This window comes from Phocoena sinus, chromosome 11, assembly GCF_008692025.1.
Source record: "Phocoena sinus isolate mPhoSin1 chromosome 11, mPhoSin1.pri, whole genome shotgun sequence".
Classification (NCBI taxonomy): domain Eukaryota; kingdom Metazoa; phylum Chordata; class Mammalia; order Artiodactyla; family Phocoenidae; genus Phocoena; species Phocoena sinus.
Window position 1 is genome coordinate 75,749,021 of NC_045773.1, and position 288,358 is coordinate 76,037,378.

Here is a 288,358-nt window from a genome sequence, read left to right on the forward strand (position 1 = left end):
TTCTCTTGGGAATGTTGAATGTTCAAAGCAGAACAGAAGGAAGCATCACTTGCTTTCAGTTTTCCCTAAGCCTTTATAAAATGCCTTTCCTAACTGGGATTTTGGCACAAAGAAGGGGAGTTGGGACATATGTTTCCCATGATCTTCCTCTACATCCCAGTTAGCCTAGAAAGAGCAGGCTTACCTTGCTTTTCACTTTCTGGCAGGGTATTTCCCCTCTGTCATCATTCTTTCTTGGGAACATCAAACTTTGTGGTTTTGCCTTGACGGTGAAAAATATTGACTTGAAACTATGAAAAGGCCCTTTCTTCTGCCAGTTTTGTCTCTGATGTAGGTGATGCAGAACAGGTTGTAACTATGGGTCACCAAAGTTAAAAAAAGAAAAACAAACCCAAAACATATACCAAGTATATTGTCCCTTTTAAAAAGGCTTAACTTGATACAAAATACATCCTGAATTATTTGGGGAAGGAGAAGATTTTAAATAAGTGAAAATTAGTCCAGAAAACAAGAGAAGGCACAAACAATGGGGACTGCCAATTAAAAGATCCTAAATAATGGAAAGTAAATGGAAATCGTGTATGCTTTAATTGTGTAAGTTCTATCACCTTGATAATAGGCAGGTCACTTAACTTCTCTGAACCTAGTAATGCCGTTCATGAAACGTAAAAGGTTAGCTTGATAACCGCTAGAGTATATTTTCCAATCCTGCTATTCTGCATTTTAGATTTAAATATTATAATGTGATGCTGTTCTGTAACATCTACCCAAAACTTAGTGGTTTAAAACAACAATAATTTATTTTTCTCAGGAATCTGCCACCAATCTGTAAAAAAAGTATATATATATATTCTGTTTTAAGAATATATATTCATTGTAAATCAACTCTATTTCAATAAAACTTTTAAAAACATAGAAGGTGGGATTTTTCTAGTGCTCATTTTCTTCTATAGTTTAGAAGTTATGAAGTATTTGTTCAAATCAGGAATTAAGACCCCAAATCTGAAAGGGTGGGCGGGGATGCCCAATCAACATGGACTGCTTGACTCCCTCCTGACAGCAATGGGTGCTGAGATTGCTCTGAGATCAACCTTTGTAGGATGTCACATAGGGTCTGAGTCAGGGAACCTGGCAGGGAATAGCTTCCCTCCTGTGGCTGGTGCTGGCTTCTGAAGAAATTAGGAGCTAACTGTAGCATGGGCACCCAGGGCTTTCCCGGTCCTGTTTCCTATCAGTAAGTTGCATCGGAGTGGGTTCCCAGGGCCTCATCAGTAAGAAGATAGCTGAAGAGCTTCTGAGAAGTAATGGTGCTCTCTACTTGATAACGTCCTGTGCTTGTGATAACAGTGCCATGTGGCTGCCTAGATGGCTCACGTGACCTTAGGCTGCCGAGGAGGTAATAAACCTTCCCTCTTACTGTGTGACAATCAGGCTGTGTCCAGTTCTGGGCAAGGTGCTTCCAGAGTGTTGCTGAGAAGCAGGGGCAAGTTCAAACAGGGAAACCAGCATAATGAGGGGTCAGCAAATAGTGTTATCTGAGCAATAGTCGAAGCGGCTGGAGATTGTATTTTTTCTTTCTTTTTTTTTTTTGGAAGGTGAGAGTCCAAAGGGGAACAAGGGAGATCTCTTTAAATACTGAGGATCTGTTATGGGAAAGGTGAGCTAGATTTATCCCGATTGAGCCAAAGGATGAACATAAATATCAGATCAATGTGAAGATGAGCTTTCTAACAATTATCTGAAGGTGTTGCCTCACAAGGGAGCGAGACTTCCATTGTAAGCGGTGTGCAAACAGAAGCTGGATGTTTGTAGAAAGGATTCCAACTTTGGGTGAGAAGTGAGGCTGTAAATAGTGGGTAGTGCAGAGTGCAAGCTGACCCAGAGAAAGGTCTCCCTTTCTGGCATGGTTCAGTCAGTCAGCGTTAAGATAGACTATGATGGTTTTCATTTGCCAGATTTGCAGCCGCCACACGTATAGTGACCAGAGAAAGCAGGAAGAGGCCTCAGATATCGTTAATGTAATTCATTCACTTTATAGGCAAGGCTAACCATCGTCATTCAGCCATACAGAGGCAGAGATAAAGGGGATTCTCTGTTTTTTCATCTACCAATGGTTTTCAAATTTTTCCAGGGAGTTTGAGGGGTAGGAAGTGGGGTGGTGGGAGTGACAGACTCCTGGCCTCAGTCTGCTGTACTCATCTGCTCTACATGTGCAGTTGTTGTGTTGATCTTTGCTTGAAGAAAGGATTCCACAACTAGAAATTCAGAACCTAGATTTATACCAAATAGTGTCTCCTTTTATCTCCTACAGTTCCCATAGTTGGGGTAACAAAACTTTTTCTCTGCCTCTAGAAATGCCACTAATTGCTTTGTTGAGCACCAATCACCTTGAGAACTCAACAGAGAGTGAATAAATGGTACATATTTTGGGCGTATTGGCTCAGATCTATTATTTTCCTTCCGACTTGCATCGCCACTGTGTGCCACTGCTCTATTTTTCCTGAGCCACAGTTTATTTTTATAAGTGTATTCATCTAACTGCTTCCAATCTTTCCTCTCACTATTGATCCTTCCAACTTGTCCCAAACATTTTTGGGGATTGAAAATGGTCATCCCCCTCATTTCAATAGTATATAAAAACTCTTTTCATCTCTCAATTTAATTCTGTATGTCACCCCAAATAACACTGGCTGTTTATGGCTTATAAATACTACAAATGCATTCTCAGCTTGCTTTCTCATAGCTTTGTTGAGCTCTGTTGGTTGAACTATTTTTGTGTGTGTTTTTTTTCTACCCCACCTCCATACCTAGGGTTCTGGTAAATTTCCCTGTATGTTTCTCAGCCAAATTCATTTGGGTTTTTTAATGCTGTCTCTTTAACATCTTTATGCCTGTATTTCTTGATTTTCTTCCCTTGTGAGGTTTGGGAACACTGACTGCTTCATTATCATATGCAGATTTGATTTATCCGTTGTTCTGAATCAATAATGAAGATGTAAAATAATGTTTGACTCTAGGGGCTGTGGATGACACCTCCCCTCAGCAAGATTCATTTCTATTCATTTACTGATGCTGTCAGCCTTCCAACCACGGGAATGTGCAAAGCCCAAGCAATTTGCAAGTAAGATTTTGGAAATATCTCAAATGCTTTCTGAGAGTCTGACTCTATACACGCATTGCTTATATATTCAGTTTCTCTCCCATCCTGATCTGAATGATTTTTATCAATACGTGGTCCCCATAGCTCTTTTTGAGATGGCTTATTTCCTGATTTTCTCTTTACTACTAGATTCGTATTTCACCAAACTTTAATCACTACTTTACCAAACAGCAATTATCAAGATCTTTTTCTCCAATAGGCCACATTTTCTTCCTCATTACTACCAACTCTCTAAGGAAAAAAATTCCATTCATCCTGAAAATTAGGATACAGTGGGCCCAGTTTACCATAGCTAAGCACTCACGGTTGGTGACGTGTGGATGGTGTAATGTACAAGGGGTGATGTACAGACCCCAAGGTTATAAACTGAGGAGAGAAGCCCAGACAAACAGCTCAGTTCTTAGTTATCGGTGGGTAACAGCTTATATAGTCTTTTAGATATTAAAATATCTACCTCGCAGCCTGCTGTGACATCTAATCAAGCAGAATTGGTTATTTTGAGACAAGTGAGCTTGTGCTGAAAATACTTACACTTAATTGAATTAAAAAAAAAAAAGCATTCTGGACTTCAGCAAATTAAGGAGGAGGTGAAATTTAACTCACCCTTAAGCTTTTCCTTTCTTCCAGTTAGAAAATTAACACACCGTGCCTCAGAGGAAAAAAAAGGAACTCTCACTTTTGCTAACCCCTGCTAAATTGTTAACGCATAAATGGATAGCTAAGCTGTTGAGCTTTACCACTATTGATCTACAATATCACCTTTTGCATCTTGATGGGGAACTCTTAAAAGTAGTAAGCTTTCTAGATCAAAGGAGTGAAAGTACAATGATACCTGGTCCTGAAGTTGACGATGTTGGAGATGGCTTCCTTGCTTGTCACTCTTACAATTTATCTCATACAATCTGCTCCCAGCAAATTGGTAAGATGGGTTCCTTGGAGAAGAAAAGTTTCGATTAAGTGCTATATCTGATAACATTTCCTTTTTAGCTACCTGTTTCATAGGCAATTTGGCAATGAGAGTGCAAATATGTGCGATTGAGTGCTTGCCTTTTCTCACGGTTGCTCGTGTCCTCATTTCCTAGACTACCAGGGATTTGAGATTCAGGATTATAATCCCAATAATAGTGAATTTTTTCATTTGGGGTTTGGAATGGAACAATTAAGGCCTACGAGGTGAAGAGACTTGACTGTTTTGTTTGAGGGAAGGTTGATAGTATTTACATATTGTGTTAGCCCTCTCCCCAAACTGGGAGTAGATGGAAAGAATGACTTCTAAGTAGGTGTGATTGGTCCTCCATGAATTGCATGGCCTTCCTGGCTTTAGCTTGTTCTAACGGTATTCAGATATGCATAAGAGTATTTTGGTTTATTTTTCTCTGCAATGGGAAATTAAAATAGCCCCAAATCCAGGTGTGTTGGCTGGATACAATTTCATTTGCATACCACGTAGAGGAGGAGAGAAAATCTGGACAGTATTTTTGTCATTTTAATAATATGCTTCCAAGGAAGGAAAAAGTCACACAATTCATGTTCTTTGACAAAACTTTAATTAGAAAACCAGACTCCTCTGATTATAAAAATTACACAAGCTGATAAATCTTGGTAAGTTATAGAGAGAATAATTTTATGAACATTTTATACCTAATAAAAAAGTTAAAATAATTAACAGCATTCATCAATTTTGTTTTCACATGATTTTCTAATATAAAAAAGCATATAGTCATCAACCTTTATAGAAATCCATATATGTTTGTAATAGCTTTTCATAATGGGAAGGGGACAATATTTGTATTTAAATAATGATATTAATAATTCAATAATGAATATCAAAACTGCCATAAGCTGAAGCATGACAAAATTTATGATCAAAGACGCTTAGGGAACTTTCGAGTCTTCTGAATCCAGCAAAAATGATCTTTTGGAGAAAACCTAGACGCAACAATTCGTATTATTGTAGTATTGCCTCACTTGAAAAAAAATACGTATGATCAGTGTCGCTTTACATATTTTCAGAACAATGACTTTTTCTTTTCTTTCAACAGTCTTGTACCAGAGTGGGGTAACCATGTGCTGGTGAATTGTAATGCCTGCAGGAAATGGCGTTTGATCTACAGTAAACTGGAAAACTTCTTTTTTCAACCCAGACTAGTAAGAACAGATGCATACTGACAGTACAATGTTGCATGCAAATCCACAGTTTACTGTGGGGATTAACCTCTGTCCTGCAATACTGCATTTCAGTATTATCTCGCCCCTTACAACTCCTGTCCTGGAGCAAGGCAGCATCACACTGACGTTGTGACAATCGCCTTTCGGCAAGATAAAAGAGTAGCTCTGTGTCCAAATGAGAAAGGAGGAGTCTGGGTAGCACAAAGCAGTCCCATGTAATATCTAAATTTCTTTATTGCATTCTAATTTTTTCAATATTGCACTGCAGTGCTGACCCAATTTCATACCATCACCAAACCATTTTAACCTACAGTGTTTACAAGTGCTGCTGTCTCTTCGATAGTACCCAAATACTGTAAACTGTTAACAAATTGCTTATTTTTCTGTGAAGAATGGCAATGAAAAAATTGTGAAGTAAATCGACTTCTGAAGAGGGCATTACACTGAGCACACATACTAAACACACAAATGGTTGCCATTATATATTTTTTACTTGCTGGTACTTTAACACTTGCATCCCAAAGTGAATTTGATTAGAATAGTTTTGGAGCAAACTGTAACTAGAAATAATTAGACATCAGTACCTTGAGGACTGGGGATAATACATTTAAGGATGCCATTGTTTCACATCTCAAATGCAGATCCAAACATAAGCCTTTCTAAACATTTCAGTTGATTTAGCTTGTGGGCTAAAGAGCGGCAGAACCAGAACATCTATGGACATTTAAACTTGAGTGTTGTTCGTGCAGTCTCTGTTGTACCTTCCCTAGGAAGTGTTTTGCTAGAAATTATATACCAAGTGAGAGGACTGAATGAATACCTCAGCAATTATAAGAGAGGGAAGGTTCTCAGATCGAAATATACTTGATTTTATAGCAGGCACCCCACAGGTTTGGATTCAGAGACAGACATAAGAAGAAAACGTGACTTTAGTTTATAATATTCATCACCTTCCTCCATAAATAAATTCCTTGGGTAGGACAAAGTAAAGTATATGAAAAAATATGGTATATATTCAGCTTACCTCAACTTCAAGATTCAAGTGGATAAAAATATAAGCAGCCATTTCAGCTGAGCACAGAGTAGAGATGAAAACATTAATGAAAATAAAATAGCTATCACATCACCCAAACATCTACAAAACTTAAAGAAAACTTTGTGCATGCTGAAACCTATGTGGTACAATTAATAAAGCATCTTCTGCCGCAAATAATGTAATACTGCTTCACCAACATAAATTACATTATTTTGGAGACATTCTAATTAGGATAAACTAAGGCGTAAAACAAAAAGCAATAAAAAATTTGAACACATAACAAAGCCACACTCTACTAGCCATCTGAGTCAGAAGTTCTGTGGTTGGAATTGAATAATAAATCTGCTGGTGTTAAAGAAACTAAAATAAGTTCTAGAATAACAAAAATTTAGAAGATGAGAAATTTCTACCAGAAAGAATGATACAGCAAATATCACAATTATACGGAAAAATGCTTCTTATATTCCTTCCTGAACTGATGAATTTAAACTACAAAATTTCTTCTTAATTCTTTCAGCCATTAGAGGACTAATGATCTTACAGAACCTGTGATTTAATTATGAGCATCTGTTTTGGAGACTAATAAATGGATCAATGTGAGTTTGGGAGCAGCAGGTAAAATACCAATAAACTATTCATTTTGAGAGAAGAAGGAAATGTTCCTGGGCATCAGATGATATATTTAACTTATATTTATGTCAGGCTAGCTTTGGGTACTTGTGGACAGAATCCTAAAATTCCAGCTGAAAATGGCTTGGGGCAGAAGCTTTGAATTACTTGGCCAAGAAGAAGTAGCACAGTGATTTCCCCCACTTAAATTTGTGGTTGCATGATAATCTTCCACGTTTTCAGCTGTAAGATAGGATATGAACACAGTCCCTGCTGTATCAAAGGAAACCAAGGCTTTTGTTAAAATTTAAGCTACTGATAAATATTTAAGGAAATGAAAGGCTGATGCAAATACTACCTGGCAAGGAATTCACAAGCAAGGAACTTTCTAGTTTATTAGTAAGTCTACCCTGAATTACTTACTAGATGATAAGATACATCCAATGGCTTCAACTTTATAATTGAAACACCTGAAGTTTTCAAGGGCCTCCTGAAATTGGTCCACACTTTGATCTGATTTCCTCCCTCCCTTCATGCCTCCCTCCTTCCCTTCCTTCCATGCTTCTTTGCCCAAATATTTATTGAATGCCTATTATGTGCCTGGCACTATTCTAGGGTACTGGGGGTATAGCAGTTTGTAGAACAGAAAAAAATCTCTGCCCTCGTAGAGCTTTTAACCTGCTGGGGACAGATAAATAATAAACAAATGCTATGATAAGGAGGGAAGGAGGAGAGGAGGGTTACTGTATTTTTATAAGATGGTCATGGAAGGCCTTCCTAATGGCATGGTATTTACGTATAAATATCATGAAAAAAGGGAAGAGAGCAGAAAAAGAGCATTCAGGGTGGTGAGAACTGCAAGCACAAGAGGACAAAGGGGAGAGTGGCAGGAGAGGAGGCCAGAGAGGAGGAGGATGGGGACAGATTCCCTCCATCGTGCATCTTCCATCAGAGGTAACGGCTGCGGAGGGTAGGATCCTTGGCTTAAGCAGGTCCACTGCATTCTTCAAGTGAAGTTGTATTTTCTTCATGCAGTGTTCCCCTTTAATGCCAACAGAACTTGATACCCACATTCTCTTAACCCTATAGAGTATGAACCATGCAAGTCATTGTCAACCATTTTCTGTGTTTTATCACTCAGGACTGCTTCCTCTGTTAGCCTCTTCAAATAGATCCCAAGCAGTTTAGGGGAGAAACCACATAATACATTTTCTCCTTTCCTTACAGTGTGTAACACTGAGCTCAAGGTAATTAAATGAAAGAAATACATAAAATTATCTGTTCATTAAGAGAAGACGAAGAAATCCACAACTCAAGAAAAAATTTTTTTCAAGAAATTTTAAGAATGTTGCCATGGAAACAAAAAAAAATAGTAGGTTGGAACACAGTCTATCAATTTCTGATTTGTCTGATGAATTACATCATCGTCCATCCTAATCTAGGGGTTATCTCTATGTGTTTGTAGACTCTTCCCTCCTGCCCTGCAGAAACTGGGACCCCTATCTACGCAGGCTTCTTTCTCTCTTTATAATAGTACTACTACCCATTCTCCTTAATGTCTGCCGGCACCTGTGATTCTTTCCTCTGAATTTATATCTCCAATTTCCCAAGGTACTGTTACCAAGCAGGGTCAGGGCTGTCAGTGGAGCAGAGGATTACAAATATATCAAAGAGTTAAGCTACAGGGTAAAAATTCACTAGGCCACTAATTTATTTGAACCACTTGCTTGAGATGTACCTACTTTAAGCAGGGACATTAGGTTATGGATGAACAGTGGTGATAAAACACTTTCATAAAAATTAATTATTTCTCTTGTGGTAAGGTCTTTATGAGCTTTAGACTTAAAATAATTTTATGCATATTTTTCATCAGTTCTCTATCAAAGATAGTAGAGTCCAACTAAGGAATAAACATTGACGTATTCAGGCTCAGCTGAACAAAGAAGAAAGGCAGCTGCTGCTTAATACCTCTCAAATCATCATTTTAGTGGAAAATATCAATCCCAGATCAATCTCAGTCCAAAGCTTGAGATCTCACAATCCCCCCAGTGCTAAATTTCCAACTGGACAAGCAAAATTTTGGAGCTTAACGTGAAGAAGGAGTAAGACTGTTCCCTCCATCCACAGATGGACTCTTCTTTCCCAAATTAGTCACGATGTCTCCTTTCTGTGAGCCATCCTTCTGAATATGTCTTAGTCATTTCCACACTGAACAAAGTGAGCAGAGGTGGCAACAGGGCAGGAATGATTCCTCATTAATATTCTTTGCTCATGCTCTTTCATAAAATGATTTTTCCTTTTTTTTTTGCTCTTGTCAGTCTCAATTCTGGCCCAACTGGTCTATTTATCAGTATTTTTTCCCTTGGATCAAATTATGAGTTTTGGAACTTGTTTATACTTGTACTCACTAACTTGTTTTAGTGTATTAATATCAAACAAAAGGATTTACGCCCTCAAAGTTTTTATCTCCTGCATTGTTAATAACATGAGTCCATTGATTACCCATCCTGGCCTCCCTACCTTACCATTTTGCCTCAGACGCATCTAGCACTCGTTGATACCCATTTCCAGAAAACAAACAAACAAAAAATTCATAGGGTAACTGCTATTTATTATGGCAAACAAATATTAACTAAAAATTTTGAACAATTTTTAGATTAGGATAATAGCAGGCAAATGATAACTCTGGTCTTGCCAATGTTTCATAACACAACCGTTAAAGCAAATAGTTACTCTCATTTTTTTATAAGACATTAAGATATTCCTGTGAATTATTCGAGCATTGTTTGTCCCTAGCATAGGACTTGGCCCATTACTTGGCACATTAAAAGTGCTTAATAAATGTTTGTTGGGTGGATTAATGAAGGAATGATACGGCTGGTTCATTATGCCATTTTACTTTCCGAGTTCCTAGGTATGCTCATAGTTTTAGTTGTTGGAAAATTTCTTCTAATCAATAATTATTTTCTGTCCCTGTCAACCTTTAGCTGTGGCTTCCTATTACTGAAAAAAACTGAGTGCTCTAAGTATTTAGATATAATACATAAAGGAAAACTATTGGAACATAAGAGATCTTTTAGAGAGATCTTGTATGTGACTCTAATATAAGAATTTCAACAATTCTTTATTCTAGTTGTATGACCGAGGTGGCCCTTTGGGGGTCTGGTAGTGGTGGATTTTCCTAATGAATTACAGGTTTGTCAACCATTGCTTTTGCTAGGCTATGGCTTTAAAAAAAAAAAAAAAAAATCTCCAGTCTGGCATACATCACAGTTGAATAGCTACAATATTGACACCAAAGATCTGCTTGCAATCATTTTCAACATTTGTTATATTTATAAAATTTAGTTTAGCTGTTGCTTTCCCTCTTCAGAACTTTTGCATTTTTTGCAAAAGTTGCTTTTTTGCTTTTCTTACTGAGTTTTTTTTTTTTTTTTTTACTATCCCTGTCCATGGGTATTTTTCTTCATGTCAAATCACATAACCTTTTACTTCACTATCAAGATGTGCAAAGCTCTAGGCTCTAGCATTTCAACTTACTGGAAAGGATAGTGAGTTTGACATACCTGAAATTCTTCCCTTATATGGGGCCTTATTCCGGTGTAACTGGCTATAAAGGAGAATTACAGAAAATAAAACAAAATAACAACAAGAACATCCACGTGTCGGCTCTCACAGATTGAGATTGTTAAATAACTCACTTTTCATTAGATCACAGGCAGACAAGTCAGAGGCAAGAAATTCTTTCATTTATGTTTTTCACTGAATAGATAATTGGCAAGTGTATACTAAGTGGAAGGACCTGTACGATCTACTGTTTGCCATGTCAGCTGCCATTATTAAAAGCAGTGGGAAAAAATAAGTGATCATAGACTATATCAGATAGGAACAAGTGCTATGATAAAAATTTAAATTGTGATATGAGAGAATATAATAAGAAAAGGGATCTTAAATATTTTCAGCACAAAAAACCAAACGGTAATTATGTGATGTTACGGGGGTGTTAGCTGATACTAGGGTGGTAATCATTTTGCAACATGTAAGTGTGTCAAATCAACACATTGTACACCTTAAACTTATATAATGTTATATGTCAATTACATCTCAATAAAGCTGGAAAAAAAGCAGTAGGCAATTTCAGCTTGATGCACATATAAATAACAATAATTAATACTCTTCCTAAACTTTAGTGCCTGCAAATATGTTCACCTGTCCAGCTTAATTTTGCTATGTTCTTATTTCACTCTTTTCTAGACATACTCATTCTTACCAAAGGAAAAACATGCTTTAATTATTCTAAGAAAAATTATTTTAGAAATAAAAAAAATTGAACAGGAAAAAAGCAAAATAAATTAATGATTAAAATATTAAATCTGGACAGGAGAATGGCTACTGAGTAAGTCAAATATTCCCATACAAAATTCTGGGCATCTTTGTTTAAAAAATATGAAAAACTATATAAAGTGAATGTTATTAAATAGAGTTCTCTGGTTATTCATGCAAATGATGTCACTAATGAAATCTGCAATAACAAAAGCTTCTAAAGTGGATTACGGATTATTAATTCAGTATAATTTTGGCATCAGGTTAAACATGGTGAATGTTGGATATCGATGTATTATTCCCTGTAATGCCATGACATTAATCACCAGATACAGTGGACTCGGGTATTCAAAGATTTAAAGTTATTGGCTTAATGACTTGGAAAGAGTGCTGACAGCTCATGAATAATTTTGTCCAGACTTGGAACTGTATCGCGTGCAGCCTGAGGGATGGGTTTTGTCAGTAAGCCTGGGTACTGCTCAGGAGCCACCAGCCTATTTATTATTGTCTCCATCTCTGTAGTTCTCACATGGTGAGAAAATTGTTAGTTCATGCGCGTTTGTAGTTAATGTTCATACAGTAATACAATGTAATGAAGTGAGATGTTTTAGGCAGAATTTTTTTGAACTGATTATAAATTGCTTTAGATTTGAAGTTAATACAAGTGTTAGGGGTCTTAAAAGGCCATCTAACTATTTCAGTAACACTTCAGTGATTTACACGTTATAAAGATATTTGTAACTTAGGGATTTGTAAAAAATATGTTTCAGGAATACCAAGGTATTCTGTGTTTGCTTCAGAACCTTACCTTAAACGGTAGAAATAATTGATATACATAATCATGGTATTATTTTTAATGCATGTGTTCTTGTATTTTTAAAGGTTAAATTTTATAATTTTTAGAACCTGTAATTCAACAAGAGACTGAAGAAGTATAGATTATTATGTTTTATTGTGATGTCATGGGATGTTGTGCTTACGAAGTTTAATTCCTAGCCTAGAAGAATCTTTCCCTAAAGGATAGGGAGCCCAAAGATCCCACTAAAGTGAGATGAAGAGGTCATGTGTCATGATATTACGTGGGGCATTTAATATTAGCAATAAGAAATGAAAGAGAGGACAGTGAATCTATGAACAGCCTAGTTTGCAGCATTTAGGATTGTGACCTAGAAAGAACTGGTAAAGTTAACTGATACTAGTAACAAAAGAGTAAACACCTGTATCATCTATCAGTATTTTAACATGTTAACTGTTCCTTGTTATGACTAATGGAACTAGGCTTTTGTGGTTTTTAAAATAAAAGGTCAACATACCCAGAAGTAATGTAAATAACTTTGCCTAGTGGCATTGTAGTAAATATAAGAGATGACATTTTCGCAAGTAGCTAAGACTTTATGATTATTTTTCTTAAGAGTTTTACTTTTAGGCTTAAATCATAGATTTCCTAAACAGAGTAATACTGAGGAATTTAACTAAAATTATTATATCTCTGTGTGGGCAAAGTATGACAATAATAAAATAAATAAGGAAATATTTGCAACATAATTTCCCTTGATTGAGTTAGGACATCAACTTAATTATTAGAGGTATGTATACATGTGCAAATCTATGGGGAATAATTTGTTACTTCTTTATTTTAACTATAGTTAGAAAAAAATCTGGTTTATAAATTATTTTTTCACTTAGAAAGAATGGAGATAAATTTTGATAATGGACCAAATTCAGGGAATTTTGGAGACTGTGAAGGACTCACATGGAAATACTTGCTTCTTAGCGAGATTAAAAAAATGTGCATTCGGGCAGTTCCCTATTTTGAAGATTCGTTGGGGTGAAAATATAACTTAGGAAATATATATATATATATTTTTTTGATATTGACATTTTTTGTTCAGAATTCTTTTTTAAGCTTTCCTCAATAAGTAGCTTTAGTTTCAGAGCCCAAGATACAGAATTACAGAGCAGAGAGCTATATATGGCTTATTAGTTTACTTGCACTGTTTTAGAAGTGATAAGTGAGACTGTTTTCATGAACAAGATGTGGTAAGAACCTATATGGCGCAGAATATTAAACAAAAGAATGTTCTTACAGGGAAAGACATCTGAAAATGGTGGTTTGCCATTAGGTTTGTATTGATAAGACACTAGAGTCTCAGTATCATTCTCCTTTATTTTGTGATGGAAATTAACATTTGTTTAGCCAGGATTAAGAGCAAGTGGGTTTTGTTTTAGGAAAGAAAAGGAAATAAAATGCTCAACTTTTACTCTCATTCCTACAATTTGTCTATGCACGGGTGAAGAGTACCTCTTCCTAGTAGTTTTCTTTTCACTGAACCAAAAGTGACCTGTGTTTCAGAACCCCAGTTTAACTAAAAATAATAGTAATGACATCTAGTGAAAAAGAAAACCTAAGTAAAATGCCAAATACTGGTAAGTTATTCTCTTTCTATTTGCTTAGGGTAAACAAGCAAACAAACAAACTGAGTTTTCCCTCCATTGATAAGACGTGCACTTGGAATTTTTACTGAAGTTATTCACAGACTATTTGGCTGTGCACTTCACTAGGTGGACCACTGCCTCATAGGCAATGTCAGGTTATTCTCTTTCTGAACCAAGTTTTGGGATGTCTGCAGAGAGACACCAAACAACTGTCCTGAGATATTTCAAGTATATGAATATTATTAATCAAGAATGGACAAGTGGAACTGCACATAGGGGTATTCCTTTTACACTTAGCCTGGTCTAAAAAGAGCATCAAGGAGAGCTAGTAAATAATATTGCTTTGTGGCTACAACATATTGCCATTTAATCAAAGGTTACCTGCCATTTTGTCTTTAAATACCCTTTTGAGGTAGCTTGGAGAGATCTCTGCCCTTTTCATGCTGTGACAGATTTCCTATTTAAGAGTAAGAAAATCTATTGCTGAAAAATATGCATAATTAACAGGAAAGTAGAATAAAGTTGTTGCTTAAACGCTGCTAGAACTTTGGAATATTTGCATTGGTGAGTTTAAAGTCTAATTTATCAGTACCTAGCACTTTTATGTTTGAGAAGAAAAGATATCAGAATTTCCTGATTCTACCTCAAAAGAGGTGCTGCATACTACAGCAGGGCATGTAGGAATATGACAGTTTGGTTTTCTTCCAGGTCTCTTATTGTGTCTACCAATAACCAGTGAATTAACCAAATAGAATGATGGAAGGTATTTCAGTTTCCAGGGGGAAATTCTGTTGACCATCTTACATTAAATAACTTAAATGCTCCCCACAACATACTGCAGGTTGCCTCTACCAAAATCCAAGTTAATAAATTTATACAGGACTGGAAAATGACACATTTATAATAAACTCCCCTTGTCTCTTACCCACGGCAGCCTCTCTAGTTACTCCTAGGAAATTCTTCAATGAAATTGTCCAAAGCATTAAAGTTCTTATTTCTCCCCTGGTTTGACAGAGCCTTTTGTGTAATGCAGTTGCTCTAATAACTATGGATATAGAGGGTAGGGAAAACATGCTGTTCTTCTATCTAGCCATGCCGTTAGCCATGTTGGAAACTGGAACACAGTTACTAAATGACTTCTGAAGACCCAAGTTCAGATAAGTACAAACACGTGACATGGAACAGGAATCACACAAAACCAGTAAATGTTCTTATTCCTCTGTTTCTAAAGTTTCCTCCTCATTTTTAAGACTTCATAAATAGCATGACCTGTGAGAATTTTCTTAGGGAAAACTTCAACTGGGAAAAATAGTAGGGACTGACTTTCTATGATTTATAAAAGTGCAAAATTAGCAATAATTTTTAATAAATACTTTGTTATATTAAAAAATATCTACCTTATAAAGCTTCTCATTTTAATGTATAAGCCCATTTAATTTTGACAACACCTTTAGAGGTGCAGAAGAAATATGATGTTATTTGTAGACTAGTCATCTGTACTATTCTAGTGTATGATTTTTAACTCTATATACTTCGCTCTGTGAGTTGTTTTCCATATCATAAGAAAAGCGAGGAGCTTCTTTATCAGCAACAGAGAGGTCCTAATTAAGTACAGAGAAAACATCAACAAAAGATTCATGTCTCAAAGATGCACAAAATCAGAGCAATGCCAACAGCCATCCAGGATAATGCTTATCTGGGTGCTTACTTGAAGCTTCTTTTCAAGGAGACTCCCTAGTATCCCATTTTAATCCACAAAATGATCTATGGTCCTGACTCATGCTTGGAAATTCAGGAGCACTTTGCCCACAAATGTCAGATTATGAATCTGACAAATGAGAAGGCAATCAATCTTCAAGTGGAGTGTACTGGCATGTGTTCGATTTGGCTAGCAGTTAAGAATCTATAGTTTTGAGGCACCGTGCAATTCTCTGTGCACGGTGTCTCAAACTATAAACTGTACATGGTGTGCTTGAAAGATTGGTATAAATGCCTGCACCACACTGATGATGCTGAGTTTTATATTTAGATTGAAGATGGGGAAATTTCAAGGGCATACCAATTCCGCTATAGATCGATTTTGAGTCAGTGTCATAAAATTTGTCACAATTTCTTTTTTGTAATACAGAAAGAGTAAGAAGTGTTTTTGCTTTGTTTTGCTTTTTTGTTTTTAAAGAGAATAAAAGTGTTCCTAAATCTATTTTGGTATAAATGACAGTTTTTAGGTTCAAATCTGAAAGGATTATAGATTGAACAGAGATCCCTCTAGAAGAAAGAGATGGAGCAAATTACTGAGTTCTCCAATCCACGGGAGACAACATCTAAATTCTATTCTCAAGGCATTGTGTTCTGTTTCAACTTGAGATTAGCAAACACGGGACACTAAAGTATGCTTAATTACTGACTAACATAGAATCTGCTACGTCCTTTACTTGGAATCCAGATTTACCCTCTAGGATTTTCCAGAGGACATTCTAGAAGAGGTTGCTGCCATTGACACCCAGGGAAGGCAACTTTTAAACTGTTCCCCTTGGTATGGAAATTTCTATGGACTTTAGGCCCTTGGAACTAAAACCTACAAGGCATTTATGAATAGGTGACGTGAGAATTTTAATAAAAGTTGCAATAACCATGAAAATAGTGTCTTTAAAAATCTATGTACTATTAGTAACAATTCATGCATAGTGCCAGGCATTCATAACTATTTGGCCAGAAAAATATGTGACTGTAATTAAAATATTTACAGTCAACTTATAAAAAATACATGTAATTCTGAATGGCAATAGTTAATCCCTAGCTCTAACCACAAGCCTAGGAGGATCAGCTTATTATGGGAAAATGCAGTGGGTAATTACAAAATGGAAAAAGCTCTCACCCTCTTGAACTCAACATTCAAGAATGGCTATTATGGCATCATAGGAGCTTCATTTGTCCTAATTCTTCTTCTAATCTCACAAGGTAAAACCAACAGTTCTGTGGAAATAAATAGGAATAAAATGGGAGAGGAACACTCACATGATACAGCCACAGTGGAGAATAATTCTTTCATAGTGTTCATGCACAACCTTCAAAGAGGTTCACTGGTCCCTGAAAGAATTCACGGGATGACATTTAAGTATACCTTTCATTTAAAACACTTGTGCATGGTCTAAGTCAGCATATGATCACCTTTAACTATAGGAGGGAAAGAGCCTGTTAGCCAAATCTCCTTTCTGTCATTTAGTGAGTACCTCTTTGAAGCTTTATTAACCGTCACGGAGAGTGGAGCTCTTATGGTACTAATTATGGTACTAATTCAAATTTAAATTCCAATGGGAGGAAACAAATCCACATCCCAGTTTAAATCCAGAAAGGGTGTGGTTTTTGCAAACTTTTAAACTCTCACTTGAAGGGAAAAACATGTTTCAGCCAAAGAAAATATTCTACATATCTGAGATAGTTCCCACAGGTTTCGTCTCTTCCTGGAGTTGACTGGTCATCTTCTAGCAGTAGATAAGTTCCTCATTTGAGTACCATCAATATTTCACAAAAGGAGTAAACAACGGGAGTAAACTTGAAAAACTAGAAGAGTTGCACATGAGCTACTGAAAGAAGCAGAGGTTTGGTGTCACATGGAAATCATGATCTTATACTTTAGGATGTATCTTGGCATTCGGCAAATGGGATTCTTGGAAATACCTGTTTCACAGTGAGTTTGGGAGGTCAGAGGATGCTCAGTTACATTCTTCCTAGGCTTAAATTACTTTCAAGGACTGAGTTAGGGCATTTTGTGTGGTATATTAACTCTTCCAGGACAAGAAATCCCATTTCAATAAATTATTGCTACAGTTCACTAAGGAGTACCATGGTGTCCTGGAAAAGATAATATCCCTTCCAAAATTCCACCTCTCTAGTCTCTTGAACAATGAGAAATTCATATTTTTCGTAGTCACTTTGATCCTTGAAGATATAAGCTAAAAAAGAACTGCTTTCCCCAACCAAATAGAGACCATCTAGATGGAGACATGATATTAGAACTGCCTCAGTATTGGGGTAGTTATGCCACTATCCCCATATGCATTTGGCAACTGGAACACTTGAGTCTTTCTTTATAAACCAACCTGTCAATCTTCTTTGCATGTGGAATTGTCTAAGGTAATCAAGAAAAAAAAATGACCCAAGTAGGCAAGCTTTTGAAAAATTGGTAAATTAATGGAGTATGGCACATTTTGGAAAGAAATGGACTGATAGTTAATGGAATATCTCGGCTGATGACCTCCCATTTTTGAAAGGGATGTAAAACACATCTTCACAAATGATGAGTAAACTGTGAAAGAAGAGTCCCCCCGATGCCACCAAAAAACCCAATGCCTCAGAAATTTCCACTTCAGATATAAGGTCGTGGTCTGCAGGTCTGCTAGTGCCAAATACCAGTTCATCCTAGTAGAGCAGTTCAGGAGGCAAAAGGCTAGGGTTATCTGTGACATGACTTTACAAATAATGTACAAACAATAATGCTATATTATGGCCATTATTTTCCATACTCGATCTTTTGATATTTTTGCCCATATGAACACAACTGAAAAGACATGGATCATTTCTAATAGAAACTCAATAACCTCAAGGTAGGACAAAACAAACTCCATTTAATAAAATAAAATTTGGTTAAAGGTTTTTCATTGTAGAGACAGTTCTCCTTTCCCTTAATATTCCAGTAAACTCTTTATTTGTAAAAGCATACCCGTTTTGTTGTTTCATTACTTCGTTAATCTACCAACTTCATTTCCAAACACTGCAACGAGACTGGAATGGCTTGTATCTCTTTTCTGAACGTGAGTCCAAAAAGTCTTTTTTTTGTTTGTTTGTCTGAGATTTTAATATTTTAAATTCAATTAAACTATGCAACTGAAGTTGGTGGGAGACAGTAGCTCTCCTCCAGGTAAAAGAGCTGACTAGCAGATTTCATAATCATTGGACATTTGTTCAGTCCTACCTGAAAATTAAGTTATTTTACTGCCTGGCATGGGAAAAGGCATTTTCTAGTAATTTTCTGTGACAGGAAGCACACCATTGACCCAAGGAAGCACCCAACAGACTGAGTCTATCTGCTGGGGAGCAGTTGTAAATTTTAACACAATGAAAACATTTCCCTTAGTACTGTTTTTCAGAGAGAATTCAGCAGCAGTTACAGTTAATCCGTCACCTGTGGACAGCGACGATCACCCTAGGAGGCCTGCCAACTGACGAGCACTTTTCAGGTAACAAGAACAATGATATTGCAAGAAGCTACAAAACAATATTGCAGTAGTTATAGCGACCACCACTATACTGATTGTGGCCTGGGTTAATGTTCCAAATATTAATGCAAGGAACACACTAGACTTGATAGGTTTAGAGTATTTTCTTTACACTAAGAACCAGTTGATAACACATGACGAGTGGTGATGCTCCGTTTACTCTATTTCCTTCTATAACAAGTTTCCTAGTTATGCCCACTTTCTCCTATGTTAACTATCTATATTCCATGGCAGTATATTTTCAACATCTAAAATGAGAATACTGTAACTACGGAATACCTCAACTCGCTCTCTCTCACACACACACACACACTCTTGTGCAACTTTACACACATTTGTATGAACAATGCATGTAAAGTGCTCATTTGCACGGGGTGAGCTCCCTAAAAGCAGCTAAATCAGTCCTCCCAAATACAGAGAATCATTAGAAGCCAATGAAAAGCCACAGTAACTATTTAGCACGAACATGAGATTTTAAACCTCGCCCACGTGGTAATTAATTCAAACGCCTTTTGCGTTTTTTGCTGAGTCATCCAAAGCAAGAATCTCAAAGGCTGACAACGTGCTATGTGAACCTAATGGGCTCACATCTCTGTTTATTTTGCTTATTGGCCATTAATGCGCCTATGTTTGGCTGAGGCTGGTTTGACTTTCTAGAGAAAGGCCAGCTGGTCTGCAAATGGGCACCTCCCTCCACACAGATGTCAAGGTACACTAAAGACAAATCTAAGTATATGTATATATGGCACATACACATATATACGCACACTTAAAATGAATTGGGAAGTGCTTTGGCTTAGATGGGATTAAATATGTACTTCCCAAGTGCATAGGTTTCCTTTGACCAACCTGTTCAAAAAACAAATATGAAAACTGTCATGGCAATTTTGACATTTCCTATGTCTTTTCCGCTATTTGGAGGCCCCCCTCTTCTCCACTCCATCTCTCCTAAGCATTTTATTTTTAAAAGCAGTTGGCTCCTTTGGCCTTCTAACACTCCATTGATTCGTCCATTCCTTGGAAGAGCTCTAAGGTCACATCCAGAAACTTATCTTTAGTGGAGAACAAGGTCGCACAGAACTTTTTCCCCTTCTTTGAGTCCTTCTTCCCCCCAAGAAGTGGACACCTTGATGTATCATGAACAATTCACTCTTGATCTGACTTGCCTTGTTACCCCTGGCCAGCCCAAGCAGCTGAGGTCTGAGCTTTGCCTGCCCTGCATCGTTGTGCAATACTGGAAAAGAAAAAGAATCCATTAGTCTACACCCTTCAGACTGTGGTGACGTGATCAGGGTTCTCTTGAATTTCTATGCATTCGATTTCCTCTCTCTCCTTCCGTTTGGCGCGTTTCTTTTTCTTGTGGTGCTTTTTGGAAGGGGGGAAAAAGGTTAGGAACACAGGTAAGATAACAAAACAGTGCAGAAGTGTGCAACCCCCCGTGAGCAGCAAGCATTTGAACAGTGTGAAGGTCAGGTTCGAAGGCACAAATAGGAGGGGGACCAACCCAATAAGAAAAGACGTAACATTTTGCAAAATGGCTGTCCCATGCTCTTGCAGGGAGCTTTTTATACATTGTGTTCGGGTGTGCTCAGTTGCTAATACAAACGTGTAAAGCAGTGGTGCACAGTGGTCAATGGCGAAATTTAAAGTGTAGATAAGGCACAAGATAGAAATGCAATCCATGTCGATGTTCCATAATGTCATTAAGCCCAGAACGCCCAGCTCAATTGAGGTGACGCTAAGAATTAGCCAGAAGTTTCCCAGAGGGTGGATCACTAGGAAAAAAGTCAGGATTAACACCAGGAGAACACCAAAGCCTGCAATCAGAACAGGCACTGTGACAGATAAGCTGTAATGGTCCATGAACACAAATGAGGGGTTGAACACGATGAAACGGATGCTCTTTGACAGGGACAGGGGCCTCAACTTTTCCAGCACTTCTACGACTTCCTTCTGCTTGTCTCTGCTAGTCCTGGCCACCAGATGCAAGCGAGAAGCAATGATGTTGTTTTCATCTCCTGCCTTGGAGAAGATGATATCGTTTCGAAAATGCTGGAATTCTGGCTTTTTTAAAAATGAACTTTGTAGGACGCTGATAAAGTCACTCTTGTTATTGGCACTGATGTTGCTCACTTTCAGGAACTGGTAATACTGCTCCACCCAGGACACTGCAGTGAATCCACTGCAGAGTCTCCGGAGGTCCTCCTGGACACTGCTGTTCCAGTACTCGAGGGGCTCGTAGACATAGAATCCTATCACGGGGCTGTAGTTGCTGAAATATTTCTGCTGAACCATGGCATAAGAGACGCTTGGGGAATCACTGGCTAGTAGATTGATGATGTTGGCTCCGTCACTTATCTGCAAGCACCCCATGAAGGAGAAGGAGGCATAGATGAGATAGAGGATGACAACAAATGGCTTCACGTAGATATTGGTAATCCATTCATTGTAATGTTCACGGAGGAAGTGCTGAATAAAGTGGTGCTGGTAGGGGTTCGTCTCATGATGGGATGTCTGTTGATGCCCATCACTCATCACTGTCTGGAACCACACAGGCTTGCGGTCCAGGTATTCTGCAGAAGGGATCTTACAGCAAAAGATGCTGTGGTAGCGGTTTTGCTCTAGTTGGCCAGCGAAGACCAGACAGGAGCCAAAGAAGGAGAAAATGTAGAAGTAGTTCAACAGGATGGAGACACACATGTTCTGACAGAAGACCTTCACAGCCTCTATGTTGGTGAACGGGCTGGCACCCATGCCAAAAGTAATAAAGTACAGGGAGCTAGTCATGGTATAGGTCACCATCACATCCGAATAGGCATCTGCTACCCTGTCTTTGAAGGGCAAATTCTCTTTGGTTCTCCGCCATCCAGACAGAAGCTCAAATACTCCTTTCGTTCCATGACCTAATTTAAAAAAAGAAGGAAGAGAAGAACTATTTTCATTTCCTCCTATGGTTCAGGTGAATTCCTTATAGGTCATCTATGCTCAACGGTCCTGCATACTCTAACCTTCAAAGTACTATGATACTCCTATCAGGATCTCAAATTTCAGTTACACTGCAGGATATGTTTGGTTCATGTTTCTACTTCAGCAAAGTCCAAACTTATTGGTATTCTGGGCAAAATGAAGCACTTATTGTCTGTTCCATTAATTTGACAAATTGTAAATGTTATGTGACATTGTTTTGTGATTTTTTTTTTTCCCCCTGCACACATAGTGTCTCCCTAAATGGATACTAAGTTGTCAAGGGCAGGGGCTGTTAGTCACCCATCTTCAAATGCCCCTCAATACCAGTTCAGTGCTTTATCAACTGAAGTACTGACTGACAGTCCCTAACCTTCATTTCAAACTGACTTACATGCTGATTTTGGAAATTATAAGATGATGATCTTAAACACTTAAAAATGGTGTTAAATTGATTTTACAATGTTAATAACCTGCTAAGTAGCCAAACAGCTTAGAAACCAATTCCTATAGATTTGATTAATTAACATTGGATATGAGTCAAAAAAATCTGCCAGGTCACATAAAACACAGGGCAAGACCTTCGGGGGGAAAGATCATAGCAGGCATTTCCTCACAGAGCTTTTATTCACACAGAGTGGGTGATGAGTAAATGTTTGACTGCTCCATTAAAGTGGATGGAGTGTGCTTTTTCTTTTTTTTTTTTTTTTTTTTTTTGCGGTACGCGGGCCTCTCACCGTTGTGGCCTCTCCCGTTGCAGAGCACAGGCTCCGGACGCGCAGACTCAGCGGCCATGGCTCACGGGCCCAGCCGCTCCGCGGCATGTGGGATCTTCCCGGACCGGGGCATGAACCCGTGTCCCCTGCATCGGCAGGCGGACTCTCAACCACTGCGCCACCAGGGAAGCCCTAAAATAATTCTTTAATGAGAGCACTTCTCTTCTGAAATGAAGACTCTTGGTATCTTTGTAGTCACAAGGGGGGAGAAAGGTTACTGGAGGCTATGGCTAAATTTGGCTTGTCTCTGCTTTTGGTCACTTTTATGGAGCATTAGGTACATTATGTAGGCCAGGTTGTTACTTTATATAGTACAAAGGTCTTACGTGTGGGAAGATGAAGCTAAATCATATGAGGTCAAATAATCACTCTAAGTATGGTAAAGACTGAAAACACAACTTTGGGGCTGGCATGTTTTATCCCATTCATAGGCTTAGATATTTTACAGGGTGTTCCTAATAATACTCATTCATTCGATTTTCACCATAATCTGGTCACCTCCCAGCAGTTCAAATCTATTACCTGCTCGAGAGTAGTCCTCTCACTCCCCATCAGCCTGCCTATGATCAGTCTTACTTTCCAAGTTTTGTTCATGCTCTTTTCTCTGCCTTTCAATACCTTCCTCTTGTTGCTGCTTATATTGAAATCCGACCCATCAGTCTGTTAGCTCAGTTCTCTTCTTTGTCTTGAAGCCGTTTCTGACAATTCCAGACATATTGATTTTTTTCTGTTCCTTAAATTCCTATTGCACTAATTAGCTACTCATTTTGGCACACTAACATGTGCTGTTTTGCTCTGGAACAAAATGGTTTTCTCAGGACATGGTCTATCTCTTTGGTTAGACTGCAAATTCCTCAAGGTCAAGGAATGCATTTTATGTTACTTTTATACTCTGCAGAACATCTGACAAAGTGATAGATGCCCACTAACCTCTCAATGAATTAAATCAACTATAACTCTCAATTCCAGTTGGGTCTAGAAAATGTACCTTTTAATTACTAATTCAAAAGTTTATTATGCATCTTTATACCTATATTAATTGTGCCCAGAAGAGATATACACTTTTTTTTTTTTTTTTTTGGTACACGGTCCTCTCACTGTTGTGGTCTCTCCCGTTGTGGAGCACAGGCTCCGGACGCGCAGGCTCAGCGGCCATGGCTCACGGGCCCAGCTGCTCCGTGGCATGTGGGATCCTCCCGGACCGGGGCACGAACCCTCGTCCCCTGCATCGGCAGGCGGACTCTCAACCACTGCGCCACCAAGGAAGCCTGAGATATACACTTTTAATTCAACTCAACCTAATATACATTTATTAGAATTTGCTACCATGAGGATCTGTGCTAGTCAATATATAAAACATAAAGGTAAACAAGAAACACAATCTTTTCCAATATCTGTCAGTCCAGAGGTCATTTTTACTTGGGTAATTCTGAGCCTGAGATCATAGCTTCTAATACAAATGAATTTTAGGAACTGTTCTGTATGTTGTGAGATGTTTAGAAGCATTCCTGGCCTCTACCCACTATATGTCAGTAGCACACTCCTCAGTTGTGACAATCAAATATGTCTCCAAACACTGCCAAATGCTGTTTTGGGGACAAAACTGCCTCCAACTGAGAATTATTGGTTTAGTCAAAAGAAAAAGAGATATTATACACACACACACACACACACACACATACACACACACATTTTAATCGCCCTTTTCTGACTATAAAAATAGGACATATTTCCATCAAAAATTTTGGGAAAATGGAAAAAATAATGGTGAAAAAATTATTCCATAGTCCCATAACACAGATAACTGCTGTTAACAATTTGGTGCATTTATTCTAGCTATGTATGTATGTATGTATGTATTAAGCTTTATCTATCTATCTATCTAACCATCCATCCATCCACCCTTCCATCTTTCCAGACAAATAACTATGTAATTATTTCACAGAACTGGCCCCCTACAAAGAGAAATTAGGGTTTGGGGTTATCTTGTTGCTCTGTCCAGTTGGCCTGTCGACAACAGAGATCCCATTTTTTAACCTCTGCAGTGTTTTCCCTCTTGGTTTCTTACTATTCCCTTTAGTTTTCATTCTGATGCTAGAACCATTTTTTGAACATCTCTGCTCACTTGAAAGAATCCTTAAATCTCTACATAGCTTTTTAAAAGGATTGTATTCACTATTTTTCCACCCTTACTCCGAGAGTCCTATTTTAATTCAAACAATACACCTGAAAACAAGGCACTAGTATCTACTCAAAAGACAGGTGGTCCACCATCTCAGATGATGAAGCATGGAATATACACAAGTGTGACTTGCCCCACTGAACAAAGACCTGAACTGATTCCATTATATTACTCCCTGGTACCCTAGTCCTGGCAGTTCTTTGCTTCTGTCCGATTCCCACCAAAATCCTTAATCCTCACCGAAGGCCTCAGTTTGTCTTATGAACACCATTCATGCTCCTGAGTGGTGACAGACATATATGTAAGCAGCTAACAGACTTGAAAGGAAGGCTTACATTCTTGTTAAATAGAGATGTATGCTGTGTACTGTGAAAATACAGTTGATTCTTTCTGAGGGGTCAGAAAATCTCCAAAAGGTGTTACTAGGTAGAGGATGATGGCAGTGGTGATCTAGACTGATGGAATAACATGAATAAGGGCACAAACCCTTATTAATTAAGGGAAAGTAGTTTTGTTTTTGATGTTTATAATTGAATTTTTTCTCTCTGCAGAGATAATCTATTGCCCAAATTATACACTTTATTTAATGTTTCAAAAGATGACTGCCAAACACTGATCATGATTTCCTCCCACTATATTAGTATATATTTGCAAATTATATTAGAATAATATGACAAGTATCTCACCTGGGACATTATGGGATAACTGACATTTGTCTTGATAAAGTTTCATGAAAGAAAAGAGAGAGAGAACTCTTAGGAATAAAAGTGATTTGGACAGAATTGGAACTGGGAGAAAAATTCAAGGAGGAAAATGAATAGAAATAAAAGATCTGCACATATATGTGTGTGTATTGAATACTGCAAAAGTCTTCAGGGATGTTGCTGGGGGGACCTCTTTCTCAATGAAAGCAAATGGAAGAATTGTGCAATAACAAGGAAAACTTAGCTGTCAGCTTACTAACATACCCTATTTAACAATAATTTAATAAGTTCTGCTATTTGCAATTGAGAAATGAGAAAATGAAGAGTGTGTCGGTTCTTTCCCTAGCCATGGCAGTGCAGGTCAGCCAGGGGAAATATTTTAAATGATTAAAATTAAAAAAAAAATTTGTTACCAAACAAAACTCATTTCAGTCCTAAGTGAGCTGAACAATATTCAGAATTAGTTATAATTTGATCTGAACCTCAAGCAGTCACTCTACAACAAGTAAAGATGACTTCTACAGTGAGGTGGATCTTCTTGAGAACTTATTCCAACCCACATTTTACAACATTTCTCTAAGCTCCTGCACTTCCCCTGTAAACTTCTACACTATGATTGACCTGACAGTGCTGTAGGAAATCTCTCTGGTTCACTGCTAGTCCGGAAGTGACTTCTTTCAAAGCAATGATATTCTTCTGCAAATCTAACACAAATTTTACAGTTGCCACTTTAATACCAAACCTAACCTCTCCAAAATCAAGAATTCCAAAGAAAATAGTTTTAACAAGGATCAAATCCAATCAGAACTAATTGTAACTGACCCAGTTAGTTTCCTACTGGGTTTTCCTTTGATACAGTTATTGCTCTAATAAGCTCCTTCTGTGGGGCTTCTAATTCTTTCTAATCTGCCGAATTAGAATTCTCTTCTGAAGACGTACTGGTGGGTCTTCCTCTTCACTTGAACACGTTAAGCCCTCAGCAGGTCATGAGAGTTTGACATCTCCTGTTTCAGCGACATAAAAAATAGAGGTAAAAATAATACTCCACTCACATCTCACTCCAGAGAAAACTTTCTACTTTCCCTTAGCCGTTATTTCTGCTTTGGTTAATTAACTATGTGTTCAGCAGCTCTGTTTGTGGAAATCACCATTGAGCTCAACTAGAAAAGCATTTTGATTTTTTATTGGGCTCTTAGGCTATGTGATCCTGATGCCAACCTAATGGATGAAAAAACCAAATCCCAGTCAACTGAACCAGTAAAGCAGCTAACAAAAAAATCGGGATATTGAATCAGCATTCTGAGTTGTCAGTCACTGGTCTGGCATTATATGGGATCCTTATGCATAGTTCTTTCTCTTTAGTTGGCTGATTTCTATGTATATTTTAAAGATACCACTTAAACATGATCTCATCCCTAATGCTTTCCCCTTCCCCTCTTCGCATCTAACTCACCCACTTAGAAGCCTCCCCTCTGTGTGCCAACACATTTCTTAGTGCTTTCTACTACACCCAACTGAAATTATCCATTCATGGGACTGTATTTCATGTAAGTCCTTATAGGTCCTCACCATCTAGGGCAGGTACTTATCTTTTCTATTTTTGTATTCCAATTATTTGGCACTTACTGGTACTCAGTAAATGTTTGTGAAACTAAATTGGCCTTGATCTGCCAAAATCTGTCTAGTTTTCAAGATATTTTTAAAGTTCTTGTCATAATTGTTATTAACAGCCCTGTACTCAGTATAAGATTTAGTGAAATACAGTTTGCCCCTCAATTTACTGAGAAGGGAATTTGCCAAGTGCTTCTGTGGCAGAGGCGGTGGTAAATATCAATGATGTTCAGTTACAATATTAGCACATAATTCATTCGTTCGGCTGGTTCAGCATTGTAAACGCCTAGAGGGAATGGAGTATGAAATTAAGAAACTTGCTCTAAGTTGCTAGTTGCAGGATAGAAATGGGTCCATAAGGCACTCCTGTTACCTGACAGATGATGAATTTTTTAGACATTTTCTAATCCCCATGATGTCTAACTTAGCGGTGGTTATCAGTGTGTCTTTGTAGACTGACTACTTTTAATTAACTCTCATCTAGAATAAATAGGTGATTATCAAGCTCCATTCATAAAGGACGGCCAAGGCTGTTGCATCTTGGTACCTATGTAGCCCACAAAGACATAGGTAGGAAGTTATTCAGCAGGAATGCTCCAAGTTGCTCTTTGATGGGGCCTATTTGACGGTTTTACGTGTAAACCTGTGGTGTGCAGTGAGGGAGGGTCTAGCTTCATATTACCCTTAAGCATTTCTCCTGAAGTGCCCCCATCCCCGTACGGAATGAGGCAGGTAAAACACAGAGAAGAGAGGCAACGAGGAAGGAAAATAAGGAATTCAGAACGAATCTGAACAGATACTCATCCCTTAGCTCTTAGCAGGAGGTTAGAGGACTTTATCATGTCTCTAATAAGAAAAAATGGAATCTAGTAACAGATTCTCATTGTATGATTTTCAGAGCTGTTATATACTTGACACATATCTCAATGTATAGAAAAGGGCATGTAGTCTCATTCCAGAGTTTGCATTCCATCATTTTTGACAATTTATTTTGTAGTTCTATATAAAGTTAAAATTTTAAAAATCCAGTATGTGTGTTTATTCACATGCATATGTGTATATACATGCACATACATATACATACATATACACATGTATATATATTGAGAGAGATATGTGTGTGTGTATGTATGTATATATATATATATATATATATATATATATATATATATATATGGAGAGAGAGAGAGAGAGAGAGAGAGAGAGAGAGAGAGAGAGAGAGAGGAGATGGGAGTGTTCTAAAGCTCACAGACTATTAGCCAAGATTTTAATACTCAAAGTGGGGAAAACTAGGTAAGTCCCACTATTTGATATTGTGATTAGCAGCACATTGCCCAGAGCCAGAGTTTAAATCCTGGGTTAAATCAGAGTTTAAACTGCTTGACTTTAAATCCTGGGTCTCCTACTTCCAAGTTCTGTGACCTTGGGCAGGTTGTTTTTTAACCTCTCCATGTCTCAGTTTTCTCATCTGTAAGTGAGGTGACAAGAGAAGCCGCCTCATGGGATTGTTCTGAGTTTTAGATAAGTTAATACATGTGCTTGGCACACAGGAAGTACTCCACTGAGTGGAAAAGCTCAGTGCTGGCAACTCCAGGGTATTTACCATGGAGAACATTCCAAGTCATTTGACTTGGGATGCCAGCTTCTGAATGCAGCCTGGTTCCTGCTCTCTTCACCACCACAGCTGACTTGGCTTTTGGAGGGAACTCGGGGGCTCTCTTTTCAGATTTCCTTGCCGCAGGAGCTCAGTGTTGCCAAGAGCTGAAACTCCACTGCAGAGCCAGCGCACACACGGTGGCTTGCTTTCTTGTTCTCTCCCTCTTTGGTAGTCCCATTCAGGGAGAGAGAAAGACTCCCAGGAAGCTTTTCATTTTCTTCTCAATGCTTTCCGTGTCTTCTAGTTTTATGAAAGGAATATACATTATGTTTGAGAAAGGAAAAAGCAGCCCTGATAGCTGGGTGCTGTCAAGTAGGTCTTGGTGTTGCCAGGAGCTGGTCTGGCCCTCACAGTTCAGCTTAGTATTGTCCTGTTGATGACACAGATGGTCTGGCAGAAAAGCATCAGACAAGATCACTTTGTGACCGGGATAGATTGAGACAAAATAATACCACTCCATAATCACGACTGAGCACAAACAAAATGCAAACATTGTCCGAAACATAAAATAGGCCAAACATCCTTTTATCAAGAATAGTAGGATTGGGCTTCCCTGGTGGCGCAGTGGTTAAGAATCCGCCTGCCAATGCAGGGAACACGGGTTCGAGCCCTGGTCCGGGAAGATCCCACATGCCGCGGGGCAACTAAGCCCGTGAGCCACAACTATTGAGCCTGTGCTCTAGAGCCCACGAGCCACAACTACTGAGACAGCGTGTCACAACTACTGAAGCCTGTGTGCCTAGAGCCTGTGCTCCGCAACAAGAGAAGCCACCGCAATGAGAAGCCCGTGCACCGCAATGAAGAGCCACGGCTAGGAAAAAGCCTGTGTGCAGCAACGAAGACCCAATGCAGCCAAAAATAAATAAAAAATTAAAAAAAAAATAGTAGGATTGATTGCTGCTTCTTTACCAATCACAGTTTAATCTTGGTCTGGTTTCCTTGCCTTCTAAGAATTGTTAAGGTAACTGATCATGGATTTACCCTCTCTTCCTGACAGGAACCAACCTTGCTGCCTTCAACCCTCTTCCAAATCACCTAACACTTGCAAAAATCATATACTAAGTCCATTCTAATATCTTCTTCCAAAAATGCTTCATAATCCTCAGAGGTGTGTGTTCTTCCTCATTGCGGTGAGTCAATAAACCCAGATTTGTTCAATTATTGTAGGAGTCCTGGTGGTCTTTGGTTGGAGGACATTGATATTTTATAATAAATATTTTTGGAAAACGAGAGAAATTAAACTTCCTTTATTGTTGACTTTATAAATTGACTTCTTTGAGTGTAGGAGTTAGAAGTGTGGGAGCTAGAACAGGAGCATTGGATGAGAGTTAATTCCTGGAGGATTTGAATTTCCAAATCATGTCACTAGTGAAAGGGACGGCGTTCTGGTGGAAGTGATATTTTAGTTGTATTCTCACTAAAAAGAGAAAGCCAGATGGGCATATGGGAAGTGGCAAGCTGTTCTGAAAGGAATATAACATGGCTGTTAAAATCGGAGAAGCGGGGAGGAGCCACGTGGATGAAACAGTCATTGCTTCAAGCAGAGAAGAGCAATGAATGGGAGAACCGGGGCGGGGCTGAAAATCTTACAACTGTCAAGAGAAGTGGATTGGTAGCTCATAAACTAAACACAAGCACATGCTTAAAAGAAATCAAGACCTACAATAAGAGATCATATAAAAGAAGAAAATAGTAAGTATAAGAACTTGGAGGAAGGAAAATTAAGATAATCTAAGTATTTATTGAGCTAAAGGCATTCAAAGATTGGTTAGAATAATCAGTTCATTCATTTGAAGGCCATTTCCTGAGCGCCTCCCATTAGGAAGATACGGTAAAATGTCATCGCTTTGAAGTTTAATAACTCCCATTTGTCCCATTTGAAAACCATATCATATCCATATGCCTGAATTTAATGGTTCATTAATTACAAGCTTTGGGGATCTCTTATCCTACAAAGAGTAGAAGTGATGATGACTTAGGATTTCTATAACACCAAGAGCTGGAGAATGCCTTTAAAATGCTTTTAAAATGTCTGATTCAATCATTAAGAAACGCGTTTGAAATGGAAGGAATCTTACAGAGCAAATTTAAATTATGCACAGTTTTGGTTTCTTATAAACATCATTCAAAAGAAAATCTTCAAAGTTGTAGCACAAATGCTTGATAAAAGCATAATGCTTTAAAGAGCAAGTTTTCCGGGAGCACCCTTGAATGTTTTGCTGCCTGTCTTAACCAGTGAAGATAAATTTAACAACCCATGAACGAGAATTCTCTCTGAACAGAATGGCCTGAAATCAGTGGAAACTCAATTAACCAGGAAGCTCAAGAATTGGATCATCTGATTATTTGAAGTCGTTAAATTAATCAACCAGAACTTCCTTTCTGATTCCACTTTTATTGGTTGATTAGCTTTATTGGAGATCTTTCTAAAATGCATTAGACTTGTATTCCTCTTCTGCATCCAGTTCTTAAAAAAAGGGGAAAAAAGGAATTATTTGTAGCAATTAAAATGATGAACTCTGGAGTAACACATTTTGCTTCTAGTTCTGGCACATCATTTTGTGATGTGTGGTATGGGGAGAATTAGTTTAACTTTTGTGTATTTCACTTTCCTAGTCTGGAAAATAGGGATTAAAAAGGCACCCATTTTAATGGGCTATGTGAAGATTACATGATACAATAGTTGTAGTATGCTTAGAGCAGGCCTGGGACCAAGGAAGCACTCAATAAATGTTAGCTTTTATTATTTATTAAATAATATACTTCAGAGTCATCATTTTATCCTACATCATTTTATCAATAATCAGGAGGCAATTTAGCATATTGGTTAAAGAGCTGAGTTCTGTAGGTTTAAGCTTCCATCTATTAGATGTGTGACCCTGGGCAAATGAAAGACTCCATGGCTAGATTTGCCAATCTGTAAAATGGAGAAAACAGCAATTCCTGCTTCAAAGGATTGCTGTGTTAAAGGAGACACAGACACATGAATCCCTTTATATAAATACCTGGCACACAATCAGTGTTCCCACAAATGATAGCTAGTATTGAACAGTAGTATATAGTTGCAGAAATGTGGGAGTTTGGATTGAATGTATACCAGGCCTAGAGAAAAGTTTAAAAGTTTTCTTCTCTGATGATTATTTTGAAATTGCCTGTTCTGTCCTTAAGAAGTTCGTTGTGAAAAAATGTTGATTAATAAAAGCTTAGCTTTTATTGATTAAGCTAATAGAATTGTTCTCATCTGGCAGGAAAGAAGCTGAAGAAGAGCTTTTCAGCCACTGTTTTATTCTGCAGCTCACAGAGCAAACCAGACTCCCTTCTAGGAGCAGAGCACAGTAGGGCTTTGGGACAGCCTGCTGAGTTCCAGCAGCCCCCGGCGGTGGGGGGGCGGGGGCTGGTGCAAGGACACCATTTCCTAGAGGGTCCTCTCTAAGTGAGAGAACTGCTGTCATTTGAATACATCCCTGATGAGTATAGAGTCCCTTTTCAGATGAAAAGTGCCTCTTCTCACCATATTTCTCTGTCATCTGTCCCCTTCCAGCGGTCCACAGCTTAACAGCTTTAACACAGCATAAATTAATCAACAGGAGTTATCTCAGAAAAAGTTCGATGTTAATTCTCAAAGGCAGGGGATCAAGGACAGTGGCTGGGCAGATAGCAGGGTGGAAGAGGGGCCCTGAGTACTGGCTCTTGTGTTAATTCCCCGGGTTCAAACCCCAGCTACATCACTTCCTACCCCACACCTTCAATAGCAACCTCTCCGTGTCAATTTCCTCATGCGCAGGGCAGGAAATGCAAGCCCCTACCTGATAGTGTGTCACTGACATTAATGAACGAGATAATCCACATAGAGTGTTTACCACAGTCCTTGGCACATATTAAAAACTCAATAAATAGCAGGCGACACTTTTTATTTATGGGTGAACATTCATTTGGAGTCTTAGCTACGTGCTCACAGTATAGTATGGCACACTGCTGTGTTTCATTCTTGAAGTCATCAATAGAAGTGACACTTAATCATGATAACACACCAGGCCACCAAACACAGCTTCAAGGGATGAAAGTTGTAGGAAACTCTTATTGCCCTCTTGGGATAAATCTTACTCCTTTCTGTCTTGAGAATTCTCATGGACTTTGTCCTGCCCATTTCCATTAGGCAAAGATTAATCAAGAAACAATCATAAGAAAGAGTCAAATGAAAACCCTCCCAGATAGCTATGACTCTGAAACAGCTAACTGGACCTTGGGAAGGATGATTTTTGGCCATGCGACCATCTGAAAGTTCTAACCCTTAGAGACATATGAAAACCTAGGGCTATTTCAGCAATTACAAAATAAAAAAACTAAAACAAACAAACAAAAAACAAAACAGGTTCACATTATTCTTTTTTTTTTTTTTTTTTGTGGTACGCGGGCCTCTCACCGTTGTGGCCTCTCCCGTTGCAGAGCACAGGCTCCGGACGCGCAGGCTCAGCGGCCACGGCTCACGGGCCCAGCCACTCCGTGGCTCGTGGGATCTTCCCGGACCAGGGCATGAACCCGCATCCCCTGCATCGTCAGGCGGACTCTCAACCACTGCGCCACCAGGGAAGCCCTAGATGGAATCTTTTGAAGTGCAAAAGTTTTTAATTTTGACTAAGTCCAATTTATCCATCTTTTGTTGCTTTTGCTTTTGGTGTCATATCTAAGAAGGCTTTGCTTAACCAAGGTCATGAAGAGTTACTCCTACATTTTCTTCTAAGAGATTTATAGTTTTAGGTCTTTCATTTAGGTCTATGATCCATTTTGAGTTGAATTTTACCTACAGTGTGAAGAAGTCCAACTTATTCTTTTTCATGTGGATATATAATTGTCCCAGTATCATTGGTTGAAAATATTATTTTTCCCCATTGGATTATCTAGGCATCTTTGTCAAAAAAATCAATTGACCATAAATGCAAGAATGTATTTCTGGAGTCTCAGTTCTATTCCAGTGACCTGTATGTCTATACTTGCGCCAGTTCCACTGTATCTTCATTGCTGTAGCTTTATGTTAAATCTTCTAATCTATGAACATGGAATGTCTTTCCATTTACTCAGGTCTTTTAAAGTTTTTTCAATAGTGTTGTGCAGTTTTCAGAGTACAATTTTGCATTGCTTTTGGTATATTTATTGCTCAGAATTTTATTCTTTATAATGCTATTATGAATGGAATTGTTTTCTTAAATTCATTTTTGGATTGTTTATTGTTAGTGTATAGAAGTACAATTGACTTTTGTATACCGATCCTGCAATATTGCTGGATTCCTTTATTAGTTCCAACCATTTTTTGGTAGATTCCTTAGGATTTTCTGTAATGAGATCATGTCATCTCCAAATAAAGATAATTCCTCCTTTCAATATGAATGCCTTTTATTTCATTTGCTTGCCTAACTGCCCTAGCTAGAACATCCAATACAATGTTAAATAGAAGTGGTGAGGGCAGATATCCTTGTGATGTTCCTAATCTTAAAGGAAAAGTGTTCATCAAAAATATTATGTTAGGTTTGGGTTTTTCACAGATGCTTTCTATCAGGTTGACAAAGTTCCCATCTAGTACTAGTTGGTTGAGTGTCTTTTATCATAAAAGGGTGCTGAGGTTCGTCAAATGCCTTTTCTATGTCTATTGAGATGATCATGTCTTTTCTGACCTCTATTCTATTGATACAGCGTTTTATAGTAACTGATTTTCAGATATTAAACTAACCTTGCATTTATGGGATAAATTCCACTTAGTCGTGAAGTATAATCCTCTTTATATGTTGCTGGATTTGATTTGCTCATGTTTTGTTAAGACTTTTTTGCATTTATACTCCTAAGAAACATTGGTCCATAGTTTTCTTTCCTTGTGATGTTTTTGGTTTTGGAATCAGGGTAATACTGGCCCCAGAGAATGATTTGGGAAGTGTTCTCTTCCCTTTATATTTCTTAAGTACAAAAATTGTTCCTACCTCTCATATCTTGCCAGGTAACCTTCTTCATTTTGTTTATAAATTATAGCATATCTAAACTTCCTCATCAGTCAGCACTTAGGAAAGTACCTATGTGATTTGAACCAATTTATCCTCATAATCAAACAGTATTTATAATGCTCCCACATGATTTAAACCAATTTAGTATTCCCGTGAGAGAAGTCAGGTGAGGGAGAGACAGAGAGAGAGATGGTATGTGTGTTGCAGATGTACAGCGGTTAAGTAGAGGGAGGGAAGGAATGTCTGGAGGATACTTACCCTCCAAGGAGCAGAGAGCTTGGTTCTTAGACCAGAATAAAATCTCAGTATTTCACAAATCACTCTGTTTATTATTATGGTTATTATCATTACCATTATTTGGTATCCTACCTTTAGACTCTAAGAAGTGAGCCTTCGTGTTGAATCTCCTAAATCTTGCTTCTTATTTTATCCTTCCTACCAGAGGTTTTCGTCCTCCCTCCTTCCTTTCTTTCTTTTAGAACAAAATCTGCTACCTGCCTGAGATAAACTCAGTGGAGATAACCCATTGATGCCTTAAAAATAAAAATAAGCATGGGAATCCAATAAGAATCCAACGCAGGGGACACAGGTTCACACCCTGGTCTGGGAAGATGCCACATGCTGCGGAGCAACTAAGCCTGTGCGCCACAACTACTGAGCCTGCGCTCTAGAGCCTACAAGCCACAACTACTGAGCCCACGTGCCACAACTACTGAGCCTGTGCTCTGGAGCCTACGCACCACAACTACTGAAGCCTGGGAGCCTAGAGCCCGTGCTCCGGCCACAAGAGAAGCCACCATGATGAGAAGCCCTCTCACCGCAACGAAGAGTAGCCCCTGCTCGCCATAACTAGAGAAAACCCCCACACAGCAGCGAAGACCCAACGCAGCCAAAAATACATAAATAGATAAATAAGTAAATAAAAAATAAAATAAGCAAGTCAATAACTAGGGTTAGAGTGTTATTTTCTTAATTGAACTCATATTTCCCACTTACTCCTGTGAAAACACTAGGGAATTAAAGATTTTACAAACAACAATAATAACAACAGCAACAACACAAATACCTTGTATGATTTTGGATAAATTAACATTGTTTGGCTCCTCTTACAACACTAGGCTTTACTGAAATGCTTCATTTTAAATGCTGTAAAATTATAATCCTTTAATCTAAATATCTGCTGTATATCAACGTTTCTATTTTTAAATAATCAAATTCAACAAGTATTTTTTCTTTTTTTTCGGTACGCAGGCCTCTCACTGTTGTGGCCTCTCCCGTTGCGGAGCACGGGCTCTGGACGCGCAGGCTCAGCGACCATGGCTCACGGGCCTAGCCGCTCCGCGGCATGTGGGATCTTCCCGGACTGGGGCACGAACCCATGTCCCCTGCATCGGCAGGCAGACTCTCAACCACTGCGCCACCAGGGAAGCCATCAACAGGTATTTTAGTAACTAGTTTGTTCTGGGTATTAGGGATTAGAGAAAGAAGGTTCGGATAACTTTTATTTTGAAAGGTTTACAGTCTTATTGAAAAAAGGCATATATTTAAGAAATAATTAAATAAGAATTCGAGATACTTTAATCCAGGGTAACAGGCACTTGTCTACCTACGACGTTCAAGGCACTGCATGTCACTCAGAGGTGAAACTACAAGAGCTCAGGAAAATGAACACATGGGAAAGCTGAAATGAAGAAGACGCTTCCAGGACACAGGAAGACGATGAGGGTATGCATTGGTAAGGAATGGAGGCATTAACAATGTTTTCAGCCTGAAGATTAATTAGCAATTGTTTTCCCTTCCATTTCAAACAAAGCAGCCAATTTAAAAACTGTCAGCTAGCTTTCTTTACTCTGATTTCCTTTTAATCACATATAAATAAATCCAAACTCTAATCTTTCTTTTTCTCTTTTGTTGGTGTAATTGTCAAATGTCTTATCTTGAGTCAATTTCATATGCTCATAAGTAACCCACTTACCTATCATGAAAAACTTGATGTTTTTCTTTGTTCTGAAGTACAAAGGAAACATAGGTTCACATAGTGCTTTCTGTTTAAAGCTAGGAAAACAACTTGTTCTCAGAGCTTTCTAAGAAGAGTTTTTCTGGCATTATTTTGACCCATGGGCTAAGGGTCTGGCCAGCAAGTTAACAAATACCCGGAGAATTTAAGTAAAACCTCTCAATAACCAATTTCTGCACATGCATTTAATTAAAAAACAAGGTATAACTTCTATTTGACTTTTGAAACTTTTTCCCCTCCCTCTAGTTTTAACCTGTCAGTGGAGAGAGTCAGTTCAGATGAAAAGAAGTTGCTAAGATGCAACTATTAAGCGTTCTTAAGTTGAGTACAAAGATGAGCCCAATGTGTACAAATTTTTTTCAACTGGAAACTTGACTTGTTTTCTTGAATATTAAAAGGAAAAGAAAAAATTACTTGTGATGATGTCTTGGCTCAGGCACAGAAGTTCCTATAAGGAAAAGGACTTGCTTATTCACTTATTCTTTTATTCAGTATATATTTATTGAGTGTATACTATGTACTAAGCACCATTATAGGCATTAGGGATACAGCTGTGATGAAGACAGAGGTGGTCTCTGCTCTCGTGGGGCTTAATTCTAGTGAAGACAAACAATAAGTACTAAGACAAACAAGCGCTAAATATAACGTGTTATATATGGTCAATCAGGAAAACAAGCAGAAAACGGGCAGTTATATGTGTCTGGGGTAGAGGTGGGAAATTCTAGAGAGAGTGAATAAGAAAGACCTTACCATAAAGATAACTTTTGGAAGACAGCCAGAAAGAAGTGAAGAAACAGCTGTGATGTCTTCACGAGAAGAGTATTCTAGGCAGAGGAAACACTAAGTTCAAAGGCACTGAGTCAGGAATCTGCCCGATATGGGCAAGGAACAGCCCAAGGCCAGTGTGGGCTGGAGTGGACTGAGAGCAGGGAGGATGGATAGGAGGTGAGCTCAGAGAGGTCAAGATGAGGGACAGATGCCAGCCGTGCAGATCACAGTGAAACTCTGGCTTTTATGTGGAGTAAGATGGGAGGCCACTGAACAAGATCACCTTGGTTGCTGGGATGAGAATAGAAGGCAAGGGTGCAGGTGAAAAAGGATCAGTACAGCTAGGATTTTGCACGAATCTAGGCAATACAGAAGTGTCATCTAAAGCTGTGACTCTGATTACCTAGGGCAGGGGTTGGCAAACTAGCCTGCCGCCCCAAAGCTGCTTCCTCCTGTTTTGGAAATAAATTGTATTGGAACACAGTTATGCTCATTCATTTACCTTTTGCCTACGGCTTCTCGCCCCCTACAACGGCAGAGCTGAGCCATTGCGACAGAGACTGCATGGCTAGCACAACTGAAAATATCTAGTATTTGGCCCTTTACAGAAAAAAATTTGCCCACCTCTGACTTAGAATCTACTGGGAGGAGGATTACAGCAGGGAAGATGCCTTCTGGATGTACAAAACAGCATGGACACAAACCACCATTTCTCTTCATTACAATTCTGTATAGTGTATGCGCTTTGCAGAAGGTGGAGAGAATTATATCTGGGTGTTAGTAAATGGGACAAAATGAAAATAAGATTAGTCTTTCAATAATGGATAATGGGGAAATCATTCATTCACTCAAGAAATATTCTTTGCAAATGCCATTTATCATTTAATGAGCTACAAAGACATCAAATAAATAAACACGCGAGTAAATATATAACTACAAAAGCACTAAGCGCCATGAAGAAAAGGACTGGGTTCAATGGAGAGAACAACAAGGGACACACTTTCTATCAGGGGAGGTCAAAAGAAATGTCATTTGAGGTGAGCCCTGAAGGATGAGTGGGAGGGAAAGAGAGCGGAAGCATTTCATGTGCAAGGAACAGGATGTACACAGGTGGTGAACTGGAGGGAGAATTAGAAGAACTAAGAAGAAAAGACACACACACACACACACACACACACACCCCTTATGCGCACACACATACGTGAATGGCTGAGTCATGAGGAAAGAGTCATGGAACGTGGTTGGAGATAACAGTGTGGCTTGGAAAATACTGGGCTTTTGTGGATCACGTGAAGGAGTTTTGATTTTATTGGAAGTCCAATGGGGAGCCACTGAAGGATGCAAGGCAAAAAAGGCATGATTAGGTTTGCTTTTTTTTTTTTTTGCGGTACGCAGGCCTCTCACTGTTGTGGTCTCTCCCGTTGCGGAGCACAGGCTCCGGATGCACAGGCTCAGCGGCCATGGCTCACGGGCCCAGCCGCTCCGCGGCATGTGGGATCTTCCCGGACCGGGGCACGAACCCGCGTCCCCTGCATCGGCAGGTGGACTCTCAACCACTGCGCCACCAGGGAAGCCCTAGCTTTGCTTTTGATACAGAATTCTGGCTCCATGAGGATAATGGAGTAAAGGGGGTCAAGAATCAAAGTCCAGCAGCCAGTTAGGAGGTGGTGTGTGGTGAGTGGCTCAGGAGACAGATGATGACAGAGGTTTATACTAAGTTGGTGTCTGTAGTTTAATTCACAATTTATTGTATTTTCACTATGAACAAAATGTTATTCTTGGTTCTGTGTTGGGGGGAGGTAACGATAAATGGAGGTAGTCTCTGCCTTGGACAAAACTATAGCTCTGAAGAGTGAGAAAAGTGCACAAATACTTGTTATATGTAGTCAACTCTGAAACATTCTTATGACAGCCTGAAAGAGTACTATTGGAGACCAAGGGAAGGAAAATTTCTACTGGTTCGTTGGTGAAAGAATCTTTCACCAAATACCACTGTATTTCCAATGCTGAGCACAGTCTCTCTATACCTCCCAAATAAGACAGTCTTGGGAAATGTTGAGGGAATGGCCTCAATCATGTCTCTGGATTCTTGTCTTGTTCATTATTTCCAAACGCTAATTGCAGTAACTTGATGAGCCAACCTCAGCTCCTTTCTACGTTGCTCTGTTGCTACCAGTCAGCCTGTTTCTTGCCACCAGACCTCCCTCACACCATGATCAGACAGTCTGCCAGGACAACTGTGCCCCTCCCTGTGCTAGCAGCTTGCCTGCCTTTATGCCGACATTGCCAGGTGTTTGTTGTGTCTGTCCTCACAGTGTGGAAGGGAGCCGAGAATGAGAAGCAAGTACGCCAGACAAAGTTGAAATAGTTTACAGAAGCCCAGGACCTGACGAGTGTATCCTGTCTTGTGGCCAAGAGTTACTCAATTCCGTTTGGATCTATATGAGGGTCCCGCCACTCCATGAGTGCTTTCACACACTAGGTGTTTAATAAACATTAATTAAATTAAAAAAAACACGAAGTAAAATGCAAGACATTTCAGTTAATCCACTTCAAAGCAGGCACTGCACGCAATAAAGAGTGTTCAGGGTGCTTTCCTGCTGCTGGTGAGAGAGGGTGCCCAGCCCCATCCTCGGTCTTGCCCTCCAAGCTGGAATCACTTCCACTTGTGGGATGAGTCTCACCCAGCACAAGCCGACTCAGCAAGAGAGTATAATACCAACCTTAATATAACCAAGAGCTGGAGCCTGAGTTAGCCTACGGGCATAGTCTATGGATCTTGGAGGGAAAAGATAGAGTACGGATTACAGCCGAGTATTTGGAGCCTGAATTCTCTCATTTTCCTTCTTTACACTGCCATATTCAGGCTGTGTGACACGGGGCAAATTTCTTAACTTCTCTGAATCCTAATTTCTTCATTTATAGAAGGAGAATAATGAAATCTTCCACACAGGATAAAGCCTTTAAAATGCAAATCTTGACATGAGATCAGCATGAGATGATCAGCTCTGGTGAAATCCTGTGGTGATGTGGCTCATTTTGAAAATAAGGAGATTGGTAGTTTCCCCTAGCAGGCTCACCCTCAACATTTCACTAGCTTTCTAATAGTGTGTGACCTTGACATTTTTGGACCCCACTTTCAGATTATGGTTAGTTTTACTATGTTATTATATTGAGTTATAATACTGCTCATGCAGAAACCTGATATTAACCATGTCAGTCTGAGAAAGAGACAGAAAATTTCAACTCTGATATGCTTCCCCCATCTTTGTTTTCCAAAGGAGGACCGTCTTGAATAGCATACATCAATATAATGTTTGTATTTTGTTCTTTCCCCTTAAACACCCTTTGAAACAAACATGGACTTCAAGTCTTGGATGCAGTTACAGGTTTCTACTGGCCAAGTGGAATTGGTAGGAAGGGATTTTGGAAATGACTGCTTGGAACTGAGAAAACTTTTCTCAGTAGAAGACTGTTTACCTCCCCATGGAGCCAATAATAACATTTTTGTTATTATTCATTCAGGTTCATTCAGGTTCCCAGGAACACAGCCACAGGGAAGAATGTGTTTTGTTAATGATTATAACAATTAACGCTGTTACTGAAGTGAGACTTCTGGTTTTAGATAAGATGGAGAAGACTCATTTCTTGCTCCATCTCTTGCTAAGTACAATTATAAAATCCCTGGACATAATATAACTAACAAACACAAGAAGACTTTGAAAGGTGGAATGAAGATGGTATACTGACCGGGGAGGGACCTGGGGCATTAACAACAGGGGTGATTTTCCTATGCTTTCTTTTTGCCTCCCATGCATCCTGGGCTTGGTGCTAGATTCTGCAGAAGCCCTTAATTTAGAAGTGCCAGAAGACACAGACAAAACCAAAATCCCCCATAATCAGCTCCCTCTAGACAAGACCAGAAATTGGGTGATCCAGCAGGATGGCAAAATTGTTGACAATATCCACCTAACTCCGGCCAAACATCATGAAGAAACCATGCCCTCTCCCCTCACTCCCCTGTGGTGCTGGCAGAGATGGAGTGGGAGCCTGGACTTCCCATTCTACCTAGAAGTAGCACATGCATGGCAAGGGAGCAGGCAGCTCTCCGATGCCCCTGCAGCCAGGGTGGTGTCAGCAAAGACTCTGGGGGAAACCTGGACTCCGTGACTCCCACCCGCAGCTGTGCTCCTCTCTCTATCAGTTAGAGAGAGGGCAGGATTTTGGAGAAGAAGGAGCTGGAGAAAAGATTTCTTTAAACCTTTATGTGGGCAGATCCCTCATAACTCTCACGTGAAACTGGTCAGAATTTAAGACAGAAATACATTGTAGGGACTTCCCTGGTGGTCCAGTGGTTAGGACTTCGCCTTCCAGTGCAGGGGGTGCAGCTTCGATCCCTGGTCGGGAAGCTAAGATCCCACATGCCTCTCGGCCAAAAAACCAAAACATAAAGCAATATTGTAACAAATTCAATAAAGACTTTAAAAATGGTCCCCATAAAAAAAAATCTTAAAAAACAAAAAAAGAAATATTGTAGAACACTGCCCGAGATTTCACGTTGGCCTTTAAGTAGTCCACACACAAAGCAGACTAGATTTTCACTACATAGGCTGTGAAAACTAAGTTCTTTGGAAACACATCCCACAAAAGTAGGACAAGACCTGCATGAGACCTAAAGAGAGACTCGGCTAAAAGATTAGGGGGTTTCCCTGGTGGCGCAGTGGTTGAGAGTCCGCCTGCTGATGCAGGGGACACAGGTTTGTGCCCTGGTCCGGGAAGATCCCACATGCCGCGGAGCGGCTGGGCCCGTGAACCATGGCCACTGAGCCTGTGCGTCAGGAGCCTGTGCTCCACACGGGAGAGGCCACAACAGTGAGAGGCCCGCGTACCAAAAAAAAAAAAAAAAAGATTAGGATCCGGAGTCATATACTGATACCCCAAATGTCCAGATACTGTACTGGTGTTACTGGACACTCTGATGGCCATCAACCAACTTTCGGCATCATCCCCACTCTTCAGCTCCTGCTCATTTGACATGACCTGTAAGTTGGGATTTTGTCTTCCTTTTCCTGCTTAGAGCTCGGAGCCCTGATTCTAACTGCCCCCATCCCTCACCCTGGGACATTGCCTAACGTTTTCAGGAGAGATAACTGTTCTACGTGTTCCCAGCAATGGGTAGACTCTTGTGGACGGATCAACTGAATAGAATTATGATGCTGCCCCAGTTTTTTGGGGGTGCTCGTTGTACATATGACCCAAATTGTCCTAGGGCTGGGTCAGTTTCCCTGATGGCACTCTTTGTCAACCCGATCTGGGCTAGAATTACTCCTCCTCTCCAATAACCCAGGCTGTTGAAATCTAACCATGGTTTCTGCCAATATTGTCCTAACAAAATGTCCTGGTTTCTACCAGAAATGAAAATTTAGCCCACCAAATATTTTTTTTCATATCTAATTATGCCAGAATTCTATAAATTCAGCCACTGAGGACCCATATATTTCCTACTAACTTCAATTCATGCAATATCCGTTTTAATAACTTTTTCCTGACAGTGAATATAAAACCGTGGGTGGCTAATGATCTGTTTGAGGAGATTACAATATGTGAATAATGAAGTAATAGTAGTGATGTAAGCAGAAAAGACATAATGGTTCCCTTGTTCTAAAAACCTCTCTCGCTTAGGAATGCTACACGAAATGAATGTCAGACTACCTAGCGGGGAGCCTGGTATACAGTGGGTGCTAACATATATTTACTGAAATTAAAACCATAAATTATGTTAAATGGTTTGTTCACACTAATGGGTATTTCAAATGCTACTTTAATCTTGATATTCAAAAGAAATCTAGAAGTGAACTCTTTTCTTGAGGTAGAAATTATCACTGTAGTTGAGGCTGTGACCTCGTGAGAAAGTAGATTAAATACCAGAGAGAATACATGTCTGACACCTGAGACCACAGATTTACAAAACCATCCCAGTTTTGTAATCTCAGGGAAATATTTTACCGAAATATTTTGCTCGCACCATCCGAAGCAGATTAGTAATAAGCACTGAATGCCTACCTACTGGGGAGATTTCATATACTCAAAATATCATTCATATTAAATAAAAACTTAAAGATTTAAAATTTTCTGGTGTTAAAATGAAGTACTTGGTTTGGAGGCCCAGATTTTAAAACTAAGAAAATAGTTACTGTAGACAAATATTTTGTTATCCTCAATTGTCCAATGATGATTTATTAGCTTATAGTTTAAACTCAATCATTATGCCATTTTCACTATTATTTCATCTCTAGGACTCTTTGAAGCAAGTCAGTAATATTGTTCCCCCTGTTTACAGATGAATAAGCAAGGACTAACGATTAACTGATTGGGTCAAGAGGTTAACAGTGGAGATGCAGATAAGTAACTGGACTCTAAATCTTACCCCTGCTGGGATCTGGTGTCTGCTGCCTTGCAACACTGGGAGGCTTTGCACACGTATCACATTAGAACAAGAAGTAGAAACTGTTTCTCAGAACATAAGGGGTGACTTATCTCTCCACATGGGAGACATGGCTGCTGCAGTGGGAGGGTCAGCATCCCCCGCAACTAGGGAAAGTCGCTCTACTTCTCTGTGGCTAAGTGGAACTGAAGTAGTCACTTAACTTTTTTGACTTCCAGTTTTCACATCTAGAATTCTGCACTAGATGTTCTGTAAGATCTCACCTGGTATTCAATTCTCTGAAATAGCATCAGAAGACAACAGCTTCCTTTGTTTTGAGGGTCTCTTCCTTTGAATGGAGGGACCTGTTGAGACCTTGACTGTGCAGCTAGAAGAGGCATTGAAAGGTCAGGGTGACATCTGGTGCACTGCACAGGCAAGGAGGTACACATACACACACACACTCATTCCGAATTTTGGCTAGGCACTTGGAATTTAGTTGGGAGGTAGAGGCATACATTCTGTTTTGTTTAAAGGAGCTGTTTTGCCTTTTATGTTCATTAGGTTTTTATTTATTCAGCAACTACCTCTTTATCTTTCCATCAATGCATGCCCTTTGGTTTGAAACTAGGTCCTGGAAGCCAGAACAAAGAAAACTATACAGCACCTGGTTTTCTGATCCCAAGTACTTGTGACATCTTTCTCTTTAAGATGGGCTGTTCCATGATTACCTCAGAAAACAGCAATAGCAAACACATAAAAACAGAGGCAGGGGGCTCATTCCTGGCATTGCTTGGATCAGAAACAACTGGAGCTGTCAGTGACAGGCTCATTCTGCCACACGTACAATGGCTGTGTTTAAAGACATCAGCATGAACGAGAACAATATATGTGTATGTGTAACTGATCACTTTGCTGGACACCTGAAACTAACACAACATTGTAAATCAACTATACTCCAATAGAAAATAAAAATTTTAAAAAAACTTTCAAAAAAAAAAAAAAACCATCAGCAGAAGAGGAACAACCACAGCCACCATACCTCCCACACCATCAACCCACTGCTGGTGGGACTCAGGCATCACAATCCCATTTATCTTCATTCTCCATTGTTCTAATTTCCTTCTGCAATCCATTTCATGCTTCCATCTCTTCCCAGCTTTATTTTTTTCTAGTTTTTGACTTTTTTTTTTTAGATTTCCTTGGCAAAGTTTGTCCTTCCTTTCTTCCTCCCTCATCTGTCCCTTCCTTCCTTGTCTTCTATTTCACGACCTTAGGACATTACATACTGTGGTTGTAATTCTGCATCAACTTGACTGGATTAAGGGATTCCCAGAGAGCTGGAAAAACACCATGTCTGCGTGTGTCGGTGAGGTTGTCTCCAGAAGAGATAAGTATTTGAGGTGGTAGACTGAGTGAGGAAGATGCTCCTCATGGGGCGGGCAGGCGTCCTCCAAGCCACTGAGGGCTAGGATAGAACAAAAAGGCAGAGGGAGGGCAAGTTCACTCTGTTGGTTTGCAATATGGCCCCTGTACATGGAAGGCAGGGAGAGACAGAAGAGCTAGAAGAGCTACTCCAGATTGAGAGGTGGCAGGTTTAATAAGAAAGGGAACTTCCATACGAGGCTTGTCCTGCGTGGCTGCGAGACAAGCAGATCTCCCCACCTACCCATCATAATCTTAAACGTTTATAGAGAGGCCTTAACTGGGTTCAGTCACATACTCAGTCCAGATGGTCTCAATGACCTTACCTTCTCGAGGCTGTGTCCTTAGAAAGGCTGCTGATATGGGGATGGTGGGCGGAACATACATTCTAAACACAGGGAGGGGCTCAGGAACCTCCAATTGCCCAGATTTAGCTCAAGGGTCAACCGGTAGTCACAGTCTCTTGATAACCATCTCCAAGAGCCTCTCTCTGTTTGAGCCAAGACATCTACCTTCTTCTGCCCCTGGACATGAGCATTCCTGGTTCTCAGGCCTTCAGACTCAGACTGGGATTTACACCATTGGCCCCTTAATTCTCGGGCCTTTGGACTTGGACTGAATTACACCAAGGGGGAAGAGGGTACAGAGAAGGGGGGTTTTCCTGGTTCTCCAGCTTGCAGAGAGCAGAACGTGGGACATAGCCTCCATAATCACATGAGCCAATTCCTATAGCAAATCTCATGTATATACTTCGTATTGATTCTGTGTCTCTGGAGAATACTGACTACTGCACACGTCATAGCCCCTGGCTCTGATTCGACATGAGAAATGTCAAGTTCAGTATCTCAAGTTTATGTCTCCAAAAAAAAAAAAAAAAAAGTTTATGTCTCCAATATTTTGGGAGGCACTCTGAAATAAGCTGCTATTGACATTTCAATAAATGCTTTTGTATTTAGCTGCTTTTAGGAACTCATTAATAACTAATCAATATTCATGACATCTGACCAGAAGCGGTGAGTCCTGAATGGGGGATAATTAAGATCTCAGCACTCCTCCATTACTGTTTGGGTTTTTTTTTTGGCATCTCACTCTATTTTATTTTATTTATATTTTTTAACATCTTTATTGGAGTATAATTGCTTTACAATGGTGTGTTAGTTTCTGCTTTATAACAAAGTGAATCAGCTATACATATACATATATTTACTGAATGTGTAAAGCACTTCGATTCTCTCTAGGACTTTCCTGGTTGCAGACATTGGCATATGTATATTGCTTAATTAGCTAATATTTTGGTATTTTGCTTTTGCCATCTATTCACTTTACGATATCACAGGCCAGCAGACGAGATGCTATTTACCTCCTATCTCACCTGCCCAAGATGTTTGCTGCCATTGGAGTTACTCGAAGCACCCTCCCCAGGACAGTGAATTGATCAGTTCAAACCTGTGCCCTCTGTAGTGTGGACAACCATAGCACACAGGAAGGACATACTGCTTGTGAATATTTGTGTTCCTAAAAGCAGAGCTTTAGTTCTCATTTTTTGGAGTGTCTATTTTCTTTCCTAATTTTCCCTAAATAAGCAAAATCAGGTTTTTACTTGATAAAATCCTTCAGAAAAAGCTTTCCATTCTAAGTTAATTTTCTCTTCCTACGTGTTTCCATGTAAATAATAAAGAGAATGTGTTTGAAAAAGATGTACTTTTAGCAGTGCTAGAAACTCTGGTTCTCTGAATCAAGATAGCCCTTGTGAGCTGCAAACTCATTGTGAGTCTAAACCTTTTCTACTTTCTGGTATGGCTCTATCCACAGCCCTCTCTCCCAGCCCTTAGCATCCCTTCCCTAAATATCCCTTATTCTAAGAGATGTGTAGTCTTCTCTCCTGGTCAGAGGTAATCATGTGCTTCAAGATGCTAAGAGGTTTTGAAGAAAAATAAGACCTTTATAGGTAGTTTGGATAGAAGGGCGTGTTCTAACTATTTTGAGTTAACTATTTTGAGTTAAAAATAACCACCCCCTCATTATGCATAAGAATCTATTCACAGTGCAGTGTGCCAGGCACTGTTCTAGGTACCAGAGATACAGGAGAGGACAAAGTTGACAAAATACAACTCCCTTATGAAGCTTACGTTCCCATGGGGAAGACAGACATTCGACAACAACAAGGACAAGAAGTTGAGTATATCGATCAAGTCAAGAAGTAATCAGGGACTTCCCTGGTGGCGCAGTGGTTGAGAATCTGCCTGCCGATGCAGGGGACGTGGGTTCGAGCCCTGGTCTGGGAAGATCCCACATGCCGTGGAGCAGCTGGGCCCATGAGCCACAACTACTGAGCCTGCGCGTCCGGAGCCTGTGCTCCACAACAAGAGAGGCCGCGACAGTGAGAGGCCCGCGCACCGCGATGAAGAGTGGCCCCCGCTCGCCGCAGCTAGAGAAAGCCCACGCACAGAAACGAAGACCCAAATAAATGATTTAAACTGACATGTCATTAAAAAAAAAAAAAAAGAAGTAATCAGAACTTGTGACTGTCACTTGCTCACTGCTCTTGGATCCATTCCCAATCTTTCCCCTGGAAATTACACTTCTGAGGGTCCCTTGCTCTCAGGCTTTCAGCTAGTTTTGGCCAAAGGGAGGCACTAATAGGAGACTGGAGGGCAAGAGGGAGGGAGAACCCAGGGCATTTCTCCTCCTTTCTCTTGTTTCAGGCAGTGCATTGTACAAAATCTATGTTCCCTTTATATCGGCTGCCTCTCCTCTCTATATAAGCTACTTTGTGAATCCACCCCTCATCCTCCCTCCAAGGGCAGCCCTTGGGCTCTGGTGATACATGTGCTCAAGTTCTAAGGGTCATGGGGCTTCCCTGGTGGTCCAGTGGTTAGGACTTGGCGCTTTCATTGCCGAGGGCCCAGGTTCAATCCCTGGTTGGGGAGCTAAGATCCCACAAGCCGTCTAGCGTGGCCAAAAAAAAAAAAAAAAAAAAAATTCAAAAGGTCAAAGCAGCTTTCCTTTTCTTCCTAATCTTTGTGTTGCCTCTTCTGATAACTTTGTGCCTATTTGCTTACATTGCAGTCCTTCTTTTGGACCACTTAGTGTGGACTCTTTCCACGCCCCCCCCCCCAATATTGGACCTTGCCTAACACAGTACTATAAAGTTTAACTGATAAGAGAACTGAGAGGGAAGGGGATGCTGATAAGATAGCCAGGAAAGGCCCCTCTGGGATGGTGGCTTTGGTGCAGGGACCTGGATGAGATGAGGATATGAGCCACGATAATGTCTTGGGGTAGAATATTCTGGGCTGAGGGCACAGCAACTATACAGGACAGGGATGGAAACATGCTTGGCATGTGGAATAACAGCAAAAAGCCCAGTGTTATTACAACATAATGTGTGGAAGAAAGAGATGTAGGAAAAGATGTCAGAGGTTAGCAGGGACCAGGTCATGTATGGCTGTGTAAGCCCTGATAGAGGTAATCAGAATAATTGGGGAGAGAAGAGTAACTTGAGCTGATGACGCTGGGAAGAGTGCAGGGGGAACAATTAGGAGGACCAATTAGGAGGCCATGGCAACAGCCTGTCCAGGTAGAATATAATACTTCAGAGGTAGAGATGGTGAGACATGGCAGATACAAGATATATCCTGAAGGTGGAGCCAAAAAAATCTGCTGCTGGATTGGATGTGGGTTGTGAAAGAAAGAAGTCAAGGATGACTCCAAGGTTTTGAGCCTCTCAACCACATGCATAGGGATGATTCTGACTGAATTGGGAAAAACTTGATGAGGAATACTCTTGGAGGGAATTACATGGATGGGCAGACAGTGAGAGTTTGATTTTGGACATGTTCAATTTGGGATGCTTAATGGACATCTAACAGTGCAGCCAGAATTCAGGGGAAAAGACTGGGCTAGAGAAGAATTCTAGGAATCATTAATATATAGATGGTCAGGGGACTAGATGAGATCTAGGGATTGAATATAATGTACAGCGTAGTGACTATAGTTAACGATACTGTGTTACATATTTGAAAGTTGTTAAGACAGTAGATCTTAAAAAGCTCTCACACAAGAAAAAAAATTTATGTGAGTTGATGAATGTTAACTAAACTTAATGCTGTAATCATTTTTCAACATATATGTATATCAAATCATTATGTTGACACCTTAGACTAATACAATGTTGCATGTCAATTAAATCTCAATAAAGCTGGAAAAGAAAGTTGGGCAGTTAAGGAAGATCCAACAAAAGAGACTGAGAAGCCACAGCCAGGAAGGCAGAAAAAAAATGGAAGGATGTGGCATCCCAAAAGCCAACTGAAACAAGCATTTCGAGTGGAGGCCGTGATCCGTGGTGTCCAATGCTGCTCTGAGGTTGATAAAGGAGAGGCTACAAAATTGACCATTAGATGAGAGTCAGCACCTACTGCACTGTAGCTTGTGATGATGGGGCTGGGGTCTCACTCAAGGGAAATAAGGCAGCAGGTCTGGGGAGGCAAGGGAGAAAGCTAAGCTTCTGCTCTGGTGGAGAATAGACACTTCTCTTACCTACTGATACAAAAGAAAGCAAATCCACCCCACCCTTAGTGGTGGATAAGTTTCTGAAATTAGAAAGATACCATGCCTCGTCCTAGAACTCTAGGCCAGCATCCTTCAGTTGGGCATGTTATGAGTTTGAGGAGGGACATTCTACACTGTGAAATCAGCCTGTGCGTTGCAAGATATTTAGCATCCTTGACCCCCTCCTCCCTCCCCCCCCGCCACTAAGCACAAAGCAGTTCAACTTACTCCCCTCTTTTCCTGCTTTTCATTGCCACCAACAATATTCCCATTTCCTTAGTATAACTGATCATATGAAGATTAAACCAGTTCGCACCAGGATGTAAATAACTGATCATCTTTTTTCAAGCCTTCCTTGAATGTTTTCTTTCTCAAACACTAAATCCAAATGAATAAAAAATTAGTGACATTGCTGTTGGTGTAAGTAAGTGAAGCAGTGCAACAATGGGAGGCAGATAATTTGACGTAAAACAAACTGATCTTCATCTTGTCAAATAACAGAATCCAATTCAATTTTGCATTTACAAAAAGATCTATTATCTGCAGGGCTTTTTTCCAGGTACAGCATGGAGCACAAAGAGGAAGTTTTGATGACTTGACATTTCCTGGGTATCGTCAGTGGAGACACCCAGCAACTCCTGTTTCCCCCACCCCTTCCCCTGTGTGACCTTTACAAAGTTCCCCTTATTCTAGCTTTTCTATCTTTGGCCTTGCCTCCCTGTGCTATTGCTCCAGATGAGAAAAGAACCTCTCTTAAAAGCCAATCTTGGGACTTTCCTGGTGGCGCAGTGGTTAAGAATCCTCCTGCCAATGCAGGGGACACGGGTTCGAGCCCCGGTCCGGGATGATCCCACATGCTGCGGAGCAACTAAGCCCGTGCGCCACAACTACTGAGCCTGCGCTCTAGAGCCTATGAGCCACAGCTACTGAGTCCACGTGCCACAACTACTGAGCCCACGTGCCACAGCTACTGAGCCCACATGCCTAGAACCCTTGCTCCACAACAAGAGAAGCCACTGCAATGAAAAGCCTGCGCACTGCAAGGAAGAGTAGCCCCCGCTCGCCGCAACTAGAGAAAAGCCCACGTGCAGCAACGAAGACCCAACACAGCCAAAAACAAATTAAAAAAAAAAAAAAGGCAATCTTAGATAAATCACCTCTAGCTCTGAATTACCAGCACTGCTAAAACTGATTTGTCCTTAATTTTACAGTTTGGATGTGTTAAAAGCTTGGGTTTCTTGCATTCTCTCTGGGCCTGGGTCCAGTCCTAATTCTACCTCTTACTAGTTGGGTCATTTTGTGCTAAGTACTTAAGTTACAGAGCTTCATTTTTTTAAAAAAAAATCTGTAAAATGGGAAGTCAACAGTAGTACCTACCTCATGGGATTTTTATGAGGAGTAAATAAGATCTTACCTACAATGACTGTGAAAGAGTATATGGCACTTCATAAATGCTCCATAAATGTTAGCTATTTCTGTTATTAAATGTGATTTTTCGTGTGTTCTGGTCTTTTAAAAATGTTAACAAATTAATCCTTTTAGAACAGTCTTTATAGAGAAAGGATTTGTTTAGATGCAGGTACTAGTTCACTAGACATCTGTAGATCTTTTGCCCAGGTTACACATTTCGTAAAAACCCTAAAGGCACATATAAGACTGTATCTTATACCCAGTACCTGAAAGCCACACTCCCTAAAGTTGTGAATGCTGCTAGCCTTGCCTGGCACGGTTCTGGAGCACAGTAAGTACTCAACTATGACTTATTAACAAACTGCAGGATATTTCTCAATAAATATCAAACTCCAAATTGACCAGTTATTCTAGAAGCAAAAGTTCTTGCATAAATCTCCCTCATTAATTTAATCTCTCTCATCACATTTAGGATGAATAAATAATTTCTTGTTTTAATTTTCACTGTCTACCACTTGTTCTTATAACCTCACGAGCTGCTTATATCCCCTGTTGCATGGACAGAAGGCCTATATTTGCCTCCTTGCTCTCCGCCCCCATTCCTTTGTATTTTGCTGTGTGTTGTAGAGGGTTGGTTGCCTGCAAAATATTTCCCAGGCTCCCTTGCCAGTTGGATTCAGGTTATGTTCTACCATGAATAGGCACTGGTACAAGAGCAGATAGGAGGAAGGGGAGAAGTGGCTTTCTTCTTCCTTGTGGTTTCAGGTACACTTTTTTGCCAGCAGTACAGGGGACAATATAACAGAGGCTACAGAAATGGCGGCTACAAGAGTGGTTCAGGCAACAGTTTCTGCCCTAATCAAGGCGACAATTCTGGTAGATCCAGAACCAACCGTGACAGCACATCCAATGCTTCAATAGCAATTGTAAGCTGTAGCTACAGCCCAGCAATAATAGCAGCTCTTACCTCTGGGTATCACGCCTTCCTACTTCCTACTCTTCCAGGCCCCTCCTTCTGCTTTTGATTGTCTGGTTCTTCCAGCATCTTTGTACCTAATCCCCTGCATTAAAATATCTGTTTAGGTATTTATATAGATTGTATTAGAGGTGATATGAATTGGAAATGTCTCAAGTGCAATTACGTGTTTCTATTTATTCAATAGAAATTGTTACACACATGTGATTTACAAAGAATTTCTGGTCATGGCCTTTGGTTATATTTAAACTCTCACATTTTTTCAGTCAGTTGCTATAATTTGGGATACCTCTGTCCTGAAAAATTTCAAAGGAAAGGCAAATAGTTTTGCCCAGCAGTGAGCTAAACCTCAGACTCGGCAAGCTTTGCAAAACAATGGCTTCTCCAGTAAGCGATTATTAACTCAGCTCCTGTCTGTTTCAAGGAATTTCCTTTCTTCTACTTGGCGCTAGTCGACTTTATTAGCAGTGGACGATCCTGGTGGTATATGTTCCATGGACTTCATTTTATGGTGCTCCCCACTGGGACACTGTTTCTTACCACTTTCCCCACCAAGACAAATCTTACTCATTCCTCTAACGAGGACAAGTATTTCACACTGTTCAGCTTCTTTTCGATCTGGGTGACCTGTGATCCCAATTCTCATTTCCAAAAACTGAAGCAAGTGTTCTGCTCTTTTTTGTTACAACTTTGTTTTTGTTTTTTTTTTCCCAGTCTAGTGAAAAATCAGAGAAAAAGAAGAGTTGAAATAAAGGGTTTTGGACTTTCATGGTGAACTGGTGCTTAATGAGATGAAATCATGACTCCTTGTGGGGAAAATGTAACTTCTGAAGGAGAAACCCCTTTAGAAAGCCCTTTTGCCATCAGTAGTGGGTCCAGAGCTCAAAAACAGAGTCCCGACTCTTTCTTTCCGCACCAGTTTCTGGTTTTAGGCTTCAGTTACTTCATATTATTGCAAAGAAAGAGTCTGTGAGCAGAGGTTCAAACTTCAGCATGCTTGAGGAGGTTTATGCTGCAGGGGTGTTAAAATGTAGATTCTGAAACCCCTTCCCCAGACACTTTTCTGTAGATTGAGATGGAGTTCAGAAACTTGCATCTTAAACAAATATTTGGCAATTCTGATGCAGGCCATGTCTGGATAAGATTTTAAACTACTCTGGATCTGGAGTGCTGGTCTCTGATTATGTTAGAATATCCCTTATTCACAAGTGTTAACATGACACTGATTTTTTTTCATGTTTGTTTTTGTCCCGCGTTCTGGCTATGCAAACAGAAATATGGATAACAATGGAAAAATTTAATTTTAGTTAAATTTCATTTTCCAAACTCATTCAAATATCTGAATGTTTGGTATTATGAACACAAAATATCTGCATGGATGACAGATCTTTTTATTTTTCGTCACCTGTATGTTTCAGAGGCCATTTAAGTATTTTCTTAGTGTCATTGTGATGGTTAATTTTATGTGTGGGCCCTGGGGTGCCAAGATCTTTGGTTAAACGTTATTCTGAGTGTGTCTGTGTTTCTAGATGAGATTAACATTTGAGTTGGCTGAGTAAAGCAGATTGTCTTCCCCTATGTGGGTGGGCCTCATCCAATCCACTGGAAACCTGAATAGAACAAAAGGGAATATTCGCTCTCTCCGCCGGACTGTTTTCAAACCGGAACATGGGTCTTCTGCATTCAGACAGGAACTTACACCACTGGCTTGCCTGGTTTCCGGGCAATTGGACTTGAACTGGAACTGTTAGGGAATCACTGACTGAAACTGCCTGCCCTGGCCAGACACGATAATGACCCACTTGCATGGGTTATCTCACAACAGGAGGTCCTGATAAGGAGCACAGAACAAACCACTGCCAGCTAGAAGAATTTGGGAGGGGCCGAAAACGAGGGAGGAGACGCCAGCCCACAAATATGGCCTGCCAACCTCCCAGAAACCTTCGCGCTGGAATCCATCTTGGCTGAGAGATGTGTGTGCCGTCAGGAAGGACCCTGAATCAGACCAAATATGGGCACAGCAAGATGACTGGCCAGAGACAACCCAGAAACTAACCCCATTACCCTAAAACCTGAGACTTCGAGCCACCGGGCAGAGCAGTTCTCCTGGGTTCCCTGACCCCGCTGCTCTCTGCCTGCGGACCCCCTTCCAATAAAGTCTTTTGCTTTGTCAGCACGTGTGTCTCCTCTGACAATTCATTTCTGAGTTCTAGACAAAAGCCCACTCTCGGGCCCTGGAAGGGGGCTCCCTTCCTGCAACAGAACTATGCCACAAACTCTCCTGGGTTTCCAGCTTGCATACAGTGGGAATTTTCAGCCTCCATAATCATGTTCCCTTATAGATGTATTGGTTATGCTTTTCTGTGAACCCTGACTAATAAGAGTTATGCCAATCAACAAAGGAAAGAGAAAAAAGGAGTGAACGCTGCACGAATCAGTCTAAAGACAGCACGAGAATGACACATTATTTATCATGAGGTTCTTTTTTTCTCTCCTCTTTCATCAGCTTTGTCAAAATTCCCCAAAGCTACTTCTTGAACCTTTATTAGAACTCATTTAAGATTTGGGGCAATAAAATATGTCTGCCTAAGGTAGCGATTAACCATCCATTTTGAAAGGTCTACAAGGTAATTTCACGGAAAAGAAACCTAATTAAATATCACAGACTTTTTACTACCTCTCCGCTTGAAAAAGTAAAGCCAGGAAGAGGATTGCCTCAGGCTCCCCCAAATACTTGTCAATATGAATTGTAAAAGCTGAAGTTAAATATTTAAGTCCTTATTGATTCAGTAAAATGATATATTTAGTCTGCCAGTATTTCTTTACATTACTAGGTGTGTTGATATCTGTATTAGGTTCATATTGTAATATTTACCATTATTGAGACATAGTCAGAATTCAAGTACACGTCAAAATAGAAAAAAATTTCTTTACAGCGATCACCTCGAGGTGATGACAATGCCTGGCTATGGAGAAGAACCATCCATTGGCACTGAAAGTCCTAAGCAGCTTTCATAGGAACACAATAGTGACATCATTTTTGAACTGAAGTTGTGGCAAGTTTCCAGAAATTTCTGATTTGGTAGAATAGAGTCATGGAAGTTATAGGGGAGATTCTTTTTGCATAGAAGAAAATTGAAGTCAAAAGAAGAGTGAAAACTAAAAGGTACACGCTGAAAGTTGGGCTAGTGATAACGCCATTCTATTTGTGATGGATTTGACAATAAATTATAGTGCTTGGCAGTTATATTTACTATGCTTATTAGAAACAAAGACTGGGACTTTTCCCGTTTCCTCAGAATTGCCCTGTACTGGGACAGAGGAGCACCAAGTATCCTGAGAACATGCATAACTCACACAAAATCAGTAACAGTCTGAAAGAAACCATTGAGTGTCTAAGGATAAGAAAGAAAGTGAGGAATTTGGGGCAGGAGCTGGTGTGGCTGGCAGTGCTCTAAGAGAATCCTTTTCACAGACCAGCCGGAAGGCTTCTGAGCTGCAAACTCTGAAGTCCATTTTAGTGCTATCATCTAGTGCATGGCGAGAGGTTTCTTGGGAGAGTGTGATATGTGTGCATGCCTGGCAGTTTTGAGTGTGAACAGAGACTGTTGGTTGCTTCTTGTCTGCCAATTCCAGAAAGTGCTGGAAAGCGGCTGAAGTTGCCAACATCAGCAGAATGACAAGGGACTGAAGTGTAGTGTGGCTTGGGAGAACAGGAGAGTGGTATCCTCTGGGTCCTTGTGGCTCTCTGGATGGAGGAAGACCTTAGCAGTTCCTCCAGTTCCAGGAAGATTAATGGGGGAGGCTAGACATAGGCAACCAAAGCATAAACTGGCCAAGTGAGGTTATACCCCACCTAGGAACCTATATGCTGTAGGACTGAAGGGAGACCCTGTTGACCCTCCTTGAGGGCATCCCTAGCAAACCACCTCCATCATCCATGTGGAGACTACCACACCTGTGGATGCTGTCGCAGCACGTGGGGCCATTGTGAGCCAGAGCAAGAAGTCTTCCTCCCCACCGCCTACACGTAATCAGTTGTTTAAGATTTGCCCCTCCTAATTCCTCTTCTGCGTTCCCAATTATGGAAGAGCTAGACCTAGAAGAGGGGGAAGAATCAGGTATCTCTAAATCACACCTTCCCATCCACCCCGCATAACCACATACACACGTACCCTACAAGGGGTTAGATGGGGAGAAGTACACCACCCTCCCTCCCAGAACTAGTGGATGGTGGCTAATGGGACAGGAAGTTAAAGACTTACAGTGAAACAGGCTGAATTGGAACACCTAAAATTGACCTGAAATTATAGAATCTGTCCAAAATGTGAAGGCTCATGTTGAAGGCAATAATTGGAGAAAAATAAAACCACTCTGTACTTTACATCCTTGTGGGTTGGCACTCCTCAACATATCATTTAAAGAAATCCTCTGATCATAAAAAAATCTGAATTTAGGGAATTCCCTGGTGGTCCAGTGGTTAGAACTCCATGCTTTCACAGCTGAGGGTCTGGGTTCAATCCCTGGTCGGGGGACTAAGATACGGCAAGCCCCACGTGGGGCCAAACCCCCTGCCCCAAAACAAAACAAAACAAAACAACATCACAAAACAAAAACAAAAAAATCTGAATTTAAATAAAATGCAGTTGCCTGTCTTATAAAGACTCGTTCTCTGAACTTAAACTACAATATAAAATAATGTACTGTGGGCAACTCTGCATGTAAAACATGATTATATCTTTCACAGTTCAATTTATACTAATATTTTCAATGCTTCTATTTTTGGAAAAAACAAGTACTATGTTTTCAAAGAATCCGAAGAAAAGAATTAGTCATTCCTTCCAAAATTCCAATGCCACAAGGAAGTAAATTGTTCAAGGTCATGTTTTAAGCCTGGTCTAGGATTGAATGCATCACCAATCAGCCTACACAGTCCAACCAGCCTACACAGTCCAAATAACAAAAGCCAGACTGAGGGAAATGCATCAGTGAAACGGACAAATACTCTGACGTACACAGATGTTGCACATTATCACGTAGGGAGATGTGTAAGAACACAAACTCCATACACTGCGATGTGCTGTCCTTGAAAGGTTTTCTTCTTAGCCTTCCTTCTTTAAGGATGCCATAACCCTTTTAGAGCATCAGCCAAAATTGAAGAAAACACTTGATTTTTCTACACATATTCTTTTATAAATTTTCTCAAACTTAAATAAATTGTGACGCTGGAGGAAAGAGTTTTAAAGGTTTGCAGGTGCCAAATGAATACACAGTATATATGTTTCGAATGTAGAGTTACTGGAAGTTTAAAAGATTTATCTTCAGGGATCTCACCTTGTTTTCTTGGAGATAGACATGCCTGAAAATTTATTTCTATCCTGATGGTGCCAAAGGCACTCACAGGAACAACAAAAAAAGTAAATCCAAGTAGCAAGATGGTAATACAGTTGCAACCATTAAACATGCACATGAAATAGAAAAATTAAAACCCGAGCAGAACTTTTAACTTAAGTTGCTGAAGCAGTAAGGACTAGTGGGGATTGCGGATGGGTATGTGCGTGGAGCTATGGATATGAGCTATCAAGAGGAAACAGAAAAAACTCAGTGGAGAGAAGAGCTTCACAGTACATTTTTTTTCTAGCCTAGACTCAACCTAGAATTTACGTTTTCCATGAAAAATCCAGGAAGTCCTCTTAAACCCCCTCCAAGAACAGCTGCAGAGGGTATTCACAGACTTTTGGAGCTGAGAAAGTTCATGTTTGTATCAGAAAGCCACTCTTTCAAATTTTCAACTTGTTTAGATTAGGGCATTTCTGAAAAGGAAAATAGCTAGCTAAAGGAATAGGAAGGTCATTGACTAAGTCAAAGTAAGTTAAGACGCAATGCCTTTGCATTCAACCTGAAATCAAGAGTCCTTTGCAATTAGTCCATTGGGCTTTGAAGCAGAAAGAATCCAGATCAGCCTGGGGAAATAACAATGTGTGGGATGTAGGAGTGAGTAAGAGACTAGAACCAGGGCAACCAAATGCCAGAGGAGTTGAATCAGAACTAGGACAGAGATTGTCCTATTGTAATTTTGCTAAGATATTACAGATACTTACATGAAAAGGGATGGGTAGTTAATGTTAAAATGTTTGTACAGTATTTCTCCTTGACTAGCTATAAATATATTTAAGTTAACGGTCACAAATACTATAGAGGTAATTCCACACTGTAGGTTCAGTTTTTTTTTTTTTTTACACACCAGTTATTTACTTACATCTCTGAATCTTACATCTTCATCTACAAAACAAGGAAGAATAGCATTTTTCCTAATAGATATTCTGAGGATAATTCAATTAGGGTTTAGTTATTTTTATTTATTTTTGTTTTCTTTGCGGTACGTGGGCCTCTCACTGTCGCGGCCTCTCCTGTTGCGGAGCACAGGCTGCGGACGCGCAGGCTCAGTGGCCATGGCTCACGGGCCCAGCCGCTCCGCGGCATGTGGGATCCTCCCGGACCGGGGCACGAACCCGTGTCCCCTGCATCGGCAGGCAGACTCTCAACCACTGCGCCACCAGGGAAGCCCGGTTTAGTTATTTTTAATGGTGTTTTTTCCCTTATAAAATTCTAAGTGGAAAAAAAAATCATTTCAAGTATTATAGCAGAGACTTTTAGTTTTCTTCTAGTATATCTCCCCTCTATTATAACAGAACCTTATCTACCTGCAGTTTTTACCTTGGCACATAGCTATATATATTAAATCTGAATTTTTCATCCACTCTTACAACTAAGTATGACTACATCACTAAGTTCTGGGCAATGGAAGGTAAGAGGGGATGGTATGTTCAACTTCTGAGTCGGGATATGAAAGGTTAGCTCCACCTGCTGGCTGGGCTGTGGATGAGATGTGAGCCTTGATGGACCAGTCAGTCTAGGGCAAACCCCTAAGTACTAGCAGAGAAACAAGGAAGAAGAGCTCTTGGACTTGCCTCTGTGAAGCTGGTATATCAGGCTTAGTATGCTGAAATATGGCTCTTTATACTGGAATTATTTACTGCTGAGAGAAATAAGCTTTAATCATGTTTAAGCTGAACCTCAACTTATAACCAACTGAAATAGTTATTTGTTCATTCATTCATTGATCAAACTGATATTTTATGCATATCCTCTATCAGTCACCGTTCTAATGATACCAGGTCCCTGCTCTTAGTAGAGTAAGGGGCTTCAGACAATAAAGAAATAAAATGATATATGAGGCGGTATCTCATACGTATAAATGCTGTAAACAAAATGGCACACAGTAATCTAATAGAGAGATATTAGATGCACAGGGGAGCTACTTTTAATGAGTTAATTATGGACAGCCTCTGTGAGGAGACGACAGTTAGGATGAGATCAGAATGACAAGAAGGCATACATCAGAGATATTGTGGGTCCAGTTCAGGACCACCACAATAAAGTGAATATCACAATAAAGTGACACCAACTTTTTGCTTTCCCAGTGCAGTATAAAAGTTATGTTTATACTATACCGTAGTGTATTGTGTGCAATCTCATTATGTCTAAAGAAACAATTACATACCTTAATTAAAAAATACTCTATTCTTAAAAACTGCTAACCATCACTTGACAATGCAGGGTTGCCACAAACCTTCAATTTGGAAAAAAATACCCCGAAATATCTGCAAAGTGCAATAAAACAAGGTATGCCTGTAAACATCTAAATATATGGAAGAAGAGTGTTCCAGCAGAGGGGACCAGCATGTGCCATAGCCCCAAGTAAACAGTGAGCTTAGAATTGCTGAGGGATGTCAGAAAATAGCAAGCAAAAGGAAGTGTAGAAGCATCCAAGGTCAGAGAGACACACAGGTATCTGATCATATAGGATTTCATAATAAGGGCGAGAAGTCTGCATTTTGATGGAATTGCAGCGGGCAGCTACTGCATGGCTTTAAGAAGGGCAGTGGTATACTCTGATTTTTAACCTATTTGAAAAAATGCTCTGTTGTAGAAACAGGAAATGGGTGTTACAAAACTAACGCCGTGTGTTCACCAAAACATGTTTTATTTTCCTCTTGGTCAGACAGGAAGACTACATTACCCAGTCTCCCTTGCAGGTGGGTGGGGCCACGTGACTGGCCTCTGTCCAATGGGATGTGGGTGGAATGGTGTAGGTCACTTTAAGGCCTCAACCTTGAAACTTCTCCTGTGAATCCCCATGAGTTCTTTCTTCCCCCATCTGCTCGTTGGATGCTGCACTTTGAAGACTTAAGTGATGGCAGAGTCTACTTGAAGGAACCAGATCCCTGAATGACTGCATGGAGCAGAGTCTCCTTGCTAGAAATCATCCTTTATTATGCTAAGCCACTGAAGTTTGAGTATTGTTTGCTGAAGCAGTCAGTTGAACCTGATTGCACAGACAGCTAGTGTGATAGTCTAAACAAGAAATGATAGTGGTTTGGACCAAAGGTAGCACTGGAGGTAGTGTGCAGTGACCGGATTTGGGATAAAACTGCAAAGTGGAGCAAACACGACTGACTGATGGATGAGATGGAGATAAGAACGATATGAACAACATTTTAAAAAATGACTCTTGAGGAGTTTTACCTGAGCAGTTGTGTAGCTTGTGATTTCATTAACTGTGGGGGTTGGGTGGGGAGACTTGGGGAGCGGCACGCGTACGTGGGGTGGGGCAGTCAAGCATTCTATTCTGCTTAGGATACATTCTTAGATACTTAGTTATACATCGAAATAGAAATGTTGGCTGCCTGCATCTGTATCCCAGAGAAGAGTGAAGGGCTAAAGATAAATTTTGGAATCATCATCCAGTGTGGACTAAATCAACATTTGTATTCACAATACTTGTCCACTGCATCGGTTGTTTCTCCTAAGCATGCCCACTCCTTACCAATGTCTTCTTATAAAGATACACACACCCCATCATATTAGAGAGGAACATTACAGAGATGTGAGCCTGGACAGGCAAGTAAACACAGTGTGAAGAATTTGACCATGGACAGACACATAGGCTTTTAGCTAAAATTCTCTTTCCAGGAAAATGATGGCTACCACCCAAGTGTCAAAGAAAAAAACAAGACAAGAGGACTGGGAATCTTTTAAGTACAGCTAAATAGATTCTGCTGATTGTTGTTGAAATTACAGGAAGCAGAAAGAAAAAAAGATGACCCCTAAAGTGTAATTCCATTTACCACACTGTTGGTTCAGGTCACTGAGACAAGATCTAAAATTGTCTGCTGCAAAAGTTAAACAAAGAGGCACAGTTTAAAAAAAACGGCTCGCATTTAAAGAAAAGATTATTATTGTCACCACTGTAAATTTGAGACAAGCTCTTTTGAAAAAAAATCATTTGTAGTCCCACTGCTCCAAGATAACTACTATTACACTTTTCCTTAACTATTCAGCAAATTTGTTTCTTTTGGGGGGGGGGTTAATTTGATAAGAGAAAGTGCCACCCCTCTGCTTTAATTTACATTCCTTTAAATATTAGCACATAGCACATTTACCCCCCTATTTGCTACCTGGTGATATTTATCCTTTGTCAATAAACTGGTGATATCCCCGGGCTTTGTTTTCAATATCAGCTTTTGTCTCTGTGTTAGAGACTATTATTTTTCTACCCAAATATCGATTCCCCGCTGTTTTAGAAGCCCTAGCTTTTAGCTGTGCTCAAGGACACTTGAAATAAGACATTTCCCAGCCTCCATCGTAGGAAGGTGTGGCCATGTGACTAAATTCTAGCCTATGGAATATTAGTGAAAATATAGTATATCAGGTTCCAGGAACTTTAAGAGGCTGTGATATGGAACCCTTATGTACTTCTTACATCTTAATGCTTAAAATGTGGATATGATGGCTGAATCTCTATCATGGACCTTGAGAACAAGGGCAGCCTCTGTAGCTGGCTGCCTGGTGGCACATGGGTTCCAACTGACCAGACAGTCACTACACCAGCCTTGGATTGTCCACATCCAAACTTTTAAGTGAGAGAAGAACAGGTTTCTATTTTGTATAAGTTGCTATTTTACTGATTCCTGTTGCTCATAGCTAAGTCTAATCTTAACTAATATATTGAATTCAACTTTTCATTTTCAAATGAATGTTAGTTTTGAGAGATTTCCTGAATGCCAGACAGTTGCTGGAAGAAATTATGAAATACACTTTTTTTTGATTATTAAAGGTTTTTAATTTTTAAAAAATTTTTTTACATTGCAATACCAATTTAAAATTTTTCTCGTAGACAATGCCTCCCTAATGCAAAAAAAGAAGGAATAAAAATTTGAAAAACACAAAATGTTACAATCATCCACAACCTCACCACCCAGAAATAACCCTCAGTCTTTCTATGAAACATACATTGTTATCATTCAATACACACTCATTGCCTACTTTCTGCACTTACTGATACATTGTGGACGTTTTTCCCTGCCATCCTTCTATACCATTATTTATAATGGCCGAACAGGAATCCAACAAATGGCTATGATATACACTTATTTTTAAAAATTTTCAGATTTTATCATCTTGATTTTATCCCTTGCCTCTGACTGTTCCTCTTTCATTTCTTTTCCTTTCTCCCCCTCCCCAGTCCTCTGTTTCTTCACCACCACTTTCCCACTCTGTATGTGTGTGTCTGTTTTCCGGGGATATATGTATACATATAGCTGATTCACTTTGTTATACAGCTGAAACTAACACAACATTGTAAAGCAATTATGCTCCAATAAAGATGCAAAAAAAAAAAAAAAAAAGAGTCCTACTGAGTTTCATTTATTGCCTTCATATATCTCCTTTGCTGATACTGTTTCTGGTAGCTTCTACGTGTGCTTGCCTATCTCGTTATTTATTTTGCTTCTCTTAGCTCTTAGTACATATTTGATTCTTTCAAAAAATTTAAAAAAATTATTTATTTCGGCTGTACTGCGTGGCCTGCGGGATCTTAGTTCCCTGAACAGGGATCAAACCCATGCCCCTTGCAGTGAAAGCGTGGAGTCTTAAACTCTGGACTGCCAGGAAAGTCCCCAATATTTGATTCTTATTGTCTCAATTTTCAGCTTCCTCTTGTGCTGATGTCTTAAGGACTGATGCTGGCCAAGGATGTAGAGGGGAACAGACGCAGAAATTAATTAACAGAAATTAATCAAATTTACTGAGTAGCCCATGAGCCATTAGTTAAATATTTTCAACACAGACATGATATTTTATAATATTCTCCAAATTTAAAGTGTAAGGGGGAAAATCAAAATATTCCATAGAGAGATTCCTCTATGTGCTTTAGGAAATAGTCTTATTTTCTCTACAGGTTTTCTTCCTCCTAATTTCTGAGATTCAGTAATACATAATACACTGTATTTATTTATTTATTTTTTTAGAAATTCTAGTTGTCTTACTACCCTTCCCACCGATATAACCAAAGATCTCGTCCTTACACAAGTTATAGCCTTAAACACTTTTTATGTCTTGCTTTTCCAGAGTCCTCACATATAAATACAAACTTAACTTGCATGAAGCACAATGTAAACCAACCAAGACTGGCTCCATCTCTCCGTCATTTCCAACCAGATGCCCTTGGGGTTAAGAATGGAACTCCTGCTACTATTATTTTCCCCACTTGGTATAACCGTACAGTGTTGTTCCTGTGCCCTTCATTTGATTTCTTTTCTTACCCCAATGCCAAGTGCATAGATGATGTCAAGTTTGAGATTTGTGTCATGTTAAACATGATGGTACCCATAAATCCCTTGTAAATGGTATAGGCTCGTTGTTAGGTTTTCCTTGTTTTAACTTTTATTTGTTGGATAGAAAAATGAGTTTGAACACGTAAGAAAGCTTGACTGCAAAGGTAAAGAGGTTCCTTGGAATCAGCTCAGGGGAACGATGTCACTTCAGTACTCTTGGCACGAGTTCCCTGTCCCAGCCAAGGGATCCTTTGAAATCCTCTGATTTCTGAATGACGCTTTGCAGTGCTGGGCTGAAGGTTATCACTAACAAAGAGTGAATGGAGAACAAAAAACTATGTCTAGATAGAGCTCCCCTTGGCATTTCCAGTTCTAACTGACACTGCCCTCAATATTCCTACCTGTGTAGGCTCTGTAGCTTCCCTGCTGAATCCTTTATTCTCTGACTGATTTCTACATGAAGTACAATCTCGCCATCACTATCACTAGCCTGTTCTTCTGAGCCTTGTCCTCTCCTGAGCTGCTGCCTCATGTGCTCAGCCAGATGGTTGGTCTAGGCCACTCTTGGTCGGTACTGTCCTGGCCAGCTTGATGGGGTCCTGACTATGTGGAAAAGCCCAGAGAGAGGAAACCCACTTCAGAATGAGCATGAGAGGAAGTGAAGGAGAAAGAGAAGGATGCCTAATAGGCTGTTTCAGATTCTTACCAAAGTGAAGATTAAGATGGCTTTGAAACTCAGTGGTACAGAGGCACTCAAACTGAGGGAGGATGCTTGGAGGTGAAGCCAAGTGGATGGATCCAGGAGTGAATCTTAGCCTGCTACTTGCTTTTGAGTATGTTGGGCTGGTTTAACCCCACGAGTCTCAGTTACCCCATCTGTAAAGTGAAGGTCATGACATCTCCCTTATAGATTTGGGAGGATTATAGGAGATAAGGTATGTGACCCACTTAGCATAGTGCCTGGCCCATAACATGCATTCTGTAACTGGTATTTCGAAAGAACAGGTCAAAGAACCCTGTAAGGATTTTTTACTGAGGTTTGCTCAAAAACAGCTGAGAGCAGATTGTAATGTTCCTAAGTAAAGAACACAAATACAAACCTTTACCTCTAAGTTTTTCTTTCTTTCCTTTTACTTGCTTAATTCAAACCTCTGTTCAAATGTTGCCTCCTCAGAGAAAAGCCCTCTGACCACCCCATGGAAAATAGCACTTCCCTTCAGTTTCTTTTCCTTTATCTGGATTTTTCTGTACCGTACTTGTAACCAGACATCATATTATATATGTTTTTTATTACTGATGGTGATGGTTTCCTTCACCAGCGTCAAAGCTTCATGAGGAAAGAGACTTTGTTTGGTTTATTGCTGTAACCCTAGTACCCAGAAAAATATCTGGAACAAAAAAGGCATTAAATGAATATTTGTTGAGTGAGTTATGATGAATCACTTTTCCTACTTCCTGTTTATAAATATATTGTTTTTATGGTGAATATCTGCAGCTACATATAGACAGAAGTAGAGGTATGACTGGCAGGGTATTTTCCTAGTTTTCTTGCCCATGAAAATTATTCTCTAATATGTGGCACCAACTCGTGATCAAGTCAAACGGCCTGTTCCCCAAGGACCTGACAAGTCCCTTTTGGACTTTCTGTAACCCTAAAAGAAAGCCAGAAGCCTCATGACCCCTTCATATTTTGCCAGTCTCATCTCTCACAGCCCAGGACCTGTGTCAACCTCCACAGTGTGGGAAATTCACAAGAGTTTGTGACGTTCTCTGTTGGCTTGCTTTCAGTCACTCTTTCCTTCCCAAGAAATTTGCGCAGTTTTTTTCCTTCCTGTCAGATGCAGCACTGCTGTTTAGCCTGCTTTCAGTCTCAGGGATTACTCATCGGGGATTGTTCCCCAACTTGCTCCCAGTTGAACAGGCCTCTTTAATTTCATTGTTATTCATCTGAGCAAAGAACAGGTTCTGGGGATTGATTATTGGAGCTTCCCGCACTAATGAGCAATGTCCTGCTCAGAGGCTGCCTCTGCCTGGGGGCCGGCGGGAGGGTCTTCCGGGAGCGCTGCTTAGGACCCCTGCTCACCTTCCTCCTTCTGTCGAGGCCAGCAAACACCAAATACCATGCTGCTGCATTCAAGGGGCCTGGGGCTCAACTCACTCACGTTAGGAAAGGACATCTGAACGATGTCCTCATCTCAGTACTGCAACTATAATTGTGTAGAATCCTTGACAAGGTGTTGGCCAGAAAGTCACCTCCTGGAGGTGAGGAGGAAAGGTGAGTGCTCTGGGTTGACAGTGGCCAATGGGCAGATGTTTCTCTTGATGCTGGGAAACTTCAATTTTTAAAATATAGTCTATCAGTTATATATGTTTATGTGTATATAATGTTTTCTTCAAAGAGCTTAATGGTGTACAATATATTACCCTAAAGGGATACGACTGTTTTTGAAAACAGCTACTTCTTTGATAAAAAAGTAAGATATAACTATTCTTTATTTCTTAAATAAAGATACTATCAGAGATAGTATCTCTGATTTTGTGTAACTTAAATCCCGTAGAAAGAGAAAGTTAGACTAGGTTATCTATAAGATACTTTGTGCATTTCTATTAAAGGTGTGTGAACCTTGGACAGACACTATCAGCTTGACCTGAGATCTTGTTAGAAATGTGGCGACTCAGGCCCCATCCAAGATCAATTGGGTCAGAATTTGAATTTAACCTGCTCCTGGACAATTCACATGCACATTACATGTTGTGAAGCACTGATCTTCAGCTCTAATATTTTGAGATTCTAAGATTATATTTCCTAGGTTAAATAATATAATTATCTAAACGCAAACAATAGCAGGCAGTGGAAAGAACATAGATCTGAATTTGGATGTCAGCTCCATCACTAATAATCTTCGGGAAAATAGTCTACCTTCAGTTTTCTAATTTGTAATGTGGAGAAAATAACATCTGCCTTCGGGTAGATGTGGGGATTAAAAGTGACACATGTAAAGCACATGCAATGTCTGGCACCCAAGCCTGATAACAATTATTATTAATTAATTTAAATCTACATAGTTAGGGGATTCTTAAAACTTTTTTACTCATTTCTGTGGAAAGCGAATAGCATTGTCCAATGAGTTTCCTCTAGATTGCCCATCAATGGGCCACCTGGGGTTGGAGGGCCCTTCACCGCCCAGAGGGGAGGCAACACCCAGTTTAACCTCTTATGGGGCCAGGGATCCCTAAGCTCTGCAGGGGTCGGAAGCCATCATTTCCCAGGACTATCCTAAAGAGCTGGCACCTAAGCTCAGCTACTTCGATCCTAAGCCCAACACGTTTATGTACCCTCTATCCCCCCCCCTCACACTCCCTGCTATAAAAAAGGGAGAACTAAGGGGTTATTATCCAAAATATACAAACAACTCACACAACTTAATGTCAAAAAAACCAAACAACCCAGTTAAAAAATGGGCAGAAGACCTGAATAGACATTTTTCCAAAGAAGACATACAGATGGCCAACAGGCACATGAAAAGATGCTCACATCATTAATCATCAGAGAAATGTAAATCAAAACCACAGTGAGGTATCGCCTCACACCTGTCAGAATGGCTGTCACTAAAAAGAACAGGAATAACAAATGTTGGTGAGGGCGTGGAGAAAAGGGAGCCCATATACATTGTTGGTGGAATGTAAATTGGTACAGCCCCTGTGGAAAACAGTATTGAGGTTCTTCAAAAAACTAAAAATAGAACTACCATATGATCCAGGAATTCCACTCCTGGATATATATCTGAAGAAAATGAAACACTAATTCGAAAAGATATATGCACCCCAATAGCAGCATTATTTACAGCAGCTAAGATATGGAAGCCATCTAAGTGTCCATCAACAGATGAATGGATAAAGAAGAGAATATTAGAATATTACTCAGCCATAAAAAAAGAATGAAATCATGCCATTTGCAGCAACATGGATGGACTTGGAGGGTATTAAGCTTAGTGAAATAAGTCAGACAGAGAAAGACAAATACTGTATGATATCATGTTTATGTGGAATCTAAAAAATAAACTAGTAAATATAACAAAAAAGTAACATACTCACAGATACAGAGAACAAACTAGTGATTACCAGTCGGGAGAGGGACAGGGGGAGGGACAAGATAGAGCAGGTAAGAGGTACAAACTACTGTGTATGAAATAAATAAGCTACAAGGATATATTATACAGCACAGGGAATATAACCAATATTTTATAATAACTGTAAGTGGAATATAACTTTTAAAAATTGTAAATCACTATGCCATATATCTGAAAATATTGCAAATCAACTATACCTCAATACAAAATAAAAAATAAAAAGGGAGAACTATGGGGGCAGGAGCAATTTGTGGGGATGAGTCATCTCCCTGTGGCCTTTCTGCAGGATACTGAGATAGCAGGGAATTCATTCACTGCTGGTCCTTTTGTCCATGAGTTCTGGCTTGCTCCTTAGTAATGCTACTCACACTTACCTGAGCCCTTGGTTCAATACTATTTGGGTTAAGAATAAAGAGTGACAGATAAAACAGCCACCTTTGCAGGCTCAGCAACCATGGCTCACGGGCCCAGCCGCTCCGTGGCATGTGGGATCTTCCCGGACCGGGGCACGAACCCATGTCCCTTGCATCGGCAGGCGGACTCTCAACCACTGCGTCACCAGGGAAGCCCCAAACAGCCACCTTTTAATCTAAATGGTATAAAATGTTATGATGTAGAAACCAGAACTGGACCACATATAAAAAATAGCAGGAGAAGAACAATCCACCAGGAGCTGAGGCTTGGGGTCTAATTCTGTGTATACAATTATTTGACTCATCTCTTCTAGTACCTTTTATAAATCCAGGACTTGGATTTTGTATTTGTTAAAATGAGAATACTGGATCAAATTATTTTTCCACTTTAAAAGTCAATGATTTCTTTCTACCTTCCTCTTTTCTTTTCTTTCTTTCTTTTCTTTCTTTCTTTCATTCTCTCTTTCTTTTCTTTCCTTCTTTCTCTCTCTTTCTTTCTTTCTCTCTCTCTGTCTCTCTCTCTGTCTCTTTCTCTCTCTCCTTTCTTTCTTTCATCTTATATGAATTGAGATGAAAAATCCATGGATTTTTGGGAGAATTTATAGATTTCATCATCATCTTTTATATTACCACCATAAATGACTTAGATGAAGAGATTTTTATTTGTTATTATTATTTTTCCTCTCCTTCTCTGTGTCCTCAGAGGCCCTCCCCTCCTTACCAAGCACAAGGAATTCAATCTTTCCCATAAGGTTAAGTTTTCAAAAAGCGTGTTAGAAACACTGGCTTCAGAGAGCTTCTGCTTCTGTCTCTGCCACATACCTCCCCTGCAGCAGGGGAAGGGCACCAAGCCTGGCTCGCACTACAGGGAGAGCAAAGATTAGCCACCTCAGCAGCATGTGTCCCGATACCTTGGCTGAAGCTCTCCCACCAGCAACTAAGGGTGCTCAGGCTGCCAGGTTGCAGACCTGAGCAGTGGGGAGCAACTTCTCTGACATCCTTCTCTGTGCTCGGGAGCACGTGCTTTGTACTGACGCACATCCACGCAGAGAGGATAGTGCTACCCCACCACCTGGGATGTCATGAGGACTAAATCCAGCCATTACGTCAAGAACAAAGAGCTGGGCCCATAAGTAAGAGCTGTCTTTCCTCCCAGAGCAGGGAATTCACGCGGCTCCTTGAACTGCCCCCTCAGCCAGGGCCCCTTAACCTGAAGGCAGGTTGGAATCAAAATGAGGATCCTTTTCTAGACCCTCCCTGGAAACTCCCTTGTTGGTGGAAACAGGGTTTCTGTATCAAAGCCCATTCAAATTATTATACAAGTCTCAGAAAACTGATGTGCCCAGTTGGGACCAACAGTGTATGAGAACATTCATTGCCCCTTCATTCCACCAATGCCAGGTATTACCATCTTATGTTTTTGTTTTTTCCTAGTGGACACAGAAATTCAGAACCACAGAATGAGAGTAGAGGTGAGAGACCGGGGTCACCATGGACCCCAGCATAGACACATGGCTGACCACCTCCCCTCAGGACCCTCCTTTTTCTGGGGGGAGGCACAGGTTGACTAAATGACTACAACTTGTCAATCTTGAGTTTCTAGACAGTTGCCAGAAAGGCTGCCCTGTCCCTCAGCCACGCCCCCCCATAATCCTGCCTTCCTCTGTACCCTCACTACAAACTCAAATCCTGAAGAGTTGGGGGGCCCCCTGGGTCTGGGATTTTATCGACATACATAAACAATCTACAAGTGTAAAAAAAAAACTAGTGGTCTGACCATAAGATTGCAAACTGTTTTATCACTTTTCCTAAGCGTGGCTATTTTGAGGCCAGATTCCCTTTCAATTGGAAGTTTACTTTCCCGGGACCGCCTTCCTCAGCACCAGCTTGGGTCTAATCCGGGTCATTCTGGGGCCTTTCTGCACACAGATGAGGTCTCACCAAGAACACAGTTTCAAGGGCTTAACTTGTCTCAGGCTTGGTTTGGGGGAGAAATATTTCAATCCCACGTGCAAATGCAAGTACGTAAACAATGCTGTTTGCTAAAGTGAAAAACGTGAGCATGGACATTCTTTAAAATATGGTTTCTAGTTCAGTGTAAATTTTCTTGTAACAGTATGGTTAAAGAGGAAATAACTTGAACTGGAATTGATACTTTGGCAAATTCCATCTTGCTATCAGGTCTATGCATCAAAAAAAAAAAAAAAATCAATTGCCTCTTCTCTCTCTGCTTCTCCTCCTCACTTATTTTTATTCTCAACTCTTATTCTTGCTTGGTAATGCGCTATATTATTTTTTTTCAAAATAAATGACAACGTAAAAGGTTTTTAATCTTTGTTTTGTTTTGTTGTTATTCTTCATATAAACAATTTGTGGCCCATGTGAGGTTACTGGGGATTTCCTCATTCAGTGGCTATTTTTCCAGGATATTGGCTCACCTAAGCACACACGCACTGGAAGAGTTCCAGGTGACTGAGTTTTAAAGAACTGCTCCTATGGCAGTAAAAAACAAAAAAAAAAGCCAATCCAAATAATTTTGAAAAGAGCATTACTTATCTAAGATGAGGGAAAGATTTTCTTTTTTTTAATAATTAATTAATTTTTGTCTGCGACGGGTCTTTGTTGCTGCTGCCTGCGGGCTTTCTCTAGTTGTAGAGAGCGGGGGTACTCTTCATCGCGGTGCACGGGCTTCTCATTGCAGTGGCTTCTCTTTATTGTAGAGCATGGGCTCTAGGTGCGCGGGCTTCAGTAGTTGTGGAACGCAGGCTCAGTAGTTGTGGCTCTCGGGCTTTAGAGTGCAGGCTCAGTAGTTGTGGCGCACAGGCTTAGTTGCTCCACTGCATGTGGGATCTTCCCGGACCAGGGATCAAACCTAGGTCCCCTGCATTGGCAGGCGGGTTCTTAACCACTGTGCCACCAGGGAAGCCCAAGATTTTCATTTCAAGGTTAGCAAGGAATAGTTTCTAAAACTGGCACTGACAATTATTTCCATAAATAGGAAAGTCAGTGAGAAAGAAAGAAATCTAAAGGAATTCAAGTGGCTCTTATTTAAGGCAGGGACCTATGACTGGGGATGAAATTCCAAAAAGGCATTTCTAAACTAATAGAGAAGAAAAGTCTAAAGTTACTTTTAGTATCTTCTTTAATCTTCATTGATTTGGATTAAATCATAGCAATGGATAACAGGTCTACCATTTAATCCATGTCTCTCCTTTCTGAATTCACCCCAAACAATGTTATCTCCCTGAGTATTCCCAATCCCAAAAAGCTGATCTCTTCTATCTCTGTTATAGCACTATGCTTTGTGTATAACTCTATACTATTGTATTACATAATGTTACACTATACCACATTATAGCATCTATATCCTAGTGCACAGAAATTCCTATTTACATTTCTGCCCACTCTACTTGATCCTGTTTTCCTTGAGGACAGGGACCAAATTTTAGTCATTTTTTTCCCCCAGGAGCTAAAACAGTTCTTGGTGCATTTGATACCCAATAAATGTGTTTTTAATGTTGAATGAGTGAATTAATGTACAATGTAGTAATATAAGGAACTTATCATAATGGTGCTTGAGAGGAAAAGTATTCTAAGTAATCATGGCCGTTCCACTTTAGAATGGAAATTCCTAAAGGAAAACATTATTTGAGCTGAATCTAGCCATATCTGGGGTACAGAGAATGCTTTTGAATGGTAGCACTCTAAATGTACCTGCATTTAGCAAGATATTTTTTGACCCACCTCCTAGAGTAATGAGAATAAAAACAAAAATAAACAAATGGGACCAAACTAAACTTAAAAGCTTTTGCACAGCAATGAAAACCATAAACAAGATGAGAAGAATGGGAGAAAATATTTGCAAACGAAGCTACCGACAAGGGATTAATCTCCAAAATATACAAACAGCTCATGCAGCTCAATATCAAAAAAACAAAAACTCAATCAAAAAATGGGTGGAAGACCTAAATAGACATTTCTCCAAAGAAGACATACAGATTGCCAACAAATACATGAAAAGATACTCAACATCACTAATTATTAGAGAAATGCAAATCAAAACTACAATGAGATATCACCTCACACCAGTCAGAATGGCCATTATCAAAAAATCCACAAACAACAAGTCCTGGAGACGGTGTAGAGAAAAGGGAACTCACATGCATTGTTCGTGGGAATGCAAATTGATACAGCCACTATGGAGAACAGTATGGAGGTTCCTTAAAAAACTAAAAATAGAGCTACCATATGACCCAGCAATCCCACTCCTGGGCATATACCCAGGGGAAACCATAATTCAAAAAATACATGCACCTCAATGTTCACTGCAGCACTATTTACAATAGCCAGGACATGGAAGCAACCTAAACGTCCATCAACAGAGGAATGGATAAAGAAGGTGTGGTACATAGATATAACGGAATATTACTCAGCCATTGAGAGGAACGAAATTGGGTCATTTGTAGAAACATGGATGGACCTAGAGGCTGTCATACAGAATGAAGTAAGTCAGAAAGAGGAAAACAAACATCATATATTAACACATATATGTGGAATCTGAAAAAATTGGTATAGACCATCTTATTTACAAAGCAGAAATAGAGACACAGACGTAGAGAACAAAAGTATGGATACCAAGGGGGGTGGGGGGGGTGGGATGAATTGGGAGACTGGGATTGACATGTATACACTATTGATACTATGTATAAAATATATAACTAATGAGAACCTACTGTGTAGCACAGGGAACTCTACTCAAAGCTCTGTGGTGACCTAAATGAGAAGGAAACCCAAAAAACGGGGGATATATGTATACGTACAGCTGATTCACTTTGCTGTAAAGTAGGAACTAACACAACATTGTAAAGCAACTATACTCCAATAAAAAATGTTTTAAAATGTAGCTGCGGGCTTCCATGGTGGCGCAGTGGTTGAGAGTCCGCCTGCCGATGCAGGGGACACGGGTTCATGCCCCGGTCCGGGAGGATCCCACATGCCGCGGAGCGGCTGGGCCCGTGAGCCATGGCCGCTGAGCCTGAGCGTCTGGAGCCAGTGCTCCGCAACGGGAGAGGCCACAGCGGTGAGGGGCCCACGTAACCCAAAAAAAAAAAAAAAAAAAAAAAAAAAAAAAAGTAGCTGCATTTAGAATGAAGCTGTTATTAAAATTATGAATTGGTATCTAACACTTAATTTTAATAACTAGACAATTTTTTTTAATGTGAACTCCTATCAAATGCTATGTAAACAACTTGATATGCAACATCTTCTTTATAATCAGTACAAAATGAAAAAAATGGCAAAGCAAGTAAAGTAATCCACGTAAAAAAGACAATTGACATATCAAAACTAAACACTTTCGAACTAAGAATTTTAACTCTGGAAGAAGACATAGAAGTAAAAAAAAAATTCAGGTAGGTCACTGCATATCAAGAACTTACCTGCACCCAGGTGGCAAGTTATCATTTTTTAATCTTTACATTTATAATTAATAGACCCATAATAAGGAAGAGTATCTGATAAGCCCAAAGGGATACTTCTGTAGCAATTCATTGTAATCCTTGCTCCCTGAATCTTGCAAACATTTTGAGTATCTGCCTGCTTTGAAGAAAACATAAATAACTTTACCCCTTCCTTTCTTGCAGTAGGTAAAAAGGTTGTAAACTTGGGCAAATCGCTACTGCATTTTAGTTTACGACACCCCCGTGCCATATACGTCCACAGATGTGGAATTGTGAATTTCCAGAGAGGACTAAAAGGGGTATGAATCATTACCTGGGAAGTGGGGTCCTGCTCGCTCTGATGCCATTTTGTAGATGATTTACGGACACAACTGGATGCCAGCATAAGCCACGGTGACAGTCCAGTTCACTGCCTGGTATTTGCGGTCGAGTGTGGCCCCTTTCTGGTTCCTTTTGCTTTCTATTTCACACGAGTGGGAGCAGCCCACCCTCCTTACAGGTCAGTGAGTCAGAGGTCAGGCCGACCGGGCAATGCCTCCTGCTCTTTGTCCTATAGCTTTTCTACTGCCTCTTAGATTCACTTTTTCTAGGACAAAATGTAGTCTTAGGTAAGAAACTTGTTGTGACTAGTTCCATCAACTTCCATGCCCCGTGGCTGAAGCTGGGTCAGCGTCCTCATATCAGCTGTCAGAAAATAGCATGATTTTTCTAAAGTGCATGGAAAAGAAGGAAAAGGAAAAAGGAGTGAGTGGGAGGAGAAGCAGCACATTGGGGTCAGCACAGAGACACACTCTCTGAAAGGGCAACAAAGGCAGATGTTTTACAGACATGACAAGATTTTACACCTGAACATTCAACTACGATATTAAATAATCCCAAAGATACATTTCAAGAATATCCAAGTAATTTTGCTTTGCATAAAGATGTGTGGGATCTGATAGAAAGTCAGTAATAGGGACACTGATTTTTAAAGTAGAATTTCCCCAAATAGGGTTCTTTTTAGTCTCCACAACATCAAACCTTACAAAGTTTTAACTATCAGTGTCTACCAGATCATCACATTTCTATGTACTCCCAGGGGTCCATGGCACACATTAAAGAAAATATTTTTAGGAGATTTGCTTTGCAGAAAACCCAAAATGCAACATTCATAAGAGCTATGTATGTTCAGAAGGTATGCAGGGTGCTATCAAAATTTATATTTTAAGTGATAGTTCTGCACCAACGCAGAGTGAGCTAGCAACTTCACATTACATAGGCAAGATCTTGGAAATATTCCTGCTTTCATATTATAAATATCAGTATTATAAAGAAGTTAGTGTAGTCATGAAGAGTAATATTATACTCTGGCTTTCCTTTTAGTTACATATGGGGGAATGTGGGGTATGGCTACTCTAATACCTTGTTTGCCATTAAAAACACCATATGGAATTATATATGAATATGAATTTCTATATTATTTTTTATCCCAGTGGTTTAAAAATGGTTAAACATTCAGAGACCTAGGGGAGCAATTACTTGGTTTACTCAGGTCATGCTCTGCTCTGGTTTGCATCTTTCAGAGAATTCAGGCAAAAGCGGTATAATTTGACCATTTTGTTTTTCCCTTTTAAGTGTAGTGACACCCGGCTTCCTCTTTCTCTTTAATGATGGGACATGTCACTGACAATAACTAACTAATACTTATTAACTCTGTGTCATTGATGGTGAGCTAAGCTCATAAAACTTCCTCAAGGAAAGGAACCTTGCCTTTTATTTACTTGGGGGCCCCCCAAAGTGCTAGACACAACTGCTTGATAAATATAAAAATAAGAGTATTCTTATAATACTCCTATTCAGCAAGAAAATACTCTTTTAGGAACACTCGTTCTTATCATAAACTTCCTTAAAATGGGTATGAAATATGGATATCAGTAGGATGTATTTCTTATTATCGGAGAAGGGGAGTTCGGTTCCCAAAACACAAAAATCACTATGTCAGATACACAAGATTAAAAGCATTCGTATCCACAGTGAGGAAAGCTGACAGAGGGCAACACAGATTAGGTTCAAAGGTGCAATGGGGGAGGGGCTAAGCTCTTCTTTGGCCTAAAAGCAGGGCCCCTGGGTGGCTCTGATAGAGGGGATGGCAAATGAACAGGACAGGGTTTTTTGTCCTTAGCAATTAATTATTGAAACAGAGTTATTCACCAGCTGGAGGAGGCTGGGCGGGATTCCTGGGAGAGCACCGTGTCCCTCTCTACGTGTGGGCAGCTTCCAGACTGTGGCCTCGAAGCCACCTACCTCTGTTATCCACAAACTGTCAATCAGGTTTCCCTCGGTGGGAGGCCTCCAAGCGGGTCTCCTCTGATCTCAGAGACTTCTGAACTACAACTTCCCGAGACCTCTATTTCTTTGATGATACCTAGAAAAAATACCTTTAAGAAGGCGTATATGTGTTACAGAGGGAGATTTCATAACAGAGTTTAACTTGAAGCTGAAATAACACTGTAGTGTGAACTGATCTTAGCCAAAATTTAACTGGGTCTGTCAATCTGTAAATGCCAGGTTACAGGTCCTTCTCAGTGTGGATTCCGGGAAGCCGGTTAGGCCTAGTAATGTCTGTCAAGGAGGAATGGTAAAGGGACCAGAAACAAGAGGCTGGGGAAAAAAAAAGAAAAAGAGAGAGAGAGCTTTGAATATCCGATGATTTTGCCCTACAGAGTCCTTGTTTTCCTTCTAGTGAGCAGGACAGACAGCTGATGTGCATTTAGGGGATTTTTGTCAGGCTACTGGAAATGGCAGCATCCTTATTTCACATGATTTGTGAAGAGTATTTCGCTTTATATTTGACCCTCATTTTCTAGAAGACAGCGTCTCCTCCAGAAGGTCCCTGAATCAGCTCTTGAGGTCCTGAGTGTGAGGTCTGGCACGGTCCTGCTCAGCACGCCAACTCCCCACCAATGAGGGGCTGCACCCAGGTCTCCCTCGAGTCCGCATTCCTGTGCTCAGTTACTCAGCATCTTGTTGGTCTTACAGCTACGCATGCAAATATCAGCTGCGTCCAATGCAAGTTATAGATATGCACTCGGCGCTTTTCTCTTTAATGAGTTTTTCCATATTTGGAAAAAGAAGTATTTCCAGATGGACAAACACGGGATTGAAGATGCACATAGAAAGCCAAGTGTTTCGAACAGCAGCTGAAAGGCTACAAATTAAACGCATGAATAAAGGAGCACACTCACAGTGGTAATTTCAGATGGAGGAAAACAGATAATTGTATAAGCATTACTGTTTGAAAAGCAATGAAATGCTTCTTTTACTTGCTATTAAAATGCTATTTGCTTTTTAAGCATATTCTCCAAGTAGGATGTGAAGAAACAGTAAGTTCTCATCTTCATTTAGGTTGTGTACTCTTTGAATTAAACATACAGATTCCCCTTTTGGACTGAAGCTGATAAAAGGTATCATTAGCATAATAACGACACAACAATGGCAGGGATCACGATAATGCTCATCTCACGGGGCCAGGGAATTTTCCTAGGTAGTGGGTCATGAATCCTTCCAGTATCATGGTGATTTTACTGGTGGGGGAAATTGAGGTTTGAAGGTAAAGTGATCCAGGGACTAAAGGGCTTCCCGGGGACACTGAACACCGTAGAAGTCCACGCAGTGCCACAAAACCCGAGAGTGGCCTCAAGTTCCACGCAGCATGGGAACCGCTCCCGTCCGACCCTCTGGATGGAAGCTCTACACAGAATCTCCCTCCTTCGAGAAACATTCTCTTGTTTGCCTATGCTTCCCCCCTTTCCTCCTGTCTTTCTATTGCAGAAGCTTCAGGGTATGGTGGTTAAGAACATCAACTCCAGAGCCAGGCTGACTGGGTAGGAAGGGCCATTTTGTCCCTTGCCAGCTGTGAGACTTCACACAACCCACTTAATCTCCATTTCCTCCTCTGTAAAGGGGAAACTCGCCGTAGCTCCTCCTGGGATTGCGTGGAGGATTCAGTGTTCAACTCTGCAAGGCTCTTAGGACACTGTGCAGCCCAGGCCGAGTCTTGTTTGCTAAGTGAATAAAATCTCTCCTCACTTTCTGCTTTCCCTTTACATTTTATTCTCTAACAAAGGCAAACGGTCTGTGCTTTTATAAACTTACCACACAGAGAATTTACTTGCGTGCCTTTGTTCCTGATGTTTTTCCTTTCTGGACGGCTTTTCCTTCTTGCACAAGACCTCTTCCTTCTGTGGCTCCCACAGCTGACTGACCCCACTGTGCCCTGCAGGCGTTCCTCTGAGAGCATGACATTCATTGCATGGCGATTCCCGAGAGGATGAAGCCAGGTCACAGCTGACACATGCTGGTTCCTGACTTCCATTATACCTCCGCCAGTTTCCTCCTCTCTTTCTGGCCAGTGCATCTAGGCTGCCTTTTGGGATGCCTCTTCTCCACCCGTACCCTCAGGGCTCTGTTCTGGATCCCTTTCTCTTCTCCCTAAATGTACATCCACCCCTAGATGCTATCTTTCTTTCCCTTGAGAGCAAATCCTTAAACTGACCATTTCCAAACTTATTTCCAGATCTTTGTTTGGAGTTTTTGACCCATATAATCAAATGGTTCCCAGTCTCTTTACTCACATGTTCCAAAGGCACCAAAAACTCAAAGTGCTCACAACTGCATGCAGTACTTTTTTCCCTCATCAACTCTTCCCCCTAAAGATGTCACTTACCCTAGTATTTCTCTGAAGGGCCCCATGCTTAAAATTATTCCTCATTCCTCTTGTTTTCTCATTTCCATCAATACTCTGATCACCTCAGCTAATCCCAGCAAGGTCTTAGGAAAGCCAGCTAATTATATTAGTCAACAGGATCACGTAATAGGGGCCCTTCTCACTCCTCCTAGGAGTGTTTTCATATTAGTCCAAGTGAATCCCCAATATTGGAATTCCAGGTGTTGGGAGAGGCATTTTGGAGACATTTCTCTTAAATTATGTAATTCAGGTGACTCCAGGAAGGCCCAGACTGGATGGCTTATTCCAGGAGTCCTTGGTTTATTATTAATCAAAAGTTGGAGACCAGAATCTCATCCTTTTCTTTTGTCTCTCTGCATCCAGAGCTCCTCCCTACCTCTATGGTCTTGGAAGGGACTCTGTTCTATTCCATTCCTTTCCAGACCAGATAGGGCTTGACTCTCAAATTTTCCCATCTCCCTTTAGCTTTTGCATGCAAGCCTGAAGTCTGAACACCTCTACTGAAGAAAGGCAAACCCAAGTGTCTGTGAACTCAGAGGTGAAAGTATAGTGAGCAGTTACCTACAGCTCGCTGACCCTAAAATGCTTGCTGCCCAAACACAAGTGTGGATAACATTTCACACTCACTGGACTAGTGCATCTCTCTGTCAAGAAGCACTATTCCATCTTTACTGGATCTATTAGTAATAACAATACTTTGTTTTCATGCTTGCTCTTAAAAATGCATCTGGAGTGATTTTAAGAGTCACAAATAATAAAACAAGGGAGATAAATGTAGGGAAATAGTGTTGAATAATAGGTAGGATCAGGGCACAAAATACTAAAAGGGCAAAGATGGGAGATAGAGCTGGAGTAAAAATTAGGTTTGGAGCTTTCCAGGGGCTGGAATAAAGGGACAAACACAGTAAGTTATGAGAATGGATTAATGTTGTTCACTTGATGAAAGCACACCTTTTCTGGTGTGTTTGTTTCTGACACCTGAGAGAGATTTATTTCCCTAAAGGGTACTTGGTATGAGGTAGTGAACTATATCCAGAGCAATATCTTTCAGTACGTCCAAAGATGAGTTTCATAAGGCTACTTCTTCAGACAGCCCTCAACACAATAGGTGGCTCAATGCCAAAGCAAAACTAGACAAAGACACAGTTCTGAGGGACCTGCATATTTTGGTACAACTACACAGCCAGCTGTGCACGGTACAGTGTAGAGGTTAAGAGCATGGGCTTTGGAGACAAACTGCCTGAGTTTAGACCCCAACCTTGCCACTTTCTGGCTGTGTAAATGAACAAAGTACTTTATTCCTCTGGCTCAGTGTAGTCATCTATAAAGTAGGGGTAATAATATTATCCCTCCCTAGGTTTATTCTTAGGATTAAATTAGTTTATACGTGTGAAGCGTTTAGCATCCTGGCACAAAGGTTAAGCTAGTATTTATCAAAGGGAAAAAGTGTAGAACACCTAGAAGAAAGACTTCACACAATTTAAGCCACACACAATAAATACCATTTCTTGTTGCTCTTGATCACAGTTAGGAGGGGCGAGTTTGAAATTACACTTTTTGACAAGAACCTAGCCTGCAGAAATTCTGTATGGCTGATTAAAGGAGGAACCATATGCTCATAATCAACCAAGTGGAAGGCTGGGTTGACATCTGTAATGAAGATCAGGCGCCAGGTGAACACATGGTGAACGGAAGACCATACCTCTACTGCAGCGCTACCTGGGGCGGAATCAAATGTTTCTCAGGAAAGGGCTCTGGATCCACAGAGATACACACAAATCTTAAAGGGCCCTAATTCTGTGCAACAGAGAGAACTTGGCTGAAATAATTTAATTTTAGTTTGGAGAGTTTTCAAAACGAGTATGAATATTAGCCATCCTGACCATATATCTTATTAAGAAACTAGAAAACATTTTAAGTGCTTGCAAATTTTTAATGGATCCGCCAAGATGATACAGCTCCAGACAACTGAGTTTTAGCTTTGCCCATAATACGTAAGTCAATGAAGTGTTGGAAAATCATGGTTTTAGCATTCGAGTAGTTAACAAAAGTTCATTCTTTTAAAAACCCTCAGTATCAGTTATTTATTGAGGGCAATCCTCATTTAGGAGGGAAAAACACCTTCCTACAAACACAATGATAATGGTAGCTCCTTTCTTCTCCGTTTTAAACAACAGAAATTTACCTGATGCTTATTTACCGATGCTTACCTGAACAGTTAACCATCGATTACCATGCATTATAAAGAAAGGATCAAATACGGCAAATGATTAAGTTCTTATGTTTCATTTGATTATTATGCTAAACTAAGGACAACTTAAGGTCTTGTCCTTATAAATTCTTTGTAGAATAGCATGATCATCTGTTTACAACTTAAAAAGCTCCTGTATACTTAATGTATATGTACATCCATGTCACCAAATTCCTCATAAAACTGTTACATTGAAAGCTACTACATATGAAAACTTTCTGGGTATTAAGCCAAGAAAAAAGAAAAATTAACATGCTTGGTTTCCAGCACATTTTACAGATCTAAATCTAGCAACTTAATCTAGTCACATAAAAATATGTGTGTATATACAATGGAATATTACTCAGCCATAAAAAGAAACAAATTGAGTTATTTGTAATGAGGTGGATGGACCTAGAGTCTGTCATACAGAGTGAAGTAAGTCAGAAAGAGAAAAACAAATACCATATGCCAACACATATATACGGAATCTAAAAAAAAAAAAAGGTTCTGAAGAACCCAGGGGCAGGACAGGAATAAAGACACAGACATAGAGAATGGACTTGAGGAGACAGGGAGGGGGAAGGGTAAGCTGGGACAAAGTGATAGAGTGGCATGGACATATACACACTACCAAATGTAAATAGATAGCTAGTGGAAAGCAGCCGCATAGCACAGGTCACACCTGTACTCTAGGTGACCACCTAGAGGGGTGGGATAGGGAGGGTGGGAGGGAGACGCAAGAGGGAGGGGATATGGGGATATATGTATATGTACAGCTGATTCACTTTGTTGTACAGCAGCAACTAACACACCATTGTAAAGCAATTACACTCCAACAAAGATGTTAAAATATATGTGTGTGTGTGTGACTTAGTTTGCTAAAGCACATATGAACAGTTAAACTTGACCAACAATTTTTAGTTCACTTTTCAACATTCTTTCTTCTTAAATATCTTCCTAAAACTTCTAAGGCCATGCTTTCTTGATAAAGAATTTGGGACTACATTAAAATGAAGTGACAACTTTTTACTCCATCACTACCCCCAAAACCCCAAATTTATATATTCACTCACTTTCTCCTTCACTCGCTTTGATTCTCTTATCTTCATCTTTTGGTGAGGGGTATTATTTGTATTTAACCATAAAATCTACGTCGGTTTTGAAAACAGAGATGTTAAATAAATTTTCATACTTCTAAATCTTATAAAACAATTGAAATGATTGGATATGCACAATATTATTTAACTAAGTCTTTAAATGTTTCATTCTTCTCAAATCTAAAATTAAATAAGGTTCACATAGCAAAGTAACCCTAGTTGAAAAAGATATCATCTAACTGCTTATTTGATATTATTTATAGTGACTAGGTCATTTCCAGTAAGTGTTTTTGTATGATAGTGTCACAGATTTAGAAACCAGATCTTTTTAAGGAGCCTCTTGTCATAGAATTAAAGCCGTTGCTCTCATATACTGCACACAGTCTCACTGTGTAAGGCTGTTCTTAGGTCAAATACATAAATTAAACAGTGAAATCAACTGTGAAGTATATCATCCCTATGTTACCTCTTCATTTGTGGCTTTGCATTGTATTAAGAGGTTTGTTCTTATGGTAGTCCAAATTAGGGAAGAAATTCATATGTTGAATTCTTTTCAAAGGAGAATATGCTGTGGGGCACTTTGCATTGTTCAGATATCGGTATGAACTCAAGTGGAGTAACACGAGCTGGCACACCCTGTACTTTCTGCCACCTCTCATTTACATCACCACCAACACTGTCTTAATAGTCTCTTCTCCACATACCAAACCACATCAAGGGAGGCCTTAAACACTGTGAAAGCATTTATTTATTTATTCTTGTGTGTGAAAGCGAATTCCTTCAGAGAGGAATTCACTGGGATCAATGCACTTGCATACCCTAGCTTGGCTATTATTTCTTTAAACAAGTTGACCCATATCTGACTTGTACTTAATCATGCCTTCAATTTCTTTCATCTATTTATTTATTCAACAAATATACAGAATGCTGATGAGGTGCTAGATACAGTTTTAGGTGCTGGGATATAGCCACAGAAAAAGAAAAGTTCTGACTCTTATCGGCATTACATTCCAGTGGGGGAGACAGACAGCAAGTAAATACAAAGCATATATAATGTTAGGTAATGATAAATGCTATGGAGAAAAATAAAGCTAATGAAGCAGATAAGGAGGGCAGAAAGTGCCAGTGGCAGTGTGGTTCAGAGGGAGAACTTGTCATTTTATTAAATGGGTGATAAAGTGACATTTAAGCAGAGAGGTGAGGGGACTGAGACATGTGAATATGCAGGGGAACGAAATTTCAGGTGGAGAAAATAGTAAGTGCAAAGGCCCTGAGGTAGGAGCATGCTTGTCATGTTGGAGAAACAACCAGGAGCTCTGGTGGGCAAGTATGGGGAGTAGTCATTGGAGAGAAGGTCAGTAATATAATGGATCATGCAGGTCATACTATAAGTAGTTGAGGTCGTGAAGGACAGGCAAAGCCCCTGGACCATTTGAAGCAGAGCAGTGACTTGATCTGATTTACATTTAATAGCATCATTCAGGGTAAGCAGGGGAGGACACTTTATAGGGAACAGGAGAAGACAAGACAAGAGGCTATGGAAATGACCAGGTGAAAAAAAGATGATGGCTTGGACTAAGGTAGTAGTGGTAGTGGCGATGGAAATTATGAGATTCTAGGTATATATTTTGAACGTGAATTCAAATGAGTTTGATACATATAAGATGACTATGTCCTGGTTTCCACTGGACACTCTGGTTATAATTATTGAGTGCCCTCTCTCACTCTCAAAAATATCCCAGTTTGGATTAAATTATATGGTCCCCTGTTTATAAAACACTTTATGTTTTCCAAGCATTTCCTCAAACATTATCTTAAAAACCCCTGATAAAAACGATACCACAGTTCTCCCTTGATAGACATGGAATCTGAAGCTGAGGAAGTTTTAGTGACTTGTCCAAGGCCACAGATAGTAATGGCAAATCCAGAACTGGCCTGGCTAGCAGGCAATGCTCTTTCTCCTTTGGATTTTTTTCAAGTTGCATCTACAAGGCACAAGCACAACGTTCGTCCTCCCAGTCAGTCACTCATTTGTTCATCACACAACTACTTGTATGTACCAGACACTCTTCTAAGCAGTTAGGACACATCAATCAACCAAAGACCCTTCTACAGATTGTATTCTAGCCAGGGATACTAAACAACAAATATAAGAAATAAGTAAAGTACTTAGTATGTTAGAATATGATGCGTGCAATGGAAAAACATAGTAGAGAATAGAGAGGCTTTGTTCAAAGGGCCTCCAGTCTCAACCTGGAAGTGGTCACGGTAGGTCTAAGAAGGTGAGTGAATCAAACAGAAAAGTGTTCCAGGCAGAGGGAACAGCTGGAGCTAGGGAAGGCTATAGACAAAGGCAAATCTAGTGTGATCGAAAAATAGCAAGAAAGCCCACATGACTGGGGCAGCGTGAGCTACAGGAGTTGTAGGAGGCCTCAGAGTAATAATGGGGCTGGGTCATGTAACACTTTGTAGCCACTGGGAGAATGTGGGATTCTTCTCTGAGTATAATCAGAACACACTACAGGGTATTGAGCCAAGGAAAAGCATGATATGACTAGTGTTTTAAAAGAATGACTCTGGCTGCTTTTTGAGAATGGACTGTAAGGGGGCAAGAGTAGAAGCAGGGATACCCATTAGGAATCTACTAAAGAAGCATAATGAAAAATGAAGATGGCCTGGACCAGCGTGGTAACAGTGGAGAGGGTGAGAAGTGGTGAGAGTCCGGACATATTTTGGAGATAGAAGAATTAACATTATTTCCTAATGGATTATGTGAGGGAAACAGAGTTGTCAAGGGACTTTCCACAGATGGAGAGTTTGTTTTTAGATAGGGAAGGCTATAGGTAGAGCAGGTCTGTGGGGGATGATCAGGAGTTTTGTTTTGTACATGCTGGGTTTGAGATGTCTGTTAGGCACCAAATGGCTATTGGGTACATGAGCATCAGGAAACACGCTTGGGTTCAGGATAGATGTCTGGGCTGGAGATATGCATATGGGAGCTGTCAGCACATGGTGTGTATTTAAATCGAGGACTGTATTAAATCACTGAAAAAAAAATGAAGTATATGGAAAAGATGACCAAGAACTGAGCCCAGGCACTCTGACTGTAAGAAGGTGGGAAGAAGAGAAGGGGCCTGTAAAGGAGATTGAAAAGGAGCCAGCAGCAGCACTGGAAAAAAACCAAGAAAGAGAATCAATAAGCAAGTGAAGAGAACACTTCAGAAAGGAGCCACGGACCAATTGCTAAATACTGCTAATAGGTGGAGAAAGATGAGGACTGAGAATTAACCATTGGGTTTGGCAGCGAGGGGGTCATCGGAGACTGGATAAGGGTTGTTTGGTGGAAAGATGGTGCTCTAGATTCTGTATGACTCAGAAGCTTTCAGGTAATCCATTGCTGCTGGCAGGGACCACACTATGAGTAGCAATAATCTAGTGAAGAAGCAGAGGGATTGGCTTTAGAACAAGTGGCGGGGAAGGGAGAGCATATGGTTGTAGACGCTATAAGGTAGATGATGAACCCAAGGAAGTTCCTTCTGAACGTTTCTATTTTCTCAATGAAACAAAATGAGGTCATGAGTTGAAAGTGAAGATGGGGGACGGTACTGGGTCTTTGAGGAGAGAGGAGAAGGTATGACAGTCATCTAGGTGAGTGGGGGCGGTGTGGGCTGGGGATGATGTCTGGGCAGCATCAGGACCAACTTCAGGTGCGTGGACACGAATTTAAAGGGAGAACAGTCAGTGTGCTTGTGTGTTTTTCTTCAACCATGTTTTGCTACACAGGTACAGGTGCAGAGTAGGCAGAATTAGATTTAACCATGATTCTAGTTTTACTAGGTGAGGCCAGCCACATGAGAAAGGGCCAGGGAGTTGAGGATCTTCCTGAGAGAGTGATTATAATAATTAACCATGGAATTTAAGCTAGGTAAGGAAGGCAGGCCTCGGTGATGGTGTAGGATGGAGTGCCTGAGGCTGGATGGAGGAAACTCACTGGGGAAGAGGAATTCAGGGAACTCAGAGGCCATGGAGGTGGATCCCACCCAGCAGTGGCTGTAAAATTTCACCTGTACCAGGATACTGTGGAGGGGTTATTAGAACTCAAATGGATGGGTCCCACGCCCAGAAATTTTAATTAGTTTAGTCTGGGGTGGGGCCTGAGAATTAGGTGGTGTTGATGTCACTGGTTGGAGAATTACATTTGGCAACCATGTCCTTCAGGTACATCAAAATCAAGAGTTAAGAGAAGGATAACAAGGGAAAGAGTGACACTGAATCTGGAGCTAAAACAATTGCCAAAAGAAGAGGAGGGGGACTGATCCAGTTGGGGTGAACAGTCTCAATGAGCTGTAGTGGAGAGCATAGTCTGATTCTACTGCAACGTGAACCTCTGTTTTATTCTTCTCATTCTGCTCTTTATCAGTGCCTCAAAGTGAGGCATCTGGAGTCAGCCTGGTCTTTCATCAGCTCTGTGACCTTGGACCAGTTGTTCACCTCTTTGTTTCTCTGTTTCCTCATCTGTAGCGTAAGGCTATAAATAAATGTACCTGCTGAGGATGTTGAGAAGATAAATGAGTTAATAAATGCTCAAGTACTCAGGCAGTATTGATACATGGTATTCAACAGACTCCACACAGTTCTACCTGTTATTTATTCATTTCCTCGTGTTCTTTGTTTAAATGAGCTCTCCCAAAATCTTCTATCTTGCTCTGAAACTGATATTTTGCCTATGATTCGATGTGGAATTCTATACTTTTAAAAATATTATCTGGAATTTTATAACAAATGGAACTTTAGGTGATTTAGACATTCATTCCTTTGAACTAGGAATGTTGTAAAGGACTCTGATGTAACATGAAAGCCCTGTCATTACACAGACGTGAACCATAATTATAATCATAATTGTTTTATTTCTGCAAAGGTCTCTCATCCAGCGTAGAAATGGATTTGACCACAGCTCTTTCATGATTTTTTTGTCTTGGGTCTCATGAGTGACCACAAAGAAAATCATAAACGAAAACTATAGAGAAATATATAGAAACATTTCAACTGCATCTTTAATGTCATTATATAATCTCACTGAACAATGTAACAAATTGTAACTAGTCTGTATATTGGGTTTAAATTATTAACGTATCATGTTTCCTGCATTATGACTCATGCAATGTAATTAGAAGAAGTATTAGGTAGGTGCTTAGCAAAGAGCTTGGGATCCATGTGGCCTGGATATTTTTCCCCTAGTGGATGACCTTCCAAACAAAATCAGAGAAAGAGAGAACAATTTAACAAATGATTTTTTTTCCATCTGCAAAGGGAGTTCCCCAGAGTTATTCAGCTGAATATTTTTCAAACTTTATACCATATAAAGCATTAGCCTTTCTAGGTCACTGTATTGCATCTGAGCCTAAAATTAAAACCATAAATACTTAAAGCTTTAACTTCCACACTCCTTAAAAGCTGGTAAGAACAGGCATTTCCCTTTGCCACTTTGCTGTGCTTTATCGTCTGAGAAACAGCACTTTGAAAAATGTGGCTTAAAAGCAGCCACACAGAGAATAAGAGAAGAGAAAAACCAATTTACATGTTTCCATTTTTGTTTCCCTTCTATTTATTCACTCTTGCTTAGGATCAGGACTCACAGGATTCTCTAATGAATTTAAAGAGGGAGGAACTGGCCATCTCTGGCTCATAGTCAAATCAATATTAAAATATAGAAGGTGGTTGTAAGTCTAATATCCCCCATGGCACCTGTTCCATTACTGGTCCACAACAAATAACTAATAAATATTGATTCTCTGACTGCGAGGCTAACGTATAGACTTCGTTATCTGGTCTGCTGAGTGAGCCATAATATCAATTGTTTTAGAACAAACTTTCCCTGACTTCCAGCTTGTCTGTCTATCGGCAACTAGCATCATTGTCTCCTTCTATGCTCTCCCTTGTAAGGCAGGAGCTATAGACACAGGAGCTACATTTTCCAGACTCTTTGCTAGCAGAATTGCTGATTGAAAGTCCACAAATCAGACGCTTTCAAGATGTCTGGAAGGTAGAGGAAAAGCAGAAGACATACTTGTATTCTTCCAGTAGATGCAAAAGTCACGTGTGTGTTGGCAGAGGTGAGATTTGCAGTGTGGAGGCACCAATCTGTAGGTTGTCTACTCGTGGCTTCCTGAAAGCTTGAAGAGCCCTTCCCTGTTCTTTGTCCTTTGGCCCTTTTGATGGTTTGGAAGCTCCTGAATCCCTTTCTATATTAAATCTCTTCTGGCTTGAAGTACCCATTTTCTTGACAGAACTTGTCTGGTATATCCATATGGGGGAAAAGGCATGAATTTGGAGACAGAGGTTCACCATAGGAATCCATGCTGCATAGCCTACTAGGGGGCACAGCCATAAGGCAGTAAAAGTGATACCACGTAGAAACATACTAAATGCTCTGGAGCTGAACTGAGTGGGAGATCATTAAAACACAACACGTTGTTTAACCTTGAGTAAGTTATTAGACCTCAGTTTTCTCATCTGTAATATGGAATTAATGACAGTAGAGACCTCCTAGGGTTATGTGGCTTAATGAATTAATACTTGTGAAATTCGTAGAATAAGGAATGGCACATGGTTAGTACTATATGGTTTTTGCTTTAAAAAAGTTAATTAAAAAATACACACATGAATATTCCCTTAAAAGCATTCTGCTTGGTAAGTTAGCTAATTTCAAAGCTCAAAACATTCCTGGAATGTGGACATTTTGGAAATTGTGTTGGCATCTTGTCTAGCAGCCACACTAGAAAACTGCAGTTTCTGACCCGGTTCTATTCTGCTTCCCATTGTAGGAAGCTCCCAAGCCCCAGGATGTCTCTCTCCCTAACAGTCCAGCTCAGCTTTGGATGAAAAATTGTGTTATGCAACTTGGCCACTCACCTGGCTCATGTGTTTTAGTTCTGAATGATTTAGAACTGTTTATACAAAATCAAACACACTCTCAAAGGATAAAGCATTGCCACCCTCAAAAAGGTTCAGAACAGCATTGCAGAGAATTTGAAAAGATTCCAACTGGGCAGCTGCAAATGTACCCTGGACAATGACATAGCCACTGGCATAAGCTTATAGCCTCCCAGAATAACTTGAAAATGACAGAACTCTTTGGTTGATAAATTTCAAGAAAAATATGTTTCTACCTTGTAATAACCCATGAGTATGCAGTGGTTGTCCTTCATAAATTTTCAGGGATTGCAGTGAGAGTATAAAATAGCAAAACACAGCACAATTTAAAAAAAACCTCAAAACAATAACACAAAATGGATTCAAGGACAGAAAATGTAAGCTGCAGGGTCACGATGGTCTTTCTCTGTTGCTTCTGTCACAGTCGGTGAGGTTGCCAAGGTGGCCCTAACCGCTAAGCACAGACTTGTACCTGCAAGTTCCAGTAGGGGGAATGTGGTTTGGAAAAGCAGGCTTCCTTGTTTCCTAGCAAACCGTGTTTACCCTTCTGTGCTTCTCCTTGCAAACACTGCTCCGTTTTGCAAAGTGAGACATACGTTTTGCTACTTCACAGATGCCACCCAGGGGAGAAAGAGGAAAAAAATAATCTCTGTCTTGTTTTTTCTCTCAGGTGCAAAAAAATTACCTCTGGCTCCTTCCTGTCTCAGTAAATCAGTTGAGAAATTGAGCAAGAATACGTCAGATGACCTGAAAAATATTTTTTCTGTTATTTATGTTAACATAAAATGAAAGCGTTTTCTAGAAGTCCTCAAGTTTGTGACAGCAGTTTGCAACTTGGTTGTGGATTAACTTTTTTACGCCGAGTTTTACGACAGAAATGATTTGGCTAATTAGTTCTATTTTGACCTAGCTGAATGCAGATATCAGTAGTTTATTAAGATGAGTCTTTAGGGCATGCCTAATTTCCTAATACTATCCACTTGGGGCAAATCCTCCATTTCAGACTGAGGATTGCAAGGGTCTCGTGCTTTTTGTAAATTTAAAATACTTAACAAATGCAAATCCGAGATTTACATATTTAAACATGTACAATGTTGTGCGTGCTCAATGTAAAGTTTGTAAAGAAAGGAAAGGCCTGTAGGTATTTTTATTCTTTGATGATTGTCACAAAGTTTATTTTTGTGATTTTCTGGAGTTTTCCAAAGCATGCCCTCATTCGTTCATCCATTCAACTAACATTTAATCAATGCCTACTATGGCTTGGCGCTGTGTGCTAGGCCCTGAGGATTTGCAGTTCTAACCTTGAGGAACGCAAAATCTGGGGCAGTTAAATGTATTAATTATCCAGTCGTTATCAATTACAGTGCTTAGATTTTAGTAAATTTCTCAAGCTTATATACCTGGAAAATGACACTTTATCAGGGGTAGGCTTATCAGTTTATCAGCCTTCAGGCCAAATCCAGGTTGCTGCTTGCTTTTGTAAATAAAATTTTATTGGAACACAGCCAAAGTCATTCATTTATGTATTGTCTGTGGTTACTTTCGGCTACAAAGACAGAGCTAAGTACAGTACTTGCTAAAGAGAGGAGTTGCAAGACCCAAAATATTTACATTCTGACCCTTCAGAGAAGTTTGCCTCCCTCTGGTTTAGATTATTATAATTACAACTCAGGTATTGGAAAACAGTTCCATCTGGCTACAAAGCCCCTTCTATTTTATCTTGTCAAACTTTCAGAATCATAAAAATCATAAAGAGTTCTCTAGTAAGTTTTTTTTTCTTATTAGTAGTAAGTATTTTCTATACATTTCTTTTAAAAAAGTTTTTGATGTTGGACTAAAAATCTCCTCCCCCAGAAATGATCAATCTTTAGAAACAAATTCTACTTTTGCACGTAGTTTAGAAAGGGAAGAGCAGAGCTGGGTAGCAACAAATAGAATGAGAGAGCAGGACTAGATTATCTCAAAAGAACCTTCCTATTCCAATAGCTCTCTGTTTTTGTAACAATAACTGCAAGGGCTAAAATGAAAAGATAGGGCTGCAACTGGAGCAAACACACAGCACAGTGGTTTATGGAAATCAATTAAGGATGAGACCAACCTGACTATACCTGCACCATTAAAAATCCAAGTCTCCCAAATTTCATTTTGCAAAAATAAGGATGAATCCTAATCAATAACACATTATTCAAAGAACTTTCAAAAAGCAGCAATGAAAATAACATGACAGAATTCCCAATCCATCTCTGACATACATTAATTCTAGCAGGTGAATACAATGTGAAAAAAATGCCCTTGAAGAATAAAAGAATAAAAGACAAAAAAAATTAACAGCAGACTTGATGGCAATAATTATTTCTCCAAAATTACCTAGTCTTAATGACCCATTAAGACATATGGTAAAAGCTTTAATGTGGGCTTTTGACCTGAGAATGGGCTAGATACATCTGTATTATACTCTGAAGACTATAAAACATTGATGAAGGAAATAGAAGATGATACAAAGAAATGGAAATATACCCCATGTTCTTGGATTGGAAGCATTAATATTATTAAAATGGCTACACTACCCAAAGCAATCTACAGATTTAACTGCAATCCCTATCAGGACATTTTTCACAGAACTAGAACCAATAAACCTAAAATTTATATGGAGCTATAAAAGACCTGAATTGCCAAAGCAGTCCTGAGAAAAAAGAACAAAGCTGGAAGAATAATCTTCCCAGACTTCAAACCATACTACAAAGTTACAGTAATCAAAATAGGGTGGTACTGGCACAAAAACAGACAAGTAGATCAATGGAACAGAATAGCGAGCCTGGAAATAAACCCATGCACCTATGGTCAATTAATCTACAGCAAAGGAGGCAAAAATATAGAATGGAGAAAGGACAGTCTCTTCAACAAGTGGTGCTGGGAAAACTGGACAGCTACATGTAATACAATGAGATTAGAAACTCCCTCACATCATATACAAAAATAAACTCAAAAAGGTTTAAAGACCTAAATGTGAGATATGAGACCATAAAACTCCTTGAAGAGAACATAGGCGAACACTTTTTGACATAAATTGTAGCAATAGTTTCTTAGATCAGTCTCCTAATCTAAGGCAAAAGAAGTAAAAGCAAAAATTAATAAATGGGACCTAATTAAATTTAAAAACTTTTGCACAGCAGAGAAAACCATCAACAAAATGAAAAGACAACCTACAGAATGGGAGAAAATATTTGCAAATGATGAGACCAACAAGGGGTTAATATCCAAAATATACAAGCAGTTCATATAATTCAATATCAAATACAAACAATTCAATGAAGAAAGGGCAGAAGACTTAACTAAACATTTTTCCAAAGAAGACATACAGATAGCTAACAGGCACATGTAAAGATGTTCAACATTGCTAATTATTAGAGAAATGCAAATCAAAACCACAACAAGGTATCACCTCACACCCGTCAGAATGACCATCATCAAAAAGTCTACAAATAACAAATGTTGGAGAGAACATGGAGAAAAGGGAACCTGAGTACACTGTTGGTGGGAATGTAAACTGGTGTAGCCACTGGGAAACAGTATGGAGGTTCCTTAAGAAAACTAAAAATAGAACCACCATATGACCTAGCAATCCCACTCCCAGGCATATATCTAGAAAAAATGAAAACACTAATTTGAAACAGACATGCACCCCAACGTTCACAGCATCACTATTTACAACATTCCAAGATATGGAAGCAACCTGAGTGCCATCAACAGATGACTGAATTAAGAAGATGTGATTTTATATATATATATATATATATATATATATATATTCACATATATACTCAACGGAGTTTTACTCAGCTATAAAAAAGAATGAAATACTGCCATCTGCAGCAATGTGGAAGAACCTAGAAAATATTATGCTCAGTGAAATGTCAGACAGAGAAAGATAATATGTGATATCACTTATATGTGGAATCTAAAAATATATATATAAAGGGATGTATATGCAAAACAGAAAGACTCACAGATATAGAAAACAAACTTATGGTTACCAGTGAGGAGAGGGAAGGGTGAAGGGACAAATTAGGGGTATGGGATTAACAGACACAAACTACTAGGCATAAAATAGATAAGCAACAAGGATAGACTGTATAGCATAGGGAATTATAGCCATTATCTTGTAATAACCTAGAATGGAATATAATCTGCAAAAATACTGAATCACAATGCTGTACACCTGAAACTAACATGATATTTTAAATCAACTATACTTCAATTAAAAAAGACCCCTCTGGAAGACTTTCATTTAATAACAAGTATAGTGCTAAGAGCAGAGAAGAGGAAGGAGGGGAAGCAAAGGATAGTAGCCCTCATGTTCTTCTCAGGCTGCTGTAAAGACCTGTATGCTTACTAATGAAACCTGGGAGCATGTCTCTTATCCATTCATTCATTCAACAAACATGTATTGAAGACTTGCTCTTTGCCAAAGGAGCTAGGTGCTGGAAATACAATGGAAAATAGGCCAAACTTGCTCCTCCCTTTGTGGTGCCTGTGCTTTAGTGGGTGAAGAGAGGCACTGAGCAATTATAACAAGATACAGTGTGCTGGGGGGGGGGGGTAGGGAAATGCAGAGTCCTACAAGGACGTGCCAGGAAAATCTGACTTGGCCTAAGTTATGGGGTCAGAGTCCTCCCTGATACGTCACCTCAGACATGAAGGAAGATAAGTGGGAATCCACAGCCTCGTTTTTGCTCCTTCTCTTCCCTTCCCTGTATAGTCCCTCTTTCCATCCTTTCTTGTTTCCATCTGCTCAAAGTCTGAAAAAGGAAATTGACCCAGGAGCCATTTGAAAATGTGGATGAGTGAGTCATGTATTCAGCAGAAATCATCAGGACAGGTAGATGCTAAGCGGGTGATAAAAACAAAATAACAAATATAAAGGTGACAGAATCTATACACTTCTGCGAGGCAACGATACAAAATGGTCAATAGAAAAGCAGACTGTCTTCCGTGGAAATGGAGCAACAATGTTTTATTATAACCATTAGGTACAAGACTGCCTTGCTGGATTATGGTAAACTGTTTTAAAATCTTTCAGTAAAATGAGTGTTCTAAGAATCCTCTTTTTAGGGTGAAGGTTTATACTTCCCAATTTGAGAAGTATAATTTACTTTATAAAGGTTTTTGGCATGAATACCATACTTGTCCATTTTAAAGAAAACAAAACAAAATCTAACACCTGTATACACCCCACCCAGCCTAAGAAATACAACATTACAAAGACTCTTCCCTAAAGTTTTCCCCTTCTCTCTCCTCCGTGAGGTGGGCTTTCTCTTAACTTTTATATTAATCATTTTGTACTTTAAAATGTAACCTCATATGGTAAGTATGCCTAAACAATATTTTGTTTAGTTTTGCCTATTTTTAAAATAAATGTAATCATTCTATATATTTTTTTTCTAAGATTAGCTTTCCTTTCTTTCTTTTTCTTTTTTGCATAACATACTTTTGAGATTAATCCAGGTTGAATCATGGAGCTGAAGTTCATTTACTTTCATTTATTTTACTGCCTGTATATGGATCAATTTGGAAAAACAGACATCTTCTATATGATATTGTGTTTTCCTACCCATGAAAATTACATGTTTCTTCAGTTAATTAGGTCCCCTTTACTATCTTTAAACATAAATCTTTATAGTTTTCTTCATAACAGTCTTAAACATCTTTTGTTAGGATATTCCTAACTTACATTTTAGTTGCTATTCTAAATATTACTACATTAGCTTCATTGTGCACGTTTTCTTAAGTAGTATTCTGCTCTTCAATTATTATATGCACTTGTAGTTATGAATTTTCTTTGATACACAGTTTGAAGTATGCCTTTAATTTACAAACAGATCAGATTTTGGATATTTTTTCCTTATTGACTTGTAAATCAACAGCCTTGATGTCAGAGAATATAGTAAATATGATACTGATTCTTTGCAATTTGTTGAATCTTGCTATACTGTCCAGATGATGGTCCATTAATTTCTATTAATGTTTCACTTGTACTTAAAAATATGTGCATCCTCCCATTCTTGGTGCATTATGGCTATTAGACTAAATTTGTTCTTTGTGTTGTTCAAATATTTTCTATTATTACCAATAATAGCTTTGGTAATAATTATTATTACCAATAATCTAGCTTTCTGCTAGATTTTTTAATAACTGAGAGAAGTATTTTCAAATCTTTCACTATAATAGTACATTTTAAATTTATTTCTACATTTCTGCTAAGTTTTGCTTTATATATTTTGAAGCTATGCTATTAGGAATATACAAAGTTAGAATTCTCATCTTCCTGACAGCTAGAGACTTTTTGTTAATGTATGGTGACCTCCATCTCTAGTAAAGCCTTTTTTGCCTTTATGTCTTTTTCCCTTGATGTTAATATAGCTTACCTGATTTTGTTTGGTTATCACTGGCCAAGGTGTACTTTCTGATTATTTCACATTCATCTTTTCTCTACATTAGGATGTATTTTTTAAAACATGCAATCTGAAAAATTTAAACTGGACAGTTTCGTTAACTTACCTTGATTATGATTCCTAATATATTTGGTTTATTTCTATCCTCTTATTCATATTAATTTTTACGTTTCCTTTTTTTTTTTTTTTTTTTGCGGTACGCGGGCCTCTCACTGCTGTGGCCCCTCCCGCCGCAGAGCACAGGCTCCGGACGCGCAGGCCCAGCGGCCGTGGCTCACGGGCCCAGCCACTCCGCGGCACGTGGGATCCTCCCAGACCGGGGCACGAACCCACGTCCCCTGCATCGGCAGGCAGACTCTCAACCACTGCACCACCAGGGAAGCCCACGTTTCCTTTTTATTCGTCTTTCTTGCCTTGCTTTGTATTGAGCTTTCCCTAAATAATTTACTTTTCCCTCTTAAGTTTGGAATCGCGCACAATTTCTATTCTGTTTCTTTATGTTTAATGAGTACTCTAGAGATGTTCAATTGTGTATTTAACTAAAAATAAATCTGAGGTTTATTAATAACTTTACTTTTTCACCAAGCCATGCCAGAACATTTTATATCGATAACACTACTGCTCACATATATGGTAATTTTGCCCAGTCATTTAGTCATTTGATACCTTTACCCACCCTCCCTTTGTCCTCCCCCCAAAGAAAAAAAAGAACAATTTTCTTTAAAAGTGTTACTGCTATATAACATATTTGTTTTAGATATTGTCATTGGTATATATAATATTTACCAAAAAGTTTATATTTTCTTTTTTCACATTTCTCCTTGTAGCTCACACCTTCTGTTTGGGATCATTTTTTTTCTTCTTGAATTGCATTCATTAGCTGTTTGTTCCTTTAGTGTTAATTAATTTTTAACTAAACTTAGTTTCTTTCTTGTCTGAAAATGTCATTATTTTACCCTTATTCGTAAGATATTCTTTGCTAGACACAGAATTCCATGTCGATAGTTATTTTTTCTCAGGGCATTAAAGATAATTATGTTCTACTTTTCATAGTTGTCAAAATGTCAGTTTAAATTTTGTTCCATTATGTCTTCCTTTTCTCTCCAGTTAACTTTTTTGCTTTTTAAAATCTTCTTCTTGTCCTTAGCATTTTGTAATTACAATATAATGTGGCTGGGTATGGATAGGTTTTTGTTTAGATTGCTTAAGTTCTTTTGGACTTTCTGACTCTGAGAAATAGAGTCTTTAATAAAATCTGGAATATTCTTACTCATTATTTCTTTGGATATGACTTTTCTGCTACTCTTTCTGTTCTTTCTTTCTGGAACTATGATCTAATGTTTGTTAAACCTTCTCATTCTATCCTTTATGTTCCTTAGCTTTCTTTCACAATTTTAACCTCTATGTCCAGTTTTCTATCATTTCTTCAGCTCTTATTTTCCAGTTTACCTTCTCTTTAAGCCTCACCCACTGAGTTTTTAATTTAATTATTATATTCACTTTTTTAATTTCTAGAACTCTATTTGGTTCTCTTTGAAATCCGCTTCATCGATTTTGAAAATCTTGAAACCCCATTATCATTCTTCTGATTCCCTCTTTTATTTTTTTTAAACGGATGTAACACTCCTAGTTTGTTTACTACGTTGTCAATTTTCAAAGAGGTGAAGTCTCTAAGCTCTGGTTCTGCAGTTTGTTTTTTCTGTGACTCTTGCTCATTGTTGTTTGTCAGCATGTACCCTGTTTGAAACTTGATTTTCTGGAATTATTTGAAGATGGCACTTAAAGTATAGTTTTCAAAAGAGCATCTATGTTTGCTTCTGAGTGTAGAATTACAGATGGGAATTCTCAATGTTTTTTTATTTTCATTTCACACAGCGCCAAGGAGACGTGCATTGCCCACTGTTTCCCTCTGCAGAATCAATTTTTCCAAGTTCAACCAAAAAAGGTGCCACCCTCTAAGGGTTCTGCATCAGGTGTGAGATCCCAATCCTGCCCCTACTCTCCTCAATGGACAGGCTTTTCCTCCTGTCTCACTCAGGCATGACCCATGGAAACCCAAGCCTTAGGCTGTGGGGTCAGCAGTTCCCCTCAGGGCAAATGCTGACTTCAAGACACTCTGGATTTGTGCTTCCTTGTCATTTGTAACCTCTGATCTTTTCCTTCCTTCACTGACAGATCAGCTTTGCTATAAAAAAAAGTATTTTCACAAAATGTTTTATCTAGCATTTTTAGGTGTTGGTGCTGGTTGAAGCTTTCCTGGACATCTATACTGCCATATTTCTGCAAATAAGAAATGGATTAGTACAATTTTCTTTCTTATTTACCACAGGGCAATATCGGAAAGAAATTACTATGATGTTACCAGTGGTTATTCCTCGATGGTTGGACTTTTTCTTTTTTCTTACCCATGTTACTTATCTACATGTCTTGACCATACATTACTTTGATAATATTAAAAAAAAAGGTTATTTTGAATGATAGCAGTGTATAAAATAAACTCCAATCTAACAACTATAGATGGCATCACTGGCAATTAAAGAGAGAAAAAGTAAATGTGCTTAGACTGGTATATAGATAAACTGGAGTAGAAGGAAAAAAAAATAAAGAGACAACAGATAATATAATACTGAAGAGGTAAAAATTAGAGGGTAGAACAGTGAGAATTCTTAGATTATGCTCTGGGAGAGAAAATGATGTAAAGAGTTGGCATTTGGGGATTTAGAAATGAGCAAAAGGCTGTCTCTGCAGATCTGATGCCTGTTTTCCTAAAGCCTTGATGGAGCAATCTGTTTGGGGGATCTAGAATGACTGGGAATGCTCAGAAGGCAGATCACACATCTGCCACCAGAGCAAGGGGTGTGAGGAATGATTAATAAAGTAGTGCTGTATAGTTTCATTTTCTGCTTTTCCACATACTGAGGACAGAAGACAATACTCAATGGAGAAAATGCATCTTGGGTTGAAAGTCAGGTGTGGTGAACAAAGGGTCTCCAAATCAGTAAGAGGCTAAGCCTGAAAAAGGGTAAAGAAAAAGAGAAGAGAAAAATCACAGGGGTGTTGTCTTCCATCTGCAATAGACTAGGATTCAGCAGTCTTCCTGGGCCTGATGAAAACAGCTCTGCTCTAGAAAATAATTGCTCATGTGTGTACTTAGAGCCAGATCCTGTACAATCACACCAGGCCCCATGCAGAGAAGAGCCCTACCCTTGGTTTAGTGTTCTGCTGTTGCTATTTTGAAACACTTAATTTTTGAATAAGAGGCCCCAGATCTTTATTTGACACTAAGTTCTGCAATGTATGTAGCCAATCCTGTACTCAGTAATTATTGGATGAATAACTGAGGATAGTCTGTATCCAAAACAAGGAAGCCTGGGTATCTTTTTCATTTATTTTGGTTCTAAAGTGACCTTTTCACCTTACTAAGAAGATCCCTCTCTACATCCTATAAAAATAGTTGATCAGGTATCAGTCTACCAGAAAACAGAAGAAGAGCATTAAGGAGATAAATGTCAACAACTATCTGCACAAAATAAAAACTGATTAGTTTGTGTACAGATATATTACTATGATCTTTAAAAAGTTGCCCAAGGTAGAAAAGAAAAAAAAACCCAACAAGATAGAGATGTTACATAACATACAAAAATAATACACCAATGATTCAGGGTACCAGAAAGTTCCAGAGGAAAAGATATACTGCATGTCCAAGAAAACTGTTTAGAATAGGGCAGAGCAACATTTAGTCCCTCATTATGCTTCTGCAAAAAAATTTTTAATTTTTTGACAATTATCAGAGTGGGTAGGTCAGGGAGGCTGGGTACATACATGTATTAGAAAACAATTGGAAAAAAATGAACAGAAATACATCTTCTAGAGTAGGGGACAATGAAATGAATGGCGATGGTGGTGGAAGTAATTTGAGTGTATTTTATTGACAAAATATTGATATTCCATATCTGTTGGAATGTAAGCTTTGGTGATGGAGCTCCTCCAAGAAGGAATTTGTTGTCTCCTGCGCTGTGCTGCTACAGCATTTACTTATGTATCTCTGCTACAGTTCTCTTGGCTTTGTACTCTGTAATTATTTGTTGTCAGTCTATCAACACTAAGAGATATGAACTCCTCCAGGACAGATTTTATTTTTATTCTTAGCTTCTAAAAGAGTGCCTGGCACAAAGAAGATACTCACTGAATGTTTACTAAATTAACTGTAGAATAAGTGTGTATACACACATACTCTCACACAAAATTTGTCTTGAAAGCTAAACAATATAGATTCATGTACATTGAAAATTCTAAACTACTATAGAAACAGCATCTAATGATTGTGGTCATAATGGTAAGGATGATAATAATGGTGATGATGACAAAGTCAATGGTAAGATATACCCTCCAGAACAAAGGAGTCCACCCTTAACTTTTGGATAATGGAGGTTCTCCTGTGAGCTGTGATAGCTTTGGCAATTGTATGCAAAACAACAACAACAACAAAAATGTGTGACTATATGTTTGTTTTTACTCTGAGGGTGAGGTTCTTATCTTTCCTCAGCATTTCCAATGGTCTGGATTAAAAAACAAAAAGTTAAGGATCCTGCTTTGTGGGGAAAACCATTTTGAGAAAATGTACTACCTGCATGCTAGTGGGAGATTTATCTCTGAGTTTGGATGAGATTTTTAATCAAGAAATAATCTTTGTGCCTTTCGGTATCTTATTTAGAATATAAGTAAAATCACTCCTGCACTATACATCTTAAAAAGAATCCCATTAGGTTAAATGATCTGAGATATCCCTACAGAAAAGATTCTGGTGTGAACACAAAATATTACATTGGCTTAGATTAAAATCAAGGGAGTATTTGAAAAATTCGAATCAGACTGTAAAGCATAAAGCATATAAAATGCATTAATGGAGAAGCAGAATGAGGCCCAGTATATCTTGTCCAAAGCACCTTGCACATAAAAAAATATTCCATTAAGAAAAAGAGTATTTGGGTGATATATTGACATAACTAAGGACTATGAAGTAATCTCTCAGGAAAACACTGACTGCTTAAATGATAACATCACATAAAACACTGGGGACTTCCCTGGTGGTGCAGTGGTTAAGAATCTGCCTGCCAATGCAGGGGACAAGGGTTCAAGCCCTGGTCCGGGAAGATCCCGGATGCAGCACAGCAGCTAAGCCCATGCGCCACAACTACTGAGCCTGTGCTCTAGAGCCCGCGAGCCACAACTACTGAGCCCACATGCCGCAACTACTGAAGCCTGCGCGCCTAGAGCCCGTGCTCTGCAACAAGTCACCACAATGAGCAGCCCACGCACCGCAACAAAGAATAGCTCCTGCTTGCTGCAGCTAGAGAAAGCCCGAGCACAGCAACAAAGACCCAACGCAGACAAAAATAAAAAATAAATAAATTTATTTTAAAAAACATTATCCTTAATGAAACAAGGGTATATCGACAACTCAAATAATAAACTTTGATTCCAACACTGTCAAGTATAGACCAAAATAAGTGAAGGAGCTGAGACTCCTTCTAAAACCTTGGGTAGTTCACATTGGTCCCTAAAAGTAGGAACACAAACTGAGCTCATGGGTATAACATAGGATAAGACAGAACTGTTTTTATAAAAGAGAAACTATATGCCTTTAACCATGTTCATTGTCTATGACTATTATTCTAGAATAAAGAAACTACCAGGTGAAGGTGGAGGGGAAAGGCAAAGAAGGAAAAGGAGATTTTTAATAAAACAGTAGATTGAACACATGCATTTATATTTGCTCCCTCCTAGAGCCCTATTAAATGAAATAATTTTTTTTCATTCTTTTTTTTATCGTAGTAGTTTCAGGTGCACAGCATCGAATTTCAGTATTTTTACAGATTTTACTCCATTAACAGTTACTACAAGATAATGGCTATAATTCCCGTGAAATAGTTTTTTAAAGAAGGTATATACTTTATTAAAAAAAAAGAAAGAAATTGGGAATAGAGACAACAATGGGTGAAATGTTAACAAGTGGGAGAAAATGGGAAGCAGGTGGAAGAAGAGTAATTAACTAAGTGTGGGGGAAATGAAAGGTGTGTGCCTGAAGGGAAGGGTGCCAGGCAGACTTAAGCTGCAGAGACCTTAGAAGGATTCAGGAATTGGAGGCAAGTAGCACTTCAGGAGGAAGGAAATGGGAAGTTGGACTGAAAAGAGGAGATCTGGTTGAACTCTTTATAAGGAACAGCTAGACCCCCAGGTAGGGTGAGGTTTATTCTCTGATGAAATTTATCAGAGGGACTATAATTTGCAAGACACGAGGTACAATGAAGCTCTGGAATGAGAACTTTCCTAAAACTGAAGGTTTTAGAGAAAGCTCAGTACTAAAGAGTGACAATCCCAGTCTGATTCCTTTGCTCTGCTTCTGGTAGCAGATGTATCTCCACCAGGCAGGGAGCTGAACTGAGCTTCCTCTAGACCAATGCTTCTTACATTGTGGCTCTAGGATCAGCGACACCACCATCACCTGCAAACTTTTCACAAATGCAAATTCTCAGGTTCTACCTGCCCACTAAAAATTGGCACTTGCCATCTGCCTCTACCAGGATTAAGTGACTAGCCATTGCAGCTGCTGAACTTCAGCACACCCCAGCAGGGGTTCAGGCTGACATCAGGAATGAGGCACTCAGAGGAAAAACTGGCAGAACAGGCCTTCAGAGAGTTAGATATTTTCCGGTGGTTTTATGAGCCCCAATTCTTGCATCTTCTCATATCTAAAAAAGCAGTAAATTCATTACCGGTGACGTCTGCTTCTCGTGACTAGCAGCAAGCCTCTGGCAAAACATGTGCTCGACTGCACATACCCCTTTCTACTAAAATCATATAGAACGCTGACCTTTCTCCCTACCTCTCTGGAGCAGTCAGAGCTGTCTGAAATGTTGTCTCCCGGGCTATAGTCCTCATTTTGCCCCCAGTAAAACTTAATTCACATCACGTTGTGCATGTTTTTTCAGTCGACATACCTACTGAATAAAAATTCTGAGGGTGGTGCCTAGCACTCTGTGTCCTAGCAAGGCTTCCAGGTGATTCTGAGACGCTGAAGTTTGACTCTCAAGACCAGATTTGAGTACCACTGCTCAGGAGTGCTCTGATGCCAGCCAGAGCACTCAGCCATGAAGCGTGCCAAGCATGCACACAGAGCTCCCGGCATGCTTTTAGAAAAGCCTGACGTGGAAGAGATCACAAGATATTTGAGGACAGCCTTGCAGTGGGAACACAGAAACTCAAACAGGAAAAAGAACACAGGGAGAAGTGTGATTTTGAAGAGAGCAGAAGAGACTTCGAAAATGATAAATGATATCTTCAGAAAGTTAAGAAAAGAGACTGAACTCACAACACCTGATAGGATGTTTAAAAAAAAAAGGAACAACAGGAAAACAAGAAAGAGTTCTTTGGAAACTGAAAGCATGATTGCTGAAATTAAAAAGGAAAAAACCCTCCAGGAGAGTTATAAGTGAAGGTCATTCAAACTGAAATTACCCACTGTGCACCCAGCGAAAGAATGAAAAAATAGCTGCACCAATTCAGAACCCCACATTTCAGAACAAAAGGGCTTAAGAGAGGTGAAAACAAGTTACCTATAAAGCCTGGGGAATCAAACTGGCATCTGGTAACTGCAGCAACAACATTATGGACCCTAGGAGATAATGGGAAAATGCCTCCAAATTTCAGAAAGAAGTTTCTAACGAATGCCCAGCCAAACTATTTTTAAGATATAAGGATACAAAAGGTTCTCAAAAATGTGCCTCCCAAACTCCCTTTCTCAGAATGTACTCCATGTTGACGACAGATTGAAATCATAATAATCACAGTCAAAGTCATACAAAATGGAGCTGGTGGCTACTGAGGATCTGGCCTCAGACACATCCCTACATCACTGAGACTCGAACTTTCTGTGAAATATACCAAACCCAAGCACACCAACTGTTTTTAAAACATCAGCCAGCTGCAATCTTGTGTCTCAAGGTTGTTCCCTCTTGTAACTATCAACCATTCCTGACCCCAACCAATCCTTGCTTAACAAGCACCCTTACTGCTTGCCAGCTCCAATTATAATTCTTGATAAACAACTCATGTAACTAACTGTAGCCTTGCAGTTTTTGCCTTTATAAGCTTCCTCCATTTTGAAGTCTGGTGGAACATATTCAAGTCCTTTTTTGAGTCCGTCTCTGGGTTGCAGTCCTAACATACCCCAAATAAACACCTGTGTCAATCAGGCCTCCATTTCTGAAATTTGGGTTAACAATGTAAACAAGAAGACACAAGATTTGGGAAATAGGGCTACCATCACAGGACATAGAAAAAGAGGATCGTCAAGATCAACTCCAGCCAAAGGTGACAATAGTGCAGCAGACTTAGAGAGTAATCAGTTGACTGGCTCAGGAGATACTGTCCAGAAGCAACATCTCTAAAACGGAAAAATGAACCTAACCGATTACTTAAAGCATTTTGACATGTGGGAAATAATACCGAATCTGGGAAGAATTAGCAACATTAACCTAGAAAAGCAAGGCAATGACTAATTTGAGGAAAAACCTGAACAGGGGAGAAATGTAATCACTTCTCAGTTCTGAAAAAAATTTAGTCAATTAGTGTAAGGACTAACCATTGATTTAATAAAAAATGATGATATAACCATAAGGAGAAGATGTCAGGAGTGAAGTATGTGTGGCTGAGGTGGTGTAAGTGGGCTAAATGCTTACATTCCATGCTAGGAAGTCAACAGATAATGGACAATTATTAAATCAATCACGAAACAGCAGAATAACTGTGTATGGATTCAGTGAAAAGGCTGAAGATGAGCCTGGACTCTATTTAAAAATAGAACTCAAACTAAACAATTGGGAGGATAAGGGCTATGTTAGAAAAAGAATTATATAGTAACTAATGACGGTCAGGAGCTGGCAAAGAGGGAGCTATAAAGAAATAAAGTGTGCTGAATTAAAAATGTTTCATAATAGGGAAGAGAAAAGGGGAGCCCTTAAAAAGGGAAACAAATATTTTTAAAAATTCACCTCCTAATGTCTCTATTTTTTTTTTTTTTTTTTTGCGGCACGCGGGCCTCTCACTGCTGTGGCCTCTCCCGTTACGGAGCACAGGCTCTGGACGGGCAGGCTCAGCGGCCATGGCTCACGGGCCCAGCCGCTCTGCAGCATGTGGGACCTTCCTGGACCGGGGCACAAACCCGTGTCCCCTGCATCGGCAGGCGGACTCTCAACCACTGCGCCACCAGGGAAGCCCACCTCCTAATGTCTTGCATAGTCTTTTTGTTTTGCTCATAGAAATTCTAGAAATGAATCTCTCTTGTATTTTATGAATACTATGTAAAGTTTAGCAAAAGTTTAGCTCCCAAAATTCTTTTGCTTCTTAAAAATTTAAAGTAAATAAAACTAAATCTTTTAGGATAAAATATAGCATGCTATCAGTTTGTTTTCCAATCTATCCATCTGTCATCAATCTAAATTTTCATCCATTCATACATCCTTATCTCTGCATGAGTACACTGTGTGACATCCAGACCGAGGCTCACCAATTGTTAATGATAATTGTTCTGAGTGGTGAGACTAGAATTATTTTTTACTCTTGTCTTTGTACTTTTTGTATTGATTGGACTTCTAAAAAATGATGATATCACTATTAAAATATCTTTAACTTTGAAATTGAAGGGATCTTCTTTTAACAAATTTTAGTGCTTGAAAGATGAATGATGCCATTCCCTTTTTATCATGCTTCTATATTATAATCTTTCATAATATGCTTTTAGCACTCTGATAATTAAACCACTTGTTTCATGCTACTTGTTTCATTCCTCATCTATTTTTTCTCCATGTAAATATCATTACATTGCACTTTTTATCCCTATGAGTCAGAAAATTATGCTTAACGTATACCATTGTTTGTAATTCTCTGTGTGTTTCACATTTGAAATGGATACAAACAAAATGGTCATATTTTTGCCATGGATATTTTTACCATAATTAATTTTCTTGCACAAAGATATAGATATATTTTTTGGAACTTTAAGGAAGATATTGTGGAAGATCAAATTTCGGTTTATATCAGAGGTCTTCTGTTTTCCTTGAAAACGTTCAAACAAGTACCCAAATATTAAGAAAAGGAAGCTTTTCATCCACTTTTACTTATTGGGATCTAAGAAGATAAGAACCACCCCCACCAACCAAGACAGAATAACTTGACAACAGTTGTAGCTGGGGATGTAATCAAAACACTATTCCAACTATTTAATAACATGTTGTGTGTGTGTGTGTGTGTGTGTGTGTGTGTGTGTGTGGCAGTGGGAAAGAGCCAATCAGAACAGAAGCTGTTGCAGTTAGAAGGCACCTACTGGGGCAGGTATTAACCCTGTAGTTGCTGAACTGTGGGGAGATGGAGAAGGTTCTCAGTGGGGCTGGGTCACTGGGGATGATGATGGGAATTCATGAGGCTTAGAGAAGCAGCTACATATCTATCAGTGTGGAAATAGTGGGTAGGCCAAAAAGTTCATATGGAAAAACCGGAACGAACTTTTTGGCTAACCCAATATTTTAGTAGTTTAATCACAGCTAGTACTGTCTGTCGCCAAGGATGAAGACCAACCTTGATTATAGATTCTTATGTTTGCAGAATTAAGAGTTTACAAACAGGGCTTCCCTGGTGGTGCGGTGGTTGAGAATCTGCCTGCTAATGCGGGGGACACGGGTTTGAGCCCTGGTCTGGGAAGATCCCACATGCCGCGGAGCAATCAGGCCCGTGAGCCACAACTACTGAGCCTGCGCGTCTGGAGCCTGTGCCCTGCAACAAGAGAGGCCGCGATAGTGAGAGGCCCGTGCACCGCGATGAAGAGTGGCCCCCGCTTACCACAACTAGAGAAAGCCCTCTCACAGAAACGAAGACCCAACACAGCAAAAATTAATTAATTAATAAACTCCCACCACCAGCACCTTCTTTAAAAAAAAAAGAGTTTACATACAAATTCAATCCCAAAGAACAAAAGCAAATTTAAAGCGTTGCTTTAAAGAGCTCTAATAAGTCACTGCTTGAAATCTCATCATTATTGTTCAATAACTTTGGGTTAACCATTACTGTCTTTCTTTAAAAAATGAAAATACAGTTATCAAGTATGTACATCAAAGCCTCTGTAAGCTATTAAAACTGACTCAGGGTCCTCTCAAGTAGTTAAGAATAGGACACCAAGAGAAGGGCTATTTTGGGAGAATGAGGGGTATGTATATTTATATATGCGGGACTCCATATATAAATAATGGGATCCTTTATGGGTGAGGTGACAACACACAAAGAGAAGACATAAAGAAGCAGAGGGGGTTGAGTACCAATAATGATAAGAGATAAGTTAGGAGAAATGCCAGAGACATTCCCTACTTGTTAAGTTTTCCCAGGCTCCACTCTGGAAAGAAAACAAGAAAAAAGTTGGCTCCAATATTTCATCTCATTTTAGCAGCAGGCAAATGGCTAACTCTTCAAAGCATACTTCACTCAAGAGCCAAAATCCATTTTCTCCTCCCTGCTTCCTACTGTACTTTGTTCTATTAAGGAGACAAATACAGTCATTATAATAAAAATATAGACTTTGAGAGCTAGAAGAATTCTAAGAGTTCAAAGATAAAACCATCTTTTGACGACCCGTGTCAAATAAGCAGAGACCCTGAGTCTAAAAACTCCAGGATTTCTCAACCTTAACACTGTTGACATTTTTAGGCTGGAAATATTTCTTTGTCGTGGGGGCCATCCCATTCTGTGCATGAAGTTTATCCGCATCCTGTCTTTACCCACCAGATACCAGTAGAATTCCTCCCGTCCTGACAATGAAAAATGTCTCCAGACATTGCAGAATATCCCCTGGGGGCTGAGGGGCAAAACTGTCCCTGGTTGAGAAAACTACAATAATCTAAGAAAAATACTTGATTTTGGAAAGCACAGTGTTTTTATTTCTTGCAGATTTTCCTTTCTCATTGTGTCAATTGTAGGCTAATATTAACATTGATCTTTATTTGCTGACCACAAATTACTGGCGAACAGGGAAGTTGGCCAGTAAATGTAAAAATATCAGCCAGAAACAATCTGGAATTTAAAACATTTCATACCAAGCTACATTTTTATAATCAAGCTGTGGCAGTGTCACTCATTTTCACTTTCCTTTAACAAATATTTATATACTAGGCACCATACCACATACTGGGGATTCAATGGTGAAGAAGATAGTTGAGTCTGGTCCCTCATGGAACTTACAAGTCTCTGTCTGCACACACATATTCTGGTAAAGTGCACATTCTCAGTATTTTCTAACTGATCTTTGACTCTCATGTATCCTTGCACCCATAACAATTCTAAAAGTAACGTTCAGGAAATCTGGTTGTTTTAGGTCATGCCACTAAGAATACAATTGGTAATTAAAATTTTTTTAAAGCCAAGCAATTATATGCCTGCTTCCATTATAGGCTCCAGGTTGTATTCACACCGAAATACAAGAGGTTCCCTGAGTGCTCCAAGCTCCTTCTGGACTCCGTATTTTGCTGCATCCTGCTGTCCCTTTCAGGAATTTACAGTCATCCCTTAGTATACATGAGGGATTGGTTCCAGGACCCTCACAGACACCAAAATCAGTGGATGCTGAAGTCCCTTATAGAAAATGGCATAATATTTGCATATAATGTATGCTCAGCCTCCATCTATGTTCAATCATCTCTAGATTACTTATAATGCCTAATATTGACACAATGTGCGAAGTTAAGTAGTTGTAAATACAATACAAATGCTATATAAATAGTTGCCAGCACTCCACAAATTCAACTTTTATTTTTTGGAAATTTCTGGATTTTTTTTTTTCCAAATATTTTTGGTCTGCATTTGTTTGAATCCTCGAACAAGGAATCTGCAGATTCTGAGGGCCAACTGTACTCTCCAGCTGTCCTCCTTCAACTCAACTAACGAATCCTGAATTGTCAGTCATTACAGTCGCCCGTATTTGTCTCATCTCCTTTGGGAAGGCTTCATCACCCCCAAGGATGAATTAGGCTTCCCCACTGAGACTCCTTTAAAACTCTTTCCTTATTCCATCACGGCCTTTATGCTCTGCTGTCACTGTTTGTTTCTTGAAGTTACAGGATGTACCTTGTTCACCATCATATACCCAGTAAGTAGCATATTCAGTCACATACTGCGTGTTCAATGCATAATTACTGAATAAGTAAATAAATTACTAATTCACTTGGGGAATGCTTCATGTTATAGATTCTAACATACATAACCATCCTGGCTGAGGCCGGTGCTTTATCCCAATATCAAGATATCCCTCTGTTGTTTCCTAATATCTGTATTCCCAACCAATTCTTGGTTTCGTCGATTTCTCACTTCCTGACAGTTTGCCTAGCTACTAATCTTGCCTTGTCTTGGGTGTATCCTTTTCGCTTCATGAGGTTGACATTGATGACCACACTCCACCTCCAATCACTACTCTCTGTATCTCTCTTCCTCCAAGCATCCATGTATCACCGTTACACTCACCTAGGCTAACGGTGCTACTACTCCCATTCTTTAAAGTAGTAATATTTCTTAAGTACCTATTATGAATTTGGCTTTGTGCTTAGCATTCTGCATACAAAGATAAACACGGAAACTCTTGCTTTTGGAAAGTATATAGTGTGCCATATGTTTCTTCAACTTTACGCACACATCCCTGGCCATCTGTATATAAGACGGGGGCTAAATGGGTCATATTTTTGAGATTTTTGAGACTAGTCCCCAAGCAAGCCTTCAGCGCTTCTGTTCTTCCCTCTCTCTCATGTCTCCCCCCTTTTAGCTCTCAGATGCCTTGTTCTTCCAGGTTGGTCATACCATTTGGGGACTTTCACAGACCACATCACTCTCCAATTGCTTATGCTTTTTACTTTGATAAAGCACTTCCTGAAACTGCTATTCCATTTGATGTACTTCACTCAGCTTATTGCTGGAGTCCTCAAAACCTTAAAAAGCCCTTATTAGGTATAATTCAGCACACAGAAAGTGAACACTCTCCTGGCTATCTTTCAAGTTGGCTCAAACACACAATTCTACCTTCCCAGGGACAAAGGGTGAGTTCCTCAGAGCCTTCTCAGCGGCCTGCTCCAGATGGGAAATGAATTCTATCTGGCTGAAAGTCTGCTAAAATCTCAATTCATCAATATTCCAGAGGTGCTTATGTTCTAAAATTAGAAACTATAAGTTATTAATTCAAATAATACATCCCACTTAAAAATGGGCAAAGAATATGAATTGTAATTCACAAAAGAAGAAATTTCTCCTGCCAATAAGGAGATTAAAAAAATTCAGCCTCTGATTCAGAAATTCCACTTCTGGGTATCCATCAAAAGAAAATGCCATTTGGGACAACGTGGATGGAACTTGCAGGCATTATGCTAAGTGAAATAAGTCACAAAGAGAAAGACAAATATCTCATGATCTCATTTATGTGTGGAATAAAAAAAAGCCAAGCTCATAGATGCAGATGACAGACTGGTGGTTGCCAGAGGTGGGGGGGTGGAATGGCAGGCAAATGGATGAAGGAAATAAAAAGGTACAAATTTCCAGTTATACCGTAAGTAAATCATGGAGATGTACTGTACAGCATGGTGACTATAGTTAAGTATTGCATATTTGAAAGTCGCTAAGAGAGTAAACTTTTTTTTTTAAATAAATTTATTTATTTATTTTTGGCGGCATTGGGTATTCGTTCCTGTGCGTGGGCTTTCTTTGGTTGCGGTGCACAGCGGCTACTCTTCTTGTGGCACACGGGCTTCTCATTGCGGTGGCAACTCTTACTGTGGAGCATGGGCTTTAGGCACGCAGGCCTCAGTAGCTGTGGTCTATGGGCTTAGCTGCTCCGCGGCATGTGGGATCTTCCCAGACCAGGGTTCGAACCATGTCCCCCGCACTGGCAGGCAGATTCTTAACCACTGCCCCACCAGGGAGGTCCAAGAGAGTAAATCTTAAAAGTTCTCATCTCAAAAAAAATTCTGTAACTATGTGTGGTGATGGATGTTAACTAGACTTATTGTGGTGAACATTCTGCAATGTATACAAATATCAAATCATTATGCTGTACATCTGAAACTAATATAATGCTGTATGTCAATTATACCTTCATAAAAAAAGGGAAAAAATTTAGCTTCAATAATGATACACAAACTAAAATGAAAATGTAATAGCATCTCTTGCTTTTCAAGTTATCATCAGTTATTAAGATGAAACTTGATCATCAGTTATTAAGAGGACTTGACAACTGGTGAGAGTTTGAGGAAACAGACATTGTCATGTTCTGCTGAGAAGATAAATGAACATAAACTGGTTGAAAAGTTTGACAATGACAAATCTGACAATGATATATATGCTTTTGCCTGCAATTTCATTTTTAGGAATTTATCATAAGAAAATAATTAGAGAAGTGAATAAAACTACATGTCCAGTGATACTCACAGCATTTTAATAACTGGAATAATAGTAATGATGATGATGATAACATTCATTGAGTGCCTAGTATGTGTCAGGCACTGTTCTTTTTTTTTGCATTTTTAAATTTAATTTATTTTTTATACAGCAGGTTCTTATTTGTTATCTATTTTATACATATTAGTGTATAGATATCAATCCCAATCTCCCAATTCATCCCACCACTACAACCCTCCCCCCCAGCCACTTTTCCCTCTTGGTGTCCATTGTCCATACATTTGTTCTCTACATTTGTGTCTCTATTTCCACCTTGCAAACCGGTTCATCTGTACCATTTTTCGAGATTCCACATATGTGTGTTAATATACGATATTTGTTTTTTCTTTCTGGCTTACTTCATTCTGTATGACAGTCTCTAGGTCCATCCATGTCTCTACAAATGACCCAATTTCATTCCTTTTTATGGCTGAGTAATATTCCATCATATATACATACCACATCTTCTTTATCCATTTGTCTGTCGATGGGCATTTAGGTTGCTTCCATGACTTGGCTATTGTAAAGGTGCTGCAATCAACATTGGGGTGCATGTGCTTTTTGAATTATGGTTTTCTCTGGGTATATGCCCAGTAGTGGGATATCTGGGTCATATGGTAATTCTATTTTTAGTTTTTTAAGGAAACTCCATACTGTTCTCCATAGTGACTACATCAGTTTACATTCCCACCAACAGTTCAAGAGGATTCCCTTTCCTCCATACCCTCTCCAGCATTTGCTGTTTTTAGATTTTCTGATGATGTCCATTCTAACCGGTGTGAGGTGATACCTCATTGTAGTTTTCATTTGCATTTCTCTAATAATAAGTGATGTTGAGCAGCTTTTCATGTGCCTCTTGGCCATCTGTATGTCTTCTTTGGAGAAATGTCTATTCAGGTCTTCTGCCCATTTTTGGATTGGTTTGTTTATTTTTTTGGTATTGAGCTGCATGAGCTACTTGTAAATTTTGGAGATTAATCCTTTGTCAGTTGCTTTGTTTGCAAATATTTTCTCCCATTTTAAGGGTTGTCTTTTCATCTTGTTTATGGTTTCCTCTGCTGTGCAAAAGCTTTTAAATTTCATTAGGTCCCATTTGTTTATTTTTGGTTTTATTTCCATTTCTCTAGGAGGTGGGTCAAAAAGGATCTTGCTGTGATTTATGTCACAGAGTGTTCTGCCTATGTTTTCCTCTAAGACTTTTATAGTGTCTGGCCTTATATTTAGGTCTTTAATCCATTTTGAGTTCATTTTTGTGTATGGTGTTAGGGAGTGTTCTAATTTCATTCTTTTACATGTAACTGTCCAGTTTTCCCAGCACCACTTACTGAAGAGGCTGTCTTTTCTCCATTGTGTATTCTTGCCTCCTTTATCAAAAATAAGGTGACCATATGTGCATGGGTTTATCTCTGGGCTTTCTATCCTGTCCCATTGATCTCTATTTCTGTTTTTGTGCCAGTACTATACTGTCTTGATTACTGTAGCTTTGTAGTATAGTCTGAAGTCAGGGAGCCTGATTCCTCCAGCTCTGTTTTTCTTTCTCAAGATTGTTTTGGCTATTCGGGGTCTTTTGTGTTTCCATACAAAATATGAAATTTTTGTTTTAGTTCTGTAAAAAATGCCATTGGTAGTTTGATAGGGATTGCATTGAATTTGTAGATTGCTTTGGGTAGTATAGTCATTTTCACAATATTGATTCTTCCAATCCATGAACATGGTATATATCTCCATCTGTTTGTATCATCTTTAATTTCTTTCATCAGTGTCTTATAGTTTTCTGCGTGCAGGTCTTTTGTCTCCTTAGGTAAGTTTATTCCTAGGTATTTTATTCTTTTTGTTGCAATGGTAAATGGGAGTGTTTCCTTAATTTCTCTTTCTGATCTTTCATTGTTCGTGTCTAGGAATGCAAGATATTTCTGTGCATTAATTTTGTATCCTGCTACTTTACCAAATTATTAGCTCTAGTAATTTTCTGGTAGCATCTTTAGGATTCTCTATATATAGTATCATGTCATCTGCAAACTGTGACAGTTTTACTTCTTCTTTTCCAATTTGGATTCCTTTTATTTCTTTTTCTTCTCTGATTGCCATGGCTAGGACTTCCAAAACTATGTTGAATAATAGTGGTGAGAGTGGACAACCTTGTCTTGTTCCTAATCTTAGAGGAAATGTTTTCAGGTTTTCACCATTGAGAATGATGTTTGCTGTGGGTTTGTCGTATATGGCCTTTATTATGTTGAGGTAGGTTCCCTCTATGCCCACTTTTTGGAGAGTTTTTTTTTATCATAAATCAGTATTGAATTTTGTCAAAAGCTTTTTCTTCACCTATTGAGATGATCATATGGTTTTAAGTCTTCAATTTGGTAATACGGTGTATCACATTGATTGATTTGTGTATATTGAAGAATCCTCGCATCCCTGGGATAAATCCCACTTGATCATGGTGTATGCTCTTTTTAATGTGCTGTTGGATTCTGTTTGCTAGTATTTTGTTGAGGATTTTTGCATCTATATTCATCAGTGATATCGGTCTGTAATTTTCTTTCTTTGTGGTATCTTTGTCTGGTTTTGGTGTCAGGGTGATGGTGGCCTTGTAGAATGAGTTTGGGAGTGTTCCTTACTCTGCAATTTTTTGGAAGGTTTTGAGTAGGATGGGTGTGAGCTCTTCTCTTAATGTTTGATAGAATTCAGCTGTGAAGCCATCTGGTCCTGGACTTTTGTTTGTTGGAAGATTTTTAATCACAGTTTCAATTTCATTACTTGTGATTGGTCTGTTCATAGTTTCTATTGCTTCCTGGTTCAGTCTTGGAAGGTTATACCTTTCTTAGAATTTATCCATTTCTTCCAGGTTGTCCATTTTATTGGCATAGAGTTTCTTGTAGTAGTCTCTTATGATGCTTTGTATTTCTGCGGTGTCCATTGTAACTTCTCCTTTTCAGTTCTAATTTTATTGATTTGAGTCTGGTGACTTGCTTTTAATAAATAAAATAGAGCAAAAGTGATGGAATGTCCCTTCTGTGATTAGACTGTAAAAGGCTTTGACTGCCATCTTGCTCACAGACTCTCTTGTGCTTCCATGAAGCATGTTCTTATTTTGGAGAATTCCGTGTGACAAGGAACTGAGAATAGTCTTTGGCCTACAACAGCTACTGAGGAACTGAGACCCTCCATCCAACAGTCTGTGGGGAATTGAACCCAGTCAACAGCCACTGAGTGAGCTTGGAAGGGATCCTGCCCTAGTTGAAAAGTAATCACAACCTTACAGAAGATCCTGAAACAGAGGATCCAGCTAAGCCATATCCAGGTTCCTGACTCCTAGAAATGGTAGATAGTAATTTTGGTTGTTTTAAGCTAGTATGTTTTGGGGTAATTTGTTATGCAGCAGTGGATAACTAAATATATATATATTTACAGAATTTTACAGCATTATCTTTGGACACTATGATTATAATAACAAGAATTGATAACTTTGGTTCTATATTCAATAGCTTTATCATGGCTTCTCCTTTTTGATTTTTTATTCTGATTCCCTTTTTAATGACATTTTATAAACATAATTCATTTTTAAAAAGGGGTCTTGTGTGCTATATTTCCTGAGCTATTACACCCAGGAGATTATCTATCTTTAATCTTAATACTTGAAGGATGGTTGGGGTAATTATGAATATTTTATTTCTGTTCCATTTTTCTATATTTTCCCTCAGAATAATTGCTTATCATTATATTGATGCCTTGGTCTCCCTCTCAATCATCTTCTAATTGCTTTCCTATTTTTGTTCTTTTTTATTTCACTTTATGCAATTTCCTCATGTCTGTGGTCTATGTTTCTAAATGTGTTTTCACTTGTTTTGTTGCTTTCAAGGTAGCTTATCTCTCTAATAATTTTATCTTTTCCTTCCCTTTTGCCCTGAGTTCTGCCTACTTAATATTCCTTTTTTTTTTTTTTTTTTTACTGTCTCTTCAGTTTTTCTGTTTTCTTTTGTGTTTATTTTTTACATGTTTGTAATACCTAGTGAGGTCGTGGTGTTTAATTTTATTTTTTCCTTCCCTTTTGCCCTGAGTTCTGCCTACTTAATATTCCTTTTTTTTTTTTTTTACTGTCTCTTCAGTTTTTCTGTTTTCTTTTGTGTTTATTTTTTACATGTTTGTAATACCTAGTGAGGTCGTGGTGTTTGTATCTTCTATGTGGCATGCTTTGAGGTTTTTCTGGGATAAACTGCTCTTCCGGTAGAACGTCATTATCTGCATTTTGCTTACATTTTTTTCCCTTCATTTTGTATGCCGGAACCTCCCTGGTTATGAAATGGAGGCAATTCTGTCTGGACCAGCTATTGCTGAACCCTGAGGGGTTGGCAGCAGAAGTGAGGTGGGCTCGCCCTTCACGTTTCAGTTTGGACTGGCCGTATTAGGCTCTCCCTCACTAAATCCTCTGTGTCTTCCATCCTGCTTGCCCATCTCCTTTTAGCTTTTGGTACTCAGGAAGTCTGTATGGCTCACAGAGACCCTCCTGAAATGTAGGTTCCCTGAGATTAAGAGGTAGTCCACACTGCTCCCACTCCGGCCCTCACCCAGGCTTAGCTACATCAAAGAAGACTACTCTTTCCTTTGCTCCATTTTTCCTAACATTTTACAGTATTAGACTGGGTTCTCATGGGACATTTCTCCGACCCTCCCAAGGCTTGCCTTGGCTTCTACATCTCATTCTGCTATTAGAACAGTGGTCTGAGCTCTTTCCAGAGTTCTGACATTTAACTGTCAGGAAATCTGCAGCCTGCCATAAGATCAAGGAGATGGATACATGTTGACTCTTCATCATCTCTCATCTTGGTCCAATAGAGCAGATATTCTTCACAATTTATAGTTGTGACTCTTTGTTTGCTTTTAGTGGTTTGTAAGGAAGGTATGCGATTAAAAATGTGTGTAGCAGCATCTCTAATTAGAAGAACTGTCTACCTATGAAGCTGACATCGAGTTTCATCTTCCCTTGAATTTTCTTCAAGAAGTCAACCACAACCTCATCTCTCTTTTTTTATGGCCCTTTCATGGTGCTTACTATTTATCTTTGCAAAATATCTCAGATTATATCCTAAATCAGTCCTTAATTTTCCATATGTATAAAAATTAGAACTTAATCTCCATGAATGAAGGGACCACATCAGTCTGACTTACCTATTTTTCCCCCACTACCTAGCATAATGTCTAAAAGATAATAGGTGTTCAAGAAGAATTTTGAATGAAATCACGAATTAACTCATAAATGTAGTGTAACTGACTTCCAAACAAGACTATATTTTTTTGAGGGCAACTAATGCATATCAAGATAAATAACTTTGAAAAATGTTTAAAAGGACTATAAAATAATATATATAATGTATATGGCAAAGCACAGAGTAAACATGCCCTTAATGCCTTCAGAATGGAATTGAACTAAAGAATTAATTATGATTTAATTTAATTAATAAATATAAGAAAATAAATCAAATTAAATATAGACATACATTTGGATGATTACTTATATAGATTACACATTTCTAAACGTTAGGGTAAAATTTAAAAGTAGACATCAAAAAGTCAAATAAATGACGACAAAGGCAAGAAAACTGTGTTAGAGGTAAAATGGAGGAAGAAAGACAATTGTGTGGCTAATAACGTTTGCAAAGTAGTTTTTGTTTGCTTTTTTAGTTTGTTTCTGCAAAAGAAAAATGAGTTTTAGCGTGTTTAAAGAATATTACTAAAGGAAGTTTTAATGATGCCTTATAATGCCAATGTTGCATTTATGCATGATTCAAAATATGATTTTGAGCTTCAGAACGGAAAGGTTTAGTTTTCAGTGGTTTAAATATTTAGTTTTCTTACAGTTCAGGCAGACATTCTGAGAGTAATTTAAAAGCATGACATTAAAACAGTTTTGAAAAAAAATTTTTTTTCTATTTAGGAAGGCACATTTGGTATTTCAAGATTTGAAGGGCAAATAACTTGAGATTTCCAATTTTAGTTTTTTATAGTGCAACCATATGCAAAACTCAGTCTTTGTGTGTAATAGGATAAAATTTTGGCAAATGCCTAAAGTTATTTTAACATATTAAGGAAGAATAAAGACAATAGTAAATCACCAGTAAACTCAACAAACTATGCTAATGGCTTAAAGGCCTACGAAGTTCAAATTTTAAAACTCTAAATATTATGGTAATCTATGCTAACCGGTCATTATAATCTTAGAACCTAGAAAACAGGATAATTCTAGTTTTACATTTACAAAAGTACTATAAATCATAAATATCAAACATTTCAGTAAATGGAATGGAATTTTAACCCAGTTCCTATGTAAATTCATGGCAGTACAACATATGCAATATTTAAGCAAAAAGAATGACATATTTCCTTCACCTTGTAATATAGTATATTTAAATAGAAATGAGAGGCTCTGTTTGAAGAGTGACATAAATGGTCAATAAGTGTTTTATCATAAATGTTTTTCATTAGTAATGTTTCTACATAAATATATAACTTGATAATCATCATTGAGCTCCTAATTACTAAAATCTGCAAAAAATTCAAGGATTCCCTTCTTTGTTATATATCAAATTAAATCTTAAAAACAATGATTTAGTGCTTCCCTGGTGGCACAGTGGTTAAAAATCTGCCTGCCAATGCAGGGGACACGGGTTCGAGCCCTGGTCCGGGAAGATTCCCACATGCCGTAGAGCAGCTAAGCCTGTGCGCCACAACTACTGAGCCCGTGTGCCACAACTACTGAAGCCTGTGCACCTAGAGCCCGTGCTCCACAACAAGAGAAACCACTGTAATGAGAAGCCTGCATACTGCAATGAAGAGTAGCCTCCACCTGCCACAACTAGAGAAAGACCGCACACAGCAACGAAGACCCAATGCAGCCAAAAATAAAAAATAAAAGAAAGAAAGAAAGGAAGGAAGGAAGGAAGGAAGGAAGGAAGGAAGGAAGACAGAAAATGCATGGTATTAAAAAAATTAACAAAACAAAACAAAAAACAATGATTTAAGGGTAACTGCCCTAAAAATGATTCTTTTAAATCTTTTAAAAATGATTCATTAAATGATTCTTTTAATGAAAGCTGCTATTTCATATAAAGCTTTAGTTCGGATCAACAGATGCTTAAAGAATATCTAAGGTACATATATGGGTACAGTTTCAGAAGATATTTACCAGTGATTATGCATCAGAAAAGAAGATAAATGTTAATACATTACAAGTATGGCTTAATTAACAATTTAATGCACACGTAGTTTGTCATAACTGGACCTGTCAGGGAGGGCAAATTTCCCCCTCTACCCCAGTCTTGTGGCTGGACTAATAATAAAACTGACACAAGACTGATTAACAGGAGAAAAAAACCCAAATTTTAATTTGTGCCCATGGAGCACTCATAGAAATAGGACCTAAGAAGTGGCCAAAGCAGGCAGCCACTGTACTTTTTGGACAAAGAAACGATAAATTTGTAAGAAATTGACAAGACAAAGAAACTTAGGTTTTGGCTGTTTAACTGGTGAAAAATCTAAACAGAGTTTGGGCTTGGGGTAATGAATTAAAGAAGTAACAAGGTTTGTTTTCACAGGCTTTTCAGCCTCAAATTCTCTGTCTGTGGCAATAGGGTATCCCTTCTATCTCCAGATGCAGGGAGGGCACCTTTCACATGAGAGATTTATTTCGTGCTTTCAGGAGGACAGAGGAGGGTCAGAGTTTCCTTCATCAGCTGCTTCTCAAGCAGCTTCAGTTCAAAATAATCAAGATGCCACTGTGGCATAGTTTGGGGAAGCCACCCTAAACCCCAGCACACCTATGATGGAAATTAAAGTAGATGTGAGATATAACTTGTATTGGAGGAATTTCAAAGGTAGGGAGAACAATTACATAATTTATAATTTAAGATTTTCTTTAAGCTTGCGGTTAAAGACAAATTTTCATGTTTTCAATTGTGTTAAGATTTTCTCTATGAGTTTAACATGAGCATAGGGTTCTCTGCAGTGAAATGAATAATATGGGAATTTCTAATTTAATTGTGACCATTCCAACACATTTCCATTTACTTTTGAAAACTGATTTGTATTCATAAAACATCATATATCTCTTCATGTGATTCCTGGAATTATTCTCAGACCCTAACTTCTTTTTTTATTTTTTTAACATCTTTATTGGAGTATAATTGCTTTACAGTTGTGTGTTAGTTGCTACTGTATAAAAAAGTGAATCAGCTATACGTATACATATATCCCCATATCCCCTCCCTCTTGCCTTTCCCTCCCACCCTCCCTATCCCACCCCTCTAGGTGGTCACAAAGCACCGAGCTGATCTCCCTGTGCTATGTGGCTGCTTCCCACTAGCTATCTAGTTTACATTTGGTAGTGTATATATGTCCATGCCATTCTCTCATTTTGTCCCAGCTTACCCTTCCCCCTCCCTGTGTCCTCAAGTCCATTACTATGTCTGCGTCAGACCCTAACTTCTTAATGACTCCTGCCTTTCTTGTGCATAGCTGTTATTCTTATTGCTCCTTTATGCTGACATAGTTGAATAAAAATTATCATGGTGATAGGACCGGTTCTCTGTGCCTTAAGTAAATATTGAAAAAGGCCACACAGTACAAAAGGAAGGACATGCTAAAAACTTACAAGTGGTACAAAGACAGATATGAGGACACACGGAATTCTATGAAGTAACTAGCTAGAATGGTCTAATATTTTTGAACAGTAATAAAATTATTTGTGGTAACAAAGGATTTGCCAAGATAGCAAAATGTTGTATGAAAGCCATATATTTAGTCAAAATATTTTTTAGCATTATAAAGTTAGAAATACGTAAAAAATGGAGAAAGAAGAGTTTATGATATAACAATTCCCATTCAATATTCTTGTCTTAGAAGAAATCCTTCATTTAATGAAGGTGAAAAAAACTACTGATCGTTTTAATTAAATAAAATTAATGCTGCTTCAACTGCTATTTATGTTGTATATGCATATTCAAATAACTTTTTATTACTCTGACCTATTTTTACCATTCATTTCAGGTATAGAAAGCCTAACATTTCAACATACGAATTTTCATTCAAACACATTGATATTTTTAGCAATATCCATGGAGTCTACATGATGAGAAAAACTTGTGGTGATATTATATTGAGGTGAGTTTTTCCTTTTAAAACTTTGCTTTCTTTTTTTGGCTCTTTTGTTTTTTCAGTATCTAAATTATTTTTGAATAGAGACCAAAGCAGACCTGCTTCATGCTAAATTTCAAACTATACTGAACTGAGTAATTGTGTGTATGTGTATATAATTAATATATTAATATAATATTATATTAATACTATGTATACTTTTTTCTTTTTATCAGATAGAAAATATGTCTGAGTTTTGAGAGAATCTGGTAGACAGTATTAATTTTGTTTCTAGAACTTTAACTTGTCTAATAATTAGCTACTTATGAAGACTTGGAAAGACAATACACTTAGCGGCAGAGAGCATAGATGGAGACAGAGCTGCTGTGTTTGTACCCTGGCTCTACCACATACTATCTGATATGACCTTCAGCCAATTAGTAAAATTCTGTCTCATTGTTCTGACCTATAATAGAAGTTCATATACAATGGATTATTATAAGGATTAGGTAAATTAATACCTGTAAAGTGTTATTAGTGGAACATTCTAAGTGCTGAATACTTATGCGTTGTTATTAAATCTCCATTGTCAGTTTTCCTGGCTCCCTGACCATACAACCTGGCTTGCAGAAGTATCTCATATAGGTGGTGGATTTTTTTTTTTTTTTTTTTTTTGTGGTACGCAGGCCTCTCACTGTTGTGGCCTCTCCCGTTGCGGAGCACAGGCTCCAGACGCACAGGCTCAGCGGCCATGGCTCACGGGCCCAGCCGCTCCGCGGCATGTGGGATCTTCCCGGACCGGGGCACGAACCCGTGTCCCCTGCATCGGCAGGCGGACTCTCAACCACTGCGCCACCAGGGAAGCCCTAGGTGGTGGATTTTTAAAAAATTAAATTTCAGTGCCTTTTGGCTGTCTATATATTTTCTCTTGCACCAATCCCCATCATTCCCTATTGTCTTATAAGTCTATTTGCACATACCAGTGTAAACGTATCAGTATTCGCAACCTGTCCCCCAAGGCATTTAAGTTCAGAACCTTTTGATAAAGAGGTATATGTATCTGTTCTTGGGGACTTCCCTGGAAGTCCAGCGGTTAAGACTCTGCACTTCCAATGCAGGGGGCGCGGGTTCGATCCCTGGTCAGGGAACTAAGTTCCCACATGCCGTGTGGCCAAAAAAAAAAAAAAAAAAAGGTATATGTATCTGTTCCTAACTGTCTTCACTGGTTTATAAGAGATTCTTTATACCTTACTGTCATCAAATCCCTGGATCTGTTCTGCCTAGTGGAGCTGAATTATGTTTTCTATCAATCTGGTCTAATGAAACTTGAACCCAGAATACTCCAAAGACCGATATTTTTGAACTGTGAACTCAAGAATCTCCATGAATATTATTTCTGTTTTCTCTCAAAATGTACATCAAATTGTAGGATAGGAGTATCAACAGTATGGTCTAGTAATATAGTGACTGGCATCCTCTCGACTTCCTGAACATGGATATGAAAAGCACGTCACTGCAGCGGGGAAGGCACTTCTTGACCATTGCACTCTACACTGGTGATGTAGTAGTGTCTTACTCTAGATAGTGTCATTCTAGTGCACCTTGTGTATGGAAACGTCTTGCTTCTAAATTCAGATTAAAGTTCTCATAGTGGCAAACCCTTTCCTTTGAGAAGGAGATGCCTGCTTTTCAAAGGAAAAGTATTAATTGGTCTACAGTAAAAGTAAGCTTTAAAAAGTTTGTATTTGAATATTATCTACTGAATCAGAAAATGAAGATAATGAACAAATTGTAACCTATGAAATTATGTGAAAAACAAATTTGGGTTAGAAAGCAGCTAATATTAACATTAAGCACACAATACATGTATATCATGAAAATACTAAAATAATAATGGTTTAAAAACAGAGTCCAGAATAATATCCAGCCATTAAAAGTGACACTGCAGCTGTTTCTGCTTCCTGATATTACAGGATCGTGCTATTTGGATCAACCTTTTAGCCAAAAACAAGAAAAATGCTAGATAAAAAATAAACACAAAATATACTAACAAACCTTGTCCTAAAAATCACTAAAGTGCTGCAAATATAGTGGGGAACTTTAAGAATAAATTCTTGGGCTAAGACTGAATGTAGAGTGCTAAGCGGAATTTCACAGCAACTCTATTTTCATTGAGAGGTTTTTTTTTTTTTTTAAATAATACTACTGCACACTTGGGCTTCAGATTAATAGCCTTCATTTATGAAGGAGGGCAGAAATTTAGTTTTATGGTCTGTGCGAGGTGAGAAGTCTTATTGAGACACCTTCCCCACCTCAAGCTGGGATCTCAAAGGCCACATATTCAGAGCAATGACACACTTTAGAGATGGTATCTGTGCTGAATAGAATAGAGAAGAAAAATGAAAAGGAAAAAAATCATAAAAGTTGTTTTTATAGATGGGTCTTTGTGTACATTTACACCCTGGATACCATAGTCTGGATGGAGCAAGGAACCTCAAGTTGGGAACTACATTTGAGATGTTTCCACTCATAAGTGCCCACAGGTACCAGACAGATGCAAACACAAGCCTCTTTGGAAGAGGGTACAGCATCATAGGAATCTGAAAACACACAATTTTTTTTCAAGGATAATGACTACCACACACTCACAGATAACTAGGCACACAAGGAAATAAGGTGATTGATTTAAGACCTGTACAAAGAACAGACAGCAGCAGAGCCACAGAGACCCCAGATAATATAATGAATATAAAAATCTTAGAAGACTACATTTACTGTTTTTAAAAATACATAACTTTGAAAGTATCTTCAAATAACACAAAATAGATATAGACATAGGCTCAAAAACAAACTCAGTCAAACTTTCAGACATAAAAATATTCAATAATAAAAATTAAAAATTTGATAGGTATTTTAGTAATAGCCTAGGTGCAGTGTCTTAGTTCCTTCAGGCTGCTATAACAAAAATACCATAAACCAGGTGACTTAAAAGCAACAAACATTCATTTCTCACAGTTCTAGAGGCTAGGAAGTCTAAGACCAAGGTATTGGCAGATTCAGTTGCTGGTGAAGGGTCACTTATTGGTTCGTAGATGGCCTCTTTTCACTGTGTATGTCACATGGTAGAGGGGACAAGCTAGCTCTCTGGGGTCTCTTTTATAAAGGCACTGATCCCAATCATGAGGGTGTCACCCTCAAGCATACAGCAAAAGAGAAAATTAGTAAACTATTCTATCAAACAGAAGAGATTATTCAGAGTTCAGCACAGAGAGACAAAGGGAAAATGCCAAAGGGAGGATAAGAGACATGCGAAGTTGTAACATGTTTCATTGGAGTTCAACAGGGAGGGAAAAAAATAAGATAGAAATAACATTTGAATAGATAAAAGTGATAATTTTTTAGAATTTATGAAAGACAATACTTCATGAAACCAAGGGACTTAATGAATTTTCAGTGAGATAAATACAAAGAAAGCCACATCTAGATATATCATAGTGAAAGTGCAGGAAACCAAAGGCAAAGAAAAATCTTAAAAATAGTCAGAGGAAAAAGACAGTGGAATAATATGATAGAGAATCATTATTTTCAATGTAATTAAAGAATTACATACCCAGCAAAAATAACTTTCAAGTATGAGAGGAAAAAAGACATGTTCAGATAAAGAAACAAAAAATTGAGTTTTTCACCTGTAGAACATCTCTAAAGGTACTAAGTAATTTCCTTTAGACAGAAAAAAGTAACTCCAGATGAAAGGTGTGAGATGTAAGAAGAAATGATAATCAAAAAAGTAGCAAGAATGTGGGTAAATGTAAAAGACCATGTACTATATAAAAAAGAAATAATAATGTCTACTGAGGTTAAATAATAACATTAGAATTAAAGTGGTAGACAGGATTAACAGGTAAGTCAGGAGGGGATCTAAATGGAGTTCAAATGATCTAACTACTTTATTACATAAGGAAGAAAAATGAAGGTTTTGATGCATTTTAGATTTTGATAAGTATCAATATTATAATTTCTAAAGCAATCACAAAATTAGAAGCCAACATTTAACTTTCAAACTTGCAAAGGGAAAAAATTGGGATAATAAAAGGTATTAATTCAATCCAAAAGATGGCCAAAAAGGTAATATATATATATATATATATATATATATAGAGAGAGAGAGAGAGAGAGAGAGAGAGAGAGAGAGAGAGAGAGAGGCAGATAGATTGGAATATATATGGGAAGTGTGAGACAAATAGGAAGCACAAAATAGAATGGTAAATTTAAACTCTCGAATATATGAAATTATATTAAAGGAACTAAAGGGATTAAGTTCTTCAGCTAAAAGACAAAAATCATTAAGACAGGAAAAATCTCCATATCCAACTATATGCAACTTACAAGACACATATAGAAAATCTAAGAAAACAGAAAGGTTGATACTTAAAGAATGGAAATATATATATTTTAAAAATATAAACAAAAGATTCTGATGGAGCTAAACAGACTTTACAGCAAAAATTGTTTTTAGAGATAGAAAATCAGTTTACATTGATAAAATATTTAGTTCACCTAGAAGAGATAATAATATATATTTTTATGTACATTATAACATAGGTTGTGAAACTATGCAGAACAGCTAAGAGCTGATAACCTTAAAAGTCAGGATAGGGCTTCCCTGGTGGCGCAGGGGTTGAGAGTCCGCCTGCCGATGCGGGGGACACGGGTTCATGCCCCGGTCTGGGAAGATCCCACGTGCCGTGGAGCGGCTGGGCCTGTGAGCCATGGACGCTGAGCCTGTGTGTCCGGAGCCTGTGCTCTGCAACAGGGGAGGCCACAACGGTGAGAGGCCCGTGTACCGCAAAAAAAAAAAAAAAAGTCAGGATAATGATTATTGCGAGGGAGAGGGTATGATTAGAAAGAGGCTATAGGAATGCTGGTGATGTTCTATGTTTTAATCTGAGCAGTATTCACACATGTTAACATATAACTATTAGTGAAAATAGTATATATTCAAGTTTTACACTTTTTTTGCACATATGGAAATTGTTGAGTTATTGAATTAAGCAGGCTGCATAATAGTATATATATACAGTCATCTCGTTTTGTTTCATATATTGACATATTTATCTCTCTATAGATATAGTCAAAGAATAAACATGAAATTTTTATCAAAAATTATCTCTGGATGATGGTTTTAGATTTTGTTTATCTTTCAATGTTTTCCTAAAAATGCATTGTTTTTGTAATAATGGAAACAAATGAGTTAGACAAAAACAAAAACCTACTACCCAGGAATAGAAAACAGGGATTCTAGCAAGAAGAGAGTTAGTAGAAGGATGTGTGTCAACCTCAAAACTGGAAAATGAATAGCTTTGTGGAAAGTGAGACATAGATAGTCAATGAGAAGGAAATACTTGGAAAGTGGCAATGCTGAAAAGGACTTCGGGGGGAGTGTGGACAGCAAATTAGGTAGAAGCTTGCAGTAAAATGTGCCAAGAACAAGCACCAATGCTATTTTCAGCTGCAAAAGCACAGGCACCATGGCACAAAACAAGGACAGGCAGCCTCTTTTTATATATATTTGGAAAATTTGACTGTAAGGCAACAATTTTATATTAAACTACTTTTAGCTTAAACTAGGTACAAGGAGTAAAATAGCCACCATGACCTAAAAATGATTATGGTGATATGGAATTTTCCAATGAGATAACTTCTCATTCTTGCTTTGCAGAAGGCATAGCCTCTATTAATGCCAGCCCTAAGTTTTACCAAGGGTGATGGTAAAAACATTTCTGTTTAAAACTTTTTCTGTAGGATCTTTCTCAAAAACGGCCTATCGTAATAGCCGTGAAAAGTACAAAAACAAGTCTGCATAGGAAGCTTGCATGCCCTCAAGACTTCAGCTTACTGGAGAAAGCAAAGTCCTGACACAAGAATGGCTTCTAAAAAGAGATACACTGCCCGTTGTCCAAGGGACATTGTTAACCTAAGATGTCCAAAATGGCAGGCAGAACGTGACTGCAGATGTCCAGATGTCAACTGGTAATCAAATTCAGGTAGGCAAGGCAGACTGCTCCTTAGGTCCATGGGTGACCAGGAGTTGGGCTCGTAGAGAGTAGGATTCAGTGCCCTTAGAGAAGGTTGGTTGGCTAGTGTTAAGCAGAGAATTAAGGTAGGCGGATGGACTTGAGGGCAGAATGTCAGATCCAACAAGATACTGGGATGCTGTATATCTTGCAAGAGATTGAAAGGCTTGGTAGGACATATAGAAATCCTTCAAATGGTATAAATAAAAAACCTTAATTGAAAGACTACTTACAGAGATATGAGCAGAGCCAATGGGAAAAGAAACAACAACAAGGGATGTTGAGGTACCCAGAGACTATCAAGAGCAGGAAGCTGTTACCACTTTTAAGTCTAACAGAATAAAGGGAGGAAATAGTATGATCAGGGTCCAGTAAGAGCTATAGATACAGAGGAGTGGCTGCCTGTCAGAGACTGGAGTTATTGCCAGAGAAATAATGCCAATGCAGGGAGGGAGGGAGCAGGGAAGAAAGACCTTGACCTCTTTCTCCTTCTGTCCTACTATCTCCTGGTGATGCCTCTTGGTGGCCAAATCCAACCCAAAGCCAGAGGAAAAGGGAGCCTGGGTGATGCGTCCATAGGAATCAGCCTTCCAGAGCAAAGATCAGGGAAGAGAAAGGTTAGAGAAGAAAATCTGTTGGTGATGATGGAGAGTGCAAACAGAGAGTTACAGGCACAAGTGCTTTTCAAGGAACCCAAGGTGAAGGCCAGTTATGCATAGTGGGCTAATATGGCAGAATGGTCAGTCCGAAAATAATTTTAGAATACTTCCTAATTGTGCTAGGCCCACTACTAGTTGCTAAGGATACAAAAACAGTAAGTTGATCCTTTCTAATGAAAGCTCTGCAGCCTAACATGGAAGTAAATATAGGCATGTAAACAAGGATAAGCAAAAAGGAAAATCAGTCGTTCTTGGGTTTAGAAGTCATTAAAAATTTCCATAGAGCAAGAGGCATTTAAGCTTTGAAAATCAGAACAAAGCAGAGATAGAAGGGAATCTCCAGGAAAAGGAATATCATGAAACAGCCTTGTATATCTGGCCACATAGCAGTTTGGTTTTGGTCTGAGCAAAGAATGTGAAGGAAATTGGAATTAGAGGCTGCATAGAGATGAAGCCCACAGGCCTCCCTTGACAGACATGTCTCCCTTGGCCAGACTGCTATAGACACACAGCAGTGCTGACCTGAGTGAGTAGATGGTGTGTTGATAACCTTGTTTGGATAGGGTGGGGAATACAGGAACTCACATAACCTGCTACTGCTTTAAGGTTCTCATCTTTCAGGATAAGGTTAAGAAGAATGAGCAGAAAGGGCAAAGGGATAAACAGACTGGAATAAATAATAAACCAAAAAGAAAGATCACGGGGGAAGAGAAAGGAGGAACCACAAACACTTGGAAATCACAGAAAGATGGGCCCTCTCTGAGGATTAAACTCATTAGTAAATAATCAAAGGAGAAAGAATGTCTCCTAGTCCCAACAGAAACACTCTTTACTTACTTTGTTTACTACATAGCGATATTGAGTCATCTTAGAGAATCATCTTAGAGAGAAAGCTTATCAATGGTGGCGGCCAACACAGAATGAATGGTAAGGTCTAGCAATGTGAGCATCTGTATTGGGTACACAGAACTTCCCAAGGGAGAATGACACTGAATCTGGGAGGCACGGGTGGGCATTTTGGCATCATTCTTTGTGGGAAACAAGGAAATCCATCAGACATCACTGTGGGTTTTTTTGTTTGCTTGTTTGTTTTAAATTTATTTATTTTATTTATTTTTGGCTGCATCAGGTCTTCATTGCCGTGTGCGGGTGTTCTCTAGTTGCGGTAAGCGCAGGCTCTAGGTGTGCGGGCTCAGTAGTTGAAGCACACGGGCTCTGTAGTTGTGGCGCACAGGCTTAGTTGCTTCCGCAGCATGTGGGATCTTCCCGGACCAGGGCTCGAACCCATGTCCCCTGCACTGGCAGGCGGATTCTTCACTACGGTGCCACCAGGGAAGTCCTAAAAAGTTAGACTTGACGGAACTCGGCGGTCTCTGTGAGACGGGAGGGCGCACTCATCACTGGCACCACCAGTGCTTCCCACCCCGCCCTGCTGGTCTGCCTGCCTGCGTCAGGGATCACATGCTGCCTCACTGTGTTTTAATTTATGCTCATCACATAGCCCTCTGGGTCTTTTTTATATATCTTAAGAAAGGGAAGCCTAGCTAGTGTAAACCACTTTTTGAAAAGGTTACCAGAACAGAGATTCTGGCTAACATATTACCCTTGTCAACCTAGTTAACAGGATTCTTTCACTGAGAATCTAGTTTTGTCACTGTGTTTTTATAGTACAATTTTTTGACCTGTAAGACAGCCATTCTAACCCTAGAATACAGTAAAATTACAATTACTTCTACCCTTTGGAGCCTCTTGGCAGTCTTACTTAGTTCTCATGACAGAGATACAACCTCACTGCCTCCATCCTTTTGGATTTTCTGCATCTTAAAAATAGGTTAACTTGTCTGCAAGAGAGAAAGTTAAGGTCTTAAGTAGACATCCTGCCTCTAGGAATACTTCAACAAAAAGACTACAGGCTGTCTGTGGATATAACAGTTGATCAAAGCACAGCCACCCAGACTGTAAGATACACTTAGTTCACCTCAAGTTTAGTTTCTACCTTCCATTTTATTATGAAAGAGGCACTACAGGATGGTAGAGGACGGGCAGTTTTCAAACATTTTTTTTTTTTTAATTCACAGGAATTTTTCCTAAAACTAAATATCTATGGAGACTTGTCATGTAAAAATATCAGAACAAAGTTTCTGTTCGGAAGCAGGAAGGAGTAGCCAGGACTTCTGGGGGCTTAATTCTTTCTGAGGCCCATTGTACCCCCAGCACATCCCGAGGACTCCCCAGGGCCGAGTTTGAGAACTGCTAACAGAGTCAAGGAACCTGGGAGGGAAAATCAAGTAATACAGGTTCTGACCTTGGCTCCTCTCCAGGCTTGAGAATAGTTCTCATGAACTATTTTCAAGAACTAAATATTTCCTCATTTAATGGAAACAGCTGCCCTACGTTCCTCTGGGTGAACAGGAAGCCATCTGCATGATCAAATGGCCAACGGGATACTTTTAAGGTACATGATGCACCAAACAAAAGATACAACATTTAGACTATACTCTCATGTTTGGAAATTCACAATCTCCTCATTACATAAACACTTTCAATGGCTTTGTTTAAAAGCCATGGTTCTAAAATTTTTCAAAGAACACGTACAATTTCAAACACAGATTTTTATCCATTTCTAATAAAAATCTCCTTCATGTCTGCTGTGAGCTAGTGAAATTACAAGTCATTCATTCAAGAAATAATTATTGAACACTTCTTATTTGCAAAACATTGTACCAACACAGTAAACTTTATTATAAAGTTGCCCTGACCCTTGACTTTGACAGAGGAAAGGAAGAGGAAGGTGACTGAATTATAGAGTGAATCTAGCAACTTGCAGTTAATTATTATGAGTCCTTATTATATGCATCACAGTTTCACCCCAAAATCTGCAAGTTAGGTGCCTTCCACTGGTTTCTCTTTGTGTGTGTGTGTGTGTGTGTGTTTGTGTGTGATTTTGATTGGTTTTCATTCAATGAAATGAGCCATCTAATCTGTTTCTCCCCAAATCCACCACTTTTTATTTTTTTTGCTAAAATGTAGTTTAAACTACTTATATCCAGTCCTTTCTGATAAAATTATCTCCTTTTCCTTCATTATTTCGTTTATATCATTGACTATTATGGTTATACTCTATGTTTTTTATTATCTCAAACACTATTAGTAAATTTTCTTAACTAATACTTTGTTGATTTATATTATTAAGTATGATATTTACTTTAGGATGTTCCACTTAACATTGAAACAATCACTAGAAGTATCACTGGCCAGGACATATTCTTATTCCATTTGGGCCAAGTCAGTGTGAGAAGCAGTAGGAAAAGTAGCAGCATCTTCTTTATATTAAATATAACTTCTCTAAGGGTACAGAGTGATATCTATAAGCCAAGGCTTGAATAATAGAGTTTGGCCTTGGTCTGGATGAAGGCATTGCTCTCTCATTACAAAGAAAATCAATCACGATGACACACAGATATTTGATGCATTCACAAACCACCGTGTTCCAGGAAGCCAGGTGAAAATCAGTGTACAAGGATTCTTCAATTCTTGGAGGCCCAAGGCTGGCCTCTAGGACCCTCAAACCAATGCAGGATTAATCTCATTTTTCTCTGCTAATTTTCAATGACTGGGTATGAAAATACTGGCTTGGAAATGAATTGAATCTTGGAAATAAGTCTCTAGTTTGTAAATGAGCTTTATCTGGCTGAGACTTTGCTTTTCTTCAGAAAAGCAATGGCATAGCCTTAATGCATTTTCACCCTTCAAGTTTCAGGAGTTTGAATTGCAATTTTTACCTTGATGCAGCACTGCAGAAAATCCTGATCTGGTTGGCAACTGCAGCTCTTCTGCATCAGGAATATTTTTTTCTTGAACATTCTCATATGACAATCAAGTCAACTTCAATTAATGAGGATAGTTAGGGTTGCTTGTGACAGATGCATATTTGAGGAAGGCTTAGATGTCCACACTGGAGAAGTGGTAGAAGCTGACATAGGAACAGTTCTACCATATACCGGATAAATTGATGTCTCTCTCCTTTCCCTGTCTGCTTAAATATTCAAGCCTAATTCACTATCTGATTTAAGAAGTAAAAAAGCAAGGGCATAACATATTAGAAAGCATAAGGCTTAATTACAAATCTTTCCATTTTAAAAGTCTAAACTAGCACATCACCTACCCTTGAGATAAACACAATCACCAAAATGGGCCCATATGCTTTTCACCCTGAGTAAAATTTTGTTATATAAATACTCTTCCTCATTCCTAAATTCCAGCTACCATGGGAGGAAGCTCATTAGCAGTAAAAAGCGCAACAGATGGAGGTGGATTCAAAAGAAAATAAGAATCTTAAGGAGTCAGGATATAATTATTAGTAATGTTGGACAGTGCTTCACAATGAAAACTACATACTATTCAATGCTACCTCAAATGCTTGGCATAAAATTCAGCTTCTTACTTGTTATGCCAAGATCTGGTCCCTTCCCACCTCCTTCAAAAGGTCTACAAAAACCAGTTAGTGAGACAACATCTTAACTTGTTAAAAACTTCTGTTCCGGGAGGTCCATTTCACAGCTACAAAAAGAACAGAGATCAATATAAAGAAATGAAAACGGAAGAATAACATAGAAAAAATAAGGACATTAAGGTATCTAAGCTAAAGACAACCAAAAGTTAAGCCTTCTCTTGCAAAAGTCAACATTTGTAAAATGCATGCTATGGAAACTTTGGACTACACACTTGAAAAGATGACAAGTAGACCCAGTTCCAGCTCCCAACGAGCCAAAAACCTAGATAACATATAGCCTAAATGTCACACGAATGATTCACTGATTAAGGAGTAGAGGTGGAAAAGATGTTAAGGACCAATCAGTCCGACTTCCTCATCTTATGAAAGAGAAAACATGGGAGGCCCAAGGAGAAGTCACCTGAATGGACAGGGACTTGACTGGACTCCAGGCCTTCTGACTCCAAGCCTCTAAACAGAGAGATATTTTCACATCATTGACCAACATTTTCCCAAAGAAGATGATTATTTATCACCAAGAGCAGGGTGGCTGCAACTGACATAGCTAAAAAATAGCTCCAATAAGAGAGCTTCTAGCGATAGGGTTATTTGGGGCAGGCTTTTGATAGGTTTAATGACCCCGAGTAAAACAGGTCCTGTGGCAAAACTAACTTATTGAGAAACATTTCAAAACCCTTAATATAATCATTAAAAAATTTTAGCCAACCATCAAACCTTAGAGGGCTCATTATATGCCAAACACTGTGCTGGTCGAAGTCGAGGAAAATAAAAGTGCTCAAGAAGTAATACCTTATGTCCCTGGCAATACCTTCCCCTTTGTAAATCCAGATTCTGTCTCCAGCAGAACCAAGAGGAGCAGCTACCCATGCTTCTGATGAGTTCTCCCAGTTGCCTCCCTAACAACAAATCCTTACCTATCACTGTGTCTCTGTACGACATTAGTCCAAAGAAGTTTCTAGACAGTGTGTTTTCTGAAAATTTTGATTGTGGCCCACATTAGGCAATATATCTTATATCATGTCTATTATACACATGTATATTAAACTGAAACAAAAGTACGATGCAATAACACTTTACTATGTGTAACACCTTTTGATATTTCCTGTCCTTTTCTACTCTCTTTTATTCCCCATAAGTGAAATATAAACATGGATCATGATACGCTAAATTAAATGACTCTCTAATAGACTATAACCCATTCGAGAAACGCTAACAGACCATTCATTCATTAATTCCACATATATTTGTTGAGTGCCAACCCGAGGCCAGTACTGTTTGAAGTATTTGGAAAACAGTGGTGAATGGAAAAATAAAAATTTACATCCTTTGGGGGCTTACATTCTATGGCGGGGAAAACGAGCCAAAAAGTAAAGTATACTGTATGTTAGATAGTGATGAGCTCTAAGGAGAAAACCGAATCAGAGAGGGAGAAAGGGAGTACTGGTGAAGCACTTGTGGTTTCTGATAGAGTGGCCAGGAAAGTCCCCACTGAGAAGGTGCCATTTGTATAAAGACCTGCAGGAGGTAAGGAAACATCTGAGGAAGAGCCTTCCAGGTGTACAGGAGAGACAGACAGGTTGAACCTGAGGTCAGAAGGTTAGCAGATACCAGATTTGTTGGGCCTTGGAGATCATGGAATATCTATGTCTGTTAAATTGGGTCCTTTGAACATCTAATGTCTTTAATTTAACATTTGCCTTCCATCCCCAAATGATCAAATCATAGCCATTGTCATCAGTAATAATCTCATCTCAAAACCTTTATAGCAAGCATCTCTGGAATCCACCTCTATCTTTGCACCTCACTCACATTACGACTGTGTGGTGATTGCACTTCCCAAAGGTGACCACAACAGTAGCTCCCATTCTACATGCTCTTCTACAATGTGACTCTGCCACCCTTTCAGTTCTCTGCCACTGTCTTAAGAGGTGGAGTCCCACTGCCCTCTTCTGGGATCTGGGCTGGCCTTAGTGACTGGTACTCAGATGGTAGAATAGGGCTGATGTGATGCTATGGGACTTCTATGTCTAAGCCAGCCCTGAACTTTTGTCCTTCTCTTGTGCATAACGTTTTCTTGGAGCCCTGAACCACCGTATAAGAAGTCTGACTACCCCAGGAACACCATGCTGGAGAGGCCAAATTTAGATGCTATGCTCAACAGCTCCAGCTGAGATTCTCCTTCAGAAGTCCCAGACTTGGTACCAGCCATGTGAGCGAAGAAGCCATGTTGAAAACTGTTGTTCTAGATCCAACTATGCCAGACCTCAGATATTCAAGCCATCCTCAGCGGAGGCTCTAGAAATTCTAGAGGTGGGAGGAACTCACCTCACTGTGCCATTTCCAAAATACTGACCCACAGAATCCACAAGCATAATCTAATGGTTGTTGTTTTACACTACCCAGTTTTGTGGTGTTTATTATACAGAAACAGATAACCAGAACAGACTCCAACCTAAGACAATTCTCTGACCCCACAAATAATATAATATTTTGACCTTATCAGTGTTTTACCACGCTGATGAGGCAAAATAAATCCTCGTTACCTTTACTGTTTGGCTTAGTTTATGTGGAAGAGACAGTCGATGCTCATAAAATAATCCATTTGCTCTCCTACATTTTCTATCCTCCCTCACAGTTAGTTTATGGCCATATGTCTAGTTCTGGCCAAGAGCATGTGATGAGAAGTAACTGAATCAGTTTGGGTACAAGGTAGTTAATAAGTAGTGTGATTTCTCTAATTATTCCCTCATTTGTGTACATGCCGGGGAGCACAAACTCTGAGAAGGCAACATGTTGTAAGACAGAGGCATCCTAAATCCCTGAATCTCTGGTGGCAAAGAGTTTCCAAAGAGAGCTTCCCGACCCACACCAAACTGTGATATGAGCAAGAAGTTAATCTTTGTTCTCTTAAACTAAATGGATTTAAGGCATTATTTGTTACTGCAACATAGTCTAGCTGATCCTAACTATTACAACGTTCATGATCTGTCATTACAGTCACTCTTTTGCATACACTATAAACCCTCTTTTTTTTTTTTTTCTGGGAATTTCTTTCCGATTAAATTCATCTCAATGCCTACTCAACTCCTCCCCCAAGCAGCTATATATGGCTGGAGGGGGGACCGACTCAGCAAACACGCTAACTGATTTCTTTTTTTTAATTCATGCATGTAAACATCAAGGAGATCCTTGTGCTTCCTAGTTATTCACCTAAATTTTCTTCTTTATTCTCCAATTTTCTGAAGTGACTCTTTAAGAATCCCTTCACTTTCCTCAAATTAATGTCTCCTTCCCCAAATTTATTCTCAGCTGATGACTTGCTTTCTATTTTACTGACAAAGTTGAAGCCATAGAAGAGAATTTCCACGTGGTTCCACCCCTACATGTACCAATCTATCTGGATCTGTCCATATTTTCTGCCTTCCCTTTTCTTAACTGTAGATGAGAGCCATCTAGGCTCTTATATAAAGCCAATGATTCTAGCTGTGCTCTGAATCCCGTCCTATCTCTCTCTCCTGCTCAATGACATTGCTTCTGCAATCTCTTCTCTCTGCTTTACTATGAACCTTTCTCTACTGCATGTCATCCCCAACTGCATAAATCATTATTTCCCTTTAGTGCAAAAATTCCTTAGAAGAATTAGCTTTACTCACTGTCTTCACTTCCTATGCTCCAAGCTCTACTGAACCTCTTTAAATTACCTCAGCTCTCCTCTAAAGCAGCTCTTGCCAAAGTCATTCATGACCTTCAAATTCCTAAATCAGGGCTTCCCTGGTGGCGCAGTCGTTGAGAGTCCGCCTGCCAATGCAGGGGCCGTGGGTTCGTGCCCCGGTCCGGGAAGATCCCACATGCCGTGGAGCGGCTGGGCCCGTGAGCCATGGCCGCTGAGCCTGCGTGTCCGGAGCCTGTGCTCCGCAATGGGAGAGACCACAACAGGGAGAGGCCCGCGTACCGCAAAAAAAAAAAAAAAAAAAAAATTCCTAAATCAAACGACCAATTCTCAGTTCTCACCGGACACAATTTCTTAGCAGCTATTGGAACAATTGATCTCTTGCTCCTTCATGAAACACCTTCTTGACTTGGCTGCTGGGACACTATTCTCCCTTGGTTCTGCTATCCCACTTGATAGCCTAATCCTTCTTAGTGTCATTTTCTGAATCACTTTCATCTGCCCAATCATAAGCGCTGGAATACTCCTGGGCTCAGATTTTAGACGACTTCTATTTTCCATCAATATTTATCTTTCCAGTTGATCTTATCAGATTCCATGGCTTTCATTATTAGGTATGTCATGATGAATCCAAAATTTATATTTTCAGCTCCAACTTAATAGATTTTACTTCTGAACCTGATCTGCATACTGTCTTATATCGCCAATTCCACATTTTCCCACTTGGATACTTAATAGGCACCTGAGCACATGGGAAACGAAACTCTTGTATTTCCCCCACAACTTATTCCTCCCACGATCTCCCTGTGACAGTAAACGGCAACTGCTTTCGATTAGTTATTCAGTCCTCAAAGCTCGGGGTCATCCGTGACTCCTCTTTCTCTTACATACCATATCCACTCCTTCAGCAAATCCTGTGAATTCTATTTTCCAGTATTGTATCCTGAGTCTAATCCCTTTTTACCTCTGTCACTGCTCCCATGCTATTTCAAGCCACCATTATAACCCATGAAGATTTTGCAATAACCTCTCACCTATGTATGAGTTATAACCTATAAACCATTCTTGCTCCATTGAGACTCATTTCCATAAAATGTAAGTCAGATCACACTCTCATCTCAAAATGCTTCAGATAGCTTACCATCTTAAGTATTAAGTTCTCTGTGCCCTATGTGACCTGGCTGTATGCTACATTGCATAATACTCAGACAGGTGCCCACTCTGCTCCAGCCACACTCCCTTTCTTGCTCTTTCTTAACTTCACCAAGTAAGGTCCATCTCAAGGCTTTTGCATGGATAGTTCTCTTTGTCAAAGACACTCTTTTCTCAGTTAGTGCATGGTTCCTTCTTCAGTTTATTTGGCTCTCTGTTTCAAATTCACTTGTTTAGAAAGGCTTTTCTCTGACCACCTATGCTCTTTATCTCTTATCCTATTTTACAATTATACTTTATATCACTTATCAATAACATAACACAGTTTATATTTATTTGTTTATTGTCTGACACTTTCCCTTAGCAGGCTTAGAATGTAAGATCCACATGGGCAACAACTTGATCAGTTCTGTTCAATACTTTTTACTCCAGAACATGGTAGGTGCTCAATAAATATTTGAATAAACTAATAAGTAAATGAATATGGAGCTCAGTTTTTGGATGATGAATGAGAAGGTCTCCTATCTGGAAACCCTGGGTTCACCTGAAAAGAACGAGTCATCTGAACATGTCCAGTGACATCAAGCTGACTAAAGTAAGACTCCTGGCATATAAAACAAACTCAGGATGGACAGCAAAAATAATAGTGAACCAAGGCTCCTAATGTCCCTGGCAACTACCCACAGAAGATCAGCAAGATACAGCAGGAGCCAGCTTGGCATCAGTGTGCGATATTAGCCCATATTTCTCCTTCCAGAAAGAGGAAACACATCCACATAAAGCAAATGAGGTGAAAAAAAGGCCGACAATGAGTTATAAATTAAATTAGTGGCATTCTCATTGGTTTATGCTTGTATAGAGAAAGGTCATTAAGCTGGAGCTAAAAGGGGTCATTTTAAGCATTTTTAAAGAAATTATTATGAGTCTGGATTTCTCTCTCTGAAATCTTTTCTAGAGAGAATACACATGCTTATAATTATCTTCTTTTCTAAGCCTAAATATTGAACGTACAATTCAACAAACACACATTTACCTATAGGGACACAAGCCAAAATATAAAAATTGGTACAGGCTTTAAAAATGAAGGATATGGAAGTACAGAATACATGCCTCTGAAATGACATTGCGGGTATTAACTGGATGAATGGTCAGAAAAAAGAACAAGCAGATGCAGTATTAAAGAAAGATAGTTGGTCAAAAATAGAATGGTTGAAGAGTAGAACACCTAAGCAACATACCCAGCTTCAGGGATAAGTTCTAATGAGGATGAATGGCTTGAATCTTGGAGCATAATGAAGTGAATATTCACTACCTTAAAGAAATCTTTGTAGGAAGATAGGAATAGAAATAGAGGTTTATAAAAAGAGTTGGGCTTCTTTTCCTTATACCCAACTAACACTGGATTATGCAGTTTTGACACAATGTAAACTAATTCATCAAAGGACTACTTTTAAACAATGCTGTGTGTACCACCAGAAGGGATGTATCTGCCAAACTCAGCTCTCAATCTCTCTCAATCTCTCTCTCTCTCTCTCTCTCACACACACACACACACACACACACACAGAGTCAATAAAGGAGAATGGAGGTTAGAAGTTTGAAGATAATACAAACCTTCAAGGTTTTTACAAAAGAATGATCAAATTCTAACTTCAGTTGAAGAATGAAACGAATAATGTAGGAACTTCAAAATTTAAGACTGAAGAGCCCAAATCCTTCATTTAATAGATGAAAAACTGGGGTTTCCCTGGTGGTGCAGTGGTTAAGAATCTGCCTGCCAATGCAGCGGACATGGGTTCGATCCCTGGCCGGGGAAGATCCCACATGCCACAGAGCAACTAAGCCCGTGCACCACAACTAATGAGCCTGAGCCCGAGAGCCATAACTACTGAGTCTGCGTACCACAACTACTGATGCCCGCGTGCCTAGAGCCTGTGCTCTGCAACAAGAGAAGCCATGACAATGAGAAGCCCGCACACCGCAACAAAGAGTAGCCCCCGCTCACCACAACTAGAGAAAGCCCGTGCACAAGCGACGAAGACCCAACACAGCCAAAAATAAAAACAAATAAACAAATAAATTTTAAAAAATAGATGAAGAACTGGGACAAAGGGACTATACCTAACTTGCCCAACAAAACATACAAAGTTAGTGGAAAAGCTGGGATGGAAACCCAGATGTCCTAGCTCTGTGGCATATCCCTTTTATTTCACTAGTTCTCCATCATGGTATCTTTACCATTATGATCATTTTACAAACAAAACACAACACAACAAAACCAACTCCCCCTTGATGGAGCGAATACCTTAAATAAGTATATATTTATAGGTCTACTGTTGTTATGTTTTCAGAACATAGCAGGAAAGTTCTTCTAAGATTATTGTAAGAACTTGAAGTGCAGCAATACTGAAAAGTAACCATTTACCAGGCTTCTGGAGTCTGCACCGACCCTGTCCAGGGCTGATTTGTGATTATAAAGATGACTGAGAGAGGAGAAAATGTGAAAAGTGTGTGTTTTAGGGTTTGGACATTTACCTCACTGTGGCTTTCAGTGTTCTTATTATTTCTTTAAGGAATGAAAATACCACTGATTTAGTATCTGAGCCTAGAATACAATTCAGCATCACTGGAGACAATTTTTCTCCTTATTTGTATGAAATATAATTCTATACATTATAGAATTTTCCTGCTAAATCTTTCCACTACCTAATTAGATTGCCACCAGTTTTAGAAAAAGCCCTCTTGGCCATAAGGTGCCTAATTTGTCCATCTCAAATGATCCATGTTTCATTTGTGAATCATGCTGCATGATTCATATGAATCTTATATTATGAAGTTAAAGGACTGAGCCCACAAAACATAACAAGTATAAGTGGTTCAAATCTAGACCTATCCTTGTCACTGGTGAAAAAAAATTTCATATATTTCTTTAGCAAATAGAAAAACTTTTTGTTAACAAGATGAACATGCATTTAAACATGATATGCAGAATGCAAGAAAGACTTCCAATTTCTTGAAGCCAAGGGCTGTTTCTTATACATCACTGAATCCACTGCACGTAACACACCAGCTTAACGACTAAAACTCGATGATACTGAGTGTCTACCCTGTCGTATTACCTTTAGGTATATTCTATTACGTTCAGAAAACAATTCTTTGACTTATTTTTTATCCTCATCATTATTATCCAATCATTATCCTCATTTTATTTTTTTAAGTGATAATGAGCATAGCTGCTTTATTATTATTATCATTGTTATTATTATTTAGTTTTAAGTAGAAATATTGCTGTACCATAGAGGTCAAATTGGAACTGGCTTTTCATTTATCCTCATTTTATACAAGAGGAAACTGAGACTTACCGAGATGAGCTAACAGGGCCACAGTGAAGATGGGTTTCCAGATAAATCCACTTTGCAACGTTGTTCTCGAAAATGTTTGTTTAGGTCAAAATGAAAAGGGCCCAGATCACCTGGAAGACTTTAACTGCATGCCTACATCTTTTTTTACTCAATAATAAAGCTATAATTTAGGGCTGATATTAACCTGGGAAGGGAAAAGCAATTATTTTACAGCTGAAGACTCTCTTGTGCGTGTCAGTTCACCATCTAGAGGCCATTTTCACAGTTTATCCTTTGCTGCATGTATGGAATTGTACCACATCTGACAGATCTCTTCAGTGGCACCACAAATAATCACCGTCATCATCTCTATTCTGATAAGTGCCATCAGTCTTGTTGATGAACCATCACTCACTTTTCTTCCCAGACTTGATCTTCTCTTTTGCAAGAAACACACACATGTGCATGCGTGCACGTACACACACACATACACACATACATACACACTCACATACCATTTTCTAGACCGTTTAAGTATGTCTGGGAAAAATGTACAAGAAAGGATAATCTTGACTGAAGATACTCATGAATTGTTTTCAACAGACACCAAAAAGTTAGAGGCCACATCTTTAAGTGGTTGCAGAAAAATTTTAAATAGAGGTGAGGAAATGGAGTATATTCTCTGCAAAAACTTTGAAATGAATTAATAAACAAAGTCTAATGAAGGTCTTTGAAATTAGAACGTATCGGTGGCTCTCAGAATTTTCATCCCGCGATATCCACTCTTCATCACCATCAGTTTGAGGATGCAACACTAATATGAACCACAAAAATCTGTGTGAAACAGGTATTGGACCTCCTTAACTTCGTACCCCATGATCTTTAACCTATAATTTTTGAAGAAGCTGAGTAGAAGCTTACAATAGTTTGTACTTTAAAAACACTGGACAGCATTAAAGTCCCTGGCATAAATGAGGTGCCTTGGTCAGCCTAAAATTTACTGAAAAAGGCCTCATCAGGTAAAACAGACAGCACCCCAGGTAAAATTTCACAACATCACAGACATACCAATGCAAAAATTAAAACAGATTTCCACCTGAGAATTCAAGAAATGTACTACCTTGCCCTAAACCGGCAAGAAGCCGATTACCACAAGGATGGATAGTTACCCATGGCAAAGAACGGGATTCCCAGCAGGGTGGAGTTGTACTTTCCGTCGGTGATGAAGAAGATCCCAGCTGCGGTGACGACGGAGATGCACACGGTGAGCACCCCCAGGAGGCCCAGGAAGGGCTTGCCGCGCAAGCAGTCCTTCATGGAGCTGGAGAGGGTGGCTGTGGTCAGGATCAGCACAAGGCTCACGAGGACCTGGCTTCTGGCCAGGATGCTGGTCTTATGAAAGTCTCTCCAGAGGCTGAAGGATGCTAAGGAGTATAGCTGGAGGTGCCGGTGCTCCTCCTGGAGCTTCCTCATAAGCTTACAGAACTCATTCTCCCACTTCTCCCCTATGAGGTCTTGGGTGGCAGAGCCATAGGTCTGGAGGTAGTAGGTGATTTGAATGGCTCTGGCTGACTTGACCCGCTGGTCCTTGCTGTTTGGCACTTCCACTACCCCGCCCAGTTGGTGTCCAATAAAACTGTTCCTCCCATCCTTGAAAACAGAAAAAGGGGAGGCTGAAGTTACCAGAGGGATGTGCATTCCAGAGAACAGAGTCTTACTCTAAGTGAAGGGGCACAAAAGGCAGAGGTAGACTCCAGCGACTGTGGAACTGATGTGGGTGGAGTGGCATGTTAGGATTTTATACTCAACTCTTTGGAGCTCCATGGGATACCATGCAAAATGATCGGAATTAAAAAGGATGCAACGAGCGTTGTGAAGTTATACAAGACTTGCTACATGCATAGGAAAATGTACATTCATATTATTTCGATCTCATCCATACCCTCATTCTCACCATTTCCTTCTGTAACAATCTATTATAACTCCTTTATGCAGGATCAAGTTTAATCATTCAGTTTCAGCCAAAAGTGAAGCATGGCATGAGTTAACAACTTTTCAAAAGTTAAAATAATTATGTTTAATAAATACATGCTGAACTTTCTAGGGTTAACACACACACATACTAACACACACACACACACCTACATTAACACACACACACCTACACTAACACACACAACACACACAAACATTACAAACATCCATTGTTCTTTGTACTCTGGGGGTACAGCTGTGTATTGCAGAACAAGTAGAAGAAAATACTGGGTTTTTTTTTACAAATAATTTAATAGTATTGACGTGTTTTCTAAATATAATGTGAGCACCTGTTCACTCACTACAACGTTCCCTTTAAATACCTGCTCCAGTTGTAGGTTGACCAGAAAGCACAGTGGACAAACCCCACAAATGAGACTAAGATTTCAGGTGGGGTTGTCAAAAGTCATCTCAATTTCAGGATTTCACGTGAAGTAGAGTAGACAAGATCATAAGAGTAGGGTTTATAAGAGGGGCAATCACTCTTCTTTAAGGAAGACGAAAGGTGGACACTGAGCTGCTTAAACAGATTCAGAGCAGTAATTCTCAACCGTGTGCCTTAACACTCAGAAAGAAATCCCTGACAGCCATCGCCGAATTTGCCGCATCTGTCATGTACTCCAATGGCAATTTTTGTCAGATGGAATATCGAACCCAGTGGCAGGTTGCAGGATGGAGTCTGGTTCTGAAAAGGTGCATCAGGTCCCAGAAGAGACACAGGCACAGAGGTAAATGTATGCCATGAACAGCTTATGTGTTCGCTACATCAGGCAAGACATGACATGTATCTCGTGAGAATTTAAAAGTGTAGAGTCAGAAAAGGAAACAGAAAGGTAGTACAGAAGGGCAACAAACCCAACTGTGTGGTAACCACGGTTGTTTTCACAGAACCGTGAGGCGCTGTGTACTCAAGAGACACGTGTAACAAGTACTGTGGACTTAGTACCAGACACCTATACCTGGGGTACTTTTTGTATTTGCATCAAAGCTGCCCTAGTACTTAAGAATGTGTTGAAACTCAAAAAGCTTGAGAAATTTACAGAGCGTACAAATATTGTTAGTAGGGACCATGAAGAATTGCAAGAAAGAAATTTTATAGTCACTCTATATACCCATTTTCCCCCTACATGTTAAATAAAAAGTCTTTCTATTTAATTCAACCTGACTAACTCTAAATGAACGATATATTTCTCAATAAGAATTTGAGGGTTTTTTCCCCGTTGCTTGGGGTTTCTCCCACTCCCCATGGCATCTTTGTAATGTTCCTATCTTTTTTCCTTATAAAAAAATCAAACTGAAATTCTGACTGTAGGTTCCCAAGGCTCTGTCTTGATTAAATTCTCTGGGGTCCCCCAGTGAGCTGCAGGTGGAAAGGTGGGGCAGCTTTGAGTAAGGAGGTGGAAATTCTGCCCTATCACTGAGAGACTGTGATGTATAATTTTCACTCTTTCAGTACAGGTCAAATTGCTCCTCAGTTGGGCTTGTTTATTTTTGTTTAAGCTTGGTGTAAGTTTTAGCTCCACCCTTGTTCCCACTTCTTTGAAATCCTATCTGTGATGTTGACATATTTTGGATTAAGATTACACTAGACAAAAGAGACTGAAAAAAAGGATATTGGTTTTTTTCTCTACCATCCTCTAATCTCTACATATACCTCTCTTCATCTGGCTTCCTACTGTTCCCAGACACTTATACCATCTCTTACTTTTCCCATACTTAGGGAAGTAGTCTCTAAAAAATAACCTGTGATTAGTTAAATACACCTCAGGGTGAATTCACTGAGTCAAATATTATGGAGTGTTTATTATATACCAGGCTTTCTTCTAGGCACAGGGAAATTACCAGCGAGCAAGATAGGGAAGCTGCCAGCTCTCAATAAGCACACATTCTAATAGAGGAGACAGGAAAGCAGCAATTAAGTGATTAACGAAGATTATTTCAGATAGAAATAGTAGGAGAAGATAAAATAGGACTAAGTGCTGGGCAGGAGGTGTCTAGGTTAGATGGTGTGTTCAAAGTGTCCTCTAGAGCTAAGCCCTCTGTGAGGACGTAAACTTGGCCATAGAAGAATAGAGGAAAGCACCAGGCAGAGGGGGAGTAGTGCAAAGGCCTTGAGGTGAAAATTAACGTGGTGGGCTCAAGGAGCAGGAAGAAAGGCCAGAACAGCTGCAGCCGAGTTCAGGAAAAAAGGCGGAGGAGACAAGGCCTGAGGGCTTGGCCAGCAATAGGCCACGCAGGGCCTGGCAGGCCTGGCAAGGAGTTCTTATTTTACTCCTAGTGCAAACAGAAGCCAGTGAAAGGTTTTAGGTGCAGGAATGATGCGCTCTCATTCAGAACTGTCCAAACAGGCTCTGGCTTCAATGTGAATAGATTGAGGGAGAGCAGAAGTGGACCCAAGGATATGAATTAGAGACTTAAATTCATTTTATGTTAATGATGCCGGTTCAATTCATAGAATGATAGAGCTGACAAATGTCTTTAATATTATGTAAACATTTATACTCAGATACTTATATCACTCATTTTATAGATGAGAAAAACTGAAACCTACAAGGGGAAATGAACCAGCCAAGGCTTTCTTATCCAATTACTGAGAAATGCAGACTATATGTGCATGATGCCGGGTCACATGATTCAGTGCTCTCTCCATTAATCCCACCTGACTCCTTATAAATCCAGGGAAGTTCTGCTCAGAGGATAATTACAGTATATGTTATATTCATTCCTTGTTTCTCCCACATAGAAGCACCTATGGGCTGGGAACCAAGGAACTCTTCCACCACAAAACAGGAGAATAATCTCTAACAAATAACGTATAAAAGTGTATTTCCCAAGACTATACTGAGTAGGCTGACTGGGGCAATGGTCTGTACACGATGTTCATTCAACAGAGTTTTCGAATGTCCAAAGACCTTGTTTATTTTATCCTGGTGCGTGGAGTAGGGCAGATTGAGAGAGAAATGCATTCGATTTGTTACATTCATTTACACATAATGAGACAAAAGCCTATCTTTTATGAAGTCATTTTTGTAAGAAATGGAAATTAGACAATTTCAAAATGGGGGTGGTGGTGGTGAGCAGCTAGCTAAACCCAGTGTAGACCAGCCATTTAAAAAAATCTATATTTTGCCTTGTTTGAGATTTTGACTTTTGTCCAGACACATTATCAGCACCCTCTTTGATCCACCATAATCTCCAAATGAGGCCTGAGGGATGCATAAATCTTTGTTCTGCTGTTAACAATCCCTCAGAAATTTTGCGGTATGCGGGCCTCTCACTGTTGTGGCCTCTCCCGCTGCGGAGCACAGGCTCTGTACACGCAGGCTCAGCAGCCAGGGCTCATGGGCCCAGCCACTCCGCGACATGTGGGGTCTTCCCGGACGGGGGCACGAGCCCGTGTCCCCTGCATTGGCAGGCGGACTCTCAACCACTGTGCCACCAGGGAAGCCCCCTCAGAAATCTTTTTGATGACAGAAATGAGTAAAGACAGACAGAACTGCACTTACGTGAATAAATAACTTTAAAAATATTTCCTTTTTCAAATAATAGGAAGTACAAGTCCTCTTCCACTTTTATTGCACAAGCAAGCATGTGCCATAAGCTAGTGAATAGACAGGGGGACTTAAGGGGTACCTGGAAAAAGGATTTGCATGTATCATGGCCTAGAGGCAAAGAACGGCACATGATGTTCAAAGAACTGAAGGAAGTGATGGGATTGGAGGCTACAAAAAGAAGCAGGGCCTCTGCTGTAAAGGCCATGGAAGCTTTATTAAAAGAGCTGGACTTATTGTCCTGCAATAGGAAACCACTGGTGAGTTCTAAGCAGGGGAATGACAAGATTTACTTTTTGGAGTGCTCTCTCATTGCACTGTGGAAAATGATTTAGGGAGTCAGGGTGACTCTAAACGAAGGAGGTCAGTTAGGAACTCCCTGCAGTATTTCAGGTTCTTAATGCAGCATGAAAAAAATGTCAGCCCAGGCCGTCGCTGGTAGGTGAATTGTTCCAAGGTGAATCAACAGAATTACAGGTCATGATACTATCTCACCACCATGAAGCACCTCATCACATCAACTCTCCAGGAGCAGTGATGCCAGAAAAAAAAATCTTATATTCTTTAGGTCTTATTTTGTTTATGGTTACTACTCTGTAACTTTTACAATGACTCCCACCCAATCCACACCTCCACAGTGGAAAAGGAAATTAAACTCTTAGAGATTAAGATCAAAGAATAAATTCTCCAAGAGATAGGAGAGGAAAGAGAAATGAATGTCATAAACTATTGTGCAGAGAAAAAAATTATTCAATGATGCTTTGAAGTTATAGGAGAGAAAGTGTCATATCTGCTCAATATATGTGCTAGGCTGACATTCAGAGATTTTCTGGGCAAGATAATCTGGCAGCACGGCTCCTGCCCAGAATAATTATACTTTTGATCTCATCAATTTTTGATGAGGTCAACACTGCAAGGATATTGGAAATCTTTAGATGGTCAGTTGTCTTTTATTGCTGAAAAGAAAGACTTATGTATGGTAGATAATGACATTTCTAAAGGAATGGTACAATTTGTTCTTGTTTAAATAAGATTTATTTCTTGTATTTATTTCCTAACATATCTCTTTGTTTTATTCTCAATATCGACTGTACACACAAAGTAGGATTAAATAAAATCATCAGCTATCTTGAATTTCCTCTCTAGAGCTTCATGTTTAGTAGAAACAAGCAATGCGAAAGCAAGTTCCTATAAGGTACTTAGTTTAAAAAAAAAAGAATCAAAAGCATTTTCAAAATGAACACTTTAAAGCATTAAAATGCCCTAATAAAGAATAAATTAAATTTCTTATGTCACATTACTAAGCTAGAATAGTGCAGGGGTGTATTTTTTATTTTTTTCAAAGAGGAAGGTTAAAAAAGTAAGGTTTCTGTGTTGCTGCAATGAAATAAGGGCTTCAGTCAATGAGACTACAAGTTTAATTAAGCACTCTAGCATATTAATTTTTAACACGTGTGGCAGACTCAGTTCCAGAACGGAAGAACTTTATTTGCATTACCCTGGGTAACTTTCCCGGCCACTCTCTGAGGAAGTGCTATTCTGAAATAACCTCAGGTCACCATCCAGAGCACAGGGGCCTTGCCAGAGGAAGTAATATAAGGTTACACAGCTAACTGGCAGAGCCAATTACCTCATTCTTGTTTATAACTTCAATGCTCTTGTTCTTAACACAACTGCACATATGTTTGAATAATCTGTGAATATACTTTAAATGAAAGGAAGTACAAGGTAGCAGTTTTGTACACAGACTCAAGAGGCTACTGTCACGCTTACAGCCCAGTGTCAACACTGACCAGCTGTGGGAGTCTCCTTAGCTCTCCGCACGTCAGCTTTATTATTGGTTAAAATAAGAATCATAAGGCATTGTGAGGATCAAGTGTGTTAATACATATAAAACACTTAGAATAGCAGTCAGAAAATGTTGGATATTATTAATGTGTCATAAATTAAATATTGGAATGATAACTGTTTATTTACTTAGCCATCTAGTTATTATTTCCACATTTCCCAGCAACTGTCTGTAAATGTGATGGAAAGCACACAGGGTCCAGGGTCCAGACTGGTTTTAAGCTCCAGGTCTGCTGCTCTACAGTAGGGTGACAGAGGACAAAATGCTTGACTTCTCAGACTGCCAACTGGTTCATCTCCAAAATAAAAGGTTCGGCTTAAATTATCTCTAAAGGTTTCATTAGCTCTGTATTTAATGATCCGTCCATGGTAAAGTTATTAGACATTACAAAGTAGGCTAGAGAAATCTGCCCTGAGGAAAAAAAATAATTAAGAAGAAAAGAGAAATGCAAGGTGACCCATGTTCATTTCCATAGAAATAAGAAGCTTTTTATCTTCTTTTAAATCTGGACCCAGTAGCTTTTTCTTCTCTTTGGAGTAATTTCCAGAGAGAATTTTTCTCAAATGGAAAAAGATCAAGACTTTGCCCCATTTTACCTACATGTAAATCATTTCTCACTAGCCCAGATGAATTCATTTATTTCTTAGATAGTAAAATTCATGTTTTCTTCAGATCGCTATTTCATGAAATCTGAAGAATGAATCACGGAGGATTCATCTTCTCCACTGTACTGGTTTACTTACCACATAATAAGATAAATGCATTTAATTTCTCCTCAACTCATACAAAATCTTCACACAAATATATACATAATGTGTGGAAGCAGAGTTGATATCTATATTAAATGTGAAGCATATAACAATGACCTTTTTATTTCTTTGTAACTTGTATCAGTGACCCTATCCCAAAAATTTCCATTAAAAGCAATATTACTGTTTTAAATGAGTCTTTCACAACGCGAGCACAATGATCACTCAGGGCAAGTATTCCATATTAAAGATTTAAGTTTGATGCTGGTCTACACAAAGGAAGCGGCCATTGCTCTCACAGGAGCATTTGAGGAATAGAGAAAGCTTCCTTCAGGAGAGGGATTGAAAGTCTGCTATTATAGCTTTTGCTTTGGGCTAAGAAACTCCCAAAAAGACTAGTTTACGACCACATGCTTTATAAGGAATGTGACACCTGAGCCATTAGCATCTCTAAGTGGAACAGTTGATCAGACTAACAAACTAGAGGCAAACCTGTGTAGAGCTCAAAACATCCTCAAGAAGGCGAAAGTTAGGGAAGATCAAAGGAGTGGGTATGGCAGGCAGGAGTGTGGTGAGTCTGTGGGGTACCCAAGGACATGACACACAGGTGGGAATAGGCAAGAAGAGCAGAGTCATTCATTCATTCCAGAAATATTCCAGAAATATTCAGCGAACACATGTTCTATGACAGCCAGCTATTAAGGATAGAGTAGTGAACAGCTATAGTTGTTATCCTCAAAGAGCCTAAGGCTCTGGGGTACAGTGGGAGGTGGTGGAAGATAAGTAAGCAGGCAGGCATTCATATATATATATATATATATATATATATATATATATATATATATATAAATGATGCTGGTTAACCCAAGATGTTAAGGTAGCACTGAGATGGAATCACTAACCTAGCAGGGACTAAGAAGGCTTCCCAAAGAAGGTAGCATCTAAGATGAGACCTGAAACATGAGTAACAATTATCCAAGTGAGGATGGGGGATTTGGTTGGTGAACATGGGGGGGATGGTCTTCCAGTCAGAGGGAACAGCATGTGCAAAGGCCAAGAAAGAAGAGTAAGCATACTGTGCTCCTGGGACTTTGATAATGATTGGAATATACAGTGGGGGCAAGAAAGGGTGATGCAGAGATGGGTACAGGTAATGAGTATGGAGATTTGTTTGTTCAAAAGCTCTCTTTGACTGCAATGTGAAAAATAAACTTTAGGTGTGCCTTGGGGATGGAGATGGACACTAGAGAAGGGCCATGGGATCTTTTTTTTTTTTTGCCTTCCTCACAGCATTATCTAATCCAAAACTTAACTAACTGATTGAATGAGCATCCAAAAAACGATTTTTCAGATTTTATAGAATACACACTGTTCTTTTTTTTTTTTTTTAACCAGGATTTGGCAGCTAAGCTTTTTTTTTTTAAGATTTGATTTTTATTTATTTTTGGCTGCATTGGGTCTTCGTTGCTGAGTGCCTAGGAAGGCAAATTGTTAGTCTATGTGTAGAAAGCAAGGTAAGGACAAATAAATGGAAGATAAGGTCTCTTCCTTGGAAGAGTTTATAACTTTGTACAGAAACAAAAGCCTTTTAGATGACAAGAAAATAAAGCTGCATAGAGCATTAGAACTCAGGAGACACTGCTGAAGAATCGTAACTGCTGAGGGCTGCAAAATTATATACATATAGCATGAACTCAACCACGTAAAACTAATTATGCACATATAAATATTCAAAGGAAATTATCAACATTTTAACACTGGCTCTTATTCAGTATAAAATTATAGGTCATGTCTGCCTCTTTGGTTAATCAGGCTATTTTATATTACCTTTTTAAAAAGCCTATTGACTCATCAACAAAAATAATAAAAATAAGTGTGTTAAGAGAACTGAATAAAGTCTAGATAGGAGTGAGAGGGATAAATTAGGTAAGACTTTGAATCAAATTTCACTCAAACAGGCAGTTGGGAGAGGAGGGAAGGCCAAGAATCAAGACTCCCTTAGTCCCAGGCTCAAGTTCTAAGCAGTCTGCATTGTGGCTTCCAAGTAAACTTGAGTTTCAGTGGTTCATTCTTCCTCATGAAGGACCGTGGTTTTGCGCATCGAGACATAATGAAGGATAGTATTCGACTTAGAGTAACAGTAGATTCCCAGCTTCTAAGGGTAGGGTAAAACACTAACACACACTCAACTCTCCAGCTGATCTGACCTTGCCCTTGGCTAAATGGTGTTTTCTTCTCAGAAAAAAAAGATCATGGAGACCTTTGTAGCTCAATGTCATTTTCCTTCTTCTGAACTTGAGTTCTGAAAAGGTCCTCATGAGGTTCTTTTTAACTTTTGTCTTTATACCTTTCCTTCCCATGCGGTTTTTCTTTAATCTGAAAACAAAGGCCAAATTATTTGACCAATCAAATGAAAAATAATTTTTGAGGATTTGTGATGCATAAAACATCACGATAGGCAAAAGCTGATTTCTTTCTTTCTTAAATTATCTAGATAATTGTAATCACAGAGGTCTGGATTATGAGACTGATTAAAACTTCCAGGAGATAGGCCATTAATTTAGGCAGTTTGAAAACAGTGTTGCCATTTATGAACTCCATTTTTCTAACTTCTATTTTTCTTTGCTTTCCAAGATTGTATCAAATTTTCATTCAAAGGGGCCTCTTCTGATAATTAATATGTGTTGTCTTTTTCCATTGTTATTTGTTTTATAACTCCAACTAGACTTCCAATTTCAGTGAAGTTAGGAAATGAAGGTGGGACCTTTTTCCAGCTAAAGGAAACTAATTTGGGACACATATCTCAAGGAAATGTAGAGAAACTGACATACTGTAAAAGAAGAAATCAATGGCATAGCTTTTATTTGCAGTTGTGGGTGAGGTTACCTGTGTCTTAATACTTTGATAAAACGAAGGTGACACCCTTGTTTCTCTACTGAAGATGAACCAGATCTTAATATCTCATTGGCTTCTATGAACATCCTCCCTCCTCTTTCTCCATCCATCTCCTTTCTCCCCCGACTCCTGTCTCTCTCTTTCTCCTGCTCTCTTTCTTTTTTCACTCTTTCTCCCCTCCTCTCTGACCTTTTCCCCTCCTTTTCCTCCCCTCCCCCTCCCATCTCTGTCCTTCATTTGAAACACAACTACTGCAAAGCCACAGTGAGGGATAATTATTGAACTATGTCAGTAAGATGCCAGGTAAAGAATACAGCACTTGCTTAAGTCCATTTTATCTTCACTAAATTACCTTTTCTTTTTAATATCTAAAAGGACAGACAAGCTTTGAAAATACTGTGTGTGATATACATTCTAATGAGATCCATATAATTGTTCTTTACTACTACCAAGCTATTCAGCCTCAAAGATACTAAAATAACTGAAAGCCTTTCGATAAAGCCAAGAAAGTAAGAATTAAACTTTTAAAATGCCTGAATGAAAAATTAACTCAAAAGCAAAGTGCGTTGTGGTTTTTTTTTTTTTGCTTGATAATTTAACCTACTGCAAAAGATTATCCAAAAATCTTCAAAGATTTAGAAAATAAACTTCCACTTTTATTTTCTGGTTGTTTGTTGCCTTTCTGGTTGTTTTTGTTTAAGGCTAATATTAAAGTACGTTTGCAGTCACTTACAAATGCTTGTTGGATGTAGGAAAAAAGTGACTCACAAAGTTACGTATATTAAGCGAGAGAGTAAGTCCTGTCTAATGACGGTAGACTCCAGTTTCAGTAAGGCAGATACAACTTAGAGATAATTCATGGAACACTTACATGCATGTGTTTTTAGTTTTATACCTATATGAGGCTTTTTCATTAATAATATTCACAAACTAAAATCTTTAAGATTGCATATCCCTTTTTTGGTTTGGAACACATGGTAACCTGAATAAGTTAGATGGTAGAAAGTTATGGTGGGTAAAAGCATATATATGATGCATAATCCTAGAAGGTTTGACAATTGATTTACTTAGATTTTTAGGCAAGAGAGAAAAATATTAAGACAGTCTCATTATAATGAAAGTAATCATCACTGCAAATTCACTCTTCAAAATTAGGCCAATTTTAAGTGGGCCGACCCACATTCCAGCCTTTGGGAGTTTAACTGCCTTCACTACGTAAACATGATTGCTGCTTCTCCTAGCCACACATAAATATCCCTCTTCACTGTGTCAGTTCTTATATCACCTAGCCCTATTTCATGGAGTCTGGAGACAAGGCTTCTAATCAAAATTGCAATCCTGTTTTAGGCTGGTTTCAATTTGCTTCTGAGTTTTCCAAAAGAGTGCCAAGTTTCAGCAGCCCGATTTCTCATAATTTGACAATCAATATATTTTTTCTTTCAACAAATCACTACCCTTCTTTTCAAACTATAAAACATTAGTAGAGAGAATTCTTCCAAAGCTGCTCTTACAAACTGTTAAGAAATGGACTGAGATACCCTCCCCATTCTTCAGAGGAAAGACCTACAATACATACTACAGGTCCCGTGACCTGGTTGCCGGGAAGGTGATGCAAAACCACTTCGGCATCACAGGCCATGTGGCTGACAAGAGCAGCTTGGCTTTAAAGTCTGAAGAACTTGGGTTTGAATGCTGATTTGGCCACTTAAAACCAGTGTGATTTTTTAAAAGTTACTCAGGTTCTCTGAGCCTCCTTTTTCAGTTATGAAATAGGACTGTCTAGCTCATAAGCTTTATTATGAGAAATGTTTTATGATATTGTAAGAGGGATGGCACTCTGTATGCTATTTTGTAGGAGCTCTATCAACAGTTATTATCAATTACAAAATGATGGTTGAGGGATTCAGTGATCTTAATATGAATTAAAAACAGACCATGGCCCTTGGCACCAAAAACATTCCATCAACCCTCAGCCTACACTGCAGATACAGAAAGTTTCCAGGGCTCCCTAAGTAGGAGATGTTTAGCTAAAAGGAGGAACAAAAGATTCTAACTGTCTGTTCCAATCCTGGGCGTCCACTCGCCATATGACGGAGAGCTTGCTCCCAGTTCAATGCAGGTTAAGAAGACAAACTGTACCTGGTATTTTTAGGGGAAACCTAAAAGAGTTGGTTCAAAATTCTTTTCAATATACTCCAAGTGATCATCTGGACAGAGGATTTCTCTAATACAGAAAACAATTTAATACCAAAGCAAATTTTCTGAGTCAACTGAGCTCATGAAGTTTACCCTCCTTCACTGCGGGGTTCCCAGGATTCACTGGGTTCAGACATTGAGTCAGGCCCATGTGTCAGCAGTGCCCTATGCTTTTATTCTAGGCACCAAACAGGTGGGGCTTCTGGATGTGACCAGCTCCATGGTGAAAAGAGGGCCTGCTGCAGCTCTGTGGCTTTCTTTGCAGCGAAGACTATGATGGAAATAAGAATCAAACTTCCTGATTCCACAATACAGAGGGCCCCCACTGAAAGTTCCTGTAACTAAAAGCACCTGGTGAAAGCATGCAGGAGCCTCACATAGCTTCCCTATTTTATTACCTGTCTTTAAATTTCATAAATAAAATGGCAGCAGGCAAAAGCCAGATGAGGTGACCCTACACTCACGTGGTTTCATTTTGTGTTTGCTGACGTGCTATCTGAGCACCCTACTGGATTGTTCCAAGGAATATAATTTCATCAAAATAATTGCAGTAAACTTTGATTTTAATATACTTGTTTCAGTACAAGATCTCCTGCTTGCTACAGATATTCAATGTTCTCTCCGATATTCTATAACACATCACACGCATCACTGACGTTTGCTCAAAGGATGCTCTAAGAACACTGTGTCTAATGCAGTGTCAATATAAATTCAGTGTAATTCATCTTCCCCATTGATCGCAGATATCTTCATTCAAATGAGTTGATTACATCAAAGTGAAGAGAAGGAAAAAAATGCAGAGTGAGAAATGCAAATACAAAAAGGGGACACACAGACGTTGCTTTCAACTTACACTCAACAAAGAACTAGTTTTTTTAAAGCACCCACTACAAATGAAGCTATTTTACAGACACAAAAACATAAAGGGCTGGTTCGTTGTCCGTAAGAACGCTCACTGTCACTTTCCCTCACTGCAACACAGGTTAATTCCCTATGATTTTGCAAGCAGTGAGAGCATTCGCTATGACTATGTCAGGCCTCCTTAGGAATAAGGTGAGAGGCTTTCTTTTTTACAGAGATTATGTAAAGAAAACAATCTAACATCTTTCATTTACATGGAGGCACTATGTGGAAGCAGGGTTAACTTGGTAAGTGGGTGTCTGATTTGGCTAAAAAGATCAAGGCTATTTGAAGCCACTGCAATCAGGGGAGACTTTTCAAATGCACATTGCTATGTCAAAGGGCTGTTAAAAACAACGACAATAACACACACACCAAAAACAACACTCCCTCAGAACTGTGGCTGGTAGCTGTCTGCACCACACTGGAGCTGTTTACAAGGAAATACGGAGTGAGGTTCTAAAGGAATAAAATGGCACTCAGGACTGAGCTACCCAGTTTGGAATAATAAAGGACTCCTGGTGTGAAAGGGCAATGAGGCCCACCATCCCTTCAACAGCAGCGTGAGCAATGATGTTTGTTATTGATCGTCTAGGACGGAAAAGAAGGATGATCCCGAGGGAGACATCAGAAGTGACATGGGTACTGCCCGAAGGAACTGGGAATAGTTGCCACTGAAAATCTTTAAAACTAGAAGTGACCCGGTGAGATATATGTGCTACAAGTGCCCTCTGGTAGCAATATGATGGATGGTCTGAAATGCCTGTGTGTGTATGTCAGGATTTTAGAACAATATTGACAGGGGGTGGTAGATAAGTTAATTTCAGGAGAAATCCAGGTGAGAGATAATGAATCCCTAAATGGAGCAAGTGACAACACAGAGAAGAGAGAATGAGCTAATAAAGAGAAATTTAAGAAGCACAATGGATAGAACTTGGTGCCTGACTGAATGTGAGAAATAAGGAAAGGTGGGGAGAAACAGGTGGTGATTCCAAAGTACTGGTTTAGGAGCCCTGTAGACGACAGCAGCACTTCCTGAGCTGCAGACCACATTTGTGTGGGATGAGCGGAACAGGGATTGAGCTCTATATATTGAGTTTTAAGTACCCGAAAAACATCAAGGTGGAGATACTTAGAAACAAGTGAAATTATGAGTAGCGTGTTTAAGAGAGGGTAGAGATGAACACTTCAAAGGTATTACACAGCTAACAGACTGCAGGAAGACTGGAAGTTATGGTGAGATTCCATAGGCTGAGAAAAATAAGGTCAGGAAAATTCATAAAAAGGCAAAATAATGCAGAAAACTGGCAACACTTCTTGTAGAGTCTATACTGATGAAACATTTCACCATCCCTGATGGGAAAATATATATTAAACAAATGAGGAATTATAATGGATGGCAACACATTTGCTGACACTTATTTAATTATCTCAAAATAAATTTTTATAGTACATGGGTTTACAATAAGCTCATATGTCCCAATTCATTGAAATGAAAGTCGTTCAGATCCAAAGAACAGTCTCCAGTTGCAATATTTTTTCAGAGGCTTAATAGGAAGTTCTCGCCAGTCAAGTGAAGTTGCATCCTGTTCAACCTTTTGGGATGAAGGATTTGCCTTTTAATGAGAAATTTGCATTTCATTATTACGATGTACCCTCTGTCCTTGACTTGGTTATTATCCACAAAAGCAGGGACTTCTTTGGATCATATGCTTAGCATACAGTGATGACAGAGTCTAAAAATTTAACTCAGATATTCTTTGAAAAGCAGTTAAAAGAAAACGGCTATGAAAAACACCACACTCTCCTCTGCTGTGTGCAACACAAAGAAAATCCTTAAAGGTGACCTCACAAATCTCCTGTTTCACAGGCAGGCATCTGTGAAGACTGAACAAGTCAGGAAAAGAGTTCTGTTAGGTCAGGTCATTGAATATGCTAAGCAGTACTGGAAAGGGGTATTTGATCACTCAGGGCCACATGAATCAGCAGCATACTTTACGCAAGGAAATAGCTGTGTGTGTGTGTGTGTGTGTGTGTGTGTGTGTGTGTGTGTGTGTGTGTGTGTGGCAGGGAGGGGAGAGGGATCCAAAATTCTAATTTAATTTGCCATAGCAAACCTTCAATAGACAGACATTAGATTAAATAATAAAGAAATAAGAAAAATGAGCTCCTATTTATGAAGCAATAGAATATTTGCATTAAGAATAATTTTAGCAACTTACTAATTATCTGGTTATAATTAAATAATAAAACGGACAGATTTTCAAGTTGGATCAATGTGACCATTAAAGCCACAATATTTCTGAGGAAAACTCAGAACTGTCTGAGATAACTTATCTGCAAGAGAATTTTTTTTTTATCAGTGGTAAATAAAAAGTTAGAACTGATATAAAACATTTCAAGAAATTTAAATTGGAAGAAAGCTCTTTCCTCTGAAGTCTTGTGATATTTTCTGGATTGCTCCTATGGCATTTATAATTATCATATGGTATTTTCAGTATGTTTGTTCTCCCCTTTTTTTACTGGAAATTCCCCAGAGGCAGAATAAATGTTTTTGTTTTGTATAACTGCCTACAATAGAGTAGCTCCTCAAAACTCAGTTATTGATCCAAGAGTGATATGTGCCTTATCAGCTAAAAAATTTCCTTTTTGAACTGTGTGGAGACTTGTAATACTAGATCACAATAGAGGAGAAGGGCAGGACATTACATTTGCAGGCAGATGGATGGGATCCAGGTAATTCATGGCTTTCTCTTTATGTCAGAATGGTAGCTGGACCAGTACCAACAACATTCACATGGTTTCTGCCTTCTCTCAAATCTCTTTTCCATTGATTTCCACAGCCTTGCTTTGACCTCTTCTTTGGGCCTGAAACTCTTACCACGAGGTGCTATTGTGTGTTACACAACAAAGGGGGTGGGGGCAACATTCCCCAGAAAATCACCCTTAGAATATTAATTCCGGATGGGAATGGTTACCTTGGATACTGCTTCTTTCTCAGGTCAACCCAGAACAACAATCTGTTACCTTGGAAGGCACAGAGCAAGGGCCTGAAAGAACAACCAATTAGACAAACAGGTTTTAACCAGTCAAACAGCTGGCACCGCTTGAGGAATCGTGGGCCCTGAGGGACACTACAGGAAACCCTGGGCTACCGGATGTTGGAGAAAAGAGGCAGCTTGAGCATACTGTACCCTTTTGACTAAAATTAGCTGTGGGATTTCTTTAGTGTGACAGATGCAATAGTCACTTGTATTTTATAAAAATACAAAAGCAAAGAAACCTCACAGGTGCACAGGCCCTAAAATGGTAGGTTTTAAGCAAACAGATTTAGACCTGAATGATGGCACATTTGGATAAGAGCTGTCTACGGGAAGTCATGATTAGGTGACTGGGTACAGTTGCCAAGGTAGATCCTGAGAGGTGGGGCTTCTGGATACAGGTCTCCCCAAAAGGGACTAGAATCAAGGTATAGATATAAAGATGAGGGGTTAACTGTACTGCATTCTCTTATTTTCCTCAGAAAAACAGTGAAGATTACTTAGAGAATTTTGGGTAACATCTTACAGAACAAAGCTGAGGGTGGGAAGGCATTCAAAAATGTTTATATTCTCTGGTTTCAGAGAACTGTAGAACCACTGCTATACGAATGGAGATTTGAAATATTAACACACACTTGAAAAGTCTAACAGGGAGAGTGTTGGGGCGGGAGAAGATGTGTCTTCTGGCTAATTGTTCTCCACTCCTCTGCTGCTCTTTCCCTTCTGAGTCTTGGCATCCTGTGCACTTCTTCAGCCAGTCTGTCTCTCAAGACCTAATTACTGCAGGCACCATCTCTTATCAGGATAAACTCCCTTTGTAATCACTGAAAATGTTGCTTTTCACTCAATCTTCTCACTCCCAAAACAATGATTAGAAGATAAAATGTCTTGAAGAATTGAGTAATAAAATGCTGGTTAAAGATATCGGGGCAAAAAGAAAAAAAAAGATATAGGGGCAGTGAGCTATCAGGCACAGTGAAGTACCTCCCTTTCCAGAATGGCTGCTGCACACATTCTGCATTTACCATCCCCCAAAAGAAGAAGACACATTTCTCAAAGAATGGAACCCCTTCGTCATAATGCTCTACTGTTCTTGTATGATGAAATGTATATCAAATGCAAAATTAACTGCTTTTTCCTTACTTTTCTTCTTTAAATAATCTTTTTTTTTGTTATCATCTGTGTGGTAGATAAATAATGACCTCTTCATTTTTCAGAGAAATATGTGATATTTGAAATATGCTTTTTCCTAATACATATAATATTCTGTTGAAACACTTACTTAGAAGATGGCAACACCTGAATCCACTCAGGTGGATTCAACAACTCAAACTCTGTAATAACAAAGTATGAAGATGAGTTGGGTCACTGTGAATTAGGAAAATCAATCCTTCAGAAGATTCTAATATTTCCCTCGACTGCAGTGACTTCCAAAATGTTTCCCTGGACCCAGAAGCATCAACATCACCTGGGAATTTGGTAGAAATGCAAATTCTCTAAATTCTGATTCTCTGAATCAAAACCTCAGAGAGTAGGGCCCAGTCATGTTTTGTTTTGTTTTAATTTTTATTGGAGTATAGTTGATTTACAATGTTGTGTCAGTTTCCACTGTACAGCAAAGTGAATCAGTTTTACATATACATATATCCACTCTTTTAGATTTTCTTCCCATATAGATAATTCTTTTTTTCAGTCATGTTTGCTTTAATAAGCCCTTAGGTGAGTCTAACGCACACTTGAGTTTGAGAACCACTGCCCTGGAAGAATTTCTTTCTCCTGTGCTTGCAATGTTAGCCTGATGGTGATGAGTCAAACTTCATACGAGAAACACGGTAAGAAGTTTTTTTTTTGGCTCCTAAGACATCAAGAATGTGTATGTTAGCAGAGAGATGGTTAAAAGAAGGGAACCAAGAGGGATACAATTTAAGGAGAGAGGTTATGCTAACAAGACAGACTGAGGCTCATGAGCAGTGAGGAGAAAAGGTAAAAGCACTAAAGTGAGAAAGTAAGAAAGTACTTAGTGATGGCATGTTATACTGAAGAAACACAGAGGTATAGGGACTTCCCTGGCAGTCAAGTGGTTAAAGACTTCACCTTCTAATGCAGGGGGTGTGGGTTCGATCCCTGGTCAGGGAGCTAAAGATCCCACACGCCTCACGGCCAAAAGATCAAAACATAAAACAGAGGCAATATTGTAACAAATTCAATAAAGACTTTAAAGATGGTCCACATCAAAAAAAAAAATCTTCAAAAAAAAAAAAAACCACAGAGGTACACAAAGTCTGGAAGTCAAGGGTCCTTTTCTCATAAAGGAAGTATACACAGGATCTGTGTCTTTTTCTTCTCTTCTTTTTAAAATATCTCCTTCTGATTAAGCTTGGGCTTAATCAGACATGCACTGTGAACTTCAGAAAGGATTTCAGGGATTTAAAGAAAAAGTTGACATAATCTATGCCGTGCAACTCCATAACAGAAAAAGAAAGCTCAGAAGTTGGAAAAGTCTTTAAAAATACCAGTTAGACTATGCAAACAGAAGTAACTGCACTGAGGAAGGAAAAGGGAAGAAACCTACAAAAAATGAGGCGGCACAGAATGCTCTCCAGTGATTTTAACTTTTAAACAAAGAAGTCCAAATAATCAATAGAAGGAGACAATTTAAAAGAACATCATGAATCTATAAGCAGAGTTTTCAAAAGGCTAAATTTAAAGTAAGCCACCAAAGGCTAAAGGTAAGAAAAGAGTTCTTTTTGTTTGTGGTTGTTAATGTTAGACTTGTTTTGTTTTTCTTTGTTTGGAGGAAGAAGATCAGAGAACAAATAGGCTCACTGCTTTGGGCTAGTAATGTAACTCTTGGTGGCTAACCAAAAAGAAAAGAAAGTGAAGAATAAAACTAGTACTTAGGTTCTGTCTTCTCTTTCCATGACAATGAAGGGGTACGAAGAATATAGGGAAAAAGGAGTTGAAGCTGAATAAGGGATAGAAGCTGATGAAAACATTGTTGAATGGTGGTTTTAAGGGATCTGTTTCCTGAGCTGGGTTAATTACCACCGAAGAGAACAGGAGCTGCCAACAGTATTGTTGATGCAGCCACAGGAACGATGTGAGATCAGAAGCCGGGAAATGGGCAAATGTAATTTGGGCTTTAAAAAAAGGAAAGGAAGTGAATTTCTCACCTGCCTCTCTAAGGACTGATGTTGATTTGAAGCCTAATATTTCAGGTAGTAGTAGGTGAACAATTAAGATAAGAGGTAGGGTTAATAAAATGCTGATTCGAGTTTTTGTTTTTTGTTTTTTTTTAAAGCAAAAACAGTCACAGACAGATATGTAAGAATTACAGAGGACCTCGTGCACTGGTCTCTACCAAAGCAGCATCTGAAAACCTCTCTTTTGGGCAATGACAGGATTCTCACTTATTCTTCTGGTAAATATGAATGTTAATGACAGGACCACTTTGGAGAACTCTTGGCATCATCAGTTAAAGTTGGAGATGCAGAGACTCCATGACTCTGGGATTCCTCTCTCAGCTAGGTAGCCTGGACCAACTTCGCACACAAGTACCAGGAGACATGTACACAAATGTTCATGGTGGTATTGTCCATAATGGCTCCAAAGAGCAAACAACACAAACAATAACATTAGAATAACTTGTGAAATTAGTGGTCAATGAAATACTACAACAGCAATGAAAAGAAACCAATTACAGCTAAACAAATAAACATGGATAAATCACACAAATATAAAGCTGAGTAAAATTAGCAAGGAACACATACCATAAAATTCCATTTATATAATGCTCAAAAGGGGTGAAAGAGAATCATATTATTTAAGAATGTATACTTAAATGAAAAAACTATAAAGGAAAACAAGGAAAGAGATTATCATAAAAGTCATACTTCTAGTGGTTATTACCACTCGAGGGAAGGAAAGGGAGTGATGGGGGAAAGCTCCACAGGAAGGCTGACTACTGGCAGTGATTTATGTCTTAAATCTGCTTATGCTTCCATGCTGTTTGCTTCATAATTACCCTTTAAACTATATACGTCTCTACATATTCTTCCTTGTGTATGATATATTGCACAACTAAAATGCTAGAGAAAATGTTTCTTGTGATGTTATTGTAAAAAGGATGAAGAAAAATATTTGTGGTGATGATATTTAATTAGATGAATCTGTTTTACTGGGCAGGATGCTGATTTAATCACTGATATCGCGCTAGACTTGAGAGAGTTTTTCAGAGGTGCACTGAAGAGTTGTCTTCAACCTTGTTCAATACTTCAGTGAACACTGTTTATCAGGGACTCAAATGAAAATATAAGACATGCATATCAGACTTGAAGCTTACATAGGGTGGGTAATGGACCTGGCCAGTGTTTCTCCAACTTTTGTGTGCACAGGAATCTCCTGGGGATCTTGTAGAAATGCAGGTCCTGATTAAGCAAGTCTGACATGGAGTCTGAGGTTCTGCCTTTCTAACGTGCTCCACGGGGTGACGATGCTGTGGGTCAGCGGGTGTCACTTTGAGTAGCAAGAGAATAAGGCAGTTTTTAAGATCCTTCCCAATCCTGAAATTTAATGATGTTGCGATTCTAATTCTTAATTTAGGTGCACGCACAAGTCAATCTCGTACTGCTGAGACCATGCCACTCACGGGATAATCAGGGTGGCTTACCAAGCCAATCAGTCTGATTGCCCTCTTTTCCCAACACCCTTTCTCACGTTTTTACGTAAATCCTCCATCTTTATTTACGATGGTTCTGTTTTCACCCATTCTGAAATGCAGCCATGAATCCCTGGGAAGATTCATCCTAAGTCTTTCCTTATAGCGCATGTAGCAGCCACCACGGCCCGGAGGCAATTCCCTCCTTCCCTCAGTGGCACCTCTACTGGGAATACATCAGGTGTCTCAGGGGAGTCAGAAAGGAAGGAAAAATGATCAAGCATGTCTTGCTTTCTGACTTTCATAATGAGTGAGTTATAATGATTAGTTATAAATCTGAGGGTCAATAGGATGGTTCTACATTATGAACAATAAATGTCTCACAGCATGGAAACTTTATAACATGGAAAAGAGTGGGTTTAAAGTAAGGGAGAAAAAATAAAACCTATTTATTAAGTTTGTACTGTATGCCAGATACATTGTTAGGTGCTTTCCTACGCTTTAATTCTCTCCACAACTCTGTGAAATGAGTATTCTTATTATTCACATTTTATAGAGAAAAGCCAAGTGGCTGCCCAAAGCAACACATCTCATGATAGATGGAGTAAAAATGACAATTGTCTAACTTCCAAGGTAGTGGCCCTTTTTGACCCACCACCCTGCCTCACTGCAGCTTCTAAAAAGGGGCAAAATGTCATTCTGGTGAAGCATAAATGAGAGGTACCATGCACTTTAGGTTATTCAGAAATATCTTGAAAATTGCACCTTTGATATATATATATATATATATATATATATATATATATATATATATATATATAACCCATGGTGATGATCATGGCAGGTGTCCCTTCTGAATATCATGTTTTAACTAAATCCAAATATCAATTCATTATGTGTCAATTACCAGTTTTGTTTTTTTTTTAATTATCACAGTGAGATGAGCTTTGTTTAAAAACTGGTTCCTAGGGAATTTCCTGGCAGTCCAGTGTTCAGGGCTCCACACTTCCACTGCAGGGGTCACGGGTTTGATCCCTGGTCAGGGAACTAAGATCCTAAAAGCCGTGCTGTGCAGCCAAAAAGAAACCAAAAAAAACAAAAACAAAAAGCAAAAAAAATTGGTTCCTAGGGAAACCAGCAGTGACAAGTTCAATTTAGTGAGTAAACTGATTCATACCACAGAGTAGAGAGGAAGCAGGTCTCTATCCAGTTGAGAATCTAATTGGACTCTCAATTTTCATAATAGAATATCAACTCTGCTACTACCTCCTCTGGTTTCCAAAAGTATTCACTCTCCCATACTTAGGAATATAGGACATTGGTTCTAAAGTCCCCTGTCAAAGCATGCAACTTCAAACACTCTGAAATCCAACTCTTACCAAATGTTTAGCTAAATAAAGTAACACTTGGTAAAGATTGCCTAGGAGACATGTTGCCCACCAACTCTGCTGAACTTATTAAAAATCTCTCCTTGGTACCAGTAAGAATATGGGAGGTCTACACATCTAGCCCTTGCAGAGTTTCCATCATTAAAATGTTTTAATACTATGCTTTCAATTTTTATCACAGGTTACTGAAAGCCACAACTACATACAATTTCCTTCTGTGCTTGCCAAAAATGTCACTGGGGTTATTGTCCAGGATATCAGTTCTTCAAGATTCAGTGATGGGAAAACTGATAAAATTAGATTCTTCCTGTTGAGAGGGTCATGCTGTTTTTAGTTGTATCTCCTAGCATCCAGAAAACTGATCTAAATTTGAAGTTGAAACTAAGTAACCATTTGACGTAGTATCAATAACATTTTAATTTTCTTCTTTCTTCTGTTTTCATTATGTTTTCAAAAGCCATCTGAAATTATTTGTGAATATTTATGACTAGTAAAAAATTTCAAAGTGTTTAGATTGCTGCAAGAAAGGGCAATACACTGTAAAGTTCCTTTTGATTGGTATAGCTTAAGACATACCCAGAAACGTACTGACACATTGATTAGAATCTTGGTGCTCAAGGTCATAGCTGTGGGAACCAAGCAGACTGGTCTTCTCTTAAAGTCACAATCTATGTATGGCAGGGACATTAACCAATGATATGTTGCTAGTTATAAACACTTTCTTCCCTTCTAATTGATTAACTCCAAGAAAACAGGGAAAAAAACCTCACTCCTCACTCTTTCTTTAATGTTTTTGTGTATTAACACCACCCATGTTGAGCAATTTTTAACTCTAATTTAGGGGCTTCCTACCTGGGAGTAGAGTAAGAATGGCTCCAGATAGCTTCCTATCAGGCAATGTGCAGAAAGGCAAACACCTGAACCTGGACTCAGAAGACGTATGTTTGAGTTCACTCTTTCCTAGCTCTGTGTCCTTGGAGAAATCACTTCCTTCCAGGAATCTTAGTTATTTGAATTTTAAATGAGGGTGCTAATGCAAATACAATTCAATACAATAGAAATACAAGCTCCAACCTATGTCCAGGCTAGAGGACCCCCTGCTCCCTATAAAACATGTCCTTCATAGGGACGGAAAAGTGTGATAGAAATATCAGCTCCGCATTCTGGACAGAGAAATGGAAACTGACTAGAATGAGAACAAGGGTCCTTTTCAACCAAGTCACTAACCCAATCTTCTTTTTCTGGATGCTGCTTGCTGGAAGCTCTTTCAGGCAACTTCCCAGGCTATTGCACTGCAGTTTCTTCTTTCCTAGTTTTCTACCCTGCAGTTCTATTCTGCAGTTTCTAGGTCTTGCCTTAGTCAAAACACAGGCAGACATCTGATGCTGTGGACACTTAGTACATATTACATCAATAACATGATTAATCAGAAAAAACTGCCAACAAAATCCAGCACCATAAACAGTTGCCTGTATTTTCTCATTTGCTTAATTTTTACCCAAGGAATAGTGGCCAAAAAGAAAGCCTGCCAAATTGCTGCCTACACTGATTTCTGATGAATATCAGTAGTCTTGGGTCTAGTTCCTCAGCTAAGGTATCAAATATATTTGTTGGGTTTCTACTGTGTACCAAACTGAGGGACGGACAGTATTAGTGACTAAGTTGAAAATATGAGGGAACAAATATTAGAGTTGGGACAAATCAGAGAAACACAAGTACAATTTTAAAAAGGACTGAAGGCATAAGCAAACCCACATTTTAAAAAATATGCACTGCTAGGGAGGCATGAACGGTAGATAAATATGCACAAGCACTAGTTGTCTTTAAATTTTCTTTCATTTCAATAAATTTCTATGTCAATCCCAAGCCTTCCCAGAGTGGTTTTCCAACAACTACAATTTCCTGATCCAAACTGTTCTTTTAGAATCTATAACAATATGAGTAATGTCCAGAAGCCAATCTGAGGCATACACCTCACAGAATCCATTCCCTATCAAAGTATTTAATTATTCTTTTCATGCTAAGAGGCAGCATTTTCTGACGCCCAAAATCAAAAGACTCTGACGTGAAGTGTCTAGATTTTATTTCCTCACTTTTTTCATCTTAGTCTCAAAGTTTTGCCTCAAGCATACTTGCACTTTCCGTACACTTCTTCACCCTTAGTTTAAGTCATTAGAGTGATAGCATATTGCAGGCTTGCTGTAAAGCATGCTTTATAATGGCATGGTGCAGCTATGATCTCAAGCTCAAAACGTTATCACTCCTTAAATTCAAAGGTGTCCAATGCTTGCTGTTCTCACTATGCATGTCTCTAAGAAATGTCACCAGAAATAGTTGCCAAGCTCATAACAATATTCAAAAATAAAAAACGTGCTTCCAGATGATGCCAAGTATTTATGAAAGTGAGGCTGTCTGCCTCCTCGAGGGCATAAAGCTTATCAGATGCACTGTAGCGGTTACATGAAACTTGTGGATCTAAGGATGAGATGCTATTTAACCCAGAGGCAGAAGCAGAGAGTTTGCAGGCTTAGACCCCTGATCCAAAATCTAAAGTAAAATTGTCTTCAGTATGTGAGAATTAGAATGCAAAAACTCAGGGGTTTGAGGGGAAGGAGAGGAGAAAGGAATAAGATGGGGAACCTCACTTTTCTCAGTTGAAACTGATTGCAAGGCCCAGTATAAGTCAATGTTTTGAGGCCTTTCCCAAGGAGAGTTTAATGTTGCTATTTTATGTATTTTCATTAATATTTTAATTTTTGTACTTGCATCCCGAGACATTTTCATGAAGGGAGCAATTTTGGGTATGCAAGAAGAAAAATATGACATTTCATTTTCCCTGCTGCGGGAAAGTTTTAATACACCACAAAGATATTCTCATGTCATCAGGGACTAGACCCTTCTCACCTATCCTTTCAGTGTCCACAAATGGTCTCTAAATTGAACCAAGTTTGTAATACAAACCTGCAATACATCTGTCTAATTCTCTTTGTAGATTTCAGTCTTCCTAGTCTAAGTGCAGCTCTAGATGCTGCATTCTGAAGACTGAAAGAAAACACAGACTTACAAACCAGATTTGCAGTGGGGGTGTCTGACACTCAGCACAAGAAACTACTGTTAATCATTTTGAAAAAATAGCTTTAAAAGAAAATCTAAACTAGGGGTTAGCAAACTACAGCCCACCAACCAAATCCAGCCCTTGCCAGTTTTTATAAGAAAAGTTTAAGTGGTACATAGTCATCCTCATTTCTTTATGCATTTTCTGGAATTTTACAGAAAAGCTTGCTGACACCTGGTCTAGAGCATGCAAAGCAGATAGCTGTATGTTCCAATTTTATTTATTCCCATGTTTCGTTGTGCTTAGAATCCCTTCTTATTGAAATGAGTGACATGCATTTTGAAAATGAAGGAACAGAGGAATTCTTAGGTTTAAATTTCCAAATATTTTTGACACGCATTCCAAATGACAAAGTCCTCAAAATCTTGTCAAACAGCATCTTACGAACTGAAATACTATTGGACTTTAATACAACACCACCATAAGATTTGGAGGCTGCAATTCTAAGCAACATTTGCAAACAGAACTTATATGTTGATGTTTCCACACCAAACCTTCAAAACACTATGCAATTCGACACATTACAGAATATGCTCCATTCCTTATTAAAATTATATCTGCTACCTATTTCTCCTGACCTCTTCCCACAGCCTTTCCATCTCTGCCACGATGGTTTACTATATGTTGTCAACTCTGCATATCATTCCTACATCAATCATAGGAGAAGAGGAAGATCCTAAAGATTTCACCCCTCTGGCTCCAGTCAGCCCTGCAACCAAATCATCCGGGGAAGACAGCTGCAGGTTGTATTTCTAAAAATACATTTTTGGGGATGATAAATTCTAACAACCTCTAGAATTGACAAAATTTTCCCTTAGGCCTAATCTTTTACTATAGTTTAATTCTATTTTCTCTAATTCAGCAGGGATGAGGAACAGAGTAATTCCTTGATCTCATTTACAAATGCTTGAATTGTAATATTTCTAAAATTGCAGGTTTTGATGATTGCGTCCATGCCTCCACTCAGATCGGACGGTTCATTTTCATTTTTCTTGCTCTTGAGATGCCAAGGGATCCTTGGTGCCCCTACACTAGAGACCTCTACAATTTGTATTTCATTTTTAAAATGTGTTTCTTCCCTTTAGAGCATAAGCAAAACATTTGCTCATTGCTTATTTTGCTATAATCACTGAAAAGTGTTTTTCATTTCAATCCTTCCAGTGACCTATAAGATTGTTCCTATCATTATCCCATTTTAAACGGAAGAAGCCAAGGTTTAGAGACAGAATGTCATTAGTCCAATATCACATAGCTAGTAAGTGACCAGGTCAGGATGGAACACTAGATCTATCTTACTCCAGAGACGGGGCTTTTGCCCACAAGTTTTGCAGCTTGGAGCACAGGGTTTGGGTTTAACGCCCTCTTGTTTCTCCAGGGTCCAGCACAAGTTCTGGTACAGAGGAGACTCTCATTAAAATGTATGCTGAATGAAAAGAGGGCTAAACAAATTCTAAACAAGGTGTGGAATGTCTATATAAAAATGTTCACTGTATCTTTAGTAGTTGTCATGTCTTGGTTTAGCTGTGACCAAGCCAGCCTGACTACTTCACAATTTGTTTGAACCAGACATTCAGAGAAAACAAGAAATTAGAGAGTAAACACTCACATTTACAAATTAAATAATACCAGGAAACAAATAAAGATAAGCTATTTGGGAGGACAAATCAGAAAATAACTCTAAAACTTGCCACCTCTGAATTAGTTTAATTTCCAAACATCTCATTATTAAGGCCTTTTCATAACCATACTGTTGAGTCATTAATTCACAGATATATACCCATGTTTAAATCTGTTTCTGTCACTCCTTCCTACTGGAATTGTTCCTTTACAGAAATAAAAGAATTCAAGATGCAAGTAGCCCTGTTGGGAAGGCCCATTCCTACAAAGTGTTTTGAGTGAACACCTCCGTCTCCTTTGAATGAAATTCAGACAGATTTTAAAGTGTCAGTTTTATTCCCAGCACCATGATCTCATTTTCAATTAAGCAAATATACACATAATCGATAGGATGGGTTGATTCTTTCCTATCTTTTAATATTAGTTATAAACTAGTGTTTTAACTGTGTTAACTCTATTATCTTTAGGGATCCTTATTTTAAACTTCTCCAGCAACTTCTGTTTTCCTTCCACTGTATGCTTCTAAGTTTACTGATATTATATTGGAACAGCATTTTCATTTGTGCCTTTTTAAAGGTCCTACACTTTATTTAATAATACATATCCTATCTAGCAGCATAACATCTGACTTTTGATACAAGCTGTCAATTTTCAAATGAAATAAAATGCACATGAAATGAGGTTTCCCAAGGAAGACATCTTTGAAACATAATAAAACAAAAGCTTGTTTGAATTAAAGTCTCATTTTTGGGGTATACGAAAGCAAGCTGTGTTATTAAGAAGCCAGAGTAGCTCAGGTTACACTCCTCACTTCTGAAGAAAACATGAAGGAAAAAAGTATGGATGTTCATATATCTCCTCTGATACCACTGCCATAAACTGAATATTGCTTGGGATGTCTTGGATTCAAACTGTCAGAGGCTGAATATTGGGTTGTCTGGCCCATGGGACCAATCACCAGGATAGTTTTTTCCCTCTCTGTTCTTATAAGATGAAGAAAGACTTTAATAAATGAACCCCAAAAGAGATTGTATTTACTAGAATTGTCTCCTTTTGATGACTACATGACTTTTCAAAAGAACACAGCTGGGCCCGGCAGGTGAGCATACAAGCCTCTCAGGCTGCTGTGTGGGTGACAGGGTTTTGGTGCTCCGGCCGGGTGTCAGGCCTGTGCCTCTGAGGTGGGAGAGCCAAGTTCAGGATATTGGTCCACCAGAGACCTCCCGGCTCCACGTAATATCAAACAGTGAAAGCTCTACGAGACATCTCCATCTCAACGCTAAGACCAACTCCACTCAATGACCAGCAAGCTACAGGGCTGGACACCCTATGCCAAACAACTAGCAAGACAGGAACACAACCCCACCGATTAGCAGACAGGCTGCCAAAAATCACAATAAGGTCACAGAAACCCCAAAACACACCACCGGACACGGTCCTGCGCACCAGAAAGACAATATCCAGCCTCAGCCACCAGAACACAGGCACCAGTCCCCTCCACCAGGAAGCCTCCACCACCCACTGAAACAACCTTAACCACTGGGGGCAGACACCAAAAACAACGGGAACTACGAATCTGCAGCCTGCGAAAAGGAGACCTGAAACACAGTAAGTTAAGCAAAATGAGAAGACAGAGAAACACACGGCAGATGAAGGTAAAAACCCACCAGACCAAACAAATGAAGAGGAAATAGGCAGTCTACCTGAAAAAGAATTCAGAGTAATGACAGTAAAGATGATCCAAAATCTTGGAAATAGAATGGAGAAAATACAAGAAACGTTTAACAAGGACCTAGAAGAACTAAAGAGCAAACAAAAAATGATGAACACTACAACAAGTGAAATTAAAAATTCTTTAGAAGGAATCAATAGCAGAATGACTGAAGCAGAAGAACGGATAAGTGACCTGGAAGATAAAATAGTGGAAATAACTCCCAGAGAGCAGAATAAAGAAAAAAGAGTTTAACAAATTGAGGACAGTCTCAGAGACCCATGGGACAACATTAAACAAACCAAAATTTGAATTATAGGGGTCCCAAAATAAGAAGAGAAAAAGAAAGGGACTGAGAAAATACTAGAAGAGATTATAGTTGAAAACTTCCCTAATATGGGAAAGGAAATAGTCAATCAAGTCCAAGAAGCACAGAGAGTCCCATACAGGATAAATCCAAGGAGAAACATGCCAAGACACATATTAATCAAACTATCAAAAGTTAAATACAAAGAAAAAATATTAAAAGCAGCAAGGGAAAAACAACAAATAACATACAAGGGAATCCCCATAAGGTTAACAGCTGATCTTTCAGCAGAAACTCTGCAAGCCAGAAGGGACTGGCAGGACATACTTAAAGTGATGAAGGAGAAAAACCTGCAACCAAGATTACTCTACCCAGCAAGGATCTCATTCAGATTCGATGGAGAAATTAAAACCTTTAGAGACAAGCAAAAGCTAAGAGAATTCAGCACCACCAAACCAGCTCTACAACAAATGCTAAGGAACTTCTCTAGGCAGGAAACCCAAGAGAAGAAAAAGACCTACAATAACAAACCCCCAAAAATTAAGAAAATGGTAATAGGAACATACATATCAATAACTACCTTAAATGTAAATGGATTAAATGCTCCCACCAAAAGACACAGACTGGCTGAATGGATACAAAAACAAGACCCATATATAGCCTGTCTACAAGAGAACCACTTCAGACCTAGGGACACATACAGACTGAAAGTGAGGGGATGGAAAAAGATATTCCATACAAATGGAAATCAAAAGAAAGCTAGAGTAGCAATTCCCATATCAGATAAAATAAACTTTAAAACAAAGACTATTACAAGAGACAAATAATGACACTACATAATGATCAAGTGATCAATCCAAGAAGAAGATATAACAATTGTAAATATTTATGCACCCAACATAGGAGCACCTCAATACACAGGGCAAATGCAAACAGCCATATAAGGGGAAATCGACAGTAACACAATCACAGTAGGGTACTTTAACACCCCACTTATACCAATGGACAGATCATCCAAAATGAAAATAAATAAGAAAACACAAGCTTTAAAGGATACATTAAACAAGATGGACTTAATTGATATTTATAGGACATTCCATCCAAAAACAACAGAATATGCTTTCTTCTCAAGTGCTCATAGGACATTCTCCAGAACAGATCATATCCTGGGTCACAAATAAAGCCTTGGTAAATTTAAGAAAACTGAAATCGTATCAAGTATCTTTTCCGACCACAACGCTATGAGACTAGATATCAATTACAGGAAAAAGTCTGTAAAAAACACAAACACATGGAGGCTAATCAATACACTACTAAATAACCAAGAGATCACTGAACAAATCAAAGAGGAAATCAAAGAATACCTCAAAACAAATGACAATGAAAACACGACAACCCACAACCTAGGGGATGTAGCAAAAGCAGTTCTAGAGGGATGTTTATAGTAATACAATCCTACCTCAAGAAACAAGAAACACCTCAAATAAACAACCTAACCTTACACCTAAAGCAATCAGAGAAAGAAGAACAAAAAAACCCCAAAGTTAGCAGAAGGAAAGAAATCATAAAGATCAGAGCAGAAATAAATGAAAAAGAAATGAAGGAAACAATAGCAAAGATCAGTAAAACTAAAAGCTGGTTCTTTGAGAAGATAAACAGAATTGATAAACCATTAGCCAGACTCATCAAGAAAAAAAGGGAGAAGACTCAAATCAATAGAATTAGAAATGAAAAAGGAGAAGTAATAACTGGCACTGCGGAAATACAAAGGATCATGAGATATTACTAAAAGCTAACTATATGCCAATAACATAGACAACCTGAGAGAAATGGACAAATTCTTAGAAAAGCACAAGGTTCCGAGACTGAACCAGGAAGAAACAGAAAATATAAATGGACCAAACACAAGCACTGAAATTGAGACTGTGATTAAAAATCTTCCAACAAACAAAAGCCCAGGACCAGATGGCTTCACAGGTGAATTCTATCAAACATTTAGAGAAGACCTAACACCTATCCTTCTCAAACTCTTCCAAAATATAGCAGAGGGAGGAACACTCCCAAACTCATTCTACGAGGCCACCATCACCCTGATACCAAAACCAGAGAAAGATGTCACAAAGAAAGAAAACTACAGGCCAATAGCACTGATGAACATAGGTGCAAAAATCCTCAACAAAATAGTAGCAAACAGAATCCAACAGCACATTAAAAGGCTCATACACCATGATCAAGTGGGGTTAATTGCAGGAATGCAAGGATTCTTCAGTATATGCAAATCAATCAATGTGATAAACCATATTAACAAATAGAAGGAGAAAAAAACCATATGATCATCTCCATAGGTGCAGAAAAAGCTTTCGACAAAATTCAACACCGGTTTATGATAAGTACCCTCCAGAAAGTAGGGATAGAGGGAACTTATCTCAACATAATAAAGGCCATATATGACAAACCCACAGCCAACATAGTTCTCAGTGGTGAAAAACTGAAACTACTTCCTCTACATCAGGAACAAGACAAGGTTGTCCACTCTCACCACTATTATTAAACATAGCTTTGGAAGTTTTAGACACAGCAATCAGAGAAGAAAATGAAATAAAAGGAATCCATATCAGAAAAGAAGAGGTAAAGCTGTCACTGTTTACAGATGACATGATACTATACATAGAGAATCCTAAAGATGCTAACCAGAAAACTACTAGAGCTAATCAATGAATTTGGTAAAGTAGCAGGATACAAAATTAATGCACAGAAATCTCCGGCATTCCTAGACACTAATGATGAAAAACCTGAAAGAGAAATTAAGGAAACACTCCCATTTACCACTGCAACAAAAAGAATAAAATACCTAGGAATAAACCTACCTAAGGAGACAAAAGACCTGTATGCAGAAAAGTATAAGACACTGATGAAAGAAATTAAAGATGATACAAATAGATGGAAAGATATACCTTGTTCTTGGATTGGAAGAATCAACATTGTGAAAATGACTCTACTACCCAAAGCAATCTACAGATTCAATGCAATCCCTATCAAACTACCACTGGCATTTTTCACAGAACTAGAACAAAAAATGTCACTTTCAGAAGACCCCAAATAGCCAAAGCATTCTTGAGAAAGATAAACGGAGCTGGAGGAATCAGGCTCCCTGACTTCAGACTATACTACGAAGGTACAGTAATCAAGACAGTATAGTACTGGTAGAAAAACAGAAATACAGATCAATGGAACAGGATAGAAAGCCCAGAGATAAACCCACACACATATGGTCACCTTATCTTTGATAAAGGAGACAAGAATATACAATGGAGAAAAGACAGCCTCTTCAATAAGTGGTGCTGGGAAAACTGGGCAGCTACGTGTAAAAGAATGAAATGAGAACACTCCCTAACACCATACACAAAAATAAACTCAAAATGGATAAAAGACCTAAATGTAATGCCAGACACTATCAAACTCTTAGTGGAAAACATAGGCAGAACACTCTATGACATAAATCACAGCAAGATCCTTTTTGACCCACCTCCTAGAGAAATGGAAATAAAAACAAAAATAAACAAATGGCACCTCATGAAACTTAAAAGCTTTTGCACAGCAAAGGAAAACATAAACACGATGAGAAGACAACCCTCAGTATGGGAGAAAATATTTGCAAATGAAGCCACTGACAAAGGATTATTCTCCAAAATTTAGAAGCAGCTTATGCAGCTCAGTATCAAAAAAACAAACACCCCAATCTAAAAATGGGCAGAAGTTCTAAACAGAAATTTGTCCAGAGAAGATATACAGATTGCCAATAAACACATGAAAGGATCCTCAACATGACTAATAATTAGAGAAATACAAATCAAAACTACAATGAGGTATCACCTAACACTGGTCAGAATGGCCATCATCAAAAAATCTACAAACAATAGATGCTGGAGAGAGTGTGGACAAAAGGGAACCCTCTTGCACTTTTGGTGGGAATGAATTGATACAGCCACTATGGAGAACAGTATGGAGGTTCCTTAAAAAATTAAAAATAGAACAACCATACGACCCAGCAATCCCACTACTGGGCATATACCCTGAGAAAACCATAATTCAAACAAAGTCATATACCACAATGTTCATTGCAGCTCTATTTACAATAGCCAGGACATGGAAGCAACCTAAGTGTCCATCAACAGATGAATGGATAAAGAAGATGTGGCACATATATACAACGGAATATTACTCAGCCATAAAAAGAAACGAAATTGAGTTATTTGTAGTGAGGTGGATAGACCTAGAGTCTGTCATACAGAGTGAAGTAAGTCAGAAAGAAAAAGACAAATACCGTATGCTGACACATATATATGGAATCTAAAAGAAAAAAAAAAAAGTTTCTGAAGAAACTGGGGCAGGACAGGAATAAAGACACAGACGTAAAGAATGGACTTGAGGACACGGGGAGGGGGAAGGGTAAGCTGGGACGAAGTGGGAGAGTGGCATGGATGTGTATACACTACCTTATGTAAAATAGATAGCTAGTAGGAAGCAGCCACATAGCACAGGGAAATCATCTTGGTGCTTTGTGACCACCTAGAGGGGGGATAGGGAGGGTAGGAGGGCTACACAAGAGGGAGGAGATATGGGGATAGATGTATATGTATAGCTGCTTCACTTTTTTATAAAGCAGAAACTAACATACTATTGTAAAGCAATTATACTCCAATAAAGATGTTAAAATAAATAAATAAATAATAATAAAATAAAATCGACCCCCCAAAAAAGAACAAAGCTGCTACAAATCACACCTGGCAAATTACCTGTTGGGAAATTCAATTTCTGTCTAGCTATGTACCCTGAACAATGCCCTGGATAAAAACTAAATGATCATTATAAATTTGTGTTGCCTTGGTAATTGCAACAGTTGCATGCACCCTTGCTCTCTTACCTTTGTCTACGTATTCTTAGAGGAGCTAATACAAAACTCTAGAGCCTGACCAATGGAAAAATTTGAAGTTTGGTAGTTTTGATATTTATATCATGTGGGATCAACCACTCAGGCAGCCTGGATTAAAATGAAAGTTTCTGCAATCATTGCGCATTATAAATTCTCATTCGAGTCCCACAATCAGTAATCTTTGTTGAACTGAGCATACGGGTGTAGAGTAGCACATAGGGACCCTGTCTTGTATGCAGAAGAATATTGTCTTGTTAAGATGTAAATAAGCATTATGGTTAGAATGTTCCCTCTTTCAGGGCACAGAAATAAAAGTTCTAAGATTACTAGTTACCTGAAGAAGCATTAATGAACTGCTGTGGAACACTGTTGTAGGAGGTGTGCGTTCTGGAAGATTTAACACAGCTTCAAAAATAATATGAAAATCCCAGATGAACTCAGGACAGGTCTAGGACAATTTGGACTAAAATAAGTTACTCAATAAATAGCCAAGTGTGAGAATAGAACCATTAATGAGAAATATTTATCATCAAGGGATTGTTCAAAAGTCACCTATTTTCTGGCAAGTGCTTCACCATTTCCATCCTTACCTTCTGATTTCTGGGGAAAATAATTTTTAGAACGGTCAAAATATTTCACTTGAAAAATGAATTATGTGCGTGAATGACACAGGCATGACAATATAAAGTGCTGAAAGGCTGATTTTGCTTAACGGAGCTTCATAAAATTCTCCCAGGGAAACCTATCTTTCCCGTGTTACCAAAATGGGGAAAAATTAAGTCAGCAAATAGCATTCTCTCTCCAGCTTCTTCTAAAGCTGTGGAGGACGGCTTCTGTAATTTAGCAGGCCTTTTCCCTCCTTAGTGCCAAGGACTAGGTTTTGCAATATTACCTTGAGGATTTAGTATCTCAGCGCGGCTGTTTCTGACTCTCCAGAATGAGGAAGATGAATTATTTAACAACCAGGAAGCACCAGCTGTGCTCTCTCCCAAATGTTGAGCTTCTCCCACCAATGGAATTTACAATTGAAATAGGTTTCTAATCTAAAATGGACTACAATTTTGACAAGCAAACAAGACTGGAGAGTTTCCGCTCAGTGGAGAAGACATATTAGTGAGCATGTCTTCATGGCTTTCACTGGGCATCCTAGAAATTCTCCAAGATTAGACCCTGGCATCCCACCAAGTGGGCTGAGTACTCCTGACGTGGAGGGCACATGCTCCAAGGCCACTGAAAAAGAGGATTTACAACTTGCAATATGAGGGATTCAGGTTAGATAAAGTCTACTTTCCTAATGGTCTGTGTTACAGGAGGAGAGCATTCTAGGAGAACGCTTTGCCTCAATGTTCCAAGAATTAGAGTACTAGTTCTCAATGGGGAGCAATTTTGAACCCCAGGGGACATCTGGCGCTGTCTGGAGACATTTGGTTTTGGCTATCACAACTCAGGAGAAGACGATACTACCAGAGTCTACAAAGGGCAGGGATGTTGCTAAACATCCTGTGATGCACGGGACTGCCCCACGACTAGGAATTATCAGACCCAATGTCAACAGTACCTAGAAAACTTACACATTTTTTCAGTTCTCTTAAATGTTGGCATACTCAGGGGGTCCTATAATTCACTCTTTCAAGAGGGCTTTCTATGACTCTAGCCTATCAGGGCCAGTTCTAGGAAAGAAAATAATTCTCATTTGTTTAATGCAAACAAAAATGCTGACTTCCCACCCAAGTGGGCACACTCTAAACACTCGTTCTTCTTTTGTCTCAAGTGCCTCTTATACTTGCGTATATGCTTTATTTTTGCTGGCTAAATAATCCCACAATTACCTTAACAGTTACTAACACTTGGAGAGAAAGTCCTGAGGGTAGGATGATTTGGGGGGGGTCATGGAAAGTTCCACTAGCCAACAATCTTCTGGCCAGGTTTTGTGGATGATTAATAACCCTCCTGTTTTTTCATTTTGATATTTCTTGGCCCATACCCATAACATTTTCCTGCTTTGTATTCATTTTTTAAGTCTATAGCATTGTTGGGATTTTATGTTGACTTCATAACCTTCAGAGTAACTGTTCATGGCAAAATATTTCCCTGTTTATGGAGAGCAGCTGTCCACTGACCTCAATTTTAATGAATACATTTAAAAACAAAACATTTGTTATCAACTGAAATAAGAACCCCTGAAAGACTTCTCCCACCAATATAGAGTATTTGTTCTTATTATAGAACCCTGGAGGAGGCCGAGTCTGATGTAGCATCAATTCTGGATTATTTGGTGCTCTGAATCATTTTGAACTAACCTTTAAGGTTCAAGTTACCATGCTGTACTGCTAATTTTCCATTTACTTGTCCTCCTTCCTCACTAGACTGTATGTTTCTGGAAAAGAGGATCTATAACTGATCTCTGTAACTCCAGTGCCTAGCCCAGTGTCTGAAACAATATAAGCATAGAATACGTCTCTATTGAGAAAAGCTATTCATTGGGATAAGGCAAATATGGAGAGGAGAATATTGAAGCAGGGAAGATACTTGTATACCCTTTGAACAAAACATAGGTGTTTAAGACTCAGGAGACAGCAATTTCCCAAAACTTGAAATTCTGCTAAAAACAAAAAGGGTATGTAGTTGAGAATGGGGTCTATGTGTAAGAAATTATTCAGCCAAAGAGAAGTACAAGAGAATGTAATAACCATTTTCAAGGTCACAGGTAGAAGAAGATGGTTCAAAAATGATAGTAAAGACCAGGTTTCTTCTTTACTGAGGTAAGAATAGAAATAAATGTTTTAAATAGATATGAGAAATAATTTTCTTCTGGAGAGACATTAAATAGTGAGTAGTTTATTGAAGCAATTTATATATAACAGGGCTTTCCGAAACATGTAGATTGGATAACCTTCCCAAATCTCTTTCAACAAAGGCTTGTAAAAATGTATGCACATAATATGATGATTATGTCAAACTCCTTTAAGGCATGTCACAATTACTTAACCCTTTTTTTAGAACAGTAAATAAAAGAAAGGTCAATTCACTATTTTATATGGTTCTGCAAAATATGAGTATGGATTCAACTGTGAAATGCTTTTACTTTTTGCTAAAAATAAAATATTTAATATAAAGGTGATAGTGGGGTACCAAATGTTTGGCTTTCTTTTTGTAATGTATAATTTCCCGTTACTGGTGGCCAGTAGTGCACACCATATCATTCATATTGACTAGGAAAACATCCTTTCACCTCACTGTATCAAGTGATTTATAACTGCCATTTAAAAATAATAAGGGAGGGAGTATAAGATTTGCGAACCCACTGGGATGCTAATGGAAAGCTTTCTACTGACCCAAGAAGGGCACTAGATTGTTACGGCTCCTATATAGTTGGAACTACTTTAAATATTCATTGCACTTTAATGAACATACTTTTCCTTTAATTAGACATTGTGTTAATACTGTTTTAATATGAATGGACTTGCCACACTGATCTGGGGACTCCAGGATCTGTTTGTGAATGAGTTAGAATGTCTCAAGCTTGTTAAAACTAGAGGTAGTTAGCCTTCCCAGAACTCATTTACGTAGAAAAGTATAATATTATTTTCACTGATGAAAAGATAGAAGGCATGGGATTTGGCTGAAGATTAAGTAAATTTTGGCTAAGCTGAGACTGGGAGTATTTTAAAATTCTTTAACATGATGCTTTTAAAACTCAGTATGGGACAATTAAAAAGCCAAATAGTTAACTCACTTGATCCTTCATTCATTCAACACATATTTCTTTATCTCCTACTACATGCTTATCGAAGGAATAGGCTAACAATGAATAGTATTAATGAATGGTTACAAAGTAGTAAACACTGACCATCTCAGGATATGAAGGAATTTAGGTTATCTTGATGGAAATCAAGGCGCTAATAACAACTTAATAAGAATTGAAAGTCTATTTCAAGTCCTAGGATTATACACCTTTGAGCTATCAAGATTTATTACCTTTGGCCCTATCACCATAATAATAAAAATTTACCATGTGCCTACAGGTTTTCTTATTAATCTCCTGGCAGAAGTGTATTAAGAAAGGATGCCTTTTAAAGTGTCAAGGGATACATTTTCCCAATGACTGGCAATCCAGGACATCTTTGGAGCAGAGCAAATTGATTAAGACATCATATTTCTGGCCAATGAATATCAGATTAGAGAATTACAGGAGAGAATGAAGTTGTTTATTTTAGCTACAGAGCTCCTATGGAGGCAGCTTACCTGGCAGGGAAATGGCACTGTGATTGCTTACGTCAGGGCAAATGCTCTCTTTCTGAGACCCCAGACTAAGCCTTGAAGTGGAGGTTCAAAGGAAGTGGTATTATTCCCTTGTTCTCTCATCCTATGAAACTGCAAAGGAGCTCGGTAGGATGGCGGGATCTTTTTCTGGTCTAAGGTCCCTCAGTGTTTCTCAATCTGGTTATTCACTGGAATCATACAAAGAGCTTAAGAAAATACCAATTCTCAGGCCCCTTCTCCAGAGCTTCTGATCCAATTGGTCTGGGGAGGGAACAGGCATCATATAATTGGAAAGTTCCTGAAGTGTTCCTTTTGAGAATCATGGAACTATACCAGGTGAAAAGCAGTAAAAAGTACTTTGTAATAGGATAAGCCACAAGGTACCCTTAGAAGCTTACTCTTGGATGTGGTCCTTAACAACGCAATTTACAGCATTTTGGAGTTCATCTATAAATAAACCAGGTCTTTCTAATTTCTATCCAAGGTTTTTCTTGGGACACCTGCTCCCCTGGAACTTGTTAACCTATATTTGTATCTTGCTTTCATAAGTTCATATACTTATGAAAATGACATTTTAAATCACATAAGAAAATGCTCTTTTCCTTCAGCTTCTGTTGACAAGCCAGAATATTTTCCATTTGTCTGTTAAGGATTGTGGAAATCAGCTCCAAGAACACTGTTCTAGATATACTCTCACGATAACAATAAGTGAACAATTAAGTAAATTATGCCACAGTCATTTGCCAGACTTCTGAGCTACCAAAAAATAATTATTTAAATTCTTATAAAAAAATGAAAATAAATCGGATCAGAAAAGACATGCACTGTATATAACAACTGTGTACTTTATAGTTAAAGACTGGAAATAAATTGTTTATAGAATTGGTGAGTGGGATTGTGAGTGATTTTTCACTTGGTGTTGTTACGAAGTTGGATTTAGATAAAAAATTGTTACAATTTATTAAGAAACCACTAAGTGCCTGAAAGTTTTAAAATCTGTAGAATGGATATTAATACTTTTAATGTAACATAAAAATATGAATAATGCTTTTTTTAACATAGAAAAACTGAGGGGCAAAGACGTTAAATAACATGTCTAAGGTCATACATCTAATAAATGATAAAATTAGATTCAAATATAGATTTGTCTATTTCCTTTTCACTACCCTCTTCATCATTATTTTATAATTTTAAAGGAGGGGCTCAATCAATAAGTGGCTCCCCTATCTCAACCCGTTAAAAACTAGGGCCTACCTCAGTAAAAAACATCTGTTGCTTTAGGCTAAACGGGCCGCATTGTCAATGCTTATAACTTTAACATCATCAATAACTTCAGGGCTCAGAGCTGAGGGAAAGAAGGGAAGTAAAAATCTTATGTCAATTTAGTTATCAATTACCAAAACATTCTTCCATCAGGAAGAAGACTAGTAGGATAACATCAGTTTATAAACAACTTTCTGGGATAAATTAACTAAAAATATAAGTGAACATTGTTTAGCAAGAGACACACTGATGTGATTAGTTAATAAAAAATGTCTAAAAGCCTAGAAAGGATCCAATTCCTTAAAAATAATCCCCAAGGTAACAATGGTTGAAAAGAATGTACTGATAGTAAAAGTCAAGCAGCTAGTACCAGTTTTGTGTGCTATTCCCTCAGAGAGATATGCCCAACTACGAAAAGGGGTCATTAAACTAGTGCAGTCCCTGAGCTTCTCACTCCTCCCTGGGAGCTTAGCAGGGTTCCTGTCTCCAGGCGCACTTCGTGGTGACCCACTGGCCCTGACCTCATGCTCCATTACTCAGGCTTTGCCTCACCCTCCCCAGGAATTTGCCCTAGAGAAATCATTCCCCAGATTGCATTGTGCAGGAAGACCTGGATCCTGGGGAGGGAGAAATGACAAGCTAGACTTTTCTCACATTTCTTTTAAACTAGAAATGTGAACAGGAGGAAAAAAAAGAGTATGTGTACATATATGCATGTACAAGTTATATAAATTTACAAAAACATACTGATTATAATATACACAGGAATGGTGATTCCTCAGTTTACAAATAAAAGGTGCCTTGCAGGTAAATTACAAACCAGAAAGGTTTTCAGTGTAGAGATGGGTGACTGGTTACCAATATTTAGAATTATTTTTGAGGGTAATTTTAGCAGTTCTGTTCAAGTGATGCTTTTTAAAAGACTGCTATTTTTCTGAGTGGAACATATGTCAGGAGAGCAGGATAAAAGCCTAATAATTAAAAACATATCTATTATTTTTTAAAAAGCTTTATAATCTTGAAGGAAAATAAGATGGGTTCTAAACAGCCCATATACTTATTATGTTGTTGCACAAACGTTTAAGAGCATGCTTCATCTTTGATTTTAATGCCACATTTCATACATGGAAAGGGTAACCAATCCTGCCTACGGGTTTAGCTTTTGGCTTGCTAATATTCTCATCCTACAAATTTTCGCTAATCTGCCACATCATCTATTTCCTCCCTCCCTCCCTCCCTTCCTCCCTCCCTTCCTTCCTTCCTGAAGTAGGACTTCTGTTCTTCTTCACTTCTTTAGCCAATTCCCTTTGTTCTAAGAAATTAATTTCTCTCTCTACCATGACATGAATAGAAATGATAAAATCTTTTACTTTACATTCCATGACCTCTAGTATTTTTGCTTATGATGCTCTCAGTCCTACTACATTTAGCATGGGTAACTAAATAAATATCCCTCTCTCCAATCTAATGATTCTCAAACTTGAGTAACGGATGGACCCTTTTTTTTGTATAGTAAAAAATTTCTTCTCAAACTACAGTATTGACCTAAATTATTTTACTTATGATAAACTGCTGTTTTAATATAGATATGGTTCTGGCTAATGTGGTCAGTTTCTCTGTTTATTCTTTTTTAAATTTTTAAAAATTGAGATAGAATTGACTTATCACATTGTATTAGTTTTAGGTATACAACGTAAGGATTTGATATATATGTATATTGCAAATGATTACCGTGATAAGTTTAATTAACATCCCTCTTTTAGCAACCTTCAAATATACAATACAGCATTGTTAACTACAGTCATTATGCTGTACATTGTATCCCCAGGACTTATCTTACAACTTACTTCCTTTAATTACATTTCTATTTATGTATAAATATTTTTCATAGATAAAATATAAAACAAAAGAATCTTCTAAATGAAACATTTATCCGGTGCAGTCTTTCATTTCACTAGCAAATAAACACTTGGAACTATTAAAACAATTAATGTAACTTGGGTTTCCTAAGGGCAGAGTATCCAAAGGAGGTCATATCAAGAGGAACTTACATTTCATTTGCTGGAATCCCCACTTGAATAAGACAGAAATTCTGGCCTCTGAAAACTTTTACCCATGCATTTCCTGGAGTCTTTAGAATGTCTTTACTATTTCCCAAATTGGCCTTTACGGTCTGCCTCTTTGGCCCCCTGGCTCATGGCCACTCTTGTGCGTTAGAACTGGCGCTGGTCCCCTGACATTCTGAAGTCTGTGTTTGGGTCTTCAGATGTGATCCTTTGAATTCCCATCATGCTACGTTGCCAGATAAAATACAGGATGCCCAGTTAAATCTGAATTTCAGATAAGCAAAGAATGCAATATTTAGAACATACTTATACTAAAAAAAATTTTTTTTGTTTACCCAAAATTCAAATTTAACCGGGTGTCCTGTATTTTTATTTGCTAAATCTGGTAATCCTACCAGGTGTTCGAGCTGCCTCTCTGCAGGCTTTCCCAAGCTGAAGTCACATGTGTGCTGTGTATAGTTGGGGGAAAGAATCTCTCTCTCTCTCTCTCCCTCTTCTGGTGGTCCTTTGTTTCCTAAGCCCAAAGGCAATCCTTCTGTGGCACTTGTATCTCAGGACCACTCATAGAAACAGCTTTCAGTGTCTTTCTGTGGCCATCTTTCTTTAGGGTTTAGGCACAGCCTTGGAACAGTAGGCTGGCTGGGATGGGCTTTTTTCCTGTCCCCTTGCAATTTCCCCCAAGGGCTTGTTCCACAACCTCCCCTGTACTGGCTGGCTCCACACAGGCAAATCAATGTATGTAGTGAAAGCTACCAGCCCTACTGGTTCATAAGGCACATACAGTTATATTTTAGCAAAGACTTGATAAAAGTCTATAATACAAGTTAGACTGTGATTGAGGGAACTGCCTTCAAAGTACCTCTAAAGTGTATAAAAGTGCTTTCTACCTTTGGAAGCACTTAGAGAAGCTCCATGGAAAAAGCAACTTTTAAGAGATGTGAATTTGACAGTGTGAAAGAAATTCCAAGCAAAAGGAACAGTATGAATGAAGGTAAGAAAACAGGAAGGTTGAGGGTGGGTCTGCTTCGGTTTGGTTGCAGCATAAGATGTACTGCAATCTGAAACTTCAAATAAGTTAGAGCCCTGGTCAAGAAAAGTTCTCAATGGCTATGGTCAGGAGTTGATAATGTCTTCTCCAGGCAATGGGAAACTCTAGCAGGATCTGGTCAGAGGAAAATGTAATCAAGAGATGCAGATGATCTTGTTATACAGGCTAGGTTCCAAGTGTGAGAAATTATGTGAGAGAGATTAGATTATTGCCTAGATAAAATAGGTAAGAGGTAATGAAAGCCCAAGGGAGAGATAGTGAGAAAGAAACGAAGAAGAAATTTGAAAAGGAGACCTTGGTCTTCAACCTTGATAATCCATTATAATCATCAGAGGAAATTTTAAAAATTTCAGTGTCCATGCCACCTCCTGACTGAGTCAGAATCTCTGGAGATGAGATCCACACATCAGTATTTTTAAAGCTCCTCTCATGATTCCTACACTCAGCCAAGACTGAACACCTCTACTGCAGAACAGAGGTTCTCATACATCTACAGGAGTCAGAAGCACCTGGAGGGCTTGTGGGACCTAATCCCTAGTTTCAGTAGATCTGGACTGAGGTCCAAGAATGTACATTTCTAGCAAGTTCCTAGGCAAGGGGGATGCTCTTGGTCTAAGGGCCACTGTGGCATAGAATGAATTAGCTCTTACTGTTTACATGTCTCGGCTGGGTAGGGGTGGCGGGAAAAGAAAAGTTAATCATAGGTGACTGAGATTCTGAGCCCAAGTTAATGGCAGAACAGAGATGCCATTCAAAGAGTTACAGACCTGGAAGAAAATTGGTGTTTGGCTTGAATGAGAATATTGAGAGAACACACCATGAAAACGACTTGTATGGGAATAATTATAAATATGGGAGTAGTAAGGGAAGTGAACCAGTAAGAGGTAAAGAACCATCAGAGATGTAAGAGGAGAATCAGAATGTCACAGCAGCCCAGAGGGGAGAAAGAGGCCAAGGCTAGCTCTATTGAAAATGACAAAAATATACAAACTCTAAGATATTTCCAGACCCAGTGAACACTGAAACCAAGGTCCCACAGTCTCCTTAACTGTTCTTTACTGTCCTTAGCAAAGACTGGTCACATTCAGAATGATGATCCTGGAGGCAGCTCAAGCTCTTTGGTGCAAAAATCAGAAGGATCTACACCCCTCATATTCTACTTCCTCAGTAAATAGCAATGACTACCATAGGATAGAAAGATTTTCAGCTTTGAGGTCTGAAACAAAAAGGGCTTTTCATCTAATCAAGTGTTCACAAGAAAATCAATTAACCAATTTTAGACAAGGGCAGAATATCACTGCTCAAAGAGTTAAACCACCAGCACTTGTTAAGCATTTACAAAGAACCAGGTGCTGTTCTAAGTGCTTTAGGGACCCAAGGCATCAGCATCACCTGGGAGCTTTCTAGAAATGAAGAATCCCACTCCATCCCAGACCTAGTGAGTCAGAATCTGCATTTCTATCGAGCTCCCCAGGTGACAATTAGAATTTGAGAAGCCCCGCTTCAAGTATCATAAACTCATTTAACCCACATAATGATGGGAAGTCAGGGCTATGATTGAAGGAACTGAGTTACAAAGAAGTTAAAACACCTGTACGAAGTCATAGAGCTAATGGAACAGAGTAAAGATGTAAAACTAGACCATCTAGCTCCATAGATCCTAATCAAAATTGTGTTATACCAACTCTCAAGAAATTCTCAACACAGCCCTTAGCACCTTCACCATTACATTTTACTTCCATCCACAGTGGCTTTCCTTCAGGGTATCTAAGGTACCATGTCTTCCCCTTCATACTCTTGCTTCTACCATCTAACTCCACCATCTAACCCAGATCTTAGCTCACAGTTACTTCCTCAAGGAAGTCATTTCTAAGAGCCCAAGACTTGGTCTACTACTCTTACAGCACCATGCAATTTTCCTCTAGGATAATCTGTAATAATAAATTTATTTGATTTTTGCCTTTTCTACTAGACTCAAGCTCCTGGAGGGTCATGCACCACATCTGCTTTATTCCTCACTCAATCTCCAGCGCCCAACACAGGGCCTGACACAGAGCAGACACTTACAGTACATTACGTTAGTTAGTATACATGAATGACTTCTGAGTCTACTGTACATCTTACCCACGTTAGTATGACCCGCAGTGACAATCAGAACTGCACACTCTCTCTCTCCATGTAATTAAGAGACCTGGTGAGGTGACAGAACATACCTGAATGTTCAAAGGGCAGAAAGAACTTTGAGGCCGAGCCCTAAATGTCCAGGCAAGCCTCCATCTATCTTGAACACCTGGAGCTGCTTTCAGACCCTCCTGAAGCTATAAGAACCCTTTAAACATGTTTCTGTCTTCCAGAACCTGAGCCATCCTCTGCCTTCAGCCTTTGAGACAGCAGGGGGAAGTAAGAGTGGCACAGATGAAGCCTCTCCTTGTAGGGAGGGGAGCTCTGAAGGGAAAACATGGCTGTTCCAACACAAATCCTGTAACTAAAGAGACCCATTCATTTTAAGTGCTGCTGATCAGGTACCTTTCAGAGGCCCTGAATTACAGAGAATGAGCCTTGATTTCAATGAATGGCTGTGCCATAATAATCCTGTCTGAGAAAGGCACGGATTGCAAAGCCACTTTAAAAATACTCTCCACTCTAATTTTATGTTTCATTTTCCCCAAATACCCTTGTGCCTATGTATAGTTCCTATACCTTGTGTTCTCATATAATATTAAGATGATTAGGCTAATGAGGACTTAATGTGGCTACTATTGTAAAATAACTGTAAAGGGGCTTGAGAAAAAATGTTGCTGATTTTTTTTCTTAAAGAGATGGTTAGATTTAATTTCAACATTTTTGGAAAATACTGAACGACAGTAATCAGCTTTAAGCTCAACCAGGTGACAGGCCCAACTACAGATAGTAAGGATGAGCATTTATTTCCTTGATGTCACAGAGGAATCCTAGAGCTCGAAGCCCATATCGGAGATGGGACTTATCTGATGTCACATAACTGGTCTTTACAGAACTGGGGTCAGAACTCAGGTCTCCTGAATATTTCTCAATTCAGTCTGCATTGTATTATCCCATGCTATCTCATCAATTCTTTTTTCCTGATGCCAATTTAAGACAGAAGTATTCAAGCCTGCCTGGCACATAAGCCCCTGGCTCAGAACCGTGGGTCACCTGACAGGTTTCCCACACTCAGTGGATCCTGGAGTCTCACCTTAATTTGTTCTGAGTTGATGTGAAATAATATTAAAGGTGAAATCATGTGCCAGTGAGGAATTTATTAAGCTCTTTGTGGCAAGTTCCATGATAGTCAGATGGTAGGAGTTTGCCCACATTGGAAGCTTTACTCCCTTGTGGGTGAATAAGGGAAGTGAAGCTTCACTGCACCTTCACCTGGGCTGGTCTCTTGAGTGAGCAAGGGGACTGGTGTAAAAGAGCACCAGTGGTTTCAGCAGGGATTTGAGATGCTTGGGAATTACGGCCCTAGTTCCTCCTTAACACAAAGGGCTGTTGTCACAGAGAATAGTGCACGATGTACAGGGACCCGATATAGTACCGTGGTTAAGAATATAAACTTCAGTGCCAGACAGACCTGGATTTAAATCCCACTTCCAACATGTACTATCTTGGGGACGTCTTAGAAGTCACTTGACCTCCTGCTCTTTAGGTTTAGGTTCCCAACTTATAGAAGGCGAATAAAAATATTCTTCCCGATTCATAAGCTTGTAAAAATGACATGCTGTGTATAAAACACCACATTGGTTAGGACACAAACTGAACATTCAATAAGGCAGCAATTTTTTCCCCCTTATTAAGAGAGAGAATCAGGAATGTAAACTTTAATCTAAGTATATGAGAAGACCCTGACACAGCTGTCTTTTGAGGTTTTAGAATGAATTAGGGAAAGAAGTCTATGGAATGACTCTCCCTGGAAATCTCTGAAAGTAATGCTGGTCTTTACTTTCCATGTTGACTTAAGTTGCTCTCCCATTGAGATTGGAACTAAATAATTAATGGCAACAGCCTCCAAATTAGGAAGATGTACTCAAAATGTGCCCAAAGAAACACTCTTTTAAGAAGCAGGAAAATCTATCTTTGTTCCTCTTCTTAAATGTGGTACGTTGCAGCACTTACACTTCACTTAAACATCTGTTTAGAGGTGTGTAGTAATGGAATTTAATGGGGAGGACAGGCTGCAGGGGAAGCAAATATGCTTCATTTGTTTCTCACCATTTGCCATGAACCACATTTCTCTGTTTCTTCTTTACTTGGCCTTTTTCAGTGGTAACAATTAAGAACTAGGGACATATGGAAACTGTTACTTTCTTGGAACTAGCAGATGGAAAAGTGAGGTTACCATGGCCTACCTAAGAAGCAGGGAAATATTGCCTGTAACCACTTGAGCCCCCTGAGTTATAATGACAATATTTCTTGGAGTCCAGAGCAGTCCTTGCTTAAGGATTTTGAGTGCCTGTCTCATTTTAATCACGAGACTGGTTCCAACAATACGTTATGTGTTTAATTTCAAAATTCAGCCTGGCTGCAGTGTACTGACTTATACAATATGTACGTTTAAATAAGTAGAAAAAATGGTCCCCGAATTACCAGGGTCCAAAAATTTATAGAAATCTAGAAAGTGTAAAGAATACCTTTAAAGTAAAAGCACATCCTAGAATTTGAAAAGTAATGATAACTTTGCAATGTTACAGTATAAATGAACAAATTAATCAACAGACCGACCAGTGATGTAAATACTGTCTGCATAGAACTGGACAAGGTTGGGGTGGGAGGTTGTGAATAGTACAGAAGGAATGTAAGACTTGACCTCTGTGCTTACTCAGGGGTATAATAACGTAAAGATTATAATGACAGGCACAATTGTAGAGTTCGTATTATATAGGTGTAGGAATTTCAGATTCTGGTGTCTTTTCTATGCAGCTTTTGAAAATGTGTGTATGTCTCATTTCTTCTGTAGTATTCTAAGCTGACTGCTCCTTTTTTCATATCAGCTTTATCTGAGCCTCTCTTTGGAATTCCACACCAGCAACTTTTTGTGTCCCTGCTTGTCTGGATCACCTTGTCAAGACAATCATGTTTATCAGAAGTTCTAAACCTTTCTGTGCTCAGAACTACTTGGGTGTCTTAATAATATTTGGAAGATGCCCTTCCAATTGTCATAACTAAGATTTCTGGCCGCTCCTTTCTGTCAATCAGTGTTTATACATCTTCAGACTACCTCCAGGCTCTGACCTACTGCTTCTTTTATGTCAAGAGATTGCCAATTCCTACTCACACTATCCAGCCCCTGCCATTTATTTTGCATTTTTCCTTAACTATTGATTCCTTGCCCACCAACAGCATTATCCAGCACTAAAATTTTCCACAGTGGCCTGAGTTGGGAAGATCGGTGACCCAAGTATGACAGAGGAAAGCAACATTAATTAGAGGGCCAAGAACTGTGTATATAAAAATTTCTCTCAAATCTCATACAACAGAAGTTCTCAAACTTTATTGTGGGTCAGCATTCTAGGGACACTCTTTGAGTATCACTGTCACACATGAATTAAAATCATTTCCAGATCACATATGATCAAAACAAAAGCCCATCTCACTTTGCTCTGTGCCAGGGAGTTCTTCACCTGAAAGGCCTTGCAGACTCTTTGATAGGATTCTAGGTATACCTGGAATTCCACCAATTATATTTTATATTACATTAGCACGTGTGATATATCTGGATGCTTGAGAGGGACCATTACTCTCAGAAGATTACCAAATAATTCATTTTCCCAAAAATAGCTTAAGGACCCCACTGACAACATGCAAAGAGAGTCAAGCCAATGCATTTGAGGAGACATTGATATTAGAATGTAGCAGAAGAAGGGCTTTACAGATTAGAGAGCCAGTGTATAATTCTCCTGTTCTTGTTATGGTTAGTAGAATAATTCCACTAGTACTACATGGCCCTTTGTAATCAATTACTCCATTCTTTGATTATCCACTGACTCCGATCAAGATGCAGATCAACCAACCAATCAGCCAGAAAGTTTAGACAGAGCACCTATTATAGGCCTAGCCTAGTGGACCCAAAGATTGCAGAGTCCCTGCTTGCAGGTAACTCAGGGTGAGGACCCTGACTTCTACGATTAAGCCCCATTAGGGTAAGAACCTTGCTTTTCTTGCTCCAGACTGTCTGTGCCTAGAAGAGCACCCAGTAAATCATAGGAACACAACGAATCATTATTAAAGGAGTGAATTAGAGACCTCAGGGGTTTGTATTGTAAATGTCATAATGATATTGCCGGCTAAACAAAATGCCCACAGTGGTTGACTGGACAAAGCCCTTACACCTGGAGAGTACTGCTGACTCAAGGAAATAAGGGACTTAACTAAGACTGCATATTAATAAACTGCAAACCTGCTTCAACAGGGAAAACAAACTGAAGTTTAAATATGTCACAGTTTCAAAATCTTTCTTTACACCAGATGTTTAGCACAGGACTCAGTTAAAAGACTGTAGGCGAAGAAGATCGCCTTTTCACTGCATCCTTTTCTGGAGCAAGCAATAATGTTGATGGCAAAGGATTCAGGAAACGGAATGCATGCAACCCAACCACATACATTCACCATGCTCCCTTCGGTAAGTGTGAGGCAGGCAAGCCCTTACCTAGATTTCAAGCTGATGAATCATCTGTCTAGTTTCACTAAAACCCCAAGGGACTGCTCCTCTGAACAAGGGGCTGAAACCCTGTCAGCCTCTGGATACATTTAAACAAGGACAGTATGTTAAAAGGAAGCAGGTTATGGGATTTCCTGAGGAATTCTTAGCTTCTTAGTGCATTAAATCCTCCTTCAATTCAGGAAAAATAGCCTTTTTATCTCAAAAATCCTGAGAAATGTATTTTTAAAATTGTGTACAGATGCTGTATCAAATAAATAAACAGAAATATTAGCAATTTTCTATGTTTGGCCACCCATTCATTGAAACTGGGGTCCCTCCTATTCCATGATCTCCCCAGAAGCACACACACATCCTCATACACGTTAGAAGAAAGAAAATTCCTTCTTCTTGGGAAACACCTGTCTCGGGAATTCTTGGCTGTGCAGCCTCCGAGCATGCACAGGGTCAAGCATACAAATGGTGCAGTGACTCTTTTGGAAGTCACATTCGTCCCTGAAACTTCAGTCACCTGGAGACTGCATGCCTCATTGCCTGCAGCAGCTCAAACCTGACAGTGTGGAATGAGTTTAGAAATCTCATCTGAGCGACAAAATCTGAACTGAGCGTTTAAACAGTGACATCTATTTAATGCCGGAATTATCATTCACGGCAACTTCTGCTGACTGGGGATTTCTTCTTTTGCTAGTGGGCTGTTATAATAATCTTGCTCTGGTTTGGACTGTGTGTGTGTGTGGGTGTGTGTGTGGGTGTGTGTGTGTGAAAGGAAGATAACAGGACTCAGTTAACTAGTACATCAGTTAGCCGCACATCTCTATTTTCACACATAGAAAATTTCTGCTGCTTCTGCTGTGCGAACACACATACACATAATTCCTGGAATCCTTACCCCATTCATACCCACTGCTTTCAGACACACACTCACAGGGCAGCGAAGCACAAACTCCCTACATGTCAAAATCAAGCCAGGCGGAAGATGTAAATAGGTGGATATGGCACCAGGTGGATGTGTAATCAGTAATAAGAAATACATCGAGCCCCATAATGAAAAGAAATCCCCCAAATTGTTCAGGATCCCCCCTCCCCCTTCCATTCACTGCTTTATTAACCCTGAACAAAGATGTAATTGCAGGGTCTCAGAAACAACTTTTTTCTTTTTTTTTCTTTTTTGGCATTTGTTTTGACTTTGAATTTCTTAATATCTAGTCATGCCATTTATTGCCTGTTTTCTTAACTCAGTTGCCCAACGTTCCCCCCCACCCCTCAAAATGAAAGAAGCATCAGCTTCTGAGTCTTAAGGATGAGACCTCTGCATTTTCTCTGCTTGTTTAGGGCAAGAAATGAAGTGCTGCCTCTTTAACTGGCAGAAGCATGCAAGAGGAGCGTACCTTTAATTTAGTGCTGGGATACCTCACTTGCACCCTGGCTGTTGTCTTATTGGAGACGGCAGCCTGCCTGAGATCCTCTAGCACTGAAATAATATCATCCAGCACGCATTTCTTATCCTGATTTCTCAACACACACAGATGGGAAAAAGTATAATTATAGCCCTTGTGGTTCACCTTCATTTCCAGCACGGCTCGGTGGGTCTGCAGGATCCCCTCAGCCTGGAGCAAAATATTGTCCCCGGGTGGGGAGAGGAGGATCACCCTGCCATACCTCCCGGGGGTGTGTAAGTCCGAATAGAGCTGGCTTTTGGACTGGTCCAGGGGGAAAAGGCTGCTGGCCAGGCTGCGCTCGATCTTGGCCAGGCTGTGGCTGGGAGCGACCAGGCGCTCCAGGTCGCCCTCGGGCTGGAAGCGGTTGAGCGCGCCGAGGCCGAAGGTGATGGTCAGGACTGCGGGCACGGTGAGGAAAAAGACCGGGTGCCGGCTCACGCACGAGCCCAGCCTGTGGCAGAACGACTGGAGCCCTCTGCGAAGCACCTGCCGCAGCATCCTCCACCAAATCCAGCTTGCAGGCGCTCCCGGCCGTCTTAAAAAGCACATGTGACATGTGTAAGCGCCAGGCTACCCCCGCGTCTCCCCCGTCCCACCCGCCCCGGGTCTGCCCCTCGCCCCATCGCCGCCGCCGCCTTCCCGCCCCCTCCGCGCTCACCCCTCACCACGCCACCCGGTCTTTCCCCGGCCCCACCTCCATGCGCTCCTACTACTCTTTCAAACACTGCAGCAAGTTGCAGCAGGGCGGGCAGGTACCCACCGCGCGCGGGGGCGGGCGGCGGGCGCTGCGGGGGCCCTCTGGCCCACCCCTCCCCGGCCGCCTCCCGCGCCCCCTCTCACCGCATGAGCAGCGATCCCGCGGTCTAGCCCTTCATCCCGGTGCTGCAGTCCCACGGCCACCCTCGCTGGAGGTGGTTCCGTGCGGAGCGTCCCACAGATGTGGATTTCCTCTCCGTCCTGGTGGGGTTCGGCGCCTAACTGGAACCATGTGGCTCGGTGTTGTAAGAAGCAGACATGTGCCCCACGAGGGGGGGCGGGAGGAGGGAGAAGAGAAGGGAGGGAGCGGGGGATGCAGGGGGGGACGGCAGCTAAGCTTTTCCTTTTTTAAGAGGCTGACAGTTATTTTTAGAGTTTTGTTTTCCCTCTTCCCTCCCCGCTGGAGTGAATGGAAGAGGAGATGGTGAAGGCGCCGCTGGCCCATTGGAGCGGTGGCGATTAGAACCTAAGAAGGGGGTTAGGGGTGGGGGGCTGGGGTGGGGGGCGTGGAGGACTCGAGGGCTTTTGGCGGAGGCAGCCTTTTCGCCTTTCTGGATTCCCCGTGCTCTCTAATTCGGCTTGTCGGCCCAAGAAAAGGAGCAGAGAGGATGATGCTGCATTTTTAACATACCACAAAGCATGCAAAGGATTTCCTTGCAGCGCCTTCCACGCTGTCATTCCCCAGACTGGGCGACTGCAGCCGAGGCTGCCAGAGACCCCAACTATTGGCGGTGCGTTGGGCTCTAGGGATCCTTCCTTGCTCTGGTGATTGGAGAAGAGGCATTTGCCAATAGCAGTCGCCTGTGGCTTAGGGGTGTGCGTGTGTGTGTGTGTGTGTGTGTGCGCGTGTGTGTGTGTGTGTGTGTTGGAAGTGAAGGTCCACAGACAATATGTGGTTCCTCATAAAATATTACATTCACTTTCTGTACTTTTGAAGTTTAGGACCAAAAGTTCTTAAGGCTTGTTTCAATCTCCTTCCCCCATTTTCCCTTCCACCCCTCATCCCTGAGAACCTCCATTTTCTCGTGGGAGTGGAACTCCAGAAACAAACGTCTGGGGACACCCATGACAAAATCTTTGAATAAAGAAGGTGAGATAGGTAGGGGGAAACACATTGGAGTCAACTAATGTATGAAACAGAGTCACCTTCACCACATGGGAAAGAAAACTCCCACCAGGTGCAATTCCTCCCTCCATACCCAACAGTGTGAAGGTGAAGAACCCTTACCTGCAAATCAGATCAATTTCAAAAACTTTAATAAGTGTGTGTATTGTTATTTTCTACCTATTGGGGCTCTCACAAAATCACGTTCCAAAAAGAATATGAAGGAATTTTGAGGCCAAATTCTAAAGGTTGATTGTGAACAGGAGATCTGCTTTCCGAAGTTTCTGTTCTTTCTGTATTTGCCCTAATAGAGAAGATTGAGCTTCAAGAGACGATTCCGCTCACACTCTCCTAATCACACTGAAAGGGCCCGTCCTTCATGAGATGCTTAGAGATGTACCCATCAATGCATACAAACAAGCCAAAGGACTTATCCGCTTAATTGATGCCTTTATTTTTGCTAGTGTTTCAGTTCTTCAGTTAAGAGACCAATGAGACAGCAGAGAGCTCAGAAACAGGGTCAATGCTAAAGGTGGTGTTGTTCATAAAATTAAAGAAAAATCTTAGGCTTTTAAAATGGAAAGTGTTTTTGGTGACCATTCAGCTTGAATTCCTACCCAGGGCAGAAATACCTTCTGTAATATCCCCAATGGTTCACTATCCAGCCCCAAGCTGCAAAATTCTCACATCTAAAAACTCACTAATTTGTCTAGAAATCATTCTGTTGTTAGAGTTTCCTATCTGTTCTCACAACATTCATGGACTGGTTCTCCCTCTCCTTCACCAGGAAGAGTCCCCTTTGCCTCCAACTGTCACTTCATGTAATGTATTCTGTTAGTGCCACGTGATGGGAAATTGCTTTTGGCTATACAACAAAGAGGAAATGTGTCTGTCATCCATTTTCTACATCCTCTTCATTATATTAAGTATATTTGGCCATATCACCTACATGAAATTTTCTAAGAAATAGTCGTTTTGCAAAATATGGAAGAATAGATTTTAGGAATGGATGGTGTTGAGCAAGTTATCTAGCCCATCTTATAGATAAAAACATTTTGTAGATAAAGAACTGTAGAGATTAAGTTACTTAAAGGCTACCGTCAGAGTCATTTGCAGAGCTGACACCAGTGTCTGGTCTTGGTCTCTTGTTTCTGGGCCCAATGCATTTTCCCTGGCAGCTTTGGATTGGCCGCATCCCTCTCTTTCTCACAGTGAACAAATATGTCAGAATTGTTTCCTCTCTTCATACTCTCTCCATTTCCCACATCTCCTTCCCCAATAAATTCAATAGGATTAGAGAAGAATAAACATACCAATAGATAACTGACTAAATAATTTATGATACATCCCTAAGATGATACATTGTTGTAAGATTATAATGACATGAAAATACGTTCACTAAACGTTAAGTGAAAAAAGTATGTACAGTATGAAACCACTTTGAAAAATAGACCCATAGAAAAAAAGATTAAATCTCCATTAAAATGTCTGCTTATTGCAAGATGATAGGATTACAGGTAATTCTTTGAAAGAAAATAACTTCTAAATTTTAGAACAGTTCAGGTTTTGGAAAAATTGTGAAGACAGTACACAGAGGGCCCTTATACCTCACACCCAGTTCCCTATTATCAATATCTCACATTAGTCTGGTACTTTCATGACGATTCATGAACCAGTATTGACACCTTATTATTAACTGAAGTCCATACTTTATTCAGATTTCCTGAGTTTTTACTAACATCATTTTTTGTTCCAGGATCCCATTCAGGACACCACATTGCATTTAGTCATCCTATCTCCTTAGGATCCTCTTGGCTGTGACAGTTCTCAGATTTTCCCTGTTTTTGATGACCTTGACAGATTTGAGGAATGCTGGTCAGATACTTTGTAAAATGTCCCTCAACTGGGAATTGTACGATGTTTTGCTCATGATTAGACTGGGGTAAGAAGTTTTGGGGAGGAAGAACACAGAGGTAAAGTGCCCCTTTCATTACAGCTTATGAAGGGTATATTCTATCAATGTGACTTGTCACTACTAATTGTAAAGTTACTCTTCTTCCATCCACCTTTCCGCAGTGTCTTTTTTGGAAGGAAGTCACTAGGTACAGCCTACACTTAAGTAGTGGGAGTTATGGTCCACCTCCTTCGTCCTTGAGACTGGAGTCTCCATAAGTTATTTGGAATTTTTCTGCATGAGATATTTGTCTATTCTATTCTATTCCATTCATTTGTTCAGTATTTTGTATCAATACAGATTCATGGATATTTCTAGATATTTCTTTATATATTGCGTTATAATTTGATACTACTTTGTTTACTTTGTTGCTCAAATCGTTCTAATTTTGGTCATGAGGAGCTCCTTTGACATATCCCATTACTGTGGGATACCTTTAAAAAATTATTCCTTATTTTCTGGCACTGTAAGATATTCCAGGCTCATCTTGTATCTTTCCTGCCCCAGTCCTAGAATCACCCATTTCTCCAAGGAGCCATGCTTTGTTTTATTGTAGAATGGTAACAGAAACAAAGATCTGGGTGCCATATGTGCTGCTTGCTCTTGGGATGTTATTGCTTCTAAGCCCTCTCAGCTGACAGAAAAAGGAAATACATGGGTCTATACTAATCCCTGTATATGTGTATCTATATATAGTTCTTTATGTAACTCTCTGTATCTATATCAAGCTAAATATGTTTATACTTATGTCTCCAACTATAATCTATCACCAGATGGATAATTGTAGCCTCTTCCCCTTGCTTACCTGTAACCTCCCACTCCAACAGTGAGAAACCGGCTCTGTGAGAAATTTTTAAATAACTTTGCTATAATGAAAACATATTAACTTTTAATTAGAAAAAATGTTTAAGGGAAAGAAGGAAAGCATGGTTTCTTAATTTTGATACTGTAAAAGTTAATGCCAAATACCATTATGGAAGAAAAGAATGGTTTCTTAATTTTGATACTGTTAAAAGCTAATGCCAGGGCTTCCCTGGTGGCGCAGTGGTTGAGAGTCCGCCTGCTGATGCAGGGGACATGGGTTCGTGCCCCGGTCCGGGAAGATCCCACGTGCCGCGGAGCGGCTGGGCCCGTGAGCCATGGCCGCTGAGCCTGCGCGTCCGGAGCCTGTGCTCCTCAACGGGAGAGGCCACAACAGTGACAGGCCTGCATACCACAAAAAAAAAAAAAAAAAAAAAGCTAATGCCAAATACCATATTAGAAAGATAAATTATACGCTAAAAATAAAGGAAATGTTAGCAATGTTCTAGATCAACCTACGGGTTAATCTGCACTAAAACATCAGTGGATACCAATCATGTGATAATTCTAGTGAATCTGATGTAATATCAAGCTTAATATAAAGCTGAAAGCAGTGTACTTAGGGACCAATCAATAACAACACAATAATCTGTACTGTTTAGTTCATACAGGATTTGCCTTTTCTGATATATCTTAGTCAAGATCAGTCTTCAAGACTTGGAACTAAGTCAGATTTTATCCACTTGTCCTTTTGTAGGATAGGATAACTCAAGTAGGTGAACTTGGACACAGAACATCTGAGTTATAGGTTAGCTCTACAAATCACTTCGTGGGTGTTTTGGGCAAGACACCCAACTCTCTGAGCCTCAGTTTTTGTTGTTTATAAACTTGAATTATATTAGCCCACTTGTTCACTTCAGTCATATCACTATTCACCAAAACTCTTTACCGCTGGTGTATTAATTAATGCTGTAATACTAGCAATTGTAACAAATAATCCTCTAAAACTCAGCAGTGTAAAACAATGAAAGTTTACATCTCATTCAAGGTTAATAGTCTATTTTGGATATTCCTCCTGAGCAGGAACAGGTAGAACACAGAGACCTGTTTCCATGGGTCACTCATACGCCTTTAACTCATGGCTTTCAAGGTCATTCCTAAGACCATTTCCTAGCCAGGCAGCTAAAAGGGGGAGAGAGCCTGGGGGAGCACATCTGGAAGGTTTATGGCACAGTCTGGAAAGAGGCATACATCACTTCCTCTTATATGCCTCTGATTAGAACTTAGTCACAGAGAAGCTGAATAATGCAGGTTAGCTGTGTATCTAGGGAGAAGAGGAAATGGGTATGATGATCATGGTGCCGACTCTCTCACCCCTTTCCTGGATTCTCTTGCCCTCTTTACCCAAGTCCCTGTTATATGTTCAAGGTGAACATCTGGTACCCTTTGTCTTTTCACATAGACCTCGTTGTTCTGCCACTGTCATCTCAAGCAGTGCTGGCTTTTGGGTTTTAAGAAAATGCTCTTGGGGCTCCTTCTGTGATGGCTTTAAGGAGTCTGCATTGGATCTTCCACACTTCTTGGTGAGGCCTGTTGTATCCAGGAAGGGCACATCTCAGTGGGAAAGTTTTAGAGGCAATTTGGTCTTTACCATGTTGGATATTTCCAACTGCACCTAGTTTAATAATAAGGATATTTCTTACACATGCATGACAAGATGTCCAGAAGAATGGCAGTTATAGAGCTGGTTAATTTAGGTTCAAGTGTGTCATTAGGAATCCAAGTCCTTTTCATCATTCTGCTTTGTCCCTCCCTAGAGCATGGACTCTGAACTCCGTGCTAGCTCTACGGGCAATACATCCAGGCAAAACAAGAGCCCAAGGAAAAGGAAGCTGCCTCTTTCTCTGCATCTCTCCTAAGAGTGAAGAAGTCTTTCCCAGAAGACCCCCAACAGATTTCCTCGTAAGTCTCATTTATCTAAGTCAGTCACTGATGAGAGGAATGATAACACAGTAATTGGCTTAGACCAATCTGGACTCTGGCTGTGGCTGGGAATGGGGCCAGCCTCCTCTCTGAGCACATTGTCATATGGGAGTTTATGTGGGGTTTATTTTGTTTGTTTTGTTTTAAGCAAAAGCTTCTTTAGAAAGAAGCATGGTGTGATGGCAGGGATGTTTGAATGTGCGGCATCCAGCGCTAACTTTGGTGCTGAGTATTTCTGTGTGGAGCAAATTAGTTTCTGGAGACTATGCTTTCTGAATGGAAAATAGAGCTGTAATCAGACAAAGAAATTTTTCTGGTTTTTAATTTATTTATGCTAAAAAGCTTTATAGTGGTATACAAAGGATATTTGATATCTTTAAAATTGCCTTTATCTAAATAGGATAGAGATATACAAGTAGTATTCTCCTAGAAACTCCACTCTCTCTGATCACCGTATCTGTGTGGGATGAAACTGACTGACCCAAGGAGTCCATGCAAATTGTAAGTGAAAATTATAAGTTTAGATAGGATTTGCATTAACTGACAACCTAAAACTTATCATCTATAAAGTTGTGCATCAAATGTGGCTTACAGGTTCAGTCTCATTGCCATGTTGTTGCACCCGGTATGCTTAAAACCTAAAATAAACATCATTCTCATTCTAACAGTAAAATATCCACAGTACATATTCAAAAAAGGAACAAAAGGGTACAGACATCCACTTTTCTACCCTTTATAAATAAATCATCAGGACTGAATTTTTGCCAGAGCTACTATCTTCCTGTGGTGGAACACAGTTAAAGTTCTGAAGAAGATTTCATGCAGTCAAGCTTCTGCTTTTGTATTAATCATTAGTTAGTTTGTCTTCCTGCTTAACTACTGTATCACCTTGGTCAAATCATTAAATGTCCATATGCCTTAGATTTATATCTGTAAACTAATACAATTAGAATTGAGCTAAAGTGATGTTAATTTCACTCCAGGTTTGATGCCATGATCTTCTGGAACTTAAGCTCATGGGGTTCATTTGCTAGGTTTGCTACATCTTAACAAGTGTAACCTCTGATTCCCTACTAAGTCTCAGCTTCCCTTTCCTGGTTACTATTTACAAAGTATCAAACACAGAACCTCTGAGGGTTGGGAGTGGCCCAGTACACAAGGAGAGGACAAGCTTTGCTTTGGGTCTGGAAAAAGATAGAGGCTGGAAAAATACTTGGAATATTGTGGCCACAGGGGAGTAGCTGGACTGAAGATTAAGAACTGCCTGCCAAGGTACAGTATAGTGCAGAGTCTTATTGGATCAAGGCACAGAGATGGTGTGCTGCTTTGTACACATTCAATTTTCAATCACTTAAATAAACATTTTCTAATTTAGGTAGAAGTAGGCCACACTTTTTTTTTAAACCATTTTTTAATTTAATTTTTTCTTTTTAAATCCAAATTAGTACAGGTCAATCAGTTGTGCTCTACAAAAATTGAAGGGTTTTCTACACATTTTCCCTTCCTTCCTTCCTTTCCTCTCTTTTCCCCTCCTTCCCTTTCTTCCAGTAGGAATTCTTTTTTCTCAAATATTCCTAGCAAGGCCTTCTGCAAATTATTCTAAAAAATATCTCTCTTTCTTCCAGATGAACTCAGGAGGATATTTCTGTCCTATTATCTATAAGTTACAAAGTTATACATTTTCCAAAAAGCTTGTGCTTATATTCAAAATGGGTTGTTGGTTACCAAACTGGGCTTTTGGTGGTGTTACTGCACCCAGGGAGAATCCTGTTCTTAAAGGAGCAGTGCTCAGTAACTACTGTGTGCGTCACTTTCAGGCCTGACCATGAAAATGCCTCCTATTCCCTGATAGGGCAGTTCTCTCATCAGATCCTGACAAAATAATTTTGTGAAGCCATTTGCTGAGTGGAAGAAGGCATCATACTTGCCAGGGAAGAGATATTCTAGTAGGGAAACAGTAGGGATGTTGCCCCTGGATAGAACCTTTATTACTGCCTCATCAGATAGCAACATAGATGCCACTGTAAAGAAAACAGCAACTGATGACAACACTCCCTGTCTCTGGTAACAGTGTTACCCACCAGGGTTCCTGGCCTTCCCCAACCAATAGAAATTGACTAGAGGCCCCATAAGAAATCCAGGCGAGGCTTTATTGGGGGCCTGCTGCAGCAGCAGGGAGCGAGAACAAACAACAGGTTCCTTCACTTGCTCTTTCAGTGGCAGGGGCAGATTTAACTGATTCTAATTCCTTATACGGGATGAGGGTAGGGGTATGTCCAGGGGTCAGGTTGTAGGGGTGTCTTAGCTTGTTTACTACCCGTTAGGTGGTGGTGTGTGCAGGGGGCATGCGCAGTACCCTGTTTCTGCTCAAGGCTCTTCAAGAGTGGCAACTGGATTTTTTGGTTTCTTTGTATCTTTTGGGTCCAGAATTTGCCCCAACTGTGCATGCACAGTTTTGTTTTGTTTTTTTTAACATCTTTATTGGGTTATAATTGCTTTACAATGGTGTATTAGTTTCTGCTATATAACAAAGTGAATCAACTATACATATACGTATATCCCCATCTGTCCTCCTCCTTGCGCCTCCCTCCCACCCGCCCTATCCCACCCCTCTAGGTGGTCACAAAGCACCGAGCTGATCTCCCTGTGCTATGTGGCTGCTTCCCACTAGCTATATATTTTACATCTGGTAGTGTATTTATGTCCATGCCACTCTCTCACTTTATCACAGCTTATCCTTCCCCCTCCCCATGTCCTCAAGTCCATTCTCTATGTCTGTGTCTTTATTCCTGTCCTGGTGCTAGGTTCTTCAGAACCTTTTTTTTTTTTTTTTTTTTTTTAGATTCCATATATATGTGTTAGCATACGGTATTTGTTTTTCTCTTTCTGACTTACTTCACTCTGTATGACAGACTCTAGGTCCATCCACCTCATTATAAATAACTCAATTTCGTTTCTTTTTATGGCTGAGTAATATTCCATTGTATATATGTGCCACATCTTCTTTATCCATTCATCTGTCAATGGACACTTAGGTTGCTTCCATGTACTGGCTATTGTAAATAGAGTTGCAATGAACATTGTGGTACGTGACTCTTTTTGAATTATGGTTTTCTCAGGGTACACGCCCAGTAGTGGGATTGCTGGGTCATATGGTAGCTCTATTTTTAGTTTTTTGAGGAACCTCCATACTGTTTTCTCCATAGTGGCTGTATCAATTTACATTCCCACCAACAGTGCAAGAGGGTTCCCTTTTCTCCACACCCTCTCCAGTATTTATTGTTTGTAGATTTTTTATGATGGCCATTCTGACTGGTGATACCTCACTGCAGTTTTGATTTGCATTTCTCTAATGATTAGCAATGTTGAGCGTCCTTTCATGTGTTTGTGGGCAATCTGTATATCCTTTGTATGGAAACACAAAAGACCCCAAATAGCCAAAGCAATCTTGAGAAAGAAAAACAGAGTTGCAAGAATCAGGTTTCCAGACTTCAGACTATACTACAAACCTACAGTAATCAAGACAGTATGGTACTGGCACAAAAACAGAAATATAGTTCAATGGAACAGGATAGAAAGCCCAGAGATAAACCCACGCACATATGGTCACCTTATCTTTGATAAAGGAGTCAAGAATATACAATGGAGAAAAGACGACAGCCTCTTCAATAAGTGGTCCTGGGAAAACTGTATAGCTACATGTAAAAGAATGAAATTAGATCACTCCCTGACACCATACACAAAAATAAATTCAAAATGGATTAAAGACCTAAATGTAATGCCAGACAGTATAAAACTCTTAGAGGAAAACATAGGCAGAACACTCCATGACATAAATCACAGCAAGATCCTTTTGACCAACCTCCTAGAGAAATGGAAATAAAAACAAAAATAAACAAATGGGACCTAATGAAACTTAAAAGCTTTTGCACAGCAAAAGAAACCATAAACAAGATGAAAAGACAACCCTCAGAATGGGAGAAAATATTTGCAAACGAAGCAACTGACAAAGGATTAATCTCCAAAATATACAAGCAGCTCATGCAGCTCAATATCAATAAAACAAACAACCCAATCCAAAAATGGGCAGAAGACCTAAATAGACATTTATCCAAAGAAGATCTACAGATTGCCAACACACAGTTATTTTTAGTCCCATACAGTTTCTTTGTATTTTGTTGCTTGAGGAGAGGTATTTCCAGGTACAAGCATTGCAGCACTTCAGCAAAGGGTCCCAGGTCGCAGTCTGTCTCAACAGCAGCCCTTGCCCCACAGGTAGAACAGAAAGAGAGAGGTAAATAGTGAGAAGGAGACTTTGCAAGGGAGTGGTGCAGAGGGGGTAATCTAGCCCAACAGAAAGGAGGATTTTACCACTGACACTGTTTAGAATGACAGCACATGGTAATAATAATAAGCAGACCAAATTTTAGTCAGTCTTACTATTTCTTTAAATTTTCTACAGCCAGTGCTATTACTGCCTACACTTGAGATGAAGGGCTTCCACTGCTCTGTCTTCTCCCCATACCTGGTAAACCACTGCTCCCAGGAGTTGCAACTGTGATTTCTGAGCAAGTTCCTAATCTGCATATTCAATACTGCATATTGTTGAAAATATTTGGGTGGAACACTGTAACATGAAAGACCTAGTTGGCCTACTCATATGATTATAACCCCTGTCCCTTGGATGACTACCCATCTCCCCACCTCTCAGAATGGTGTGGAAATTGAGAGGAGAGACATGGAAGAACCTATCTCCTGGTGCAGCAGAACTTGCATATGACTTAATTTCAAATAGAGTTTTCACGCTGGGGAAAACAGATTTCTTCAGAAAAAGATATAAGTGAAATGGCATTAGACATCAGATGAACTCAGACTCTTTAGAAGAGTGTTTGACATTCAAAAATTTGGCCTTCGTCCTGTCAAACAAAGTGAGGAATCCCACTGTGACCTTTGGGAAATTTTCAGCCTTTTAGCCAGGAAAAGCAGTGTAAACAAAATGAATTCATATTCAAATGGCAAAATAAAAAAGTTTCACATGACCCTTCACCTGTTCTACATAAACAACAATGTATGTCCAGCAAACATGTAGCCTAAACATCTGGAGACTTAGTTATCTTGTTGGCATAGATAAAATCAATAGATGTTTATAGAAACTGTGATGAAACCTCTTTCTGTGAGCCCTCATCTTTGCGTGCAGCTATAAAATTTAGTGCAGTCTTTCCTCTACCATGTTGAAATAATCGATATCTCCCTCCTACATAGACTGCAGTCTTCATGAGGGAAATGCATACTACCCTCTGGTCTTGCACCCTCACCGTCTAACAGGATGCCTGGCATATAATAACCAGATAGCAACCAAACAGTCACTGAACTCATTCCAGAATGGCTCTCCTGATGTAAGAAAAACACAGAAGGAACTAAGGAAGGTAAGACAAGTATACTTGTCCCTAAGGATAAGACACAACACACATTTGATCCAGAGATTTGGTCCTTGTAGCTGATGACATGGGGATGTACTCCTGTTCGCCTGTGTCCATTGTCCATTTTCCTTTTGTTCCCAAGTATCTCTTTGTTTGGCCCTCCTAGCTGCCCTGTCACCAGCCTCAGCTCTCCTGGCTTTATCAGATGTCTGAGTCTTGGAGCTTACCTTTCTTTCTTTCAGCACTGTGCTTTTCTGATAACTTTTTTTCTTTTGGTGATTTTCATGATCTAAACAATTCATTATAGCTGCAGTGTAAATTCAAGCTCAGGAGTGGCAAAAGATGAAGCTGAAGGAATGAGCAGGTGAAGAACATAATGAAGCTTAGAAACTAGGTTCATTCACACACGGACTGAAGAGTTACGGAACAACAAAAATGTGCAAAACCTCCCATGCAAACCGGACAGGATGGCTACTTTCAGCCAGAGCTTACATTGTAGGGGGAGCAAAAGAGTTGGAGCTTCTTGCTCAGAACAATGTAGGGGCTACTGAAGTGCTACAGGAACAGACTGGGTTTTAGATCACAGCTCTGCTACAGTGTAGACAGGGAACTGGATGGTGTAAGAGTAAAGACTGGTTGTTCCTTTAGGAAGCCAAAGCAGTTATTTGAGCTGATGACAAGAGCATTCTGGACCAAGGTAATAAGGACAGGGACAGGTGAGAAATGAAAGGATTTGAGAGTCCCTTACAGGTGAAAATAGATATAATTTGGTGCTGGATTAAATGTGTATGTGTACACTGAAAACAGAGAGTATACCTCCTCAATGTACCTGCAAAGATAAGCATAAAAGCAATGGCAGTAACTTTTCTCCTTTCAGTTTTACAGGTCATGGCTGTACACATAATAGATACCTGGACTCTGGATAGACACATCTGGTTCAAATCCCTCAAATCCCTTCTCTGCCTCCTTCTAGTGGTATTACCTTGGCTAAGATATTTAATAACTACTCTAAGTTTTAGCCTTTTCATCGGTAACAGTGGGATAATAAAAGTTCACAAGTCAGATGCTAGTGTGCACATTACCTGGAATACTGAACGTAAATATTCAAATACATTAACAGACGAATGCACGATATGTAGTTATATGAGAAGTATTACACGTGCTTCTTGCCTTCAAATATTTATGCAAGGGGAAAGGAATCACATAATTACTTGAAAGTAAAACAGATAATTAAATTAAATTAATTTGTGTATATTTAAAAGCTGTACTAGGTATATATATAGATAGATTTAGATATTATTTATATGATTGCAGATACTTAAAAGGAAGTAGTTTAAGGGCAGAAGTTTACAGTAATAGGCAGAGAACCTTAGCTATGTTGAATGTTTACTGTATGCTAAATATTATGCTAGTTACTTTATTTTTTTAATAAATTTATTTATTTATTATTTATTTATATTTGGCTGCGTTGGGTCTTTGTTGCTGTGCATGAGCTTTCCCTAGTTGTCGTGGGCAGGGCTACTCTTCATTTTGCGGTGCGCAGGCTTCTTATTACGGTGGCTTCTCTCATTGAGGCGCACGGGCTCTAGGCCCTGAGGCTTCAGTAATCTTGGCTCGCAGGCTCTAGAGCACAGGCTCAGTAGTTGTGGTGCACAGGCTTAGTTGTTCCACGACACGTGGGATCTTCCCCGGCCAGGGATCGAACCCGTGTCCCCTGCATTGGCAGGAGGATTCTTAACCGCTGCGCCAGCAGGGAAGTACCTATGCTAGTTACTTTATATTCATTATTTAATTAATTACTAAAGAATCCTGTGACATAGATTATCGTTTACTCAGTATTACAGATACTAGAACTGAGGTCTGCAGGGTTAGGAATTACTGGAATTTGAAATCAGGCTAGCCAACTATAAAGCTCATTCTTATTCTGATATTCAGACTGCTGAGTAGAATTTTCTGTGTTCTTAGTGTATATTGGATTTTTCCTTGTTTAGAAAAATTGCCTATCTATTGACTTTTTCTTGCTTTGCCTCCCTGTGCATACAAGGGAAATATTCTACCGTCTGTGTCAGATTTGTCCTGGGGACAAAAAGACCTTCGCTTAATGATGTCCCTTCTCTTGGTGGGAAGGGAGGGCTTTCTACAACCATCAGAATTCAGGAATATTCTCTTCAGGAAATGAGTGTAGAGGGAAGACTGCAGAATATGCTGGACAAAAGGAAAAATGTGACCTACAAAATATTGTTTTTAGGTCCTGTGAGATTCCATTCAATTTATGTTTCTTTCACTTAAGCTCTGGCCTATTTGGTCAAAGGGAGCAAATTTAGTAATTAGTTCTACTCTCAATTCCTCAGTCATTTCTGTTTTGTGGAGTATAATGATTTCCTGAGGAAAGGACAGCCACCACGGCACATTTCTTAAAAGAAGAGACCACACAAATACACACACACAAACACACACACACAAGTATGCAAAATTCCCTATTTTTATACTTTTATCAAAGTAAAATCAAATAGTACACAGACCTTATAATGAAAAGCAAGGCTCCCTGCTCTAAAACTTCCCACTCTCAGTCCCACTACTGAGAAACAACTTTCATTATTTTTTTAGCCCTTTCTTCTGGAAGATTTCTCTAAACCTCTAAACAATAGTTATAGAGCTCTATTTCAGGATTAACCGTTTCAGACTAAAGTCTTTTTCTATTGCTTCTTTTAATGTGCCCACAAAATTAAGTCACTTATTTTTATACAAATAGCTTATAATTATAGTTACCTCTTAAAACTATTATAAATATGCATTATTAAAAACATTAAGTTGCATGTAGTCAATGATGATAAAAAGAGCTGCATTTATTATAATATAATTTTAGTACCGAATGGGTTTACTCATTTATTTAACCATCCTCCTATTGATACATACTTGGCTTAGCTACAGATTCTGGCCTTTATAAATGATGCTGAATAAGCAAAAACTGTTGCTGAATTTGAGCACACACATACATAATTTCCTAGGGAAAATTCCTGTTAATATAGTTTCTAGCACAGCTTTTTGTTTGTTTTTGTCTTTTTGGTTTTAGTCACTGAAACATATTGTTAAACTTCCTTCCAGAAAGTCTATGCCAACTTATTTTCTCATTAGTACAAGGATCAACAAACATTTTCTGTGAAGGACCAGAGAGTAAATATTTTAAGCTTATGGGCCAAAGGCAAAACTGAGGATATTAGATAAGTCTTTATATAATAAGAGAGGAACACAACTTCCCATACATTTTTAATTAATGAAGTTCAAAATATAATAATAAGAAGAATAAAAGTAAAGCACAATTTTTTGTAACACAGATCTGCTAGTGAAAAAAATAGATTTCTTTTTGGGCAGTAACATTTTGCTTAGCTATATACGTTAGGCAGAATAATGACCCTACAAATATGTCCACATCCTAGTCCTTGGATCCTTTACATATGTTATATAGCAAAAGGGAAGCTGTAGATATAATTGAGATTATGAGTGTTAAAATAGGGAGATTAGCTTGGGTTATTCATGTAGGTTTAATTTAATCAAATGAGCTCTTAAAAGTAGAGAGAATGCTCTCAGGCTGAAGACAGAGAGATGCAGTGGAAGAAGTCGTAGAGATTAGAAGCATGAGAAGGACTTGACCCACAGATGGTCGAGGGGCCACATGGAAAGCATGAGAAAGATCATGGGGAGTATCTAGGAGCAAAGATTGGCCCCTGGCCAACAGTCAGCAAGGAAATGAGAGCCTCAGTTCTACAACCATAAGGAACTGAATTCATCCAACAACCTGAATGAACTTAGAATCATTCCCGGAGCCTCCAGAAAGGAACAGTTTTGCTGCTGACACCATGATGTTGGCTTTGTGAGACTTTAAGAAGAGCCATGCTGTAACTCAGACTTCTGACTTACAAAACTGTAAGATAAAAAATGGGTATTATTTTTAAGCCACTAAGTTGTGGTAATTAGTTACAGCAGTGACCGAAAACTCACAACATTGGGGTTTCAACTTTTGTGTGCTCTGTCATCAAAATTGGTTGCAAATGTCCACCTGTCAATGTTGATCTGAAATGAGATTTTGTATATATCATCTATGAAATGTATTTTCACACAGGTAGGTACTGTTAACAATCCACAAACATATGATTTTTTTAAATTAATTAATTAATTAATTAATTTAGGCTGTGCTGGGTCTTAGTCGCGGCACTCGGGATCTAGTTCCCGGACCAGGGGTTGAACTCGGGCCCCTTGCATTGGGAGCATGGAGCCTTACCCCCTGGACTACAAGGGAAGTCCCACAAACATATGATTTTTATTTTTTTGGATTCCTTTTATTTCTCTTTTTTTTTTAAACATCTTCATTGGAGTATAATTGCTCTGCAATGGTGTGTTAGTTTCTGCTTTATAAGAAAGTGAATCAGCCATACATATACATATATACCCATAACTCTTCCTTCTTGTGTCTCTCCTCCCACCCTCCCTATCCCACCCCTCTGGGTGGTCACAAAGCACCGAGCTGATCTCCCTGTGCTGTGTAGCTGCTTCCCACTAGCTATCTATTTTACATTTGGTAGTATATGTAAGTCCATGCCACTCTCTCACTTCGTCCCAGCTTACCCTTCCCCCTCCCCGTGTCCTCAAGTCCATACATATGATTTTTAATTGAACATATTCATCTCTTGGAAGGAAGTTGTGGATTCTATTAGATTCTCTTCTTAATGTTTGCCTTTTAACTTGCCATTGCATTGCAAATTAACCACTTTCAATGAAGATTTGGTGGAAGCTCCTCAGTTGCACAGTTAAATTGATCTCAAAATATGGAAATTTCCCTTGCACTTTCATCAAGGTCAGACAAAGGCCGCTGTAATTTTAGCAGCTGTGGATGCAGTCTGTAGTTTTAGCTTAGAACTGTAATTTAGCCCACGACCAATCTGTCTAAGAATGGAGATCTAGCTTGTTGTTTTAACTTTTGACAGCATAAGACATAAAAATAAGTTTGATATTACTTGTGATTCAACAACATCAGTTGCTGTGCAAATGACCATACTGAAGCATACATTTCACATATAAGCATTCTCCTGCCTTTCTTCATGTTCATTAAGAAACATCAAGTTAGCAGCAAAAGCTAATTTCAAAGCTGCTCAGGATTTGATAACAGTGGTTAAGAGAAGTTCTCCTCATTCAGAAAAATTGTATTCTTGGTCCTGAGTTCAAAATCATCCAGCTGACAATGCTTAAGTTCTCAAGAGTGACTGAAGTTCACTGTTGACATCACTGGTTCAATAACACCAGATAGAGTCAAATATTTTACGCAAAGTGCCTGCTAATGAATAATATAGGGAATAACCTTAAGCTTTAAACACTTGGATTCTTCACAAGTTATATGAATTAAAAGAAAAATAAGCCCTTTTCTGTTCCACACAGGTTTTTACCACCATCAATGATAACACATCTTATCAGATTCCACTTCAGGTTGTACTGAACTAGTTTTTCTCAGCTTCCTTGAAAATATTCTCACCTATGTTTATTTCACACAGATTAGTCATGGAGGGTAATTCTTCAGTCATTTCAAACTCATCACTGACTTCTTTGGTGAGCAACAACCGACTAGCGTTGGTAAGGTAAGGAAAGCCACTCAAGATCATTTGCCTTGTTTTTAATTGACTATAAATGTCACTCTCAATGTTTTCAACTCTTTGAGAAACTGTTCTTGTCAAAAAGTTGATAGTCTTAATTACTTTCTCTCATTACATTTCTTCAATTGCTAAGTCAACGTTGGTAAATGGATTTCTTGCTTGGCTAATAAATGACCTTCTGAGAAATTTCACTGCAACCTCATTTTTGTTTTTATTCTTGTGAAGAAATTTTTGTGATTAGTTATTCCATTTAGATTTTTCTCCTTTATCTGATTGTTGTTTTCCCATGAGTTGGAGATGTGATATGAGTGCATAGTCTGAAAATATCAACATTTATTTGGCACTGCTATAGTATCATTGCTTAATAAAAAAGACATTTTTTATCTAATTTGATAATGAAATAATCCATAATCCACTGTACCATTAGATTGCAGTACTCAAAGTCCACTCTTTTCTTCTTTTCTTATTTTGACATGATATGCAATGGTAATAAAATAAATGTTGTGGTACAGTGATATGCATGACACCAGAAATGTTGTAGAATTAGAACTGTCACTGTGATTTTGTAGTGAACCAAGCAACGGTGCAAAGCAATGAGAGTGCAACATATGGTCTGTGTCACAGCTGCTCAACTACACGGTTGGAGCATGGAAACAGCCGTAGGCAATGTGTAAATGAATGGGTGTGGTTGAGTTCTAATAAAAATTTAATTGTGGACAATAACATCTGAATTTTATATAGTTTTCATCTGCCACAAATAATTATTTTTCTTTTGATTTTTATTTTACTTCAATAATTTAAAAGGAAAAGCCTGCCCTTAACTCGTAATCCATAAAAAAAGAGAGGTCAAGATTTGGCCTTAGGGCTGTAGTTTGCAGACCCTTGTACCAGAAGAATATCCTTTACTAAAAGATCAAAATTTTCAAATAAACTTAAATCACTAAATATTCTCCCTTTATTTTTTCAAAAATATACTTCAGTGAAAATATAGTAGGGGAGAATGGGGAGTATGGAGGTGAAAGGGGAAGGACATTGACTTATTTCTCAGAGCAAGTCTGCTTACAGATGAACTAATGAAGTAAGAATTCTGTGTCACTATGAGGAGATGGCAGTAGAATAATATGAATGAAAAGTGACATTTGGATTTGTTTCCCTTTAACTTTTTCAATTTTACTTGTGGGGAATGCTTTAGATTAAGAAAGTGAGAATGTCTACAGAGAGAAACACACATGCACAAGGAATAAAACATTCCCACCACAACTCTCTACAGTTACTATGTTTTGTTTTATTTTTATCATTTGCACAAATGATAACATTTGTCCTAGATTTTTGTTATCCCTGTTCTTTTTTAACAGTGCAAATAAGAATTCCTTTACATCAATATTCTCATTATCTAAAAGAGTAAATAAGAGGAATACCTTTACCTTAATATTCTAAGCTTTTGCTTCTCTTAATTTTCAGAATTTTATTGTAAATACAAAAGAGCTGTTTGTACCAAAGCAGACTTTAAGCAGAGATGGACCAGCTCAGTATTTAAAGCTTTGAAATGGAAGACATGGAGGCTGCTCCCAACTCTACTCCCATCACTTGCCTGCCCGCCTGTCCAGACACCTCCTCCCTAGGCCTATCTGTGTAGAGATGTGACACAGCATTGGTTTCAGGACAGGACTAGCCCCAGCCTAGAAAAACTGTGAAATGGGATTGGTGTTTGTCCCTTGTGACCACCTTCAGTGCTTCCCTCCTCTGACCTATTTGATATTTCCAGAAGTCCCAGTACCCAGTCTCATATTTAGTACTTCTTGTTTTCATGCCCTATGAGAGGTACTCAGACCAGTACCTTTATGCTTTTAGGTGATACAATACCAAGTTTGATAAACCAAGTTGTGCTATCATAATACCTCTTATTAGAAAGCAATTATAATGTTAATGATCTTAATCATAATAGTTAACATTTATGGCATCCTTACTAAGAGCCAGGGCCTTTGCATGCACTGTTTTATTTAATCCTCACAAAAGTGCTGGGTGGGTGGTATTCATTGCTATAGGGTTCTAGATGAATTAATTGAGGCTCCAAGAGGATAAACAACTTTTTTAAGTTCTCATAACCACTAGATGGCAGAGCCTAGATTCAAATCCAGATGCTTTTTGTTCCAAAGCCTATATATAGATTCTAAAGAGAAAGCTGATGAGGCAAATGAAAAAGTCATAACTATCCAAAAAGAATTAGCCTGCTATTGTGTGAGTTGTCACTTCCTTTAGCTCTCAATTATTAGTGAGTTAGGCAGCCAAGACAAGGGTCAATTATAACGTTTATGTATCTCTATTTTAAATGAAACCATTATGCGGTAGCCACAAGTTAAATCTCAGATAAAGTGGGCAATATACAGAATATATTAATGTAAGAGCAACTTAGATAAAATATAAATGTTATTTTACAATATACAACCCAGCTGGCTGCACTAAATCGAGGGTATAACCACTAATTATATTTACTTCAAAACCAAAATAATATTTTGTGTGGACATGTTAAGTTACAAAACTGTCAATAGGAAACCCAGGATCATAGATTCCTTGTCCTTTCTTGTAGAACTTTTACAGGAAAGCATCCAGAATTTGGTTGTTCTGATAAAACACAAAATAATACTCTGTATCTTTTAGAAGTCTCTACTGATAGCATTTTGGTGTGCCCCATTTGGAAGGGTGGGCCTCTTCAGTCAGCACTAATTGATTTACCTCACTTAGCATAGTTTAGCTGCTCCAAAAAATATGTCGATTTGATTTAAGAAAACCTATTTCATGAAAACCCCAAGTTCTAAAATAGGTAAGTGACTTATAGTTTCTAGTGCCTCCTTTCTTCATAAAAAGCAACTGACTTTTTGGCCTCTGTTTAAATGATCATCAACTGATTGTGTTAAAGATGACTATGGAATAGATCAAACAAAAGCAATGCATGAAATAAACACTCGTAAGTCTGGGTGGTTGTGTAAATGTGAATTGTTGAAGATGATTTATTATTTCAAAGCCGTGAGCAAAAATCCAGCAAAGTCCAACATATCATGTAAGAATATCACTAAGTGTTTGAGGAACTAAAGGGCTCTGTGATTTTAGTGCAGTGGAAATGTACATATTTCACAAAGTCAAAGGGACCTGAATTTTTCCCCAATGTGTAGGCTTTGCCCAGATCTCTGAGTTAAAGAAAAATGGGTAAACATCACTCTGATGCAAGCTTGCCTGTGTTGAAGACAAATGTATGCTGATGCCATAATGTGGTGAAGTCAATAGTAGCAAGGCCAGATAAGGTAGAAATTCCCAGAAGATTAATAGTAATCAAATGATGGTAATGACAGCTGAACAATTTACAATGTACTTATTCTAGGACAGACATAGTTTCAAGGATGTTCTAAATATTATTTATTTAATACTTTCCATAATATTGGACTCTGAGACTCTGGGAAGTTATGGTCACTAATTAAGTGGTAAATTGGGTATATAAAGGCTATCAGTCTGTCTCCATAAAACCAAGAAGAATCACAATTAGCTATACCTATGTAGAACTTACTGTTTTAGCAGATTCTAATGATTGGTAATAAAATATTAACACATTTTTAAATGTAGTTAACCATACAGTCATTGTAAAGACAACCAGCAATCATATTCATATAAGATATGATGAATCTTTTGACAGTGAACATTTAGAGTACTGGCTTAATTTTGTCACTCGTCATAATCCCCACTGTTGAATTGTACTCGTGTAAGATTTTGCAAATTTTGTTCTTAAATTTAAATTCCCTTAACCAGCTCTTTATATAGAGTATATTATCTCATTCAGCAGGTTGAGAATAATCTTTTCATTGGGCAGCATTCAATGCATTTATCAGTTGCATTACAAATTCTTATTCCCAATGTTATAAATTGCAGTTTTATGTCTCATGTGTTTCCCACCCTGTGCCTCCCATGTTGATTATTGTTAATTGTTCACATCCTGCACCACCACATGATTACTTTACCTCTCTTTTCATTTCTATTTGTTCTCTTTCTTTAATATTATCCATCTCCCTTCTTTGGTACAGAAGTTTTAGTTGAAGAGTCAATTTGATGTATCTTTTAATGTTTCATCGCTATGTTTCTGTCGTTTCTCAGAGCTATTTCATACATTTTAATACTTCTTGGTATAGTAACCTTTGATTTAGTTAATAAATATTTAGAACCTATACTGTTATTATAAAAACTAATGTCCGTTTGAAGTTAAAATAGGTCATTTAATGTTAGTTACAATTCCAAATTTAATTATGAATAATGTTAAATAAATATGCATTCACAAATGCACACAATTTTATAAATAGTCACTACTTACCTGCTATCTTTTGTGTCAATATTGATAAATTAACAAGAGTTGTTTTACATGATCATTGGGTATTTGACTGAAGAGAAAGTCATTCCCAGGGAAGCTTATAAAAACCTTGCTCCTCCACAGAGAATAGCTGCTATCAGCTGGGCACTTTACAGGCTGCTTAACTTATGTTGTCTCTAATCCTCACAGCAGTCCTGCCAAGCAGGTATTTTTAGTGCCATTTTGCAGCAGGCTCAGAGCGGTCATCCTGCTAATGATTATCTGTGCTAGGACTTGAGCTGAGAACAGCCTGATTTAAAAGCATATCATTTTTCCACATTAGGCTGCAAAAAAATCTCAGGAGGAGAAAAAATAATTATCCCATGAGAAAATCAGGCTGCCAAGAGCTGCAGAATCTCTATTCCTTGTCATCTGTCCATGCGTGGGGCTGGCCACTCAATAATGCAGACCATACATCAAAATATAGAATGAGCATTGGTAGCCAGCTAGAATCCATAAATGTTCAAATAAATTTTAAAAAGTCATGTGTAATATTCATCAGCTATCCCACTTCAGTCTTGACTTAGCTTCATTCTTGACAGAGGTAAAGTTGCAATAGTGTTCAGTCATCCTTTAAAAGAGCATGCACCCTAGTATTAAATATAGTTAATTTTTCACAGCTTTTAATTCACACCAAGAATTTCATTGCACACTTATTATATAAACAAGTGCCTAGCATAACCATTTTTTTCTATTAAAATTTCTTTAAAATTTTTGCAGTAAGCAGTATTATGAAAGTTTACCATCTCTTGGTTTTATGGTGTCCAACAGCAAGTAAATCTGGGCAAAATTACCATAATTTAGGATAACTGAGGTGAGGGAAAATATGGAGAAACAAAAATCTTTATATTTTAGCATATTTTAGTTACCTTAATGTCTTTTTATTATTGAAAATAGTTGATCTACAAATATTATATTAGTTTTAGGTGACCTACGTAGTGATTCAACATTTACATACATTATGAAATGATCACCACATCAAGTCTAGTGACCATCTGCCCCCACATGAAGTTATTAAAATATTATTGACCATATTACTTATGCTGTATATTATATCCCCGTGGCTTATTTATTTTATAATTACAAGTTTCTACCTGTTAATCCACTTCACCTATTTCACCCAAACCTTCACTGCTCTCCACTCCGGCAACCACCTGTTTATAGATCTCTTTATCTATAAGTCTGTTTGCAATTTGTTTTGTTTGCTTGGTTTGGTTTTTACATTCCAAATATACATGAGACCATATGGCATTTGTCTTTCTTTGTCTAAATTATTTCACTTAGTATGATATCCTTTAGATCCATCCATGTTGTAGCAGATGACAAGATTTTATTTTTTTATGGCTAATATTCCATTATATATATATATATATATGACATCTTTATCCATTTATCTGTTGGTGGACACTTGAGTTGCTTCCATATCTTGGCTATTGTAAATAATGCTGCTATGAGCATTGGGGTGTATATATCTTTTTGAATTAGTGTTTTTGTTTTCTTCAGGTAAATACCCAGAAGTGAAGTTCCTGGATCATATGGTAGGTAGTTCTATTCTTAATTTGCTGAGGAAGCTCCATACTGTTCTCCACAGTGTTTTCACCAATTTACATCCCACCAACAGTGGGGTGTTTACCAGTGCCAGTGTCATCAAGGTAGAACAAGCTCCCCAAAATGGCTGCCACCAGCATCTCCATCCCCAGGAGGAGTCCCAGTTGCCTCCTGCCTCTCTGGGAAGCTCTCCAAGATTAGCAAGTGGGTCTGACCCAGTCGCCTTTCAAACTACTGCCTCTGTGCTTAGACTTGGAGCGGATGACATTTTCCACATGCTCTTTGAGAGGCATAGTCTCTGTTTCCTATAGCCCTCCAGCTTTCCCAAACCTAAGTCCCACTGGTTTTCAAAGCCAGATGTTCTGGGAGCTCATCTTCCTGGTGTAGGACCCCCAGGCTTGGGAGCCTGATGCAGGGCTTGGACCTCTTGCTTCTTGCTCCTTGGGGAGTACCTCTGTGGTTTGATATCTCTTTAGTTTAAGCTTCACTAACCCGGGGTTGTGGGTCCTGACTATGCTGTGTCTCCACTCCTCCAACCCATCTTGTTGTGGCTCCTCCTTTATATCTTTAGCTGTGGAAATCTTGTCTGCTAATCTTCAGGTTATTCTTATAGATAGTTGCTCTGTAAGTGGTTATAATTTTGGTGTGCCCGTGGGAGAAGGTGAGCACAAGGTCTTCTTACACTGCCATCTTGGGGAAGACCTCTACTCACTTTAATCTTTTAAAATTTTTGTGGCTTTTACTCTCCTTTACCTAAAACAAAAGCACTACTTTTTTTTATTGTTCAACATCTGGTGATGGCAATAATAAAAATGAAATTATGTAAGACATGCTGCAGATGACTGAGAAGTGTTACTCAAAATATGGACCTCAGTCAGTCAACCAAGCTTACCTGGGAGCTTGTTAGATGTGCAAATTCTCAGTCCCCACCACAGATCTACTGAATCAGAATCTCTGCAGAGATTCTGGGGTAGGGCCCTGAAATCTGTTTTCAGTTAAGCCCCCCAGGGGATTCTGATGCATGACCAAGTTTGAGGAGCACTGCTGTAGATCACTGCTCCTCATCATGAGGTCCTGAGACTGGAAGCGTCAGCATCACCCGAGTGCAGAATCTTGGACTATGTTCCAGACTATTGCAATTATATTTTATAAGATTCCCATGTTATTAGTAAACATTTTAAATGAAGACCTAGATAAGCTCTCACTGGACAACTAACTCCAATATATTCCTTACATCTGTCTCCTGTCCTAAAATTGCTGATATTCATCTACTATGAACAAAAATGACTGTTTTTGATGGTTTTAATTCTAACCTTGCCTTTTCATATTTATGGAAAATGAAACCTAGGCAGTAATGAAATAGTAATCCACCGATGGGCTAAGTCTACTGACCATGATTCCTTTATTATCCCTAAACGGTGTGGTGGAGTTCGTACCAGCACTTCTAGTGTTGGTGTACAATTTCTCCTCCATTGCCCTTGCCAAGAGGTAGATTATTTGCTTCACCAATATTCTGTGTTAAAGCATTGAAACCTTTTGTCAACATGCAGTTAGGGGATCCATTACACTTCCATCAGTCAGTACTGAGACTAGAATTAATTTATAAGATATTAAGCTGTGGTGAAATAAGCATTGGTTATGAGTCACAGCATGCTATTCAGGCCTAGTATAAATATGCATTAATTGTGTTTTTTGATAGTTCATAGACTGTTCTGAAGCTCAGTTTATTGATATGAGAAACATGGGAAAAATTGAATTAATAATTTTATATTGTCTTGAATTCCAACTCAGTGATTCAGTAATCACTTCAGTGACTTCAATGGCTAAAACAGGGTTATCAAACAGGTTTGCTTTGTAGGGGTAGAAGGAATCAGGCAAAGAAAGGTTCAGCACAAAGGGGAAGTCATTAGGGATAACACCATGCAAACAGGCACACAGAGGTATCACCAATTCTTCTCTCGTGCATGGATGAGTGTTAATAGGGCCACCAACGCAAGATCCTTTCATGGACTCTTTTCTGTAAGCATTAATGTTTGACCGTACATGTTATCACTTCCATTTTGAATTTCAGGTATATTTGTGCTCTGCATTCATCATGATTTCTGGATCTATTAGGGAAATTCTTGTTCCCTTTTGCCCCTTTCCAAGGCTGTGTTGGGCACAGCAGTGCTGGGGAGTCTGACAGCAGCTATCCCCAGACACAACAGACTTCCCTGGCATGCTTCATTTAATAAAAATAGTTTTTGGCACTAGCATAAAACCTTACATCCTTGAGTGTTAAATTATTTCATAAACATTAATTCTTGCAGAATTCCTGCAAGGCAGACATTATAGAGTCACAGATTCATGGAGACTTGAAGATAAAAAGAACTTCAGAGATCATCTACTTCAAGTCACTTCATTTTTCACGTGAAAAAAATTGAAATCCTAAAAGGTGAAGCGACTAGTCCAAGCAGTTCTTTTTTAAAAAATGTAGGGCTTCCCTGGTGGCGCAGTGGTTGAGAGTCCGCCTGCCGATGCAGGGGACATGGGTTCGTGCCCCGGTCTGGGAAGATCCCACATGCCGCAGAGCGGCTGGGCCCGTGAGCCATGGCCGCTGAGTCTGTGCTCCGCAATGGGAGAGGCCCGCGTACCGCAAAAAAAAAAAAAAAAAAAAAAAAAAAAAAAAAAAAAAAAAAAAATGTAAATGCAAGACAGGTGAGTAACTCCAAGCCATAGAATGCATTTTTAATTATTGTAGAAATTAAACTTTAAATTTCATTTATTAGTCTAGGGAGAAAGTTTATTCTGTCTTTTTAAAGGCAGACCTAAAGGGTAGAGAAATGGGTAGAGATGGGTTAATAAAATGATGTGTCAGTAATGAGTGATAATTTAAAGTAGCATACCAGTAAGCAGAAGAAACAATGTTATTTCTACTCACTTAATCTGAAGATATGGAATGAGACAAATTGCTAGAAATGAGTCTCTCTTTATTAAATCTGACAACCTCTCCTCCCATCTTTAATCCTAGATAGATCCAATCGCCTCTTACCATTTTGTCACTCCTTTTTCCCACCTCCACATATTAATCATCTGTCACTTTAAAGGAAGAAGGAGTTTGGAGGGAGAAGAAAGAAACTGACCCTGAAGAGACCTACTAATCCATAAAGACGGTTGGTGGGAAGGTCATCATGGGATCTTTTTGCTTCTGTTCAGAGACAGGAGACTGACACAAAAGCTACTGAGATAATAATATTTATCCCTTAGGTGCAAGGCGTCTTCAGGGATTCAAGGCTGCTGTTTGAGACTTCACAGGCAGCAGAAAGATATCTTATACATACTAGAACCTACCACAAAGTTATAGGTACTAAATGCATAATAGTACAAAGGAAGTGCTATGGGAGCACATGGAAAACATATGATTTCAAAATGCGTGGATTTGGGGAGACGGGGGGGAAGAATTCAAAGTGAGTCTAGAGAAAATGATTAGCAAAAATGAGGATGATAGGGAGAGGGCATTCCAGATAAAAAGGAATGTATTTTATCAGAAGCATCATGTTCTTTCTTTCCCTGAAAAACAAAGAGAAATGGAAGAAACTCCTAGGGATGAATAACAGTATTATGGTGCAGCCAAAGGACTAATTTGTGAAAAAATAATGCAAGAAAATGAAGATATGAATCATGATTATTGACAATGAGAAGATTCCACTTGAGGGAACGTATTTGGAGCATTTTGGGAGAACTTACTGTTGGGTTGATAAATAAAATGAAGAAAGGTGAAACAGGATTACATTTCAGAGAAAATGAAGAAATATGAGATCGATTAGAAGACAAGGAAGGCCACAAACTCCTCACTTAATGCTGTGTAATACAGTCAGCTAAGCACAGCATTGACAGAACATTGGAAGACATATGGATTTGACCTAACCAAATAATAACTTTACCTTTCTAAACTGGGGCTAGCTTTTCAAAGTCTTCTTTCCCGAGAGACATGACTAAATCTACAAATGTATACCTCAAAAGATAATACAATGGAAGATGTGTGATTGGTAGCCTAAGAAAATGAGGAAGAGTTAGGGTAATATGGTAAATGTGAGTAGATGATGATATTTTAAGTAGTAATATTTTAAGATAAATGTGGTGTCTCCTTGAAACCCTAGCAGGTTAGAGCAACTGTGACTTTAGGAATTATTATTAATATGCATAACAGTATAGATGAGTCTCAGCATAACAGTATAGATGAGTCTCAAAATATTTCTATTGAGTAAAAGAAGCCAAACTTCCACTCCCCTACCCCCCCCAAAAGAGTACATAGTGTGTGATTCTATTTATAAAAAACTCTAGAAAAAACAAACTATAGGAACAGAAAACAAATCAGTTGTTGCTTGGGGATTGGGGCAGGGTAGGGCATGAAGAAACCTTTGGGTACCATGGATATGTTTACCATCCTGATGCATAGTTTTACAGGAATATATATGTGTCAAAACTTATCAAACTGTACAGTTTATACATGTGTATTTTTTGTATGCCAATTATATGAATTTAGACATGAGGGAATCACTAGAGTTTCAAAATATGGAAGTATATAGTCAATATAAAACTAACATAGGGCTTCCCTGGTGGCACAGTGGTTGAGAGTCCACCTGCCAATGCAGGGGACACGGGTTCGTGCCCCGGTCCAGGAAGATCCCACATGCCGCGGAGCGGCTGGGCCTGTGAGCCCATGGCCGCTGAGCCTGCGCGTCCGGAGCCTGTGCTCCGCAATGGGAGAGGCCACAACAGTGAGAGGCCCGCGTACCGCAAAAACAAAACAAAACAAAACAAAACAAAAAAAACCTAACATAAATATATATTGCATTAAACAAGTAAAAATAGGTGAATACACTAAAATAATCAGTTCAAAAATAATTCATGATTAAATATTTGACTTTTACAATGGATAATTTTGGAGGTATATAAACAAAAATTAATATAGGAGTGCAACTAATGTCCGTAATTTTATTTCCTGTTAAAATAATTTTTGCAATGTAAATCTAAATTAATTTGTAGCAGCTAGTTAAGTCATGATTATACTTCTTTGTTATTTAATGGTTTAATATTCATGTGCCACCATAGATCAAAGACTGTTTTCTTAGAAAAATATTGACTAAATTTAGCTTTCTCTTGGGAAATAAAGACTTGTAAAATTTAAATGTGCCTGAGAAATGCAAGCATAGCTTAAAAAGTAATGGTTTTTAATGGCTTTTAATCAAGAAAATGGCTTGTTAATGTAAAGCAAAATAATCAACAGATTCTTTTCAAATGTATGCAGTAGAAAACTTGAACGGAATGAATTTTTTCCCTGACTAAAGTCAGTATCTTTGTTTGGCCTTGAAATTTTTAACGATTACTGATGTGAACAATATTTATGTTTATTTTCTCAGTATCCAGAGTCTAGTGCTGTTTCAATGTAGATTTTCGTGTTGGGAAGATTTGAACTTAGTATAGACCCTGAGCATTTCTTGCTGGGTAACTTTAAGCAAGTTATTTGGCCTCTCTAATATTTAATTTCTTCATTGTCAAATGGGGATAATACCAATATTCAAATCATAGGGTGTTGCAATGGTTAGATGAAAGTGATTCTAAAATACATAAATAGTGTTTGATATACAGTAAACTTCAATACAAATTAGATATTGTTTTTATTGCTGTTGTTGTCTGGACTTGTTTGGACTGAAAGATTAATATGGGACCAATTATCCTTGTCATACTAAGTGCATATGCCGCCCTCTAGTGAATGAAAAAAGCACCACATTGGAAATTAAGAAGTGTGGCTCTTGCCTCAGGTCTGATATTAGTGAGCTGTGTCACCTTGAACGTGTAATATTATGTCTCTGACTCTTAGTGTTTTTTTTAAGGTTACAAAATGTTATTGGTTAGTAGCTTTTTAAATTTTCTTAAATTTTGTTAACGTATAGTTGATTTACAGTGTTGTGTCAATTTCAGCTGTATGGTAAAGTGATTCAGTTGTATATATATATTCTTTTTCATATTCTTTTCCTTTATGGTTTATCACAGGATATTGAATATAGTTCCCTGTGCCATACAGCAGGACCTTGTTGTTTATCCTGACTCTTAGCTTTTTTCATCTATAAAATGACAGGGTTGGACCATCCACTGGGTTTCAAAAATGCATATGAGGAGTCCTAGAAATATAGACAATTCCTTAGTTGATGCTCATTGAATGGGAGAAAAAGGGGGAGGTAAAAGAGATGGGGTTCAACTATCTCGATCTTTGCTTCAACCAGAACATCCTAGAGAATTAATGTTTAGTTTTGAATCACTTATAAGTATTTTCCTTGAACAGAAATCCCATAGCTTTATAAGTTTGAAATGCACTAGATTTCATAATTTCTAAGGTTTTATTAGCTCTATAGTTTTGCAACTGTGTTTGACTATTATAAGATCTGACTTCAAAGCCTTTCATTAATACAATCATGCTAAAGGTTGAAATAATTGTATTTTCTCATTAGGATGGAGAAATTCATATAATATGTGACAAATATAATAATTAACAGTTTTATGCCTTTATAAAAACCTTTTAAAAGAGGCATCATTATCCCATTTGAAAGACAAGGACAATGAGACTCAAGAAGTTTAAATCATACCATAGATACATGATAGATTTGGAATTTAAACTCGCATCTAGCCAACTCCAAATATAATTTTCATCTTTTTGCAATTAACAAATCACCAATGAAAAGGCCAATAACAGAGGAAGAAATATCCAAAGCTGCCACCCAACCTGCTTCTGTAAAGTTCACATTGGGTCTCTGGATTGTTGAGTTCAAGCTTTCACTGAGCACTTACTCTGTGTCCAGCACCTTAGATTATATAAGAATAAGTGGAGTGGAGGACCTATCTTCTAAGAGCTTATAATCTAGCCAAGAAGATAGACCTTTAGTAGGAAGCTGTTATAAGAGTGAACACAGGTACATGGTATAGTCTAAGTTTGCTGAAGGTAGGAAAAATCAAAGAGATCATAAATACAGAAGCTCAGTCCATCTGCAAATAGTAACATTTCCAGATGTATGTGAAATAGGGTGAGTCTGGCCAAGTGCTTCAGCAGGAAGGAGAAGGCACAGGTGTCTTTTAACATCAACTTCAGAAAGATAAGGCAGAGGCAAGCAGAGAAAAACTTATGCTAATCATTTAAGTCTTTGGTTGGTAGCTGAGTTCCTGTACAATATCTGTCACAGTAGAGCAGCCAGGTCTTACAGCCTCAGTAAGCATGGCCATACAGCCCTTTTTAAGGCTGCCAGCCATAATCACCCAAACGGACATTCTCAGAAATCAGGAAAAGTCCAGGAGCAAGCAACCACTGAGGACACCTTCAAGTATCATTAAGGCCACAGCAATTACCATGTAGCAATTCTGCAAGAAGAACTGAAATTTTGAATGAAAGGGTACAAAATAGCAAACATAGGAGTTGCTTTAGCTTCAAAGAAAAACAGTGAAATGAGTGCAAACCTAAAAGGATGGAAGGAATTTCATCATTATGAGACTGCTGTTTCCCTTGGCCAAGTTAGGTTTGATACACTCTAATGCATAAAGAGAGTGATCTTTTCGACATAAATTCTTCTGGGTTTGGGGAAACTCTAGAGCTGTCCTTATTCAATCTGAGTGGCTATGGGAAAAAGAAGATTCAAATAATGGAAATAAGAATTGCCATCAACTCTAAGATATAACTGAATATTGGAAATAAAATTAAGTATTAGACTGTAAAAATGAAATCCTTTAAAATGCTCAATAAAGAGTATATTGTATCTTCTGTTCTTTTTGAAGACTTAAGTACCTAGATACAGATTCCTTAAAATGAAAGCAAGCTCTGTACCTCTACAGCATACCTCTACAGCAATTTGTTTCATATTAAATAGTGTTTCAGCTATTTTTGTCTGGGATTGGTATGACAAAGAAGCTTATTTGCCTTCTTTTTATTTGAGAAACTGCCTCCTTCCTGACAGTAATGAGGTTGGCATAGCTGATGTGAACTTGATCCAGATTTCTAATGCATGCTGGGAGAGGGCTTCCCAAATTGCAGGATCGTTGGAAAGTGATCGCCAGTCTGCACAGTTCCAGTCCTTAAAGGGAGACCTGCTTCCAGTCATTAGTGTGGCTGAGCATGTGGTAAGGGGCCTCCAATAGAAGTAGGCCTTCTGGACACCCTTGGGTTTCTACGCTTCTGGAATTTGGCATTGCCTGTTTGCACTTCCTGCTTCATTGAGGTGACCCAACTCTGGGTGCTTCTTTTCTGCTCCAGGCCCTGTAGACAGGGCACCAATTCCATAGGATAACAGTAACATAAGATACATATGAGAGGCATATGAGAGCTGAAAAGGAGAACCACTGGAGTGGAGATGTGGAAAACAAATCACAAGCACGGTGTTGACCAGTTATCTCAGAACCCAAGAGCAAACCTTTTACTCGTAGCCCTGTTTTCTTCATTATAAGTCAAGCAATTCACTGATGGATTTACAGCAAAGGAAACATAATTATGACATGAGGTTTAGGGCACAGAGTTTCTGAGCCTCTTCTGCCACTACCTCCCTGCGTGTCTGATATAAACCCCTTGGCTTCTCTGAGTTTCATTATCCTTTAAAGTAAAATTCAGACCAGGAATCTTCAAGATTCCTTCTACTTCCAAAGTCCTAGGATAGCACAGTTTTACTGATATCTATTTTAAAATGTTTTAACAATCATAGAAAAAAATGAATACAAAATAGTTCATTCTTCAGAAAAATACATTTCATATGTAGTGAATACAAATATAGAGACAAGAATAATACCTACAACACAAGCTAATGTCTTTAATTTTGGGGTTTTACTGTTCATTGATGTTATTTTTAATGACATTTTCAATCTGTGATTTGTGTTAAATCCAATGGCTTTTTAAGTGCTGGAAAGACAGAGTTATTCTCAGCTCTGACTCCAATAATGACTTACAGTTAGGGGTTAATTTGGGAAATTGTCTGAAATTGCAGAAAAGGCCCAGATCCTATTCTTCTGAGGTAAATTTGGCTGGTGGCTAGTGTGTTGCATTATCACGTTTTTTTCTTAATCTTGATGCATTGTATTGATAGATGAAACAAATTTATAGTTAAGCATAATTGCATAGCATCATAAACCCTCAGGCTTATAAAGTGTCTCAAGGATCATCTGGTTAAATCTTTACTCTGTACTTGAATCTTTTCTCCATCATCCCCCTAAGCAGTCATCCATCCCATATTCAGAATAGTTTCCAAGATGCTCTAAGATTCTGACACCGAGTGGAGGCTTCAACGAGGTGATCTCCTCTGGAGTTGGATCTGGAATGGAGTTCCTGCACATCTCTCCTTGTAAGGCTTGTCCTATATTTGCATGCCCTACCCCAAGTCTTATTATAGCTAGTACATGTTGGCTCACCATTCAAACTCAGTATGTCACTGCATCTTCTTCTAGGAGTGTTTCTAACCCCCAATTTTTCAAATTCTAGTAGAAGGGTGTATTTGTCACCTTTAAAACGTTTCTTCCACTGAACACTATTGTGATCATATTATCTTACTGGTGAATATTACTGGATTATCCAGGGTTTTCAAGAGCACCATTTTTAGTTCCGTTGCTTGTGGATTTATTTCTCAAGATACAGAGCACCTTTATTATACTCGGGTGGTATCTGGTGCATCTCATCAAATTGCTACTGCCTGTACTCTTCAGATTAAGGCACTATTATGCTGTTTCTTAAACCTGGTGTATTTTTTTATAGAGCAGGTTTTATTTTGTTATTTTATTGATAGATGAAATGAATAAATGGTTAACATAATAGTATAATATCATAGATCTTCAGGTTATTAAAGCATTTCAGGAACCATCTGGTTAAATCCTTATCAAATACTTGAATTCCTCCTCCCCCAACCTTCCAAGTGGTCATACATTCTATACTCAGAATATTTGGTCCTATAAAAAGTATATTCTTCAAAAGCTAAATATTGACTTATCATATGACCTAGCAATTCCACTTCTAGGTAAATACTCAAAAGAACTGAAAACAGGGACTCAAAGGATACCTGTACACACATGTTCATAGGAGCATTACTCGTAATAGCCAAAAGATGGGGGGAAAAAAACCAAGTGTCCATCAACAGATAAATAAAATGTGGTTTATATATACAATGTAATATTACTGAGCCATAAGAAGAATGGATGTCCTGAAAGGGCAGCAGCTGGCTTAGACATTTACTTCTAGGCTATGCAGTAAGCAGAGCTTTTCGAAGTAGGCATTCTGATCCAGAACTTAGAATACAGTCTTTTAGACGTAGACTGAATATACCAAAGAGTGTCTGGGTGCACATTACTATACAAACAAATGTCTACACAAGTAGGTTTTCTACTAACAACCTCACTGGAAATGTCTCGTGTAATTTCTGTTAGTGGCCATTTTAATGAAGTTCAGAACCACATGCTGGGTTGATGGTTTTCAACAGCAAGGTAAATGCAGACAAAATTACTATTACTGAGGATAAATGGGCCAGAAAGAGCATAGTTAAAATAATTATTGGAACATAGCTTATAAAATTGAAAACAGTCTGGAACTTTTAATCCTCGATGATATCAATGTGGATTCATGAGAGGATGTGAAACATGCTAAAATTTCTGTTGCATTAAAAAATTTGGATATAGATACTGAAAAGTACCTTAGATTAATTAACTAATTAAATACATACAAAATAGTAATGTAAGTCACTCAGATAATAAATATAGTTTATAAAATGTCTAAACTACTAAAAAAATTAGATTGACCCCAACTGAGTGAGGCCTAATGGAAATGAGATGCCTGCCTTTGCACTGTCATTCCTTCTCTTGTCCTTCTGTTGATAGAATTGCTCTTTCTAGTCATGGTACCTAAATCCCAAGCAACAAACATTGGTCTAACAGTAGTCAGAAGATCAAAACTAAGTCAGTCTGAATCCTTCCTGCACTTTGTCTTACTGAGGAAGAGATGGAAACGATTTCCCTGGCATGCTTCATTTAATAAAAATAGTTTTTGACACTAGCAAAAAAATAGTTTTTGACACTAGCATCCTTAAGTCTTAAGTTATTTCACAAACATTAATTCTTGCAGAATTTCTGCAAGACAGAAATTATAGAGACACAGATTGATGGAGACCTGAAGATAAAAAGAAGTTAAGGGATCGTCCACTTCAAGTCACTTCATTTTTCAACCTGAAAAAAACTGAAATCCCAAAAGCTGAAGTGACTTCAAACTACTTTTGCCCAAGTAGTTCTCTTTTTAAAAATGTAAATACAAGACAGTCATATGATTAACTCCAAGTCATAAAATGCATTTTTAATTACTGTAAAAATTAAACTTTAAATTTCATTTACTAATCTTGGAAGGAAGTTTATTCTGTCTTTTTAAAGGCAGACCTAAGGGGTAGAGAAATGGGTAGAGAAGGGTTAATAAAATTCTGTGTCAATAATGAGCGGTAATTTAGAGCAGCACACCAGTAAGCAGAAGAAACAATGTTATTTCTACTCACTTAATCTGAAGATATGGAATGAGAGAAATTGCTAGAATTTAAAATAGTATACCAGTGAGCAGAAGAAACAATGTTATTTCTACTCACTTAATATTCTGAGTTATAAGACCATGAGCCTATAGGTATCACTATTCAAGTAGGAGACATTGGGAGGAGAAAGCTGAGGGAATGATGCCAACAAAGAGAGGAAGCTTCAACTGGTAACAGAAATGTGGGGAGATTGCCTGACACCATTTAAGCCCTGACATCCTGTGGACACCGAGCCCAGCTTCCCTTTCACTACTCTGTTTTCCTTGCTTTAGCCTATAGCTAAACATAAACACACGTGTACTTTTTTTTACTTTGAATTGTATATCACTTGGAATAGAGAATCCTGATCAAAAGCTCAAGAAAAGAACAACTTAGGTAACAAGCTCACATGATAAATTATTAACCTAAAATAATTTACTGTGTTTAAGTCTCATGATATTGAAATAAATAAAAATAATAAAATGAATAAGTAAATCAAAAGTAATTAAAATAAACATGAAGGATTAAATTTTCCTATGAGACAGATATCACTGGATTGGGTAAAAAGAATGTAAACAGAAAAACTCAGAATAAAAACAAATAGACAAATCAAACAACATTAATTAAATGCTATTTTCAAGAAACACGTCCCAAACAAAATGACACAGTTTAAAAATGAAGGATGGAAAGAAAAAGTACCAAGTAAAAACTTATTTTAAAAACTAGTGTGACAATATTAATACAACAAAAAGGTAGAATTTAATGTGGAGATTATTTATTTGGATAAAGAGGCCTATTTTATTATGATTCAAGGTCTATTTTTCTAAGAATTTGTAACAATCAGAAGACTTTATTCTTCCAGCCACATCAGTTTAAAATACACAAAGCAAGCCCAGTGAAACATAAGGACTAGCAGATAAAGACATAATCAAAGTGGGAGACATTGACAATTCCTCTCAGATCAAGAAGTGTTACCATGGGACTTCCCTGGTGGTGCAGTGGTTAAGAATCCGCCTGCCAATGCAGGGGACATGGGTTTGAGCCCTGGTCCAGGAAGATCCCACATGCTGCAGAGCAACTAAGCCCGAATGCCACAACTACTGAGCCTGCGCTCTAGAGCCAGGGAGCCACAGCTACTGAGCCCACGTGCGGCAACTACTGAAGCCCACGCACCTAGAGCCCGTACTCCGCAACAAGAGAAGCCACTGCAATGAGAAGCCCGCCTACCACAATGAAGAGTAGACCCTGCTCACCGCAACTAGAAGAAAGCCCGCGCGCAGCAACGAAGACCCAACGCTTAAGGTAATTAAGTGTTACCTTAATGTGAGCAAACATGACTCATGGGTGTAGTCATAAAGAAACCCTATTCTGCGTCTCACTGTCCTATTGTTTTTGTTCAGTGCCGCTACTTTTCCCCTTTACCCAGCTCAGGTTAACTGGCAGCCTTACAATTTACCCTAAAGGAATAATTCCTGTTTAACTTGTCAAACAGGGTCTTATTTCAGAGATTAAAATGTCTAGTCTTATATAATCATCAAAAACTCTAATCTTGATTTAAGTCCTCTCCTGGAGATCCCACTGCAGGGAAAAATCTAAGGAAAGGAGGTTAATTGGCTTTTTCTCTCTTTCCTCCTGTATTTCTTCTATTCCTTCTCCCCTTCTGGCTAGCTGACTACTCTAATTATGGGATGGATGGATAGGAAATTGGGAGAGAGGCCATGCTGCTCTCTATAAATATCTAGTCCATGGAAATTGTAAGTCTTTTCCCCAAAACTTTGGAAGAGCAGTTTCCTACCAAACTTCAGGCCACTACTTTGCTCCCATGGAGGTCTCTTCAGCCAGTATGTTGTGCTTTATTTATTTTATTTAGCTTCTTGGTCTTGACTCAGACCCCTGTCTACTCCTATGTCCCTCTAACTGCAGAGTACACAGGCTAAACTCTGAGTGGTCACCTGCAACCCCCTTTCTGTTGATGTGGGTGGAGCTGAGGGAGAGCACATTCCTCACTCTTTTTTCTTATGGGAGAGAGAGGGATTGTGACTCAGCAGAGTTCAGGCTAGAGATACCCTCTTCAGCAATTTCCTCCAAATCCAACTCTTGACTCTAATATCCTAGATGTGAGTGAGGGACAACATGAATATTTCCTTTGAAAATTCTGCACTGAGGGTCTGCCACCTCACCCTGAGATGTAATTTGTAGTGTTCATGAGTATCAGCTCAAACTTCCATTGTCACATCTTCTGATATAAGTAATAATGGAAAGTTTTTGAATAACAATTTATTTTCTCACACTTTCTCCCTCCCAACAGGTTCTCAGAGAAACACTTACAGCCTTAAATGCATTTAACAGAAAATGAAATAAACAATGAATAGATTAAGCCTTTAATTTGAGATCTTGGAAAACAATTCCAAGTACTTAGAGAGATAGAATAAACAAAGATAAATTCAGGATTTATAAAACAGAAGAAAAAATTGAAAAGTATATGTGATTTAAAAAGCCAAAACGTAGATTTTTAAAATATATATTAATAAATAAAATATCTAAAACTCTAGCAAGTCTAATTAACAGGAAAAAAGAGAATTCACTAGTAATCTACATTAGGAAAAAGAAACAGATATAATTATAGATGTTGAAGAAATTAAAAATAAGAAAATACTACATGTAGATTTATACCAATATATATGAAAAGCTAGATGAAATAATCAGTTTCTAGGAAAATATGAGTGACCAAAGAAATGACTGAAGAACAAGTAAAATACCTTAATAAACCAACAAACAAATTTTTTAAAAAATGGAAAAGTATTTAAAGCAGAAGTGCCTAAATGACATCTGTTTAGCTTATGAGTTCAGTCAAAGCATCCTATAAGGCACTTAATAATTCCTGTTACTTAAGCTGTTTCACGGTAAAGAAAAAGATTAAAGCTTTCTTATTCATCACATGTCTGCTATTAACACCAAGCCAATAATACAAGAGGTACTGTTGTACCTCCTGTCACAAAAACTTAATAATAGTTCGATGTCACATAGAACATAGATATAATTTTAAAAATCAGCAAATTAAATTCTTTTCTTGTTAAAAGACTAAGATGACAACCAAGTATATTTAACCCAGGACTGCAATATGATATATCATTAAGGAATTCTTTGTAGTTTATAATAGAAATGGTATTTCAAATACTTGAGAGGAAAGACTTGCTATTCAATAGTGTGTTACAACTGGATACCCATATGGGAAAAACTAATGTTATAATTCTGCCGCTCATCATGTACAAAAAGAAACTCCATATAAATTGAATATCTATATTTAGAAGTTCATGGGGTTGTTGGAGAAAAAAAAGAAAATATTTTTATTCCTCTGGGATAGCAAAGACCTCCTAATATGCTACAAGACCAAAGCCCCTAAAAGAAAAGATTGATAAACGCAACTCAATGGATAGCAACATGTCCTGTAAAATGCAAGGTATCTTAAATAAAGTGAAAGACAAGCACCAGATTAGGAGAAAATATTTGTAAGAGAAAAAAAACTATAAAAGTTTACTAAACTTAGTGTATTTTAAAAATGTTAACAATTTTAAAAAAGGCAAACAAACCAATAGAAAATGGAGCAAATAATACAGTTTATAACTATAAATTACTAATAAATGGTAATAAATATAAAAGGGTATGCTCAATCACACAGGTAATCAGGGGAAAACATATTAAAACCACAGCGATGTGCCGTTTCCTGCTTGGAAGATTGGGTGAAAATGAGAGAATAGTGAGATTCTGCCAGAGTCTGGGGCAACTGGCATTCTCACCGGTGAGTGTGTGAATTGATGCAGTTTTCTGTAGAATTATTTGACTGAATCTATTAAGTTAAAAACAAGGTCTTCCCTTTGACTCAGCTGTTTCCTACGTAGGTATCTTTTCCACACGATCACTTATATGTGTGTTCAAGAAAATAATTTTGTTTGGCATTGTTGTAAGAGCAAAAAAAAAAAAAGGGTGGGGAATGAGTCATCTATAATGTTCTGTCACTAAAGAATGGTTTAAAAGTTTATGCTATTAATTTATTTACTGAGGCGATATATGGAAAGTGCTTAGAACAATGCCTGGAACAGGGCAACAGTGAATAGCAGGTCCTCAGTGAATATTTTTAGAATGACTCTTATATATGTGCAATGCTCTTTATTCTGTGATTGCCCCTCTATACCCATGCTCTGTACTTCTCTGATTCCTAGGAAGATGACTTGCATTTCCATTCTGCTTTGGCCTTCTGTTGGTTTGGATCAACCCATGGAGGCACCAACAGGATGGGAGAGTGAGAAGGTATTTCTGATATTTCTCCTTTGCTACTTCCCTGCCATACTGTGATTGGTTGTGACAGCATCCTTCTACCTATGGCCAGACCTCCCACTGGATACGTATGGGCAAGCACCCAGGCCCACAGTCCTCACTCATTCGAGGACCAAATCTCATTCTCTCCCTGTTCCTCAGTCCTCGAGGTGGTAACTGTTTTCTTCTGTTGCTGACACCTGGGTGCTTCACCATCCCTTGCTGGTTCTTTTAGTCCTGCCCACGCACGTTTTCTTCTTAGGAACACAACTACTACACAAGCTATGTAATACCATGCAGCTGTTAAATAGTGTGAGGGGGTATTAGATATACTGACATAAAAACAATTCCACAATGGGTATGTTAGGTTTTAAAAAGCCCCATACCCACAGATGTATTTATCCATATCCATTTATCCATAATTAAGATTTGCCACGTTTTGGTATAATGCTATTTCCAACACTTAGACATTTCAAATCCACAGTGCACTATAATGGAAAAAGATTAAAATATATAATACACATTTGGACAGTTCAATGGTTTATAAAGAACTTTAAATGTCAAAATATGTAAACGACTGATAATCTTAGAAAACTTGTCATTCCAGCAGCGATACTGGGCATTAATGCAACCCTGCCTTAAGTCCCACACATTCAGGCTGTATCACAAAGAACAAGGATTCCATGGCAACACCAACTGGCTATTCACAGGACTACCACCAATCAGCATGCACTACAGCACAACAACATCATGCACTCTAGTAACTTTAACCATGATGACACTTTGGTTTATAAACTGATGATCAAAGAACAGGCTATAAAACTTTAGAAAGTTCTGGTGTTTAGACATCCAGATAATGTATCTCCTGACAAATTTAAATTCTGCTGGTTCAAAACCTCAGGAGTTCTCCAGGTGAAATCTGAAACTAAGGCCCATACATGAGGGCCTGGAGAGACTGAAGGAAGAGGCAGCCACTCGGGAGTGGTAGTTGGCAGGTTTAATAAGCAAGAGAACTTATGTAGGAGGCTTACCTTTGGTGCCACAATCCCCGCCAGGATCTTGAAAGTTTATGTAGAGGCCTTACCTTGGTTCAGTCGTGTGTACTGTCCAGATGGTCTCAACAACACATTGCTCTCTCATGGCTGCGTCCTTGAAAACGGCTCCCATTGTGGGAACAGTGGGTAGAATGTGCATCCCAAGGACAGGGGAGGGAGTTGAGGTGCCTCCCATTGCCTGGGTCCAGCTCACAGGTCAACCAGTGATCATGTCCTCTCCATGACCTCCTCCAGCAAATGCCTAGAAAAGGATATTGAAACATCAATGTATGAATGACAACTACCTCTGGGAATGGAATTAAAATTGGTTTGGTCATGGGGAAATTTTACCTTTTTGTTCTCTAAACTTCTGTATTACTGAAAAACAATTTTACAGGGAACCCATGTTCATTTTATATTATGTAAATAATTTTAAATAAAATTTGATACAAAAATGATAGGATTTTCTTTTTTTTTTTTTTTGTGCGGTATGCGGGCCTCTCACTGTTGTGGCCTCTCCCGCTGTGGAGCACAGGCTCTGGACGTGCAGGCTCAGCGGCCATGGCTCACGGGCCCAGCCGCTCCGCGGCATGTGGGATCTTCCCGGACTGGGGCACGAACCCGTGTCCCCTGCATCGGCAGGCAGACTCTCAACCACCGCGCCACCAGGGAAGCCCGATAGCATTTTCTAGAATGGAATTTTGACAAAATTTTGGTAATTCTATGGAAGAGAAAAAGAAAAGAGAACAGTTTGACTATACACAGAGCTCTCTGAGGTCAGTATTTAAAAGAATAGGTTAAAAAAAAATAGGGAGAAATTACATAGAGAGGTCATTAGGATCACTAAATGGATAGTGTGAACGAACTGCCTTAAATGGAACAGTCAGATCTGCAGCAAAATGGCCAGGATAGCCCAAAGCCCAGACTGTGTAGAGACCTATGAAAAAAACTTAAGACAATTATACATACATATATATATATATATATATATATATATATATATATATATATATTAGTTAAGAGCAGACAAGAAAATAAACTGAACAAGAGAAGAAACTGTTTAGGAAGATGTACACTTTTGTTAACTTGACAGAAACAACATACATACTCAACTATTATTTAACAAGGAGCTGTAAAGAAAGGGTGTCAGGTGGAATTGAAACTCATGAGAGAAGATAAGAGGGCAACACCTAGACCCTTTAAATGGTATTCAGTTTTCAGACACCAAAAGATTATATTCTAGTGTAATAAAAGAATTTACAAATGTGATCAAGAATACAACTGATAACCTTTCTGAATAGGAGAGGTTTCATGGAAATAAACCATATCCAAATGTTTTAAAATGAGACATAGATTCTAAGCACTCAGTCTGAAGGAGGGTTGTGTGCGTGCGTCTGTGTGTAAAGTGATCTTTTAACTTTTAATTCTGTCAGTTGTTTTTTTTTTTTTCAGATAATCTGTGTTAGTTTGCTAGCGTTTCCATAACAAAATACCAAGACTGGCTTAAACAGCAAAACTTTATTTTCTGACCATTCTGGAGGCTAGAAGTCCAAGATCAAGGTGTCAGCAGGGTTATTTTCTTCTGAGGAACTCCCTCCTTGACTTGTAGACACTGTCCTTCTGATGTCTTCACATGGTCTTTCCTCTGTGTATAGCTGTGTCCTAATCTCTTCTTATAAGGACACCAGTCATATTGGATTAGGGCCCACACTACTGACTTTGTTTTACCACTTTTAAGACCCTGTCTCCAAATAACAGGCACATTATGAAGTATTGGGGGTCAGGGCTTCAACATATGAATTTGGGAAGAACATAATTCAGCCTGTAACAGATACTTATCACCTTTAACTGAAATTTAATTATTTTAGTGTATATCTTACTATTGATGTGATTATGTAAACTTCTTAAACGATGAAATGTTAGTTTGCCTTTATATCTCATAGCATCTTTAACCATCTAGGTGATCATTAAGTGTTTGTTGAGAGAGAATGAATAAATTAATTAAAGGTACACAGTATGAAGCAATGCCTTCTCACCTCTGGAAGTGCTCTAATTCCAACTGTAAGATCATGTGTGGACACTGCTGCTGAAGAGAGAAAAATTAGAAAATAAAAATCCGAAGTTCCTTCTGTGATTACAGAGTGTGAGCGAATCATGACAGGTGCAGGGACAGCTGTAGAAAGACCTTTCATATTTCTTTCTTCTCCCAACAGGATGATGGCAACCCCCATCTCATCAGCCCAGTCTCCTCTTAGGAACTCATCTCGTATCAAGGCGGAGATGGCTGGCTCAGCGAGGTCCTGGCTCTTATACACGAGAGGCTGGACCAAGGTGGAGAGCCGACCCCTCTCAGAAAGGAGCCTCCCGTCACCTTTGAAGCGACCACCCTTCAGAATAAACTCAGAAAATTTCCCTGTCCCTTTGTGGCATTTAGTGTCTTCTTGGGTTCTGACTGTGTATCAGACATAGCGTATCCTTCCATAAACATGGTAACTCGATGATGAATTTGGACTTGGTAATGGACTTGTCTCAGCTCTAACACTTTTTGACAACCCTTCAGACAGTGTGACCAGAGCTTTTCAAAAACATCCTTCTGCTTGCCTGCTTGGTCCTACCCAGTGCTAATCCCTTGGTCGTCAAGAAATAGGAGTCTTTATGATCCTGATCATACTTGGGAGCCAGTTTAAACCTACAACATGCAACCCCATCTCGACCCTAACAAGGTACTGGGAACCTCATGTCATTAAATTCCACAGCCCTGGGAAGTTGAAGGCTGTTCTAGGGAGCTGAACATAAATTAACAATTTATTTCATATCTTCATATGCTCAGAAATCCAAATCCCTAACTTCTAAACTAGTACTGTGAACTTTTTTTTCAGATGAGGGCTGTTAGAAGAAGTGTTTTTCCAAGTTGTCACAATTAATTCACACTTATGAAATATTCTCATTTCATTTCATTCTGTAAATAGGAGGCAAAGGAGAGAAGTGATCACCATCATTCCAATATCTCGTGACCTTTCCCAAATGTGCCTTTACAGACATGCTTCTGTTCTGGGCCTTGATCTGAAACGGGAAACTGGTTTACATTGTCAGTTATGATGGGAGGTGATGAAGCACAAGGGCAAAAATGGCAATCACAGTCTCTCTCCAGATTTCCAATTAACAAGCAGGAAATTAACAAGCAGCTTTCCTCACCCATCTTGACACTACTTGAAAGCTTGATGGTTTCATTATCATTAAATTCTGCCCTTAAATGTTTTCTTTCTTTCTTTCTTTTTTTTTCTTCCCATGATCAACTAATCTGTTAAGTCCACACCACAAGAGGTGAAAAATCCAAAAAGCATTGTCTTAGACTGGGTTCCCTGGATGAGACACAGGGTGACATGCCAAAGGTTTGGAGGAGGTATGCCCAAGAGATAAGCTTTTAAGGAAGTGTGGAAGACAGAATAGGGCAGAGGTAAAAGCTAGTCCACTATGGGGCTGCAACTGAGCCCTTGGCCCCTACTGGGAGCTGTGGGGCTGGGATGGCCCTTCAACATTTTCCGAAATTGAGATTCAGGGGCTTAGCTTTTGTATTCCCACATCAGTCAGTCATTGGCCATGGCTACCAGAGGTGTGGGCAAAACCTTGGGTGAGGTGGTTCTAGGCAACCAGCTGAGAGCAGTTCCCTTTGAGGACACAACTATGATCCATCAGCTGTGACATGGGTGTCTTGGTCCTGGTGATCCTGGTGCAATTTCCAGAGATCCTCTATAACAATACAAAATCTAGAAGGAAATTAACTAATATAGAATGGAATATAGCTCTAATATAGCTCTCTACTTTACACCTGAAAGTTATTTGAAATATTTTGTCATGAAAATTTTGTGAATTTTGCTTTATTACCTAAAACATTTGTGATTATTTTAATATAAGAGCAATGCTTTAAATAATTTACCAGTTTAATTACTTAATCTTTCTCCCTTAGATCTTCTAATAAATTGCTTATGGCTTATGCCGAGGCTTGGAATAGACTCCTGACACAGCATTATAAAACCTTCATTGTACAACTCTCCCAGTTTGAGAAGAACAAGTAAGGCAAAATTAACAACAACAAAACAGTAATAATAGTAGTAGCAGTGGTCATAAAAATAATAGTGCCCAAACTTTGTGCAAAGTATTGGAGTTTTCAAAGTGAGCAACAGTATAGCATAGGGATTATAGAAATGGGTTCCAGATCCAAAGAGACTGTGTTAAAATCCCAGCTCAGATATTTACAAGCTGTGAAAGTCTGAGTAAGTTGCTTAACCTCTCTGGGCCTCATTTTTCTCATATATAAAATGTGGATTATAATAGCCCCAGATCACCTGGTTGTTTTGGAAATAAAATGAGTTGATGTTTATAAAACATTTCAAATAACGCCCCCACAAAGAACACTCTTTAAGGTTTGGGTACGATACTATCTGCTTTATAAATAATACTATTTTAAACACTGTTTCATAAGGTTTAAAAGTGAACACTATTTAAAGGTTGGCTAAATAAGTATTTCAACTGATCTTCAAAGCAAGGCTGTAAGACAGGAAATTTAGTCATAATTCATGCATGCAGATAGTGAGACATAGTAGCAGTTAAGGTCCTTAGCAAACTCATACAGCTTGTCAGTGGAATATTTAAGTAGAGGTTCTGTTTATTAAAACTGAATCCCTCTTAGTTTCTTTAGAAATCTTGTTTTTGAAATAGCCACTACAAACTTACTTTGATAAACCAGGTAGAAAGAAAAGGCTCTACTTTTTAAAATTGTGGTAACAGAATTTATTTTATCATGCAGTTGTCAAAGCAATACTCTAGACACTGAAAACATCTGGCCTACATAATAAATATTTTACTCAGTTTAAGTAACTTCATGAGAGTAAGAAGGTGAGAGAAAAAAAGAAGTATCCTTCCTTCTCTACAAAAGAAACGTAGAAACAAAAATGTTTCTGTGTATAGGTTCCCCCAAATCCTTTGTGGTTTAGAATAATAGACTTATTTTTAGAACTGGAGGGAATGTTAGACATCTAATACCCTCAATATATAGAATACCAAATTGAAGCTCAGAAAGGTAAAATAAGTTTTCCCAAATTACAATGCTAATTAGACACAGAGCTCATATTGAAAACTATGTAATTCTTACTTCTGGGGTATAATATTTCTTTGTTACAGGAATATTAGCTATATTATCTCTAGTTTTTCCCTCAAAGGAGACTTTTAAATCAGTCTCTATTTTAGACCAGAATATTCCCACATCTGGAGACCAAGCAGATAAGGACTTTAAAAAAAGGTTAATGTAATTTGCTGTTCCACATTATAAAGTCAAATTAAAATATAGGTATAGCTGTTAAAAGAGATGTCTTTATTCCTCTCTACTACACACACTAAAACAAAGTTGGATCATTTACTTTGTACTCTTTTTTCTTGGAGTTTCATGGGCTGACCATACTAATTGTGTTTAAGGAAAGCAACTGCCAAAAAGGTCCCTTAGACATGCAAATTTAATGGCCTATTTCTATAGTGCATGAAAGAAAACTCTTTGTGGAACTATGTTAGTGTATTTGAAGTTATCTTAAAAGAGTTTAAAATCTGCTTTTCCCTTGAGAAAAATATGGAACAAGGCATTTGGGCTAGCTGGTGCTAAAATAAACAATAATTTCCCTCCTTCTATATATGACCACTGACATCCTATCTCCTATTGCCAACACAAATCTACACCCAATTAAATCTATTTGATTGTATGAATTGATGCTTTTGTTTACTGACTGAGAACCAGAAACAGAAATGGTCTTGGTTGGGTAGTGCAGGAGCAGGGGATTAAAAAGGAAGATTTAAAGGATGAAGAAGAAGGATGGAGGAGATGTGGAGCCTATTCCAAATTGGTCCCTTGGCTTGGTTTTGAACTGGCAGAGTAGGGATAGAGTGACAGAGCCGAAGGCCAATATCATAAGGTTGGGACTTTGAAGATTATGGGCATGAGTGGAGCTGCTTCAGAACCCAAAAGACAAAGAATGGCTCAGAGATGTGGATGCTGGTGCTGTTTCTGTGTGGAACAGAGGGCCATGGAAGCCAGCATCAGGAACTTCCAGATGTAACCTACATGGCTGGACAAGGTGTTCCCATGACTGTCAGTGAGTGCTGTGAAACCACTCTGGTTTGGTCAGTAGATGTGTAATGGGGGAGTCAAACCAGGAAAGTAAGAACAGGACAGACATGTGGTGGTATCTAAGTTTGAATGCAAGTGAGGCATGCTATTGGTTATTCTTGAACATGACTTGGAGACACTTTGAGAGAGGGATAACATCCTCCTGTTTTAGAGGTGAGGGTACTTGAGGCAGTAGCCATATTACTTACAAGTATATATTTCAAGTTATCCAAAGAGATTCCATCATTGCCTTCAGTTACTCTTTTTACAAGTCTCAACAGGCTCTATGTCATCCATCAGAGAATAACAGACTCACACAGTCATAACTGGAAATGAATTATTTTTTTATCTGTATGTTCACATATTATATACATGAAATTAATACCATCACCTCCAGCTCACTTAGTTTTACTCAATGCAGGGACATCTCTACAGTATATGTGACAAATGGTTTTCTAATCCCTCTGTTTTGTCAGCTCCAAATTATAGTAAACCCAAAGCAGTCCCTTGGTAACTCTCATTCTCAGTTCCTACTTCTAAGCCCTCTGCAGCAATAGACTTGCTCTTCTGTATGACATCTGCTCAAGTATTTAAAGACAGCCTTTGTGTCCAGCTCCATCCTGCATTTTCATTTTACCAATCTATCCTATTCTTCGACCACTGTATTTATATCTGGGGTCCTTATCTTTCACTATCTTAGTCAATCTTCTCCATACACTCATTATTTATTGTCTTAATATAGCATTTAAATTGAGACCCAAGATTTCAAAGTGGGCTAACCTCAAGGTATTTCCTCACTTGATAAGGACAATGTATATCTATACTTTCAAAAATAATGACCTTAAATAAAATATTAAATCACTGAAAGAAGTGGAATTAAATCATTTTATAATCTCAGCACCTGCCTTCTGTGGAAGGGTGTGAATGGAGATAAGTGCAGTAAAGTGCCTACTGAAAACTTGAAATATATCATTATGATACTCATGAAAATACTGTGGGGTGTAAGTATTATCACCTCCACTTTACAGAGGAGAAAACTGAGGTTCGGAGAAGTTACATAACTTAACCAAAGCACACAGCTGACATAGGAAAGACCCTGAATCTATGTGTGTGTATACATTCACATACGAATTCAAAAACAGTTTTCTCTAACTCTATCTGGTACTTACTTCTCCCAGTCCTTGCTCCTCCATCTTAGGTGATATTTTAGGAGAGGAGAAAAGCATCTAAACCAGCTTCTTATATACTTAAATTATTCACTCATCCGAATTTAAAAGATAGAGGTAGGAGTGGGTAGGTATGGCAGAAAAAATTGTCCTCAAGGCATAGTACAGAAGGGCAACAATTCTAAGATGATTAGAGAGTTTCGGGCACCATTAATGTGGTAATGGGTGGAGATGGCTACACAGAGATAACTTGTGGTTAATTTTTACACTCAAGTATTTTCACATGAATTTATATCCTCTATCTTGCATGTATGTAATTCTTGTCAAGGGGATGAGAACCAAACATGGACATTTACCTCAATCCTATTACATTTCATCTTTTTTTTTTTAAATGTCCATTTGTCTGGCCTGTTCATTCTGCCAACCAGTGAATTTGTTATTTGTGAGCATTACATCATCCATATATTTGGGCATTCTGGGTCTTTATTCAGCCTCTGATCTAAATCTTGAAATGGACTGAATGTAGGGCAGAGAGGTTTCACACCTTTCTCTTCCCTGGCATATACATAATAAAGATCAGAATTGAAAAGATGAAAGGCTTCCTTGAAAGCATGCTCACTGGAGAAACTCTCTCCAGAATTACTAACACCAATGTTCCCTTCTTATTTTGTATCTCAAAAACAAAAAACCCAAAAAACTCTCAAAACTAAAAAATGTACCAGGTAAATACACCTAATATCATATATTATCATATATATCATATATATTATCATATCTAATAATACTCTTATGAGAAAGGTAATAATTTTATATTACTGATAAGCTAACTAAATTTCATAGAATGTAAACAAATCTTTTGATATTACAGATCTCATAAGTATCAGACCCTGATTATAAGACTGGTCTCTGATTTGGAAGTCCATACTATGAAGCACTACTCTCTCTAAATACCTGCCTAAGTCTTCTGTGTTTCTCAACTTTTCTATGTACTTGTTTCTCTCCTCAGCCTTTCCCTTAATCCTGTCCTCAGTGTGGGAACCTGGCAGTGGCAGAGTGCCAGCATCACTATCATTTTCTAAAAACAGAACTCCAGCCACCAACCTGGATTCTTGAAGATTCTTAAAACTTCTATATAGGGATCCTTTAAGTACACTCAAAAACTCCATGGCTTTATATCAATGTATACATGTTTCTCTATATATAGCTGCTTTTTTAAGTTGAATTAAAGAATAGTTTGCCATTGCAAATTCTTAAGGGTTTTAAAAAGTAAAAGGGCTATTCATCTTTAGAATATGGTTTCACTGTGTTTCTTACTGACATATGGAATAGGTTAACAATTCTTTTAAGAATTCAAGATTTAGAAGACAAATCCATACCATTATATTGGATCATCCTGGTAAAATTTTGGGATTTTTTTTCCCTCCCAAACGCTTGCACTGTTGCTAGGTGTTGGGTAAGTGACAGGTTGATTCTTTAAGTCAGCGATGGATGCTGTGGGGAATAAAAAAGAATAAGACCAGAACACATCCTTAGGTAGAGGAGATGCTTAATCACCTTGTGATACTGGACAGAATACATATGTAAATAACAGGAATATAACCTGAATACAAACTTAATAGATGTTCAACAGCGTATTATGACAAATCTATGTACAAACTAGAACCCAGCATTTCAAAATGTAATTGCTTTTGACATTATTGCTGATTGAATCATTGCACTCACTTGGGATGGCTATTATCAACAGCCCAATTTTGAAATGATTTCTGAATTAACCATCAAAATGCAAACTTCCTTATTGAAGTTTTAGTCAGCTATTGAATGTAAATAAAATATCCCAAGGACCGATTTTCACAGAAGTGGGTCAGAACACTGCACACTGTCTAAGCTTTCATCCGTTAGCTTAAACCATAAGACCCTACACAAATGAAAATATGTGGTAGAAATTTCCTGAACATTTATGTGTAAAGAAACACTAAACAACAAACTTGAACTAGTGTTTGAAGCAGACAAGGGGAACTAAATTTGGATCCTATTTATCATTCACAAATCGAATTATTCTTTTATTTATCTCCTTTCATTAAATTACAAATAGAAGAGCCACTAATACTTCTGATCTACATACATGTGCATCAATTTCACATCTTACTTTCCTGAGTACAGATTGAGATTTACTCCAAATTTCCATATATCACCAGTCTTAACTGATATATGTTAACATATCATTGTCATTCAGAGTAAAATTCCCAAGGAACTATCTTTAAGTATTGAATGTCCCAGTTATTCTTGCTTATCAGTCTGTCCAATATTCACAATACACTGATAAGTGTACACCAGTTTATGCATGTGCAAATAATATGCATTAATGGACACATATTACCATAAAATGGGATAAAATTAGGAACAGGTAGTTCAGGGCTAGAATGTATATTTCTGAGTTCTTGAAGAATATATAAATGCCTCTTAAATTCTGAGTGACATAGCAGCTGTTTCACCACAGTTCTCATCCCCTGAGTCCTTATGGGTAGAAAGACTTTATGCGGTGGATGACAGGCTTCATCTGTTATATAAATAAACTGACTCCTAGAGAAGTGATGTGCCTCTTCCTAGGTCATGTACCTATTTCATAGCAGAACCAGAACTAAAACCTCAGCTTGCCTATCAGTATAACAATAACTACTATTTTATTAGAGTCCTTGTATATTGTAGGCACTTTACCTACAGTATTTTTAATTACAATCCTTTAATGTGTGTATGCATTACCACTACCATATTATAAATGAAGAAACTGAGCCTTGGGACTTTAAACAACTTATCCAAAGTCAAGCAGCTGATGTGATGTAGAGAAAGTGGTTCAAGTCAGATCTTTCAAGCCTCCTGCTTTTACTAGTGTCATGGATAGAGAGGCAGAAGCCTGGCAGTCACTGTCATTTCCCAAAGCTCTGTCTGGAAATGTCAGTCCCCATTGAACATTTGAGCAACTAGAGATCTTCCTCATTTTTATTGCCTACATCACCATCCCCTATTTCAGGGCAAGAAATCTATTTCAAATGAAAAAAACTTCTATCTCATTTTTTCCTTGCTTAGTTGGTTCTATCTCAGTAAAATGTTGTTTCTCTAATAACATTTTAAATTCTAAAATGGTAAATAAGTCAGTGTTCTGAGTCTTGTGAAATCCACTTTCTACAATTTATTTTTCCTACCAAATAGTCTTTAGAGATGAAGAACCATGACATTGTACCAAGTTCATTGTTTAGAGGCAGACTTTCTCATGGTATTACCTGTGGCAACTCCTCCTTTACCTTGGTCACTCAACAGATAACTGATTATTGCAGTACCTAATATTTATCGAGCTCTCACTGTGACTTGTACTGTTCTAGGCACTTTACATGGATTAGCTTGTGAAAACTACCTTTTGAGAAGAATCTTATTAATCATGTATTACTGATATCAAAACCAAGCCACACTTTGCGGACTATTAGGCAATTCTGTAATGACCACTTAATGATCAATAAAGAGAATATTGAGGCCTAGAATTTTCTATGTAATTTGGACATGCTGTTCAATTCCACAGTTAAAGAAGCAGGTACTAGAGTTGGGCCAGCTGGCTTTAAATCCTGATTCATCATTTACAAGCCATGTCATCCTCAGCATGTTACCAAATTCCTATTTTTCTCATTGCATAAACAGCTCACAAACACAGAATTTTTGCCCAAATGACATCTATTTCTTAGTTGCAGAATTGATCCAACTCTCTTCTTCACTCCTGTGATTTCTTTCTGTTAAGGATTTACTTCTCCAAGACTGATTCCCTGCAGGTCTACTTCTTGCAAAATTCTATGGAAGTCAGCTATATCTGATGTTGAAGGTAATCAATCCAGGTAAAAGGCAAAGGTGGCTGAGGCCACGGGACATGCCATGTTGGATAGCTGCAACCACAAGGCTTGGACCTCCCTGGTTGTGCCATGGATGTGGCTGATGCCTCCACAGCCTTGATGAGTGAAGTTCCAGACTGCAACTGGCCTGCCATATTGCATGGTCACCACCACAAGACTGGGTAGATCCCAGCCTCTGTCCATCCCATGAATGTGGAGGTGAGAACAGGGCTGGAAAAGTGTGAACTTCTGAAAAGGAGCAGAGATCAAATACATATCCTTAAATCTCAGTTTCATCTGTTCATTTTATCCATTTTAACTTGCATACATTTATTTTCCTTCTCTGAGTTCCCACTTGACAGAGTAATTGCAGCTTTCTAACTGTAGTGAACAACATGATCAGAGGACTTGGGGGACAGTGTAACAAAAGTTTCTAACCTGTCTCTAAGTTACATTTTAGCAATTATTCACTACAAAGCCGGCCTCAGTAATTTTGAGTTATGTTTCTTATCCCTACTTGGGTTCCATTTTGTTTTTGTTCTTTGGCATTATAACTTAACATTAATGCTTTAACAATGGGCATATCAAATTGGTTATATCTTCACTAAGCAGTTGAGAATAGGAAATTTTTGTCTAAAATTAAACTTGAATAAAAATGGCCAGAAAACTTACAACTACAATGAAAATTACAAGGTTTCATTCTCTTTCACACATATGACATTTTGCATTGCTTTTTACAAAGTATTTGTGTATGTATATATATATTTGGGGCAACTACCAAAATTACTGGCTAAACATTCAGTTAAATGCTGATAGTTCTTTTCTCTGTATTTAATGTTTGGTTTCGTGTAATTGTTTTACCTGCCCATTAAAAGGAAAAGCCAAAAATGTTCATTTGCATTCAGATGTTGCTTGCTATTTTCTTTTCAGTTAAACATGCAAATTGTCATCATTGGCAAATTGACTATACAGCAATTAGATGGAAATCATCTTTTATACAATTTTTCTAAAGTATGAATATCTCTTCAATTTTCCAAATACATTTCCCTTTTTCTGTGTCTCAGGTTTTGTGATTTCTGTTTTTTTCATTTTTTTAATTGCTGTTTTTTTTTTTTTTTCCATTCTCCAACACTTGCATCAAGCTGTGCTTTAGAACTGGATTTAGGGGTTTTTTCGTAAGGTATTTGTGGAACGTCAGTGATGCTTTATAAAATACAGAAGAAAGATGTCTTAAGAGAATTGACTACATTTTAGATTAGAAAACATAGCAACAGAGACCAAAACCACTGTTTTAGTGGGAAAAATATTTCTTCTTTAGTGCTATTTGGAATATACTCATGATCATTTAGCTAAGGCTAAAAGTCTGTGACTGAGTATCCTCTATAACCTTTTAGACTTTCCTTCTCTAGCTCTAGCTTTTGTTTTGTTAGAGCCACAAATTTTGAATGTCTCCTAAGTCTGGTTCCTTAGCCCTCAGAAGTCTTCTATTTATATCTTCACTCTCATAGCTTTCTTCTCACCTCTATATATAGGTGATCTCTAGCCACGACCTACATTCCAGCTTTACTTGTCTAAAAGTTGCTAGGATATATTTTTATTGGACGTCTTCAACTAAAAAAGCCAAGGGCTTCCCTGGTGGTGCAGTGGTCGAGAGTCCACCTGCCGATGCAGGGGGACGCGGGTTCGTGCCCCGGTCCGGAAAGATCCCACGTGCCGTGGAGCGGCTGGGCCCGTGAGACATGGCCGCTGAGCCTGCACGTCCGGAGCCTGTGCTCCGCAACGGGAGAGGCCACAACAGTGAGAGGCCCGCGTACCGCAAAAAAAAAAAAAGCCAAAACTTGAGGCTTGGTGTTTTATTTTTGATGATTGCATTCATTGGTAAAGAATGAGATAAATCTCTGATGCCTACGCAAAACAATCAGTATTCCTGTTTCAACGACTCCTTTGCAGGAAGCCAGTTCACATGCACATTTAAAGCTGAATCACATAAACTCACTTCGAAAGTAAATATAATACATATATCATTGTGCTCCTACGATTTTATTTTTATTTTTTTTTTTACCAGAGTTAAAATATATAACATAAAATTTACCATTGTAACCATTTTTAAGTGTACAGCACAGTACTAACTATAAGCACATTGTCTGCACCAGATTTCTATTAACTTTTTCATCTTGCAAAACTGAAACTCTATATCCATTGAACAACAACTCCTCTTTTCCACTCTCTCCCTAGCACCTAGCAACCACCATTCTACTTTGTGGTTCTGAGGGACTGAATATTTTAGATGTCTCATGTAAGAAGAATCAAGGAGTATTTATCTTTTTGTGACTGGCTTATTTCACTTAGCATAAAGTCCTCAAGTTCCATCCGTGTTGTAGCATGTGACAGGATTCCCTCCCTCCTTTTTTTAAGGTGAAAACTATTTCATTGTATGTATACCCCACATTTTCTTTATTCATTCATCTGTTGAACATTTAGGTTGCTTCCACCTCTTGGCTATTTTATATATACATATATATATATATATAGTGCTACTATGAACACAGGTGTGCAAATATCCCTTTGTAATTCTGTTTTCAGTTTTTTTGAATGTATACCTATAAGTGGGATACATTCCCACTTATATAAGTGGGTGGGATTGCTGGATCATATACTGTTTTCCATAGTAGCTACACCATTCAACATTGCCACCAGTGGTGCACAAGGGATCCAATTTCTCCACATCCTGGCCAACACTTGTTATTTTCTATTTTTTTTTTTTTTTTTTAACATCTTTATTGGGGTATAATTGCTTTACAATGGTGTGTTAGTTTCTGATTTATAACAAAGTGAATCAGCTATACATATACATGTGCTCCCATGTGTCTTCCCTCTTGCGTCTCCCTCCTTCCCACTCTCCCCCTCCCACCCCTCCAGGCTGTCCCAAAGCCCCGAGCTTATATCCCTGTGCCTTGCGGCTGCTTCCCCCTAACTATCTACCTTACTACGTTTGTTAGTGTGTATATGTCCATGACTCTCTCTCGCCCTGTCAAAACTCACCCTTCCCCCTCCCCATATCCTCAAGTCCATTCTCCAGTAGGTCTGCGCCTCTATTCCTGTCTTATCCCTAGGTTCTTCATGACATTTTTTCCCCTTAAATTCCATATATATGTGTTAGCATACGGTATTTGTCTTTGTCTTTCTGACTTACTTCACTCTGTATGACAGACTCTAGGTCTATCCATCTCATTACAAATATCTCAATTTCATTTCTTTTTAAGGCTGAATAATATTCCATTGTGTATATGTGCCACATCTTCTTTATCCATTCGTCCGATGATGGGCGCTTAGGTTCTTTCCATCTCCGGGCTATTGTAAATAGAGCTGCAATGAACATTTTGGTACATGACTCTTTTTGAATTTTGGTTTTCTCAGGGTATATGCCCAGTAGTGGGATTGCTGGGTCATATGGTAATTCTATTTGTAGTTTTTTAAGGAACCTCCATACTGTTCTCCTTAGTGGCTGAACCAATTCACATTCCCACCAGCAGTGCAAGAGTGTCCCCTTTTCTCCACACCCTCTCCAGCATTTATTGTTTCTAGATTTTTTGATGATGGCCATTCTGACTGGTGTGAGATGATATCTCATTGTAGTTTTGATTTGCATTTCTCTAATGATTAATGATGTTGAGCATTCTTTCATGTGTTTGTTGGCATTCTGTATATCTTCTTTGGAGAAATGTCTGTTTAGGTCTTCTGCCCATTTTTGGATGGGGTTGTTTGTTTTTTTGTTATTGAGCTGCATGAGCTGCTTGTAAATTTTGGAGATTAATCCTTTGTCAGTTGCTTCATTTGCAAATGTTTTCTCCCATTCTGAGGGTTGTCTTTTGGTCTTGATTATGGTTTCCTTTGCTGTGCAAAAGCTTTGAAGTTTCATTAGGTCCCATTTGTTTATTTTTGTTTTTATTTCCATTACTCTAGGAGGTGGGTCAGAAAGGATCTTGCTGTGATTTATGTCATAGAGTGTTCTGCCTATGTTTTCCTCTAAGAGTTTGATAGTTTCTGGCCTTACATTTAGGTCTTTAATCCATTTTGAGCTTATTTTTGTGTATGGTGTTAGGGAGTGATCTAATCTCATACTTTTACATGTACCTGTCCAGTTTTCCCAGCACCATTTATTGAAGAGGCTGTCCTTTCTCCACTGTACATTCCTGCCTCCTTTATCAAAGATAAGGTGTCCATATGTGCGTGGGTTTATCTCTGGGCTTTCTATCCTGTTCCACTGATCTATCTTTCTGTTTTTGTGCCAGTACCATACTGTCTTGATTACTGTTGCTTTGTAGTATAGTCTGAAGTCAGGGAGCCTGATTCCTCCAGCTCCTTTTTTCGTTCTCAAGATTGCTTTGGCTATTCGGGGTCTTTTGTGTTTCCATACAAATTGCGAAATTTTTTGTTCTAGTTCTGTGAAAAATGCCAGTGGTAGTTTGATAGGGATTGCATTGAATCTGTAGATTGCTTTGGGTAGTAGAGTCATTTTCACAATGTTGATTCTTCCCATCCAAGAACATGGTATATCTCTCCATCTATGTGTATCATCTTTAATTTCTTTCATCAGTGTCTTATAATTTTCTGCATACAGGTCTTTCGTATCCTTAGGTAGGTTTATTCCTAGATATTTTATTCTTTTTGTTGCAATGGTAAATGGGAGTGTTTTCTTGATTTCACTTTCAGATTTTTCATCATTAGTATATAGGAATGCCAGAGATTTCTGTGCATTAATTTTGTATCCTGCTACTTTACCAAATTCATTGATTAGCTCTAGTAGTTTTCTGGTAGCATCTTTAGGATTCTCTATGTATAGTATCATGTCATCTGCAAACAGTGACAGCTTTACTTCTTCTTTTCCGATGTGGATTCCTTTTATTTCCTTTTCTTCTCTGATTGCTGTGGCTAAAACTTCCAAAACTATGTTGAATAAGAGTGGTGAGAGTGGGCAACCTTGTCTTGTTCCTGATCTTAGTGGAAATGCTTTCAGTTTTTCACCATTGAGGATGATGTTTGCTGTGGGCTTGTCATATATGGCCTTTATTATGTTGAGGAAAGTTCCCTCTATGCCTACTTTCTGGAGGGTTTTTATCATAAATGGGTGTTGAATTTTGTCGAAAGCTTTCTCTGCATCTATTGAGATGATCATATGGTTTTTCTCCTTCAATTTGTTAATATGGTTTATCACATTGATAGATTTGCATATATTGAAGAATCCTTGCATTCCTGGAATAAACCCCACTTGATCATGGTGTATGATCCTTTTAATGTGCTGTTGGATTCTGTTTGCTAGTATTTTGTTGAGGATTTTTGCATCTATGTTCATCAGTGATATTGGCCTGTAGTTTTCTTTCTTTGTGACATCCTTGTCTGGTTTTGGTATCAAGGTGATGGTGGCCTCGTAGAAGGAATTTGGGAGTGTTCCTCCCTCTGCTATATTTTGGAAGAGTTTGAGAAGGATAGGTGTTAGCTCTTCTCTAAACGTTTGATAGAATTCACCTGTGAAGCCATCTGGTCCTGGGCTTTTGTTTGTTGGAAGATTTTTAATCACAGTTTCAATTTCAGTGCTTGTGATTGGCCTGTTCATATTTTCTATTTCTTCCTGATTCAGTCTTGGCAGGTTGTGCATTTCTAAGAATTTGTCCATTTCTTCCAGATTGTCCATTTTATTGGCATAGAGTTGCTTGTAGTAATCTCTCATGATTTTTTTTATTTCCGCAGTGTCAGTTGTTATTTCTCCTTTCTCATTTCTAATTCTATTGATTTGAGTCTTCTCCCTTTTTTTCTTGATGAGTCTGGCTAGTGGTTTATCTATTTTGTTTATCTTCTCAAAGAACCAGCTTTTAGTTTTATTGATCTTTACTATCGTTTCCTTCATTTCTTTTTCATTTATTTCTGATCTGATTTTTATGATTTCTTTCCTTCTGCTAGCTTTGGGGCTTTTTTGTTCTTCTTTCTCTAATTGCTTGAGGTGCAAGGTTAGGTTGTTTATTCGAGATGTTTCCTGCTTCTTAAGGTGGGCTTGTATTGCTATAAACTTCCCCCTTAGAACTGCTTTTGCTGCATCCCATAGGTTTTGGGTCGTTGTGTCTCCATTGTCATTTGTTTCTAGGTATTTTTTTATTTCCTCTTTGATTTCTTCAGTGATCACTTCATTATTAAGTAGTGTATTGTTTAGCCTCCATGTGTTTGTATATTTTACAGATCTTTTCCTGTAATTGATATCTAGTCTCATGGCGTTGTGGTCAGAAAAGATACTTGATACAATTTCAATTTTCTTAAATTTACCAAGGCTTGATTTGTGACCCAAGATATGATCTATCCTGGAGAATGTTCCATGAGCACTTGAGAAAAATGTGTATTCTGTTGTTTTTGGATGGAGTGTCCTATAAATATCAATTAAGTCCATCTTGTTTAATGTATCATTTAAAGCTTGTGTTTCCTTATTTATTTTCATTTTGGATGATCTGTCCATGGGTGAAAGTGGGGTGTTAAAGTCCCCTACTATGAATGTGTTACTGTCAATTTCCCCTTTTATGGCTGTTAGTATTTGCCTTACGTATTGAGGTGCTCCTATGTTGGGTGCATAAATATTTACAATTGTTATATCTTCTTCTTGGATCGATCCCTTGGTCATTATGTAGTGTCCTTCTTTATCCCTTTTAATAGTCCTTATTTTAAAGTCTATTTTGTCTGATATGAGAATTGCTACTCCAGCTTTCTTTTGGTTTCCATTTGCATGGAATATCTTTTTCCATCCCCTTACTTTCAGTCTGTATGTGTCTCTAGGTCTGAGGTGGGTCTCTTGTAGACAGCATATATAAGGGTCTTCTTTTTGTATCCATTCAGCCAATCTGTGTCTTTTGGTGGGAGCATTTAGTCCATTTACATTTAAGGTAATTATCGATATGTATGTTCCTATTCCCATTTTCTATATTGTTTTGGGTTCGTTATTATAGGTCGTTTCCTTCTTTTGCATTTCTTATCTAGAGAAGTTCCTTTAGCATTTGTTGTAAAGCTGGTTTGGTGGTGCTGAACTCTCTCAGCTTTTGCTTGTCTGTAAAGGTTTTAATTTCTCCATCAAATCTGAATGAGATCCTTGCTGGGTAGAGGAGTCTTGGTTGCAGGTTTTTCTCCTTCATCACTTTCAGTATGTCCTGCCACTCCCTTCTGGCTTGTAGGGTTTCTGCTGAGAGATCAGCTGTTAACCTTATGGGGATTCCCTTGTGTGTTATTTGTTGTTTTTCCCTTGCTGCTTTTAATATGCTTTCTTTGTATTTAATTTTTGATAGTTTGATTAATATGTGTCTTGGCGTATTTCTCCTTGTATTTATCCTGTATGGGACTCTCTGTGCTTCCTGGACTTGATTAACTATTTCCTTTCCCATATTAGGGAAGTTTTCAACTATAATCTCTTCAAATATTTTCTCAGTCCCTTTCTTTTTTTCTTCTTCTTCTGGAACCCCTATAATTCGAATGTTGGTGCATTTAATGTTGTCCCAGAGCTCTCTGAGACTGTCCTCAGTTCTTTTCATTCTTTTTTCTTTATTCTGCTCTGCAGTAGTTATTTCCACTACTTTATCTTCCAGGTCACTTATCCGTTCTTCTGCCTCAGTTATTCTGCTATTGATCCTATCTAGAGTACTTTTAATTTCATTTATTGCGTTGTTCATCGTTCCTTGTTTCATCTTTAGTTCTTGTAGGTCCTTGTTAACTGTTTCTTGCATTTTGTCCATTCTACTTCCAAGATTTCGGATCATCCTTACTATCATTATTCTGAATTCTTTTTCAGGTAGATTGCCTATTTCCTCTTCATTTGTTAGGTCTGGTGGGTTTTTATCTTGCTCCTTCATCTGCTGTGTGTTTTTCTGTCTTCTCATTTTGCTTATCTTACTGTGTTTGGGGTCTCCTTTTTCAGGCTGCACGTTCGTAGTTCCCGTTGTTTTTGATGTCTGTCTCCAGTGGCTAAGGTTGTTTCAGCGGGTTGTGTAGGCTTCCTGGTGGAGGGGACTAGTGCCTGTGTTGTGCTGGATGAGGCTGGATCTTGTCTCTCTAGTGGGCAGGTTCACGTCTGGTGGTGTGTTTTGGGGTGTCTGTGGCCTTGTTATGATTTTAGGCAGCCTCTCTGCTAATGGGTGGGGTTGTGTTCCTGTTTTGCTAGTTGTTTGGCATAGGTTGTCCAGCACTGTGGCTTGCTGGTCGTTGAGTGAAGCTGGGTGCTGGTGTTAAGATGGAGGTCTCTGGGAGATTTCCACCGTTTAATATTATGTGGAGCTGGGAGGTCTCCTGTTGATCAGTGTCCTGAAGTTGGCTCTCCTACCTCAGAGGCAGAGCCCTGCCTCCTGGGCTGGAGCACCAAGAGCCTTTCATCCACACGTCTCAGAATAAAAGGGAGGAAAAGTAGAGAGAATTATTAGAAGTATGAGGAAAGAAAGAAGGAAAGGAGGAAAGGAAGGAAGGAAGAAAGAAGCAAAGAAGGAAAGAAAGGAGGGACTGAGGGAGGAAGGAAGGAAGGAAGGAGGGAAAGAAGGAGAAAATGTAGAGAGAATTAGTAGAAGTATGAGGAAAGAAAGAGGGAAAGGAGGAAAGGAAGGAAGGAAGAAAGAAGCAAAGAAGGAAAGAAAGGAAGGAGGGAGGGAGGGAGGGAGGAAGGAAGGAAAGAAGGAGGGAAAGAAGGAGAAAATGTAGAGAGAATTAGTAGAAGTTTGAGGAAAGAGAGAAGGAAAGGAGGAAAGGAAGGAAGGAAGAAAGAAGCAAAGAAGGAAAGAAAGGAGGGAGGGCGGGAGGAAGGAAGGAAGGTAGGAGGGAAAGAAGGAGAAAATGTAGAGAGAATTAGTATAAGTATGAGGAAAGAAAGAAGGAAAGGAGGAAAGGAAGGAAGGAAGAAAGAAGCAAAGAAGGAAAGAAAGGGAGGGAGGGGACAAGGAAGGAAGGAAGGAGGGAAAGAAGGAGAAAATGTAGAGAGAATTAGTAGAAGTTTGAGGAAAGAAAGAAGGAAAGGAGGAAAGGAGGAAAGGAAGGAAGGAAGAAAGAAGCAAAAAAGGAAAGAAAGGAGGGAGGGAGGGAGGGAGGAAGGGAGGAAGGAAGGAGGGAAAGAAGGAAAAAAGACAGAAAGAAAGAAGATACAGTAAAAATAAAATAAAGTATAATATAGTTATTGTACTAAAAAATATTTAGAAAGAAAGAAAAAAAAAAAAGAACAGCTAGAACCCTAGGACAAATGTTGGAAACAAAGCTATACAGAGAAAATCTTACACAGAAGCATACACATACGTGTTCACAAAGAGAGGCAAAGGGGGAAAAATCATAAATCCTGCTCCCAGAGACCACCTCCTCAACCTGGGGTGATTCGCTGTCTAAAGGAGGGAAGGAAGGAAGGAAAGAAAGAACGAAGGTAAAGTACAATAAAGTTATTACAATTAAAATTAATTATTAAGAAAAAAAAATTTTTTTTTAAAAAAAACCATGGACGGATAGAGCCCTAGGACAAATGTTGGAAGCAAAGCTATACAGAGAAAATCTTACACAGAAGCATACACATACACGTTCACAAAGAGAGGCAAAGGGGGAAAAATCATAAATCCTGCTCCCAGAGACCACCTCCTCAACCTGGGGTGATTCGCTGTCTAAAAGAGGGAAGGAAGGAAGGAAAGAAAGAAAGAACGAAGGTAAAGTACAATAAAGTTATTACAATTAAAATTAATTATTAAGAAAAAAAAAAATTTTTTTTAAAAAAACCATGGACGGATAGAGCCCTAGGACAAATGTTGGAAGCAAAGCTATACAGAGAAAATCTTACACAGAAGCATACACATACACGTTCACAAAGAGAGGCAAAGGGGGAAAAATCATAAATCCTGCTCCCAGAGACCACCCCCTCAACCTGGGGTGATTCGCTGTCTAAAGGAGGGAAGGAGGGAAGGAAAGAAAGAAAGAACGAACGAAGGTAAAGTTCAATAAAGTTATTACAATTAAAATTAATTATTTAAAAAAAATTTTTTTTTTTTAAAAAAAAAAAAACCATGGACGGATAGAGCCCTAGGACAAATGGTGGAAGCAAGAGTATACAGACAAGATCTCACACAGAAGCATACACGCACACATTCACAAAAAGAGGAAAAGGGAAAAAAATCACAGATCTCGCTCCTAAATTCCCCCTCTTCAATTTGGGATCACTCCCTGTCTATTCAGGTATTCCACAATGCAGGGCACATCAAGTTGATCGTGGAGCTTCAATCCGCCGCCTCCGCGGCTGCCGGGAGAGACCTCCCCCTCTCCTCCCTGCTCTCACAGCTCACAGGAGCTCAGCTTTGTACCCGACCCTACCCCTGCGCGCAGATCGCTGGAGGGCGTCTGTTTTTTTGCTCAGACAGGACGGGGTTAAAGGAGCCGCTGATTCGGGAGCTCCGGCTCACTCAGGCCGGGGGTTGGGGGATGGGGGAAGGAGGGGCACTGCGTGTGGGGCAGGCCTGCGGCGGCAGAGGCGGCGTGACGCTGCGGCAGAGGCCGGCGTGACGCTGCACCAGCCTGAGACCCGCCGTGCGTACTCCCGGGGAAGTTGTCCCTGGATCCCGGGAACCTGGCAGTGGCGGCCTGCACAGGCTCCGCGGAAGAGGGGCGCGGAGAGTGACCAGTGCTCGCACACAGCCCCCCTGGTGACGGCAGCAGCAGCCCCAGCGTCTCCCGCCTGTCTCTGGGGTCCGCGGTTTCAGCCGCAGCTCGCGCCCGTCTCTGGGGCTCGCGCTTCCCGCCGCGGCTCGCGCCCGTCTCGGGGGCTCGCGCCCTGAGCCGCGGCTCGCGCCCGTCTCTGGGTTCGCGCTTTTAGCCGCGGCTCGCGCCCGTCTCTGGAGTTCCTTTAAGCAGCGCTCTTAAACCCCTCTCCTCGCGCACCAGGAAACAAAGAGGGAAGAAAAAGTCTCTTGCCTCTTCGGCCGGTGCCGGCTTTTCCCCGAACTCCCTCCCGGCTAGTCGTGGCGCACCAACCCCTTCAGGCTATGCTCAAGCCGGCAACCCCAGTCCTCTCCCTGCGCTCCGTCCAAAACCGAAACCGGAGCCTCAGCTCGCAGCCCCGCCCGCCCCGGCGGGTGAGCAGACAAGCCTCTCGGGTTGGTGAGTGCCGGTCGGCACCGATCGTCTGTGCAGGAATCTCCCCGCTTTGCCCTCCACACCCGTCGCTGTGCACCACTCCGCGGTCCCGAAGCTCCCCCCTCCGCCTCCCGCAGTCTCCGCCCGCGGAGGGGCTTCCTAGTGTGTGGAAACTTTTCCTCCTTCACAGCTCCCTCCCACTGGTGCAGGTGCCGTCCTTATTCTTTTGTCTCTGTTTTTTCTTTTTTCTTTTGCCCTACCCAGGTCCGTGGGGAGTTTCTTGCCTTTTGGGAGCTCTGAGGTCTTCTGCCAGCCTTCAGTAGGTGTTCTGTAGGAGTTGTTCCACGTGTAGATGTATTTCTGGTGTATCCGTGAGGAGGAAGGCGATCTCCACGTCTTACTCTTCCGCCATCTTCCCCATTTTGTATTTTTTGATAGTGGACATCCTCATAGGTGCGAGGTGACAGCTCATTGTTTTTTTTAAAATAAATTTTTTATTTTATTTTTGGCTGTGTTGGGTCTGTTGCTGCACGCGGGCTTTCTCTAGTTGTGGCGAGCGGTGGCTTCTTTTGTTGTGGAGCAGGGGCTCTAGATGCACGGGCTTCAGTAGTTGTGGCTTGTGGGCTCTAGAGTGCAGGCTCAGTAGCTGTGGTGCACAGGCTTAGTTGCTCCACAGCATGTGGGATCTTCCCGGACCAGGGCTTGAACCCATGTCCCCTGCACTGGCAGATGGATTCTTAACCACTGTGCCACCAGAGAAGTCCCAGCTCATTGTGGTTTTGACTGGCATTTCGTTTATAATTAGTGATGTTGAGCATCTCTTCACATGCTTGTTGGTCATTTGTGTATCTTCTTCGGATAATTTTTTGTTCAAGTCCTTTGTTCCTCTTTTAGTTGGATTACTTGTTTTTTTTTGTTGTTGAGTTGTGGGAGTTCTCTAAATATTCTGGATTTAACCTCTTGTCAAATATATGGTTTGAAAATATTTTCTCCCATTCTATAGTTTGCAACTTAATTCTGTTGATAGTTTCCTATGCTGTGGAGTTTTTAAGTTTGATATGGTCCCATTTGTCTATTTTTACTTTTGTTGCCTGTACTTCTGGTGTCATATACAAGAAATCATTGCCAACTCCAATGTAATAAACATTTCCCCCTATTTTCTTCTAGGAGTTCTATAGCTTGAATTAAAAATGATGGTCAAAAGGAACAACACAGAAAATTTTATATGTATATACATCCAAGCAGGTGGATGTCCAATTCAAAGTAATAAAATGGCCCTTAAACTGACCTTAAGTTCAGGATGAACCTTCTGGTTAATAATATTCAATTTTCAAAATTGAATCTAGTAATCACTTTGAATTATTGGGAAGCTGATGCACTTCTTAAGAAGGTTCAAAACATTCTTGCTCATATTACCCTTCCTTTTAATTCCTTCCCCTTGAGTTCATATTATTTTCCCCAACTAATTTAGCCTTTATCTGCATTACAACTCAGGAAGATCAAATGATTACTAGCAGAATCACGCCTTCATGTTGTGAAGTACACAAGATTTGATTTCTCCAGAGACTGCCACTTTCTGTTTTGAGTCATTTAAAAATTTTTTGCCTAATTCAATTAACCAGCTATGTGCCAGGAATGAGATAATCAAAGCATATATGAAACCTGCCCTCATGGACCAGTAGCATGGGAAGTGGGTAGGGAGAAAGATATTAAGTGAATAATTTCACAAATGTATAAATGAGAAATAAGATAAGAACTATGATTAAAAAAATAACGACATGGTAACAGATTAGGGAGTTCATCTAATCTGAGAAGTTAGACTTATCTAGAGAAAGGCTGTTTGATTTGAGATCTGAAGGATAAACTGGAATTGTCTAAACAAAGTGGCTGTGAGGAAGACATTGAGGGCTAACGAAGACAGGCCATGTCTAAAAGTCTTGATGTGTGAGGAATCACACACTACAGTGATTCCTGTACTTTCTGTGGAGAATGGATTGTTGAGAGAGCATAAGTGGGAGAGGAGAGAGTGGTTAGCAGGCTAGTGCAGCAGCCCAGCAGAAGATGATACTAGCTTGGACCAGAATAGTGGAAGCTTTGGAGATAGGAAGCAGAAGACAGCATAGAAATAGTTAAGACAGAAAATCAAAAGTAATTAAAGAGAGATTTTTGTGAGGAGTGAAACAATCCATTTCAAGGTTGATGCCTATGGTTCCACCTTGTAAACTAGATGTATTGTTCTCTCATTTGCTGGGAGAGGGCAACCCCGGGTAAGAAGCAGTTTTGGAGGAAAGATGATGAATTTACCTTCGGACTTGCTCAGCTTGAATTTCCTTCAGGACATCTCATCTGGATGTGGAGAGCAGGTGACTGGATATACGACCTGAACCCAGAAGAAAAATCCTGACTGACAATAAAGATCTGGGAGTCATAGACCATCCAAGGACCTTTGGGTGAGGAGTTAATAGAGAGGGCACTTAATTACTGAGTATGGGGTTTGGGAAAGGGCCTTCAGAAATCTAAGTATACAACACAGGTGAAAAAGAGCTTAGGGGCACTGAACTGATTCTCATGCTTTTTAATCTTGAGACTTTGGTTGTTTTTCTTTTTCGTTGTTTTTAATTTTGTTGGCTGAAACAATGATAAATTCTCTTCTCTTGATGGTTTCAGCTTCCTTCTTTCCTTCAGAAGTCCAGTTCTTTCATGCTTTCTACATAGTAAGGTGGTTAGGTGGTCGCCTATGTTATTTCAGGGATTGCAAAAATGTCTCTGCTCATAAAGTTTACTGGTGAATGAAATATTAAGTCACTGGTTTGTCTTTTGGCTAAAGACTTTGTCATCTTCTGTTAACAAGAAAAACTCATTGGAGTTGTAACTTTTTAACCAGTAACCATTTAGTGACCTCTTAATTTGAATGAATCTGTAAGATCATTTCCTGAGAATGCATTATAATTGATAATTATTTTTTCTCTGATTTCATTTTTTTAAATTTCATTATTGAGAAGGAAAGATTAAACATCAAATTCAGCATGCGAGATGCACACTTATTAATCAATTTTCTTTGCTAATTTCTCCCTGGGTGTTTGCATTTTAATAGGGAATGAGAGTCTCTTTTAAAATCAAAAGAACAGAGGCTCTAGTGTGAACTATGCCTTGTGGTTATCTTTTTGAGAGGTACAAGAATCTTCTTAGAATCAGTAAAATTTTATCAGCTGCCACTTAGCCCACTAATATTAAGAAAATTTCAATGAAAAACCAAAAGGTGTATTTTCTCTGGTGGAAATCTCCTGTACAGAATACTGGGTACAATCAATTACATTTTCCTCTCCTATCATCCCTAAATAAAACACTACAATGCAGTGTTGATTTTTCTAAAATCGTGCTCAACAGAGTTGTGGCAAAGATATTGTGTGGTTCAAGGACATATCATTAGTACAAACTTACATCATAAGGCTTTCAGCCAAGGAAGTTAATTAAAAAAAATAAAAACTACATTTCATTTGAGTGCTCAATTCCACTCTCTAGATCTCACCTTGATCCTCCTTCTGTCTCCTAACCTCACTTAAGGATTATTAAGACAATTGGTTATGCAACTGTCCTCCCTTCTTGAAATGCTTTCAGCAGCTTAAGTAAAACGCATCATGTTCCTTTTTAGGCTTTTCCATCTGTATGTAACCTCCCTGTGGTACTATTATAATAAAGTAACAGAGAAGAAAATTCTGGGTCAGAGGGGAAAATTAAAAGAAGTGAACTTCCTTTCAGTGTTGTAGAATACATCAAGTGGCTGTCTATTACTCTGACTTTTTATGTCTTCATTTCAGGAATTTTGGCAGTAGTTAAGATTAATTCTTTTTGTCCAATGACACATTTAGTAAACACACACAGACAGTGGACTTTCTTTCAGAGTGGATGTTAAAATTCCCCATAGCCTCTAGAAAAAAGCACATGAAGTTGTGGAGAGAGGCAAGTGCTCAAAATCATGTCCTGAAATTCATGTTAATGTAAATGGATGCATGGGAAACCAACATGAAAAGTGATATGGTTTACAAACATGATTACTTAGACACCTGAGTGTTACTTTTCCTTCACGTTTTGCATTTGCTTGATTGGATTTCTTATTTTCATAATAATATGTGTATTAGTTCCATTGGCACCACAGCTTTTGTTATAATATACAATTCTTTTGCAGGGGATGAAGTTGGTTCTTATTAATAAGTTAGTCTGCTTGGGCTGCTATAACAAAATACCATAGACTGGGTGGCTTAAACAATAGATATTTATTGCTCACAGTTCTGGAGGCAGGGAAGTCCAAGATCAAGGTGCTGGCAGAGTCAGTTCTTGGTGAGAGCCCTCTTCCTGGCTTTAGACAGTCACCATCTTTGTGCACTCAGGTGATCTCTTTGCATAGATGTGGAGAGACAGAGAAATCTGGAGTCTCTCCCCCTTCTGATAACGAGACTAAGTCCATTATGGGGGCTCTTATGACCTCATCTAAACCTAATCACCTCCCAAAGAGGTGTCCAAATCCCATCACATTGGGGATTAGAGTTTCAAATGCGAATCTTTAGGAGGATACAAACACTCGGTCCATAACATAAGGTTTACTGAGTTTGGAGAGGAGACGGGAAGAGTAGAATGTAGTTCCAAAAGCTGGAGAGAGCAGGACAGGAAGCAATTTTGTAAGGGTTAGAAAAGGAGACTGTCGTTTCTGATGGATTTGTTCAAGTGGTTTCTCTTAAATAATACTCAGTTGCCATAACACAAACGGTAGGTCCATTAATTAAGGGATGTTGGAAATACGGTAAAACCAAGAGATGGGACCACAGGATTCTTGATATGTGCTTTCAACTTGCTTTACACTTTACCTTCTTCTCCTGAATTTTTACATAATATCATGGCATCTGTCTTAATTATCTTTTGCTGTCTAACAAACTACTCCCCAAAATAGTGGCTTAACAATAAACATTATCTCACTTTCGCGTGGGTCAGAAATCTTAAGGCTGGGTGGTTCTGGCCTGATGTTGCTCATACCATGGGGGTTAAGATGTCAGTCAGGGCTGTAGTCATCTGAAGACTTGACTGAGGCTGGAAGATCTGCTTTTAAGGTGGTTCCTTGGCTTATGGCTAGCAATTTGGTACTGGTTTTCAGCAAGAGGCCTCCATTCCTTGCCACATGGACTCTTTAACAGGGCTGTCTTGAGTGTTCTCATGACATGACAGATGGCTTTCTCCAGAGAGATCAATTCAAGAGAGAGCAAAGGGAAGTTGTAATGTCTTTTATGACCTAGCTTTGAAAGTCACATTTCTTTATTTCTGCTAAATCCTACAGTTTCCTCAGATCAGCTCTACGTGGAAAGGAATTATACACAGGCCTGAATTTTGGGGGGAAGAATCACTGAAGGGCCATCATGGAAGGTGGCTACTGTAACATCTCTACAAAAATAATTTCTTGAAGTCCACAGCACACTCCTTAACAACCACTGCTTTTGGTCAATTCTGAAATGTTACCACTCTATTGAGAATGAAGAAGGGCACACTAAGATATTTTTTTCTTTTTGGACCTTGTTACGTTCTGCTAAGAGCCAGGCTTTAGAATATGAAGGAGGTGAAACACACCTATTTTGCCACCTTCTGGTTATTTCTTCCACTTCTGTCATTTTTCATATTTTGTTTGTATGCCCAAACTTTTCTTCTACTTTTGTGATTAACTAGAACTTCCCCCTTTTTCTCTAATATTTGTCCTAAAATTTATTATTTCTTACTTATTCTTCTTCTATTTAACACCTTTTCCTTAGATTCCTTTGATGTTAGCTGAGCTCATTCGGTCAAATTAAATTTATTTACAAAGTTATTAATTATATATGATTTGCCCTTCTAAGTGTTTTTGTATGTTTAGGGAATGTTCACTCTCTTAAAGTACTGAATCTTGAGATGTGGAATGAGCATTATAGTCAATTAAGGACCTTTAGATACTGTTAACCAAAATATGTGTAGTTTTGAAGACCTCTGTTTTGGAGTAGGATAGACTAGTTCACAGCATTTCAATACTTTTCTGAAACAGTAAATTTATAAAAAACCTATGAAGCCAAAATAAATTACAAACATCATCAGGAGTTGCAAAAGCAGGGAGAACTAGAAGTACTGAGATACCAAAGAGGGGAGACCTTTCATAATTCAACTCAGAACCTGTAGCTGCTTTTTCTTTGAAGGCATTTGCCAGTATTGGTTGTGGGCTAAAGATTGAGAGTCTGGGCTTGCGGGAGCAAAGGATCATTGCTGGGGAACAGAGAAAATGGAGGGCCCAGTGGCAGTCACACCAGGCTGAAGTGAAAAAACCCTGGGATTCAAGGAGGCTCAACACTTGGCTGGTTTCCTCTTATGGATACTTGCAGCATTCCCAAGCTGTATTTGGTGGGAGTGATATTCCCTTAAAATGAGAGGGGAAATTCCTGCAGTCTCAAGGTGCTTAACAGACAAAAACTTCCAGAAGCAGGGACCCTAAGAAAATGAAAGGCAAGAATTGAATATTCTTAGAGGGAGTGATGACTGAGACTGATCAACTGTAACCATTATTTCCCCAGGGGCACATACCCATCTGGATGCAACTGAGAATTTCCTGAGTTTAGTGAAAAACATCAATCTATATTTATTAAACCACAAGCTGGAGAGTTTCTAAGAAAATCACACCTAGGCACATCATGATAAAAGTGCTAAAAACCAAAGACAGTGAGAAGGGGGAAAAACCACTCCACCTAAGTATCTGCCAAAAATCCTTAAATATAACCCAGCCATTTTACTTTAACTTCTCTTGTGGCATGCCCTCCCTAAGCCACTGGTACTATTCAGAGTCAACAATCCCTCCGAAATTTAACATGTCAGTGTGTGTGTGTGTGTGTGTGTGTGTGTGTGTGTGTGTGTCTTATTGTTAAAACATGAGAAGAATCATGCAACTAGGCTTAGCTGCACAAATGGAAGGTGAATATGAGCAGGAGAGGGGTGAATTAGCATGTATTAAGAGAAAAGCTAAGGATGGTAGATCTGAGGAATGGAATTTTTTCACCATCCCCACAGTACAATTTTAGGCTACTCAACTGGAATATAAGTCCATAATTCTCAGCTTATTGTGAAGTAATTCACTTCTTTGAGAATCTTATGTAAATAACAGACAGAATAAAAATTTGGGGTACTTTTTGGAGAGAGAGTGAATGTCATCTTTGAAACTAGTAAGGGTCAAGAACTTTAAATAATGAATCTTACTGAAAATTTTATAGACCTTGGGCCTTTTAAGGGGGTGCTATTAAAAATTGGATCCTATTCCATTCAAAGCTATTTTAAACATCAAGATAAGCCCATAAAGCATAGACTTGCCATTCACAGCACTGATAAGACTGACATCCTCTCCACAGGGTACAGTTGATGTAAAGACTGCAAAAGTCCTATGGAAATTAATCTATGTTAAGTGAATTTGATCTCTAAAATTTGTACCCACTTAATAATAATGATGTTGGTATATACATGTGTAAGCCTATGAGGGTGAGAAAGAACAATGTATAGATGTTGACTTTAAATTCATTTAATTTCTTTAAAGAAAATGTAAACAGCATGCAGACTTATTCGAGGGGTTGCTTGCATAATGATGAATCAAGATTTCACATTCTATTTTATGAATACCAATAACAATGAATACCAATAACAGAGTTCATAAGAACAATGTTCATTTTGGAAGTTGCAGATTGTGATGCTTAGAATAAAAAGTGAGATAAAGAGTGAGTCTCTCTGTGTCCTTACTTTACCTCTGACTACATGGAGAATTCACTGTGTAAGGACTCTTGTCACCTCAAAGGCCAGGAAAGTTGCCATGAACTATTTTATTCTGCGTCTTGTCCAGCAGCAGATGTATATTTTAGCAGTTGGAATCTGGATTATGCTAGTTCTAAGAGCCCAGGGAGAATCTTACATCGAAATAATTCTGTAACAACTACTGGAAACTCAACTCCTTCCTAAGTATTTGCCTACATGTTTACAGATTTATGCAACAAAATTGGGAACTCCTTAAAACCGATCCTTAAAGATAAATTTTGTATGAAAATTGAGTGCAAGTTTCAAAACAGGTTCCATTTTCTGGGCCCAAATAATTAGCCATGGACATCACCTGGACATAAGATCTCAAGTAAAAAAATCTTACACATGGGGAGCAGTACCAACATGGAGTTAAGTGTATCTTTTCATACCCAGCTTCATTGGAAGTTCTAGCCTACTCTTCCCCAGTACATATCAGATTTGGCTCTTGAACTCACAATTAATTATAAGAGCTAAAGCAGACAAAATATCCATCCAGGTGTTTTGAAGAAGGAGTTATGAGTAAGACAACTGTGCAGAAGATCAGATGTGTTCTTTATAGCTATAACCCAAGCAGAGATGATGAGAAAGCAAGTAATTAATAGAGTATACACAGGTGTGTACAGTATGTTAACTAGAAGCCAACAGTTAATGATGATAAAATTGAAAACCAGTCATAATAAATAAATAAAACCTAATCTTTGATTTAATCTGGTTTTCTTATAATTCTAGAATGCTACAGGCATATCTTTTCTTCCTTATTAGAAATTAATAGGGGTTCACACTATTTAAAGCAATGGTAGAGGGATATTTATTAAAAGAAAATATGTTTGTTGTATAAGAATAAATGAAATCCAAAGAACATTATGTAAGAGTGTATTAGTCTGTTCAGGCTCCCACAACAGAATATCACAGACTGGGTGGCTTAAACAACAGAAATTTATTTCCTCATAGCTCTGGAGGCTGGAAGTCCATGATCAAGGTGGCAGCAGCACTGGTTTCCAATGTAACCTTCCTGGCTTGCAGATGCTTCCTTCTTGCTGTGTTCATATGGCCTTTTCATTGTGCCTGTATGTTCCTTGTGTCTCTTCCTTTCCTTATAGGGACAATTCTATTAAATTAGGACCCCACCCTTATTTAACCTTAATTACTTCTTTCAAGGTTCTATCTCCATATCAGTGACATCAGGGAATCAGGGCTCCAACGTGTGAATTCTGGGGGCAATTCAGTCCATAACAAGTGGATATAAAGTATAATTCAAATAAAAATCTAAAAATTTAAACTGTCTGAAAGAATATTATCCACTTGGAAGGGGGTTACTTCACATCACTTATCTCTAAGTAGTAGGATAAAAGATGATATGATTTTTATAGTACTGTTATTATTGTAATCCCTCTGCTTTTCCCCCCTAATTTCTCTTCAGTAAGCATGTATTACTGGTATGACTTTAAAAGGCAATCTAATATAGTATAATGCACAGCATTTCACTTTTTATTAACTTGACGACATTTAAGAGATCAGTGTTGTAATATGGCAAACCTAAGATTAGATTTCCAGCAGTAAGGGTTGAGACCTCCTGTGAATTCTTTCCAACATACTGTGAGGCCACCATACATTCTGTTATTGTAATAACATCTTTAAATGAAGACAGTTTGGGTAGAGAGACAGAGATCTCGTAGGCAGATGTACATTCAGAGACACCACTGGCTCTCTATCCCAGCAAATGCATTCTGGTTTCATGCTTCTATTTGAAACCTTGTCCACTGGGAGCCCCAATATTTTGTGAAGAGAAACTCTTTTTTTTCTTCTTCTTTGAAGAGGAAGGTCAGGAATTAGGTGGAAAAGGGACAGGAAGCAGGGGCTAGGAGCTTAAAAACAGATGATGATACAAGAGTCACCTTTTTTATTATCTGTTGAGTTGCACTGTATCAGCACAAGACATTTTAGCCATCCACAGGCAGTGTTCAAGAATACACAAGCCGACAGAAAGAGAAGATGGCGGAAGAGTAAGACGCGGAGATCACCTTCCTCACCACAGATACATCAGAAATACATATACATGTGGAACTGCTCCTTTAGAACACCTACTGAACGCTGGCAGAAGACCTCAGACCTCCCAAAAGGCAAGAAACTCCCCATGTACCTGGTTAGGGCAAAAGAAAAAAGAAAAAGCAGAAACAAAAGAATAGGGACAGGACCTGCACCAGTGGGAGGGAGCTGTGAAGGAGGAAAGGTTTCCACACACTAGGAAGCCCCTTCGCGGGCAGAGACTGCGGGTGGCAGAGGGGGAAGCTTCAGAGCCACGGAGGAGAGCGCAGCAACAGGGGTGCGGAGGGCAAAGCAGAGAGATTGCCGCACAGAGGATGGGTGCCGAATAGCACTCACCAGCCCTAGAAACTTGTCTGCTCACTCGCCGGGGTGGGCGGAGGCTGGGAGCTGAGGCTCGGGCTTCCGTCGGATGTCAGGGAGAGGACTGGGGTTGGCGGCGTGAACACAGCCTGCAGGGGGTTAGTGCAACACGGCTAGCTGGGAGGGAGTCCAGGAAAAAGTCTGGACCTGCCGAAGAGGCAAGAGACTTTCTCTTCCCTCTTTGTTTCCTGGTGCGCGAGGAGAGGGGATTAAAAACGCTGCTTAAAGAAGCCCCAGAGATGGGCGTGAGCCGCGGCTATCAGCACGGACCCCAGAGACGGCATGAGATGCTAAGCTGCGGCTGCTGCCACCAAGAAGCCTGTGTGCAAGCACAGGTCACTATCCAAACCTCCACACCTGGGAGCCTGTCCAGACCGCCACTGCCAGGGTCCAGTGATCCAGGGAAAACTTCCCCGGGAGGACACACGGCATGGATCAGGCTGGGGCAACATCAGCCCAGCCTCTGTTGCCGCAGGCTCGCCCCGAACTCCGTGCCCCTCCCTCCCCCCGGCCTGAGTGAGCCAGAGACCCCGAATCAGCTGCTCCTTTAACCCTGTCCTGTCTGGGCAAAGAACACACGCCCTCAGGCGACCTACACGCAGAGGCAGGGCCAAATCCAAAGCTGAACCACTGGGAGCTGTGCGAACAAAGAAGAGAAAGGGAAATCTCTCCCAGCAGCCTCAGGAGCAGCAGATTAAAGCTCCACAATCAACTTGATGTACCCTGCATCTGAGGAATACCTGAATAGACAACGAATCATCGCAAATTGAGGAGGTGGACACTGGGAACAAGATATATTATTTTTTCCCCTTTTCCTCTTTTTGTGAGTGTGTATGTGTATGTTTCTGTGTGAGATTTTGATATATAGCTTTGCTTTCACCATTTGTCCTAGGATTCTGTCCATCCATTCTTTTATTCTTTTATTTTTTAAAGTTTTTTCATAATAATTTTTTATTTAAATAACTTTTATTTTATTTTATCCTCTCTCTTTCTTTCTATTTTTTCTCCCTTTTATTCTGAGCCGTGTGGATGAAAGGCTCTTGGTCAGGCATCAGGGCTGTGCCTCTGAGGTGGAAGAGCCAACTTCAGGACACTAGTCCACAAGAGACCTCCCAGCTCCACATAATATCAAACGGTGAAAATCTCCCAGAGATCTCCATCTCAACACAAAAACCCAGCTCCACTCAATGACCAGCAAGCTACAGTGCTGGACACCCTATGCCAAACAACTAGCAAGACAGGAACACAGACCCATCCATTAGCAGAGAGGCTGCCAAAAATCATAATAAGGCCACACACACCCCAAAACACCACAAGACGTGGACCTGCCCAACAGAAAGACAAGATCCAGGCTCATCCACCAGAAGACAGGCACTAGTCCCCTCCACCAGGAAGCCTACACAACCCACTGAACCAACCTTAGCCACTGGGGACAGACACCAAAAACAACGGGAACTATGAACCTGCAGCCTGCGAAAAGGAGACCCCAAACACAGTAAGTAAAGCAAAATGAGAAGACAGAAAAACACACGGCAGATGAAGGAACAAGGTAAAACCCCACCAGGCCTAACAAATGAAGAGGAAATAGGCAGTCTACCTAAAAAAGAATTCAGAATAATGATACTAAACATGATCCAAAATCTTGGAAATAGAATAGAGAAAATGCAAAAAAACATTTAACCAGAAGGACCCAGAAGAACTAAAGAGGAAACCAGCAATGATGAACACACAATAAATGAAATGAAAAATACTCTAGAAGGGATCAATAGCAGAATAACTGGGGCAGAAGAACGGATAAGTGACCTGGAAGATAAAATAATGGAAATAACTACTGCAGAGCAGAAGAAAGAAAAAAGAATGAAAAGAATTGAGGACAGTCTCAGAGACCTCTGGGACAACATTAAACACACCAACATTCAAATTATAGGGGTCCCAGAAGAGGAAGAGAAAAAGAAATGGACTGAGAAAATATCTGAAGAGACTATACTTGAAAACTTCCTTAATATGGTAAAGGAAATAGTTAATCAAGTCCAGGAAGCACAGAGAGTCCCATACAGGATAAATCTAAGGAGGATCATGCCAAGACACATATTAATCAAACTATCAAAAATTAAATACAAAGAAAACATATTAAAAGCAGCAAGGGAAAAACAACAAATAACACACAAGGGAATCCCCATAAGGTTAACAGCTGACCTTTCAGCAGAAACTCTGCAAGCCAGAAGGGACTGGCAGGACATATTTAAAGTGATGAAGGAGAAAAACCTGCAACCAAGATTACTCTACCCAGCAAGGATCTCTCTCATTCAGATTTGATGGAGAAATTAAAACCTTTACAGACAAGCAAAAGCTGAGAGAGTTCAGCAACACCAAGCCAGCTTTACCACAAATGCTAAAGGAACTTCCCTACGCAAGAAACACAAGAGAAGGAAAAGACCTACAGTAACAAACCCAAGACAATTAAGAAAATGGGAAGAGGAACATACATATCGATAATTACCTTAAATGTAAATGGACTAAATTCTCCCACCAAAAGACACAGACTGGCTGAATGGATACAAAAACAAGACCCGTATATAAGCTGTCTAAAAGAGACCCAATTCAGACCTAGGGATACATACAGACTGAAAGTGAGCGGATGGAAAAAGATATTCCATGCAAATGGAAATCAAAAGAAAGCTGGAGTAGCTATTCTCATATCACACAAAATAGACTTTAAAATAAAGACTATTACAAGATACAAAGAAGGACACTACATAATGATCAAGGGATCGATCCAAGAAGAAGATATAACAATTGAAGATATTTATGCACGCAACATAGGAGTACCTCAATACATAAGGCAAATACTAACAGACATAAAAGGGGAAATCGACAGTAACACAATAATAGTAGGGGACTTTAACACCCCACTTTCACCAATGGACAGATCATCCAAAATGAAAATAAATAAGAAAACATAAGCTTTAAAGGATACATTCAACTAGATGGACTTAATTGATATTTATAGGACATTCCATCCAAAAACAACAGAATACACATTTTTCTCAAGTGCTCATGGAACATTCTCCAGAATAGATCATATCTTGGGTCACAAATCAAACCTTGGTAAATTTAAGAAAATTGAAATTGTATCAAGTGTCTTTCCCGACCACAACGCTATAAGACTAGATATCAATTACAGGAAAAGATCTGTAAAAATTACAAACACATGGAGGCTAAACAATACACTACTTAATAACCAAGAGATCACTGAACAAATCAAAGAGGAAATCAAAAAATACCTTGAAACAAATGACAATGAAAACATGACGACCCAAAACCTATGGGATGCAGCAAAAGCAGTTCAAAGAAGGAAGTTTACAGCAATACAATCCTACCTTAAGAAACAGAAAACATCTCAAATAAACAACCAAACCTTGCACCTAAAGCAATTAGAGAAAGAAGAACAAGAAAACCCAAAAGTTAACAGAAGGAAAGAAAACATAAAGATCAGATCAGAAATAAATGAAAAAGAAATGAAGGAAATGATAGCAAAGATCAATAAAACTAAAAGCTGGTTCTTTGAGAAGATAAACAAAATTGATTAACCATTAGCCAGACTCATCAAGAAAAAAAGGGAGAAGACTCAAATCAACAGAATTAGAAATGAAAAAGAAGTAACAACTAACACTGCAGAAATACAAAGGATCATGAGAGATTACTACAAGCAACTCTATGCCAATAAAATGGACAACCTGGAAGAAATGGACAAATTCTTAGAAATGCACAACGTTCCAAGACTGAACCAGGAAGAAATAGGAAATATGAACAGACCAATCACAAACACTGAAATTGAAACTGTTATTAAAAATCTTCCAAGAAACAAAAGCCCAGGACCAGATGGCTTCACAGGCAAATTCTATCAAACATTTATAGAAGAGCTAACACCTATCCTCAAACTCTTCCAAAATATAACAGAGGGAGGAACACTCCAAACTCTTTCAACGAGGCCACCATCACCCTGATACCAAAACCAAAGATGTCACAAGAAAGAAAACCAAAGGCCAGTATCACTGTTGAACATAGATGCAAAAATCCTCAACAAAATACTAGCAAACAGAATCCAACAGCACATTAAAAGGATCATACACCATGGTCAAGTGGGGTTTATTCCAGGAATGCAAGGATTCTTCAATATACACAAATCAATCAACGTGATACACCATATTAACAAATTGAAGGAGATTAACCGTATGATCACCTCAATAGATGCAGAGAAAGCTTTTGACAAAATTCAACACCCATTTATGATAAAAACCCTGCAGAAAGCAGGCATAGAGGGAACTTTCCTCAACTTAATAAAAGCCATATGACAAACCCACAGCCAACATCGTCCTCAATGGTTAAAAACTGAAACCATTTCCACTAACTCAGGAACAAGACAAGGTTGCCCATTCCCACCAATATTATTCAACATAGTTTTGGAAGTTTTGGCCACAGCAATCAGAGAAGAAAAAGAAATAAAAGGAATAGAAATCGGAAAAGAAGAAGTAAAGCTGTCAATGTTTGTAGATGACATGATACTATACATAGAGAATCCTAAAGATGCTACCAGAAAACTACTAGAGCTAATCAATGAATTTGGTAAAGTAGCAGGAAACAAAATTAATGCACAGAAATCTCTGGCATTCCTATACACTAATGATGAAAAATCTTAAAGTGAAATTAAGAAAACACTCCCATTTACCACTGCAACAAAAATAATAAAATATCTAGGCATAAATCTACCTAAGGAGACAGAAGATCTATATGTAGAAAATTATAAGACAATGATGAAAGAAATTAAATATGATACAAATAGATGGAAAGATATACTTTGTTCTTGGTTTGGAAGAATCAACATTGTGAAAATGACTCTACTACCCAAAGCAATCTACAGATTCAATGCAATCCCTATCAAACTACTACTGGCATTTTTCACAGAACTAGAACAAAAAGTTTCACAATTTGTGTGGAAACACAAAAGACCCTGAATAGCCAGGGCAATCTTGAGAACGAAAAATGGAGCTGGAGGAATCAGGCTCCCTGACTTCAGACTATACTACAAAGCTACAGTAATCAAGGCAGTATGGTACTGGCACAAAAACAGAAATATAGATCAATGGAACAGGATAGAAAGCACAGAGATAAACCCACGCACACATGGTCACCTTATCTTTGATAAAGGAGGCAAGAATATACAGTGGAGAAAAGATAGCCTCTTCAAAAAGTGGTGCTGGGAAAACTGGACAGGTACATGTAAAAGTATGAAATTAGAACAGTTCCTAACACCATACACAAAAATAAACTCAAAATGGATTAAAGACCTAAATGTAAGGCCAGACACTATCAAACTCTTACAGGAAAACATAGGCAGAACACTCTATGACATAAATCACAGCAAGATCCTTTTGACCCACCTCCTAGAGAAATGGAAATAAAAACAAAAATAAACAAATGGGACCTAATGAAACTTCAAAGCTTTTGCACAGCAAAGGAAACCATAAACGAGACCAAAAGACAACCCTCAGAATGGCAGAAAATATTTGCAAATGAAGCAAATGACAAAGGATTAATCTCCAAAACCTAGAAGCAGCTCATGCAGCTCAATAACAAAAGAATAAACAACCGAATCCAAAAATGGGCAGATCTAAATAGACATTTCTCCAAAGAAGATATACAGACTGCCAACAAATATATGAAAGAATGCTCAACATCATTAATCATTAGAGAAATGCAAATAAGAACTACAATGAGATATCATCTCACACCAGTCAAAATGGCCATCATCAAAAAATCTAGAAACAATAAATGCTGGAGAGGGTGTGGAGAAAAGGGAACACTCTTGCACTGTTGGTGGGAATGTAAATTGATACAGCCGCTATGGAGAACTGTATGGAGGTTCCTTAAAAACTAAAAATAGAATTACCATACAACACAGCAATCCCACTACTGGGCATATACCCTGAGAAAACCATTATTCAAAAAGAGTCAGGTACCAATAAGTTCACTGCAGCTCTATATACAATAGTCAGGACATGGAAGCAACCTAAGTGTCCATCAACAGCTGAATGGATAAAGAAGATATGGCACATATATACAATGGAATATTACTCAGCCATAAAAAGAAACGAAATGGAGTTATTGGTAGTGAGGTGGATGGACGTAGAGATTGTCATACAGAGTGAAGTAAGTCAGAAAGAGAAAAACAAATACCGTATGCTAACTCATATATATGGAATCTAAAAAAAAAAAAAAAAGATCATGAAGAACCTAGGGGTAAGACGACAGGAATAAAGACACAGACCTACTAGAGAATGGCCTTGAGGCTATGGGGAAGGGTAATGGTAAGCTGTGACAAAGTGAGAGAGTGGCGTGGACATATGTACACTACCAAACGTAAAATAGATAGCTAGTGGGAAGCAGCTGCATAGCACAGGGAGATCAGCTCGGTGGTTTGTGACCACCTAGAGGGGTGGCATAGGGAGGGTGGGGGGGAGGGAGACGCAAGAGATATGGGAACATATGTATATGTATAACTGATTCACTTTGTTATAAAGCAGAAACTAACAAACCATTGTAAAGCAATTATACTCCAATAAAGATGTTAAAAAAAAAAGAAAACACAAGCCTTCTGATACTATTTTGAACTGGCATATCAATGATAAAGGAAGATGTGTTGAAATATGGCAGAGGTACACAACACTGCAGCATATGCATGGCGCACTTTCAGAGTGGGTCTACTTTAGTGATAGGTTTTGGAGAAATGTACTGTAAGCCAAAGAAATCATGGCCTATTGTAACTTGGGATGGAAACTACATAAGAAGTTTTAAATAAAACTTGAAAGATAATTTGCTTCACAGGTAAATACTTTGACCTACACTACCAGATATCTAATAAATTATTATATTTCTTGTACAGTACTGTGGTGGAAATATCTGAGGACTCTTTTCATCTATTCCATGGGGGCAAAAATTCGTTCCCGAGGGACAGAAAAATCTTAGCTATTGCAATGGTTTGTGTCCCTCCAAAAAGCCCCAAATATATTAATAGACATACAATCTCTCTGTGTTATTAATTCATTGGGAGGAAATAGGAAAAAATACTTAAAACATCTCCTTCGCAGGGGACAATAAAAAAAGTTTTAGAATCACTGATCTATTCAGATCAGCCACTTGGCTTTATTTGACTAGTTGGCTTTAAATTTGTAAACTTTAAAGTCAGTAGATTTTGTCCTCTATCAATCCTACCTATAGTAGAAGCTATTACAGAGAGACCGGTAGGGTTGAATAAAATTTTTAAGAAGATTGATAATGTAATTTGTTAGAGAGGAAAGGAAGTCACTGTACATGGATTGAACTAAAAATAAAAACAAAACTACAGACCATGGAGGTTATGTTTTTATTGGCCATAAAGTGTCTTATGATTATGATTTCTTTACCTATTAAATTTCTTTAGTGATTAGATGTTAGAGAAAAAAATAAAAACTTTATGGGAAAATATTTTCTTATAACTGAGAAATAAGCAATGAAGTTAGCATAAATGTAGAAAGATGTGTATAATCATTGCCCAGTGAACAAAGGTATTAATTTTTAATCTTTAGAGGAATGAAAATGGTTGATAAATATACTTAACTGGGAAGTAATATCTAACCCATGGAATTGCTAAACCATTAAATGAAAACAAGCTAGAAGAATGCTAGTGTTGGTTCTGAAAGCATTTCACCTCTTAACTTATGCAACTTTTTACCATAAATGTAGCAGATGATATTATTCTTTCTTTTTAGAAAAATATGCCATTTGAAGGACTTTCAAAGATTAATTGCTTAATTCTGTTGGTTTAACATGCACTAGGAGACTGCCATGACCATTTTGCATATTACAGTCTGATGAACCAAAGTGTTCTGACAACCTTTTACAGCTTAAGTCACAAGGCGTTTAGAAATAGGCTGCTTTCCAAATCTTACCTTGAGAAATGATTTCTCTTCTGAAGACATGGTTTATAAACTTGAAGTATCTTTCTTTCACTTATTGGTCACTATGCTTTGTCTGTGCCCCTCCATTTAATAGTGGGCAGCATGTAAGAAAACAGTGTCCTTTATTCGGTCCTTGCCCCCAGGCTGACTTCTATGTCCAGCAGTGGGTTTTTATGGAAAGTACCAGAAAAAGGCTGAGGGCCCACAGTTTTAGTTACGCTCAGGCTACTGCTCTGCAGAGACTATTGACTCTACTGCTCATGAGGCTCAAAATTCACAGATGCTTAGTCAACTCAGATTATAGGTTTCAGGCAGAGAATACCTCCCTTATTCAAACTGTATTCTCTTCCATCTCTGATGGTAGCCTGGCTGGCTTTACTCAGAGTTTTGTTTTCTCATATAGCAGGCTGCTGATAACAGCTACAAGCAGCTCTGTGCTATTTCTTCCAACAAGCCTGAGTGATGCGTCTGTCACTGTAACCATAGCAGGCAATTGTACAACCAAATATTTTATCCTGGGATAATAAAGGTCACCAGATTTGTAGACTACAGTATAAGCATTCTTTCTGTCTGCTGTTTGACAAAGGGCATATATATTTTGCATACTGAATCATATTACACATTTGTGGTTGATTGGGAAATTATAGATTTTTGTTGCAAAACAAAAGCAAATTTTAACAGTACATGTTAAAGAGACCTGAACTGACACTTGAACTTAGAAAAACGTTGGTGCTTCTAGATCATTCAAGACGTAAGACAATCATTATCTGCTTTTTGCTGTGTAATAAATCTGATATTTGGGTGTTGGCAGGATGAAATTAATCTCTCTGGATCATAGTTTTGCTAATAAACTATACATGCCATGAGGAGAAGAATTACATCTGCCTTGTTTAACAGTACAATTTCAGCCCCAGTGCAGTGCTAGGGACATAGTAGGGCTTCAATAAATATTTGTTCAGTTAAATTAAACAGAGTGATAACATGATTTCAAATATTATAAGAAAGATTATTAGAGATAATTTTATTGGTTAAATCAGCTTTACCAATTCAACACTAAGCCCTTTTTTAGTTTTATGGCATTGCATGAATTGTTATGCTTTGTGATTTTATTAAATTGGTAAGTTTTAGGTAATATCTTTAATTCCTCCTTTGTCCAGTTTTTGTAAAGTCTCTCTTGCAAATATCTTTTACATCCTCGTTCTGAGGCTGTAAGCACACCTAAGCTCTTTTTTCCAAGGAGTCAGTCACTTAGTTTTAATTTATATCAAATAGTACATAAAAATGGTATATTAAAAAAACAAAAATAAAATGATACAAAAGAGCCTATGATGAAAGGCAACTGTCTCTTGCTCCACCCCTCCCACTTCTGTTTTCAGTCCTTAGCAGCAACCTCTTTTAGCTGTTATTTTTGATCTTCTAGTAATTACTTTCAAAGCAGGGGATTTCATGCAGAATTACTAAATATTTAAGAAACTATCTGTGGTAAAATATTCTCATTTTTTTCCCGTTTACTTTCTCAGCACTTAGAACAGTGCCTGGCACTTAGCTGGCCCTCAGTAAATACAATATATCGAAAACTTATGACAAAGAAGATTATCAAAAGAAAAATGTGATATTTCTCCCTAAAGCAGCACCAATTCTTTTGAGACAGAAAATGTCTAGGAAGCCAGAGGACAAAGGAATGCAACTCCCATTGGTGATGTTATTGCTTACTCCTATCAGTCTCAGAACAATTTAATGGAATGTAATCCCTTCCCTTCCACAAATGTAATTATGTAATGGGAACCAAGGGTTTCCCATATTATTTTGTGAAATGCAGCCGAACACAAAGATAGTAGCTTGACAGTTAAGATAATCTAATGACTACATTGTTGAGCAGGTAGTAAACCTCTTCCCATCATTCTTAAAACTGCAAAAAAAAAAAAAAAAAAAAGGAAAAAACACTCATCTGCCCTAACCTAGTGACATAAACTTTAAAAAAAATCAAAAAACAAAAACAACCCAATTTTTTACTGTGATTAAATATGCTTGTCTTTTGTGCTGGTTCCCTAGCCAACATTTTGAATCTATATTATGGTTCATAATTCTGAAACATGGCATCCCATGGAAAAAATCATCTTTTCCTCTTCTTAACTTCCAAATGTGTCATCTTACAGTTGTTCAGTTGTATCTGTTTACCTGCAAAGTCTAGTCATTAATTCTATTTTTTTTTTAATTTATTTATTTTTTGCAGTACACGTTGTGTACTGCAGTACACGTCACTGTTGTGGCCTCTCCCGTTGCGGAGCACAGGCTCTGGATGCGCAGGCTCAGCAGCCATGGCTCACGGGCCCAGCCGCTCCGCGGCATGTGGGATCTTCCCGGACCGGGGCACGAACCCGTGTCCCCTGCATCGGCAGGCGGACTCTCAACCACTGCGCCACCAGGGAAGCCCACTTCTATTTTTTAAAAAAGACAATTTAGAGGCAAAATCATGTCCACATACATATATTTATATGGACTTGTAGATAAAACATTTTTTTACAGTTTTCTTCTCCTTGAGCTGGAATTTTCTTAATCCTCAAATATCTCTTCCTGTGTGAACTGATCCCCCCAAAAAGAGGCATTCCGTTTTTCCTCTAGCTCCCATACTGATGACTACACTCTTCTAGCATTGCTAGTTCTACTGTCTTGTAATTCATTTTGCTTTTTGTACCCTACTATCACTTGGATTTTCATTAAAATTTAGCATTTAATAAGATTAGCTATTCCAAATTTTGTGCTAGATGCAGAGATGTATTCAGAACATACAGAAGCTTGATATATATTTGAGTAAATAAGCTAATAAGTTGAATGGAAATGTCATTTAGAAGAAAACCTCTCAAGCAAAGAGCAGAAGTATCTCAGAAAATGAGACCAATATCCTTTACCTCATTGGTTTGTAGAACCACATTTGCAATCCTATCCTGCTATGTATAGAATACTTGTGACTCGTTTGTATTCTGTGTTTGGAAACCCACTATCATGTACTGCCTCCACCTGAGTGCTGACAGGGTCTGACACTCTAGCAGAGACTGGAGCTGGTTTCTGTCCTGGTTGTATGTATCATAGGAAACATCATCTTCTGCTTTGCTAGGCAGGCCCTGCATTTGAAAGAATCCCTACCAAGATGAATGGATAAAGAAGATGTGGCACATATGTACAATGGAATATTACTCAGCCATAAAAAGAAACGAAATTGCGTTATTTGTAGTGAGGTGGATGGACCTAGAGTCTGTCATACAGAGTGAAAGAAGTCAGAAAGAGAAAAACAAATACCGCATGCTAACACATATATATGGAATCTAAAAAAAGAAAAAAAAATGGTTCTGAAGAACCTAGGGGCAGGACAGGAATAAAGACGCAGCATAGAGAATGGACTTGAAGACATAGGGAGGGGGAAGGGTAAGCTGGGATGACGTGAGAGAGTGGCATGGACGTATATACACTACCAAATGTAAAACAGATAGCTAGTGGGAAGCAGCCTCATAGCACAGGGAGATCAGCTTGGTGCTTTGTGACCACCTAGAGGGGTAGGATAAGGACAGTGGGAGGGATACACCAAGAGGGAGGGGATATGGGGATATATGTATATGTATAGCTGTTTCACTTTATTATAAAGCAGAAACTAACACACCATTGTAAAGCAATTATACTCCAATAAAAAATTAAAATTAAAAAAAAATGAATCCCTACCAATGGCTCATGCTGATAACGCCACAGCAGAAAAATGTATTTGTCTGTTGGAATAAGTTGCTACTTTGAACAAGTCACAAATATTTCTCCGATTTTGTAGAATTTGGTGGCCACACTAAACTGTGTAGATAAGCTGTTGCGTGAAGAAGGTAAGGTAAGCTCACAAAGAAGCAATGTCGAATAGAATAAGCACAAATTCAATATTATAGATACCCCAGGAAACCTGAGGGAATAGAAGCATGACGTTTAGGAAATGTGCATTGTGGTCCTTTTTTCTCACCAACAAACTTTGTGACTTTGAGAAATTCACCTAACCAGCTGGACCTCAGAGTTATCACTTATAAAATAAGAGAGGAACAGGGTATTCACCAAGTAACCTATACATATCTGTGAAGCCATAATTGTTTAAAGGCAGAGTTTATACAATTCTTTGACACTGGACGCCAGCAACCTTTACTCTAGTATCCAGGAGAAGATTGGAGCCAGATAGAATTAGCACTGAAGCAGCTAATAATAATGTTGATTGAAAATTATAGTCTCTCAATTATAGAGAAAGAAGGCTGATTTGTACTGAAGTAACTTTGGAGACGTGGCAGATGGTCTTGATTAGGGCCTTCTCTGCTAGTTTCCTTGTGAACTTCCATGCACTGGGTGGTTATGGGTCTTCTCCATTCACACCGCCAAGGCTGTTAGTCCTCAAGTCAGCATTTCCTGCCTCTGAGAGAAATGGAGGAGCCACAGAATGGATCATTCACACTAGAGTCCCTACAGGGAGCTGACCCCTGTTTCGCAATTGATCTACGCCTGAGTTTGGTTTAGATGGTTCAGTTGTTCAAACTTATTTACTTGGAATCTAGGCAGGGGAAGCATAAACTGTCCAGGTCAAAACAGACTGTCTCACTCAGACCTGCTTTTCTCATTTATTCTTCTCCCTAGAACCTCATGGCATTGGGTGTTGGCAGGGGGGTGGGGGGGGGAGGTGGATTGTCAAGAAAGCCTAAATGGCCCACTGTTAATGGGATTTAATTTTAGTTTGCTTTTCTTGAGAGAATTCACTCCCCAGCGTGAAGGTAGCAAATCCTCTGGAATGAAACTATAGTAATTTAAACAATAGCAACACAAATATTATATGATCACAGCAGCGTGAAAGATGCAATTTTGGAAATAGGGAATTAAAACTAGAATGCTCCACTAAGGACATGGAATCAATGGCCAACACAACTGTAGTCCCTAGTTGCCAAATAGCCCCAATTTCCTGGTTCTGGCAACAGGGTCCTGTCAAAATTCTCAGTGGCTAAACATCACCTTGGATCATTACAAAGGGAGAGCAGGTAGAAGCAATGAAAAATTCCACTCCGCCAGGTGAATCAGTTCGTGTAAGGAAGCCGTGATCCCTCTCTACCTTCCAAATATCATTTGGAGATTGTTTCAAGTCCTAAAACCTGAAGCCATTTAACTTCAACATAGTTGGGCCAGAGTTGTTGGCATATGCCTAGAAATTAACATGAAATTTCTATTTAGTATAAGGAAAAATATCTCTCTGATTTGGTTGAATCTCAAAAGTTAATGGTTTTATTTTTCAGTTCATTTATTTCCAACTTTCATATTACATCCAAACATGTGAAGGCTTAGGATGTGGAAAAGCAGAAAACCTTATGGAAAAAAGCATATTTTAGTAAACGTATTTAGTAAATCCTGTCTAGTTATACCACCTAAAATGGAATTTAAAGTCACCATGTAATTATAAGTGGAGTCCAAGTCAGAGCAGGAATGAGAAATGCTGGCAAAGAGATGCTCCTCTTAGGCAAATTCTCCAGGAGGTTCTAAAAGAAGCACAGCTTCAGTTGTTGGAGCACTTAGAAAAGCAATACAATAGGTCTTCTCCTTCAACCATGGGGGATATGTTCCAAGGCCCCCAGTGGATGATTGAAACAGCAGATGTACCAAACTCTATACATGCTATGTTTTTTTTTACTATACATACGTACCCACGATAAAGTTTAATTTATGATTAGACATAATAAGACATTAACAATAATAAAATAAAACAATTATAACAATATACTGTAATAAAAGTTATGTAAATGTTATCTCTCTCTTTCTCTCCCAAGATATCTTATTGTACTCACACATCTTCTAGTGATGAGGTGAGATGATAAAATGCCTATGTGATGAGATGAAGTGAGGTGAATGATGTATGTATTGTGACACAGCGTTAGGCTACTACTGACCTTCTATACAGCAGAAGGAGGATCATCTGCTTTGGGTGATCCTGGATCATCAAGCCATGACAAAGTGGATGGCTGGATGTCAGGAGAAGATGATGCTGATAGTTGGGGAGCAGGATGGCATGAGATTTTGTCACACTACTTGGAATGGCACACAATTTAAAACTTATGAACTGTTTATTTCTGGAATTTTCCATTATTATTTTCAGACCATGGTTGACCATGGGTCACTGAAACTTCAGAAAGCCAAACTGCAGATAAGGTGGGAGACTACTATATTCTTTTGTGAGTTACTGTGGTTTCCACTCATGCCTTCCATGCTATGCGTTCAAAGGAAGGAACATCCAGCCCAGACTGATAAACGATGAGCTAGAAGAAATGGTATCAGAAACCCAAAAAACAGCTCAGTGTCAGAGGAAATGACAACTCCAACAAGCCACTTACTGATTGTAAGATATCTACAACAAAGAAAATGTGTTTGTGACATCCCATAAAAACACCAGCTAATTTAATATTACGGTCAAGCTTAAAAATATATAGTTGAGGAAGTGTTAACATAAACCCCCCAAAAGAAAAGTAAGCAACAGGAGGATGTTTTAAATACACTAATGTGCTCTGTTTCTTTTTAGCTTTCAAGGGAATTATTGGGAAGTTACTATTACTAAGAAATGAATTATTAGTCTTGTTTGGGTTCCAAATTTTGGACTGAAAAACTTTGACCTCCTCTTAACATTGTTAGAGGAAATTCTCTGTGGCTACCATTCTATGAATAGGTATAACACAGAAGTGGGATGCTTGTACCAAGTGAGGGTTAAAAGTATTGATTAAACATAGAATTGTATCTGGCTGAGGGCAGGGATGCTTTAACAGTGCAGGTGATCTTCACACCTGCACTCAAATCTGAGGTCTCACTAAAATGATCATTGAATCACCATTTTATTGTTGAGGAAACAAAGCATGAAAGCATGGGGAGGTGAAGTTGTTCACTCAAGAACACTTTACTGTTAATCTGTGATTGAGCCATGATTAGAATCCAAAGTTCATGACTCCCACTCCAGTCCTATTTACATGACACTATCATATCTCACCTAACTCATTTCACTTAAACGTAAGTTCACTGAGGTTGTTCCAGATACTGTGGACACAGCTCTACTTCGAGAAAGACAAAGTCCCTATCCTCAGGAGGGCATCAAAAGTGGAAAGAATATGGGCTTTGAATTACATGTATTTAAGTTTAAATTCCACCTCTGAGACTCACTATGAGACCTTGGACTAGTGACTCAACTTTTTGGTACCTTAGTTTTCTTGACTTGTCTTTACAAATTAGGATGTTGATATGTCTCAGAGTTGTTTTAAGGATCATAAATAACACATGTTAGAAACACTCCACAAGTCTCTGGCACACAGTAGCTCCTCAGTAAATGTCCTCTCATATTATTGACAGAGAATATAACCAGTAATGAGGTTACTGTAAGGCCAAGAATGAGATGAGTGTCATAGGGAGAGCACACACTGAGAGCTATGAGCATTTAACATACAAAAAATATATATACTGTGCAAAACACTACTGGATGCAGCTTCCTCTTTTAGAATCAAAGACAGCAAATTACTGAAAGAAATCTTGTTTCTAATGCCACTAGCTTTATATCATTTCCTACCACCACCTCTGGACTTGGGCTATATTGCCTGTCACTATCTCAAATTCTATTTCTTATATTATTTCCTATTTATGAGTTACACATAACAGATTTTCAATGTCATTTTCTTGAGCTCTATGGAAACAGCCTTAGTAACATTATAAGGATTTACTGGAACAAGAAAAACACTAATAATATCACTTGATACAATTTTCTTTTCATTCCCTATATACAGCTGTCTTCAATATTATGTAGAAGTAGTTGCTACTACTATATAGTAGAGAAGTATCTGTGATATTAGTATGTGCCTTGAATACCAATTTCTTTCTAAGAGCAAGCCAAATGTATATGGATACATTCCTCTCATGCTTTTATAAGCTTTTTATTTTCTTAAAACAGCTGTTGTTGCCCCATGAAAGACTTACAGGATACATTTATTTTTTAGTGTATTTCTCCACTAATAATGTTCTTTTTTGCCTTGGTGCTCATTACTAACAGTATTTGCATAAATATACATTTCTATCATTTCTCTCTGAATCATATTCCCCACACAGAGTTATAATCTTACATTTGTGGAATCATCATTAGATGCTGTGAAATCTATCAAAAATTTAAGTCACTAATACCAAGATTTCTTAGCAGTAGATAGACTTAAAACTATAGATTTATGTGCATAAAAAACACTTAAAATCACAGTTAAATCAGCAGGGCTCTCTTTGTCTCCTTTCTGACCTTTCTGTTAAGCGTTCTGCCTCTCTTGATATCACACCCACGTGTTATTATCCACTAATTTTTCAGCTGAATCCTAGGGGTATAAATTGCTCCATCGTCTAATCCAACTTAAATTCAGGTCCCTTTGCAGGGGTAGTTCTGAGGCCTATCTTAGTTCTGACCTTAGGAGGGATCTTCTTAGTTGTCTCTTTCCCTGGTTCTCTCTCGTCAACAAGGTGACTGACTTACGGCTTAGCCTGTTCCTTTCATAGTGCTATCAGAATCCTCTTAATTGCTCATCACTAAAATATTCGTTATATTCAAGAATGTAGATTTGAACTTCCTACACTGTTTCAAACTGAGTTTGGGGGAAATTTAGAGATCTCTGTTCTTATGGGCTACTTCTTCAGTAGAAAAAAAAATCTCTGAGCCACTTTTCCAGAGCTGGAGGCAAGAGTAACACCCCTTTATATGAGCAGGGCACTGAGGGGTGGCAGTAGCCTCTGGCCTTCTTGGATTGACTGTCCTGGCATGGAGTCTGTGCCTTGAATGAGCTGGGTTAATGGTTATTCAGGCCCCAGTATTCCTGTCTTACTGTGTCTGGGAAAGAGCTTCTACCCCATGAATGGGGGCTGGATGGAGAAAAGGACCACCTAATCCCCTGGCTGTAATCACCAGGGATTTAGCCTCTGCAATGCAAGTTGGGGCTGGAGAGGATGAGAAATTCTGGTGGCCTGTTCCTATCAGTGAGACGTCATACCCCTTGACGAGAATATGAGGGGAAGGAACGGCCCATTTTCTTGGCCAGATACATCGGGAGTGGAGCTTCCATCCTGCTGAGCTGGAGAGGGTGGAAGAGGGAGCAAGGCACATTTCAGGTGTTACAGCCTCTGTTCTTACTGAGACTAAGTAGGTATTTTCTTGAATCGAAATTTCCTCATATCCTGTATGCTGCTAGGAAAATTTCCAGAGACTTTAAATGATTATTATTTTTGCTGTTTTTAAAATAATTCTCACTGGTTGTAGTTTTTTTTTTTTTTACTGGAAAACACGTCTGTAGAGCCCCCCAGGCTGCCATTCTAAAAGTTAACAGTTTGCTTTTATAAATATATATTTTTAAAATTTTAGGGCTCTGACTTAATATATCTCTAAAAGATCTTGTTAAAGGCAGAGTTATTAGATCCCTTCTGATTAATTTTGGAGTCAATAGCACACACATGAGATTTTTCCCCTTAATTTATATGAACCTAGAAATTCCAATTTATGCTAGTCAGTTTGAAATGAGCTTTCTAACTCAGGCAAATGAGTCATAACCAAACCAATAAGGTATAGAATGGACTTGATATGAGTCATGTGTCCATTACTGTAGTCATAGCAATAGGTGCACTATAGGAAGGAGATGGAAGAGGTATTATGGAGATATAAATGATAGTTCTTTTTTAAATATTTATTTATTTAGGCTGTGCTGGATCTTAGTTGTGGCACTTGGGATCTTGGTTGCCCTGTGCGGGATCTTTAGTTGTGGCATGTGAACTCCTAGTTTCAGCATGCATGTGGGATCCAGCTCCCTCATCAGGGATTGAACCCGGGCCCCCTGCATTAGTGGTGTGGAGTCTTAGCCACCAGATCACCAGGGAAGTCCCTAACTGATCATTCTTTACTTACTTTAAAGACATCTCATTACCTTCTAGATTTTTTTTTTAGCACTTTCTGACTTTCTGGAACTACAATATGCACTGGGTTCCTTTTGTGGACTCACTGCCCGAGCCCTAGGATCAGTCATTTCTCTAAGAAGCCCTAGTTCCCTTTACTGAAGAATGGTATTAGAAGCCATGATCTCAGTGCTAGGTGTAAACTACTGCACTCATTGTTTATGAGCTCTTTCAATTGGAAGAGCAATTTTTCCTTTCAAAAATTATTTTCTGCCTTATACAGCAGAGTAATATATACCAGGAACTTAAGTGCATATTACCTCCTGATATAGAGACACACTGTACCATTACCATTAAAATCATCCTCAGGGCTTCCCTGGTGGCGCAGGGGTTGGGAATCCGCCTGCCAATGCAGGGGACACGGGTTCGATCTCTGGTCTGGGAGGATCCCACATGCCGCGGAGCTGCTGGGCCCGTGGGCCACAACTACTAGAGCCCACGCAACGAGAGCCCATGCTCCGCAACGGGAGAGGCCACCGCAGTGAGAAGCCTGCGTACCGCAGCGAGGAGTGGCCCCCGCTCTCCGCAACTAGAGAAAGACCGCAAGCAGCAACGAAGACCCAATGCAGCCATAAATAAATAAATAAATAATTTAAAACCAGCTTTAAAAAAAAAATCCTCAAAATGGAATTTTACTTGTGTATCTATTTTGTTCCCTCTTATCAACTATGAGAAATTTGTCCACAAAATCAGTGCTGTTTTGGATAAATTAGCTATTTTTCTCCCCAGACCTATCTAAGAAGCCAAAGGTAGGGGGATACCCTTGTTTCAATATCCTTTTTTAAAAAAATTTAATTAATTTATTTTTGGCTGTGCTGGGTCTTCACTGCTGTGCGCCGGCTTTCTCTAGTTGCAGTGAGTGGGGGTTACTCTTCGTTGCGGTGTGCAGGTTTCTCATTGTGTGGCTTCTCTTGTTGCACAGCACGGGCTCTAGGCGCACAGGCTTCAGTAGTTGTGGCACACGGCTTCAGTAGCTGTGGCTCATGGGTTCAGCAGTTGTGGCTCCCTGGCTCTAGAATGCAGGCTCAGTAGCTGTGGCTCACAGGCTCTGCGGCATGTGGGATCTCCCAAACCAGGGCTCGAAACCGTGTCCCCTGCACTGGCAGGCAGATTCTTAACCACTGTGCCACAAGGGAAGCCCCCAATATCCTTTTTAAGAACACATCTCCCAGTATTTTCTTTTCTTCAAATACTGAATGGCTAACTACCATGCTAAATATTTCTCTTTATCATGGAATCTTCATAAAAGCAGCACAGCTATGAATGGACTCACTCTTCAAGACAACAGTAATAACAGAAAAACAAATATCTCCCAAAAAGAGTTACCTGGTAAACAATATCATGACAGAAGGAAGAGTCCCTGGATCTGGAGAGAATAACAACTGGGGTCTGGAAATAACAACTATTTTCATTCTTGTTTAGGAATAAACCATAATAGCAAATAAAGGAACCTCTGCAGTGACGGGAAGTGCATTTTTCCAATGATAACATCAGAGGTGGAAGATGTGAGTAGCAAAATTTGGAGGGGAAAAAAGATAGGAGTGGCTGAGATAAACTGCTGCTCTACATAGCAACAGTGTTAAAGAAGTCACTACATGTATTAGAATATCAGTTGGATAATATGCTAAGGGAAATGAAAGAAAACCCCCAATAACAGAATGGCTTAAATTTATGCCTGTATTATGTTCCTTTCTGTTTGCCTAAAAATTATTTTCATTTCTTCATTTTGGGGATAAAAAATTAAGTTACACAGATGTTCACAATTTTAAGGTAAGAAAACCCAAAGATAGATAGATTAATATCTCTTCCCAAATTACAATCAAAGATAATTTAGCTTTCCAAGTGTCTGCTTATGGACTATCCATGTAAATCACTGTAAATCAGGGTAGTTTTCCCACCATAAAAATGTACCTTCAGGACACATCTTCAACTGAATTTAAGCAGAAGAGTACTTAAAAAAAAACAACTCAAGAGTTGCTTGATGAAATAAATGTCCATTTTTGGTTTTTTAAATTCCAGTTGAAAGGTTTACTAATGTAGATGACACCTTATCAGTTATGATGCCCTCCTTTCAGTTTCCAATTGGTTGGGCTTCAATGAGTGCCTCTAAAGTGAAATCAGTGGTTTCATGAGAGTCATTAATATTTGCATTTAATGACTTCTCTTTAAATATCAAATTGAATTTTTCCAAATGACTTTCAACTAGAAGCTCAATGACACTGCTTGTAAAATTCCAGGGCCTTTGGGAAGACAATTCGTTTCTAAACCAACAAAATGCAGCAACTCTGAGTTGTATTTGAGGTGTCCAATGACCTTGTACCCTCCACTTATTCAAAGTAGATAAGGCTGGGAACTGAGAGAAATAATCCTTAAAATCATTTTAGAGTATATGGTTTACCTTTAAAGTTAGTTATTGCAATGACTTTCCTGCCTTTTATACTGATAAGCATTGGAATGTGCATTAGACAATGCTTCAGCCTAGAAGAGGACCAATGAGAACTGATTCAAGACCCTCTGATGTATCAGATGTCTTACATATATTGTAACTTACTGTCACAACCACACTTCAAGGTAAATCTAATTATTCTTATTTTAAAGATAAGGAAACTGACTCAAAGAAGTTACATAATTTATCTCCAATTTTATAATAGCCCCAATACCCATTCACTTTCCATTATTTGCAAGTGATAGGTTAACCCCACTCAAGAGTTTTATTCCACACATTTGGCAAATAGACAGAAAACATTTTCATAGTTTCCCACCAATAGGTATGATCATACTCTTCACCGATACTTTTAGAGTAACTGCCTTTCTGTTTTGGCTCATAATGAAGTAATCATATCTATGGTAAACAGAAGAGGTAAAAATACTTACTTTAGTACAACAAAGAGGACAAAACTACTAGAATCTCACCTTTAATTTCTTGTGTATTTTGCTTTAATACCATATTTTAGGGAGTCATAAATTCAAACTTCATTAGAACAGCACCCATGGCAATGCTAAGCTATTGTTTTTTAGCAAAAGAAAAAAAAGTAAGTAACCGATTTTTTAAAATCATTGATCCTTTTGTAAAGTCTTTTATATTTGCTTTTTTTTTTGTTAAAAGCTGTTACAAATTTACATAAGTGTGTGAATCAATTTAGGAACTAGAATTAAAACTAGCTTACATTTGGGTAACTGATCGACTTGTTGATAATAAACATACTCTAGTGTGCTGAGAAAGGTTTCCTTTCTATATTTGGACTGAAATGGTGTCACAATTACCTAATAAATGGATCCCTCTTGATAAGGACACCAGTAACAACTTCCTGATGAACAGCATCACAGTTGAAGAGACTTCACATCTCTGCCCTTGGAAAAATTATAGCAAAGATGAGTAAAATTATAGAGAACAGGAGTGAGGAGAGGTTTATCAGAGTGATTTAGGGCAGGACACCCTGGCAGAATAAATGATCACTTGACATCTGGCTACTGAACAAGGAACAAAGAAGAGACTTGGTAGGAAGGAGAAGGGCAGAGGGAAGAGTTCCCTCAGGGAATCCACTTGAGAGAAACCCCTGAAAGGAGTACTATAAGAGCTTCCTAAGATTTTTAACCCTAGAAGAGAGCTACCTGCAATTTTCAAAAGGATTAGTCAATTTTAAAATTCCCAGGCCCAGGTGAAAAATTGATTCTTAAAATTAAGATTTTATTTCTAATTATAAAAATACAAGCAGCTCAGCAAAATGTCAAGTGGGGAGAGCACTTCACAAAAGCAGCCCCTACTGGTGTAACCTAAATTTCTGAAAAGTTCTAAGTGAATGTGGTCAAATTTTCCTTCTTAGCAGTTTTTAAGGGTGTCACCGTTTTGATAGTCTACATAAATGGAGCTACATAAATAGCATTAAAAATTGGAATCTTCTCAACTGCATGCAGGTTTTCCAGAAAGAATATCTTCCTAACAGCACCCTTTTTAGACACCTCTGTTGAACCAACATACCGATTCCATCAGTAGGAGCACAGGTTTTGGAATTAAGCTGCTTTGATTAGAATTTATCTTCCATCATTTGGACAAGTTCTTCACTTTCTCTGCCTCCATTTCCTCATCAGTAAAATGGCATAGTTATATTTCTTAACTCATAAAATTGTGGCAATAATGAAAAGAAATGCATGAACAGTGCCTGGTACAGTGCTTGGCATATAATGAACACTCGCTTTATGTGAGCTGTAATTATTGTGGACAGGATGGATTACCCCTGGCCCCTAAAGGAAGTGCTAAATGCAGTGGTAATTCCCTAAGACTGTGGGGTTTTAAAGATCTGGGTTTAAATTATGACTCTGTCATCTAATAATTCAATGACCATGGCAAGGACCCCACTTGTTCAGTTAAAGTTTCCTCATGTACAAAATGGTGATTATGGATAACCTACTTCACAGTGTTGTCAAAATCGTGGCATATGTTAATGTACTTAAGGTATTCAGTGGTGTGCCTGACAAGCAGTTATTTCAAACAGTTAGTAATTACTGAGACCAATATCTATCCCAGGCAGAAAGGTATCTTTCTTTCCTACTTTTAAACACTTAAACAAAATTAGTGACTCATTGCAGGGAAAGTTCCTCCATCTTTTGGCACTATTATACTCTTTATGGTAAACAAAACAAGCAAGCAAAAAAAACCTAAAATGCTGCAGCCCTGAAATTCTCATATCTTCTTCTGCTTTTTCTCATATTCCCTTTTTCTACACTGAGACCCAAAAGGAAGTTAATTGAAAATTTCTAGGCGTGGTTTTGATGCAGGTAATACTCAGGGGTCATGGCATCCCTGTTCTATATCTTGTCATTTTTCTCTTAGTGAATGGATACCCCTCCACTGATTCCTACTTTGTGCTCTCAGTAATCTCATTCTCTCTCTTCCTATCCTCATCAAATCCCATCCTCAGGGCTCCCCTCTATGCCACCTTGAAGTAAAACCTGATAAAACTGTGAATGTTGGACCTCTCAAAAATATATGCATTCAAACTGGGATAAAAATCTTAAACCTAAGAGAAGGAAGTAACTGCAATTCAACAAACATAGAATTCACCTTTGCAGCTGCAGATGGGGAGGCACCAGGACTTTCCAGTAGTCCCTGAAGATTATATCTAAGACTAAAACTTAACCTGTCCCAAAGAGTATGATAATAGGATCAGAAGTATGCAATAGGAAGAGTATAAATGGCCAAAGGCACCAAATGGCTTTATATCTCATCTCTTTTTTTTTCCTTCCAGTCTCCATTTACTTTCCATGCTACCTGGGTCCTAGGTTTGAATCCTAGTTTCATCACTTACTAGTTCTTAAACATAAGCAAGTCAAACGAATTATCTAGTTCTCGGTTTCCTTAGCTGTGAAATGTTTAGAACTAGTGTTTATTTTTTGGAGGGGGGCAGAAAATTATTTAATGTATACGAAAGCACTTTTCAAATGCTAGCCAAGTAATTATAAGGACAATGCTTTTCTGAACTGACTCAAGCTTAGCTATATATCTTAGACATTATCCTTTCTACTTCTTAAAATTTCAACTTATAGAGAAAGAGACAATTAAGAAAGCTGTTTGTAAGGGCACTGTGTAAAAATAATTTCAGACTTCAAAAATCAAACTCAACATTATAACGATTGGGTGCTAATACCTTATTTGAAGGTTGTTGTGTAAAGTTTTTTCTGCTCTTTGTTTTCCTCATTTATGTTATGATATTTTCAGTAATTCAAAAGTTAAACTATCTTTTTGTCTTTATACTTGTCCAAGAAACTCTAAAGGAGCTCTTGTGGCCCTACTGTAGGGATACAGGTGCTTCAAACGGAAAGTAGCTTCTCCAGACAGAGGTTTATAGAGTTTCTCCTGCATTTAGTTTTCTTTAGAAGGGAAGCCCTTTGTCAAGTTTTTTCACCAAGCTTTTGCTGCAGATGTACTACTTCAGTTTAGGCCTGACTTGCTAGGGAAGAATAAGCAGATTCATGAATTATCCTCAGT

General features: G+C 38.9%; 1 protein-coding gene across 1 annotated transcript; it reads right to left on the reverse strand.

The window, feature by feature from the left end:
- Positions 1 to 20,003: 20,003 nt before the first annotated feature.
- PTCHD4 (patched domain containing 4) lies at positions 20,004 to 191,911 on the reverse strand. The gene is made up of 3 exons (XM_032649393.1): positions 191,458 to 191,911; positions 140,806 to 141,286; positions 20,004 to 21,912 (listed from the first exon to the last, which is right to left on the reverse strand). The coding sequence occupies exons 1-3, from the start codon at positions 191,881 to 191,883 to the stop codon at positions 20,279 to 20,281; spliced, it is 2,541 nt and encodes an 846-aa protein (XP_032505284.1). The 5' UTR covers positions 191,884 to 191,911; the 3' UTR covers positions 20,004 to 20,278.
- Between the last annotated feature and the right edge of the window lie 96,447 nt (positions 191,912 to 288,358).

Excerpts from the sequence above, each read along its gene's own strand:
- PTCHD4 (XM_032649393.1), bottom strand. The coding sequence starts at position 191,883 with ATGTGCTTTTTAAGACGGCCGGGAGCGCCTGCAAGCTGGATTTGGTGG. Across the intron at positions 141,287-191,457 it reads GAGCCGTGCTGGAAATGAAG|GATGGGAGGAACAGTTTTAT; the intron begins GTGAACCACAAG and ends TCTGTTTTCAAG. Across the intron at positions 21,913-140,805 it reads AATCCCGTTCTTTGCCATGG|GTCATGGAACGAAAGGAGTA; the intron begins GTAACTATCCAT and ends TTTTTAAATTAG.